The 278,606-nt window shown below is 38.1% G+C and overlaps 1 protein-coding gene and 1 pseudogene across 2 annotated transcripts; one reads left to right on the top strand and one right to left on the bottom strand.

Moving 5' to 3' along the window:
* Positions 1–90,310: 90,310 nt before the first annotated feature.
* On the bottom strand, positions 90,311–216,076 carry RNF217 (ring finger protein 217; the record flags this gene model as incomplete). The annotated part of the gene is made up of 6 exons (XM_080700117.1): positions 90,311–90,384; positions 91,722–91,793; positions 95,940–96,141; positions 118,711–118,875; positions 133,323–133,556; positions 215,102–216,076. The coding sequence occupies 6 exons, from the start codon at positions 216,074–216,076 to the stop codon at positions 90,311–90,313; spliced, it is 1,722 nt and encodes a 573-aa protein (XP_080556243.1).
* Positions 140,922–141,408, top strand: LOC308266368 (large ribosomal subunit protein eL32-like; annotated as a pseudogene). The gene has a single exon. The product of its transcript is annotated as a large ribosomal subunit protein eL32-like (transcript).
* Positions 216,077–278,606: the final 62,530 nt, after the last annotated feature.

Raw genomic sequence — 278,606 nt, 5'->3', positions numbered from 1 at the left:
GGTGCTTCAATGCCTTTTGCTGCTTGCTTGCTCTAACTTTGCCATCTTTTTTATTTATTTTTTGGTAGGGGGGAGTATTGGACTGGACTGGGATTGAACTCAGGGGCATTCTGTCAACTATGCCTCCAGCCCTTTTTAAGTGGTGTGTGTGTGTGTGTGTGTGTGTGTGTGTGTGTGTGCGTGTGTGTGTATGCGTGTGTGTATGCGTGTGTGTGTGTGTGTGTGTGTGTGTGTGTGTGTGTGTGTGTGTGTTACTGGGCATTAAGCCTAGAAACATTCTACCTTTGAGCTATACCACAAATCCTATTTTATTTTTATTTTGAAACAGGGTCTCACTAAGTTGCTGAAGGCCTCCCTAAGTTGCTGAGGTTGGCCTACAAACCTGCAATCCCCCTATCTCAGCCTCCCAAGTACTAGGATTACAGAAATGTGCCACCAGGCCCAGCTTATTTAACTAATTAATTAATTAATTAATTTGAAACAGGGTCTCACTAAGTTGCTGAGGCTGGCTGAGAACCTGCTATTCTCCTGTCTCAGCCTCCCAAGAACTGATTGGGATTATAGGCACGTGTCACCGTGCCCAGGTCTTGCCATCTTTTTGATGCAGAGTGCACACATGAAACTCTGGGATTAGGTACTTTTTTTTTGAGCATTCCATCCCTCTGCTTGTTTCCTCCTCCCTGAATTGTACAGGGAGCCTGCCCCACTTTTCCTTTTTGATCTCCAACAAAAATATCTTCCAAGGGACTGCATACTAAACTGGTGCACAGCCTTATCACTGTAAACTTGGCAGATACGGGATGCTTGTGCAGAGTGGATCTTGGCATTTCGTCCCCCAACTCATTCTTCTCTCTAGGAGGAAACTAACTGATCTGGTTAGGGGTTGATCCCCCTGCAGCAGGGGCTGGGGTCTCTGGCCCTGGCCACAAGTCTGGATGGAGGAGGCAAAAGACAGTGTGAGCCAAGATGAGGCTCTAGGAGGCTGGAGGGTCTACTGAGCCCAAATGCTTGGGAAGGAGATAAGATCACAAATAAAAGCCATAGAAAATCTCAGCATCAGGGGACATCATGTCTCTGGTTGACTAGAGGTAAAAGAGAACGCAGAGCCCTACACAAATCCTTCCTGTGGCTGACCAGACATACCAGACATGCCTTTGGCCAGGACAAAGGAAAAGGGGCTCTGATTAAGGAGAATTCTAACCTCAAGGTTAATTTTACTGAGGAATCAAATTGAGGGTTATTTAAAGGGGCTTTTAAAATCACTGTATTGGAAAAGACTAAACCTAATGTTTTTTTCCCACTATACAAAACCTAGGGGCTCAAGCCCAGATCACATACAGGTTAAGGAAAATACTGAGCATGTGTCTATACACCAAGATATAATGTAAATAAACTTGGCAACTCTGCTACAGGAGTATTTTACACTTAAAGACAGCCTTTTATTATCCTTTGTAAGCCATAAAATATATAGAATTGTTTTAATAAAGATAACAATAATCATACTCCTGGTTTAATGCAGAATTGCACTACTCCACTGGCCAAGGGAGATCTTTGGAAAGCAGGTAGGTCTTACAGTACATATCAGATGCTTCCATGAGCCTGCTTTCACTGGCCCTAAAACTGACCAGCTATATTCCATTTCGTCTAAGTCCCCATGTGCAGAGATTGATGACACAACAAACTGAACCAGATCCACTCAGAAGGCATCATGGTCTAGACGGTCCCAGTTTTGCTGGTGAGAACTCAAAGTCAGTCCCATGCTATGGGGCTCCAAGGCTAGCCCAGCTCCAAAGCCTGTGTCCTTGCCTATTTTCTGCTTAAATTAAAGTGATTACAAATGATGATTTTGGATCAGCGACCGTATCTTGTGTTGTTAGCAAATACATAAAAATTACAGAATGTCTTTTAAATAGCAAAACAATCTTAAATTATGCTACGGAATTAAATAAATCCGGCTGTGTAGCCAAGCAAAGAGAGAAAAGCACATACTTTAAAACAGGAATACAAAATTATCTCAAGATTTAATAAAAGAAGGAATGCAGAAATACAGTAAAGTAGTTTAAATGAAAATTCACCATGTCCTAGGTAAGAGATTTAAGACTGCATTATTTATTACTTAATTATATTTTTTCATAATGTTTGGTAAAAATAACCTCTGGAATTGTTTTAACATAAAAATTTGAAATAACTCCATTTATTTTCCTCAAGGGGAAAAAACTACTGTGCCAATCTCATTATTGTTGGATTTATGATTATCTTCAAGTACAGAAAGGAAAAAAAGAATGCAAGCCAATTCCAGAAGGATGAATATTAAAGATATAACAAAAGTTTATTTATTCGAATTCTACTTTCTGCACATTTACTCAACCTACCACAGAAGCCTAAATATTACTTCTCATTCGTCTCTATCATTGAACTGCTTTTCATTTATTTCCTAGTAACTTGGATCTAGCCTACTAGTGAATCATGTTTCCTGTTGTCCTGGAGTGCTGTCAGAGGCTTCAAATGCCAAGAACAAAGGGCATTTTCACACTTCTATATCCTAAAGCCAAGGCTTGAACCCTAATGTGTGACACACCAACTCTGGTGGTGCCAGAGAATGGTGCAGGGAGACAGTGGCATTGTGAAAAATCTGTGTACACACAACAAGCAATCACAAAATCAAATAATAATCCCACCTCCCAGAGGCCACTGCTAATACATATACATCAAACATATCAGTCTAGATCTTCTACTATGCACTATAGTGTACGCATTTCCCCCTACATCTTACCATCTCACAATTCAAGGTGCTATAAAAATTAATAATGTCCTAAAATTATATGGCAGCATTATTTTCTCTCTTGGTGGTATATAAAATGATGGGATTAATTGGCAGCATTTTTTCTTTCTTAGTGGTATCTGAAATGTTTGGTATTTTAAAATTGTTGGCATCTTAGATTTTTCAAGTCATACACATGAACGCATGCACACATGAACACCCCCCCACACACACACATGCATGCATGTGTACATGCACACAATATAATCCTGTTTGTAATCCCAGTGCTTGGGAGGCTGAGATAGGAAGATCACAGATTTCTGGTCAGACTTAGCAACCTCATGAGGTCTTCCTCAACTTAGTGAGACCCTGTTTCAAAATAAAAATAATAATCATAAAAAAAGGGCTGGGGATATAGCTCCGAGTTAGAATGCCCCTGAGTCACACACACACACACACACACACACACACACACACACACACACACACACACAGAGTCACAGTCACCACCGTCATTCCTGGATACCATGGGGGATTCTAGGACCCTAAGTGGGTACCAAAGTCTTCAGATGCTGAAGTTCTTTATGTAAAATAACTTACTATTTGTATATAACTTACACATATTTTTCATATATTTCAAATCATCACTAAATTACTTATAAATATAATACAGTGTAAATGCTTTGAAATAACATTATTATGTATTATTTAGAAAATAATGACAAGGAAAAACATCCATACATGTTCATGTTTCCCTAGACTGATTTTTTTGTAAACCCCACAGAGCTCACTTTGACATATGTACAGTCTTTAAAATCTTGTTTGATATAAATGGTCTATGAGCCTTAACCATATCTGAACAGTAAGTGGCAATTTCCTTCCTTGTTTTCCCACAGTCAATTGCCACCTAGTCAATTATGTGACAGTTGTCCCGTAACCCCAGCATGAAGATGCCCTAACATTGATACAGGCATTTGGGTTTTCTGGATAGATGAATCCAAAGCTACCAATCTGTCATCTGTGTGGATTCTGAAGGCAGATCATATAATTAAGGTAGGCCTTTCAGTAGTTTCTGTGGAAACATCCCTATACATGCACATTGGAAAGCCCATGGATCCCGGATAACCCAGAAGAACTATAGACCCTTTCACCACTATAGTGAATGTCTCTGAGACCAACCAGGAATTTCCTAGAGGTGAGGGAACAGAACTGATTTACTGGGAGTCTCCTGAGTAGTCTGTAATGGACTCCACAACTGTGGACTTGTCTCTAGGACCGATGTTCCTCTTTCTTGGCCCTGGGGAAAGACAGATGAGTATTCCTTACTACAATATTTGAGGAGTGGGGTCCATATGACTGGCCCTTCATACCTAGGGCTTCCTGTCAGCATCGGCCAACCCAGAAGTCATGGTTCCAACTGGGTCATCCTGCCATAGGTGGCAACTGAGGGTTATGAGTCTCCAAATTAATGACAGGAACCATTAGACTGAAGCCAAGGATCTAAAACAAGTTGAGCTGTTATCTAACAAAATAAGAAGCTGAACACAGGAGAAGTTCAGTCTCAGAGTTCAAGGTTGTTTCTAGGAAGTAAACCAATAAAGCTCCTCCAGGAAGGTCCTCAAGGCCGTCTCCTCAACCCATAGCACTTTATCAGCTTCCCAGCCACTCTTAAACACTCACCACTTTCTCCCTTGAGTCATGACCATTTGATGACATGTCCTATCTCTCCTATTCTGGAATATAAACAACTGAATGGCAGAAGCCCACTTTGCTCACCCCACACCCCCAAATTTCCTGACATGCTGATCTGCTTTAGCATGAACATGTGGGGCAGGCCACAGATGAGCGGGAATATACCAGCCAAGAGCCACTGGTGTGAACATGTCTCTGCGAACAGTACCTCAACATTAATACAAATTCCATTCAAGGTGTACAGGACCTTAGGTGGCTATCAGTGCTTAAGAGATTGTACTCCACCTGCTCTTCTGGGAACCATCAGACCTTCTTACAAGGGACAGTCTCTCCCACCTTCTCTTTAGACTGCCGTTCTCGGGGAGATAGCGCTTTATCTTCTCTTCCTTAGGCCTCTTTTTATCTCCCATAGACATCCATCTTAGATGACCAATAGCAATCTTTCCATATCAACCCAAGAAAAATGTATTAAGAATTGAGTCAGGCAGCCCTCTATCAACATTTCTTGGCCTTGGGAGAAGTTGATAAGGCACCCCAGACCCTCAAGTGCAAGTAAACAGCACAAGAATCTACCATTCTTTCTCTGAATTATGCCAAAAATATATTCTGAAACTCAGAAAAAAAGATCTGCCCTGACTCTCACACCATCAAAAAAGGCATGACTGCTGCTTCCACTGCAGGAACTTTTCTCTAGCAGCTGCTCAGTTGCTCTCTTAAGGGAAGAAGTAGAATAAATGTGTTTTTTTTTTAATAAAACCACATTAGTCACAAGGCATATGACAAATCTTATCTTGTCTTATCCTCCCCAGAAGCACATTAGGCAGGTGGCATCATAAAATTTAAAGGGTCAGAGATTTCATCCACCTTGAAAGCTAACAAATTTCCCTGCTACAATTTCATGGCTGCTGGCAGAAGACCCAAGGCTCTTGGATCAGAGACTCGTGGCAGAGCAAGCAGCGTGGACGTCACGCTCAGGTTGGTTCCTTTTGCCACCAAGCTCAATAGAGGCCGACATGGAGGGGCCTAGACGGATAACATGCACACAGTGGTTTATATCCCTAATGAACCACACTGAGCACAGGGAATCTGAATCCTTTTTACTAGGCAGTCAGCAAGCCTGCCTGCTCTAAGACTTCCATCAAACTCTCTTCCCAAGGACTGGGGTTTGTTAGAAGGCCAAGGTCTGAAGCTTCATTAGCTACAGTCTTCCCACTGGTAAGTGCCCAGTGTGGGCTTATGCCTCCTAAACTCTCTCTGATAGGAATCGCTCAACTAATGCTCACTAATTAATTCTCTAAGATAAAAAAAAATCAAACTATCAAGTCTTCTGACTGCTGTCTCCACGATGTCCATCATATTTATTTATCCCTTTTAATTTCCATTGCTCTGACAGTGATTCAGACTTCTGTCACTACATACTCAGACTGCTGAAATTTTAGCTAAATCCCGTCTTCCTGCTTGAATTCTTTCCCTGCCACACAGACTACACAGCACTCAAATATTCTGAACATAGCACCTTCATTATGTCAAAACCCAGTGCCCAAACAGTCAATAACATGAATATCCATAGCTTCTAGCCTAAGACTGAAAAATTGTATACACACAGCTGGCTGTATGCAGTGATCACAACCAAACTTCTTATGCTTTTCCATCAAATCTCTTAGCCAGCTGGGCTGCCAAATGCGGTGTTCCTCAGTCATGACCTGCCTGTTCCTCTGCTTCCCATGCTACCCATCACTCTTGAAAGCCTTCTTACTCTGCCTCCTCAAAGAATCCTACTGAGTTGCTGTAACACCAGAATAACAAGTATCATGTAGGGTGCTTTAATTTAATTTCAAATACTGACTCTTGGCTTCTAGAAATGCTACTATGGGCATTATTATGTCTATTACTGCTACATACTATATGAACTGCATTAAAATTGCATCATAACTAAAATACATATTACCACATATTACTATAATTATAGTTAAATAAGCTTATGAAGAAAATATCTCACTAGCCTGTAAAGAGTTATCATCCTTCTTAAATTATGAGGACCATCTGACTCACCACTATTAATGATATTGTTTTCTAAACTTTGGTTTCATTTAATAATGTGGCTAAAACCAGAAATTATATCTATGATGCCCAGCCTAAGAGTATACTATTCCGTTGAATATGAAAGGTTTTATGCTTTTTACTAAGAACTTTATCTGAAGATGCTTCTTAGTTTGCAGCAGATTAAATTAAATTCTTTGACTTTCTTGCCCCCCCCCTTCTCTGCAGGTTTGGGGATAGAACCCAGGGGCATTCGACTTCCGAGCTACACCCCCTGCCCTATTTTTTATTCTTTTTTATTTTTTTGGTGGTACTGGGGTTCCTGGAAACCCTTCTGCCTCTGGGCTACACTCCCAGACCTATTTTTATACTTTTTTTTTTTTTTAATTTGGAAACAGGGTCTCTTAAGCCAGCGCAGCTGGCTTCGAACCTGCACGATCCTCCTGTCTCCACCTCCCAAGCGCGGGTATTACAAGCATGTGCCACCACGCCCAGCTTTATTCTTTATTTTGAAACCGGGTCTCACTGAGTTGCAGAGGGTCTCACTAAGTAGCTGAGGCTGGCCGCGAACCACGATCCTCCGGTCTCATCTTCCTGAATGCTGGGATTACAAATGTGTGCCACCACGCCCGGCTCCCCCCTTTGTTTTAAAGTGCCACTTAGATGATGATTCAAATAGTTAGATGCTGATTAAAATCAACTCTTGTCTCTAAAGAAAGATTAGTGACTGGTCATCTTTGGCTAAAGATGGAAGTGACTTGTTATTACAGACATATGGAATTATTTCTTTCCTTTTCTCACTCATCTATATATACAAGGAAGGTGGCTGTCTTCTGACTCCAAGAGGAGAAACACCATTCTCAGGTTAACTGCATACTCAGACTTAAGGTGGTAACAGTTGAAGTCACCAAAATTCAATGAAATACTAAAGGAGCGGTATGTCAAAATTTAGCCAAGTACTACATGATCCTGAAGAACCATCATCAAAATTTAATGGACTACTAAAGATAGCAAAATTGCATTAAACTGCAACCAAGTACTACTACATAAGTCTGAAGAGTAGACAGGCTTTGAAGAGCTCAAACTAGTTACGTTTCTGGGATGCAATAGGCCTAAATGATTATTTCTGTGGCTGAGATCTGACCGGGACTCTTACTCATCTCCAGGAATAAGAATCTCTGAGAGCCTGAATTGGCCTAATTTTTGCAAGACTTCCATACTTTTCCTAACTTATGCCTGCAGAATGCTCTGCAAGGCATAGAAAACCCGTGGCAATTAGGACCTGTTCATCCAGTGGGTACAGAATCACTGCCCAGGGCCATAGAAGTGGCTTGTGTTAGGTCCTCATCTCACTGGGCTGACAGAAAATGTCATTGCATTAAGGCAATTTTAATTACTGTGGAAGACCAGCTGGCCTTCTGGGCTGGTGTTCCCCGGTTGGGTGCACAGCTTAAAGATATCATATTCTAAGCTATCAGCTGTGGTTTTTTTAGGTTCAGAAATTTTATTTCATCAGTTTACACTATATTCCCTTATTTTCCCAAATGTAACCAATCCTACATCTCTTCTTCCTTGGAAAAGCAACAAACAAGTAAAATGAGAAAGTCCAGGATGAACTGGGCTCTTCATGACATGTTAGGTGATCCTAGAATGTGAATCCAACTGGCAACTGAAGCCACCTTCAGCAGAGGTGATCAGCCTGTTGGATGATAGTTTCTACTAAAAAATCTCTTGGAAGTTTTTGTTTTTTGTTTTGTTTTGTTTTGGTTTGGTTTGGTTTTTGCCTAGCAGACCAATTATCTTATCATTTTTGTTCTAAATCCTTCTGAAAAAATAACTATTTGAGAAACCAGATGAACAACTAAAGATTATTTAGGAAGAATAGAGTTAGATGACTTCAAAATTGTATATGCAATATGCTGTATTTTAATTGCATGATACATTGTCTTTTTCTTCCTTTTGATCATGAGTACCTTATTTGTTGTATATCCCATCTTTGCTCGTCATAGGTACTTAATAAATATTTGTGGAATAATTTACTTACCCATCATGGTCTTACATGGTCTTATGTACTGCTCAAATGCCTATAAAAGTTAAATCTGATACTCAGCAAGAGCAGAATCCCTCTTTTTATTTTCCAATACTGGAGATGGAACCCAGGGGCATTCTACCTCCAAGCTACACCCTCAGGCTTATATTTTAGTCTCTTTGATTTCTTGAAACAGGGTCTCACTGAGTTGCAAAGGGCCTCACTAAGTAGCTGAGGCTGTCCATGAACTGCGATCCTCTGGTCTCTGCCTCCAGAATGCTGAGATTACAAGAGTGCACCACCATGCCTGGCACATCCCTCTTTTTATAGAAAAGAAAATGACCAAGACTTACCATCAATGTAATGGTCATTAACAGGGATAGCAAGTTCCAAGTGATAGAAGTGACACTAAACACATTTTTGCTCCTGCACCTTGTTCCTTCATCAGTTCATTCTTGTTACTGCATACTGTTCCTTTATGGCTGTACCAAGCCAGAGGCTACCTTTCATTCTATCAGTGCTCTGTTCTGCTCAACTTTATACCTTCATATTCCCATGTAAAACAAATCTTAAATCCCTTCTTCCTCCAAAAAGGTACAAGTAAGGTGAGCTAAAGATGAATCAGGTTTTCCATGACATGATGGATGGTCCTAGAATGGTAGTTCCATTGGTACTTGAAGTCACCGAGATCTTATCCAAATCCTGACAAGTTGAATGCAGGTATTTACCTGGGACTATTCGTAGTAGAATGGCATTTCATGTCATAGTTGTCATAGGTCATAGTCATGTCATAGGTCATAGTTGTATTATATTTTCCAACTTCCATGTTAATTTACGTTGTTTAGAACAGATCAAAATAAAGCTTTGCTTGATTGTATTATAGAACTTTTTTAGAAATTGTTTTCAAAGTAGGTCAAGGGAACAGGTAAAGAAGACATCAAGATTTCTTAAAGAAAGTCAGAAATAGAGAAGCTTAAGTTTCTTACAGCTGGTTTGGTAGGTGTGCTCTGCCACAGGCTCTTCTGAACGTGGCTCTGGTGAGGCCGACTTACAACCAGAGTGAGCTACCCAGACCTGGGCTTTTATTCCTGACCTGAGGTCACATGGCTTTATCTGTTGTTGGCATTTCAACAACCACAGTCAAAACTCAGAAAAAACACCAAGTTGTTTTTAATTAAAAGATGTACAATATTTATCGCAAATCACCTCCGTTTCTTCAATCTCCACTTCAAATTGAAGAATACATAGTTTGGGCACTTTTCTCATTTCAAACTATGATTTGCCACTCTGGAAGGCACCATTTGACACACACAAAATTGATGAACTGGATAAGGCTACAGGTTAAACCAAAACAACTCAAAATAAAGTCATAAAAACTCAACAACCAAAAGTCGGTGAAAAAAACACCTATATACATGGTCACAAAAACAAAAAATATTTAATGTACCTGGTGGATGGACTCCAGGAACTTCCTGCTTTAAATAAACTTCTGCTTTAAATAAACTACACTGCACTAGCAAAAGTAAATAAAGGCAGTTGCAGGAATGAGTACTAGCAAACCAAAAACAGACCAGCGAAGCTTTTAAGTCATCCTCCTTCCTCTGCAACCCACCCCTATTGCATAATACCCTGATCCCCCACCCCCCACACACACACACACACACGTGCAAATTCACCCCGTCACGGAAAGAGGAAAAGGAAGCCAAGCATGGCAAAAGATGAATCTTCAAATTTAATACCCAGCCTTGCTTTTTTTTTTTTTTTTGCCCTAACCAAGAAGGGGGACCAAGTCATTTATAGTACATGAAAACTCCAAAAAATTATTCTGAATGCAAACTCATCAATAAAAATCAACACCAACTTCACTTCAAAAATTTTTCTCCTCCTCCTCCTCCTTTCTTTCATACTACCAAAAGTAAACTTGAGAACTGAACCTCATATATTTGCTATATATTCATGTTTTTGTCTCCCTGAGTCTTCCTGAGATATTCTAGCTACAGCCAAGGACTTAGGGACCAGTTTTTGTCTTCTGTAACCCCTGAGGGAGGGAGACAGACACAAGCTTGGACTCGCTCAGCCCTGCTGGACAGGCTGCATTCCATCCTAGGTCAGTCCCTGGCTGCTCAGTCTCTTTGTCAAGTGCTGGGTCCTCCTTTAAAGATAATTCTGAAAAAGCTCATTCAATTCCCTTAGCAATAGAAGATATTCACTGTGAATATAGACTGAGACAGAATGTAATGTTTTATTTTTTCCCCTCAAAGCAATCTAAGAAAGGAGGAAATAGAAAGGTCCTAGTATTTTAAATATCTCTAGTCTTTACAAAATCAAGGCGATATTGTGGGTTAAAATGACGCAGACACCAACATATCAAGACTGGATCAAGGCCTATCTGTTCTTGATCCAGAGACCCAAAGGTCTGAAAAGCATTGGTCAGAGGAGTAGTTTGTTTCTTGACTTGAAACAAAACAGCACCATTCACACTTCTCTAGCTTCTCTGATCAAATCTTTAGCATTTCAAATACTGGCTACTGTGAGTGTCCAGGTAAGTCAGGCGTGGTGGCGCAGGCTTGCAATCCCAGCGTTTGGGAGGCTGAGACAGGAGGATGGCACAGGCTCAAAGCCAGCCTCAGCTACTGAGGGAGGCTCTCAGCAACTTAGTAAGACCCTGTTTCCAAATAAAGTATAAAATAGGTCTGGGAGTATAGCCCCGACGTAGAAAAGCCCCTGGGTTCCACCCTCAGTACCACAATAAATAAATAAATAAATAAATAAATAAATAAATAAATATCCAGGTAAAAATCTTTTCTTCCTGGAATTTAGATTTGAAAATAAAAGATATTAGATGGGAAATGTATGCATATGAATCATTAAAGATTTAGCAAAAATAAAATGTATAGGAATTAGAAAAGTTTAAGGCAGGACATAGATAAGAAAATGCAATGGCCAAATGAAATATGAAAAGACACTCAACCTCACTAGTAATAAGGGAAATGTAAGTAATGTCTCAAGGGTGTCCAGTCTTTCACTTAAGCCATTAGTAAAACTGTGAAAGTTGGATGATTAGCTTGTGCTCAGAAAGGTCGTAGAAAAATGGATTCTCAATCCCTCTCTGGCTTTTGCACTCTGAGGGCAGATTGAGAGCACCTCTGATCCTACCAGCCTGCTCCTGAAAATCAATCCATAGAAAAAAAAAAATAGACCCAAGGAGATATGTAAAAATATTTACTGCAGCACTGTCAGGTAGAAAACTACAGAAATTAAAACAAGTGTGATATAACTGCATTGCAAACTATTTTTCAGTTATTAAAAATAATGAACGGAATCAACATGTATTGGACAAGCATTTTCATAGAATACTGTGAAATGCCAAAAGCAAGTGGCTGAGTCAGGTTTGCACATGACCTGTTTTGGGAGGAATAAAAATACCTTTTGTATCTAAACATGAGTATCCAACCAGGAGTTTGTATGAACACAGAGGAAGGTAAGATAGGATACACACTAAACTGTCATTGCTGGCTACTGCACCAGGTGAGATTGGACAGGGGAAGAAAATTATTAACGCTGATTTACATTTCCCTGTATTACTTGACTAGTCATAATAGCATGCAATTATTAAAATGTTCTAAATTTGTATTATCAATTAAAATTTTAATATAAATAAAGGAGAGAGGATTTCAGAAGTTAAAAATCCTAGAGCTAGACATGAGGTACTCGATCCTAGTCAATTCTGATAAGAAAGTTAGTACTTAAATCCTGGATGTTTATTCTTTATTTTTTTGCGGGGCTGGTATTGAACCCAGGGGCATTTGACTTCCAGGCTACACCCCCCTGCCCTATTTTTTATTCTTTATTTTGAAACAGGGTCTCACTAAGTTGCAGAGAACCTCATTAAGTAGCTGAGGCTGTCCATGAACCTGTGATCCTCCTGTCTCAGCCTCCCAAGTACTGGGATTACAAGCGTGCGCCACCATGCCTGACTCAAGATGAACGCATATACTTTCTATGCATAAAAAGACTGGAAAAAATTTCACAAAAACCTTCAAAATAAATATTACTGGGAAGTAGATTTCTGAGCAAATTTTCACTACTTCTAACAACTTTTCTATATTCTTCAAATTCTCTATATTAAATATACATTAAGAAAAAGATCTTTCTACAATGGATTTTTGGGGCCCCTTCATCATACTTATTGTACCTAACAACACACAAGCTGGCCTACAACATCTCTGTTACATGAAAAGCCTTTTATGGCTTTTCATAGGTGATGCTCTTGGCAGAGCATCAAAGCCAGGGGCCCTTCACACAGGATCCTTCCCTTCTCCACCAGACCACCTCCTCTCCAACCACACCAGCTCATCCTTGGGGCCCTTTTGACTCCCCTGTCTCTGCTCATGCTATTCTTTGGCAAGTCATGCCCTTTTCTACCATTTCATGTGTCTGACTTTTCGGCATCCCAAAGCCCAGCTCAAAAGATTCCTGCACTGTGAAGCTCCTCTCAGAATTAATAGCTTCTTCATGCTTGTCATGCCCTTTACCACTGGTGCCATTCTAGAATTTATTCCATTGGATTTAGAGATTTTTAGTTCTTTCCTATAAACTCTTCCAGAGTAGAGGCATGACCGTAACCATGCCTCAGTCTCCAGCATTAGTACCATTATTGTGTATCAAAGGTGCTAAAAAAGTATTTGATGCATAAGTCAATACGTAGTTGAATAAAAATGAAGTGCAATATTACATCCTGTGAAATTATGAAGAATTATTAGACCTTCCAACCCAAATTACCAAGTAAGTAGAAAAACAAGAAGACCAACAAGGTCTTCTTTAAAAGAGATTATCAAGGAACTTTCTCAGATTTAAAATAAAAATCAAAGGCCATTTTCCTTCTATATTAAAAAAGGTAGATTTTTACATATATGAAAATAGAAAGAATAGATGGACCTTTTCCACTGGTTCGGTGTTATCACCAAAGAATAGACACACACACACACACACACACACACACACACACACACACACACAGAGAGAGTATCTATTCAAACCACTAATTAATTCCTTTATTTTCACAATTTTTATATCATTGGGAGGCAAATGCACACTTCTAAATCATAAATGATGATTTATATAGTATAGACTGGGTAAAGAAATGTAACTGCATACGACACAGCAAACTAAGCATCCACTCAGCCAAAGAGGTTCCAATTTTAGAAGGTGGCTGAGAATCCACCTCAGAGAGAATCACACAGTTCACAAGTTCAACTCCATAGTAGAATTGTCCTCCTGTCTGTCAGACAATGCCTGCTTCCTACTGCCAGAACTGTCCACAGCATTGGACTCTTCCATGCTGCCAGGCACAAATCATTACTCGCTCTGGAGATAAATGACCACTGAGGGATGTTTAAAAATTAGGGCATGTTGACTGATCAAGAAGGAATATGCTTTGTCCCCATTTTCTCAATACATTTCCCATATTTCATATGGAATTTTTTTTCACAGAACACACATAATTAAGTAGGTTGGTTGTTAGTACAATTGTAATCAGTTTTCAACACATTTTGAACAAATTGTTGCATCTAGAATTATTTCTTAACTAGGTGAAACTCTCTTAGGGGTTTATTAATGGAATTCATGGTATACAAAACAGAAGCAGAAAGAGACTCTTCCTGCTTTGAAATAGGCCTTTGGTAGAGGCTCAAGACTCTTTCAAAATCCTTCCCAACAACGAGAGCTTGCAAAGACAGAAAGAAGAACATGACCACTGGGGTTCAAAGGCATATGTTTGTTTGTTTGTTTTAAAGTTCCACCTTTGCCAGGCATGATGGCACATGCCTGGATCTCGGCGCTTGGGAGGCCATCACAGGTTCAAGGTCAGCCTGTGCAATTTAGCAAGATCTTCAGCAACTTATCAAAACCCTGACTCAAAATACAAAATAAAAAGGGCTGGATGTATAGCTTGGAGGTAGAATGACCTTGGGATTTCAATCCTCGGTGCCAAAAAGAAAAAGAATCACCTCAAAAATTTAACACAGTCTAGCAATTAGTAAATATGGAAGTGAATGCAAGCTCTTCCCTGTGTCCCAGCTATACAACCCAGACTACAAGGTGACCCACCTGCCAACGGGACTTCATCTAACATCATGGAGCAACGGCACTGAAACAAAATGGAAGTGCTAGTGGATGCAGTGGCACATGCCTGTAATCCCAGTACTTGGGAGGCTGGGGCAGGAGGATCCTAGGTTTAAAGCCAGCCTCCGTGAGGCTCACATCAACTTAATGAGGCACTGTTTCCAAATTAAAAAAATAAAATAAAATAAAATAGGGCTATCTCCCTGGGTTCAATTCCCAGTATCACAAAAATAAATAAATAAACAAATAGATAAATAAATAATAAAAGAAAGTGGTACCCAAAATTCCAAAAAATTTTTATGCCTTTAAGGCATTTAACATTTTTCATCAACATCTTATTTCTATTATTTGGTAATTTAAGTGCTCAATTCTAGCACATTTTACTTGAAATAAGTCTTTTTAGGCCCAGAATTTAACACATGACTTTTTGTTGGTCTTATGTGTCACACAAATATAATTACTTAGTAAATCATACAAACATACCAACATATTTTTGTGCTGTTATTGGTAAAAAAATAAATAAATAAAATCAACAGATTACAGCCTTTAATTCTTCAATTTATTACTCAGTTACCCAGTCAGAATTCCTTATCTAAATTCTTTAATATACTTTTATTGGTTCATTGTAATCATACATCATAATGGGGTTTAGAGTGATAGAAACATATATGAACAGAGACAGAACTTGGTGTGTTTCCCTCTGATTTCCATACCTCCCTCCTGCTACTGAAGTTGGTATTGAAACTTCATATATGAAGCTTAGCCAAAGTTCTCAGCAATTACTTTTTGTTTAGAACTCAAGGCAACATTTCATATCTAATGAAAAGCAGTCTTCCTCAGATCAGATTTTAGTCTCCCAGCAGTGTCTAGATTCTAATCAGAAGAAATCAGCAATGTTAGATGTTAATGTGTTCTGATTCCTGAGAAAAACTGGCTAACTTCATCCCTTTGGGCTGGAATTATTTAGCCTGGGCTTCTCAACGTCAGCCCTACTGCCATTTTAGAGGGAGAATTCTTTGTTGTGTGGTGATACTGGGTTAGCAGTACACCATGCCTCTGCCAGTCTGATACCAGCAGCGATAACCTTCCACCCCGTTATGCAGTCAAAAATACTTCCAGAAATTGCCCAAGGCCCTCTGTGGGCAAAATCAAGTTCAGTTGAGAAAAACTAAGGAAGCTGAGCTTAGGCTCAGAGGCAGGGGCATGTTCATGATTATAACTGTGGGAATAGAGCTGATGAGAAAACTGGTGTTCACAGGGAGGAAGTGGAGCTGGTTTGTGCACTTTTTATTTTTTGTGTGTGGTATTGGGAATGGAACCCTAGCCCTATTTTTCTATTTTTTATTTTGAAACAGGGTCTCCCTAAGTTGCAGAGGGCCTCACTAAGTCGTGGAGGCTGGCTGCAAACCGCAATCCTCTTGTCTTACCCTCCCGAATGCTGGGGTTACAAGCCTGGGCCACCACGTCCAGCTTTTCTATGTTCCTGTGACCCATTACCTCAGTGTGTCCCTGGCCTCCCCAGCTTTGGAAATGGGTCACGTGTTTGCTTATAAAAATATTCCTTCTCCTCCATGCCTCCAAATAAGTGTATGCAGGGATAGAATGGGGTAGTAATTGTGCCCAGTGAGTGGAGAAGAAAACTGAAGGAGGGGAACTTTGCAATCGTTCCATCTCCAGTACACAGCTGAATATCATTGATCAACCTGGCTGCTACAGGTCTCAAACATCACACAAGACACCATCAAAGTTAGTAGACACATGCCGGGCGTGGTGGCACACGCTTGTAATCCCCGCGCTTGGGAGGCAGAGACAGGAGGATCGCGCAGGTTCGAAGCCAACCGCGCGCTGGCTTAGGAGACCCTTTTTCCAAATAAAAATATAAAAATAGGTCTGGGAGTGTAGCCCGGAGGTAGAAGGGCTTCCAGGAACCCCAGTACCACCAAAAAAAAAAAAAAGAGTCAGTAGACACAGGAGATTCAAATTGCCTTGAAGAGTTTAAAGGGCTAAGAGCTTTGCAGCAACCCATACCTCTTCGGCCACTATCTGCTATAATCAGGATGCATTGGTATCTGACTGCAGACCTCTGTCCCTGAAAGCAGACAGACCTTACACTTCTTCACTTGGAGAGCAGAGTGGAGTTCAAGATCATATCCATCTCAGACAGAGAGCCCTGGTTTAGCTTGAAGCCCAAGGTACAGCCCTAGTTCATGGTAGAACTTTGACTATACAGACCCTGCCAGATACTGGCCTTGGGAGCCAATGACTCCCTCAGAGATCCCAGGGCTAACAGATCCCTCGAGGCCCCGTGCACATGGCCTGAAGCTGAGGCCACTGCCCAGCCTCACCCAAGTGGACTCCAGCACTGAGCTGCTGTTTACCTCATCGCCTGAGATACCCCTGGCCTCCTTCTTTCATTGCCTTTTCTCTGGAGACATCAGTGACCTTGTAGCATCAAGTAATGGTCACCAGAATGCCTTCTTAGACTCTGAAAATTGAATGGTACAACCTCTTGCTTCTGAGGTTGAGTGGATTTCAATTCCCTGTTGACTTTAATCACCACTTCCCCACTTTATGCTCGCCTTGCTTAGTTCCTGTCGCCCAGTGATAATCTGAGCCCTTAGCACTAAAATGTCAGCAAAAATAGCCAAGTAGTTGTAATCTTGTGGGGTACATCTTAGCTGAGAATCCTCATTGAAAGGACATTTGTTTCCAAAGTGAGGCCTAACCTTAAGAAATATTTAATTACATGTTGTTTACAAAGAGTAGGTTTATACCTGATTAGGGATTTCTATTATACTCAACATTAGGTAGAAACAGACTTGCTTTAAAAAATCCTTTGGCCTGTTCTGCCCCTTTAGAGTTCTAATCACCCCCCTGCCCCCACTTCCCCACTTTTTAAGTCTTTATGTTTAGGCCTGGAAGGCAAAAAGAAGAGAGTATCTTCTGACTTGGGGGCAAATGTTTTCTTAAATTTTTTTTCTGGTAGAAAAATAACTAATAAATAAAAATTAGTTGCATAAAAATATGGAAAGTTACATTTCTTAAGTTTGTGAATTTGGCTTTATATCTTCTCCTTACTGCACTGGAGAACTGTGTGCATTTTAGAGCTATTATAGAATATGAGAACAGACCTACCCACATGAAAAGGCAAAATGATCCAGGGGGTGTTGTCCAGAGGAAAGGGCTGCTAGGTCTTTTCTCAGCCAAGAATAAAAAAAAAAAAAAAATGAATCAAAATTTCAAGAATAATTGTGAGTCTGTGTTAGGAAGTATTTTCAGATTATAAATTAAGTGGAACTCTGCTTGGTTTAGTAAAAGTTGGGAAAATCTTTTCTGGAGATGCCGGAGGGATACTCACTGTGTGCGTGTCCTGATTAAAAGCACAGACTTGGCCAGATAGCTCTGAGGAGGAAGAGTTTCTTTCTCTCCCTGTCTCTCTCTCTCTGTCTCTCTCTCTGTCTGCCTGTCTGCCTGTCTGTCTGTCTGTCTCTCTCGCCCTGCATAATTATTTAGGAATATGACTACACCTTTTGTATTAAGGGGGAGGAATCAAAATGCTGAGTTTGCTACTAATTGGCTAAATAGTTCTGAGCAAGATTCTTACCCACTGTCACCTCCATGCTTCATGTCACATGAGGGTGACAGCATGTGATACGGAGACGTCAGTTCAGATACCATGGAGATGAGCGAGGCTAAGAATAGTCTGATATCAAATGTAGAAATGTGAGTGGAAAAGGGAAGTTCTTTCTTCACGAAAATGGGCTGTACAATTTTAATGGAATCTGATAAATACCAAAGTACAAGCGTCTGTTTCAAGTTATTAAATGGCATGTATTTCATACAAGCTACCCAGAAGCATAATTCAAGAAACACTCAACATGTAGTAGTTTTCTTAAAAATAACTTTGCAATTGTTGGCCTTGCACTGAGACAGAATCCTAGATGGTAATTATTTATATTTTCTTTATTTGTAGGGCACCAAATACCAAGCTGTGTTTAGATATTAAAATTACAAGTAAGCTTTTAGATTAATAAAATAATGGAAAAGTTGCAACTTTCCTTCATGTTTCTGGGGCTAAGGCAAATTCATATTTGATCTTATTTTCTCTTTGTGGCTGACACAAGGATTAGGTATGGGATGAACATTTCAAATAAAACAGAGTCTTAAAAACAACCACAGTTCTAAAAGCTACAGAAAGCTTATCTTTCCTTGTTTTTCTGAGTTTCCGATGATTCACACATTTAAAGCCAAATTTAAGAACATCATCCCAGGCTTAATAAACTGGAATCTCTGAAGTCAATTCCATGTATCTGTATATTTTTAAGTTCCTCAGGTGTCACTTATGGGCAGCCAATGTTGGACACCACTGATTTTAAACACTTTGTTATGAGGTAAGGCTCCACAGTGAGCCCAGTGCTACTCCACTATTTTAAGTCCTGGAGATGCAGTATCCTTTGGGGCCCCTGCCCGCCTGTGGCTTCAGACACATGATGGGTAGATAAGCAACAGCTTGAGAAGACAAAGAAAACCTCAAAGATGGGTCGGTAGCTCTGTTCTTTGGGGGGCTGCCATGTCAAATTCAAAGGAAAATGATTTCCTAGGAAGAGGTCGTGGCTAGTTCAAGTGTCCTTCTTAGTACAGCAGTTGAGTTTTTGTTTGGTTTCTTTGTGGGGGTCTCCCTGTGTTGCCCAGGCTGCTCTCCAATTCCTGGCCTAAGTGAACCCACCTTAGCCCCCTGAGTAGCTGGCACTACAGGTGTGTGCCACTGCACCCAGCTATGGGCTGAGTTTGAAACGGCCCTTTCACCCTTAAAACAAAAAGCCCCAAATGCTGACAAATAACAGTGTTTCTTTCCAATCTTTCCCTGCTGTCAGTTGCCATTTCTAATTGATTGCAAACTAGAAATAGCCATGAAATAAGAAAACAGTTGGACTTACTATCGATTGTATAATTGAGCATAAACACTTAAACTCCATAGGTAATCCCAGATTGCTATTAAGGATTAAAGAACATGGGGCTTTGTATTGGCTCTTATTTTTTTTTAACCTTTCTGAAGACTTTTACACAAAATTATCCGAATGTGGAATAAAAGTTTCAGGCCTACTACACTGGAATCTTTGAGGTCAATTTTGGGGGACAGGTCTTAGCTGCAAACTCCATCGCTCAGATTGTAATCACATTATGATTTAAGATTAAGGCCTTTGGAGTTAGGCAAGCTGGAAGTTAATCCCTGCCACACAATCATTAGCCGAATACCCTGGGAGGTATTTGGAAGACTAAATGAAATTCAAGTATATAAATCATGACGTCTAAGAGAACTGATCTATAAATTGAGTTGCACTGTTACCTTCTAGAAAACAAAGCCCATTGGGGTGTAAGCTCTTTGGAAGCCTAGGTAAAGCATCCATTCCCAGCAATTCCCCAGTCCCTCTGCAAAGTATCTAGCAGCTGCTCAATGAGAAGATACTGCATCAAAGCATATACCAGCCTGCACCCTTATTTACACTGATGCAGCCTGTCTAAACATACGCTTACAAATGTTTAAAATCTATATTTTACGGCAGATGTGATCATGTATGCCCGCAATCCCAGCACTTGGGAGGCTGAGACAGGAGAATCACAGGTTCAAGACCAGCCTTAGCAACTTAGTGAGGCCCTCGGCAACTTCTCGAGACACTGTTTCAAAATTAAAAATAAAATAGGGCTGGGGTGTAGCTCAGAGGTAGAATAGCATTGGGTTCAATCTCTAGTACCAGCATAACATATATATATTTTTTCATATACATGTGTTTTGCATATAAATTCTCATGTATATATACCTTTTCCATAAATATTTCATATAAGTTTTCCATATGTGTGTGTGTGTGTGAATGTGTATGCTGTCTTCTGTCCTCCCCAGCATTCATAGCTATACCATCTGAGACTACGCCATCACAGAAAAGGCTCTTCACAAAGGGAGTCATAGAAAAATGGAAGTCAGCCATTGTTCTCAGCTATTCTCCATCACAATACTCCTGAGGATTCTGGCACACCCCATCAGGAACAATGCCCCAAGGAAGACAATGGTGAGGACAGATACTCTTCTTACCCACCAATTTGGGAAAGCATACCAGAACAGAGAGAGACAGGAAAGGGAAAAAGACATAGATGGTTTCAAAAAATGTCCCTGAGTCCTTCTGCTCCTCCTTTGGGGGCCAGGTCTTGGTTGCAAATCCCACCTCCCAGATTTAGAATAACAGTATGACTTAAGAATAGGGTATTTGGAGTTAGGTGGGCCAGAGTCTAGTCCTGGTAACACAATCATTAGCTGAACAATCCTAGAGGGATTTGGAGAACTAAATGAGATTTAGTTATATGAAGTACTGGGTACAATGTTCAATACATAAAAATACTAAGTAGATATTGGAAATGATTATGATTATCAATCTGCCAAACAGAGTTGAACTTCAGTCAGCAACCTGATCATTAAATGTTGTGGCAGGATGCTAAAAAAACCTTTCAAGAAACCAGGTGGGGTATTCAAAATAGATCCAACTCTCATTGGAGTGGTTGTAGAAGGACCTGGCTTTATTAACAAGGTCCCTGTGCACATGTGCAGACCAGGAGAGAGTCAGGCCTGCCACCCAAGCAGATGGGCAAAGTGCTTGCTTAGCGTTTGCAACCACAGTTAATATTTTGTTTTCTCTTTTCTCTAGGTTCGTACAAACTCAAGAGAAGTGGACTCGGCCATAGCTGGTAAGTTATCAAAAGGAACAAACACTGACGTTTATTTCCTTAGGAATGAAAATAGGCAGTCTTGGTGTGGGGGCTGGAGTATGGGGGTGGGACTCACTGTTAAGGTGATAATACATGAAAACCCAAAATTAAGACAAGCCTTGGTCCCTCTCCTCCTCCCTCTCGCCCCCACAGATGCAGCGCTCTCAGCCAAGCACATCCCCTGGTGGCCAGGTAATATCACAGCAGGCTTTTCTCCATTAAAGGAACAAAGTCTAAATGAATCACATCACAGCTGAGTGCCCATGTCTTTTCCCCTTAATGCACTCTGCTCTAAGTTACCAGCAAGTACATTGTGCTGAAATCATGCTGTGGCACCACCACATAAGGAAAAGTGGGATTTTCTTTTATTTTCCAGTTGTGTGATTACTACATATTAACTCCAAAAAGCTTCGTGCTGCTTGGATGGGCTGGGTTCTGAAACTCTTTGCATTAAGGGAAGGTGTCACCGGTGACAGTCAGGTGCCCACAGCTAAAGGGCTGGTGTCCTGTCAGTCAATCTCATCAGCAAAATAAATTTTTTTCTTGGAGTCAAAGCCAGACTCCACCCCTTCCAACTAGCCTTCTACAACAATGACCAAAAGACAATGTTTCATCCCCAACAGAATGTTTAAGAAGTAATTTAAAAAGCTGTTGGCTATGTAGAAGTTATGCCAGGGTCCTTTGTTCACACTATGTCCAAATCTTCTATGATTCTATGTAGATTCTGCTTTGAATATCAAGTTGCATATGCTCTTAACCATATGAACCGAGGTTCCTTTTTATCTTTCTTGAAGCTACTATATTAAAAATAGTCATAGTCCATCACAATAAGGTCCAATGAACAGAAGAGGGTGGAGAAAAAACAGAAGTCACGGAGGAAAGTGAGCTGCCCACAGGTGCCCATTTCTTCCTTTGCTCACAGCTCTCTTTCACAGAAAAAAAAAAAAAAAAAAAAAAAAAAAAAAAAAAAAAACATGCTCAGAGTACATTCAGTCCTACTCTCAGAATGTCTCGCCCGTTTCTCTATTTTCACGAACTACATTTGAATTCAGCAAAGTCAGCTCAGCCATCGATGGCAAGTTAGTACAGGGAACAGGAACTGATGCTTATGTTTTTGGTAATGGGGCTGGGCAGCAGACATACTCACCGGTAAGGTAAAGAGCCAGCCAAATGAAAACACCGCCTTCCTTGGGCATCTGTAATGCTACGCAAGTCCTGTTTGCTAATGGGTAAGTTCCTCTACACTTTTTCAGTTAGAAGAAAACCATTCATCCAATTTAATTGCACCATTATTTCTTTGCCATTTCCTTTTGGCATTAAGAACAAGAATTAAATCCATATTTTCATGGAAACTGGAAAAGGACATTTGGCCCTTCTTCATTTAGAAAAGGAAAAGATGCCCTAGGTCCGTGGAACACTTCAAGCAAATGCAGTGAATGAGGTGCAAGTGCCAGGAGACATTTTGTTCTTCTGCAAAGTCATCCAAGAGGAAACAAGGCTAAGAATATTATTGAGGATAAAGAAAACCGAGTTTGAACAAAATAGTAACAACAATAACAACAACAACAACAAAATCATCATCAATAAAAAGCAAAGCTCAAGGTCAGCAGAGAATGATTCAGCTTAAGAGAAAAATGTTTGTTTAGTTCTGAAGACAATTGAATTAAAAATCGTGTTAAGATTCCATATGACATAATAAAAATCTCTGTAGCCAATCCATAGAGACAAGAACGGACAAGGCCACAGTTTTCTTGGTCTAGTGAAAGAGAATGATACATTGAATGCAGCCTAAAACCTCTAAAAGATGCTGACATAATTTGCATGGCTCAGTTTCACTGGTCTCCCACCACCAATGTGCTTATTGTGGTGCCTCAACTATGTAAGCCATTTACTTTGGCATTGAGAGAATAACCTCAGAAACAAACCAAAGAAATAAACTACAGAAAATGGAGAACCAAGGACAATAGTCCGTTTCATGTGGGGCTGGTCACAAGTCGAGTGTCTTATATTTGGACAGCCCTACAAACGAAGAAAGGCAAATTAATTCTTGCCACTCACAAAGTCACAGCTGGTAGAAATAGTACAAATTAGGACCAATAGAGTTTGCAGAAACTATTTCCAGTCTGGCACTTTCAATTACTTTGAGATTAATTGTCTTCAGCTATAGAAGGAAGTGGAAAATATTTTAGGAACAGAAAGCTCCTTTAAAAAAAGTATAGGAAGCTCTCTATACTTCCTATCACCACTAACCCTAGCACTTCAATGCTGGTAGCGAATTCTACCAAAGGAAGGGAAGTGGGAGGTAACTGTTTAGGAGGACTTATAATTTGACTCGCTACATCACATGCCCCTTTTGACTTGTGTTCTGTCAACTCTTAAGTTATTGTTACTATTGCTTTTGCTTTACATCCTTCTCCACATGGTGCCTATTAAATAAATCTGAAAACAAAATGGTTCAATTCATTTTAAATATCATGCAGTCAGGAAACAAAATCAAGTCCCTCCAATATCAGATTTGGAACTACTTCATATGAAAAGGAAATAACAATGAGGTTGGTGAAAGGAGGCTCATGGAAAAGTACCAAGCAAAAAGAAGTTGCCAAGCCTCATGGCTGCTCTTCCCCCACCTGACAATCTTTGGACAACACCCACGAAATCAAAGGCATCAATGTTAATCACCAGGAAAAAATAAGTTACACTTAAAAAGCAAAATTAATGGCAGGATATAACAGCTTTTCCTTCCCAGGAAATATCTAAAAATGTTTCTTAAATTAGATATACTTAAAAAAAAAGCCACGGGCAGAGCCCATTTTCCACCTGCTGCTTGAAATGCTGTGCTCTCAATCCAGTTAAATGTAAAACACGACATTTTCCTTTGAGGTCAAAGTGTGAATCAGGTTTCCAAACACTTCTGCCTTAAATGCCTACATATCAGCCATCTCTGTGCTTATGACCCACACAATCCTGCATTTGGAACAAAGTGTACAACTGGTCTCTACCGGCCTGAAGAAAAATTAATGTAGCAGTTTTCCTAAGACAGATAATCATTATAAAGTAATATATATAACTGCTGTTTAGTTTAATACTGAAAAATACCTTTTCCAACTTGAGCATATTATTTTAAAGCCTATGTGGGAATGGTAATGCAAGAAAGCTTAGGGCAGAGGCAAGATCAACTGAGATGTCTTCTATTTATACTAGGATGACTAGCATGCTCATAACAATCCCTGGTGGTAGAGAAAAATCATTACCTATGGCATCTACCGCAACAGTGAGAAAAGTTACTCAATTCTAGTTTCAATTCTAATTCTCTAAAAGTACTGCAATGCTTTTACTTAAGATAGACTTAAAAAACTATCTTCATGAATCTGCAATGGAAATATTTTCCATGTAGGCTGGCCTTATTGGTACAAATGAAGTGAAGCAGAACAACCTGAATCTGATTTGATCTCAGTGTTGGAACTGTCCCACCAGCCAAGTGGAACTCTCCTGACCACGGAATGCCATGCATGCAGTTTTGATAGGAGTCCTTCGATACGGTATTTTGTTTTTTTCATACTACAGGTTTTGACCCCATTTTAGAGTATCACAAATGAATTCAACTCAATGGGTATTTTTTTTAAATGAAATAAAGTAGAACAGAAATGAGAAAGACTGCAAATAAGGCAATTAATCTTTCATGGAATTTTGTTTTAATTATTGTATTGTCTTTATTATATGTATACATACACACATATATATAATACACATTGCATATACATACTAACAACACAATGTGATATTTGTCACTCAGAAACACTTCTGAGAGGGTATTTTTCTATTTAATACAGTATTTATATTTTCACCACTCTTCTTTCCAATAAGGTAAGGTGAGAGTAACATGAATGAGTGAGGCCACTGTTAACCACACTCAGAACACAGCTGTGGGAAAGTCACACTACGTGCAGAAAATCCATTGACAGATGAAATGTGCCTTTGCCTTTGGACAACAAATGATGATACAGGTCTTTTAACAGAGGAGAGAGGAACTGTAAAGCTTCCAATTGAGTCATGGGTTTCTCCAAATATGACAACTTGTTGTGAAGCCTAACAAACAGGGAAGGCTTTAGCGGAATGCACAATTGGCTTGGATACCTTTGGAAAACTAAAGTAGGTATTATGGTTAGATATAGACTGGCCCTTGAGGAGCTCATAAATTGGTGTCTGGAGGTGATATAATTGAGTCTTGAAGGTTGTAATTCCAATAGTGGATAAATCCATTTAAGTGGATTTATCTGGGTGGTAGCTGGAAAGCTGGATTCCAGGGGGTGCAGCCTGGGGAATTTATATATGTGGTTCCTAGCTGGGCATGGTGGCACATGCTTGTAATCTCAGTACTTGGGAGGCTGAGACAGGAGGACTGCAGGTTCAAAGCCAGCCTTAGCTACTTAGTGAGGCACTCAGAAACTTAGTTTGATTCTGTTTCAAAATAAAGAATAAAAAATAGGCCTGCGGGTATAGCTCAGAGGTAAAATGCGCTTGGGTTCAATCCCCAGTACCAAAAATAAAATGTGGTTCCTCCTCCCCCACTCACACACTTGCTTGCAGCCTCCATGATATGAGGAGCACTGCAGGTGCTCTCTCCACCTCCCATCGCCATGCTCTGAGATCTGCGGTCCCCGGCCTCATGTGGACTGAACCCAAAACTGCAATATAATAAATCTTCTTTCCTCTAACTTACATGGTCAGGTCTTTAGATTTTGGCTGGAAGAATGTTGAACAGGTTATGTCACAGAACCAGGTATCTTGTCAATGAATACTTCTAAAACAAGATTTAGAGATTATCATAAATGTTCCCCTATTCCTGCCTCCAACACCCAGCTAAAGCACTTTGTTCCTAAACACTTTAAGGAAAAAACCTTGACCTAACTTCTAGTGTTTGAGAAAGTAATTAAAAGTATTATTGTCTCTCTGAGGAAAGAGTAAATGTACATCTGGCAGTTTCTGGCTTTAAGAGAACACAGATTTTTCTTTATTCTTTGGCAGTGTATGTACATGTGTATGTACTTTACACACACACACACACATGCACACATACACACAGCCAAAGAATTACTAAACACATTATACAGTATATAATTATATGCAAAGGTAGACATTTTACCACTGTTTGACCAAAAAAAGCATCATTTTCTGTATATCCACTCCATTTTGCTATTCTTACATCAAATTCATATGGAATATAAGTGCCAAGTGTTGCAGCTTTAATTCATATTCTAAGTGACTGCTATTTTATGGAAAATGAATACTACATGTTTTCAAACATTGCCCCTTTGGTGGATTTTTTTTATTTAGACATTTTTTTGAGGAGGAAGTGGAGGAGGTGTCTACTGTAATCAGTGTTGTAATGAAGAATCTCTATTCCTGTGTCATTATGTAAGGTGATTTTAGTTCTGTAAAGTTTCAAGGGAAGAATTTAAATTATAATAGATTTTTAAAAAAATTTTTCTTGGGGCATTGTAGTCATTTATCTTAATGGAGTACAAGATGGTGGAGGCACACATGTTCACATAATTTACTAAGCTCTTACCCAGTTCCTACCCCATTCCTTCCCCCTCCCTCCTTCTCATGTTTGGCTTAGTGATTATTTGATGTTTGTGAATGTACATTGTATACATTATAGAATTTTGCCAAATTATTTTCCAAAAGACTATTACAATCCATATTTGTACCAGTAACACACAAAGTGCTCTTTTTCATCTGTATAAACAATTGGAGTTAACATATTTTTAATGCTTTGCCTTTCTAAGGTATATAACAATATGATACTGTCAGTTAAGTCTGCATTTTCATAGTATAGATAATTTAAGAATCCTTTCATAAAGTATTGGTCAATTGGTCTTGCTCTTCTATAAATTGCCTATTCACACTATTTGCCTATTTTTCTACTGATATATCAAATTAGGTTTTTTAAATATTATATTGATATTAATCCATTAACTGTCATATGTGATTTTTCTCATCTATTGTCTATTGAATTTGATAAATGCTATCATGCAATTTTTTTTAAATTTATATAAGATATACCGGGCATGGTGGCACACTCTTGTAATCCTCGCACTTGGGAGGTGGAGACAGGAGGATCACACAGGTTTGAAGCCAGCCTCAGCTACTTAGTGAGGGTCTCAGCAACTTAGTGAGATCCTGTTTCCAAATAAAATATAGATCTGGGAGTCTAGCCTGGAGGTAAAAAGCCCCTGGGTTCTACCTCCAGTACCACCAAAAAATAAAAATAAAAAAATAAAAAATAAAAATTTATATAAGATAAAATGCCTACTTTTTTCTTGTGTCCTTGCATCCCCCCCTTTCACTGAAATAATCTATAAAGTACTACATCGTACATGGTCATCTTATTTTTCCTTTTGTTTTTTTCTATCAGTGCCAAGAATAGTGCCTACGACCTTGTGGGTTCTAGGCAAAGACTCCACCACTGAAGTACACTCCCAGCCCATCATTTTTCCTCTAATATTTACATTTTTATAGTTAAGATTTTAATCCACACAAAACTAATTTTATAAAGCATATGGTAAACATCAAACTATTTTTTTCAAATAATCAGTAATAAAATGAAGTGTATTTCCTATTGAATCACAGCAAACTTCCAGACCCATTTTGGACTCTACGGTATTTATCTCTGTTGTCAGTGTCATGCTATTTTGATGAAAGTGATTTTATGGTTCACATTCATTGTCCACAAGGTACACTGCACAGTTGTACTTGTCATAACATTTTCTTTATTCTCTTATTTTTATTCTTCTTTAGTAACTCTGGACGCACTTAATTTCAAAATATTTTCATTAGGAATTTAAATTGAACTACACTAAAATGTAGCTTAATTTATCTATTGAAGTTTAAATTCTTGGATCAATATGGCAGTTTACAGTTTGTTATTCTTCCTCTGTGTTTCAGGGATTAGCAAACTAAGGCCTGCATGACAAACTCAAACTTTTTTCCCAGCAGTCACTCTTTACATAGAGGTATTTAGTTCTTTTGATTTTAATATAACAGTGTTTTTTTTGTTTTGTTTTGTTTTGTTTTTACTTTTTCCTCTTATTTTACATTTATAATTCAGTTTATTTTGTTGATTTTCTCCTCTACTATTTTACTGCCTTGGTCGAGTTTCAGTTCTCTCTCTCTCTCTCTCTCTCTCTCTCTCTCTCTCTCTCTCTCTCTCTCTCCCTCCCTCCCTCCCTCCCTCCCTCCCTCCCTCCTTCCCTCCCTCCCTCCCTCTCGCTAATCTCAAAGTTCTGTTCTTTTTCGATTCTGTAAGTTTTTGCCTTTCCTTCAAAAGTAATTGAGTTCAAATCTGAAAACATGATAATTCACACTAGTAATCAAACAAATCAAATGTCTGTTCTCATACAAACAAAATAACTATTTCCTCCTTCCAGGTGTATTATTATTGCATTGCTTCTGTTTGCCCAGGCAGGACAGAGCTTGGGTTTCCTTTCCAGGACATGCCTTCCTTGACTGCAAAGTTCTGGAAGTTGGCCTCCTTCAGCCAGGGGACAAACATGGCTTTGGCTCAGTCAAGTAGATGCCTTCCGAAGAGATGTGTGAGAAAGCAGCCACCTCTGCTATTCATGGAACTAAGCACAGTGCTTCTGCCCCGAACTTGATGTGGTCAAAAGACAAGGCATGTCCCATCCATTTTGCTGATGCAAACAGGAGGAGGTATTGCACGACGGGAACAGCATCTTGGTGACTAGGCAGGTCCTGGTGATGTTGGCCTGCTCATCCTAACAGCAGCCACGTTGAGTCTCATTTCTGAGGAGTAGCTCTGAAATTTGGTCAAAGTTTAAAGTCTACTACTTCTGAGGCCATATGACATGGCTGTGTTCCAAATTCCTTTTTGTTTAATATAAGTGAGTGGATTCTGTCCTCTGCAACTGGACTCTGTGTGAAAAAATACTCCCCATTTCTTCCCTTTGAACTTCCAGATGTTGCTGAGATAATAATTCAGTACTTTCTGTTTGAGATTAAGTTTTCCTTTCAATCTGTCTATTCTACATCATGAATCCTTATTTACCTCCTCTATTTCACACACCAGTCACCACCATTAACCAGCTGCATTTAGACAACATCTGAGTGTTCATCAAGTTGCCAGGAATTGGGCTTTGTTCAAAAAAGGTGCAAAAGCTCCATCCCTGTCTTTTTGTTCCATATTAGTCACCTTCACAGATTTTGTAAATGTTTTCTAATTTTAAGCTCATACCATCCAGTGATGCTTTGCTCGTTGTTTTTTATTAAAAGTACTTCTCGTACGCTCTTCAAGAGAAATACCAACTGCATCACTGCTCCTATTCAAGGCCCTTCATGAGGCATTCTTCCTGTATCTATGCTTCGTGCAAATATTTATATCCAATGATTATAATCATAAAACCTGACTCCCAGTTTACCCCTTCCAGAAGCCATCCTGGGTGACCATGTCTCAGGCTGGCCACCCTTGAATCTTCTGGGTGTTTCTGTGTCCTTCGTGCTCCTTAAATATTGTTTCTTCGATAGTCTTTTTTTGTGTGTGGTACTAGGGATAGAACCCAGGGGCATTCAACTTCTGAGCTGCACCCCCAGCTTTGTATTTTATTTTTTATTTTGAAAGAGGAATTCACTGAGTTGCGAAGGGCCTCACTAAGTAGCTGATGCTGCCCACGAACCATGATCCTCCTGTCTCAGCCTCCCAAATGCTGGGATTACAAGTGTGTGCCCCCCCCCCACCCGGCTACCAATATTCTTTTTTATCCCTACTTTCTTTTCATTCCTATTTTTATTTATTACTATTATTATTATCATTATTATTATTTATTGGTGGTACTGGGGTTCCTGGAAACCCTTTTACCTCCAGGCTACACTCCCAGACCTATTTTTTATATATTTTTATTTGGAAACAGGGTCTACTAAGCCAGCGAGGCTGGCTTCGAACCTGCGCGATCCTCCTGTCTCCGCCTCCTAAGCGCGGGGATTACAAGCATGTGCCACCACACCTGGCTTTCATTACTATTTATTGGATAAGGACTAGTTATATTGAGAATTTCCCATGAAAGGGAATTTGTCTCTTTGGCTGTCCTCACAGTTCAGAACCCTGTGCTTAGCATAAAATACTAAAGAAAAAAAATAACATTCCACACATTCTTAATCTCCAGCATATACATAGGTGTGAATCCATACGTGGTATATAAACATACACAAAATTTTAAGTAGTTGGTGCACAAGTTACTTTGATTCTCTACACCTCTACTTACTCATCTGTAAAATGGAGATGCCATCACACACAACACAGCTATGTTTTAGAGAAGACTAAAGAAATACTGTGTGTCAATGTTGACCTAGCTATTATCCAGCATCCGAGGCCAGGAATTAGGAGCACTGTTGACATCTGATGGTGAAGCCAAGACACACCTTCCGCCTTTTTCAGTCAAATTAATGATCCCTCCTTTAGTTTGCTCCAAAAGCAAAGGCAACTTTAAAAAGTTGTACCCAATGCCTGGAACTTCCTTATATCCAGATGGCAGGTTGCCTCCCTTTCTACCTTCAACCAGCTCTCAAAAACCACCCCCTCAACACTCCTCTGCTACTGTTTGAGGGGGAGCCACTCACATCTACCTCACTCTCCCTAAAAATGCAACTCCTACAACACTTGGCTCACGACTTCAGCTCACGACTCCTGGAAAAAGTCAGCTTGTCCTTATACATGATGAAAAGTGACACAGTGCGGCATGCTTCTTCAGCATCTGTATACTTCCCTGGGGCCTTTTTCTGCTTTTGATGTTAGCACATCTGCTTTGGAGAAGACACAGATTCAATTTTAATGAATGTGTACCATGCCCAGCTGAGCAACACACATTTGCAAATATCATTTTTTTTAAAGTGCCCTGGCAGTCACTCACCAAATGCCTACCTGCCCTCTTAGTAACTTGGGCATCATGCTTAACTGGTTTCTAGAAAGGTATAACTGCAGACAAGAATATTAGTGCTTCCCTTAAGCCAGTTATTCCAAGGGCAGCCTTGCCCATAAAAACAGACCCAAAGGGATTATGTAGACAGTAGTGCCCTGGGAAGGAGCAGTTCAAAGCAATTTTCCTAACCAAACTCAGCCACTGTAGAAACATCCTAATGTCACAGACACCCCTTATTCCCTGGAATCAGTGCTGCATTCAACACTAACTCACTCCAGGTCTTCCAGGAAAATCCTGCTCTTTGACTACCTAGAGAAGAAACTTTCCAAAGAGTTATGGCTCATGCAATGCCATTGCAAATAGACATCTGAATTTTTACGGTTATCTGTGCTGACACCTTCTACCATTCCTTCTAGTTGATCACTGCATCCCCAAAATGTAGACATCGCCCTGTGCGCTAAAGATGCTTAGCACATGTTTGCAAGTACATAAATATCATCACATGATAACATACACTTCTAGTTAGGTCTATCCTCAGTATGAGGATTAGACACCCAAATTTTTTATCTGCTCATAGTTCAATATTTAAACCCCATGTTGCTGGTGAAACCTTGGTCTGGTTTCCTCTGTTTGTATCCTCATTAGGAAATAGACAGTGTGCCCATAAGGTAAAATAGCTGGTTAGTCTCTTGATATCATTGCTAAACTTCCCATCTGCCTTTTAGTTTCCTGGCCTAAGTGCTTCTTAGTCTTACAGATCTGGTATTCAGTTCTCTTGGTTATTCCTAGGTCCTCCTGATACATTCTCCTGAAGAGGTATTTTTATAAACTTACTTTTTAGTCTCCCTGAAGTTTGGTCTCAGAATAGTTCCCTGCAGTAAGCATGTAGATCTTATATCGTCAGGCTTACTACCTAATTACTACAAATTATTTATTGCAATGAATAAATTAATTTATTGTGACATCATATTCATCACTGGCTTCAATATCATAAGTTATAGCCAGGTGTGGTCGCACACCCTTGTAATCCCAGCATTTGGGAGGCTGAGATAGGAAGATGCCAGTTCGCCGACAGCCTCCGCTACTACTTAGGCCCTTTGCAGCTCAATGAGACCCTGTTTCAAAATAAAGAATAAAAAAAAGCCGGGCGTGGTGGCGCACGCTTGTAATCCCCGCGCTTGGGAGGCAGAGACAGGAGGATCGTGCAGGTTCGAAGCTAGCCGCACGCGCTGGCTTAGGAGACCCTGTTTCCAAATAAAAATGTAGAAATAGGTCTGGGAGTGTAGCCCAGAGATAGAAGGGCTTCCAGGAACCCCAGTACCACCAAAAAAAAACCTCAAAAAACAAAAAACAAAATAAAGAATAAAAAATAGGGCTGGAGGTGTAGCTCGGAGGTACAATACCCCTGGGTTCCATCCCCAGTACCACACACACACACACACACACACATATATACCATACATACCATAAGTTATTCCAATCTTTCCAAATTTTAAAGAGAAAAATGCATTAAGAGCTTGGACCTCACATCTAAGATCCCCCTAACCATCCTCTTCCCCTCCTCTGGGAAGGTTCTAGCTTCCCAACCTACGCAAGAGCAACACCAGCCTCTTTCATGGTTAGATCACTAAAGAGCACTGAGCCATGATGGAGGGCCACGGTAATAGCAAGTCATTTGGCTGCAATTCTGTGGGCCCCAGAGCAGGAAGTAGTATGATTCTGTTCCTTTATTTAAAAGAACTCTGAGCAAATAAATAGAAAACATTCTTGATACTGAAATGGATTATTTGAAGGACCAGGAAACAAGTGTTTTACACAGATGTTGAACAGTCTCATTTGCTTCCTGTTTTCATTTGCAAGTTGAATTATCCAGAATGGGATAACTAACACTCTCCTTTATGGTGTCTGACCAGGAACAGCCAAATAGCTATACCTATAGTACATGTATATTTAAAAATTATGTGACATATTTAATTTGTAAATTCTTATGTATTAGTAATTTCAGAATTTTCAAAGTTAAAGCAAAATTTTACTCCATTAGGAAGTTATAGGTGGGGGGTATATAGCTCAGTGATAGAGGATACGCTTAGCACACGCTAAGGCTGTAGGCTCAATCCCTAGCACCCAAAAAAACAAACAAACCATGGGTGGCACCTCTATGTTCAATTAACCATAGCATATGGAAGGTAATTCTGGGAAAAGATTTGCTTTCAAATAAATTTGTATAGTCTCATCTTTCTTTTCTTTCTTTACTTTTTCTCTCCATAAACCTCTCAGGCTTACAATATCATATACAATGAAGTAATATTCACAGTACATGGATATAACTGTGCAGTAGATACTTTAAGACAGGAGGAAACCGAGGCATTTCATGGTTCTCAAAACTCTTGAGTACAGTAGTTGCCAGGTGACCCAGGGAGAGCTGATGGCCAGCAATGACCAAGGCTGGGTGAAAGGTGAAAGAAAGGCCTTGTTGAGACCTACCAGGTTCCATCCATTGGCGGATGCAGACAGGTAAGAAGAAGCTTGCCTCAGAGAAAAGACTTAGCAGACTGCCCTTAAGATGCTTCTTCCCAGAGCAACCAGCCCTTTGAAGAACCATTTCTGAATTCTTCTCACAATGCTTAAACATGGTATAGTGTACGGGAACATTCTGATTCCCTTTAAGAGCTGACTCCTCAGCATTTGTATCCATAAAAAGACCACAAGTACCTGGCATGGTGGCACATGCTTGTAATCCTAGTATTTGGGAGGCTGAGACAGGAAGATCTGAGGTCTAAGGCCAGCCTCAGCAACCCTGTTTCAAAATAATAAAATAAAATAAAATGGCCTGAGGGTATAGCTGGGAGATAAAATGCCCTGGATTTAATGCCCAGTACCAGGAAAAAAAAAAAAAAAAAAAAAAAAAAAACACTAGTATTTAGAGAGAGAAAATAAAATGAAAAGGAAAAAAAAGAAATGTTAGTTTTAGAGAGTGAAAAGAAAGAAATAAAAGTTTTATCCTGTTATATTACGGCTATCCTGTGAATAAAGAAATTATGACTTAAATATACACCCAGAGTGATAAAATTATCAGCACTGTAAAAATAAAACTCACATCATCCTAAAGCCTGAATAAAAAGGAAAAGGGACTGCCTGCTTGTGAAATACTTTGAGAGACTTATAAAATAAGCAATCAACCATTAGCAGTAGACAATTTGAGTGCATATAGTAGTTCTTAGTTCACATAGTGCTTTGAGGAAATGGGGATGCTTTTAATTCCTCTTCATGCTTGAGGGAGTCCAGTCTCTGAGCAGTTGCTGCCAGCACCAGGCTGAGTAGGACCTGCCCCTACAGCTTTGAGCTGCATCGTGTGCTATAGGGCTCTACCTGGGCAGCCTACTGTGTTCTACAGGACACACGGACAGGTGAGTAACAAGACCAAGGTAAGGCAGAAGTTTTGTCCCCTTGAAGTTCACTGTCCTCCTGGAAAGCTAATTTTGATCAAGAAAATGACTGGGAAATTTGTAGTCAATTGCAGGATAAAACTATGAGGCATGGCCAGAATTCTGCTGAGGTTGAGTAGTGAGAAGAATCTGAAGAAATTCAGGGTTCCCTCAAGGTGGAAAGTACACTGAGATATTTGAAGAACCAAAGAAATGCACAATCCATTCCGAAGATACAAGGGCTGGAGTTGGGGACAGATCAGTTGTAAGTTTAGAGTGTCCTCTTGGGTAACCAGTGTGAATCCAGTCAATGCCCACACGAAACTCTCTGGTCCTTGCACCTCACGTGAACTCAGAAGGTGACCCCCACCCCTCTGTGCAAAGTAAACTCAATTAACTGATAAGGTCTCTGTGCAGAGCATTGATCCCAGAAAGAGACAGGAAGCATCTCCAATACCATTCTGCCCCTACACACATACACACATTTCACATCCCTTCATCAATACCTATTTTTCCCTTAGCATTTACCGTTTACCTGCTAATTCATATTATTTACTATTAACCTATTCGCCAGAATGTTGGCTTCATCAGGATGAACACGTTCATTTTGTTTGCTAGTGTACAGCCTAGAACATTGCCAGGTACATAGAAAATTGAGATAATTACTGAATTAAGAAAGTATTCAAGACCAGAGAACCTACTGTTTTTTTGTGGGAAGGGATGTAAATATTTAACATCTTATATTATGTGTGAGAGAATTTGGTCTAATGAGAGACCATTAAGCTAATAATTACAATTGTAAATGTTCAGTTTGGCAAGTAGCTTAAACATGACTTTTAAATGGAAATCTTACTAGTAATATTAGGACATTTGAGAGGTTTTAGATTCATTGTACATTTAATTTTTAGATGTATAAGATTTAAGTACTTGGGAATGCTATTCAATTAGGAAACAAGTACTTAAGTATGGAATTGAGTACTATATTAATTAAAATCATATGTCAGTGTCAGTTAATCAATTATTTGAATGTCATACTATTCAATGTTGCTGTAAGAATAATTATTGACATGCTAATTTTATAAACAGTTGCCTTAAAAGTAATTATTGACATGCTGATTTGCAAGCTGGACCGCAAAAAGTACATTTTCTGCATCTGAAACTTTAATAAAAATGTTAACATTGAAATTAAAAATAAACGTTGGAAGAGTCTGTTCAACAGATGGATGAGCAGGAGCACTGTGCTGCCAAAGGTGAAGTAATGAGTGGAAGTCCACAAAAACCAACTGCCTGTCCTGATACTGCCATGTTCATGATACCAGCCGGGCCATTGACCTGACCTCTCCCCAGGGCCATTTCCATCCACAAAATAAGAAGATTATATGAGACTGTTTATTAAGGTCTTTTCAACTATAAATTAAAATTCTGCTCCTTAAGGCAAAAAAAAAAAAAATCAAAATGCTGTGGGATCCAAGAAAAGAGGAGGATTACTTTCAGCAGGGAAATCAGGAGTTTACTGGTAGGACCCAATTGATCGCTGGAATTATTAAATCTATTTGCATTAAGATCAGAGTTTGCATAAAGGATATACTTTTAAATTACAACTTTCTTGGAAGGTTATTTAAAATGAGCTTTTACTATGGTATTAGAATAAGCTAATGATAACTCAAACATTTACTTTACAGAGCCTATCTTGAATTCTTTGAAACTGAAAGAATATCCATATATTATGATGTTTCTGTAGGAAATTTTCTCTGCCTAAAATTCTCAAGAAGCTAAAAAAAAATCCTCCACTGAAAGGTCAGTGAAATTTGGAAATGAATGTATGCACATTCATCAATATTTCAAGCTCTTAGCGGGCTATCGGTGACAATTTGGATAAAATCAGTGTTTTACAAACTTAGTTCAATAACTACTTACGGCATGTAAAATAGAACATTTTCCCCCTCATAACTGTATAAACTAAGTAGAATAGGCCACATGTGTGCAGTATAGAAGAAAATGTCACTAAATGATTCTGTCTGTGAGATTTCAGTGTATCTAGTTTATTTGTACAGGTGTTGCTGATCCCAAGTTTTCAACTGCACTGAGAACCCACTACTCAGGCAAATAGTCCCCAGGGCCGTCAGCTGCACTCTCTCCTGCCCACCTCCTTCAGCAATGTTGGAACCTCAGCACCAAGACAGCCAGAAAGGCCTGGGCCCCAGACACATGCACCTCTGCACACCTCACACGGATGCCTGTAAAAGCTTCTTCTGTGTTTATTTAATGGAGATGGAAGAAATAATTCCTATTTCCTTGTACAAAGTATTCAGCTGTTCCATGATTTCTTTTTTTCTGAACTCTAAAATGTGAATCTCACAAAAATTCAAATGGCAATGTAATCTCAGTATTTGGAAGGCTAAGAAAGAAGGATCACAGGTTTAAGCTGGACATAGTGGCACACACTTGTAATCCCAGGACTTGGGAGGCTGAAACAGGAGGATCGCACAGGTTCAAAGCCAGCCTCAGCTACTGGGTGAGGCTCTCAGCAACTTAGTGAGACCCTGTTTCCAAATAAAGTATAAAATAGGTCTGAGAGTATAGCCTGGAGGTAGAAAAGCTCCTGGTTTCCACCCCCAGTACCACCAAAAAAAAAAAAAAAAAATTACAGGTTTGGGGCCAACCGCAGCAACTTAGCAAGACCCTGTTTTGAAATAAAAAATTTAAAGGGCAAGGAGATAGAATGCCTCTGGGTTCAATCTCAATCTCCACTACCAAAAAATAAAAGAGGAAGAGAGAGAGAAGAAAAAGGAAGAGGAGGAGGAGAAGGAGGAGGAGGAGGAGGAGGAGTGGGAGGAGGAGGAGGAGGAGGAGGAGGAAGAGGAGAAGAAAAAGGAGAAGGAGAAGGAGAAGGAGAAGGAGGAGGAGGAGGAGGAGGAGGAGGAGGAGGAGAAGGAGAAGGAGAAGGAGAAGGAGAAGGAGAAGGAGAAGGAGAAGGAGAAGGAGAAGGAGAAGGAGAAGGAGAAGGAGAAGGAGAAGGAGAAGAAGCTCTTAAGTTTCTCTTTTCAGTCTCTGGGCACCATGGCCACTCTTCTCTATTTCCTTTTCTCTCTCCAAGACTCATTTTTTTGTGTATCCTTTCCTCCTCAGTTTTGACAATGAACCAGTCATTGTTCTAGACATTGAGGATACAGCAATAAAGGAAATAATCAATAGACAATACCCTGCCCTCAGTGGATAGTTGAGGTGGGAGAAAAAGAAAACACATAATTATACATAAGAAAATATTCGATACCCTGCCCTCAATGGGCAGTTGCTTATACGTAACAAAAATAGTCAATATCCTGCCCTCCATGGGCAGTTGCTAGTTGGAAGAAAACGAAAACACATAATTATACGTAACAAAATACCATAGTTCAAGAAGAAAAAGATAAAGGTTACACACATTAAACGTTTTCATTTGTCGGCTGGGCGTGGTGGTACACGCTTGTAAGCCCAGTACTTGGGAGGCTGAGACAGTAGGGTCACAGGTTTGAGGACAGCCTCAGCAACTTAGCAAGATTCTCAGCAATCTAGTAAGTCCCTGTTTCAAAATAAAAATGAAATAGGTCTGGGGTGTAACTTTGAGGTAGAATGCCCCTGGGTTCAAGCCACAGTACCACAAAAATTTTATAAAAAGGTTTTCATTTGTGCCTTAATTCATTATTGAAATACTTAAAATGGCAAGAGCTGCAATCTCCATTTGTCATTAGGAGCTTCCCAGAATACACAAGCTCTCAAGCAGGCTGCTAAGCAACAGACACCAGGAGGTTCAAAGTGCTGCCATCCAGAGCACACACTTTATCCTCGGCTGTGCTGTGCTGTGCTGTGCACGCCTTCCACAGCCTGCACTGTGGTCATCAACATCCGAGCCAGGAGAGACCAGAATAAGATCTGCTAGCTGAAAAGAAAAGCATTGCTGGCGCTTCCCCCCAACACTTTATGTCATTGTTATGAGAGACACAATGAAATGTGTGCAAAACACTTAACCTGTCTGTGCTTCCTCAACATGGATCCAGCTAACAAGCACTGATTTGTAGATCTCCTGTGAATATCTTCAAACTCTTATCCTAGTAAATAAAGAGTCCAAAGCACCAGCCATTTAAAAATTTGTTTTGTTAGCAAAATTTCATTGTGGTTTAATAGGTAAAATTAGTGCTTCAGAAAAGAATTTTACATGCTAGCCAGAAGACCAAATTCCACCAACTTATACATTATTTCTATCTTCAACCTACTCATTTCTCCTTAGCTCCAGAAAGCTACTTTTAACTTTGCAGTAGATAGTGTATGAAAACCCAAAGAATTTTATGATTAAACAATGTGTTAAAAATAGCAGCTTGACACCTAACTGCTACACAAATAGAGAGCTAAACTCACCAAAAAAAGGATTTGGGTTTGTTCTCATGTGTTTCCCTAACACTTCATTCATAGCCCGGCCCAGGAGTTGCTCAATGTATATTTCATGAGAAATCACCAATCTATTTTCATCCCTAGAACAGGACGCAAGTATTGTCACGGGCATCCCACATGTGCCATCTCACTCAGTCATCACAAAATCTACCAGGGCTCCACCATTTTCCCATTTTGTGGATCAGTAATCTGAGACATGGGTAAGTTAAGGGTCACACAGCGAAGAAGTAACTGAACTGGGAAAAGGAATCCAAAAGTTTTTGACAGTATTCATGCTCTTTGCCACTGGGCAAGAGTTCCTTTATATGTGAGAACATTTATTTTGCTTTCTTCTGTTTTCTTTTCTCTGACTCTCCCTCCCCCACTGAAGCACAGACATCATAGACAGGAAAAAGGCTTACGTGGGTATGGATCAATTCCTTGAATGAGAAGTATCAGCCTCCAGAATGAAAGTATAGGAATTACATTAGAGTGAAAATAACTAACTAATCTGCAAATTAATTTCCCATAGAAATTGGAAGCACATGTAATTTAAGGAACAGCTTAATACACACACATGCATATGCATCTGCATATGGATTCAAAAATGGCTTGTGTTGAAGGAACTTGATCAGGCCTATTAAGAAGGCAGAACCAGCCTGGCATGGTGGCACACACTTGTAATCACCGCATTTGGGGGGCTGAGACAAGAGGATCTCAGTTCAAGACCAGCCTCAGTGACTTAGTGAGGGCCTTTGCAACTCAGTGAGACCCTGTTTCAAAATAAAGACTATATAGCCGGGCGTGGTGGCGCACGCTTCTAATCCCCGCACTTGGGAGGTGGAGACAGGAGGATCGCGCAGGTTCATAGACAGCCTCGCTGGCTTAAGAGACCCTGTTTCCAAATTTAAAAAACGTATAAAAATAGGTACTGGGAGTGTAGCCCAGAGGTAGAAGGGCTTCCAGGAACCCCAGTACCACACAAAAAAAGAATATAATAATAGAGCTGGGGGTGTAGCTTGGAGGTAAAATGTCCCTGGGTTCCATCCCCAGTACTGCGAAAAAAAAAAAAAAAAAAGGCAGAACCTCATAGGGCATGTGATCAGCCCTCTCAGATGGGAGATGAGTGACAGGTGAGCAGAGAATGCCAGAAGTGAATGACAGAGAGATCAGAACCCAGACTCCTGGTTCCCAGGCCAGCGCTCACTCTCTCTCTCTTTCTCTCTGTATCATGCTACTAGATGAATGACAGAGAACAATAGAAAGCAATTACTTAGAGCATAATTCAAATTGGCATCAAGGAGGACAAGTAAGGCCCTCTGAGAATGATTCCTAGGACCATAGACCAGATTCAAAGTGGGAAGTCCTTTGGCTCAAATGACTGAGAGAGGCACAGCCTTGACATTAAGAAACAAAAGAAAAAAGCAAAGTCCAGCATGTTGTTGCGCCCTCGTAATCCCAGTACCTGGGAGGCTGAGACAGGAGGATCGTGAGTTCGCCACCAGCCTTAGCAACTTAGTAAGGACTTCTGGAACTTGGTGAGATCCTGTTTCAAAGTAAAATAATAAAATAGGAACTATTTTATTCCGGAGGTATAGCTCAGAGGTAGAATGCCCTTGGGTTCCATGTCTAGTACTCCCCAACACAGACACACACACAGACACACACACACACACACACACACACACACGCACGCACGCACGCACGCACGCATGCACGCAGCAAATGGGGTACAAATTAACAAGGAAATAGGACTTCCTTCCTCTTGGATTCCCGTGTGAGCATACACTCATACTTCACACACACACACACCCACAACCAGGCTGCTGTGGGGAATCTGCTGACAGAAACCACAGGCACAGCAATAGTAATGTCGGTAGATGAACTATGGCCAGCTAGAATTAAGCACAGCTGCTGCGTGGGTGCCCCCTTTCTTCCCTTTTATTCCTCCACCACCTCTCCAGTGCCCTCCCCCTGAATTCCCTGCACTTCCTCCTCTGAGCCTTTGTATTTCTTAATCCCTCTACATCCAGAACTCTTCCTTACCTCCCTCCTGGTTTGCTTCCTCTTCCTCTTCCTCTTTGGTTCTTTGCCTAAGAGTCAGTATTACCTCAGACCTGTCACCTGGCCATGTTGGGAGGCAGTTCTCCATAGCTATGGGGAGCCATTAAGGTTTTCCCCTAAAAGAATATTTCTGACTCAGCTGACTGTCCTTCGCCCAGAGTCAACAAGGTTTGGGGTCATAGAAGGTTCAAAGTAAAAGGTCTGAGAGAAGATCAGGTGGTGATGGCAGGAGGGTACTGATGAACCTACCTGTAACGAATGTGCTTTGGATTGATCTCTATTGTATTCCAGTGGTGATAGCACGGGGATGTTAACTGAAACTGTATAAATACCTCAAGAGAAATGAACCCGTTGTCAACCAGTAGAGATATTGACCCAGGAGCAGGGGTCAGCCAGTAGAGATAGTAGGCTGGCGGCTCCCCCACGATAGAATTAAAAATTCTTTCATCCTCACGCCTCTCTTCGGAACCCGTACTTTTGCTGGCTGGCTCCGGCACATAGGTCTCTCAAGTTTCTGCACAAACTCATCTTTTGAGCAGAGGCATTTATGGCTCATTTTCTCTGGACTATCTTTCCATGGCTATTTCCATAGTAGCCAGCCTGTTTCTTAGAGTCTCCTTCCAGGCTGTTTACTTGCAGTGTTTAATGGTTCATAAGCATCTTGAACTTGACATGTCTAACATGTGATGGTTCGGCCCTTTATTCTGAGAGAACTGAGGAGATACTGCACATTTTGCAGAGAGAAGTGGCAACATGCAGCCTGGCTGAGAGTATCACCCCGGACTCAATGCTGGGAATACTAGACAGAAAACTAGACCTAGAGAGGTAGGCCAGGGATTCCCCGCCATAGTGTGGGCGAGAGAGCTCAGCTGCCTGGCCCAAGGCAACATCTGATGGCAGCTTACTCAACTCCAAATATATTTTGAAAATAGAGCTGGTGTGACAGACTGGAAATGGGGTAGCATGAGAGAAAAAAAAAACACATTTCGAAATAAGTTTTGGGCTTTTGCATTTGAAACGGAGTTGTCATTAACCGAAACGGGCATGACTTTGAGAGAACTCGTGGTATTGTGGAGGAAGAAAGCAGGAGGTCCATGTTAGATATGTCAAGTTCAAGATGCTTATGAACCATTAGACATTGCAAGTGGACAGCCTGAATGTGATGGCTGAGATCCAGGCTGGAAAAAAAAATTTTTTTGGAGTTGTTAGCATATGGGTTGAATTCAAAACCATGTGTCATGAGGAGATGGCCAGCCCAGAGAGAGCGTGAAGAGAATAGAGAAGCAAGCCATGGGCTGATCCCTGGGGAAGACCAGCAGCTAGCAAAGGAGGTGAGCTGGCTCAGAAAGGAGGAAGACAGAGAGTTCAGTGTCCTGAAAACCAAGGGAACAAGTGCTTCAAGGAGATAGCAAGCGACTTTGCCAAGTGACACTGATAGATCAACTAAGATGAGGACAGAGGGCTGGCCGTGGATTGCTGTGTGTTGGGGAGAGGGCAAGTGAACACTAGTCTTTTCTGTCACCAAATTCAAAACCATTACTGCATAAACCATCAAGTCCTCAGCTTCTCTAATAGACTCTATTTTGTGCATGGTGTGTGTGTGTGTGTGTGTGTGTGTGTGTGTGTGTGTGTTATTAGGGATCAAACCCAGGGGTGTTCTACCTCTAAGCTACACCCCCAGACCTATTTTATGTTTTTAGTTTGAAACAGGGTCTCACTAGGTTGGGGAGGACCACACTAAATTCCTAAGGCTGGCTGTGATCCTCCTATCTCAGCCTCCCAAGTACTGGAATTACAGGCATGTGCTAGCACTCCTGGCTGATCCTATTATATTAAAATAAAAATTTTATTTTCCATTAGCCTTGCGGAAAGAGTTAAAAAGAATAGAAAATAAATCTGAGGACAGAGCCCATGTCTGCAGAAGTGGGCACAGGGTGACCTCAGTCCGTGGGCCTCAGAGCGTCCTCTTAGTGAACCAAGTCTTGAGCCCCTGCTGCTGGTCAAGAGTCAGTCAACACAGGTACTAATTTCCTTGTCTTCCTGAGATCAAATCTTCACACCACAGTAGTTTTTTTATTTTCATATATTATAAAGTCCTGGGTAATTGCAAACAAGAATATTTAATGATGAATACCCAAAATATGGGATGACACTAGACATAAGTAGGTTTTTACTTTTGCCTTCTATTAGCAAAAGGCATAAAAAGCTGATTGTGTATTGAATTGTTAGGTGGGAGATAGCAAGATATAAAATGGTAGTACTCAAGACCATTTACCTCTTTGCCCAGATCTTTTAATGAAGATCCATAATCAAATGAAATAGGTCAACAACAAAAAAATTGTTTGGACTCTCTTTATTGTTTCTCAACAGCTCTGGGCCCTCATTTTTTAAAAACTACAAGATTTGCCTTTCAAAGGCGGAAGTTTTATTATTTGTGAGCACAGGGCTTTGCCACCCTGTAGGTGCCAACACAATGTCAGGAAAGGAGGGACCAGGGTCTTGCTCCTATATACAAAACAACCTGTAAAGTGCCCAAGTTAGGCACTGCCTGAGGCCATCTTCTGTCCTCTGGAGAAAGGATGGACAGCACCCCCACTGCTTCTGCACAAGAAAGTTTTGAAAATCGCAAAATCACGTTTCAAAGAGTTTCTGAGTGTGTGTTTCTTCCGCACATTCTCTAAATTGTTGCAGTCTAATCCTAAGAATAGCTTCCTTCTTTGAGGGTCAGTGTTGTTAAGAACAGGCTATGAAACCTGAAGGAGCATCTTAATGACTGGAACCATGCCAGGTAAACCAACAATAAACAGAGACTTCCCCTGCCAGTCATGTCTTTCATGTACCAGTTAAATACAACCAAGTATTTCTGGCACGGATACACCATCCCAAAATATAGCACTTGGGGTTAGAATTCTTTTGAGTTCCTGAAGTTCCTTATCTGCCTAAAAGCAGAGCCTCCAAAAACAAAACAAAACAACAACAACAACAACAAAAAAAACTCAGTTGTCATAAATTCTTTCTTGGGAGCAACTATTTCTTCTCTCCTAGACATTTTTGGAAAACTATCCTATCTCCGATCTATTCTGTTAAAGGCCCATTGATCTTAAGAAAAAAAAAGTCACTTGCTTCCCCAATCTTGTCCTTTCTTCCCTTATTAAGACGGTAATGAAACTCTCAACTCTCACCGCTCCTGGGACATTCACTTCTTTCTGAGATGCCCAGTGCAACTATCATTTCAAAATAAATAAATAAATATGCACTTCCTTCTTTTAATCTATCAGTTCTGCCCCCAAGCCAGTTAACCTAAGACAGTGGAGAGGAAGCTTTTCTTCTCCTACAGTGCTAGGAAAGACTTCCAATCACTGAAAACAAACTTTGAAGGTAACGTGGATATTCTGGAACTTCCTGTTAGAATCCTGGAATATGTAAAAGAGAACACCAGAGGGACAAGGACTATACATTATTCCTTGGCTTGTCCTCCTTATTGTTTTTAACTTTTTTCCTTTCTTGTTTTTTTTTAATATACTTTGATTGGTTCCCTATGGTCTTACATCATAATGAAGTCCAGAGTGATAGGGCCATACAGGCACACAACACTTGCGAGCTTCTTGGTTCCCTCACTGCTCCCTCCCCTTCCTTGTATTACCTGATATCAAGATTAGCAATCGGTAATTTCATATATGTACTTAACATCAATGGAAGTGTTTCCTTTATTAACTCTTCCCCCCAACACACTCTCCTTTAGATAGTTAGATAAAGGGGTTCTCCTTTTTTATCTAAAGTCTCTTTCTCTTAAGAAGGGAAACCACCTTTCCCTTAAATTCTTATGTAGAAACGAGTCCATTTTGGAAGCCAAAATGTTAGGAAATATTTATAGACAATGTAGGTTTGTAGCTCTCATTATTGACGTTCTCAGCTCATTCATGTGTAGGGGGGGAAATTAGTTAAAAACCACAAATATCCAACAGCTAGAGACTCTAAAACTGAGAAATATAAAGAGATTCCCACCCACTTCCCTCATTCCAAAGTGTCTTCTTTTGAATGAGTCATTTCTGCTTCCATAATCCATGACAGTGTGTTCTTGCTTTTGATGACAAAAGACATTTCTAATTGAAATAACAAAGCATTTTGCAATTTCCAAGGGGTTAAAGGAGATTCCATATTTTAGACGCATGATATCTGAAGAACAATGTAATTTGTGTGAGATACAAACAACCATAGGTAAATTTGAAGATATGTAACATATACATGCCTTTGCAGTATATCGTGTATCATCTGCTACAGCAAAGTGTCAGATTTTTTACTTTTGAGAAAAAAGCGATATCTTAGTGACTAAGGGGATTGCTGTGGATTTGTGGTTTTATTCTGGGAATTTTACTTGCTCTGCATGAAAATGTAACATTTATAAACGATTCATACTGTGAGGAACTATTTGAAATGCAACATTCCTTGAGGTCCCAAAACTTGCTCCTAATGCATTAAAACATTTTGCCGTCTTCTGGGGCATATTAATGATAATTTTTAATTTAATGCATATGTTTTAAATAAATTTCATTTCATAAATGTTCAATGACAAGCTTAAAATCTGCATTTTGTGGTCATCTTTTATGTGTTCTTAATTGCATTATAAGCCAGTAAATTTAATAAGTGGTTTTTTAAAAATTTTTTATTGATGCATTATATTCATACATCATATTGGGGTAAAAACTAAGTGGTTTTGAGATGTTATAACAGGATTTCTAGGACAGCAATACAGGTGACCGTCTGTGCACATGGAGAGCAAGCCAAGCTGGTGACTGAGGCACACACCCTCTTTTCTTCACTTGTCACTTTAAACCATGGAAATTTAACACAAAGATTGCTAGGGTACTGTAAGGTCAAATCCTTTTTTAAAAAGTTTATTTATTTATTTATATATATATAATGTATGTGTGTGTGGGGGGGGGGATGGAACCCAGGGGCATTCTACCTTCAAGCTATACCTCCTGCCCTATTTTTTTATTCTTTATTTTGAAACCGGGTCTCACTGAGTTGCAGAGGGCCTGACTAAGTAGCTGAGGCTGTCTGCGAACCGCAATCCTCCGGTCTCAGCCTCCCGAATGCTGGGATTACAAGCGTGCGCCACCACGCCCAGCTAAGGCCAAATCCTTTTGACTGATCATTGTTTCAACAATTTTATTAGCTACTTTCTGAAGGTAGATCTTGTGCTAATATGTTTGGGAAATGGCTATATGAATAAAACATAGTAAACAAGTAATTCTAATACTCATAAGATAATAAAAATCCTGATTTTTATTATCACGATTTTTATATAATCAGTACCAAGGGGAGGTACTGATTGCAATTAGTCCTTTCAGTCAGCCTCTAAAGAATACAGATCCTTCTTTCCAGAAACGAGCACACAGATCCGATAACTTCTATTTATTTTAAAAGTCCCGGGATTTTTTAAAATATGGATGAACAAGGAGTAGAATAATATATATTTGAACCATTCTATATTTGAACTGGCTTTTGAGATCATGATAAAATTCTACACTGCTTCTAAAAATCACATGTTGTGTGACTTTTACAGACTTCTTCATCTTGAAAACAAAACAAAAACACCTGTTGATAAATGAGCCCCCAACACTCAACCTGCCATATTATAAAGCTTATCCTCAAAGGCCTCAGGGATACTGAGTCACATTCAAATTCCAGGACCTAGACCCTGTGGTCTGGGGATGGAACCCAGGGGAATGCTACCTCCAAGCTACACCCCAGCCCTATTTTTTATTATTATTTTGCAACAGGGTCTCACTGAGTTGCAAATGGCCTCACTAAGTAGCTGAAGCTGTCCAAGAACTGCAATCCTCCTGTCTGAGCCCCCCAAATGCTGGGATTACAAGCATGCACCACCATGCCTGGCAAATTCTGCTCTTTTAAAACCCCTTTAACCATACAGAATACAAAGTGAAATCACTATTTGTAACTTTACACAATGACATCTTATGTATACAATTTAAAGAGACGGAATAGAATAGTAATGATCTGAAGTTAGAGAGTCACAGTATCTGACTTCAAATCCAGGCTTGAACATTTCCAAGCTGTCTGAATTGGAGAAAGTTGTATAACTACCCTGTCATTCAGTTTCCTTATCTGTAAAATGAAAATAACATCCCTTTCCTTGTGAATTTCATATACTTATTGAACCACCTGATATGTTTTCAAACATAGCAGGATATAGGGCATAAAAAACCCATTAAAGTATTTATTGTCAATCTCTATGTGAATTAGTTCTAATTAGTACTCTAAATAAATACCATTTGCATGAAAATATGCCATATCATCAGTCCACGGGCTATCACTCACAGGGTTGATATCAACACTTTTTTGCCACCACCCCTAAAAAGATGATTCATGACAAGTTCATCGTTGCTTCCGTTAGGTAGATATTGTCCAATATTCACTGAAAGTGCATGGTACTGTTTATGGACCTGGAGTCAAATCTTTTTTCACCTAACTTTTCTCTTCCTTAGGTTCCCTATCTGTAGAATGAGGTTGTTTTTGTTTTGTTTTGTTTTGTTTTTTTGATGGTACTGGGGTTCCTGGGAGCCCTTCTACCTCAGGGCTACACTCCCAGACCTATTTCATACTTTTTATTTGGAAACAGGTCTCTTAAGCCAGCGCGGCTGGCTCTGAACCAGCGCGATCCTCCTGTCTCCGCCTCCCACGCAGGGATTACAAGCGTGCGCCACCACGCCCGGCCCTGTAGAATGAGTTTAAAGTAGAGATACCTACCTCATACTGTTATCACAGGTATCGATAAAAAAAAATGCATGCAAAGTTCTTAGCACCTGCTAATAAAGCAACAGCAAGCACTTAGGAAGCACTTACCATGTGCCCAGCACTGCCTCAAGCACCCTGCATGTCACCACATCCACTCATCAAATCTTCATTACCATCCTAGGATATTAGGACCCCATTATTATCCTCATTTTGCCTATGGGAAAACCAAAGTCCAGAGAGATCAATAACTTGTTTATGATCATAAGAATTATAAGTCACCATGTCAGGGTTAAAATCCAGTTTGCCTTGATTCTGGGGTCTTAACCACTATGTATACCCTGCTGCCTTGCAGAAGTAAGTGTTTGTCCAATATATGCTATTACTATACTAATCAATAAATATTTGTTGAAATATTTATTTAAACACATCAATATTTGCTGAAATATTTATTTACTACATCTTACTAAGAATAAAAAATCTTCTCATAGTTACAAAATGGACTCCCTTGCTTTTAATTTTAAAGAAACATTTCTGAGCCTGCCTATTGAATATTAAGGAAACAAGATGTCTATTAGGGAAGGCAATGCAAAACAGGTTCCAATATACTATAAGATCTATCTTTTGCATGATTAGATTTTATGAGGATTCAAATTGCCACAATATTACATTATTAGCTGCAAAGGACTGACTTTACATAATGTATACATCTTTATCTACTTTAAAAGTTATTTTAGAAGGAAAACAAAACTATAGGAGGTAGCTCTGAAGATATGAATAGTCTTAATAATATTCTTAAAATCATAAATAAAAAGTCCAAAGCCAGCTTCCATAGTTTGAGGTTTATTATTACATTGTCAGAAATGCAAAATATACTTTTATATATTATTTATCTTGGTACTGGGGATTGAACTCAGAGGCATTCTACCTCTGAGTTAAGCCCCTAGCCTTTAAAAAATTTTTTACTTTGAAACAGTCTTCCTAAGTTGCTGAGGCTAGCCTCAAAATTGTGATCTTCCTGTCTCAGTCTCCCAAGTACTGGGATTACAGGTATGTTCCACCATACCCAGCTTGCAGCATACACTTTTTAATATAAAAGGCAAAATAAATTTTCCCCAAAGCAATCTGACTCCTATAAGAGAATGGACCTGTTGCTATTAAACAGGAGCAAGAGGAGATATTTTTTAGTATTTTGCAACAAAATATCATCCGGTGCTTATAAAGCAAGAGTTTGTTTTCCATATAACATCAACAAAAATCCTATAGTCCCATATTTTTCTAGATCGTCATTCCTTTGCTTCATTTTCTGTTATTATCCTTATCTATTTTCTTTTATCTGTTTCTAATTTTTATTAACTTTCTGTGTCTTAAATATCTGTATAAACTGCCTAAGTCCTTCCTGGAACAAGATAAAAATAAATAAATGTCCCAGGAGCAAAGCATAGTGTAAGGTAATATGACATTTTCATTTTAATGGGGTTTGCAAATGGGTAGGAATAAGCCATTATTTATTACTTTATGTTATGCATGGACTTCTGAGAATGCTCCTGAGTTGAATATCTGAATAGAAGAAAAAATAGTTATTGTAGCAGGCTGAATAATAGCCCCCAAAGAAATCAGGTTGTAATCTCTGGAACCTGTAAATATTAATTTAGATGAAAAAGTAGTCTTTACAGATAGGATTCAGTTAAAGGTCTTGAGGAAATTTTCAGGATTATCCAGGTGGGCCATAAGTGAAATCATAAGTGTTCTCATAAGAAGAAGGCAGAGAGAGACTTGCCACGGAGAGAAGACACTGTTCCACGAGGCAGAGATGTGGTGATGTGGCCATGCAGGGCTCCCTCAGAAACCAGAAGAGGCAAGGAACAGTCTCTGTTCCAGCCTCTGGAGACAGTCCTCCCGGCCAGCACCATGATACTGGCCTTTTGGCTTCCAAAACAATGAAATGAGTTTGTTGTTTTTAGCTACCAAGTCGGTTTTAATTGGTAACAACAGCCATAGGAAACTAATACAGCTATTAGTGTGAATATACACAGCGTTGAACAAAGAGAAAGTTTTCCTTCCGACGTTAAGGGCTTTGGGGGAGGCAGAGATAAGAGTTCCATTATGAATAATAAAAAAAAAAACTGCAAGGTGATTTAAAAGGATTAGGAAGTTTTTATTTTAAAGAAGGGTCACATGTCAGGAAAATGCCACATTCCTAATTAAACCCCCTCCCTTGCAATGGATCATAGTCCAATAAGCCCTCATAAATTAAAAATATCATGAGTCAAAATGCACTTAATCCACCTAATCTACCAAATATCACAGCTAGGCGAGGCGGCACACTGTGGATTGGCAGCGGTGTCCCCTCGGGGTCCCGTGGCTGCTTATGACCTGTGGCTCGCTTGCTCTGCTCGGCTTCAGGAGAGGGGCTCACACTGCATCACTGCTAGCCCAGGACAAGATCAGAATGCAAAGTATGGTTTGCACTGAGTGCATATCGCACTCCCACCATCGTAAAGTCAAAAAAATCTTAAGTCAAACCATCCTAAGTCAGATATCAATTATATGAAAGTGAAATTCTCCAGTTCCAGTGGGAAGTGGCTGGGAAGGCTGTCCTCCTGCCGCCTTCTCATCCCACTCTGTTCGGCGAAGCCTTCACACTGATTTGTTCCACTCATCATCCCACTTCATTTTTTCCTTCCTACCAGCTCCACAGAATGTCTCATTTTGCTGGAAGTAATCTATTCTGCTGGGAGTAATCTATTCTATTCTTTCACAAAGTCAAAGAAGGTATTTGCAGAATGTCTCTCATGGGAAAGTTTCTAGGACCCTCTGCTGCATTTGCTGAGTTATACGTATGAATAATGCGCACAGCACCTAGGCGGTCTCCTGAGCAGGATAAAGGACCATCAGGTCAGCAGATGCCTGCCGAACCTCACACATTTAAAAAATTATTGATAATTGTATGTAAGCTGGATGTGATGGTCCATGCTTGTAAGCCCAGTACTTGAGAGGCTGAGACAGGAGGATCGCAGGTTCGCGACCAGCCTCAGCTACTTAGTAAGGCCTCTGAAACTTAGTGAGACCCTGCTTCAAAATAAAGAATAAAAAATAGGGCTGGAAGTATAGCGTAGAGGTAGAACACCCCTGGGTTAAATCCCCAGTACCACAAAAAATAACAATAATTGTATGTAATAGTGAGGTTCATAACAATACATAACGTTATTTGGTCGGCTTCTTTCCCCAAACCTTTTCTCTCCTCCCTCTCCCAATCCTCTTCTACTATTCTACTTGTCTTTCTTTTCCTTTCATGAGGTTCCTTTTTTGATGTTTTGCTTTGCTTTGTTTTTTCTCTCTACCTTCCACATATGAGAGTAAACAGGCAGCCCTTGACTCGGTTGGCCCCGCTGAGCATGGTATCCTCCAGGCCCATCCATTCTCCTGCAAAGGACATAATTTTCTTCTTGAAGACTGACTAAAACTCCATTGTGTATATATACCATATTTTTTTTATCCATTCATCTGTTGATGGATGCTATTGTTGGTTCCATAACCTGGCTATTATGGGTTGTGCACAGATATGCATATATCCCTATAGCATTCTAACTTTAATTCTTTTGGAAAAATATCAAAACTGGATCATATGGTGGCTCCACTCCTGGTCTTTTGAGGCCCTTCTATACTGATCTCTAGAACACCTCACATAACTTTGCTTGTCTCTGGTTTAAGAAGCAAAAAGAGAAAAGAGGTAGAAAGATCAGCCATGCCCAGTAGATAATTCTTAAACCAACTGTGCTGAAGGTAGAAGCTTGAAAATCGCAGGCCTACCTTAGAATGTAAGAGGCAGTCATTCATTTAGTCCTCCCCACCCACAAAAGTTCCATCCAGTCTTGAGGGGAAGGGAAAGAAGAGACCCAAAGGCAGCTGAAAACATAGGTCAGTCCAGAGTTTATTTTTCTTCTAAAAGCCTAGGGCCTGAAAAGGACCGGACACTGATACCATTGCCTTTGCTACTCATTACGCACTTGACTATAAACAAGGAATTTAGCTTCTGTGCGTGTTTCCTCCACAGAAAGAGAACTCTACTCACCTCCTAGACTGATGAGCACATGAAATGAGTCACTGAATGCAAAACACAAAGGACAGAGATGAGACGGGGACACAACAACCTGCGCGATTCCAATGGTTACCTATAAGGCCTCGAGCCTTTCCCGCTGTCCCTATCTGTGTGGCTTGCTTTCCTATCATTAACACGCGCAATTTTTCATTTTACTTATCAGATAACTATCAAATTAAGGTCGGTCTCTTTTTCTACTGTAAATTCCATGAAGCACTAATCAGGTTGGCTTTTGCTCTTCCTAACACTGTGCTTAGCAAAGGAAAGCATGGTAATATTTGCTCACAAGTAAAGCAAACAATCAGAAAAGCCAACCAGGGACATTGGTTGTTCTACTCTGTAGTTTCAGATGTCTTCAGAATTTGGATGAACAGAGATTCTAGTTTGACTGGTATGGGATCAGCCAGGGCTGGTCCAGGTGACTCCATATTTGCAAGTTCTGCATCCTTGAATTCAACCAACCATGGATCAGATATATTAAGGGGAAAAAATGTCTGAAAAAGTACAAACGTTTTTCCATTTCCATTATTTTTAAACAATACAGTAGAGCAACAACTTACATGAAATTCACATTGTATTTGGTGTTATTGGTAATCTAGAGGTGATTTAAAGTATATAAGAGGAATCAGTCATGGTGGCACATACCTATAATTCCAGTACTTGGGAGGCTGAGACAGATGGATCACAGGTTCAAAGCCAGCTTCTGCAACTTAGTGAGACCCTCAGCAACTTAGCAAGACCCTGTTTCAAATGAAAAAATGACAGGGGTTGAATGCCACATGGTTCGAGCTTCAGTACAAAAAAAAGGGAAAACATGTGTAGGTGACACACAAATACTACATCATTTTGTATAAGAGAATTGAGTATTCCTGGATTTGGGTCTCTTCAGGGCCAGGGTGGGGGGAGCTGAAAGCAATCCCTCATGAACACCAAGGGACAAATGCATTTAAGAGTCTCTGAATAATTCTAATCTGCAAATTGGGTGTGGAATCGCCAATGTTTATTACCTGCTTTGTTGGGAGTCATTTTAGCCCATGCAATGAGGTCACCATTCCGGACTAGCTTAGCTGTGTACATAGTACATGCTAAGTGGAAATCGTCTGCATGCAGACAAACTTCCTTGGACCAGATAGAATCGGAAGGTGACTTTGATGACTTCCTCTTCTCCCTGAAATGTTCACCTTGCTCATCACTAAACTTAGCTTATGATTGCCTTTCCTTAAAACTTAACTTGTGACTCTAAACTTAACTCATGACATCATTGCTTTTCTTTGTTTAAACCCTCAATAAGCCGGTGTGGTGGCACACGCTTGTATTCCCCACGCTTGGGAGGCGGAGACAGGAGGATCATGCAGGTTTGAAGCCTAAGAGACCCTGTTTCCAAATAAAAGAGTATATAAAAAACAGGTCTGGGAGTGTAGCCCAGAGGTAGAAGGGCTTCCAGGAACCCCAGTACCAATAATAATAATAATAATAATAATAATAATAATAATAATAATAATAAAAGTAAATAAACAAAAAAATCCTCAATAAAAAGGGACCCCAGCTACAGGAGGACAGAAAAATTGCTTGGCTCCTCTCAGCAGACCCCAATATTAAAAATAACAATTTTGGACCCAGAGTCCTTCATGTGAGGGTCTTCAGCCAGCAGCAACCACGGAACCTGGTCCATCATGCCGCTTCAGTTCCAGTGTGAGGACCTCCAGCTGGACCTCTGCTAATGGATTCAACCAATAACAAAGACTGCTCGGCCAAGCATTCATCAGACTTCTGAACCTTCTCCTAGGCCCATCAATGCACTTCCTTGAGAAATCCAGTTTTAGTAAAGAACTCCGCTAAACCAGTTTAGCCAGAGGTCCATCCTTAATACCTGGTCATCTTCAATATCTGGCTGGCTCCTCACCGTCTACAGTCCTGAATGTGGTGTCTGATCACACTGGCTGGGTGTCAGCAAAAGTCTTGTTAGGTGAATTTAGCCATAATCCCCTTAACTCCTCATCCTTAGTAATTTTCCTTCCACTACCCCCACATTGCTTCTAGACTATAATTCCCACCTGCTCATGCTGTATTTGGAGTGGAGCCCATTCTCCCCCACTCCTCCACTGGTCTCTATAGCTTTTCTATGATCCTGAACGAAGTCTTCCTTAATGTGCCATAACAAATATCACTGAATAACTTTTACTTCAAGGACTTCTGCCCTTGTTGAATGCGCCTTTCCTAATTACATAACAGGGGTGGGAGCTTTGGGGGCAGGATCTTGCCTGGCGGAACCAGTGAGCACGGGTAGGTTTCTGAGGTTCAGATCCTTGTAGTCCTGGCAGTAAACCTGTTGGGTGACCCAGGGCCCTGCCAGCCCACCCTCCTTAGGGCACTGTTGCATGGGTTACAGATTTGTTTTTTTTTTTTTTTCCTTAATGGACATTTATTATTTATGGTAAAAAAAAAAATCACTGAATTCCATACAGTGTGAAGAAAGGCAACCTGGGTTGCTTTAAAGGCTGAACACAACCGGTTTTTTCTGGGCGCTGCTCCCAAGGTTGACTCCTGGGTCCATTTCCTTCCCACCTGTCTTTCGCTCCGCAGCTGCACATCTCCGCCGGTTCCCGCCCGTCCGCTTACTCCCATTCTACAACGACTCCATAGGGTTCCCCTGGCCCTGGTCCAAGTGTGATCCCCTCTCCCCAGATAAAATGTCGAGGGGCGGGGCGGCCAGTCCGTGGCTTGGGACCGGGTGCAACAGGGTCGGCAGAGGTTGCTCCCCCGTGGAGGGAAACCGGGACACACGTGTCTGCTGGAGGTCAGGGGGCTGGTGACGCTCCCTTAGCCCCGAAGGTGGTCCAGGCACGGGAAGCCCTCGCCTGGCCCGGAGGCCGGTCTCCACCGAGCCACCTCCTCGCCGCGCCCTGGCTCGTCGCCCAGCTCGGGAGCCGCAGGACCCGAGCCCCCTGCCCAGTGCAGAGGAGCCGCGCTCCCTCCACGCTCCCGGGAGGGAAAGGGAACCGAACGCGGATCCGCGACCCTGCCCAACAGGTCCTCAGGGCACCCGCCAGGAGCAGGAACTGTGGGGAGACTGGCTGCGGAAAGAGAGCAGTCCAAGGGCGCATTTCTCGGCGACCGATCGCTCTAGTTACAGATCCCCAGCCCGGGTCCTGAGCCCCAGCCCCACAGCAAATCCTGAGTTTGGCAAGCAAGCATTATCCCGAAGGCGCGCGTAGGAGCGCAGTTCCGGACGCGTAGGACTGCACGGATCCGCTCTGTCCAAGAGCAAAGTTAGGTGATGCAGGAAAAGCGCCTGTCTGTGCGCCCCTCGGGGGCCATCGGCGGCCACTCACCTCGTGCCTGCGCCTCCATGGTGGCCGACTGGGAACAGAGCGCTTCGCAGAGCAGATGCAGCGGTGCCGGAGCTCTGAACGCAGCTGCCGGGCCTCTCGCGCCCTCTCCAGTAGCGCGTGTCGCCAGCGATGTGTGGAGGGGGCGGGAGACTGCGGGCAGCCACCACTGGCCGCTCGGGTTACCTCCGCCCCTTCCAGTCCACCTGGTGCGCACCGCGCTGCACAGAGCTCGCGGCTGGGCGCCACCTGCCGGCCGCGCTGCGGGCGAGGCCGAAGGCTCCACTCCCTGCGCTGGAGATGCCCGGCGACTCAAACCTGGGTGGAAGCCGCTATCGGGACATTAACCTGGGAGAAAGAAAGGGAGCACGGGCTTGGAGTTCTACGCCACTGCTCTCAGTCGACATCCGAAGTTAGTTGACTGTAAGCCTTAGGTCCAATATTTTTGTCAACTGGTCAATACATAATTTTACGTGTGTTTCTGTTTAGAGACAAGCTACTTTTAATGCATGTTGTTGATTCATTAACATTGGGCCCACGGGCAACAGCACCATAACTAGTACCAGAACGAAGCATATTACACTTATATAACGTATATATTTTCTCTCTGAGTCACATCACAGTCTTCTTGCACCTAGGTGCACACCTAGGTACACACCTAGGTACACACCTAGGTACACACCTAGGTACACACCTAGGTACACCTAGGACGACAACAACTCTGTGTATTCGGGTATTCTGGTAGGGTCATTGTGTGTGTGTGTGTGTGTGTGTGTGTGTGTGTGTGTGTGTGTGTGTAGGTACTGGGAATGGAACCCAGGGGTATTCTACCTTGAGCTACGCCCCCAGCCCTATTTTTATGGAGTTTCTCACTTAAATAGCTGAGGCTGTCCAAGAACCGCGATCCTCCGGTCTCAGTCTCCTGAAAGCTGGCATTACAAGTGTGCGCCACCACGCCCAGCTAAGGGTAGGATCAATTTTAAACAACAAGATCACCAAAAAGCCCCACCAAATGGTCTATTTTTGGGCAGGGAGATGGCACATATTTGTGGTATGAGAGCTGGGAGAGCGACCTTGTCCTCGGGGAGAAACCTGTGAATCTTTGGGCCCCTGCTCATGACTTCAAATTACAGAGAAAGCTGCTGGGAATATTGATTTTGGAATGACAAATACAGTTTAGTGAGAAAGGGGAAATTGTGAACACGGAATGTACAAACAGTAAGTACTGATCGTATATAGGCTTTCTAATCCCAAAGCAGCAGTCTGTCCTCCTAGGTTGATGAGACACTCCTGTTCTCGGAGCAGATTAGGAAGCCACAGTCCTGTTCCAAGGCTAAGAGTTGAGAGCATTTATTTTTCTGACATTCTGTACCCCAGTGTGATATAAAATTACAATGCACCAATTTTTTTTAAAAAGCGAGGAAGTCACAATGGTCAGCACATGTTTCAACTCCACAGATCTTTAGCTGTTACCTATCTTCCCTTTTCTCAACATCTACCAAACTTCATCTGTAAAGTACAATATGGTATTTATTTACACTCGTCAATGAGTAGTTTCCAGTGGGGGAGGGGTTATTTTCTTTCTTAAAATAGAGGGTCAAGACCAATAGGGTTGAGCACAGGTATTGCATTTCACCTCCCATAATTCTTGCTGAAAAACCTGTATAAAGTCAGAGCTCTAAAAAGATGTTTTGAATAAACAATTAACTAGTAGATTATATTTTATCCATGCCCAAGTTACTCTCAAGGTATAGACTAGAAAACATTAATGGAGTCTTACATTTTTTATTAAGACAAAAAATACTGGTGGTTTCCTACACATGTACAAACACATCAGTGTTATTTTGTATAGAATACTCAGCATCGGGCATTTAAGTGGCTTTGGTGACATAAAGAGGCATGCGTGAGGTGACGACCAAGTGATTAGATCACTTTCAGAGTCTATTCAGTTGTTCTGGTCTTAACCATGGAAATTGAACACCAGGTCGGGGTTGACTCCAGCTGCTGGAAATGAGCTAAAAATAGGGAACGACTTTCCAACTTGAGTCATCTAACCTCCATCTACATGCTGACTCATTTTTCTGATTTATAAAATCTTAAGCTACAACTTCTTTAAAACTTTTTTATCTTGTTTATAAACATAAAATACTGGTATTCATTCAGAAATAGTTACCCAACTTCTTTCGTGGACTATGCTAGATGCTAAAGACACAGATAAAGGACATGGGTTTTTTTTAAAACCTAGGTAGTTTTCAAGATCTGTTGAGAAAGAGGGATAAAGAGATTCCCTCTCTCCTTCCTTCCTTCCTTCCTTCCTTTCTTTTTTTGAAAGTGGTAAAAATTGTATACTTTATCACAATTTAGAAAATACTTTTTATTATGTGGATTATATTGAAAATGGCATACATTCACACAGTGCTTGGTCTCCCCGCCCCCTTCCCAACAATGAGAGTCCAGGTTGACCATGCTACATTCACACTTACACACATACCCGAATGTAGCTCCTCCATTAAACAACCTCATCCTTCTTGCTCCCCTACCCTTCCTTTCTGGCTTTGCTGAGGTTTCCCCTTCATTATCTGAAGTCCCTCTGGTATCCCTAATACTCCCTAGTTTGGGCATATTAGAGAAAACATATGTCCCTTCTTTTTCTGTGCTTAGCTGATCTCACTTAATGTTCTCCAGGTCTTTCCATCTTCTTGCAAATGACATGATTTCATTCTTCTTTATTGCCAAGTAGAATTCCATTGTGTGTATTTCCCATAATTTTGCAATCCATTCATCTGTTAATGGACACCTAGGTTGGTTCCATATTTTGGCTATTATGAATTGTGCTGCTATAAACATGTATATGCATATGTTACTATAGTTCTCTGATTTCAACCTCTTTGGAAAGATACCCAGGAGTAGTATAGCCAGATCCATTCCCAGTTTTATAAGGAATCTCCACACTGATCTCCATAGCAGCTGAACTAGTTTGCACTCCCACCAACAGTGAAAAAGAGTTCCTCTTTCCCCACATTCTCCCCAGCATTTGTTGTTATTTGATTTATTTATGCTTGCCACTCTGATCGAGGTGAGATGGAATCTCAGCATAGTTTTGGTTGGCATCTCCCTGATGGCTAATGATGTTAAACATTTTTTCATGTATCTATTGGCCATTTATATCTCTCCTTTTGTGAAGTGTCTATTCAATTCAGTTGCCTGTTTCTTGATTGGGTTATTTGTTTTGCTAGTGTAGAGTCTTTTGAGCTCTTTGTATTTTCTGGATATTAGATCTCTATCAGAGTGATGGCTGGTAAAGATCTTCTCCCATTCTATAGGCTTTGTTTTTAGGTTCTTGATGGTTTCCTTTGATGAGCAGAAACTTTTTAGTTTGATGCCATACCACTTGTTAATTCTTGCTTTAATTTCCTGCACTTTGGAGGTCTTGTTGAGAAAGTTACTGTCTGTGTCTGTATGTTGGAGTGCTGAGCCTATGCCCTCCTCTAATAACTTCACAGTCTCTGGTCTAATTTCTAAGTCTTTGATCTCGAGTTGATTATTGAGCACGTGAGAGGTAAGGATTTAGTTCCATCTTTCTACAAACGGATAGCCAGTTCTCCCAGCACCATTTGTTGAAAAGGCTGTCTTTTCTCTGGCATATGAGTTTGGCCCTTTTGTCAAAGATCAATTGACTATAAGTGTGTGGGTTTGTTTCTGTATCTTCTATTCTATTCCATTGGCCCTTCCTTCCTTCCTTCCTTCCTTCCTTCCTTCCTTCCTTCCTTCCTTCCTTTATTTCTTTTGAAACTGGGAGCATTCTACCACGAAACTATATTCCTAGCCCTTTTAATTTTTTTCTTTTAATTTTTGAAACAGGGTCTTGCTAGGTTGCGGAAGCTTTCCTTGAACCTGTGAACCTTCTGTTTTAGCCTCCCAAGTACTAAGATTTCAGGTGTGCACCACCATGTCTGACTAAGAGATTCCCTATCAAGCAGTGGTAAATGCTGCTGCGCCCAAGGTAAGCCCTGAGTACCTATGTGTGCTGAGGGAAACCCCCTAACTCCAACCAGTAAGAGAAGACAAAAAAGGTTGCTTTGCTTCAGCTGATTGTGAAGGATGAAGAAATTAGCCAGGCAAGTTGTGTTATCATGGCTTAGCCATAGAAGACTATTTATTTATTTATTTATTTATTTATTTATTTACTTATTTACTTATTTATTGGTGTGGTACCAGGAATTGAACCCAGGAGCATTCTACCTCTGAGCTACACGCCCAGCCCTATTTTTTTATTTAATTTTTTTGGAAACAGGGTCTCACTAAATTGTAGAGCACCTCACTAAGTAGCTGAGATAGACCACAAACCTGCAATCCTTCTGTCTCAGCCTCCCAAGTACTGAGATTACAAGTGTGTACCTCCACACCTGGTGTCATGGAAGACTATTATTGAAGTCAACATATAAAAAGAACAAATGCATATTTTATATCTTCCCTTTATTTATCTTGTCCCTTAGAATAGTAGATTTCTTTGATTTTTTCAAAGCTTAATCAAACAGCCACCTTCTCCCTCTTCACCATCTCTGCAGCTACTACACATAGAAACCAAAGGACAGGTGTGTGACTGGTAGGGGTCTTTCTGTAGAGGCAAGGGTACAGGGGACATCCCCAATATCCAACAGAAGGTGTACTCCACAACCGTGGCCTAAACCAGCTCCAGGCCATTCATGATATACTGTGCCTGGGAGCCCATGGGAGATGGGCAAGGCACTGAAACGAGAAGAAGGAGTAGGAAGGGCAGGTATAGTGTGCTGCTATGGCCCATGAACTTTACTAATACATATAAGGAAAACTTAGGCCTTGGGTGTCATTACCACTCTGAAAATTATTATCTGTGCGACATCAAGCAAGTTTCTTAGCCTCTTTGTGCTCAGCTTTCTATGTTTTGTAGCTGGATACCATATAAGGCATTAATTGATGTGTTCCTTCCCTCCTATCCCATTGGGCATCTGTGTTTCTGAAGCAGTGGTTCCTAGTTCTCTGAGCACCGCACAAGAGGTTTTGCTATATTTCTAAAGCCTAGGCTCCACCCAACCCTCAGGTATTTAGATTTAACTTGTTTTTGAAAGTTCTCTAGGAAATACTGATGTACTTCCAAGATTGAGAATAACCGTTTTAGAAACTTGCCCACACCAAAGATAAAAGGTACTAAGGTCTTGACTTTAAAATTAAAAAGTTTTCCCCCAGGTAAATAGAAATAAAGAGTACAAGCTCAGCAAGAATCATTGACCTTATGTGCAGGGAAACTAGAGGGAGGCAGGAAGCTAGAAAGAGCAGAGAGAAGCTGGAGAGAGGAGAGAAATTTAAAGGAGAGCTTAGAGATAGGTCTATTTGCAAATCTCACCACTGTGACCGCCAGCATAGCAAGGCCTGGATAGTTCTATTAAAACTCTGATTCCCAAATAGTTTTTGAGAAATAATGTGGAGAACAGAGTGCTCCTTATTTATCACTTTAAATTTACTACCCTTTCACATGGTGTAGGAAAGCAACTGGCAGCTCCTTTGAGCCCGTGTGGGGTACTGGAATCAGGGGAGATAGCCAGCTTGGGAGACAAGAGGCTGAAGCAGGGGTAGCTCTAATCCTTGAAGCCACGGCAGTGCTCGTGGAAAGGACCGGCTGCATGAAGAGAGGCAGTGAAGGACCTCTGCTGAGCTGTAGGACTTGGGGGCCTCATACCACCCGCACCAGGCTGCTGAGCAGGGCTGGAGGATGTGGACCAGCGTGTTGATTTCTCTCCACCTGCAAGACCTTTCCCGTTCTGAGGAGGACTAGAAAATGGAGTCCACAGGTCAGAGAGTTGACTATGGAGGCCAGAGGAGATTACCAGGCTGCAAGCTTGCCAGGATCACTGAAATAGAAAGTGAAGAGGTCAAGAGAACACCAGTGGTGCGTGGCCTAAGGCCATGTGCTAGGGCTCACTAGGGCCTAAGGGAGCTGCAGGCGTCTGTCAAACATACCCAGCTAAATTTGGAAGCACTTGGGGCTTTTTCCTTCTCTTATAATCCCCACCCTACATGCCCGGCCAAGAGGAATTGGTACCTAGAAGAGAAAGGGGGACCTGAAAATCAGATAATAAGGTTAGCTTTTGCTTTATAGCTCTCCAACAAGTACACACACACACACAAAAAAAAAATTATGAAAGAGTAGAGATTTACTTTGAGATTGAGAAGAGTAAATCCTAGAGATCACACATCAAGATAACACTATTCTGATTAGCAAAAATTACAAAAATTAATGAATCTAGACGAGCTGCCTAAAAGTGAGCCACTGTTAAGCCAGTTGAGGGAATGTTATTACTTTATTATAAAAAGCACAAGCTCTACATGTTTAGCCCTCAAAATGTTGTGAGTCCTTATCAGATTGATTGCACTAAATAAAATGTGTTATGAAGTTTACTGGACAAATTTCGTTTTTCTAAGTTCCTGCAAAATCCTTATACTGGATCCACAAATTATGCACGGAGGTCCAGAGAACATAAAGAATGCCTTCTCTTTCCTTATAAAGAAATATTGTCTAATTGTATCCTGAGATTTCTATGTACTAAAAGTTACTCCTTTAACACTTTAATATATATATATATATATATATATATATATATATATATATATATATATATATATTTCCTTTTTGTGGTACTGGGAATTGAATCTAGGAACATTCTACCTCTGAGTTCTACCTCCAACCCCTCTTTTTTTTGCGGGTCTGGGGATGGAACCCAGGGGCATTCAACCTCTGAGCTACACCCCCTGCCCTATTTTTTATTCTTTATTTTGAAACTGGGTCTCACTAAGTTGCAGAGGGCCTCACTAAGTAGCTGAGGCTGTCCATGAACTGTGATCCTCCAGTCTCAGCCTCCCGAATGCTGGGATTACAGTGTATGCCACCATGCCTAGCTTCCAACCACCCCCCTTTAAAAAAAAAAAAAGATTTTTTTTAAACATGGTCTTGCTAGGTTGCTGACAGCATGACTATGAACCTGCAATTTTCCTGTTTCAATCTCTCAAGCACTAGATTACAGGCATGCACCACCATGTCCATCTTAGGATCATTTATAAGTTGCAATCTCTAGCACATTTAAAATTGACTAGCCTTTTAAGGTTGTATGCAGGGTTTCTCAATTGGATCTACTGACACTTTTTCCTGGGCAATTCTTTGTTGTGTTGTAGGATTTTTAAGAACATCACCAACTCGCTATCCATTACAGGTAGCTAGTAGCAGCTTCACTCTTGTGACAATAAAAAACGATTGCAAGCGATGCATGGTGGCACACACCTGTAATTCTGGCACTTGGGAGGCTGAGACAGGAAGATCATGGGTTCAAAGCCAATATCAGTAACTTTGTCAGGCTCTCAGCAACTTGGTGAGACCCTGTTTCCAAATAAAAAATAAAATGGCCTGTTGATGTGGCTCAGAGGTAGAATGCCCCTGGGTTCAATCTCCAGCACCACATACACACACACACACACACACACACACACACACACACACACAAGACTGTAGACGTTGCCCTCTCAGTTGCCTCCAGGTAAGAATTATAGTTCCCTTTCGTTTTTGAAGGCCTTAAGTCACTATGACTGGAGATTTACTATCCTGTATACTATATGGATGCCCAGTGTAAAGAGATGTCCTACGAGCCTCACAAGGATAGGCATTTTTGTCTCCTTTCCAAAAAGAGCTGCTCTTGGAGTTTTTCTTCTTCATCCAAGAAAAGCCTAAGGAGTCTTTGCCCCTTTCCAGAAAAGAAAGGGAAAGAGCTAGAGAAGGGGGAATGGCTGGCATAGCTATTGCTCTGTAACTCTGCATGAGGAAAGTACTAGAAGAACAGATCAGTTTTGCCCAAGGCTTTAAACTGACTAGTGTTCTCATGTGATCTCTCTTCTCCAGAGGTGGGCAATCATAAGAACTAAATTCCTGCCTTTGGATTGGGACATGAGCATCAGAGACAAAGAATCTAGGAGGTTGGGAGGAAAAGAGCCCAGGCTTGCGCCAGTAGTTTATGTTTAGTATTTGGTTTTCTTTCATTCCAAAACCTGTAGTTTGCAAAATTGATTACTTTCAGGCTTCTTGCTTCTCTTTTGCTTATTATTTTTTTAAATATATGTTCTGCCTAGATTTTTTTTTCTTCAAGGCATCTGAGTCTTTTAATAGCACTAAGGAAAAAAGGAAAAAAAAATTGTGGCACAGTTAAGGTTAGGCCAGTATAAGACCTGGCAGGGGGTGATGGAAACCGGAGAACTCCAAGGGGAGTCATTGAAGTACAGAATATGATGACAAAGGCCTCTGTCACGCATTGAGTTACTTGTTATTTCTCTTCCTCTCTCTCTCTCTCTCTCTCTCTCTCTCTCTCTCTCTCTCTCTCTCTCTCTCTCTCCCCCTCTGTGTGTGTGTGTGTGTGTGTGTGTGTGTGTGTGTGTGTGTGTGTGTACTGGGAATTAAATCCAAGGCCTCTATTGACTGAGGTACACCTCTGAGCCCCATTTTTTTATTTTCAAATAGGATTTTACTTATTTGCTGAGGCTGGCATCAAACCTGCAACCCTTTTGTCTCAGCCTCCCAAATTCTGGTATTACAGGCCTGAGCTACCATATCCAGCTATTTTTTTTTAATTTCTTAAAGAATGTTTTGCTTATTTATTCAAAGGTGCAGTTTCTTTACAGATCCAAGAATTTTCTTGCTTTCTGACTTGAGGACTATTATTTCATTGGCTGCCCTTGCAGAGTTTGACTTCTAGATAAATGTATATTACTATATCATTTCCTTCAAACAGAAACAGAAACTTAGCTGTTGTCATATTCTTTTTCAAATACAAAGGTACAATTCTGGACTCATTTGTAAGTGACACTGAAAAATTAGAGAATGGTTAAGTAGCACATCACAAAGATTATTGATAAGGTCCTTAAAGACTTTATCAGCCTCATTTATCATTTATCAGACCTCATCAGTCTCCCCAGGAGTCTCGTTTATTTTAGTAACTTGGGTGCAGTATTGATGATGGCACCCATATCTATCATCACTGATCACAGAATAGATCACAAGTAAAATGCAAAGTGGCAAAGAGTTGTTTAGTGACCCCAATTGGAATTTTCTATATCTTCAAAGTCAGTTTTATGCCCTAAAATAGTCTATTTCCAGTCATAAGTAAAAATATTTAAGATGTAGGACTTAGGTTCTTCATGTTTACCTGCAAATGTCCACTGGATAACTAAAAGCCGGATTAAAAGCTTGACATCTAGCCAGGCATCATGCTGCACGCCTGTCATCCCAGCACTTGGGAGGCTGAGCCAGGAGGATTGCAGGTTTGAGGAGAGCCTCAGTCTCAGTAGCCAGACTCAGAAACTTAGTCGGAACCTGTATCAAAATAAAATGGAAGCCGGGCGTGGTGGCCCAGGCTTGTAATCCCTGCACTTGGGAGGCCGAGACAGGAGGATCGCGCAGGTTCGAAGCCAGCTGAGAGCGCTGGCTTAAGAGACCCTGTTTCCAAAAATAAAAAGTATAAAAAATAGGTCTGGGAGTGTAGCCCGGAGGTAGAAGGGCTTCCAGAAATCCCAGTACCACCAAAAATAATAATAATAATAATAATAATAATAATAATAATAGTAATAATAGTAATATAATAAATGGAGCCGGGCGTGGTGGCACACGCTTGTAATCCCCACGCTTGGAAGGCAGAGACAGGAGGATTGCACAGGTTCGAAGCCAGCCTCGCTGGCGTAAGAGACCCTGTTTCCAAAAATAAAATAGGTCTGGGAGTGTAGCCCGGAGGTAGAAGGGCTTCCAGGAACCCCAGTACCACCAAAAAATAAAAATTAAAAATAAAATTTAAAAAATGGAAAATAAACAAATTAATAAATAAATTAGGGCTTGGGGTGTACCTTGGAAGTATAGTGGTCCTGGGTTCAATTTCCAGTACCACCACCAAAATAAGAAAAAAGAAAAATAAAATTGTCATTTCTGTCTCCATTTTGCATCTGTTTCCTTTGTTCAGAGTCGTCTTGGAGTCTAGGAACAACATTTTAGATGGATAACCATCTTGTGATGAGTTAAAACTACCCCTCAGACAATAGCAACTTTCTTATTCCCTCCAACAAGGCCCAGTCCTGGAGCTCGGACCAACCCTGAAGTAATAATGGACCAGACCACACTTGGACAAAGTCACCTGCTCTGCCAGCTGTGCAGACCCTCCCCCAGCCATGCAGACTGCCACCTTTGCCCTTATTCCTCTTTCCATACACACTCAAAGTCATTGTCACCCCCTCCTTCACATAAGCAAACACAGGGATGGAAACACTGGTCCCCTTTCTTTTCCCATAGTTGTATTGATTAGTTTCTTTCTTGCTTTTCACTATTTTTCACTATTTGACTGGACCTGATTTGTTTTACCTCCAGAATCAGGCCCCTGGCCTAGGACTTCAGTAAAAAACATGCTAAATAGTACAAAATAATTACATAAACTCTGTAGCAGATCAGTCAGAACATTCTACTGTAAGCTGTTTTATATTTGTTCGTGTCAAATTCAGAGATTTGGCCTAGTAGGTAGGCTTTGGCTCAAAGACCCTACCAGAAAGTTGCCTTTGATAGGAATGTGATTAAGTGAGTAATATTAACTTTTGATAGCTATACTATAGAATAAAACCATTTAAATTTGAATTTAAAATCGTATATATTGCTCAATGTTGCAACACACTGTTGAAGAAAAAAATAAACTGATAATTACTTAAAAGAATCAATTTGGAATTGAAAATCTTTTATAAGCATTATGATCATTTAGAATATTTAAAATAGTTTATTAATAAGCTTTTGAATAAAAGCCAGCACGTAAAATGCTCTTAAAGATGGTGTGGAGAAAAACAATTTTTATGAGATCATTTTCCATTTCTTCCATTTCTCCAGGGAACATTCTGAAATAAAAAAAATTTAAGCAAAACTAGACTTGAAAATCAGTAAGTCAAAAGCTGGGTGTGGTGGCGCACACTTTTAATCCCCGCGCTTGGGAGGCTGAGACAGGAGGATCACACAGGTTCGAAGCCAGCCTCAGCTTCTTAGTGAGGCTCTCGGCAACTTAGTGAGACCCTGTTTCCAAATAAAATATTAAAAAAAGGGCTGGGAGTATAGCCCGGAGGTAGAAAGCCCCTGGGTTCCACTCCCAGTACCACACACACACACACACACACACACACACACACAAATTAGCAAGTCAGATATATCTAATATATATTTCATAGCTAAATCAAGAATTATCTACATTTCATATCCATTAATTTCAATCAAATATGCACTAAGAAAGAAAAAACCCTGCAAATTACATTTTGCTGCTCATGTGTACAGAGTTGTTACATGTCAAAGGAAAATAATGGATTATTAACTTTTAAGGTTTGAAGAGTACTTTGAGTACTCTTCAAAGTTTAATGGGATAGAAAGAATTAGTAAAGAAAAAGATTAAGATATTTGTTGTCAAAAGTTAAAACTTTAGTCCATCAAAACTGAAGAAAATTAAAAAATGATTGAGGCTGATAGGTCATCCTCACCTATAGAAAGAAAAGGGGTTTGAGAACTTCTGGGGTGTAGTGGAGGCAAATTATGGGAGGAGGAGGGGAGGAAACGAACCATGCATAAAGATTGCCTTGTGCAGATAAAATTCTCCTCTCAGGTTATAAAAGTTGTCTTGTGCCTTTACTAATTCAGAAGTTCCTATATGGATATAATTTTCCTTTAACCAAAAAGGGAGTTTTATACTGTTATGGTTATATATAAAATGGCCCCTTCAAAAACCCATGAATTTGTGCTTGAAGCTGATCTAATTGAGTCATGAGGGTTGTCATTCCAGAAGTGGTCATGGATTTGCATGGGTGATTCTAGGTAGGCTGGTATAGTGTGACTAGAGACGGTGGTCCCTGGGGGTACTGCCTTGGAGATTATGTAAGAGGTTCCTCCTCCCCCTGCTTGCTTTCCTGCTTCCAGTCTCTTTGATGGAGGAGCACAGACCACATGCTCTTCCTTTCTCTGCTTCCTGCTTCCAAGCCCTGGCATCCACAGTCTCTGGTCTACATGGATGGGGACTCCAAATATAAGAAAAGAAATTATCTTTCCTCTAAAGTATGTGGTTAGGTCTTTAGATTATGGCTGCAAGAATGCTGATGAATATAATATTTTATTTGAAGACGTTTAGGGGGAGGCAAACTATTTTCTGCTTTGTCTGGTTCTCAGTTTCTTGTAGCTCAAAGTAACCAATAAACCAAAATGTCATATTTTGAGGTGGCATATTTCTGATCAAATTCAGATTCAGGATGCCATATCCTGAACTTCATCAGGAGAAAAGGGCCAAAATCTCTAGACTCCATAAGACCTGAAATAGTTGTAACTTTGATATCAAAACCTGATAAAAATAGTGTTTGGGGGAGAGAAGAAAAGTATAAAAAATTATTACCATAAGTGAAGACATTCTAAATAAAAGGAAGTTAAATCGGATTCGATCGTGCACTAAAATTATCATGTATCTATGCCTTTATTAGTCAAGGTTGAATGCAAAAATCCATAAATGGTTTAATTTTAGAAAACATTAATGAAAAGTGAAGTATTGGGAGCCACTTTACTGACTCATAAACGTTGACTGTCTTATTTTCATGTAAGATAGCAAAATATGTTGTTACTCAGGCAAAACAAACAGATTTGGAAGAAAGGTCAGAAATTCAGAATTAATGAAAAACAATAAAAATGGTCAATATGAGTGGTAAATTACATATATCATCCCTAATACAATACAAATGTCTTATGAAGCTTAAAATATGCATTGAATTAATATTCAAAATAAAATAAAAAGCCGGGCGTGGTGGCGCACGCTTGTAATCCCCGCGCTTGGGAGGCAGAGACAGGAGGATCGCGCAGGTTCAAATCCAGCCGCGCGCACTGGCTTAAGAGACCCTGTTTCCAAATAAAAAAAGTATAAAAAATAGGTCTGGGAGTGTAGCCCGGAGGTAGAAGGGCTTCCAGGAACCCCAGTACCAAAAAAAAAAAGAAAGAAAGAGAGAGAGAGAGAGAGAGAGAAAGAAAGAAAGAAAGAAAGAAAGAAAGAAAGAAAGAAAAGAAAGAAAGAAAAAAGAAAGAAAGAAAGAAAGAAATCAGGAGTGTTTTGAAAATAGAAATAAGGAGAGATTTGAGAAACACTTAAAAGGTTAAGGAAAAAAAGCAAGACATACTGGATTACTTGGGAATGAGGGAGTAGGAAAATGAAGGTGTCATGGGTTTTGCACAGATTCTAGGCAAGAAAAACATGGACAGATGCAAGGATGGTGCTGGTGGAGGAAGGCTGGTGGGTAAGATCAGACCCACTGAGATGATTCTGGGAATCAGGTATACACAAGGTTGGACAGGTAAGTTGGACAGGAACTCAAAGAAAACCTGGAACACCTGATGATTTTCTTACTAATTCGATTACATTCTCATTTATGTTTTGAAAAAAATCCCAAATAACAACTATACTGATTTTTAAGTAAACTTAGTGATTTTTGCTTTGGACCATACACACACATTCATATGAATGTATGACATCGCCTTGGAGGTAGAAATTATTGTTCCCACCTTACAGACAAGAAAACTGAGTCTTAGTGTATTAAACTAGCTTAGGTTAAATAGCTAGTAATAGTAAATGTGATATATGAAATCCAATTAAATTCTCTCAGCCTCTGTTTTTAACCCTCATGGGTTAGGAAATATACTGATTTTACCTTAAAATTAAGGAAATTTAAATAAACCATTAAATAAGTAGCAGATCACTTGGATATTGCAAAATAATATGTAAATGATAATAGTTTGAGGAAGTTTTAAACTAAGTTATATAATACTCACCAACTGATTCAAATTACTTTTCTAATTCTTCCTTCGTTTTTTAGGAACAATTAAAAATATTATCATAGTTTATTTTAAAATATTAAAGAATATTCAGTGTAAATATAAATCAACAACTAAAGTCAATTAATTAAATTACTTGAAATGAATGTTGCATAATAGTGGTGGAAGGATTTAAAAAAAGAAAAAGTACATTGACTTTCCCTTAAATATATTAACTTACATCTACACTAGGATACATAGCTAATGATATCTTTTAACCACCTGTTTTTTATTTTCATTGGAGGAAGAAAAATGGTGGTATATTCACGAGCTAGGTCAACAGTTTAAAGCAGTCACTTAAAAAATGGAGAAAATTAACACAATCTGACAAGCTGCAGGAACTCTCGGGCAATGTGACATTTTAAAGCAGTTCGGTAAGAAAAATGTATAATTATTCCCCATAACTGTCAAATGAGTATAGCAGCCACTCCACCTGACGGTGAATAAAGTCAATCTGAGAGCAAACAGGATCCATCAAAATGCTTGCATAATTTGATATTCTGCAGAAAGTGTTTCCTTCCTTTTATCCCTCTTACATATTCAGAGAGTTTTGCCTCTACCTTATTACCTTTTATTCATTCCACCTCTCCCTGTCTTAACCCATTTTTGCCCCAAAACCCAGCACTAACACACACATAGACCATAAATACACATTTGGAGGGGGCATTATTACAGGTCCATGGGTCTCTATTCCTAGAAAATGATGACTTCACATGCAGCAAGTCCTCGGTCTCCCCCGGCACAGCAATGCCTCCCCGGTGGCCACCACCCACCTGCCCTCAGGTACACCATCTCCATGCACTCGCTGGCTTACACCCTGGGGTCCAGCATTTGTAGCAACTTGCAGGCAAGCTTTTGCCTCGCTTTCTGTATTTGCATGTCGTTTAATCTCTGCTGGGAAGATACTTTGTCCTCTCCTTCATCAAATTAATTGCTCCTAATTCTTGATGACTGCAAAATAGCTTGCTTTGTGAAGCTTTCATATCTTTTATTTTATGAAATATCTCAATAGAACATTAGGTTTCCAAGGCTGAGGCAGGGGGTGGGAGTGTGGCCCAGTGGTAGAGTGCTCACCTAGCAAGTGCATGAGGTACTGGGTTTGATCCCAAGTACTGCCAAAAAAGAAAAAAGCAAAAAAGAACTTTTCAAAGTGTTGCATGAAGAATGATTCTACTTAGTGCTCAAATTAATATATGTTATGCATTTTAATGTATATTAAAGCTATACTGGTTTTACGCTTATCATGAGAGAAATTTGTTTGGGAAATATATTAATTTTACATTAAAAGTAAGATAATTTAAATAAAACTATTAAGCAAGTAGCAGCTCATTTGGATGTTACAAAATAATACAATGATAGTTTGAGAAAGTTCTGAAATAAGTCATTAGCGTAACACCCATTCAGAAGTGTGTTGACTAATATGAACACCAGGTGGAGCCAAATCACAGCGCTTGAAAACCGCAGGGAAAACACGACCTTATTTCAATGGTAACTCCGACTACAATAATAGCTATCATTTCTTGATTATCTATTTACTTCTAAGCATTGCACAGCAATTTACATATATAAACTCATTTGTTCCTCACAGTATCCCTTAAAATCAGCTATTATTATCTCCATTCTACAGATGAGTTTATTTCAGATAATAACAATGTTTTGTTGCTTTGTTTCAATTTGCATTTAACATAGCATCTAACATTGCTCCATGTCCTGTGCTAAGATTTCAGCTCTAATTTGCAGTATCCTTGTGAATTATGTTGTATTGCATTCCTGTTTGAAGATGAGGAAGTCAAAGCATAGCGGGATTGATTCTCTTCACACTACATTGTAAGGCAATTGTGGTGGAGAAAAGGCTATCTCGAGATAAATCCTTTGATTTTTACTAAGTCTCATCACCTCTGAAAGATGTCAGAATAAATTGTCTCTCCTCATCTCTTCCTGCCTTTGCCACATGCATTAAGTTCACAACATATAGCCGGGAGTGGTGGCGCACACTTGTAATCCCAGTACTTGGGAGCCTGAGATGGAGGATCACATGTTCTTGGCCAACCTCAGTTACTTTGTGAGGCCTTCTGCAATTTAGTGAGAACCTCTTTCTATTCAAAACAAAGAATAAAAAATAGGGCTGGAGGTATAGCTTGGAAGTAGAATGCCCCTGGGTTCTATTCCCAGTACCTCAATAATTAAAAATAAATAAATAAATTCAGAACGTCTAACATACTAATTGCCTATGTCAGATAGGAGTGAATATTAGGTTAACATTTGTGTGTGTGTGGTACTGGGTATGGAATCCAGGGACAGTCTACCTCTGAACTACACTCCCAGGTTCCTGTCTGTAAACCGAAAAAGGATCACGGTTCGCAGACAGCCTCAGCTACTTAGCAAGGCCCTTCGCAACTCAGTGAGATCCTGTTTCAAGAAATTAAAGACACTAAAAAATAAGCCTGGGGGTGTAGCTCAGAGGTAGAATGCCCCTGTGTTCCATCCCAGTACCAGGGGAAAAAAAGAAAGAAAAAGAAAAAATGGTCTGGGAGTTTGACCTGGTGGTAGAATACTCCTGGTTCCATCCCATAATAGTTTTCTTACTTCTCTTTGTAATCCAACCTCTTCTCTCTTTCTCTCTTTCTCAGATTTATGTTACATTTTTTATACATTCCCACAAATCTTTATTTTCTGTTCATTTTCTTTCAATCTTTTTTTTCTGTTCTTTGGACAGAATCATTTTTATTGATCGATATTTGAGTTTCCTGATCCTTTATATAGCTGTCTTCATTATACCCTTGAGCCTATCTAGTAAATTTTTTATTGCAGGTATTACTTTTTTTGTTTTAAAATCTCATTTGGTTCTTTTTAAAAATAGTTCCTAGTTCTCTGCTGAGATCCCCCTTCTCTAACTCTCTCCTCTCCAGGTCCCTGGCCCACACTCCATGGCCTCCCTGCTCTTTCTTTGATTCCCAAGACAGAAACGGGGTCTAAGCTTCTACTGGAATTAGCGAATGTACCCTCAGAGCAAAAACCACTGGGGAAAAATAACTGAGCACCTTTGTACCGTGAGGGCTTCTCACATCGTGATTCCCCAAAATATGCCTGGTTTTGTTTATTTCTGAGCATTTTCAGGTAGTTGTCTTTATTTCTTTATCCTCAATGGGAAGGATATGCTATGAGCATTTTATGCCTCCCTTCTCGAACAAAAACTCCCCCAGGAACTCTCATTTTTGTTTTATAAAACAAATTTTAGATAAAGGAACAGAAAATCATGTGCAAAGAGCAGGAATTTTGTCATAAAAATTATTAACCTGTTGCTTGAAAAACATTTTTTAGCCTTAAAAAAATTGGGGTTGAAGTTCTGGGGCCTGTTTTAAGAATAATAGCACTCAGTTGAAATGATCCTTTCAAGCAGGATTAAGAAGACCCTTTGGGTGCCCTTTTTTCTCCCCAGTCCTGTTCCTGGAGGTTTAACTAATGAATTAAATTGCAGCAATGTTAGCTGGGTGTGGTGGCCCGCCTGTAAACCTAGTACTTAGGAAGCTGAGCAGGAGAAGCACAGGTTTGAGACCAGCCTCAGCAATTTAAGCAAAATTCTCAACAGCCTAGTGAGAGATCTTGTTTCAAAATAAATATAAGAAGCTGGGTGTGGTGGCACATGCTTGCAATCCCCGCGCTTGGGAGACAGGAGGATTGCGCAGGAGGACAGGAGGATCGCACAGGTTCAAAGCCAGCCTCACTGGCTTAAGAGACCCTGTTTCCAAATAAAAAAAATTTAAAATAGGTCTGGGAATATAGCCTGGAGGTAGAAAGGTTCCATCCCCAGTACCACGGGAAAAAACAATATATAGATATACATATAGATAGATAAAATAGAGCTGAGGGTGTAGATTCAACAAAAAAAAATTAGCAATGCCAGGCCTTTATTATTTCCCATATACAGAAGATTGTCAATAATAGTAATAATGTTCTTCAAGGCCTTTAGCAAAGATATGAGAGGTAATTGAAGCCATTTTCTAATGACATGGTAATTATTTAAAATGGTAAGTGGAGTGTACCAGTAGAAACCTCTTACTGCCTCCACTGACCTTAAAACATCAGATTCTGTGTTTTGTTCTCATGAGTATTAGTCTAATATTGAGCCAAGTCTGAATACAAAATAACGGAAGATAAGAACAATTGGGTTGATCATTTTCAAAATGCTTTCATTTAACAAAACACCATCGGTTAGACACATGGTGGATATTTAATAAATAATCAGTAGGAAGCAACTCTGAAAAGAATGGATGGCTCTGAGTGCTGCGGGTGGTTGCAGGAAGTTTTACAGTGTTGTGTGTGATATTTAGTTCACAGATTTCTTCCTCAGAAGACTGAATGGTTCTAGCAGTGAGCTAGCAACATGACTCCAAAAGTTCTTTGAGCAGCCTTTATTCGTCTTGCTCAGGATTCCGGCTTCTGGCAGCCTGGAGTTAATTGCAGCCACCAGTCTTTCCTGTAGAGCCGGCTGCTTTTTATGGTCAGAGGAGATAAACAGAGGCTCAATAGGAGATCTATTTCTGGGTGTTGAAAGGGCCTCTGTGCCTGCTGGTGAAGGGGGGAATCATCCAAACTCCTCCCGGAATGCCCAGACTATTTCTTAGGGTTCTCTTCCTCATACTGGTACTTCCTGGCCCTAATTTAAATAGTGGATAGGCTAAAAGAAATAAAATAAGATTTAAAAAGTATAAAGTCATGTCTGACTCGGCAAAGCAAAATTCTAATTTGGCAAGCCAGTATGCGTTCTCTCAATGTTTAATTTGTTGTCAGTATAGTATTAGTTTGGGTTTACAATGACAACCCAGCAGAGGTCAATAATATTCTCTGGGTCAAGACCAATTTGCTTGAGGGAAAGGGAAAGGAAGTTTCCATTTGTTGAATACTACTTGGGGATCTCCTGTGTGAACATAATATATTTATTCCAGAAATGTTATGTTATACAATTCTGAAAAGGCTCATCATTGCTGTAATTTGATTTTATTGCATGCTCCTAGTCATATAGCATTGGATAGTATGTTAGCTCCCCACCCCCAAGGGAAGGAAATGTTGCTACAAAAAACTGAGCACCAGTCCCAGGCCACAGCACCTGGCAGCACCAGGCTTTAGTCACCTGGTCTATGTTCATTTCACCACTCCCAGAACACCTTATTTATGAGATGTAAATTTCTTAATTAGAGATCCAAGTCAAGAATAAAGCCAGTTACAATCGTAGCACTAAGAGGAAAAAAAAAAAAAACTTCTTTCACAATGATGTTTATGTCTAAAAAAAGCAACTGTATGTCAATAAATAATACGCTTTTAAGATGTTTTCACCATTATCAATAGATTACATAAAATGCATATTGTAGAAGGAGATAGAAAAATTTGATTCTAGTTCTAGAAAATAGATGTGCTACCCAAGTTATTTTCTTTTCAAATAGTTTTCTTATTAGCAAGTACTTGATCATTTAAATTAGTGAGGACCACCTTCACAAATAGGAGAGTGCTTTTAAATTCAATGAAATACATGTGAAAATAAGCTCTGTGAGGTTAAGTGACTTTTATTTTATTATTATTATTATTATTATTATTATTATTTTTTTTTTTTTTTTTTTGCTGGTCTGGGGATGGAACCCATGGGCATTCTACTTCCGAGCTACATCCCCAGCCCTATTTTTTATTCTTTATTTGAAAACAGGGACTCACTGAGTTGCAAAGGGCCTAAGTAGCTGAGGCCGTCCACAAACCATGGTCCTTCTGTCTCAGCCTCCCAAATGTTGGGATTACAAGAGTGTTCCACCACACCTGGCTAACTTTTAAATTTTAATGTAAGATACTACTCACTTGGGGTTGTAATACGTGACTGTAGAAGGAAAACAAAGCCTATATCTAATCGGCTGTATGCCTCCAGCATCCCAGATCTGTGTTGTTTGGGGAGCAAGGGATGTTGAATGGATTTTCCAACAGGAGGCCTGGGATTCTCCTTGGACTGTTCTGTGGCCTGACTTAGTGCTCCTGCTGTTATAGGGATGGCTGGAAACTGTCCAAATATTTTAGGCAGTTCCATAAAGAAAGACAGGGTGTTGTTCAACTTTTTGTTATAGGGACTAAGATACCTGATAAGAACAAAGTAGAGGAATAAAGGTTGATTTTGGCTTATGTTTTCAGAGGTTTATTCCACAGTCGGTTGGCAGCTCCAAGGCAGAAATATCAACAATGACAGATGACAGCAAGGTATGAGTTGGAGAGAAGATGCTCAACTTAGCACAGCCAGAAGGGAGGGTTGGAGGGAGAGAGGAGAGGAGGAGGATGAGGATGAGGATGAGGATGAGAAGAAGAAGAGGAAGAAGAGGAAGAAGAAGAAGAAGAGGAAGAAGAAGAAGAAGGAGAAGGAGAAGGAGAAGGAGGAGAAGGAGAAGGAGAAGGAGAAGGAGAAGGAGAAGGAGAAGGAGAAGGAGAAGGAGAAGGAGGAGAAGGAGAAGGAGAAGGAGGAGAAGGAGAAGGAGAAGAAGAAGAGGAAAGAGAAGAAGAAGAGAAGAAAAGGGGAGAGAGAGAGAGAGAAAGAGAAAGAGAGAGAGAGAAGAGGAGAGGAGAGGAAAGAGAGAGAGATCATAAAGCCACACTAACCAGTGACCACCTTCTCCAGTGATGAAACTCCTCTGAACCTTGCTGGATTGGGGACCACAATTTCAATACATAACCTTTTGCAGGGACATTCTAGATTCAAATAATAACAGAGGAACAGAGGAGAAGTGTTCTCTAATTCTTTAAAAATATTCATTAAGCAGTGGTGTTTGTGTGTCAGCACTGTTCTGGTTATCCAGTTACCACATCAGGCATTTTCAACTGACACCAACCTTTCATTGTAAGTCTATTTGAACTTTATAGAGGCTGTGGTACAGAGAGAAGTTAATTATCTTGTCCCAGGTTCCTGAGCTAAAAAGTGGAGCCAAAATTTGGTGAGATCAATGTCTGTGTTTTTCTAATCATGCCTTTTTTTTTTTTTTTACTGTTATCTCCTAAGTACTTTATTTTTTTCCAAACACAATAACAATTTGAGGTTTTATGGTATAGGATTTCAACATATGAATTGGGGAGGACACAATTCAGACCATAACAAGACCAGACTCTACAAGGCTGGGCCCCGCATCCAATGACAGACGCGAAGGAAGGACACAAGTGAAGGAAAGCTGGCAACTGCCAGAAGCCAGTAGAGGAGATGGTGCAGTCATCTGCAGGGTCCCCAGAAGGAGCCACCCTGTCAACACTGACCTTAGCCTATCGCCATGAGATCTATGACAAGATTTTAAGTCACCAAGTTTGAGGTGCTTTGCTTTGCCAGCCCTATAATACTAATAAAACTGCCTGCTCAGTAGTGGTTTGCAGTGATTACTTAATGGAGGAGGCCGTGGTGATGCTTCCTGGGTGGATGTAGGCAGGAGGCATCCTGAAGAAGATGTAGAGTCTGAGGATGAAGAAGGAGTTAAGAGGAGGCATGTAGAGAGCCTGCCCACATAAGGCTTGACAAGGCATTTGGAGAAATACTAGCACTGAATAGTTGGGGGCGGCTTTAAAAATAGATTGTATAAATCCCAATGTAAGGACTGAAAGAGACAGAGAGATTGCCCTGGTAGCCCTTGTTTTCTAATAAAGTCTAGGAAGTTATGTAGCTAACCCCATTGGTACCAGCACATTAGTGAAAGAATTCAAGTTAGAAATCTATTTGTCCAGCTGGGTGTGGTGGTGCACACTTGTAATCCCCTCGCTTGGGAGGTAGAGACAGGAGGATCGTGCTAGGTTTGAAGCCAGCCACGCTGGCTTAAGAGACCCTGTTTCCAAATAAAAATATAAAAAAATAGGTCTGGGAGTGTAGCCCGGAAGTAGAAGGGTTTCCAGGAACCCCAGTACCACTAAAAAAAAAAAAAAAAAAAAAAAAAAAAGAAATCTATTTGTCCAACTTTTGTCTAGTACTCTCTTCACTAGAGCAAATTTGGAACTTAGCCTTCTCCTAAATGCATACAGCATATTTTCTTGAAACACAACAAGGGCCCAAAACAGGTTTGCTAAAAAGAAATAATAATAACTAATAATTAAACTGAACATACTGTACTATCTTTCAATGAATGGTCAGAGAGAAAATGACAACTATCTTTGTAAGTGTGCTTTCAGGTACACTGTCTCCTTTGAGGAGAACAATTCTATATGTTATTATTCTCTAGTTATATCTCAGTGTCCCCTTTATTTTTTATTTATTTACTTTCATTTTTGGTACTAGGGGTTGAACCCAGAGGCATCTTCCTCCAAGCTACACCCACATCCCTAGTTTACTTTTTATTGTGAAGTTGAGGAAGGACCTTGCTAAGTTGTTGAGACTGGCCTCATGCCAGCAATCATCCTCTCAACCTCCCAAGTACTAGGATTACAAGTGTGTGCTACCATGCCCTGCTCCAGTGTTTCTTGAGCTCTGTATATTCTAGATATTAGTCCTCTATCGAAGGAATAGTTGGCAAAAAGTTTTCTCAGCACAGGGTGGTTTTAAGGATTACCTAAGAATGCATGTGAACATACTGTGTGACCATACAGCAGGCACAAGATTATGGATGCTGTCCAGCAGACTGAAGCTTATCCCTGCCTCCTGGCTGTAGAGAGTCACTACATGAAGCATGGTTACCATTCATTCCTTAACAAATACTTGGCTAATCCTTTAACTGTCCTGGGAAGCATAGACTATTATCTCTATCTTACAGAAGAGAAAACTGAGTCTCAGAGATATTAAGTGGCTCACTCAAAGCTACACAGTCTGGAAGAGGCAGTGCTGAGTTTGAATCCAGCAGCCCAGACATTCAGTTCAGCCTTTTACCCTTCTTAACAAACCTACTTCAACTCTGATCTGAGGGCTAAGACTTGCCCACTGTACATTTGATTCCAAACAATGTCATCATTTAACTTTTTATGTGAAACTCTTAATAGTACCTTGATGAAATATAAATTCAATTAATAAATATATGGAAGAGAGTATTAGGTAAGTGTAAGAATTTTCATGATGAGGTGCCCTAATGGTGACTGTCCATCATCTTTCAATAGACAATATTGAAGGCATATTTTTATGTATATTTCTTTGAGTGCCAGATGACCTAAGTGTCTTAAAATGAGAGGGTCTGTTGGTTGAAAAACATTATTAAATGCCAGAACACATTTAGCCTGCTCCACTCTGGGAAGGGTAACTCTGGAACCTGAAGGCCAAAAGAAACAGAAATTCATAATTCCAAACTCATGTTTATGTTGGAGCACATGTCATGCCAAACATTTATAGTGAACTATTTAAGTGAAATACATTTGTGCTATATTATATATGTGTGTTGTTGGCAACTGTCACTATAATAAGGAATGTCAATGTTTTTGCATTTAAAAATAATAGCTTTGCAGGCTTAGAGATATATGAATGTTTATTACAATGAAAGAAACTAAATGTAAATGGATTGAAATAAAATTTAATTTAGAGAACTGAAACTCAGTACAAGGTGTATAACCAGTTTGGCCATGTTTAAAAAAGATTAGATGCTACTTTTTCACCTGCAAAATTGGCAAATACTTTTTGAAGATAGTGGTGATGGGAGTACAGATTGCCATTAACTTTGAACTGCATCATTTGGATATATGAGGGACCATGTGCCTCATAGTTGTTTTCAACTGCAATCCTGCAATTCCATTCTTGAGATTTGTTTTCAAGAATGTTCATTGTACTCTGTTAACAGCAACAAACTACAAATAGCTGAAATACCATTTGAAAAGTTAAATATTATGTTTTCAATACACAGGAATATAGCAACACAAGGAAAAAAAGAGGCAAAATTTACATTTAGGTAGATACCGTATTGAAGTCATGTTTATCTGTATCTGGGATTATAGGTGATTGTTATAGTTAGACATAGAATGGTCCCTAAAGAGCTCATTATTAATAAATATTCAGGGTTGATATAATTGGGCCATGAAGGTTGTAATCCCAGAAGTGGATAAATCCATTGTCATAGATTTACCTGGGTGGTACCCAGTAGGCTGGTAGGATGTGGCTGGAGGGGATCCCTAGGGGTGCAGCCTTGGGGATTATGTATATGGTTCCTTCTCCCTCAGCTTGTTCTCTGGCTTCCAGCCCCATGATGTGAGGAGCCCTGCCCAGGCGCTCTCTTTCTCTCCACCTCCAGCCGCTATGCCCTGAGATCCATGGTCCCCAGCCTCACATGAACTTACCCTGAAACCTTAAGAAAATAAATCTTTTTTTCCCTAAATGACATAGTCAATCTTTAGATTATATCTGCAAGAACAGTGATTTTTTATCTTCTGAATTTTCCAAATTACATTTTCTTGCTCCATTAATTTTTCATATGAAAATAAAATAGATTCAAGATTTTTAAGTTATACTTTTAATGTATAGCATAAAATTTATATATGTATATACCCTAGTAAAGTCATGATTGTATTATTTCAGAAAGTTTCCTTGTTATCCTTCCTAATTAGTAATTCCAAGTAACCACTGTTCTGACTTCTGTCACCAATGATTGATTTTGTCTGTTTTTGATTATATAAATGTCATTGTGTAATATACTCTGTACTGTCTGATTTAATTGACACAAAATAATGTCTGAAAAGGCTAAACTATGTTTCCCATGGATTGCCCAGTAATTTTTAAAATGACTTTTATATTCTTGTTGTTTTGATATATTCCACAGTGATATAATAAACTACATGTTTATCAACTTTACTGAGGATGGAAATTCTGACACATATCCTCTCATTGACAAATGACCTTCTTTTCCTGACAAGTGACCTAGGAAAGGAATTGCTAGACTGCAGAGCAGACATCCATATGCTTACATTGTGGTTGCTACTCCTCTTTCCTTTTGTCCAGCTCCCTTTAGCAAGAGAGTGATCACCGTCTTAAGCCAATCTCTTACTTTCACACCATTTGCTTCTTTGTCATACCTCATGCAGAATGCTTGGACTAATTCACCATTCTCTGCTCTCTCCCAAAATATCACAGTAATACAGCACAATCTGCCAAAACGTACCCATGAATTCCTGTTTATTTCTGCTTCTCCAATCTTAGAAACCAGTGCAGAAATGACTCCCATAACTTCAGATTTACTTAGGTGTGATTGTTTGGGCACTATCAGTTTTACCTTATTTCTTTAGACCCCCTAATCTATTGGAAAAAAGACAAGAGTCTTCTGTCTTACAATCTTTTATTAGGCATTTCAAGATGATAATGCACGATGTATCACACACATCATGCAGTAAACAGCACTCCACAGTAATCCATACAACAGCTCATACAGCGACAATCAAAATAATTTGATTCCCGTTATAGTTTTCATCCACGTAGAGTGTCTTTATATTCTTCCGAAATACCTGATCCTATAATTAAGAGTATCCTCCCATTTAAAAACAACCAAACAAAAATAATTAAAAAAATAAAAGCCCAGCCACAACAAAAGGCCATAGGGAGATTATTGAAAGTCTATGATTAGACTCCACAACATCACAAGGTATATATCGTTCAAAAGACTCGTCCTTAAAATTTGTGTGATTTGACACTTGGATTGCTTTTACCACCAGCAGCAAGTGAGATAGTACTTATTAAGAAAGAGCAGTACACTGACATATATCCATTGGAAATCCTTGAGGTAATTGATTTTTAAATTTCACTGCTTTAAAAAAAAAATCTGTTAATTTTCAGGTCCTGTCCAGCAGGATCTATCTGTTAGCAGGAAGATTCTTTTCTTTCTTTTTTCTGTTTTTCTTTTGTTAAATATTTACACATATTTGCATATACAACCTGTGTCTTTTCTAAAGATATGGTTTAATTTAGTCATTCATCATACATTCATCAGGAAAAGTTGAATTATGTACTATGGAAAACAAAGAATACAACAAAACTAGCATTTTGTGTTAAGCAAAAGATATAGAGCAAGAGGAGAAAAATATTACAGAAAATGGCCTATTGTTGAGAAAACCCACGGTGAATGAACAACATCAATTAGTGAATACCATGGGTTTCTAGCATCTATATGGAAATATATTACTTATAAAATATCAGAAACACAAATTGTAGAAAATTGATCAAATTCCTAAAGTATCATATACTTACTGATATTTTAAATATTTTTTCTGTAAAGTATTTTGTCCTAATTTGAGTGACATATAAATTTAATAGTTATTCCAATTCCTGTTTCAAACTTACTCTGCATTCTATTCTGTGGTGTTAAGTACATTTCAAGTTTAATGGCTTCAATCTCTGCACTTAATATACATTTTCAAATTTCAGCTTACAAATGAACAATGATTTTAAGATAAATACATCAGATTATTTGCTGTCCTAGAGATAATACAGTAGATCATGGTAGCAAATGCAACCTATATACATTCCTAAAGATATACTACCTTATTAGCACTTTTTAAATAGAAGGACCAAAGAACACTCACAAAAAAATATATGGCTCTTTAGATAAGAAATAAAGTCAAGTGAAAAAAATAAGGCACTAATAACATATATAAATGTTATATACTCATCACACAAAGCACCATATGGAAGGTTAAAGGTACTATACATTAGTGCTATGGAAAAATGGGACTTAGCCCAGTTTCCCTTGTTTTTATTCACCAGTTTCCTCCTTTCTTTTCAGTAATTAGTGTAGAAACATTAATGTGGTGAGAAAATTTGTATACTATGTAGACAATATAAATAATAACAGCATGAAATAATCACTTGGAAATAAGTTGAATGCTCTAACAAGGTAAGAAATTAGGTCTTTAAAATATTCCTTATTTTCCAGCATTTTCAGCTCAGCAGGATTTGATTTTTCCTTTCCAATTTCTTTTTAGGGATTTATATATAAACTATTAAATTGTCTATTTTCTTATTTTATTTCTACCTGCCTCTTTCCTAAAATACATTCAAAATGTTTTTGTCCAAATAGTTTTATAGGTATCAAAATGAGTAACATTAGTGTTTTTTCGTTAAAAATCAAAGAAATGTCTTTTAACCAGGCTCATTTTAAACATGAAAAATATTATGACACATTATTTGGAAAATAACTACAAATTTTACAGAAAACTTTAAAATATGCAAGTAATAAAGTGGACACCATCTGGTACAAACTAGTAGTGAAAGTTACTCATCTTAAAATTAGGAATTTCCTTTAGTTTTCCATTATTAATGAGAATATAATTAAAATCTATTCTGATATTTGAATAGGAGATGACAATTATTTCTTAGAACTTCAATTTCTGAATATAGGTTAATAACAGATTAAGGACACAAATTTTTTTCTTTAGCATTTTACACCCTTTATGAAAAGAAAAAAGTGAATACATTAATTGTCCTGTAGTTTATATATGTACATATACATGCATACACACAAATATGAATACATCTGTTTCTTGAAAATGTCATGAATTTTGTTTAAAATAGAAACAAGACAACTAAGTCTAATGGCTTCTTAATAAATAATGTACTAACTTTTCAAAGCCACTGTTTTTGTGTTCCTTCTACACAAAAGTATTTCTGTGATGTGACCTTACAAAAATTTTTATTATAATTGCTTTCAGAAGCAACAAGATTATCAATTAACTTTCACATTAAAAATCTGTAACAGATTGTTATTGTCAAGGGAATGGTTATATACACACATACACATGTATAAACCAATTACTATTCTAGATTGTATATGGAATATAAAGTTGGTCTATTTTTAATACCATCTTTAAAATTTTAATTGGAATTAAAATGATCAAATAGTAAGAGTAAGTTGTTGAGGGGTTATGATGTAGAACTAAAGAAAAATAGGCCTCAGGAAAAGGGTGTGTAGTCAGCTGAAAAAAATATCATGATAGTTCATCTAAGATTTCTTTATAAAGAAGTATAAAGCATGCTAACCTTCTATGTATTAAACACTTGAAATATATACATCAGATATTTAGGTACTATTTCCTTGAAGCAATCAAATATATTTGGACATAGAAGAAATAATATGTTAATGAAAAACTGCTATTTTTAATAATTTGACTGGACTGTTGAGAGTACTTCCCTAGCTGGGACATGAGAGGAAGACCTCACTAATTTGCAGGGACTGATGACTGTCAGCACAGCTTGCCATCACATGGAAGAACCTGAAATGACACTGTTTCTATAATTAATGGGTCTGTTTAACATCCCAGTTTGACTCTCCCTTGATCTTTTCTGTCTTACATACTGAACCAATACAAAATATATCTCGAGTGTGGCTTATGTCTAAGTCATTTCAATGAAAAAGTTGAATATTTGCAATAACAAATCATTTCTCTAGAATGGGACTAATATCAGTTATATTCAAGGTGATCCATTTTAAATGATCAAAAAGTCTAAAAATGCTCACAAGTACGAATTAATAGTTGCATCTACATACAAATGCTACGCTATATAAAATCCATCACAAGTCCAAGCTATATGCCTTTTTGCTGAAACAAAAAACATAACCACAATTCATTTTGGATGAAGGATAAATTACTTGAGGTCAGGTTGGATGAATGTCTCCACGTTTTCTGACAAACTAATATGCAAACACTATTGATCTTATAATAATCAGGAAGAAGCTTGGTTTTAGAGTATAAGTATGCCTTCTGATCTAATTGCTATCTTCTCATTTGGTTGACTTCTTGGCAGAGAGCTAGGCAGAATGCTTCAACTCCTATTAAGAAGAGGAAAAAGTATCCCAGCGCTCCTGATACATTTCAATTTACAGATAAAATAGAGCAAGATAAATTATGCTGATTATCAGAGTTAAATTATGAGGTCTTTTCATTATTGAATTTCATTTCATTAAAAGTGAAAAGAGTTAATAGGGAGAAAATTTACTCTACAGGTGGCCAGTGTGGGAAGGTGGCCACTGAGGTCATCAGAAATTAAAAGAAGGTGGGTACTTGATGTTCAAAGAAGTGGGCACCCCTGCACAGTCAGGAAAGAAAGTTACTTAACATGTATGATGGACCAAGGTGATAAAAATGTGGCACAGAAAAAAACACATTTGCTGTGTAAACAAAGCTGCATAATCTAAGTGATACAGAGCTAAATGTAACTAATAAAAGCCCTTTTAGAAGGCATATGGAAACAGCTATAAATGAAATAGAACAAAAGAGGGAGCAGTGGCAATATTTTTTATGCTTTAAAAATAATTGATTACATTTTAAGTCCATATTATTGTTCTCAAAACTTCTTTAGCCAAAAGAAAAAGAATCTAGTTTTTAATATGCAGAATCACATGCTCCTCTGATTGGCAGTATGTATAGGAGTCGATATGACATGTGATATATGAGGGGTTCAGCTAATGCTCCAAGTAGACAATCACAACAGTCAGCAGTGTGCAACTGTTGTGATTGTCTATAAAGTGAACGACAATTCCTTCCTCACAACAGTGTTACACAGAAGTCCTACACAGCACTTGGCAATGAGCTGAATATAAGTTGTAACCTCAAAATAAGAATTATGAAGGGGTCCTATTAATTTCTTTTTCGTTTATAAGGGTACTGGGATTCAATAGATTGGGCTATTTTACCTCCAATCTATACATCAAGGACTCTTTTTAATTGTGGTGTTGGAGATTGAACCCAGGGGCATTTCTAGATCCGAGTTACACCCCCAGACTGATTTTATTTTTTAGTTGGAAACAGGGTCTCACTAAGTTGCTGAGGGCCTTGTTAAGTTGCTGAGGCTGGCTTTAGAATCTACAATCCTCCTGTCTCAGCCTCCCACTTACTGGGATTGCAGGTTTGTATCCAAAATATAACATTTCACAACCTTAAATATTCCCTGCGTTTTGAAACTCTGATTTCTGTGATCACATTTTAATGCTTCTACAATCTTATTTTGATTGTATTAAAGTGATCATTGTGGATATACATATTAAAAATGTGATTTTGGAACTCAGTTTCCATAATAGGAAAAAAATGTCACAATTAAATCATAATGGTTTGAAAAGTATGCTCAAACTGTTTTGATTTGCTCAGGGAAACTTCTTTTAAAGAATTCATGAACTATGCAAATACAGTTAAAATATTTAGTAAAAATTCACTTAATATTTTAAACAAACATTCCCACTAGGTTATTAGGTAACATTTATTATATACTATTTGCTATATTTGAGCTCCAAACATAGCAAAATTTTGGCAATCAATTTCCAAGATTACTATAGCTTTGGAAACTGCTTTATTTCTTTCAGGTATGTTTTTACCTATTTTAAATATTTAGTTTCCCCCAAATTTAAAGAAATGACATATATTTGCTAATACTGTTATTCTACTCTCTTCATTTAAAATTATTTATCAGTTGCTTTAACTTTGTCATTAAATTATTTAAATGGCACAAGTATTTTAAAGTGCATTATGAAAGTTTAAGGCTATTTTTTTAACAGACATGAACACAAAACAATAAAGCTGAACATAGGAAAAATTAATTTCAGCAGTTGGGATAGACTTCAGTCACAAACATGGATAAATAGGATATAATCCGATGTGAAGACTCACTTTAAGGCATATGTGCAGCTTGCTTAGAAAACTAAAATCTACAATGGCTTTGAAATGAAGTTTCTCATTTTTGTACACGATAAAGTATACAACTAATATTGTTTAGGCCACTAACTTTTTATAACTATAAATTTAACAGGCATCATAAATGTCCAATGTTAAAAAATAACCGCATTTGTTGAGCAAAGGAGAAGCTGGGATGTCTTGGCAGACGCATTCAGATTTGATAACGGTCAGGAAGAAGTGCTGACACTCTACAGAGACCAGCGCCAGCTCGTCGCTCTCTTCTGTCTCTCCTCTTGTCTTTTGGTAGAGTAGTTAGAATAGCAGAGATGTGGAGAAAATGAGGTGGGAAGGGCCACAGGGACTGGAAAAGACTGTGGCAGTTTACAGGCATTTCCTGGGCGCAGTGGTCATATATATGCGTGGGTGGAATTGAAAGACAGAGGCTTCAAGGGCCTTGAGGCTCAAGAGATGGTGTCACAGAGCAGGAATTTCCTGACAAGCACCAATGAGTCTTGATCTCACAGCAGAGAAAGTACAATCGAAGATATCATGTTGTAACCTGACTGGCATTAAATTATCTTTCATTGTATGCCTACCTGTTCTACTCTTAGGATACAATAGCGACTGTCAGGAAATCAAGGATGTTACTTGTACCCCAGGGTTTAGTGCCTTTCCTCTTCTCACTTCACATACAGAAGTCCCTAGGGCGCTCTTGTGATTCACTGTAAAATGAATGTTCTACGTTATTCCACAATTTAAAATGATTCCACCCAAATTTACATACTTAGTTCTTCTTGGAATAACTCTGGGCATTTATAATTGCCAACATATTGTTTCCTACTTCTCACAATGGCATAATTAAGTACATCTGCAGAACAACATGCATGAACATGGACAGTGTTTAAAACAGTGTGACAAACCTTACCAATTTGGTTTTAATATTTCACATAATTCCTCAGGTTTTCAAACTAGGGAATCCAAAAGCCAATTCATCTCTCTCACATTATCTAACAGACATTTCATCTCATTTTATTTCTATTGGAAAAAGATTCATGTTCTCTTACAAGTCTTGGCAAGGTATTTATTTGGCTAATCATTTTCTTTAAAAATTATGCACTCTGTTCAATCTTTCTTTTACTCAAAAAAAAAAAAAGAAAAAGCCTCAAGTACATTTTCATTTCTATGGTCTAATTTCCTGAAAGTGCATTCAAATATTATCACAAATGTTTTGTAAAAACCAAATTTAAAAACTTATGGAAATGTTCACACAGAATGACAAGAATATATGCATAAGGGTCTTCAGTGATGTTTTGTAATAGAGTGAGGTGCATTAACAAGATTAAGTCAATAAATATATAGCCCTACAATGGATTATTAGTAACTTACAAAAGAATGAGGTAAATCTATATAAACTCGTATGCGAAGGTATCTACCAGTATATAATAAAATGAGAAAGAGTCACAGCAAAGTAAGAATGTTATCCCATTTGTATAAAACTAATACACACAGCTGTGTGAGCATATGTGTACATGCACGTGTGCACATACACACACACACACACACACGCGGGCGTGTGCTTATTTGTAAATTTGTAGAAAGTGTCTGGAAAGACACATACCAAACCATCAATAGTGGTTACCCCCAGAAAATAAGGGATAAGCAGAGGAATTTGTTTTATAATTCTATGTGGTTTGATTTTTTTTGAAGAAGCATATATTAAATTTATAATAAAAACATATAAAAATGATCAGCCTTAGATAGAAAGATATTTATTTAATGTGCACACTTCTTTTTCTAAAGTAGTTTTCAGAATTTATCCTAAAGGTTATTACTATTGGTTTACCTTCAAAGTTGGCACTGACGTATAAATAAGCCTTTTAATTTTCTTCTGTATTTTAAAGATTTTAAAACTTAGTAAAAAAAAAAAAAAACAACCTGCAAATAATTATTATAAATTACCAACAGGGAAAAGCCTAATAAAATATCAATCTTTAATGAGAAAAAATGCATATTTATTTTAAAAATGTATGCAATAGAAAACTGAATGTGCAATACAGTGCACATTATCTCAAGCATGGGTGAAATGGCCTTCACTAATAACTGACGCTACTTTGTAACTGGCATATTGGAAAGTTTACCAAATCATATGAGTATATCTCTAAAAGGTAAGTTATTTAAAGAAAGGAATAAAAATCCCTGAGTAGGCCAAAGACAATGGATATAATAACCTAAGAAAAACAGATGGTCTATGACCAGAGAGCAAGTTTTTCAGCAAGTTGGTATACATGTATACGGCATGTGTTTATATATAAAATATGTGTATATGCCATACATATATAGATCCATTGAATTTAGAATTCATTATACTTACACATTGCCAACCCAATGCCTAAGTCTAGTAAAGAAATGAATTTACAAAAAGTAAGCACTTTAATGATAGAAACATGCATTTGGGCTAGAGATTCTCATTCTTCTGATCTAATACCAGAGCACCTAAAACAGGCATTCAGTCAGCATCTGTCCAAAGGATGGGTGGATGAATAGAAAGACACTGTGCAACTAGAGCGTCACTTTTCCTTGTTTCATGGCATGCTCCAGAAAAATGCTATTCAAATCCATCATAAAGGTCACAACCTCCTCTAACTGGAAATGAACAACCAGTCCAGAAGCTGTACAGATCTTTTGTGTTACTCAGAAAGAATGCTAGCATGATGTCCTGTTATCACAAGTAATTTTCACTATTTGGGACTTTAGATAAAATGTTCTTATATTCTGGAATCCAACAAAGACTAACTATCCATGTTAATATATATTTATCATATAATCTGTTGCAAGTCAGATAAGGTTACTGATAAGTGAATGTTATATTTATGGCAGCTTATTTTTAGAATCTGGAAACAGTTGGAACCTTTAGGCTTCTTAGGAGTCTTTTCTTTCTACTGTTGAACCTCTATGATGAAAACAAAGCAATATAATAATTTAGCTAATTGTCCTTTTCTTATTTTCAAAGACTCCTCATCTTAAAAAACTTCTTGAAAATACTGTGTGTGTGTGTGTGTTTTGTTTTCCAAAAACAGTTTTTACTTTAGGTGAATGTAGAAACACAAAAAGTTTTGTTTTCAAATTACTCCGGTACAAGAAGATACCAGCAGATTATTATGTATCTGAGTGGTAAACATAAGAAATTCTTTGAAGCTAGTATTTGTTTCCATAAAAACTTGGGGACAATTTAAAAATAGAGAAGGGAGAACAAGAGCTAAGGTATTATACAGTTTAAAACTTTGACCTAAAGCAGAATTATCTATAATTACAAGTTGGTAATTTAAAAATTAGTGGAATAGGAATTTGTTGAAATACTTAAGCAGTTCTCTTTTCAGCACACTTGTCCTTTGGATTAAATGATTTCACATGAAGGATTTATCCATAGAATGAAGCTTTTATGCCAGAATATAAGAAAACTGAAAAGACAATATTTGGGTCTTTCTTGGAATATTTCTGAAGTCATCCTAACAGGTTTGTCCATTTACAAAGCTTGATACACTTTACGACAACATTGCACAAATTCCTGTGTGTGTATCAGAGAGAGAAAGAGAGAGTATAAAATAGAAAGGGTCAACATCAAAATAGCCTGTTGTCTATATTGACTTTAATTCAATATGTTGTCAAATTATGCCCACAAAGGAACCATCATCTCTAAATAGGTATATCAAAATGTGGAAAAATAGTGTAGAGGCATGGAAATAGATAAGCACAAGGTGATTTGGCCTAGTTTTAATATATACATACGCACACATTCACATCCCTACACATACACACTTCATTAACACACGATTCATCTCATTAATTTAGTTTCATTAGTTTCCTTTTGGGCACTGAGATTTTTCGCAAAGACAGCATCTGAAGGAAGAAGGAATTAGACTGCTGGAGCCACAGATGAAAACAGGTGCATTCAGTGAACTTGTACCTTCTGGAAAGTGGCCTTGCTTGTTGGGACAGGTAAGACTTCAGCTATTCACACTGAGTCTCACAGATAGGCTGGAGGGAGGTTCAGGGTTTAAAGACAGTCCAAGCAGTGCTCAGGAGAAGCGTCCTCAGAACGATTCCAAGGATAACCAGTTCCTAATGAAAATATTTTCTTCCAAGAAACACAAAGGTTGGGGTTATGATACATACGTTTCTAGTTTATGAAAGTGACCGTTTCTTTAAAAAGCAGCAATTTGTTTAGGGAAAGGACAGGATGCCATGTTGGGAGTGCACCGTAGCTAGAGGCTTGTGGCCTGCAGAGAGCCATGGGGAGACAGGATGGCAGAAGGTTCCTCTCAGCTTCTCAGCAGGTGACTCACAGATGGTGTGCAATCCTGCACAGCTCCTACTGGAACAGCTTAGTTAGGTGAAATCACCTGTGCTTTACCAATGCATACCTGTCCGTGATCGTTTTCTCTGTTTTTTACAAAGGCAATAGATAGGAAATACAAATAAACCTAGAGATAAAAAATAAAGATAATTAGGGGGAGATGCATTTAGGTGTATCTGAAATTTTCACTTTTACTTACTAGCAAAATCTTTGCAAATAATCATTATTTAGCAATTCATGGACATGGAAAGAAGGAAGATACCTCGACTATGAGAAGATGCATTTATTTTTTTTATAAGACTTCACTTTTATTTCCCTTTAGCTCTCTCTCCTTTTAAATGCCATTAATGATACAGTTTAAATAGAGAATAATATTTTCTACCAAAGTATCAAACCTGAAATCCTATCATGTGCACACTTTGATATTCTCACTTGAGGTTTAGGCAGTATAGCACCTTAAGAATAGTGGCTGTGGAGCCAAATGTCAGGTTTTATTCCCAATTTTATAATTTGTGAGGTCCTAGTGAGCCGTGATTGACTCAATTGTAAGATGGAGATAATGATAACTACTTGATAGAGTTCTGACTCACTGCTAGCACTTACATGTCTGATGTCTTATAATTCTATCTGTCCTACACATACATTACTTGCTACATAGAATTTACATAAGAAAAATAATTTTATTTAGCAAATAAAAAAGTCCCATCTACCCACCTACTATATGGAACAAATCACTAAAGAAAGCAGCCTTTATCCATAGTGTTTAATATACAATTCTCTAAAGCAATGAATTTAAAGCGCAGTCTTATGGACCAGCAGTATAAACATGATCTACAAACAATTTAGAAATACAAATCCATAGGCTTTAATACTGAGCCAGAAATTTCAGGTAAGAACCAGCAGTCTGTGTTTTATCCAGTCCTTCTGGTTTTTCTAAAGTATGCTGAAGTCTGAAAACTATTGCTTTTAAGTACATGTTTTAATATACTCATATGAATTAAGCTACACAAATAATTGATAGGTTTTCTATTTACCCATGCTTATGTATATGTTGAGGACATGTTCCTCTTTACATTGAAGGTTTCTTTTTTACTCAAGGCCACTTTTACTGGACCAGATGAAGCACATAGGGATGTACCAGAGCCTCTTTTCTGTGGTGCTCCAACCTGAACTCAGAAATCTGAGTCTAGTTCTCTAGACCTACTTCACTAAAATTATTTAACACTGGCATTAAGAGTTGGCTAATGATGTTTTATAGTTCATAGGTTGAGAAAGAGTCACACAATACATCCTGTAGAAAACATGCTCCTCTAAATTTATAAATGTCATGCCAAATCGCTGTCTAATACAGGCATGGGACAGAAATCATTAATAACTTAATGATTGATTTCACTTCATTAAGTGTACACATCATCTCTATGTCATCAGAGAATTCTACTCTCAGATATGTTAAATGTTTCTTACCAATTACAACTGCTATGGCCCCTAGGGCTAATCCCAAGACCAGGATTAGAGGTGCAACAAATAATTTTCCAGCTGGAAAACAAAAGGCAAAATAATTTAAAGAGTCTGCAAGTTAAATTAGCAAATAATTACAGCCATGCTTTTAAATATCTTAGCATATGTTATTTTTAAGAAGTATGATTATAACACTAAGGCAGTATTTCTCTAAGAAATATATCAGGTGTAGAACAGCTATAAATGAGCAAGGTCATCCCTGAATTTATGCAGATAACACTGCTAAAGTCCTGGGCACATGTATCACAAATCATTTATTTTGTATAGCAACAACAACAACAACCCAACGTGACTAGCTCACTTTTTTTCTACCAAGTCATTCATCTTTGTATTTTTCTTTAGTTCTTTTCCATTTCCAGTTTTCAAGATGATGAGAGATTGAAAAGGACTGACACATTATAAATTGGCAGGCAGTTAGCTCACAAAACAGAAAGCTGGGACTAGAGAGAGCTTTTACCTAAGACTGCATCTAAATATAGTGGTTCATTTTACTTCCTGCGACCCAAGAAAATTAATAATCTGAACACCTAATGGAATGGATGACTAATGAGATGTTGCAAGACCACTGTTAGAGAAAATTGCCAAGAAAAATAAATAATTCTAGAAGTATTCAAGTCAATCATTTAACCAATTTGAAAAGGAAGCACTTATAAAATAAAAAAAATACTAAATGCTGGTAGGGATGCCACACTTGGCAGGATCAGCCTAAATGAATAATTGATCAATATAATAATTACTTTAGTCATATGTAAACACAGCACAGAATCCACAATAGAAATCCCTCTAACTTTGCAAGAAACTGGCACACACACAAAGAGCCTAGTAATTATTATTTTATAATAATAAAATAACCTTAAAGCATGTGGCACAGCTATATGGCAGCACAATATAAATGCAGCAAGAGATAAGGCAGGAACACAGGAAGTCAGTAGAATGACACAGCTGAGTGATGGGGCCCTCTCTGCCTCTGTCCTCTCTTGGAAGACATCCAAGGCTGAGAGAGTGAGCGAGGATGCATCGCACAAGGCCAGTGGATGGAAGGATTTACCTGGAAGTCACCTTTCATCTCTTATACGGCAGGAAGTAATGTTATGAGTTGCAAGGTGGTAAGTTTTCCCAACTTCATGGTGATAAGAGAGGTAGAGACCCTTCCACTGAAGTTATAGTCAATAGCAGTTAGAGGCAGCTGTGCTGGTGGAAAAACTACATGTACAGAGAGAACTTCTCTTAAGCCAGCTGCTCTCTGTTTTTTCAGGTTTATCTTGACTTGGCTGCATGTACACACATACATACATATGTATGCACACACACAAGTAGCAGATCCAAAATAAAACCATTTACAGAAAACTGACCATAATGTTTTTAATGAGAAACAGAACAAAACAGAGAAAATATTTCCCCACTGGCAACATCTATGGGGCTCTCATCTCAGGGAACATTTTATAGGCTGCAAGATAACTTGACCCAATTTTGGATTCAGAAGAGGTTTCTAGAGCCATTCAGGCAAGAAATAGAAGACCCAAAGAGATATATCCAAAGCATTACTGGAAAAATAATATAGAAAATAACTTCTCTCACTAAGAGTGTCTAAACATAAAACAAAAAAGAAAAATGAGTGGTTAGAGCAAAGATTATTTAAAATAAGTGGAAGGAAACACCTTGCCACAATAAAATCCAAAATGGTATAGAAATAGCAAAGACCTAACCATGTGGAATATAGAAAGTGTTATTTTGGGGTTGTTCTCTGCATATAAACTTACAACTAGATTACAACTCAAAGCTAAATTTGCAATCATTTTTCTCTCACGGAATTACAGTATAAATAGGGATTATATTCCTTAGGTATCCCTAAAATCTATATGACTAACAAGTGAATATAGACTATATAATTATGCTTACTACACAAGCAAATAAAAAACTGAAAAATTTAAAAAACTAGTTAACTATTGGTTGCTCTTGGCTCAGAAAAATTGTTTGATTAAAACTTAGCCGGGCATGGTGGCACATGCTTGTAATCCCTGTGCTTGGGAGGCTGAGACAGGGGGATCTCACAGGTTCGAAGCCAGCCTCAGCTTAGTGAGGCTCTCAGCAACTTAGTGAGACCCTGTTTCCAAATAAAATATGAAAAATAGATCTGGAAGTATAGCCCGGAGGTAGAAAGCCTCTGGGTTCCACCCCCAGTACCATTATAAATAAATAAATAAATAAATAAATAAATAAATAAATAAATAAAACTTAGACAGAGCCAGGCATGGTGGCTCATGTTTGTAACCCTAGTATTTGGGAGGCTGAGACAGGAGGATCGCAGTTCATGGACAGCCTCAGCTACTTAGTCTTAGTGAGGTCCTTTGCAACTCAGTGAGACCTTGTTTCAAAAAAATAAAAGAATAAAAAATAGGGCTGGCGGTGTATCTCGGAGGTAGAATGCCCCTGGATTCCATTCCCAGTACTGCAAACAAACAAACAAACAAACCCAAAAAACTTAGGATAGGTATTTTTATAGTGATCATGGAAGGAAGAAAGGGTATTTTTATAGTGATGATGTAAGATTTTAGACAATGTTAGCAATGATTTCTATATGTCAAAGTGCATTTTAATATTTGTGTTCTTTTTTTTTTTTTTGGTGGTACTGGGGTTACTGGAAACCCTTCTACCTCCGGGCTACACGCTCAGACCTATGTTTTTTAATATTTTTATTTGGAACAGGGTCTCTTAAGCCAGCAAGGCTGGCTTCGAATCTGTGCGATCCTCCTGTCTCTGCCTCCCAAGCGCGGGGATTACAAGGGTGCACCACCATGCTCAGCTATATGTGTTCTTTTACCTAACAAAATTCTATCATGTATAGCACTAGCTTTCTAATTGGTCATTGTGATTTCAGAGAAGGGAGTGACTTAGAATAGTAATGAAGTGGCTAAGGACAGTTACAGAGAGATTTTTATGAAGTAACTTGACAAAAGTAGTAGAAAAGGGGAAGTATGGAAAATGTTGAAAAGTACTGTCTATATATAAGGAAGACTGCCAGAGCAAAAAAGAATGGAATTCGACACAGTGAAGAAAAGAAGAAATTTCATGGTAGATACTTCGTAGGGGTGTAGGGAGCTAACAGAAGAATACTGATTAAGTCAGAACACTGCCATCCATGGTGGTGACTTTAAGCCATGGTGATCTAATTACAGCAGGTATCAGTTAATGTTTGTATGCATGTGTAGAGGTTGTAGATGAGGTCGTGTGCTATCAAGGAAAAAGAGGATAAAAACTCAATCTATAAAATGTTTATATATAGGTAATTATACTCGGGCCTCTGCGTAATGAGGATTTGATAGTCATTTCATTAAATATTAGATTTTAATTTTTTATACACTAGAGAAACATATACAATGCCATCAATGATAGAGATATGATGGAACTCCAGTTACAGCGTTCTGAATAGAAGGTGTGTATAAGACATGCTGCTAGATACTGTTCACCAAGTATCTTACAATGAGTTTTGGAATTTTAAAAGACTAAGCACAGCCAGGCCTGGTGGCACACAACTGTAATCCTAGTACTTGGGAGGCTGAGAGAGGAGGATCACAGGTTCTTGGCCAGCCTCAGCTACTTAGTGAGGCCCTCCACAACTCAGTGTGACTTTGTTCAAAATAAAGAATAAAAAATAGGGCTGGAGGTGTGGCTTAGAGGTCGAATGTCTCTGGGTTCAATCCCCAGGATGGCAAAAAAAAGCCGGGGCTAAGCATGTCAGATTTCTGAAGGTCATCAATAATGCACATTTTAAACAAAATCTGCTTAACTCATGTAACTAGTGTCTATTAACAAATTTAGGTTTTCATTGTTGGCATTTTTGTTTTTTCATTATGTTTTGTTTTGTGAACATTCTTGCTATGCTGCCCAGGATGGCCTCAAATTCATGGGCTTAAGCAAGTTTCATGTTTCAGTCTTCCAGTTAGCTAGGACTACAGATGTACGCCATTGCACAGAGCTAAGTTTTCAATGTTGATCACAAAGAATGAGAAAATGTTCTCCTGCTTTGGGTTACAGCCCTACTAGAATATCTGCCACATAACAAGTGCACAGAATAGAATTAGGTTCTATTATCATTACTATTATCATTCTATTATCATTACTTCATTGCCAGAGAAGACTCTCACAAACATCTCAGATACTCACCACAGACGGACCCTCGCACTAATCTCCTTAAATGAGGTCTCTCTGGGAGGTAGCGATATTTGCATCCAAATATACTGAGGTTTGATGTGTGGTCTCCAAAAAACCGGAGCTGGCGGTATCTCTCCCCACATCGATAACAAAAATTAGTGTTACATTGTGAACAGGTCATATGGTCACATCCTTCAGTTCTCTGGATGTGAATCTGTATCAGAGAAAGAGAAGGAAAGCTTATTAAAGTTTTTTTTTTTTTTTTTTTTTGGTGGTACTGGGGTTCCTGGAAGCCCTTCTACCTCCGGGCTACACTCCCAGACCTATTTTATATTTTTGAAACAGGGTCTCTTACGCCAGCACGGCTGGCTTCGAACCTGCGTGATCCTCCTGTCTCCGCCTCCCAAGCGCGGGGATTACAAGCGTGCGCCACCACGCCTGGCTAAAGTTTTTAAATAGTAAAATCTGAAAATTTTATGGAGCAATACTTACAAATGTAAAAAATAAGTTCCATGTGGTATTTCTAAGGTGATCAATTTGTTCATAATAACACCCTCCAAGATTTTTACCAAGTTTTACCAAGCATTTTTATGTCTGCAAATCTTGACATTTTAGGTACTCAGGTTGTTAGCTTATATTTGACCAAAATAAAACAAACACATTCCAGAGTAGATTCATTTGTTTTTCCAGACACTCATCTAAATGGAATAGTCAAGAGTTGATTTAAAATGCTCTGAAAGTCTATTTTGTTTATAGTATGATGAGCAAGAACAAGGTCACTCAAGAGAGTAAGAAGAAATGGAAGAGTATTTCTTAAAAAGGGATTACATAAAACTCCTGTGAATAAATATTGAGTAACAGAAATTTCTTTGATGAGGGAAATGATAGCAGATATCCATGTATTTGCAATATATACTTAGTTTTGAATTTGAATAAAATTTGTAAATACATTATTCACAGGACTATGTGCACAATGCCCTCTGTGTGACTAAGGGCCTTTCTCTATCATTGTAGTCAAGTTACAGATAACCATAGTGTCACCCATACTGTAATGAGGGTTTTATTCTTGGGTTGTCCACCATATACCCATCCTGCAGCCACCTAGGCCTTATTATAATCAAGATATTGCTTTCTGAGATAGCATTGGATGCTCTACCCAGAGTCCTCACAGGTATTGTATATAAACTGGAGCTGTCTTTCATTCTAATATATGAATACTGGTAGGTTAATAATCATAAAAGAAAATATTATTTAACATCATTTAACAAAAGAAACAATTTAATTATACTGCCTAATCTTACTGGTACTAAAATGAAATCAATCAACTAAAAATATTCTTCCTATTTCACTATAGATTAGGTATTTACTGCATTCAAGTTATATTTTCACTCAATATATATTTGCAATGAAGGTACTTGATTCTTTTCATTATATATGTTTATATACATATATGTATATGTATGGACACATACAAATTCTTTGCTTAGAAATTATTTCAAATGTTCCCATTACAATTTTTATTAAGCTTCTATCTATGATGTTGCTTTGGGATTTGTGTGTCAGTAGATGTCACAATGCATTGAGGAACTTCACAATTATCACAAGAATCAAATCCTCCATGGGTTGTCTGACTCTTGTTCAGTGAAACCTTGGCTACAATCTATACCTTGACATATCTCATTAAAAATTATGCTCTCCTTCTAAGCATAGGTTCAACACTACAACATATTGGCACAGGCAGTAACTTTCTCAACAAAACCTCCAAAGCTCAGGAAATTAAAGCAAGAATAAACAAGTAGGATAGCATTAAACTAAAAAGTTTCTTCTAATCAAAGGATACTATCAATAACCTAAAGAGGAAGCCTACAGAATGGGAAAGAATCTTTACCAGCCACCATTCGGATAGGGGGCTAATATCCAGAATATACAAAGAGCACAAAAGACTCTATCTACACTAGCAAAACAAACAACCCAATCAAGAAATGGGCAAATGAACTAAATAGACACTTCACAAAAGAAGAGATACAAAGGGCCAATAGATACATGAAAAGATGTTCTTCATCACTGGCCATCAGGGAGATGCGAATCAAAACTACAATGAGATTCCATCTAACCCCAGTCAGAGTGACAAGCATAAAGAAATCAAACAACAACAAATGCTGGCGAGGATGTGGGGAAAGAGGAACTCTTTTACACTGTTGGTGGGAATGCAAACTAGTTCAGCCACTAGGGAGATCTGTGTGGAGATTCCTACGAAAGGTGGGAATAGATCCACCCTATGATCCAGCTATACCACTCCTGGGTATCTTTCCAAAGGGGTTGAATTCAGAGAAATACAGCAACATATGCATACCTATGTTCATAGCAGCACAATTCGTAATAGCCAAAATATGGAACCAACCCAGATCTCCATCAACAGATGAATGGATAGCAAAACTTTGGGAAATACACACAATGGAATTCTATTCAGCCATAAAGAAGAACAAAATTATATCATTTGCAAGAAGATGGAAAGCCCTGGAGAATATTATATTAAGTGAGATCAGCCAAGCACAGGAGAAGGTACATATGTTTCCTCTGTGTTCCCAAACTAGGAAACACAGAGGATACCAGTGGGACTCCAGATAATGGAGGGGAAATATCAGCAAAGTTTGAATGGAAAGATAGGAGAGGAGGAAGGTTGATCTTGATTATGAGGGTCTACATCTGAACATGTGTAAAATTATGAATATGACATGGTTAACCTGGACAACCATTGGTGGGAGGGGGGAAGGGAAAATGGGGGTGGGGGGGAGAGGGCACCAAATATAGTTTAAATGTATACTATTTATGTTCAATAAAAATTGTTAAAATAAAAAAATAAAAAAAATAAAATATTGCCTTGAAAAAAATTATGCTCTCCTTCTCCTAGTATACAATGGAGTTCGCTAAATTGGCAGAAGTGTAGTTGTAACAGCATTTCTGAAAAGCCAGTCAGTGATTGTAGAGGTGGGATAAAATCCTCTAGAAAAAAGAGATCTCTATGAAAAGTGGAATTAAAGGGTTGAGAGATGAAAAACACAATTCACAGGCAAGCACTTAAATCCATGGATAAATGAATGAACCAAGAAAGAAGTCCACCAAGTGAGTGCCAAGACTTCAGGTAGTCAGAACTCTTTGTAGGTTAAATGTCTACTCTCTCCCAGTGGTTGACTAACTCATGGCAGGTGAGCCTCACTGTTTTGGAGGCAGAAAAAACATAATCTTTGACTTCACGGGGCCTGTGTTTCAGTTCCAGCCAGACTAGCTGCTGAAAACAAGCCACTTTATGTCTCCTGAGCCTCAATTTTGATGATGTTCCTTCCCATGCTATATAAAACATGATAACATATATGTACAGTTCTCAGTCCACTGATCAGCCAGTTACACTGAGTCAGATCAGTGTAAAGGTGGTCCTCATCTACTCCTCCACCTCTATCCCTCCCTAAAATCTAAGATGTCAAATACTTGAGTAATAACTGCAAATCCCTTCTTTGCCAGATGGTCCCCACTCTCCCTTTCTTGGGCTCATACTAGACTAGAAAGGACATACCAGATAGGTAAGGGTGGGTTTATGGCCAAGGGCATATGAGCCTCTGTGCTCACAAATTACTAACGAAGCATGATTTGGGAAATAATAATGAAGCTTGGCCACTTTATCTATTTTTTTTTATTTTCTTCTTTTCTCCCGTCCTCCCTCCCACCTTCCTTCCATTTTATTTTTTATTTTGAAACAGGAGCTCACAAAATTATGAAAGGCCTCATTAAATTGCCGAGGCTGGCTACAAACGCACAATCCTCCTGTCTCAACTTTCCAAGTACTGGGATTACAGGTGTGCAGCACCATCCCCCCACCCACTGGCCCACCTTATGCTTTTATAGTCTTATTAAAGTTTTTTCCCTTTAAATTATGATTCAGTGATAGTGAATCCAAGTCTTATTAGGTCTGTTGGTTATTTAATTTAAGGGTCCTACTTTTAAAAAAGATTATAATTACAAAAAGAAAATACACAACCTAAAAAGGGGCTTGTGCAGGTGAGGGTCTCTGAAGCTTAAGCTCTTTAAATTCCTGATAAACCAGCACTTTTCCTGTTTATGTAAGTTTACTACGAGACTGTCGCTATCTAGCACAGTAGAGGGCAGTAAGGTATGACAAAGGCCTAGCTGTCCAGAACCCTTGAACCATATTTGATCCTTCCTTAACCATCTGGGTGCTAAAAAAACACATTGGAGGGGGTAAGTGCTGTGAGGCAAAACATCTTATACTCAACTTTTTGACTGTATGTTGTATTTGATATTAAAATGGAGATAATACAACTTAATGAACTTCCTGATAACATAGCCGTGTCATAGGTGACCTATAAAGGGAAGAGGCCAAATATTTGCTTAGAGCCCATTTTGTGCCAAGCATGGTAAAAGATTAGCAATTTAAAGCTTCATAACTTCACTGAGACTGGCATGCTTATGCCTAACCAGAGCTCAGAAAAGTACCTGAGAGACAATTCTAGTAACTGGAGAAAGACTTGAGTCCAAGTCTGATTACTATGCTAGGTAGCCTCTTCCTGTGAACACAAAAGTAAAAGCAGATGGTCAATCACAGGATTGACCTTTGCTAACCAACAGTATAATCTTTACGCTGGAGAGTACGAGACAAACGTGGCTATTCTCCCAGTACACAGAACATCTGAGATTTTCTGCTTGTTTTTCATACTCTCTGAGTTCATGTTATTTCTTCCAAATGTCATCAGAACTTTCTTGACAGAACACTTTTTCTTTCTTTCCTCTTCATCTCCCTCCTAGAAAACTTGCCGCCGCCGCCGCCGCCGCCGCCGCCGCCGCCGCCTCCTCCTCCTCCTCCTCCTCCTCCTCCTCCTCCTTTGTTACTGGGAATTGAACCCCAAAATGCCCAACCTCCAAGCTACACCTCAAGCCCTTTTTATTTTTTAATTTTGAAACAGGGTCATGCTAAGTTGCTGAAGCTGCCAGTGATCCTCCTATCTCAGCCCCCAATTACTGGGATTAGAAGTGTGTGCACCATGCCTAGCTAGGAAGTTTGCTCTTATAAGTTAAACTTGAGACTGATAGTACATTTACCTCAAAACTTACTGTAAGTTCTGAGGAGAATGTTTCGTACACCGCAGCATTATATGGTTCTACAGGTTGATTTAAAGAGAGTATACACATAAAGGAAAGGATTAAGAATGGAAAATGGTACCATAATTTCCCAATTCTCAAATACACAATGCTTTTCTGTAGTACTACTGTGGATATATCTTGATTATGTACAAATAATTATAAATATTAACAAGAAATGAAAAAACACAATGCAAATTCATGTGCAACAGAAGTCAATACTTTTCACATCTAAACAAGTTGCAATTTTGAATTCCTGACACACAGGGGGCAATAGATTTCATATGCTAGTGTATCTTTAAAGGGCACATTGGGACAATGCCATCTTTGTTTTTGAAACACAAAGCTTAAGACAGAAGATTAAAATTCTGTTTACATAAAGTTCATTTCTTCTCCCAGTGAAGCTGTCTTTATTTTTCATTAGAGCTTCAAAACATTCATCAGTTTAGCTCTGGTAAAATGAAACAAAACAAAAAGAACTCATCAGCCTGGCAGAGTGGCATGCTTATAATCCCACTATTTGGGAAGAAGAGACAGGAAGAATAAGAGGTTTGAAGACAGCCCCAGCAAGTACTGAGAATCACCAAGCTAGCGAGACCCTGTTTCAAAATAAAAATAAAATAGGGCTGAGGATGTAGCTCAGAGGTAGAATGCCTCTGGGTTCAATCCCCAGTACCACAAAACCAAACCAAAACAACAAAAAAACTAATCACTCAAGTGGCTATAATCTAGCAAATTCTGTTTTTTCTTAAGAAATGGAAACAGACTATATTGTCCTACTTCATTAGATTAAACTGAGAACTCATAAACTACAAATTTTGTCTTCTTTTTCCTTTCCCTTCTTTTTCTAGAACCCAGGGCCTTACATGCTAGGCAGCACTCTACCAATGAGCTATACCCTCAGCACTTACAAACATTATTTAATTTGTTATTACTAACAGTTTTCTCCCCTCTCCGTTTGTAACAAATAAGAGTGGCTGTTTAAGAAATTGGGTATTTATATGCCAAATGCAGCTTATACCTCTCCGCTTAAAGTCAGGAAATGTTCAGAATATTCTATATATTTTCTTAATAAGAGCTTGGCATTAAACCAAGTTATAGTAGACACAAATGACAAAACAGATAATTTCTGTGCCCATGATCAAGACCTATAATAAAATATTAACAATTATATACAGAACAATACCTAAGTAAAATAGCACCAGTCTTCCTCAAGTTTTTTTTATATGTAGTTCACTAAAATGCCAACACACAAGCTGGGCGTGGGGGCACATGCTTGTAATCCCAGGATTTGGGAGGCTGAGACAGGAGGATCCAAGTTCGCAGTCAGCCTCAGGTACTTAGTGAGGTCCTTCGCAAATCTTGTTTCAAAATAAAGAATCAGAGATATGACTGGGCGTGTAGCTCAGCGGTAGAATGCCCTTGGGTTCCATCCCCAGTACCGCATAAAATGCCAACACAGAATCTAAAACATAGAAGTGGAATTCAGCTTTTAATTTTTATAAAAGTTCCACTTAATCAAAAGGTAGAATAATAATAATAATAATAATAATAATAATAATAATAATAAATGGACTATTAAATATTTGATTATTTCACAATTAGCAATCATATATAAGTATTTAATCTTCACTTTTGCAAAGAAATGGAGGCTTATTTTATTAAGCAAGAAATAAAATCACCAAGAAACCCTATACTCTAAGAGAATACTAAACTCTTTCTTTAAAAATATTACTATTCATGTACTTCTCTGTTATTTCTGACGGATGGAAGAATGAATTATAAGCAACAATTATGAGTAAAGTTAAAAATCTCATAAGCTATGCTCAGTACTTTACTAAAGTCACTGTTCAAACTTTTAAACACAGAAAATTTAAAAACATGGACTTATACGGGTGTAGAGGTGCAAGCCTGTAAGTCCAGTACTTTGAAGTCTGAGACAGGAGGATCACAGCCTCAGCAACACAGTGAAACTCTCAGCAACCTAGTGAGATCCTGTTTCAAAACCCAAATAATAAAATAGGGCTGGAGGCATAGCTTAGAGTGAGAATGTCCTTGGGTTTACTCTCCAGTACCATAAAAACTAAAACAAAAAACCACAGACCTATAGATAAAGGCTTTAAAAAGCTGACTGAAATACTATGAAGCTAGAATTCTTGTCCAATTACAAAAAAATAGTATACATCCTGAGACAAGAGGACCACAAGTTGGAAGCCAGCCTCAACAATCTTATGAGACTATATCTCAAAAATAAACAAGAGCTGGGGGTAGAGGTTAGGGGTAGACTGTTCCTAGGCTCAATCCTCAGTGCTACAAAAATAATAAATAATAAATATATCTTCCAGAATCTGACTCCTCTAGACCTTTTCTGAAGCTATAACTCGCATTAAAGAAAATGAAATTCAAGAAAGAACAATGTTACTACATACAAAAAATGGTCCAAGAAATCCCAGAGAATAACTGAAAAAGATTAAGTCCAATTTAGAATAGGAACTCAGTCTCAAGGGTATCTTCAAAATATCATGAAGTATACACCAAGTAATAAAATTTCTGAGGAGCTAGATATTAATTAACATGACAAAGTAGGTATTTCTACTCTCACCAAGGGAAAAAGAAACAATAAAATTTCCAGGGAAAACAGAATAAAGGGCATAAATGTTTCAAATATAAATTATAAAAAATATATGGCATGATTGAGAAATTGGTAATGAGCAAAGAACAAGAATACTTTTTTTTGAAAGTTAAAATCTCATAAAAATAAATGTAATACTAGTTTCACAATAATATCCTCTTTTTTATTTTGAGGTACTCTGGATGGAACCCAGGGGCATCCTACCTCCAAGCTACACCCTCATCCTATTTTTATTCTTTATCTTTGAAGCAGGGTCTCACTAAATTGCAGAGAGCCTCACTAAATAGCTAAGGCTGTCAGAGGACTTGTGATCCTCCTGTCTTAGCCTCCCAAGTACTGGGGCAATAATTGTTCTTGATTATGTAAATGTGCAATTGTATTTTATTTTATTTTTGGTAGAAATTAAACAGAGAGAATTCTGCCTCCATGCTATGCCCCAGCTGGTAAATTTTTATTTTTTGGAAACAGAGTCTTGCTAAGTTGCTGAGGATGTCCTGGAACCTATGATCCTTCTGTCTCAGCCTCCGAAGTACTGGGATTACAAGCATGTGCCACCATGCTCAGCTAGTTTATAAATTTTACTATCATCTTTTTGAAAAAAAAATATAAGTATTAAATAGAAAAGAATGCTAATTTTACTAAATTTGGCAGCACAGAAATAAAGTTACAGCTTAGAAAATGAGAGTCAGGGAGACATGGTAGGGATAGCGGGAGGGATAATGCCTTTGTATACCATTTTAAATTGTTAGACCATAGTCCTGATGCTTAAGTATATTATTATAAATAACCAAAGTAAGAAGTAAAATAATAATGTAAAAATTGGAAGAAAAGAGAGGATAAATAAATAAATTAAATACTTAATTGTCAGGTTAGGGAGTCAACAGACAATGTCAAGGACTGGGTGTAATAGCTGACTATTTGGGGATAATGATCAGGAAAAAAAAAAACCCACATGACCTTTGCAACCCAGTTAGACCCTGTTTCAAAATAAAGAATAAAAAAATAGGCTGGGGGTGTCGATTGGAGGTAGAATGCCTCTGGGTTCATCCCCAGTACCACAAAACAAACAAACAAACAAAAAATAAAAATAAAACAATAAACAAAAAAACACAAATGAATTAAAAGTGCTTGTCTTTATCATGGTATACCATGTTGTGAAAAATAAAGTTTGTGCTTTTTTTATTGGCAGAGAGAGGGACAGGGTCTCATTTGACTGTCCAGGCTGGTCTCCAACTTGTAGACTGAAATAATCCTCCTGCCTTGGCCTCCCCTCCCAAGTAGTTGGATCTACAGCCACATGCCATCACACCAGGTTCAAATGAAATATTGATTTCAAATGATTTGGTATTTCCTACTATGTTTTTTACTCAGTTTTCAATGTGCTAGTTTTTATTCCCCCCACCCCTCTTTTTTGGCTGTGCTGTGGCTTGAAGCCAAGACCTCATGGATGCTAGGTCTTCATTTACTTTTACAGAAAATTTCAGGTATGCTTTAAGTTAAATTGTATGATTCCTCTGTGATGACAGAAATTCCTTTCAGCAGAAAGTAGTCCATGGTGCACTGATTCTTGCTCTCCAGGGAAGAGCTGAACTACAAATTAGTTCCTCATCTCTTCCTTCTGCTTTACTCCACTTCCCTTGCCTCTGGCCCCCATGTCCCCAGAAATCTGTCGGTGCCAGTTTTCTCCTCCTTCCTATTCATCTTTACCTCTTAACCTTTGTAATTTCACACCTCCATCCTAATAAATCTTTTGTTTAATACGCAAGACCCTTTCACCAGCGACTATCCCTCACCCTTCATTCTTAACAAATGTTTAAAAGAATATTCTACATCCATGGTTCTTAACTCACGTTTCAGTTTCTCCTTAGCTGATCACAATTCCGTGTTCTGGGGACATCTAGCTGTCTCTCATTCATTCCCTAATTATTTCACTCAAATATACTTAGTTCAATGATAAAATCTTACAGGACTTCTGCCCTTCAGGATCTTATAAACTGTGGACAAACAGTAAGTTGTACTAATAAATATATGCTCAAGTTCTAACAAATGTCATGAAGGAAAAAGTAGAAGGTATGAAAATGGTATTTGATTTGGTGTCAAGGTCAGAAGGGGTTTCTCTAAGGAAGCCATATATAATCTGAGAAATGAAGGACAAGTAGCAGTTCACCAGTTAAGGGGCCTGCGGGGAGGGAGAGCATTCCAAGCACAGCATTTTCATGGCACAGTATCCTTGAGTTAAGGAGCTTTCTGTACCAACCCTATCAAGGCATTTCTCAATTTATATTCTAAAACTCCTTATCTGTATCCCTCTGTCCAAACCCTCTGATATCCCATCTATAAAAATTACAAGAGTCAAGATCATAAATATTTTTTTCATTCTTCCATTAAAGGATCTTGCACAAGTCCTGACATACAGCATGTTCTCAATAAATACTTGTTAAAGGAACAGTATTACCCATGACCCACTGAGTGCCAAATCCAAGGACCACACTTTTAATCTTTATCTTATTGCACTTCTCATTATCATTTAATCAGCCGGCCACAGCCCCCTTCCTGACTTTTGCTGTACTCTTGCTTCAGCGACATCCTTTCCCCAAGTTCTCCTCTTATTCCTCTGAGGTTCTTCTTTCACTATCACTTATTTTCACCCATATCCACTACTTTGCTCATTTTTTTGGGTGATCTCTTCACATTCAAATGGCTTCAACTTTTCTCTACTGGATCTGGCTTCTGGTTTTCCACTGTGGACTAGGCTCCTAAGCTTCAGGCTCAAGCAGCAAGCATTTACTAGTCATATACATACATCTACATGCTTTGTAGCCATTTCAAAGACAAATAAGCAAAATCAAAGTCATGCTTCCATGGCCCTCCATCCCAACAACAATACAATAAAATGAGGTTGTCTCCACTATTTCTTTAGTATGTAATATCACCATTCATCTCTGCATTCAAGATAAATAGCTGCATGGTTATCCTCTTTTTAGTTTCCTGTCCAGCCAGTCATTGAGGTCACATAGTTTTAGCCCCAAGATATTGATCAAATCCTCTTCTCCAGCCCTTTGATAGTTCATATAGCTTAACATTGTCTTTTTTTGCTTCTAGATATTTATAACCACCTCCATACAATCAACAGTGATCAACTTAAAATGCAAATATGACACCATTATTCTCCTGCTTATAACTTTTCAAGGCCCCAGAGTCTGGAGGATAAGACCCAAGTTTCTCAATGCTGCATGCGAAGTCCAGGCTCTTGTTTGCTTCTCCAACCCCACCTTTCACCACTTCCGTGAACCTTAAGCTAAGAGAACTACAAAGTGTTTGTGGTTCCCATACCCACCACATACTTCCTGGCTCTGCTTTTGCACTGTTAATTTTAACATTCCCTCTCTTGGACATCTTTTATCATGCCATACGTATCCACTAGTCCTCAACAACCTGGGTTCCCAAGAGATGTCCTTTCATTAGGAATCTTATGAGACGCTATGCCAGGCTTATTAATGTACACTGTCAAGCAGCCACTTCCTTCTTTGAGTTTCATGGAAGAAAGGATCACATCTTACAGAGCACATAATAACTGCATTTTAAGTCCATATCAGGAAGAATGAAAAATGAAATTCTCTTATTCAGTAATTGGCTACTTAGTGCTACACGATCCCCAACAAATGTCCTAAACACTAAAGGCAATTCTGAGAGAAGAAAATCTATGAAAGATTTTGCTCTTGTGGCTGTAAAATGCATATGTTATTCAAAGTAATATTGTATATGCTTTATTTTTTCTCCATGTTATCTGTTGAAGAAGAGGAGATTGGTTTGAAATTACAGGTAATTTAGCCATAGAAAGTCTTACCGAGAAACTAAATATTACTCACAGGTAGGAAGTGAGAGGCCTGGCCTTATAGATATCTAGGGAAAGAATATTCCAGATAGAGGGAAGAACAAGTGCAGAGACACTGAGAAGGGAGCATGCCTGCTGTTTCAAGCATAGCAAGGAATGCAGTGTGTCTATTAACAGGGTGAAGGAAGGCAAGAGTAGTGATGGGGACAGAAACACATCCAGGTGGGATACACCATATATTTGTCACAAGGACTAGCTTTGCTCTATTTAAGTTGGGAGCTACAGAGGGTTTTGAGCAGAAGGATGATGTGATCTGCCTATGCTTCACAACCTCAGTCTGGATACTGGATTAAGAATGATATGAGTGATGTGTGCACATATGCCTCTACCATCTTGTATGATTACAATGATCCAATTAAAAAATGTTAAAAAGCATGAGAAACCAGTCAGGAATCTATTGCACAAATCAGGGGAGAGAAAGATGATGATGTCTTGCACCAGCTTAACTGAGATGTGGTCAGATTCTGGATAATTTTTTTTTCTGTGTATGTAGTACTGGGGATGGAACCTAGGGGCACTCTACCACCAAGATACACCCCCAGCCCTATTTTTTGTTCTTTATTTTGAAACCGGGTCTCAGTGAGTTGGTAAGAGCCTTACTAAGTAGCTGAGACTGGCCATGAACCCAGATCCTCCTATCTCAGCTTCCCCAATACTGGGATTACAATCCTGTGCCACCACTCCCGGCTTGGATAAATTTTGAATGTACAATCTATAAAACCTAACAATGGACATGGAGTATGAAAGGAGGAAAGATGGGATGACACAGTTCTCAGCTGAAGTGGCTGGAAAATCAGAATTGTTGTTATTGAGAAGAAGAGCCATGAGAATGATTTTGGAAAGAAGAGTATTGTTTGCACTGGAGAAGCCCATTAGAACCCAGAAAAGATGGGGAGTGAGTATTTGGATGTATACTTTTTCTCACATTTTCCCAAAACTTCATGATCTGCTAAATGATTGCTGTCAACAGCAGTGAGTAGCTGTGCATTTTAATTTTTTTTGGGGGGGTACTGGTGATTAAACCCAGGGCTGTGCACATGATGCAAAGCACCCAGCTCTTATTTTAAATTCTAAACTGAATTAGCTTTATTGAAAGAGAAAGGAATCCAGATGTGCTGGTATATGCTTGTAATCCCAGTACTTGGGAGGCTGAGACAGGAGGATCACAAGTTTGCAGCCAGCACCAGCAACTTAGTGTGGCCCTGTGCCAACTACTAAAACTCTGTTTCAGAATTTAAACAATATTAAAAAGGGCTGAGGGTGCAGGTCAAAGGTAATGCTTCTGGGTTCAATCACTAGTAACACAACAACAAACGAAAGGAAGGAAGGAAGGGAGGGAGGTTGGTTGAGGGGGGAGGGGAGAGAAGGGGAAAAGAGAAGAGGAAAAGAAAAAGAAAGCAACTCTTAAAACTTGAAATGGAAACAAATGAATTATGTAAGAGAGTTTTAGATCTTTTGGCAAAAATGGCCCTAACACAATCGACGTGGAAAAAGAGTGGTTAATTTTTTCCTCAAACATTCTCCTCCCTGCCTGGCTCACTGAACTTTAACCTTCTCAGGAGCCCTGGTCCTCTACAACAGAGACTTTCAAACCCTTTGAAGTACTCCAGAATTATATTTATTTTTGATCAGGGAATGTTAAATTGTTACACAGGTAACTGGTAACTGATGCTGGCATTGTCAATGTCCTGCAATGCTTTGAATCTCCTGCACAAAAAAAACTGGGCTCTTGCCAGGCGTGGTGGCGCACACTTGTAATCCCCTTGCTTGGGAGGCAGAGACAAGAGGATTGCGCAGGTTCGAAGCCAGACGCGCTGGCTTAAGGGACCCTGTTTCCAAATTAAAAGTATAAAATAGGTCTGGGAGTGTAGCCCGGAAGTAGAAGGGCTTCCAAAAACTCCAGTACCACCCCCCAAAAAAATTGGGCTCTTTCCATAGAATTTTCAAATGCACTGAACATTCATGTAGACTTTTATAAATTAAGATATATAGGTGCTTATAAATTTTTTATAAATTAGACATGTAGGTATTTATAGATTTTCAAATGTAACTCCCTTTACATATAAACAAAAAGGATGTTTGCTTAGTTTGAAATGCCATACCATAAATTTTGTTATACTACTACTGTATAAATTGAGAAAGAATGCATTTAGAATGTAACTTCATTTTATATATAGACCTCAAATATGTTTTTAGTTCTATGACTAATACTTGCTATATACATAGGCATTCACATACGTATGCATGTACATAAATGTAAACATGCATAGATATAAATATGTATAAATACATAAACACTTATTTTGTTTTTACTTTAGTATGTTAAATCTAAAGGATAGACATTTATAATATTTGAACTTCACTTTAAGGTTTCTAATTTAAGGAATAAATTTTACTGCTTCTTTTAATGTCATAGTACATGAGTATTTACATGCTGCATATATATATATATATACACACATATATATACACACACACATTATAATATTTTCACTTATTTCTATTTTATAAGTAGAAAAACTTACTAGATTTTTAAATGAAAATTGGCAGGTAATCACATTTTATATTTAACCTCCAACTAATAAATATTGTTTTGCCATAAAAATCGGTACCGGATGCAATACAGTTTATATCCTTGTAGGTATTAACCATGAAACAACCAGAATCTTATCAATTAGAATTAGACTTTGACACATCAGGAAAACAGCAGCAATAATAAATACTGCTCCAAACTTAGTGATTTCATGCAATATAGAATTTATTGTAAGAAATGAGTTATCAGTGGTCAGGGGGAAGCTATTCTTTAATGGACATGATTTGAAAGCCATAGTCTCTGACTATGCTTTTATAGCAGCAAATGATGTACTAAAGACATACTGTATGATATCTATAAGATCCAGCATTAATAATCTAACCACAGGCTACATAGCTGCAACTCAGATAAAAGCCATCACAGACATAACTTGTGAGTTACTAATCTTATGTAAACAGAGGAAAATTAATCATTTACTCTGAATAAACACATTCTTGCCCAACACATTCTACTATAGGATTTAAGAGAATAAAATATCTGAAGGGAAATATCATGACAAGTGAGTTCCTTTAATTGCAAATTCAAAATAAATTATGGATGGGCATAATTTCTTTTGTTCAACTATGGTTGTTACCCACACTCCCTGAAACTGGCTCTACATCTTCGAATGGTGGTAACTACCCCTTCCTTACAACTTTCTTTTGAGAATTAAATTAGATTACCAATGTACACACTACTGAGCCTGTTAACTTACTTTACTGTATAACACTCCAAAGTTTTATCAAAAGATATTTAATGCTTAAGGTCTAGGTGGCACACTGTAAATTTAGCATCTTATCACAACTCAGGATTTGATGAGAGAATATATATATAATAACTACAGTGGAGGCTGACATATAACAATATCAGTATAGGTTAGATAGTACTATCATTATTACTATTACTGTGCTAACAGCACACACACACACACACACACACACACACACACACACACACACACACACAGTGTTGAACTAAGGCTTTTTTTTGGTACTGGGAATGGAACTCTCTACCTCCAGGCTACATTCCCAGACCTATTTTATATTTTATTTGGAAACAGGGTCTCTTAAGCCAGCGCGTCTGGCTTCGAACATGCACCATCCTCCTACCTCTACCTCCCAAGCCCTGGGATTACAAGTGTGTGCCATCACGCCCGGCTGAAATAAGGCATTTTTAATATGGAAAATAAAGATGGTACATAGGAATTCAGCAGCATCTATTAATATTTTACACATTTATGAATAAATTAAAATAAACATTTATGCCAGGCATGGTGGTGTACACTTGTAATTCCAGTACTTGGGATACTGAAACAGGAGGATTGTGCAAGTTTGTGGCCAGCCTCAGCTACTTAGTGAGGCCCTCTGCAACTGAATGAAACCCTATTTCAAAATAAAGGATAAAAAATAGGACTGGGGTTGTAGCCAAGAGGTAGAGTGCCCCTGGGTTCAATCCCCAGAACCAAAAAAAAAAAAAAAAAACCCAAAAAGAAATTTATGTTAAAAAAGTTTATTTTAAAAGTGTTGTGCTGGGGGCCAGGTGTGGTGACGCATGCTTGTAATCCCCACATTTGGCAGGTGGAGACAGGAGGATCACACAGGTTCGAAGCCAGCCTCGCTGTTTCCAAATAAAATATAAAAAATAGGTCTGGGAGTACAACCTGGAGGTAGAAGGGTTTCCAGGAACCCCAGTACCACCTAAAAAACAAAAAACAAACAAAAAAAAGTGTTGAACAATAAAATATTGTATCCATTTTTTGAAAAGAAGGAAATAATGAAATATTATTTTGTCTTTTACCTTCGATTCAGTAAGCGGTATTACCCTATCATTTAAAGAGCTATAATGAGTATACACTTTAGTTAATGAGTTTTTTTTAACTTTTAATGAAAGCCTATTCTGTGTGTGTGTGTGTGTGTGTGTGTGTGTGTGTGTGTGTGTGTGTGTGAGAGAGAGAACTGGGAACTAAACCCAGGGGCATTCTGCCTCTAAACTACACTCCCAGCCCTATTTTATTTTAAAACAGAGCCTTAACTTACTAAGTTGCTAAGGGTCTTGCTGAGTTTCTGTGGCTGGCCTCAAACCTGCAATTCTCCTGTCTTGGTCTCCCAAGTACTGGGATTATATGCATATGCTACCATGCCTGGCTCCACATTTTACAAGAAGCATTATTTGCATTGGAAAATGGTAGGGCTAGGAATGGTGGTGCATGCTTGTAATCCCAGCACTGGGGAAGCTGAAACAGGTAGATGGAGGGTTCACGGACAACCTCAGCTACTTAGTGAGGATCTCTGCAACTCAGTGAGACCCTGTTTCAAAATAAAGAACACAAAATATGGCTGGGAATGCAGTTAGCTTGGAGGTAGAATGCCCCTGGGTTCCACTCCCAGTACCGCAAAAAAAAAAAAAAAAAAAAAAAAAGTTATATAGTTATATGATTTACCATTCCTACCTTTTTTTTTTTTTTTTTTTTTTTTTTTTGGGGCAGTACTGGGACTGGAACCTAGGGGCATTCTACCTCCAAGCTACACCCCCAGCCCTATTTTTTAGTCGTTTTTTATTTCTTGAAACAGGATCTCACTGAATTGAGAAGGGCCTCTGTGAACCTCAGGCTGTCTGTGAACCTCCATCCTTCGTTCTGGATTACAAGCCTGCGCCACCACGCCATAATCAAAATAAAAAAGCATTATTGGATTCCCAAAACTGTTTCACAATAATAAAACTTAACAATTCATAATTAACAATTTAAAGAGAGAATATATGTGTGAAGCTGATTACAATTGTACTTATTTACTTTTTTATGTTGTATAATTCAATGCTTGTTATTTTGGGTGTGTATATCATTTTTTATTTTCTTTAACATAGAAACTTTTTTCTTAATTCAGATTTTAGTATCTCACCTAAGCACGATTTCAAAAGAAACTTTTAAAATGAAACTATTTGGGTATTTTATATTTCTAACAAAATTTAAGTTCATTACTTGTTTTAGATTAAATTTCAACATTAAATTATCACAAACAAGATTGAGTTTTATGATAAATGATACAAAAGACCTTCAAATTAGCATATGTATTCTGTAGGTTAGTATTTAATATAAATTAGAAGAATTATTTGTAAGATAAAAAGTGGTGACTGAAAGAAACTGAATTAAGAGGCAATGAAGCCAGGTGTGGTGGCATGCGTCTATGATCCCAATACTTGGGAGGATGAGACCAGAGACTGCAGGCTCAAGGCCAGCCTCAGCAACTTAGTGAGACCCCTGCTTCAAACTAAAATAAATAAATACATGAATACATATATAAATAAATAAAAATTAATAAAGTCTGGAGATGCATTTTAGGTAAAAGGCTCTTGAGTTCAATCTCTGGTACTCCTTACACCCTGCCAAAGAGAAAGAAGCTATGGTATTCAAATAAAAATGGCCAAGCAAACTTGATCTTTTTTGTTTTGGCAGTACTAGGGATGGAACCCAGGGGCATTCCACCCTCGAGCTACACTCTCAGCCCTATTTTTTATTCTTTATTTTGAAACAGGGTCTCACTGAGTTGCAAAGGGCTTCACTAAGTAGCTGAGGCTGTCCACGAATGCATTCCTCCTGTCTCAGCCTCCCGAGTGCTGGGATTACAAGCATGTACCACCATGCCAGGCTTTTAAACTTGATCTTAATATAGAGCCATTAAATTTTCACAAAATGCATTATAAATAACTTCCAGCAATACTTGTATATGTTTACCTAGTATAAAAATAACTTATGAATATGTAGCTTGATTATAAAATAGAAGAAAAATCTTTAAAAAATTCTTTTTAATTGCCCAAATTCAATTATAAATAATTTTAAGTTTTTAGCATAAGCCAATTTCTTCATAATACCATATTATGTATTAAATTGGTCTTTCTACAATTGAGAAAATGGAATAACACAATTAAGGAAAAGGAGGAAGTTGCTTTATTTAGAATACTAATTAAAATAATAAATTTCTAGGTTTTCAAACCTTACTTGGATGGACAAATTTCACAATGGCATAATTATTTAAAATTCACCAGCTCAAATAGGGAATTTTCTTGAAAAATTATCAGCAAGATTAGACAGCACAAATAAGGAGATCATTATTATTAAAATTTATATTTATCTAAAGAGAAATTATAAATCAATTGGTAGCGGCAAAATTATTTAATAAACACAAATAATTTATATGGTTTCAAATTGAAAAAAATAGTTTAAGTATCCAGTGCATAATAGTCACCCAAATAAGTTATGGGTACATGTCTATTTATGAGATATATAAAAGCCTCTTTAATATATAAAATACGTGTATATTTATGATATTTGTGTGTGTGTAAAAAGGAAGAAAAGGACATATTTGGTCAAACAAAAGTTTAAAAAGTTAAAAAATTGTATATGCAAGCCTGGAAATAAAGAATAATCTAGAAATAATAAATATCAACTAAAAAAATCCTATCACTTGGATAAAAAAAACTAAAAGATAAAAAATGGAGAAATATAACAGAAAAGAAGCAACATTTTCAGATAAAGAGTTCACATAATTTGATAATGAAAACTATGCCCTACCATAACAAACACAAATGAACAAAGGACATGAACAAAACTTAAAATCACATATTTATATTCAGCTCATATATAAATAAGAAAGTACAAAATAAAAACATATTTAAAATTATTAAATTAGCATTTAAATATTGTGGAATACTTAAATTCAGTTCATAAGCAAATAAGGAAATATATAATAGAAGAACAACATATTTTAAATATGCTACATAAAAATATAAATAAGTGCTCATACAGAAAAAAGTTCTTATAACTTTTCTAGTGGAATTATAAGTTGTTTCACTCCTTTTAGAGAGCAAATTGGTAATATGTGCCAAATACTAAAAAAAGTGACATTCTTTAACCCAATGACACTACTTTTAGATATACATGTTTCGAAGTTTCAAAACGGAAAAATAATACATTGAAGATAAGTATCATGCACACCTTATTACAATACACGGACTCAAAACCAAACCAAACAAGCCTGGTGTCCAACAGTGAAAGGATATTTTTAAAAAATATCAAACCGTTAACAGAGTATGTGTTTTAACTCAAATTTATACTTATCTATTGAAGTTGCCATTTTATTAAACTTTTTTTTTTTTTTTTTTTTGGTGGTACTGGGGTTCCTAGAAACCCTTCTACCTCCAGGCTACACTCCCAGACCTACTTTATACTTTTTATTTGGAAACAGGGTCTCTTAAGCCAGCGCAGCTGGCTTCGAACCTGTGTGATCCTCCTGTCTCTGCCTCCCAAGCGCGGGGATTACAAGCGTGCGCTACCACACCTGGCTTATTATTAAACATTTTTCATGCACAATAGATTAAAGTTGTGTCTGAAGATATCTTTTGTGATTTTTTTTTATTTTGCTCATTTTTAAAGGATTAATCTGGGCAGACATTATGAAAAAAAATGTTATGCTTAATATATATATTTTGGACTTTGTAGGACTAAAGATAACTGGTTAGCCTTAAAGTGCTACATGGTGGTTGTGTGCACACTTCAAAATCCATTGAAAGAGAATGTTTCTACTTACAATACATGGTAAGCCCTAACAATCATGCTCTGAAACATCAATTTCACTTTTTCCAAAGCATTAAATTAATTGCCATAATAGGTAAGAAGGTGGACATCTATTGGGTTTTCATTAATTTTTCTCATTTTTTAATTGTTTGTACTACATTGCCTTGTTAGAGTGTTGACAAATTACCACTTATGTTCACTTTTTATAATTTATGTGCAGATTGGGATTAAAATGGATTTAATCTATTGTCAAAGCTGTATGAATTCTTCTGAACAGGAAGAGTCATTTATAATGTGTATTTTAATAGTGGCTAAACCAATTATAACTTTTATCATTAACATCTGAGAGCACTTGTTTACATAGCAATGTAAAAATATACTAATGATTATCTGGTAAATTTCAATAGGTTTATACCATTAGTATATTTTTGTGCTGTAATTCTGGATATATTCATTGGTTAACAAAGTAACAAAAGCTAAAAAAAAGTGTTTTAAAAATCAATTAGTAACATGAGAACTGTTTGGGCTGTTAAGTAGAAAAAGAAGTTATTGGCATATTGCAATTAAAAACTCTTATAAAGTAATTGAAATAGGGCAAAACTCAAGAAAATATAGTAATATGTTATTAGTGAGTAAAGTGGCAGGATTTTGGCTGAATATTTTCCCTTCCTCTCCAAATTTCTAAAATTTTATTAACTTTCTAAACAAAATGATCCCTTAAAAATTAAAATTATGAATTAAATTTAAAAATAACATATATATAGCAGGATGCAAAAAATATATTTTGGTCACAAAAAATCTTGAGTGTTTAATTATTAACACTGAAAGCAATTACATGAAAATATGACAGCTATTTTGTTATATCTAAAGCCATCATCTATGAAATCTTTTCTATCATCTTCCTAATTTATATTTTAAAATTTTAATAGATGTACTTATAAACAAGGACATCAAATATAAATTAATCTGAATTCATTGTGTATATTCTCTTAGTTTCCATTATAAATATAAAAATATTTCAGGGGGAAATATCATTAGGTCTAATATAAAAGATCAAAATTAAGAAAATATAAAACTTTAAACTCATGCTTAAAAAAATAAAACCATCTGTACTCAAAACAAATCAAAAGACAGACTTATACTGACAGACATTTTACAGAGCCTGAATCTCACTGGAAAATAGGATTTTTGCTTCAAAGTAGTCATGTAAACTAATTCTCTAGTTCTTTCCTTATCTTGGCTGCTCTTCCTTTTATGTACAAGTTTCCATTTAATTGTAGATTAAGGGATTGCAGTAAGAAGTGTGTGTTGATTATTTCAGTTTGGTCAGAGCTTCCTCCAGGCCTGAGGCTGCAGCATTGTTCATTCATTCAGAGGACAGTCTTAGAATTGGCTAACTTAATTGTTTGTTTTACAGTTTTCCAGCCAGCTATAAAGCACACTTAAGACAAAGCGTCAGCAAAATGGCTGAAAACACTAAGTTCCTCTGGGCCTTTGGTTTGAAACTAAGCACTGAATAAAATAAAAAGGCAAGATAAAGGAGAAAAGGCCTCTTTTTAAATTATTCTACAATTAGATAAAAAATAAAAATGTACTGAATAATCAAGGCAATGAACTGGAATAGACCTAAAATAAGCAAAGAAAACTTCAGCTGAAACAGTTTTAGATAGCATTTTTAATGGTCAGACCAACCAAACTACTTCAAAATTTCTTCAAATTGCCAAAAACACAACTTACTCTTTCATGCTATACTTTTTACCTACTAATATGTATAAAGTAGTGTATGAATTTGGTAATAGTGTATCTGTACATTAGTAGTGTGCTCATTATTATGCTTTATAAAACCTACTACTTCAAATTGGACTCACAATTATTGAAATTTTTAAAATTCTTGATAACTCAAATTTCATTTATCTGGTACAAAGTCTCTAGGAAGGAAGAAATTGCAGAATTACTTCTACGAGAAAATTAGACTCAGTTTAGACATGGTCTTCAAAAGTAAATTTGGCAACAGCTAGAACCTATGTATTGTATATACATATACACACACATATGATTCTCTAAAGTAAGCACTAAAACACCTGCAACTTTCAAACTAGTCAGGTTTGGTGGTGCACACCTACCTGCGTTCCCCGTATTTGGAAGGCTGAGACAGGGGGATCACAGGTTCATGGCTAGCCTCAGCAAATTAGGCCCTCAGCAACTTAATGAGATCCCGTTTAAAAATAAAAAATCAAATGGGATTGGGGTTGTAGCTCAAAGGTAGAACACTCCTGGGTTCAATTCCCAGTATCACACAACAAACAAACTAGATTCATATCATGTAAGTATAAAATCCATTTTTTATCAGCTGGATTTACTTGCTGACCTTGCTACAGGAGGCTATTGCATAGCTAACTTTCAATATCCAGGTTGCAGCTCAAAACTAATTCTTGATTACTTGCATGACTATCAAGAGAAAAATGGAGAAGGAATTAATAAAATCCCTAAGTCCTGAGTATTAGTTTCTACCTCACCAGATATACAAATAAACAAAATGATCAATTTAACATGACCCTACAGTTTTAAGTGCAGACAGGACAGGAAAGGCAAGGGTTGCAGGACTTGAAGCCTGCATTACTGAGTAGTGATTACAGTATGTGTGGCAAGCTACAAATAATACTTTTCTCTCATTTTCACACTAGCTTTTCCCTAGACTTAATTTTTAAATGGAAAAGAAGGATCTCGATGTCATAAATCAATATTTTTAAGCGGTCTCCTCAAACTTTAAAATGCAATGCAAGTAACAAGAACACAGTGTTTAATATATAAAATGCTTAGTTTAAGACATAGAATATAACTTCCCTTTTACAATGAAACAGCAAATACTCTTTTTCTCCATACCTGCATTCAGACAATTATAATATCATTCAATTATATCCAGATGTATAGGGTACTCCACTTTCCTCCAAAAGGTTATCTCACCTTGCACTTGGGACACTTCTGGGCATTTCTCTGCCCGTGCTCAATTTCGCTGGCCCAGTGACGCAAAAGTTTGTCTCCTTTTTTGTACTCCTTGCAGTTAACACCTTCATGCCAAGGAGAGTGGCACTTAAAACACCAGACAAATTGGCAAGTGGGACACTGGATCTGTAAAATAATAATAATAATAATGTTAGGTTCTATTAGACATTCTGAAAGTGTCAAAAAAGAATAGGATACAGTGCTTGGGAAATTAGCCCAAAGGTTCTAACCTAAAAATGCCTCCCCCCTCAACAAGACCGGAGTCATAATAAGAAATTAGTATTCTGTTATTAATGAAGGAAAGGATTGCTTTGGCAAGGATGATTTGGCTGTTTATAGACTACACTCTAAGATTAAACACTTGGAACATTTTCAAAGTCAAATTGGCTTTCTGAAAAAATCTCCCAGACTGTAGCAAAGAGTAATACCATTAGGCTCTCCATGCCCCAAGTCCTCACACTTCAGCTGCCCTTTAACTTCCCTGGAATCGATTTCCCAGGCATCCCCACTGCTCTTCTTAACAACGGCTTGCTTCACTTTATGAAATCAAAGCCCCACTGATACTTCATCAGATGAAAAACATTGTTCTACTAACATTTGCTACAAACCAGATTTAAAATAATAGATACATCTGATTTGTTAATAATATAAGGGAGGCTAAAGATGAAAATAATCCAAAGAGCAGGCCAAGTTGGTCCATGCCTATAATGTCAGTACTTGGGAGGCTGAGATGAGAGGATTGCAAGTTCGAGGCCACGCTCAGCAACTTAGTGAGACGCTCAGCAGTTTAGTGAGATCCTGTTTCAAAATAAAAAGAAAAAAAGGGTTGGGGGATGCAGCTCAGTGGTAAAGTGCCCTGGAATCATAAAAGAATGAAAAAAAAATCCTATAATTACAAATGTATAAATACGATGGGCCTTGGCTGGTACTGAAGGAACAATCCGAAAGAGCCCTTCAGATTCTCACTGTGGTAAGGTGGACAGGAGCATCTGTGTGTGTGTGAGTGTGTGTGTGTGTGTGTGTGTGTGTGTTGAAAATATTTGTCTTCCACTTGACATGAAAGCTATTTTATCTAACTCCCCGTAGTTTGAATGATGGGGGATATGCCATTCTCATACAGTATTCCCAATGCTCATTTTCTAAAATCGTGGGCAGAAGTTGACTTCTCCAGTCCCTTTTGATTAAAATTTATTAATAAAATGTCACTGTGAATGGTATCTATTATTAATTACTATTGTCTGCGTTCTAGACATGATATCACTACAGCATGAGTAAATTTACTGACAACATTCTGAAGAACAGTGAAAAGTTCTCTTGGTAAACTGCACACAATATCACCATTTACTTTTCTGAGTATCTGCTTTTTTGACAATGGAGAATCCACTGTATTTATTAACTGAGTGGCAATTACAATCACCATTATTTTGTTTATAACTCAAAGCACTAGAGCTTTCACTCATGTCAAGAATAGTGTTCTTCCTATGCAAATATGTACTCAAATACTTTTTTCTTTTAACTTTACACAGAAGAGTATTTCATCATACAATTTTAAAGCATCTTTATTTTTGAAATTCTGTTAAATGGTAATACCATTCGGTATTTACTTTTGTCTTCAAAATAATGCTACAAAGTACATATATATCACAAATGAACATTGACTGATGAAATACTAAGGCTCAGAAAGATTAAATAAATTGCCCAAAGTAACAGAGCAAGAATGTGTTAAGAATAGTTCAAACATAAGACCAGCTCACTCCTCACTGTGCCATAACACTTGCTCATTCTTGATAGCGTTCCTTCTTTTATGAACAGTGATTTAAAATATAATAATCAAAGACTGTTTTATGGTTAAACTATTAAGTGAAACATAATTCTACATGATCCCCAAACAGGTAAACTATGAAAATATTTTTCAAAAATTTACTCACGTAAATTGGAACACTTTTTTTTAAGGATGTTACTATTCAGTTATCTAAAGAGAGTCTGCTTGCTGGTTTTGATCACCAATATTAAAATAAGTCATTTTAAAAAGAGGAATGACTTGAGTGGGTAAGCTTCAGAAAAAACATTATAAAATCTTTAATTTCTTTTCTCTCTCTCTCTCTCTCTCTCTCTCTCTCTCTCTCTCTCTCTCTCTCTCTGTGGTACTGGGGTTCCTGGAAACCCTTCTACCTCTGGGCTACCTCCCAGACACCTATTTTTTTATATTTTTATTTGGAAACAGGGTCTCTTAAGCCAGCAAGGCTGGCTTCCAACCTGCGCGATCCTCCTGTCTCCGCCTCCCAAGAGCGGGGATTACAAGCTTGCACCACCCCGCCCAGCCAAAATGTTTATTTTCTTATGTTATTGAACAATGAAGAATAGATGTCAATCTTGCATGGCGCCTTCCTTTGAATATAACGAATAAAATGGAAGAGAAGTTAGAAAGACATAGCTTCTTATGCACTGACAATTATGAATTATGTCAGGAGGACTTGAATATATAATTCATCGCGCGCTCGTTCTCTCTCTCTCTCTCTCTCTCTCTCTCTCTCTCTCTCTCTCTCTCTCTCACTCTCTCTCTCTCACTCTCACTCTCTCTGTACTGGGGATTGAACTCAGGGGCATTCTGCTCCAAGCTACATCCGCACTTCTATTTTATTTGTATTTTGAAAGAGGGTCTTGCTAAATTGCTAAGGGTTTCTAAGTTTCTGGGAGCTGGCCTTGAACCTGCAACACTGCTGTCTCAACCTCCCAAGTACTGGGATTACAGGTATGCATCACTATACCTTTCTAATTCAGCTTTTTTCCTACATATCATTCATAATTCTGTCACTAGACTCTAGTGTCGTTAAATAAAACTTTGACAAGGTCTTTTGTTTTTAATCAGGCTTAAATTTATAAAATGAATTTAAGAACAAATGTAAAGGTGTGTTGAAAATGGAATTCATTTTAAGAATGCCTTGCATTATAATGGCTCGGATCCTCATGCACAAATGCTGAACTATCATGTCTACAGATGTCTAACAAGGACAATTAGAAATGTGTGATTCTCCTCAGGCACCAGAGTGAAGGAACGTGACATTTGATATCTAAACCAGAGATTCTAAGCCGGCCGTGGTGGCGCACGTTTGTAATCCCAGCATTAGGGAGGCTGAGACCTGAGGATCACAGTTCGCGGACATCCTCAGCTACTACTTAGTGAGGCCCTCTGCAACTCAGTGAGACCCTGTTTCAAAATAAAGAATTAAAAAATGTGGCAGGGGGTGTAGCTCAGAGGTTGAATGCCCCTGGGTTTCATCCTCAGACATGCAAAAAAATATAAATTAAAAAAAAAACATAAACCAGAGATTCTAGCTCCTACTGCATATCCTACCACCAGTTCTCATCAACACCACAGACTGAGGGACCAACTGAGACAGGAGTCCTGCAGCAACTTGAGCTCTTAGTGAATACAAATAATTAAAAGTCAGGCTTGATTAGTTGTCATGTTTTAGATTAAAATAATAAAAAACTAAAGTCCAACCAGAATGACTTGTAGTTTCAAGACAACACTGGAGTTGTTTCAATACTGATTTTTTGGTGTGAAAATGCCTCACAAATTCTGACGTTAACCACAGTAAAAACTGGCCATATATAAGCACACACAGATGTCAGCACTGCTTCTTTTCATTTCATGAGGGACCATTCCCCTCATGAAATGCCATCTCACAACCCCAGGCCTGCCACACGAGAGCCTAACTTCTGAGCAATTATTTTCACACAGAAGCACCATGCTTGGTTCTTGCTACTCAGTGTGGCTGGAGAACCAGCAACATGGGCATCAACTGTGAACTTGTTGGAAACACAGAACATCTGAATATACCCAGACTTACTAAATTGAGAGCTTGCATCTGCACAGAGATTCTTAAGTGATTCCTAAAAATAATAGTTTGCAAATCATGCTGCTATATCATGTGACCCAATATTCCTGACCACAACTTACTAGATCAGCTGACCACAAACATCTATCCACTGGCTGGCACAGCTGGCAAGCTTCTGGGAGGAAGCTTGCATAAGCTTTGTGCAGTAGAGATGCTCAATGTTGAATGTAGATTCTTCAAGACAGATATTCTCTCTTGGGGGGTGAAAAGGGGCCACATGTACACTCTGCCTTTGCCACGGAGGCAAACACAAAGAGCTGAGTGGCCACAGTGCAGATCATTGGAAAAGGGAACAGACATTGATTGCCTTGAGGGTGAGGGCCTCTCACACACAAGAGAAGTGTCTGATCCTCCAGGAGGCCTGCCTGGGTGCTGCGGAGGCTGCTCTCCTGTCCTTCCACTTCCTGTGGTGCCTTCAGTAAACCTCACTAATTGAAGTAGGCTGAGAAAGAGCATATCTCTGCTTCTTGTAATTGGAGAAAGTCCAATTAACACAATCTGTCTATTGAAATCTTATCCTGATCAAATGTTCCTGGCTTTGATCAAATGTCTTCCTTTCCCCTCCCAACCAGGCTCAGAGCTTTCTTGTAAAATTTACATTAGCCATGTAGATTTTCAATCTCCTACAAGTTCCCTGGGGACAAAGGCTCTGTCTCATTCTTCCTGTATTTTCTGAGTTAATAGGAGAACTTCTGGCATGTGGTAGGCATTCAGTAAGTTGCTTGTAAAATAAATCAAATGAATGAAAAAAATAACAATATATACATCTAGTTTACAGCAAGTAGTTGAGATGGCATCATCAATTCTTTGACTATCAGATGATGTTCACTAATGATTTTTCTCATGACATTTTACTGAGCATCATGATTAATGTGCAAACTCTTCTAGAAGAGGTAAGGCTGCAAGTGTTTCAAAAACAAAAGTTATCAGAGTTACGAATCTATATGAACTTACCCTAGAATTCATGAAAGATAAAAGAACTTTATAATACATTTTTTACTTTTGAATCTCATTAAATTTTCAAGAAATTTGTGCCATACTGACATTTACATGACAAACATATCAACCAACTTACCCTAAATGGATATTTTCCCTTAACAATTCAACATGCCAAATAAAAGATCAACCCTCAAAGTAACACAGAATCTAAACCTTAGAGAACTTCAGATAGATATTTTCTCCTAAATTCTGTAACTCCTATATGTATCATCATTTAAAACAAATCCCAAAATCAATACTTATTAACCTCAAGATATTAGAAACCATTATGTATAGCCGGGAGTGGTGGCACACGCTTGTAATCCCCACATTGGGAGGCAGAGACAGGAGGATCGCGCAGGTTTGAAGCCAGCCGTGCTGGTTTAGAGACCCTGTTTCCAAATAAAAATATAAAATAGGTCTGGGAGTGTAGCCCGGAGGTAGAAGGGCTTTCAGGAACCCCAGTACCACCAAAAACAAAAACAAAAACAAAAAAAACCCATTATGTATAAATGTGGAACTGCAAAGATAAGAGCTCAGTTTTCCAAGAGGGACTTACTTTATTAGAATTTCAGGTTTCACAGATACTCAGTAATGAAACACATCCAATTTTCCCATTCAACAAGTACTTATGGAGCATCTCCAAGTGGCAGACACTGACTGTATTAATTTTAGGAACATGGAAATAACATGTCCTTAAAGAATTTTCTAAAAGCAGACAGACACAAACCCCAGAGCAACACTATCATATAATAACTGTTAGCGATGCTTGGATAAGTTGGTGCCATTGGAAGGATGCTTCAGGCAAGCCTAGAAGGTGCATGCTCAAAGAGCATGTAGCTTTGAATGATGAGGAAAATGTTAACTGGGACAAGTGATGGAGTAACATGTCAGGCTGAAGTTCCAACCAGAGTCACTGCACAGATGTCTGAGAACACATATAGCAACAGCAAGCATTTTAATGTGACATGAACAGAGATGTCACTTTGGCTAGCTCAACCCTAAGTCTTGACCACATGTCCAATAAGCAGAGTCCAATAAGTTCCATGTCTGCCAAAATACACTGTGGCCCAGAATCTCCTTATATGAAACGTGTAAAAATTACAGCTGTCAGACCATGGTATATCCTAAAGTAACTAACCAATATAGTTTATGATAGAGACATCTTACAGTTATAAACATTTTTTTAAGAACTGAAGATGCTTTTCCTGTGGAGAAGATGTGAGGAAGTGCAAGATGTTACAGAGTTGAAACGGGGGGTCTTTGACACATGGCTTCAAGCACACTCAAGGCAGAACTATTTGTTCTTTTATAATGTCAAATCTAAAGGGCAGAACAGTGGCAACAGAGGAAGAGTTTCCATATGGGAAAACACCAGCTTGACTTTTTGCTTTGAATCTATTCCCTGAGATTTCCCTGCCTACCTGGGACTAACTCCTGAATGGAAGTGCAGGAACACACAGCTTGTGAGGCACTACAACCTTAACACACCCCAGATGTGGCCAAATGACCTTTGTCTTAATTTTTCACTGCACAGCTGAAATCACAGTGGAAAACTTAAGGTTGAAAACCAAAATCAGACAAAAAGCAGAGTAATGTGTGACAAGATAAGCAACATCAAGTTAAAGTGCTTATGCGTGTAATGACCTTACAGGCCTCCCTTAGTATTGCTCTCCTGCCCCCTTCACATGTACAACATATTATTTATTGCACATTACATTTGCCTTGTTGCCAGCTTTTATTTTGAAGTGGGAAGTATGTTCTTCTATGCCAGTTGGTCAGAACTTGGGGAGGGGAGTTTTTTGTAGAGTCCTCTTCCTTATTGAGGATACATAGAAATACCTTTAGGTACTTAGAGATTCTCCTTCTGAATCAAGAAAGAAGACCTGGAGAAATATTTGTCTGAATCTATTTCTTGTGTGAGGACCCATTTCTTCAATGATGAATGTAAAGGCTACTAGAACATTCTGCCTTGATTTTTGTAGCCTGAACTCCTAGGGAGAAAAGTGTGGTACCATCCTGTTTGCAGCAGGACACTCTATTCTGAACACAACACAGTAAGGCTAATATCTCACAAGAGTTACACATATGAAGTATCAGGAGTGCTATTTAGTTACATAGTGTAGAAGAGGAAATAGGAATATTCTGTGACCAATAAGCAAAACAGACCAGACAGAGATAGAGATAGGGAGGGAGGGAGAGAGTTTGGTCTGAGGTAATGATGACTTTTTTTTTTTTTTCCAAATTATAGCTTTTTTAAATAGGAGGGAGTTGATTCTGTAGTTAGCAAGTTCCTTAGCAATGGCAGTGCCAAGAGTCTAAATGGCCAACTGGTTAGGCATAGTGTAGAGATCACTCTGCAGACAGCTCTATTGGGTTTTCTTAAAAAGTAAGAGGGTAAATGTGGAAAGGCAGACAGAGGGTGGTAAATAAGAAAGGCATGGTCCCAACTCTTCTCCTTCCGTAAAACATCTTCTAACCATTGTATAATGAGCATAAAACTTGGCTAGGGCTAGCTCCCTCTTCAGCTGGTCATCAGAAATGATTTTTCATTTGTCTCTTTTGCTAAACACTCAGGGGACTACATGATAAAGTGGAGGGAAAAGTTCTGCATACCATTGCAGGCCAATTTATGGTAGTTATAGACCTTGAGTATTATAATTATCTAGTTGAGTTGTTTTTAAAGGTCAGATGTAAGCCAAATATTTAGGTAAATTACAATATTTGGCTATTGTTAGAAGTTGAAGCCCAAGCAAATACCTAAGTCTATTATTGGCTGGTATATGCATCAAGAAAGCAAACAAAGAACAACATTAGCAAAGTTCCTCATTAGTGACTGAGAGAAGAAATGTTTTCTAATAAAATTTAGTAGGCTTGCATCACAGCTGGGCATTATAAATTGTTTCAAGAGTAACATATAACACACCCTTTGTTTAACTGGGCCAGACAACTTTGTCTTTATCTTCCGCATAAATCTCTGCCAGTAACAATCACTTAAAAGCTATTCTTGTTTTCTATCGGTTCCTGACATAGATGATGCATTAATCCCAAGAGAAATCGGTGTGTGTCATAAACTAAACTGACCTTGTGGGTCTGATTCACAGCCTGGTTTTCAATTTGTAAACACTGTCAACTTAAAAGTGATGGTATAAGAGAAAAAGAGTGGAGCCAGAGAGCATTCCAATTACACTTTCATAAGAAAGCTTTTTTTTACACATTTTGCATATGGAAAGAAATTCTCAAATCATTTCTACCAAAGGAAACTTCAGTACATTAAAGTATACCAATTAGAAACAACCTATTAAATTAAAGGTGTTCAGAAAGCCCTTAGAAAAATTATTTCACTGCACAAGGAAATAATACATTTGTGCAGCTTTAGAAAATGTGATTTCTACCCAGAGGGCTTATCATTGTAAGAGAGAAAAAAAGAATCTAAAGATAAAAGGTCAGAACACAGAGAGTTTTCTCTGGGACATTTCATTGTTTTTTTTTTTTTTCTTTCACCTTGAGATGAGTCACAGCACCATTGTGTAAGTGATCACATTTTGCTTAATATTTATGTGGTGAAAAGAAGGGTTATTATTAGTTTTGTCACGAAGAAACCACAAAAAGAATCACCTTTAACATGTTCCCTGTGTTGAGATGTATGACCTTCAACTCCAAGGCACTGTGAAAAGGAGGCTCATGTCTTAGCCTAGATTTGAAATGAGAATGAAACCTAGACGTGTACTCATCTCAGTAAACTTCCAGGAGTTACCCTCCTTTAATCCTATGCAATCCTCTCCTCACCCCCTTTCCTCCATGAAGAACAACAGTAACCATCACTTCTCTTACTCCTAGGATTGATGACCTCTCCAAGATCACTCCAGAACCCTATTTCATGGACATCTTGTCTCTTATGCCCCCAAATGGTCTTCAGACCTAACACCTTCAACGTATTTCAAACTGAAGTAATTTCTCTTTTCCCAAACTCATTCTTCCCCCCCTAGACAGAATTTCATCCTTACTCACTCCTGCCATCCATCACTCCATGATCCTTTATTCCATCTATGGTCTTTTGCACTCTCTACCTTACATCTTAGTACACAGGATTGCTTGTTTTATTTCCTGAGCCAAACAGAGACAACAAAGTAGTAGCATATGCTGAGCACTTACTATGGGTCAATTATAATCACTGTGTATGTGTGACCTTATTTAATCCTTATTATACTCCTAGGACATAGGTACTATTACTATCCTCAATAAAGATGAAAAAACTGTATACCTGGTTACAAAGTTAGTATGTGGCAGGGTAAGAGTTCAAATCTAGTTTGAAGCCAGTACTTTCTGACCCAACTTTTCCATATTGGTAGATTCAACACTTTGAGCTAGTTTAATGTGTTTATTCTTCAATGAATCCTTCCCAATCTCTTTTGCCTTTTCTTCTCCTGTGCTCTCAGCATTTTCCACCTGCATTTATTACAGGGACATATAATTATTCACAGATTGGCAAACTTATTAGTCCCTTCAGTAAATATATTTTGAATGCATACTCTATAGGGCATAGTACTTGTTATCAGCAGTCGATTAAGCAAGCCTGGAACTGGCCTCCCACAGCCCAGTTAGAAAGAGAGACTGTAAGTAACTGTACAAATACACCATAAAATCCCAGGTGATAATTGCTGTGGAGAAAAACTTTGAGTGTGGCTGATATGTCTGTCTCCAGGTATCACACAAGAACATTAGAGTCATAGCTACAACATTTTTAATTCCCCACCATTAACCTGTCCCCTGTATTGACAGGTAATTGATGTTGCATTAATAGGTTATAGGAACCATTTAGGTTAGAAATTAGATTTCTAATTGGAAACTGAAGTCAACCCTGTAGAAAATAGATGATAAGATGCTTTGGTATCATGACATGAGTTTTAGGAAAAAGAGAAAGATACTATGAATGAAAAGTAAAAGTGGATTTGACCAGAGACAAGGCTATCCCAAGGTAAGACCCTCAAGGCTATCTATCTCAAGGTAAGCTATGTTTGTTCAATGTGCCATAGTATGAGTTTGATAATGTTCAGAAAATAATGAGCCACTCTATTCAAAATTTTGCCAGAAGGAGTTGCTGAGTAAGAGCTTAGAAAGATAAATGAACACATAGGAGTTCTGGTTATGACTTATTATTTTATCATTTTCCCCATCTGTTAAGTACAAAAAAAGTTTTACAAGTGATCTTTACAAAAAGCTATACAGATGAAACCCCCAAACATGATATTTTAGATTTCAAACTTCAAAATATTTTTTAATATTACGTGCTTCTGGATTTCCAGCAAAAACCATAATAATTGTTCAAAGAGTAATGTCTTAAGATCAAGATACTGTAACTTAGTGGCTAAATAACAGTATTATCTGGGCTGGGGATATAGGTCAGTGATATAGCTCTTGCCTAGTACATACAAAATCCTGGATTAGATCCCCAGCATTGCCCAAGACAAAACTCCCAGTACTATTAAAACAAACACCAATGGAAAAGATAAGCAGATACAAAACCAAGCCAAGATTTTAAAGTCTTGTTGTTTAAACATTATAAACAGATGTTAAATGACTCTGAAATGCTAGACATTAGTGGCAACATTTGCACCTGTTTCTATTGCCTTATGATACAGTTTGTGTATTTTAATTCATTATTCCTTTTAAAGTTAGGATAAGCTAGACCAATTTGGAAGTGGTTTTTTTTTTTTGGAGGGGGGCTGAATTCTTAAAAACATAGCAAAATGAAATGAATAGCTTTGCTATTTGCCTTAGTGTCAGAGTGTTATGCTATAATCATGAACATGACAGGAGTTTGCTGGAATATCCACATCAGGACCTTCCTGACTGGTAATATCCAGACAGTTATGAGCATGTAAACCAAGTAATGTTAGTGTAGACCTTGGAATGTAATGATAAGACGTGCAATATGAGCATTACACTAAAAAAGTAAAAATCATTGCTTCAAGAAGTGTTTCAATCATCCCTAGAACCACGTATAATAGGAACAGAGAGTTTATGCACCTCTTTTGTGATGCTTTTTCCAGGAGAGTAACCAAAAGTTACAAAAATAATCATCCTCACATTCATTAGGGCCTTTCTTTTTGTTGAAATTTAGTTACTAGTTTCTTTTTTTTCCCCCTTGTTTATTTACATAATATTTTAATTTTCAAGGCAAGAGTATAGGATGATAAAAGGAATCAGAGAAACATTAATTGAATTCATTTACTACAATAAGTAGCCCCAGACCTGGTAGCTACTTTGGTATCAATACTACAAGTCCAACAATGGTGGTAAGATTTTTAAATAGGTGACTTTTATAATTTTTTATGATACTGGGGTATTCTATCTCTGAACTACACCTCAGACCTATTTCATTTTTTAAAAAAGATTTCATTGGTGCATTATAGTTCCTTTTATGCTATGCCATACTCTGGATCTAGAGTGTCCCCCAAGGGCCCCTATGCTAAACAGCCCGTGGTGTTATGGGAGGTGGTGAGCCTTTTGGAGGAAGGTCCTCGTGGAATAACTGAGGTCACTGGAGATGTACGCCTCAAGGGATACTGGGCTCCTCTTCTCTCTGGCCTCTACGAGGCGAGTGGCTTTGCTCTATCTCACACTTCCCACCAGGATGCTTTGGTCTCACCACAGGCCCCCAAACAGAGAAGCCAGTGACCAAGGACTGAGACCTCAGAAGCCATGAGACCAAATAAATCTTTCCTCCTTGTAAGTTGATAATCTCAGGTATTTTGTCACAATGATGGAAAGTTGACTAACATATATTGATATTTTCACCACTTGTTAATACCTGAGGGTTTTAACTGTTACCAATGACATTCATGTTATATTGAATTTCTCCTATCCCCAAAGCAAAATTTTGTCTCCTGTGCTTATCAGAAATAAACAACTGAGTTTGCTAGATTTAAGATCTTGGTCCCTTTGCTCCTTGCTTCTCTTACCTAAAACCTAAAGGACAGATATCAGAGGAAGCCTGATGATTGGGGCATGTTAGCAGAATACGTTTTTTGTTCACTCAAAGTTATATAGAATCTTATATTTGTCAAACTTTCCATATTTCAGTCTTAATAGATGTGCATCATAATAAATTATACACACCACAGCAGGATTTTTTTTTTGGGTATTGGGGATAGAACCCAGGGGTATTCTACTTCTGAGCTATACTCCAGCCCTATTTTTCATTCTTTATTTGGAAACAGGTTCTCACTGAGTTACGGAGGGCCTCACTAAGTAGCTGAGGCTGTCCGTAAACCACGATCCTCCTGTCTCATCCTCCCAAATGCTGGGATTATGAGTGTGCACCACCATGCCCGGCTACCACAATGTGATTTTTGATGAAACAAAACGTAAAATATTTTCATGTTTCTATATGTAGACCCTAAATGATACCTTCTTTTACCTATTTAATAAAATAACACATTTTAAATCAATTATGATCCAATTATGTATACATGTTTTCAATACAAATTCTAAAATAATATAGCCTCGCTTTATACATATACCTATGTCTACATAAAATTTAGAAAGTAAAATATCCTATGTTACAGAATAATGAATCCCTTTAAAACTAGTAATTTCCTGGTAGCACCAATGATAAACAACTGAAATATAAGTAACTTAAAATAACCTAGAAACATACATAATCAAATAAGCACATTCTATTGATATATTAAGTCAGCAGCCAACATTATGATAAAGTATTACTTTAGTCATTCAATTTAAAACCTCAAAAACGACAGTTTGTTATAGATTAACAAAAAGTTTTTCCTGACAGTTAAACTTTAAAGAGACTAGTGTGCACAGGAAGAGCTCAATGAGCGATGTGTGCATGTGTGCCTCTACCATCCTGTACCTCTCATCAAGATGTATGATTACAATGTGCCAATAAGTTAAAAAAATCTATAAATAAAAATACTGAGAGTCAAGCAGTTTCAAAGACCAATTAGTCATTAAGAGTCTATGACTGAGAAACACTCTAGCGCATCATTGCAAGAGTAAGGAAAACTACTTGTTAAATCAAGGCCCCTTCAAAGCCACAAGAAAGGTAACTGAGGCCACTGCTTCCAAGACTCAGAACATGGGCAAAAACTTACCTTAAATGGAGATGACTTCAAACAGCCTTTGAAACCACTTCATCCTGCCATTTGCTGTAATAACAAGGATGAAAACTACTGCCACAGCCTCATCAGTTTTCTGCTTCATTTATTGTAAGTGTTCTCTATTCTGCAGCCTATTAGTCACCTGGTGAGGCTCAAAACCTTGCAAGACAATTGTTCTGGGGTGGGCCTGGGGCTCTTGTCTTAAAAGCTCTTCAGGTAATTCTAGGGTAGTCAGGGCCCTGAGTCAATGATTCCTCCCACAGTGGTTGCCTGGGTTCCCTTGGCCTTGCCCTTCTGTGACAGAGGATGCCAGAATGATCTTTCTGTAATGCCTACAGAATTACAATCAGACTTCTGAGCATGGCTTACAGGACTGTACACGACCTGTTCTTATCTACCTGCTGGCTGCCTCACCCCTACTACTTCTCTTCCCCACATACTCTGCAAAGTACTTGTTGTTTCCTGTGCACCTGCCTCAGCCTCTGGGCCTGTCCACCTACTCATTCCTTGCTGTGAAATACTCTCTACTGTTTGCCTAGAGAACCCCACCTCCCCAGTAAAGACATTCCTGATACCTGGCACCCAGCCCTTCTGCAAGTGGTCCCAAAGTACCCTATATGTTTAGAGCACTGTGGGGGGGAGGGTTGTTTAATTTTTTTCTAATCATACTGACCTGTCATTTTAGAACACATGTTGCTCTTACTTTCTGCTATAGTTTGCCCCCCCAGTGGTTCATGTGTTAATTAAAGACCTGCTCCCCGGGGTGGTACTAGAGGGAAGTGGTGAGGCTTTTAGGAGTTGAGACCTAGTAGGAGGTCTTCAGATTATTGGAGGTATATAGTTGAGACCTAATGGGTCTTCAGAGGGGAATGTGGAACTCCAGCCCACAATGTTTTTGCTCTACCAGAAGGCTCCTGCTATAGACTCGAAATAACAAGGCCAATCAATCATGGGCCAAAACCTCCAAAACTGCTGAACAAACCTTGTATTTTATAAGTTGATTATCTCAAGTATTTGTTATAGTAACAGAAAGCTGACTAACATATCCTTATTACATTTTTTTTTGAAGCAAGGACTATCACATTTGACTCTGTAACCCCTAAACTTAACACAATACCAAACATATACTGACATTCTGTATTTGTTGAATGATGAATGAATAACATTTTATATTATATTCACTTATTATAGACAGGGTCAGAGAAGACTTACATTGGGATCATTGAGGAAGTAAAACTCATACTTAGCGGAAAAACAAAACAAAAAAAGCCTTAGTATTTATTTCTTATTTGGTAACAGTAATAATTATTACTTGAAAAGATTAGCCTTTCAATTAGATTACTAGATGAATTTTCAACATGATTAAAGTGAAAAAAATAATTAAATTCTCACAAGTGCCCTCTTAGCATCAGTCTCCCCAGACCAGGAATTTTCAGAATCACAGGCAATATAAGCTCACCTTAGGCTCTGGTAAGGGAAGGAAGCCCACTTAATGCCCACCACAAGTCGGCCTAATTTTGCTGCTCCCATCATGTGACATCTAACCCACAACTCTGGTGAACATGCTTACTTTATATTTGCTTTCTGATCTGGAAGGGGTGGGAATATGTCCTTTTTTCTTAAAAGTTGTAAAGTGCTTGCACTGAGGACACGGCTTGGTGCTGGAATCAATTCGGCCAAGTTCCAAAAAGTACTTATACTTGATAGAGTCTTCATGCGTTAGGTTATAGACAACAGTTGTTTCTTCCAGGAATTCAAAACACTCTGTGATAGGACATTTGATTTCTACTTGGCCAAGTTGTACCTGTGTGAAAAAGCAGATGGAAGAAAAAATAGATCATATTCTTTTCTTTTCTTTTTTTCTTTTTCTTTTTGCATATAGTATTGCCTGAAGTAAAGGATTGTGATTGTTTTTCAAGATAACATAATTAATAGTAATTACTTTGATACTTGTATTATGCAACCCCAAAATATCACTGTATGTTTCCAAAATGATTTACTGGATGTTAAGTCCTCTCTGTACATTAATTGCATTTATAAACTTAAATGAACCCACATCAGAGGTTCACCAAAGGAATAAATTATTGTCCCTTCCTTCTGGATACTGCAGGGTGAGACAGCATTCAGAGGATGTGCTAACTAAAGGAACTGCAGGGTGCAACAGCATACACAGGATATGCCAATTAAAAGGTGCTTTGGACTTTCCAACCTTTCTACTTTATTTCAGCACTAAACTTTGAGCATATTTTACTATTTTAAAAGTACAAAACAGCCATGATTGTGACACATACCTATAATCCAATACTTGGGGGGCTGAGACAGAAGGATTTTAGGTTCAAGGACAGCCTCAGCTACTTAGAAAAACCCTGTTTCAAAATCTTATAAAAGGGTTGGGAGTACCACTCACAAGTAAATGCCCCTGGGTTCAATCTCAAGTACCAGAAACACTTTTCTTAAAAAAAAAAAAAGTTAAAAAAGACAAAAGAGATTTTATAAATCACTTATATCTTCTAATTCTGTTTTATGATAAATTATTTCAAGTTATACCTCAAAGAATCCTCAAGAGATTTTCATATAGATAAAAATTCCTATGTAACATAAGAAGAAATCCGGCTTGATGAAATATGTAACTTAAACATTTAAAAATGATGAAATATTTCATTTGAACATTCTGTTGACCATCAGGAAGGGCAGTTCTAAGCCACATACTGGGTTAGGTGCTGAAGCTTGGCAGGTGTCTGTGAGCTACAAGGTAATTAGAATACAAAGTGAAGAGTGAGTAGCATGACCAGGTGAGGTCAGGGTTTACAGCGAGAGTATGGTAAAGAATGATAACCTCAGACCTGGGAGGGTTCAGAGGCTTGTTGGAAGAGGTGAGGCTTGTGGGAGATCTTAAGATCAGTAGAACTTAGCCAAACAAGAGTGAAGACATAAGAAACAACACAGGCAAAGGCCTGGAGGTAAGAAAACAACACAATAGAATGGGCTGCCCATATTCTCCCCCAACCCACTGTGTCGACTTACACTGTGAATGTCTGTACATCTAATCTTAAGAGATCACAACCTTCCAGGGGGAATTAAGAGCAGTCACAGAGGGCCTTGAAGCGTGAGTATGGGAATATGAGGCTGTACAGATAAACTTGTACAGAGAACAAGAGAAAACAATCTTAGGAGCCTGGACATTTTCCCTATGAAAATAGAAAGCTATTCAGTTTTCAGCATGTGAAAGATAGTTTCTTCTCATTTCACAAAACGCTGAGGCCACGTGAAGAGTCTCGTGTTTATCAGAGATCAGTACACTTTAGTGGTTGAGAGCCTGAGTTTCAACTCACACACAGGTCAGTGCTTGAATCCAGCCTCAGCTCAAGAAAACAGGCTACCCTGTTATTCTTTTAGTGGTGGGTGTTCACATTGGGCTACCATCCAAAATCCAACCAAGCACCCTGCTTTTTATCTCAGTGTTTCTCAGATATGTCTGAAAGCCTGCAATCCTCCTGTCCCTGCCTCATAAGTAGTGTGATTACAAGTGTGTGCCCCACAACTGGCTAAAACATTTTAAAATTTCAAGGGACAAGACTGTTTCACAATCAATATAGTCATAAGCATTAGGCACCATTTCAATTGCAGTACTCTTACTTACTCTTTTAGTGATACATAATACTGCATTCTACAATTGATCACAAAATAAGTATCAGTGAGATGTGGTTGCTATGGGGTAGGCACTGTGATGGACTTCTGAAGAGAGGAGAGGAGAGAATCATCATGGAAGAAATGAACGATAAAAAAGTAAGTAAACAAGGAATATTGCAACCAGTGTTATGAAGAAAGTTACACATCAGGGAAAGTACTTTTGGGGAAGCACATGCATGTCATACAGAGAAGTTGAAGAGACTACAAGCAAAGGGAACTAGGACCATGGCCCCAGGACAGAAGGTGCCAGGTGTGCCCCTGTATCTATGTTCAGAGCACAGAACAGAGTGACGAAAGCATACACTAAGTGAGAGGGAACAGTGTGAGATGGCCTGGAGTGTCAAGCGGGAGATAGATGACACAGGCCTTGCTAGCTGTGATAAAAAGACTAGATTGTATTCCCAGTGTGACATAAATCATTGACAGGTTTTAGGGGAGTGACATGCTCTAATTTACATTAGGAAAAATCATTCAGGCACTTCTTGGAGGATGAGAGGAACATAGTGAAGAGTGGAGGATTAGTGGCTGGGAGAAGAGTGGAGTGCAACCACTGTTCACACTATTTATCCTAGTAGTAGACAATAGATGACTGCATTTAACAGTGAGAGGTAGTCAGATATGAGGTGGGTTTTGGAAGTTGAAACCATGAGATATTTTTAAATTGACAAATAAAAATTTTATGTGTTTATAGTATACAGCATGATGTTTTAAAAAATGTATATATTATAGAATAGTTAAATCAACTTACACTTACCTAACTTTTTCGTACTGAGAACATTAAAATCTATTTTCATAGAAATTTTCAAGCTAATAACACATTGTTATTAACCACAGTCACAATGTTGTGCAGTAAATCTCTTGAAAATATTTGTTCGAAAAATTCACTTTTTTTTTTTTTTTCTCTGCAGTACTGGGAATAGAACCCAGGTACATTCTACCTCCGAGCTACACCCCCAGCCCTATTTTTTATTCTTTATTTTGAAGCAGTGTCTCACTGAGTTGCAAAAGGCCTCACTAAATAGCTGATCCACAAACTGTGATCCTACTGTCTCGGCCTCCCAAATGCTGGGATTAAAAGTGTACGCCACCACGTTCATTGACGAACATAATTCCCTCCTCCCCACTATACTCCCAACCAGCCCCTGGTAATTACCATTTTACTTTCTGCTTTTATGATTTCAGCTCTTTTTAGATTTCAGTATTTGTTTTTAAATTACAATATTTGTCTTTCTGTGCCTGGCCTGAGGACACTCAATGTCCTGGAGGCTCATCCATGCTGCCACAAGGAAAAGATTTTCTATGTTTTAAAGGCTAAACAATATTCTATTGTACATATATAACATTATCCATTCACCTATTGATTGACACTTAGGTTGACCCCACAGCTTGGATACTGTGAGCATGCTACAATGAACATAGGAGTGCAAATATCTCTTCTACTTATTGATTTTTATTTCCTCTGTATGTATATATATATGGTTTGTTTATGGGATCACTGGATCATATGGTAGTTATGCTGTTCTTCATAATGACTATAATAATTTTTATTCTCACAACCAGTGCATTGAATTTCTCTGTTCTTTACATTCTTTCTATTATTTCCCCTTCATCTTTTATAACAGTCATTTTAACATGTGAGATGATTACTCCTGTGGTTTTAATTTGCCTTCCAATGATGATTAGTGATGTTAGACATTTGTTTTTCATATACCTGCAGGGCATTTCTATCTCTTCTTTAAATGGAACCAATGGAATTTGGTGGAGAACTAGACATAAAGATGAAGTAAGAGCCGGGCGTGGTGGCACATGCTTGTCCCAGCATTAGGGAGGCAGAGACAGAAGGATCGCGGTTCGCAGACTGCCTCAACTACTTAGTGAGGCCCTCCGCATCTTAGTGAGACCCTGTTTAAAAATATAGAATAAAAATAAGGCAGGAAGTGTAGGTTGGAGGTCAAATGCCCCTGGATTCCATTCCCAGGCCCGGGGGGGGGGGGGTGATGAAGTAAGGGGAGAATTCAAGGATGACTTGAGGTGTGAGTTGAATAGCTTGATGATGGGTGGTGTTATTTACTGAGTAACTTCTAATAAGAAATTGTCTGCATGGATATATTTACTGGAGATGATTTAGAGACAATTTTTATAGCAACAGGAACAAATATAATTAATATCAAGTCAACATTTAAGCATGTTATCTAAGTTCTTACAGAATATGTACTAATATTCTTAAGACAAAGTTCTTTTGCATTTTTGTGGTGTGCAGTGTTAACACCACTGTTTATAACACGAAAAAATATGCTCTCTGATTCTTCTGAACAAAAACATGTCCATTCTTGTAAGAAAAAATTTACTTAACTCTAGAATAATCTCCAAGGTGTCAGAAAGAGACATTATTATCCACTTAGCACCTGAGACAGATGGCTAATTTGCCACTTGGGAAGGCTAAAAAGTAATTTAGTGACTCAGGTGAGGAGGAGCTCTGAAGTGGCAAATTAATTAATTAAATCCTCCAAGAAAAAGGGACAAAGAAAAGTATAAACCTTAGTTCTCAAAACTCACTTTGCCAAATGCAGCTTATGACCTATCTTAGTTTTAATATCATCCATAAGAATTTGCAAAAATTAGCCATGAGAATTTACAATAAAGGGTGTCTTGGCCTTTGGCTCCCTTGATACCAAGGGATTTTAGATTTCCTCTACCTTGAAAAATGGTACATGTTTATATGGCAGAGGAGAAAAAAATACTGTAACAAAAACAATAAAAATACTCATAGAACAAATATAGCATCCACCATAGAGAAAACACAGCTCCAAACTCTTGTGTGCATTAATTGTTTTGTAGAACACAGTAGGGGAAATTTTGTTTTCAGTTTCACTGATTTTCCTGTAACTTTATTATCAGTTAGTATAGGAATGTGGGTACTCTACAGATATACACATATTTTTTGTTTATTAAGCAGTTACTACAGTGCCTTGTGACAGGTACCTTTGAGTTTCTTAAAAAATGAACACTGAGCCAGAAGTTTACTCAATTCCAAGCAAGATAAATACAAAGAAAATCACACTTAGCCCATCAAATAAAAGTGCCAGATACCAAACACAAAAACTTATTAAGAAACAACCAAAGAACAAGTCCTGTTACCACATAGAAAACTTCAGTCTTAGTTGCTTTGCAGGTAAATTCTACTAAGCATTAGAGGATGAAATAACATAAATATTAAAAAAAACCCACTCTTAAAAGAGGAAGGAAAACAAGAAGAGAAAATCATTGCACTAATTGTTTTATGAAGTTGGTATAATTCTGATACCAAGTCTGTATAGGGCATTGCAAGAATGACCAATCTCTCATAAACATAGATGTAAAAACCATAAACAAAATGTGAGAAACCTAAAGCTAAGAACACATAGAAAATATAATTTACAATGATCAAACTAACTATAGTCCAAGAATGCAAGGTTAGTTTAATCACAAACCAATTGATGTAACTCACACATAGATAAAGGAAAAAAATCTTATGATGATCTCAACAGACAGACAAGTATGTGATAAGTTCAAAATTCATTCATGACAAAATCTTAGAAAACTAAGGATACATGAACATTTTTTAATCTGAATAAGAATACATATAAGAACCTAAAATTAAAAATCATAGTTGTAAAATTATGGGCACTTTTTTCATGAAATTGTCCATGGGGCCATTATGGCCTACTGCCACTCTTATTCAACAATGACAAGAGCTTTTAGCCAAATTAAGAAGACCAAAAAACAAGGAAATGAAAATTTAAAAACTGAATATGAAAGAATAAAATCCCTCATTATCTAAAGATTATGTATTTAAAATAGTCTACAAATAAACTATTAATATTAAAAGTATATTTTAGCCGGGCATGGTGGTGCACGCTTGTAATCCCCGCACTTGGGAGGCAGAGACAGGAGAATTGCATAGTTTCGAAGCCAGCTTTGCTGGCTTAAGAGACCCTGTTTCCAAATAAAAAAGTATAAAAATAGGTCTGAGCGTGTAACCTGGAGGTAGAAGGATTTCCAGGAATCCCAGTATCATAAAAAAATTAAAAGTATATTTTAAAAGTTTGTTTAGTAATCAGCAATATCAGGTAAATTTACTTTTTATGTACTAGTAATGACAAATTAAAATTAATGCTTAAGAAACAATATCAGTTGCAATAATATCAAATATGAAAAGTATAACAAAAGTTGCATAATACCTCCATGAAGAAATATTTGAATTTTTTGAGAAAATTAGAGCAGAAACTGAATGAAAATACATTTTGCATTTTGTATTTCTGAATTCAAAAAAATCAATACAAGAAGAGGTAAATTCAACTTACAAATAACTAAAATGTTAAGGCAATCTCATTAAAATATTCAGTTGTTCCTTTCCTTTTTTTTTTTTTTCCTGTTTGAAGGGAAATTGGGTTCAAAATTATAAGTCAATTCTATAAGACACATGGAGAGCCAGGATACTTGTTAGTGTCTGAATGTTTATGTTTCCTAAAGATCATGTATTTAAACCAAAGACCAATGTAATGGAATTCAAATGTAGGGCCTTTAGGATATGATGAGGTCATGAAGCTGGATTAGTACACTTATAAAAGAGGACCAAGAGTATTGCTTTACCCCTTCCACCATGTGAGGACACATTGAAAAGATGCTATGTATGAGGAATAGGCCCTCACCAAACACCTTATCTGTTGGTACCATGAATTTCCTCCAAAACTTTATTTAAATTGCTGCTGTATCATTTAGATTTCCATTACTGTACTAAAATACTTAAGATAATTGAATTAATAAAAGAAAAGCTTTATTTTGGATCATAGTTTCAGAGATTTCAGTTCATGGCCTGTTAGCTCTGTTGCTTTAGGCCCATGTCTGCCTGTGTCATCATGGAGGGAGCACATGGAAGAAAAAGGCTGCTCACCTCACAGTGTCTGAAAAGCAAAGGAAAAAGATGAAGAAGGATCTGGGTGCCAATATCCACTTCACAAGAATGTCCCTAACTTCCTTCCACTAGTGGAAGGATTCTAATACTCTCAGCAGTACCAGAGGTGGGGACCAAGCCTCAACACATGGGTTAGTGGGGGCATTTGAGATCCCAGTTTATGATATTTTGTTATAGGAGCCTGAATGGACTAAGGCAATACTTTTGATCTAGGTTAACAGAGTAGTATAGCTTGTTCCACAAGATAAGACTAATTATTAAGTTATAGTAATTATAATACTGTGACCTTGGCACACAGATTTAAAAAAAAACTCACTGGAACAGAAAATAAAATAGAACCAAGTCACCACACATGGACACCAGATACATTATAGAGCATTTTTTCAATAAATTGCTCTGAGTTTTTAAAATATCCATTAAAATATTAGTATTGATTTCAACCTCAAACCAGGTAGCTGTAAATATAAGAGGTGAAAAAAATGAGACCTTTAAGAAAGATCAAAAAAGATGTTGTGACTTCTCTTTCTTGGCGCTACATATGGAGGTGGCAGCCATCTCACACTCAGCATAATTTAGACCTCTAGTGAAGCCTAAGATTAAAACAAACAAAAAAAAAAAAGGACCAAGAAGTTCATCTGGCACCAGTCACACAGATATGTCAATACCTTGAGTTTCCAAGGTACTGACAACAGGGTGTGGAGAAAATTCAAGGGCCAGATCTTGATGCCCAATATTGGTTATGGGAGCAACAAGAAAACCAAGCACATGCTGCCCAGTGGCTTCCAGAAGTTCCTGGTCCACAAACATCAAGGAGCTGGAAGTGCTCCTGATGTGCAACAAATCCTACTGTGCCAAGACTGCTCACAAGAACCGCAAAGCTATCGTGGAAAGAGTGGCCCCGCTGGCCATCAGAGTCACCAACCCCAACGCCAGGCTGCGCAGTGGAGAAAATGAACAGATGCCTCACATACATGCTTGTGCAAGTGTGCTTAAATTTTGCATGTGTGCTTAAATAAAGTCAGAAAAACAGCAAAAATAAAAAAATATATGAAGATAATTATCTTCAAAATTTTAAGTAAAAGATTTCTTATAGATGATACTAAAGTACCATAAAAATTGGTAAATTAGACTAAATACAATTTAAAACTCAATTCATCAATCAGTACTGTCAACAAAGTGAAAGAAGAAAAATATGAGAAGGTATGTGTAATATAAATGAAAAATCTTTGCCGGGCCTGTTGGTGCATGCTTATAATTCCAGTATTTGGGAGGCTGAGACAGGAGGATCCAGGTTCAGTGGCCAGCCTCAGCTTCTTAGTAAGGTCCTTTGCAACTCAGTGAGATCCTATTTCCAAATAAAGAATAAAAAATTGGTCTGGAGGTGTAGCTCGGAGGTAGAATAGCCCTGGGTTCAATACTCAGCACCACACACACAAAAAAAGAAATGAAAAATTTTTTATATCCAGAACATATGAAGAACTTCAAAATCATAAGTAGAAAGTAGACAACCAACCCAACAGAAAAAATTAAGACAACTAACGGACACTTGATGTCCACATGACCAGTAAACACATGAAAGTGTGTTTAACTGCATGCGTTATCAGAGTAAACACATTACATCCACAGTGACATGCGATTTTGAAAGAACTGAGTTCTCCTAGCATCTAAATATTCACCAAAACAATGTTTAAATAATCAAAATAACAGTTACAGAATCAATATGGTGTTAATGTTGTATACAACTAGTCCAAAAGTACTTCCCTACATAGTCACCCCTGTATGTTACACTTTTCCCTCCTCACTCTCCAAATTTTGAAGCTGTAATCACTTATCCACTTAAGTACATTTAAGTATTTATTTATTTATTTATTTATTTATTTATTTATTTATTTTTGTGGGTCTTGGGGTGGAACCCAGGGGCATTCGACCTCCGAGCTACACCCCCTGCCCTAGTTTTTATTCTTTAATTTGAAACTGGGTCTCACTAAGTTGCGGAGGGCCTCACAAGTAGCTGAGGCTGTCCACGAACCGTGATCCTCCAGTCTCAGCCTCCCGATTGCTGGGATTACAAGCGTGCGCCACCATGCCCGGCTTAAGTTTTTTAAATTTGGTATTTTTTATAAAGTCATAAATTCTCACAGTTCAAAACCCCAAAAGTATGAAGTAGATACACAATGAGCAAGTCGTTTTACAATAGTCCTCTTTTCTCCACTCACTACCTCACTCAAATGGTTGGGGTTTCCTTTCAGAAATTTTTAAAGAATATATGAGAAATGTAAATAGTTATATTCTGTCCTTTACATTTTTAAAATGTAAAAGTTTACAAACAATATTCTTGCTTTCTTTGTCTGTCAACATATTTTGGAGATAAATTCATAACATACAATGAGCTTTCTTAATTATTTATTGCCTCTTTTAAAGTTTTATTTTTTCAAAAAGTAAAGGTCTTGCTTGGTTTGCTGAGTCTCACTAATTCCTGAGGCAAGACTTGAATTTCTGATCCTCTTTTGTCAGCCTCCAGAGTCCTGGGATGACAGAAGTGTACCTCAAGGCTTGTCTTGTCTTTTGTTTTTAGTAACTGCCTGGTGCAGTAGTAATTCCATTTTACTGTAATCAGTCTTCCTATCCTGTTGGACATCTAGATTATACCGAGTATTTGGGGAGATCAAATAATGTTGCATTGCATAACATTATTCACACGTACAGAAGTAGTTCACTATGATGAACTGCCTTGATCAGAATTGCTAGATTAAAAGAAGGCAGCTTGTGTTTTTAATGAACAGTCCTAGCTTGCTCTCAGTTGGATGGTTATACAGATTTGTAAACTCACAGAAATAGGGCAACAATGAGGCACAAAAGGAGCAATTTATGACAAGTTACAAAATAAAGTTTAATGTAATAGGTCAACCAAAAGTTCAGAATTGGGGATTTAAAAGAGCAATAAGTGTTTCTTCCTTCATTATTAACAAGAATCATAAATGCAATGCAATTTTTCTCTGTGATAAACATACTATGGAAGTTGGGCATGGTGGCACATGGCTGTAATCTCAGGAAGCTGAGACAGGAGGACCACAGGTTCGTGGCCAGCCTCCGCAACTTAGTGAGGAGCTCTGCAACTTAGTGAGACCCTGCTTCAAAATAAAAGAATAATATAGGACTGGGGATATAGCTCAAAGGTAGAATGTCCCTGGGTTCTATCCCCAGTACCACATACACACAGAAAAAACAAAAAACAAAAAACACACAATACAGTGTAAAACAAACAATTAATTATTTATGAATCAGTACCCTGAGTCTTTGAAAAGATAATTTACTAATTCTAATCCATCTCTAAAGAGCAATACCATGAAGGATATTTTTACATAAATTACTGAATAACTATTTAGACTTAAAGATAAATGTATATTATATACTCATATAAACAGAAGAATACATATTTGACTTAAATTTAACTTTTTAAAGATACCATATCAAAATGTACTAGTTATTTGCTTATCCCTTACAGGGACAATTTTTTTAAAAAAAAGAAATTTAAGTTTATTTTGTCTAAATGTTATATGCAGTTTTGCATCATTAATCTTAATGAGATATTTCAATTTCTGATAACCAAAATATAAAGATAATACATAGGTAATTTCTTAAAAGAATTCTGAAATGAGAATCAGATTCAAGGTCTCAGTGCTATTTATGTGCTGTGTGCTTAATGTCCAAGAACATATATAACCAACTTTCTTAGGGATAGATATATCCCTTTTTGCTCTAAAATCATACAAGAGATGTGCTCTAACTTAACAAAAAAAAATTGTATTTATGCTCTCTAAAAATTTAATTTCAGCTTTAAAAACTGTTGCACACAGTAGTTAACAAGAATAGAATCCAAAGCCAAACTGGCTTGAGCCGGGCGTTGTTGCGCAGGCTTGTAATCCCCGCGCTTGGGAGGCAGAGACAGGAGGATCACGCAGGTTTGAAGCCAGCCTTAGCTGGCTTAAGAGACGCTGTTTCCAAATAAAATATAAAATAGGTCTGGGAGTGTAGCGCCAAGGTAGAAGGCCCCTGGATTTCATCCCCAGCACCCCCCCAAAAAAAATCAAACTGGCTCTGCCCCTCAATTGTCATCTCTCCTTAATCACTTCCTTTTCTTTTTTCTTTTTTTGTGCGGGTCTGGGGATGGAACCCAGGGGCATTCGACCTCCGAGCTACACCTCCTGCCCTATTTTTTATTCTTTATTTTGAAACAGGGTCTCACTGAGTTGCTGAGGGCCTCACTAAGTAGCTGAGGCTGTCCGCGAACCGCAATCCTCAGGTCTCAGCCTCCCGAATGCTGGGATTACAAGCATGCGCCACCACACCCGGCTTTCCTTTTCTACTATCTGTAAAACTGGGATGGAAAATTCCCAACCAAACTGGATGGATTAGAGGTGCATAAGTTAATTTATGTTATACACCTGGATCAGTGCCTGGTAGATAGGAAATAGTCAGCAAAAGCCAGCTAATATCATCTTCCTTGAATTGAGAAAGCAGTTTTTCACAAAATAAATTTTAGAAATTAAAAACTGTTCCATGGTTATTGTTTACTTTAGGAGAACATTTTATTTTATTATTATTATTATTATTTTTTTTTTTTTTTTTTTTTTTTTTTTTTAGTGGTACTGGGGTTCCTGGAAGCCCTTCTACCTCCAGGCTACACTCCCAGACCTCTTTTTACATTTTATATTTGGAAACAGGGTCTCCTAAGCCAGCGTGGGCGGCTGGCTTCGAACCTGCGCGATCCTCCTGTCTCTGCCTCCCAAGCGTGGGGATTACAAGCGTGCGCCACCACGCCCGGCTAGGAGAACATTTTAAATTTATGCAACCATTCATAATTCATAATTCTATTCTCATCACAATTTAGTGTTCTCCCTCCAAACGCATGTATATGAAGCCATATAAATAGAAACTGCATAGTACACAGTGGTTGGCATGAAATGACATAGGAAGTATTTTCAGTTGAGCCAGTGCCACCGAGTAATAATTAACATTACTCTAGTGGGAAAAAAAAAACTAACAAGAAATCTTGCCTAGTGTTCAATTTCAGTTAAAAAGAACAAGTAAAATGCCAGGTACTCATTTCTGAAACAACTTTAAGTTTTAAGAAATTATAAAGACCCATAAAAAAACAAACCTTATAATTTCCATCTCTCCTTTCTTCCATTTTCTTTCTCTTGGCCTTTACAATATGCTTAAATATTCTAAAAATGCCCAAAGCAAACACCATTGGTTTAGCTATAGGAATATATGTGCCTTTTACAATTCTGAAAACTGAAATGAGAAAATTAAATTTGCAAAAACAAGGCAGTTTTGAGAACTTATAGGTAGGCAGGCACATCAGTTTCACTAAACTAAGCATGGGTTCATGAAAAACTAATACAAAATAGGCATGCTGGCTCAGGAAAAGTATCTAGTAGCTCCCTGAATCTATTCCTGAACATGGCAGGGCATTTTAAATTCTCTCCTGGGGTTTAGAAAGAGTATTTACCCAATCTTCCTGGTAATGGAGCATCAAGTACTTGAAGACAGCTATCATTTTCCTTCATTCTTTTGAAGGTAAACATCTTGTATTAGTCAGCTTTCTGTCATTGTGACAAAAATCTGAGATGCAGCCAGGGTCCCGATATCCCCTTCTAGGGCATGCCTTGCATGACCTAACTACCCCCCACTAGCCCCGCCTCCCACAGATTCCACCAAGTGCCAGTAATGCCACAGGCTGGGGACCAAGCGTTCAGTGTTCAGTGTATTAGCCCTTAGGAGACACCAGACCCAAACTATATATAGCACATCCCATTTCCTTATCTCTCATGCTTTAAAGTCTTTTTTTTTTTTAAACTGAATTTGTTGATTTCTGAAAGCATTACACCTAGCAACCAAAGCTATCATGTAGGTGTAGACTAGTCACTGAGAAAAACAAGTTAACCTTAAAAAATTTAAAAGAAAGGTTTTTTTTAGAAAGGGTCACTGGGATCACGATTATCAAAATTATTTCAAGAGCAGGAAAACTTGAATGAGCCAAGGACCACAGATGACAACACTGGGGTCCATCTTCTTCCCAGGAAAGCATCACCCCTGTTTCAATACAATATATGCTCTCATTTCTTCCCTCTTTCTGTGTTTTTTTCTCTTATCTCATTGTGTCTATGATTCTCATCTTGTCTTTTTCTTTCTTTCTTTAGTGCTTAAATCAAGCTCTTAAAGGTTTATCTTTTTTCTTCAAGTAACCAGCTTTGGGCCTTGATCATCCTCAACACTGCTTTTTTCCTTTTCATATTTTTTTGGCTTTTACCTATAGTAATTTCCACTTCTTGCTTCATTTTGTTACTCTTTTTCTAATTTCATAAAATAGCTTCCTATTCTCTTTCTACATTTTCTCATTAGTGATGTATTTGATTTTTTGCCATGTCTTAAAATCGGACATGAAACATTGTGTCTTCATTATTTTCTGGGAAGTTTATAACCTTTTCTCAATTTTATTGGTGCATTTTAGGTATACATCACAATGAAGTTCAGAGTGACAGAAACAGCATGTGCACAGTACTTGGTGTGTTTCTCTTCAGATCCTATACCACTCTTTATTCTCCCAATACATGTCATTGAGATTGGTATTGATGATTTTTTTTTTTTTTTTTTTTTTTTTGGTGGTACTGGGGTTCCTGGAAACCCTTCTACCTCTGGGCTACCTCCCAGACCTATATTATACTTTTTTATTTGGAAACAGGGTCTCTTAAGCCAGCACGGCTGGCTTCGAACCTGCGCGATCCTCCTGTCTCCGCCTCCCAAGCGCAGGGATTATAAGCGTGCGCCACCATGCCCGGCGGTATTGATGATTTTGTATATGCACAAATCATTACTTGCATTGTATTCACTTTTTCCTTAAGTATTTCTTAATGTCTAAGAAGTTAAAACTCTTTGGGCAACTTTTACCTGCTATCTTACTTTAACTTCACTTGATTATGAATTGGGTAAATATACTATAAAATCTTAATTTAAAAAATATTAAGGATTTATTTTTGGCCAATAACATGGTCTTCTAAAAAGTGTTCCATGGACATACAAATTTTTATTCTAACAGAGATGCAAGATTCTATGCATATTTGTTTTAAATCACAGTTTTGATCGCTTAAGTAAATTCTACTATGGTCTTATTTGTCTGCTTGATCTTGTTCTGAATGAGTAGTATTAAAATTGCCTACTGGAGTTTTTCTTTTTCATATTATATCTGCACTTCTGTTGATTTTTTTATTTATACATTTAACTGCAATGTTGCTCCGAGTACATAGGTTTATGACACATTTCTTCATTCTTCTTCCTACTTGATTTTTTTAAATACTTAGGTTGTACTTCCACACAATCAGAAATTAATACTGCCTTTTCTGTCCTCTTTTTTCTGGCATTTTATTCCTATGACCTTGCTCATTTCTTATTAACTTCTTATTAAATCACTTTGCTGTGAATGATTCTATGACCTAGGTTCAATTCAGTACCCAAATATCTACTTGGTGTCTGCCATGGGCAAGGCACTTAGACCAGCTGATATGGGGGATATAAAGATGAACAATCTGCTACCTGAAGTGGTTACCTGTTTATCAGGACAGAAAGATATTCACATTAATAACAGCCAAAGCAGAGACGCACACAGGAGAAATGGGTATTTGTTCACACAAGAAGAGGCCATGTAGTTACACCATGAAGAACAAAAAGGATCTTGATTAGAACATCTACCTATGCCTTAAATAAAAAAAGAGGTGAGAAATAACATTAAAGGTATCTTATAACGCTAGATAAGAAACTGTAAAGTTATATTTACATAATAAGTGTGAGAAAGATATGAGGTGAGATGGAAAAAGAATAAACCATTAAAATTGATTTTCTAGGTTGTAGAGTTTTTTTGTTATTTAATATTCTGATGTTTGTTAAAATTTTAACTTATTTTTGTATAAGAATTAGCTGGACTACAGTAGATGACAGAACCAAAATAGATAGCAAAACCAACAACCAAATAACCAAATATTTCAATTGTTTGTTTTTCAGGCCTGGAGATGGAACCCGGGGCATTTGACCTCCGAGCTACACCCCCTGCCCTATTTTTTCTTCTTCTTTATTTTGAAACAGAGTCTCACTAAGTTGCAGTGGGCCTTACTAAGTAGCTGAGGCTGTCCATGAACCATGATCCTCCGGTCTCAGCCTCCTGAATGTTGGGATTACAAGCATGCGCCACCACGCCCAGCTTTCGATTGGTTTTGAAAACAAAACAAGTTATTAGCAATTATGGGCATGGTGCCAGGAGTGGTGGCTCATGCTTGTAATCCAAGTACATGGGAAGGCGGAAAAAGGAGGATTGCAGGTTTGCGGCTAGCCTCAGAAACTTGTAAGGCCCTCCACAAATTAGTGAGACCCTATGTTAAAATAAAGAATAAAATAGGGCTTAGCAGTGTAGTTCAGAGGTAGAATGCCCCTGGGTTCAATACACAGTGCCGCAATATATATCATATTATTTCAGTTTCTTTCTTATCCTATAACTTTGTCCTTAAAATTTTTTGTCCTAAGCTTTAGTGTACAGGAGAGACAACAAAATGCCTTAAATAAGTAGTAAGCCACAGGGGAATCCCACCCCACAGTGCCGTCATCATCTGAGCTCATTCACAGAAAGCAGTATGCCTGTTACGTAGCTGGTTGCAAAGTAGTTTAATTAAAGGATCCTCAAACTTTCATTCTTTTCATAATTGTTTAAAAACTAGAGAAAGAAAAGTGCTCTTTTTGATAATACTTGTGAACTTGGAGGTAATCCAAGTCTGAGACCTTTATACAAGACATGTTCTATACTTCTATTTAAAATCATTTAAATATTTTTCCCCTACAGAGTTTGGCCTTTCAAAATTGGCAAGTATCAATGCTTTCCTAGATGTTAAACCAAGTTAACATAGTTCTTAAACTTAAAAACAGCGGTTTCAACAGAGCCTTTTCATGCCAAAACAAAGTATCTTTGTGCATATCCACCCAGTTCTAGGAATAGTCTGTTCATTACCTGGAGTTTTTAGATTGAATAAAGAAATACTTTTCTCCCTCCTGCTTCTACTCATTATTTCCAGATATAAAATGCAGTTCAGTGTAGAGAGTGCAAATTTTCCTTTCTATCTATTAGAAACAAAATAAAAGTGTACTTAATATAAAAAGAGAAAATAATCCTTTTTAACCATCTTCTCCTTTGATACTGAAAATTTTAATACCTTGAAAGTAAGGAGGAAATTTATTCTAGGAGTATAGCAATCCCTTTTAAAAGCATGACTTCAATAAAGAGATGTCAATAAAACATGCATCGTGAACAAATACAGGGAAACTGAAAAGCTGTGATTAAATAAAGGACAGCCAGGTGTGGAGGCACACACTTATAATCCCAATACATGGGAGACAGAGACAGGAGGGTTACAGGTATTCCGCCAGCCTCAGCTACTCAAGCCACTTAGTGAGGCCCTCTGCAACTCAGTGAGACTTTGTTTCAAAATAAAGAATAAAAAATAGGGCTGGGGGTGTAGCTTGGAGACAGAAGGCCCTGGGTTCAATCCCTAGGACCTCAAAACAAACAAACAAACAAACAAACAAACAAACAAACGGCTGTAAAACTCAGTATGGAATGTCCTGATTTATTGCAAGTATGTTTTAGAAAGCCTTGTTCTACTTTACCTAAACTTTGGAATTTTTTTAGATGATCCTGGTATCATTAAAACCTCTTGACTTTGTTATTGAACAAGGCAAATATTTTCTCATGTACTAAAACTGACCAAATATGAGGTTCTTCATTGAAGTAATTCACTTAAGAAAACTAGCTAAGCCAGGCATGGTGGTGCATACCTGTGGCCCTAGTACTTGAGAGGCTGACAGGAAGACAGCAAGTTCGAGGACAGCCTGTGCAACTTAGCAAGATCCTATCTCAAAATAAAAAACAAAAAGGGCTGGGAGCATAATTCTGTGTATAATACTCCTGAGTTTAATCTGCAGTAACACACACACACACACACACACACACACACACACCACAAAGTCAAAAAAAGAAAAAAAAACTAAGATAAACATAAAGGAGACAGTAAGATAGAGACAATATGAGAAAACTTAAATGAACAGTAATAGTGAAACACTTCACAATACTTTAACAGAGTAATAAATAAAACTGAAAGTTATTTTTAAAAGCATGCCTTTTCTTGTAAGTAAAACGTAGGTACGCCGGGCATGGTGGCGCACGCTTGTAATCCCCGTGCTTGGGAGGCGGAGACAGGAGGATCGCGCAGTTCGAGGCCAGCCGCGCTGGCGTAAGAGACCCTGTTTCAAAAATATAAAATAGGTCTGGGAGTGTAGCCCGGAGGTAGAAGGGCTTCCAGGAACCCCAGTACCACAAAAAAAAAAAAAAAAAAAAAAAACACGTAGGTACAAGTACAGAGAATAAGTATTAAGTGTTTTTTTAACACATTACAATTTTAGTTATTTCCAGTTTTATGCTCTTAATACTTCTTTTAAAATACTGAATTATATGTTTCTATTAACACATACTCTAGAAGGCAAATCTTTCTGAAACTACATAGAATATGTGTGTGTATGCTACAGTTTGAATCTTAAATGATCCCAAAGGCTTACCTATTAAAGGCTTGGCCCCCAGTGCAGTAATGTCTAGAGGTGAGACTTTCAAAAATGATTAAATCATTAGGACTCAAACTTCATTGATTATGAAGTTTGAATTCATGAATAACTTGAATGGATTATTGGGGTGGGGCCTGTTTGGAAAAAGTAGGCTACTGGGAATATGTCCTGGAAAGGTATATATCTTGTCCCAGCTGCCTGGTTTTGTCTCTTTTTATGTTTTCTGGATGCCATGTGCTGAGAAGCTTGCTTTCACTGCACTCTTCCACCATGAGGTTCTGCCTCCCTTCAGGCCCAAAGCAATGGAGTGGAAATTATCTCTCTGAACCTCAGTTTTACACATGCCTTTTTGGCCAAATTGCAAATCTACAAAGTGCTTTTGTCTTCTGGTTCTAAAATTCACTATTTAATTGGCTGAAAGAAGACATCAATATCTGTAATGCAGTTTGGATACTTTGCTGTTTTAAAATTTCTTTTGCCCATCGAATCAGTCTGTCATCTTTAAATTGAACCTCACACAAAGTTTAAGGACAATGGCAAAATACCAAAAAGTTCTTGGCCTGAATGTAACACGTGTGGCCTCTACTCCATTTTCCTATGGAGTCCTGTTTGCCCTCTGAAACCCTGAGCACAATCTTTTTTGTCCATCTTTCTATCAGCATTCTGGCCCTTCTAACTTACTTTCACAAATCAGTTCCAGACTCACAAAACGCATGGTCAGACTCAGATATCGCAGTGATCCCACTCCTGGTACTAATTTCTGTCCTGATCAACATTCTTAACAATGTAAACCAAAAGAGCTGACGACACCACTTAGAGGAAAGAAGATTTATTTTCTCACAGGAAGACTTTGGGTTCAGTCCGTAAGAGGCCAGGCTCTGTAGACCTCAGGGCATGACAATAGAAGCAGAGAGAGAAGGAGAGAGCAAGGGTTTTGCGCTCACATCAGAGGCTAGAAGCAAGACAGCAGGAACAAGCAAGCAGGAGGATTCAAAGACGCAAGCATATTCCCCAAGGCCACATTCCCAGACACACACCTTCTCCAACCATACTCCAGGTGTCCACAAGACCCCCTCCCAATAAATCCACTTACACGCTGAAGAGACTACAGCCTTCTAAAGTTCAACTCCCCCTAAGTGTTTCTAGGCTGTTTAGAGGAAAGAATATTGATTGTTATTTTTATCAATTCACTAGTTGCCAAAACATCACTGCCTGACCAAAGTTCACTGGTTCTCTACTGTATATAATAGAAATACGTATGTTTTATATAACTGTTGAACAATTATCATTTTATGAGGAAGAAGAGAAGCATATTTTCCCTCTAAGCCAAAAAACTCTGATTTGGGTCTCACTTGCTAAAAGTAGTAGAAAACAGATCTGAGCCATATTGAAGGCCTGGGGAGTGGAGAAGTGTTTGATGACAGTCCTGGGAGTGGGTGGACTTATTTACTGAACAACATGATGCCTGATTTTCCTACTCAAATTTTCAATTATACAGAGAAAATGAGGGCACTTTTGTTTGCACAGATGATAAATGATTTTATAAAGGAAATTTGGAAAATAGAAAAGGGGGAAAGCAAGTCTTTATATTATCATCCAGATACTACTGATATAAATATTTTCAAATATATTTTGTAGAAGAAACTGTATTTATTCTATACATACTCTAAATTCATTTTGTCACCTTCCTGTTCCACGTAACACAATGTGGGCCTTTTCCACGTTTTATCATCAGTGATCACTGTTTCTGAACGTGGTGTAATCCTTCAGAGAGAGAGTACTGTTTGCAATTTAATGCTATTTTAAATAATGTGGGATGAATAGCTTGGTGTATAAAGCTTCTTCTGTACTCTAAATTATTTATTTAGGATAGATTCCCAGAATTGGAATTACTGGGTCAAAGTATGTGATTATTATAAGACTCTTTACACATATTGCCAAACTGCTTTCTAAATGTCATATATATTTATAGTCCATGATGGTGACCATTTTACCACACCTTGCTCTGGTGAGGACCATCATTAAAAAAGTATGCATCCTAACAAAAACAATGTGAAAACATCCTCTAAAACTTTTCTTTTAATCTGGCAAGCAAAAATGGCAATATCATTTTAATGTACATGCATTTTACTAATTGTAAACTTTAATGTAATGAATATATGTTTTGTTCTCCTCTTTTATTTGTATTTTTTTTTTAGCAATGTGTTTACTTAAAACATCTGATTCTTCTAACACACACTAAGCAGTGTTCAGGGAGATTATATAATATTCTATGTGAAGTAAGAATTGTTTCCAGCAAGACAAGCCAAAGCAGCAAGCCTTTATCCAGAATCCAACCCTGAACAGATGTTTACTTGGCAGCCTAGCTGCAATAATTAACATCAGAAAGCAGAGCAATTAAAAAAAAATACATATACCACCAGATCTCCCATCCATGAATCATGGTTCTGTTAATGCCCCAAACCATCTGGATGACTGGGCTCCAATCCTCCATCTTGAGAAAGACCTGCATGATAGTATTAAAAGACAGGAACCTCCTAATACCAAATACTTACAGCATATTGTTTGTCTGCCTTTTAATCACTTCCATTAACTACCTTTTAGTAACAGATACTGATTTAATGGATTCAAGCCCCTTCTCTCCCTGAAATATATACTTCTCATAGGTATATACCACATTTTATTTCTCATGGATACCAAAGATGTACTGTTCTGCATATAGTCATTTATTTGTTGAAGTAAGCTGAAATGGAATAATCAAAACCTTGGCAGACATATGACCCCAAGCCAGAGGGTGTCTCTTAATGATACTGGAAGCTACTTAGCATCATGTGAACTGCTCTGTCTCAGGTCCTGATGGCGATAGGAAGTCTGGCATGGGAAGCCCACACCAGCAGCACTGCATATGAAGAACTAAATGAAGAGAAAACAGCTCTTTGCCTCCAAGGCAGGTGGACGCCTCCACACCACGTATGGTCCCTTGGCTGGGTCTGTGCTGCTCTTCTGTATAAAGCTGACTGAGCCATAAGGCAAACTGTGACTTCAATTTGGTATTCAAAAGTGGCAATATATTCTTTTAATGTATATTATTTTAGAAGAGTATTTTTCATTTTCCAAAAAAAAGATGGTTACAGATAACTTTCAAAGGGAAAGGGATTTTCGAATGGCATACAACTCAAGTGGTAACTAAGAAAAAATTTCATTTTAACATCTTAAAATGATTTTATCATGTACTTTATTTTTGGAGGATAGTATATATTATTTTAATATGCTTTTATTGGTGCCCTTAGATTCATGTCATAATGTAGTTTAGAGTGATAGAGACATACATGCACACAGCACTTGGTGAGCTTTCCCTCAGCTCCCTCCTCATCCCTCCCCAACCCTACCCTTCCCCATACATTTTGAAAATATTTAACCAAGATCTAACCCACACTTTAGAAAACATGTTAATTGCCTTCTATTCCACACTGTCTTTTACAAAATCAAAAATCTTCACCTAGACCCTATATTGGCAATGTACTTAAAAATTATCTTTGCAATAATCTATATATCAGGGTTGAGATTGGTTTTTTGATCTTCTGTCTCATATACACAAACTCCTTTATTTTTCATTTGACCATTTAAAACTATGAAGAGTTGCTTTATTTAGTCATAATACAATCATCTCATCAGGAAAACCAGCACAAATGTAGTATTTTACCTAGTATAAATTCCACACTCATATTTCTCCAATTGTTTCCCAAATGGTCTTTTTTTTTTGTGTGTGTGGTACTGGGGATGGAACCAGGAGTATTCTACTGCCAGGTCAAACCCCCAGACCTTTTTATCTTTTACTTTTTTTTAAAATTCATGCAGGCCTTTTTTATTTTTTCTGGGGGCTAAAAATTGACATTCATTTATTTGAATTTATTTGTTTATGATCTAATTAATCTTTAAGTATCTACTTTACCACTCTTTAAATGACCTTGTCCTATCCCTATCTTCCAAATGACCACGGAAATGACTTTTCTGTGCATTCTTTGTTACTGTCCTGACCTTTAATTACATAAGCTCCTCATTTAATATTTAGTCAAAATGAATGTGATAAGATTAAGACTAGGGGAGATGTTTGTAAACTTCCCTTGTTTGTAAAGTCTGCCTCTTGCTCTACCCACTATTTTTTTTTTTTTTTTTTTTTGTCATACCTGGGATTGAACCCAGGGGCATCCAACCTCCAAGCTATACTCCCAGCCCATTAAAAAAATTTTTTTCTTTTTTGTTTGAAACTAGGTTGCTGAGAATCTTGCTAAATTGTTTAGGCTGGTCTTGAACTTGTGATCCTCCAGTCTCAGCCCCCTAAATACTGAGATTACAGGCTTGGGCCACCACACCTGGCTTCTCACTTTAAAAAGCGATTTTCCCTGTATATTGGCTTAACCTTAGTTTATATTATGCCTTTTAAAATATTCACTATTTGATGTTTAAGCTCTTTTTTTCCCCACAAGAAACACAGAATAGTAATGAACAGTAATTAGTGCCTATTTCATTGGAACAGGGTCTCCTTTTGTGGTTTGGATATAAACTGTCCCTTGAGGAGCTAGTAATCTGATGTTCAGAGGTTATGGTTGAATTGTAGGGGTTCTAAGCTCATCACTGGAGTGTGACTGAAGGGGTTGGGTCACTTAAGGGTGTGGCCTTGGGGACTACACAGATGTCCATGGACCCCCTTCACTAGCTCTTTCTGCTTCTGGCCTCTCTGATGTGAGAGAAGAAGCTTTGCACTCAATTTTTCTCTGCATCCCACACTATCCCCCGAGCTCCCCAGATGTGATATGGACTGAGACTTCTGAAATTTCCCAAACTGTCAGCAAATAAATCTTCCTTTTGCAAAGTTGCAATCAGGTATTTTTGATAACCTATATTTATCAGGTATTTTTTTATTGTACCACTGAGTCTTCATCCTCCCATCTCAGCCTCCCAATTACTGAGACCACCAGAATACACTACCACACTCGACTCAAAAGTGTTCTTTATAGCCAGGCGTGGTGGCACACGCTTGTAATCCCCACGCTTGAGAGGCTAAGACAGGAGGATCGCACAGGTTCGAAGCCAGCTTCAGCTACTTAGTGAGGCTCTTAGCAACTTAGTGAGACCCTGTTTCTAAATAAAAAAAAAATAAAATAGGTTTGGGAGTATAGCTCAGAGGTATAAAGCCCCCTGGGTTCCACCCCCAGTACCACAGAAAAAAAGTGTTCTTTATAGCCTGTAATCCCAGGCTATACTTGGGAGGCTGAGAAAGGAGGATCTCAGGTTCAAGGACAGCCTTAGCAAGTAGAGAGACTCTCATCAACCTAGTGAGATCCTGCTTTCAAATAAGAAATAAAATAGGGCTGGGGGTGTAGTTCAAAGGGAGAATGCCTCTGGATTCAATCCCCAGCACCACGACCACCACCACTACTACACTACTACAACTACTATGAACACTAATAATGATAATAATAATATTAATAATAACAACCACAACCAGTGTCCAAAGGTTACACATTCCATTTGGTTGTTTCAGCTGTTTTAGTCATTAAAAATTCAAGAAATTCAGGCCAATTGTTTTGTAGAATATATTACAATCTGAATTTGCTGATTATTTCCCCTTAATAAAATTCCAGCTAAACACATTTGGTGTTGCACCCTTCCTATGTGTCAGATTAAGAAGCACATACTTTAGGTTCAACCCATCAGTGCTGATGACAATTTTGACCACATAGTTACAGTGATGTCTGCCAGAACTCTCTACTATAATAATGTACTCTTTTTCTTTCTAATTAATATGTAATCTGTGGTTGATACTTGACAATGTGACCATATTTTGTTCCCCAATACCATACTATCCAGTGGCTTTACCATCTTGTTTATGATATGTTCCTGTATAAACAGACACTGCAGCAAGAATCCAAAAATGGTGATTTTTATGATACAGGGAAATATTTTTCCATACTACTTTTTGTCTTCTAATATCACTATAGAATCAGCATTTCCTTATTATTTATTATATTATACTCCATTATGATCATTCAAATTTTTCCACATTTGGTGAGTGGGTATGCTTTTTAAATCTGCATTATTTTTTATGACTGCATTAGTCTTGAATAATTCCTTGTCCTATAGGTATAATCAACCGCTTATCTACAAAACCTTGTTTCTTTTAGTGAAGAATTAAATTTTGAAGCCAAGATCTGAGCTCTAAAAATCCATCTCTTTCTGCTGGGTCGAGCCCTTCCATTGATCTGAACTATTTTATTTATCTAGCTTATTCCCTTGTAAATCATTATTCACACTGATGTCTCCAATTCTAACTCAGTAGTAATAATTTCTCACCTTCTCTCTTTTCATATTTTTAACTCTCTTTTCTCACAGTGAGAAAAATTGATGCAAGACTACTTACTTATTTCTTATCTTCCAATACATACATAAGGCATTTCTCTAATTATCATATTATAAAAGTTGAAACAAAATATTTAACATAAAGATCAACATTTAAAATTATTTTCTGAGTAGAACATATTTCACTAAGTATACAAATTACTATACGAAAGTTGTCAGAAGTAATTATTCTGTATGATTATGTCACCAACTTGAGAAATGGTTTATTTGTTTCTGTTTTAACTCTGTTTTCGGGCTCACTTTTTAAAAAAATCCTTTTTTTTCGCCAGGCGTGGTGGCACACGCTTGTAATCCCCGCACTTGGGAGGCTGAGACAGGAGGATCACACAGGTTCGAAGCCAGCCTCGGCTACTTAGTGAGGCTTTCAGCAATCTAGTGAGACCCTGTTTCCAAATAAAATATTAAAAAGGTCCGGGAGTATAGCCCGGAGGTAGAAAGCCTCTGGGTTCCACCCCCAGTACCACCCCAAAAAAATTTTTTTAAATCCTTTTTTATTTACTTTTATAAGTAAAGCATTAATATGATTTAAAAATCACACCTATATGGAAAGTACACTCAGTATTTTCAGTCAGTGTTTCACTCAGAGTATTGATATTAAGAAAAGGATACTCAAGAGTATTTTAACCATATACTTACCCCCACCCCTCCCATCCTATTTCCACCCACTTTTGTAGTTAACCATTTCTTTGTTTATAGTTCATCTTTTATGTTTCTTTTTCAAAAAATAAGCAGGTATGTTCATATATTCTTATTTTCTTTCATATTTTGCCCAAAAGTAAAATTCACAATAAGCAAGTTATGAGAAGGAATCCCCACAAAAAAATTAAGCTGGAAAATACAAGGCAGAATAATGGTGTTAAAAGAAGTATAGAAGATACAAATACTACTACTAAATGTTCTGGGAGTTGTCTTCATTATATCTGTAAGAAATATTCAGAGACAGATATTAACAATCAGATGAATCATGCACTGGATTTAAAAAGCCATAATTATCCAAAGCTCTGCACTACCAAATATACATAACACAGTAAGATTTATTTCCAAACAAATGGAATTTTCAATACTAAAACAAGATGTAGTCACTATGTGTACCCATTATCAACCATCATAAGCACTAACACTGTTCCATGCACTTGACAAAAACAGTTATCATTATACATAAGGGACATTGGAAACCATGAAAATTTGCCTTAGAATTAAATTTTAGAAAGGTTCAGATATAAAGTAGATAACAAGCCAATGACTCACATTAAAATAGTATACCATACAAACTAACACCCCACTCTGAAACAGAAAACTTAAAAAGAAGAGCTCTTTATAGTGTTTGGTGGGAATATAAATTAGGACAGCCAATATGGAAATCAGTATGAAAGTTCCTAAAAAAATTGAAAATAGAACTACCATATGATCCAGCTATATTAATTCCTTGGTATTTATCCAAAGGGATTAAAGTCAGATGCTTTAGAGATAGCTACATGCCCATGTTTATAGCAGCACAATTCACAACAAGAATGTTATGGAATCCACTTAGGTGTCCCTGAACAAGTGAAAGGATAAATAAAATGTGGTGAATATACACAATAGAGTTTTATTCAGTCATAAAGAAGAATGATTTTACTTTATTTGCAGAAAAGTGGGTGGACCATAATTTTGAGCAAAATAAAAATTAAAAAATCAGAAAAAAGTATTATATATTTTCCCTCTTATGTGGGAACTAGAGGAGAACAAAAGGATGCTATGAAAATAGAAGGGTGACTATTAGCCAGGCATGGTGGCACATGCTTGTAATCCCCGCGCTTGGGAGGCAGAGACAGGAGGATCGCGCAGGTTCAAAGCCAGTCGCGCTGGCATAAGAGACCCTGTTTCCAAATAAAAAAGTACAAAAATAGGTCTGGGAGTGTAGCCCAGAAGTAGAAGGGCTTCCAAGAACCCCAGTACCACCACCAAAAAAAAAAAAAAAAAAATTGAACGGTGACTATTAGGAGAGAGGAAGTAGATTGAAAAGAGGAAGGAATTAGGAAGTGAAATTTATCAAATTGCATTTTTTATATACCAGAAGGAAATCCATCATTCTATATAATTGAGATGCACCAATATTTTTTCTTTGCAGTACTGAGGATGGAACCCAGGAGCATTCTACCTCTGAGCTACACCCCCAGCTCTATTTTTTTATTCTATTTTTATATTCTTTTGAGGCTGACCAAGAACCATAATCCTCCTGTCTCAGCTTCCCAAATGTTGGGATTATAAATGGGCGCCACCACACCCAACTGTGACGCACAAACTTAAAACCTTAAAAGAACTATGAAGGAACAAAAACAAAAAGCACAAAATAAAATAAACTGTTCTAGTCAATAACTTGAATTATCCTTTTAAGTATAAATTTTACTAAGTGGTAGGAGCTTTAATTGAAAATTCATCAATAATCTAGACACAATCACTTTTTACTTCAAAGATAATAAAGTAAACTAAAGTATTTTTCAAGTGTAATTTGATTTCCCTTAGCCTTAGAAAAATTTAATGGATTAAAGAATCATATATTTGTAGAAAAATATTAAAATGACATTAATATTATCTGATGCTGATAATATGTACCAAACACCATAACAACCATTTGTATGCATCATTTTGTTTTCTTTATTAATGTTAATTATAGGTTATTTTATTGTGATTATTATAATTATCTCAATTATGCAAATGAAACTAAGACTCTTTAAAAAGAGCAAAGTCAAGAACAATACAATTATGTCTACAAAAATTAAATTTTAGTTAGGTAAGCCATCTATATGTTTCCACATGATTTTTATCAACATTATACATGTACACTGTTTTTAAAAACCAAAGTGATTTTTAAGAAGCAGATAATCAAAACAGAGATCCAATCCTATACTAATTCCTGAGGATCAAATCCTATTTTTGCTATTACTTTAAGTATTAACTTCATATTCCTATATATGATTGTGCCCCTATATCTCTACACTTTCTAGTACTGGAGATTAGAATTTAGAAATCCTGTAATTTCTCACCATTTTACTTCCTTCCATCCATTTTCTTAATAGTTATAGCAATTTTTGTTAATAATACACATCTAGAATACTGTCGCTATATAAGCAGTATATATTATTTACCCTGATTGTATATCATGATGACATTTCATTTCTTATATTACTATGTGATACTGCATTCTTGGGAGTAGTATTCTATATTCCTATTGCTAAATCTTCTTTTGTTTTTATTTTGTAATACTGGGGATTGAACCCAAAGGCAGTATACTTCTAAATGAAATCCCTGGCCTATTTTATTTTTTACCTTGAAACAGGTTCTCACTGAGTTGTTGTGGGTCTCACTAAGTTGCTGAGGCTGGTCTCAAATCTGCAATCCTCCTGTTTCTGCTTCCCAAGTACTGGGATTACAGGCATGCACCACCATGCCCAGCTGCTAATGCTTCTCAAAATTCCCCAACTGAATTAAAATTCCTAAAGACTTCCTCTTCATACCACCCCCCACAAAAAAAAAATGTAGATGAATCAGTCTATCCAGCTCATTTTCCCTCTCTTTCTTGGAATATATTTTTTGAAGCCTCCTGTCCTTTTGCAGCAGGGACTGGTGGTAGGCATGCAACTTTTCTTCTACTTTCTGGATTCCATGTTGCCTGCTTTTTTCCTTGACTCCCCCCACCCCCTTTTTTCTCAGTGAGGATCCTCACAGAAGGGTTGTGAAATCCATACTTAAAAGTGAGGTGGTAAGAAGCTAGCTGGAAGTCTGTGAGCTGGCCTCACTGGCTGAACACATGGTTGTGATCTAATGTCAAGCTGGCCAGTGCTGCAACATGTGGCCCAGGGAGTTTGGGGAGATACACCACGTCTTATGTGGACTTCCTGTAGACTCCTGATTTCAGCAGTGTTGCCTCCACCTCATCATACTGCACCTGAGCCCATCTGCTGGACCTCTGGTCTTCACAATAGTGGGAGAGAGGCCATCAGTCACAGAGCTGCGCGCGGTCAGGAGAAGTAAAAGGGTGGGGGGGATGCTCCTCTTCCTTATTTAGGTTTTCAACTAATCCTGATGCTTTTAGCTCTATGTTACACCACCATCTTCTAAATATTCTGTTACATCAATATTAAATACTTACTGAGATTCACTGGTGTGGGCAAATATCCTTCTTCTTGGTATCCCTTTTAAAATAATCTATGTTTCAATAACTCTGCTATTTCAGACAATACTGATAAAGAAATCAAGACTCATTTTAGGAGGAGTGATTGGATTTCTAACCTACTATTGTCTTTTCCCTTGTTCTCATAGTCCTTGTGAGTTAAAATTCAAGTTTCGTGAATGCAAATGTGTTTGGAAAGCCTTCAATAAAACCAAACAAAATCTTATGTTTTCAAAGAAAATTCCTGTGCTCATGGAAATTTGCCCCCAAAATAATACAATGAGCTCATTATGTTATATCAAAATGAGGTATGAATTAAGCCAAATTCTGAAAGGCCAATATTGAAAATAATTCAACATTTTTACTCAGCACCAGTGTCCCCTGGATTTCTATAATGTCACTTGATGTGATAAAAATAAAGATAATTGTATCTTTCCTAAAATGTACGGTAGCTAAGTGACTAGTGTGTGCATATATGCCTCTACCATGTTGTACCCCCTTTAATATCTATGACTACAATGCACCAATAAAAAAGATGAAAGGTGGGAGGTTTGACTAAGAAATTATTTTAAATGCTGCACAAAACACAAATTTCTATACTACTTTATTCTAATTTCAAAGTAAGGAGCCCTCATACCATGTCTGTGCAAAGCTTAATAGCTCCAGGTACTATAAAACAAACTTTTGAATAGCCAGCTTAAGAAATGGCAGCAGTTATACTTGTAACAACTCTACTTCAGTTGATTACACACTATTAGATGGTGGAGTATATCCAAGAATATTTTAAATGCATCAAAAAAACCTGATTAATAGAAATATATAGTAGCCTTTTTTGTAAAGTAAACAAAATGTGACAACCTATTTATAAAGTAAATATATGCTTCCGAATATCACTGGCTTTGTAATTCTATATGTTTCATTTCAACCTTTCACCATTGAGTGCATTAATTCAATTATAATGCCATGCTTGTGCCAGAATAATTACTGAACACAACTTGAATAGAAGGATTAAAATGATTTGCCCACACTGTGAAAATATACACTCTGTTAAGATGTAAAAACTTCCCCCAAAGTCAATGATATTTAAATATACATAATTAAGGAAAGAACTTGATCTCTATTTTAATCACAGCATTATTCACATGTGAGCTTAAAGGCCTACACAATGCCAAAGCTAGTGCCAAGTGGAGAAAAATGTGACCACTTCCCTAATACCATTACCCGTACACTTGTCTTTTTCCCACAAGCTAGTTATCCCTTGTTATCCCATGCATTCATATAAAACTTATTTCCTATTCCTAATGTACAATTCCACAGAACTTTAAAGCAGCTTGTGATAAGAGACAAATACAATAAAGCTAAAAAACAGAAGTAAAAGAACACCTGCCCATTCATCAAAGAGCTGAGAGTGTTGATTAAAAGCCCTTGCTTGGAAAGACAACTCAATTAATGCCCCCATTTAACAGTCTTCAGTGCAAAAGCAAATGGCATATAGAAATTTGTGTCCAAAAGAGGAAAACATATCAATTCACTGGGAAAGAAGCACATTTTTTCCTGTGAACATTTCAAAAAAAATTATGACTCTTCATATAAAACATATTGAATACCATGGTTGTCAAAAATCATTTACAAAACATATTTTATATTAATTCTAAAAAATTGTTAGTCACATTCACATTTAAGATTATAACAAAAGAAAAAAATAAAAAAAAAGAGAGAGCCGGGCGTGGTGGCGCACGCTTGTAATCCCCGCGCTTGGGAGGCAGAGACAGGAGGATCGCGCAGGTTCGAAGCCAGCCGCGCGCGCTGGCTTAGGAGACCCTGTTTCTAAATAAAAATATAAAAATAGGTCTGGGAGTGTAGCCCAGAGGTAGAAGGGCTTCCAAGAACCCCAGTACCACCAAAAAAAAAAAAAAAAGAGAGAAGGTGCATGGGTGAGGTCCAGCAGAAATCAGGCTCGAGTTTCCAAGAGCAGTGGACATGAATGCCACGCTGTCTACAGAAACCCAGAGCCTGAGGATCTTGGAGAGGACTATACACATAGACTTCCTCTGCCTAGTAAGCACCACAAATCCCAGACTCCCAGAAGAAAGCCAGGTTTTCAGTACAAACTACTCTGTGTGCAAACAAGTTAGACCCTGAGCCACTCCTCATTTAGGGAAAGTTTCAACATCTGTGTGAAACAATGCTTGCCAGTCTTGTTCCCACATGTCAACCAAGGGCCACACTTGCAGCCTGACTTTCTAAGGACAGCAGTCTCAAGCCTGTCAACTCTCTTCTGCACAGAATCCACTAAAAATCAATGCACCAATGGCCCACTCAATTCATTTTTGCAACCCAGTGATGAGCCATGGCTCAACTTGAAAACACAGCTGTAGTATATCCCCCACCTTAAAAAAGAAAAGAAAAAGAAAAAGAAATCTCTCAGCCAACACCATATTTCCTTCAAGCTTATGACTTTTTTCTCTACTTTCCTCCACTGTGATGATTTTTAGAGTGCTCTATATTTTGTCTTTATTTTCTTACCTCTAATTCAGTACTTGACTTTTTTGTGAAAAAGTTTCTTAAGACTAGAAAAGTACAAAGAATAAAAGAATCATATCTCTCCAGTTACTATTATTATATTTGCTAATAAACTCTACTTTTGTATCATCTATCAAAATCTCCTTTAACCAGCTTCTTTCCCCACACTTTCCTATTTCTTTTTCCAGTGGTATCCACTGTCAACAGATTGGTGAGCCTTTTTATACTTTCACGCACAACTGTACTAATTCACACATAGAGTCAAGATATATTACTGTATATTATGTTTTTCAGGCTCAACATATTTTGAAATCTACTTATATATTGGTTGGTAAAGATTTAAATTTTTAGTTGATATGCAACATTTTATTCTATCACATAACATAATTTTTTAATTGACTTTCTTATTGGTAGATTTTCAGGTTATTTTCAAATGCTATTTCTTAGAAACAGTATTGCAATGAATGTCCCATATCCCTGTATGTAATATATCTGCAAATTCGTGTGTGTGTGTGTGTGTGTGTGTGTGTGTGCGCGCATGTGTGTGTGTGTGTGTGTGTGTGTGTGTGTGTGTGTGTAAATAAGCATCTCCAGAAGTGAAACATTTGAGTTTTGGGGACCGTGTCTCTTTTTACACTATTGTTTTCTCTTTTTACATTATTGTTTTCTTTTAGAGCATGTAAAAATCTGTAAAAATGCAGAAAAATATATGGTTATTTCCATTTATAACTCATTTGTAATGTATCTATATAACTCAATGATTAAAGTTTGTATACTTTAGATAAAATAAAATAGTATTGTGTTGTATATGCTTTAACTTGGCATTTATGCTTATTATATCTCAGCCACTTTTCTCTCATAACATATTTTAAGGTACCTGCATATGACTGTTCTACTCTATATTTAACCCACCACTACCATTCAGCATTTACAACTTCCCAAGTTTTTACATTATATAATACAGTGATGAATACCCTAGTATGTTTATGAATATTGTTTTCTTAGGAAAATTTGTAAAACTGTTGACTTCAAAAGTACAATGTTTATAAGATAACTGATAAATCTAATATAAGGTTATTTTATAAATCAACACCACTGTTATAAACTTGTAATGGGTATATAAAACAATGCTGCCCGGGTTTTATAGCTTTCTAAAGATAAGACTTCAAGACTATAAAGTTAATGTGTCTTTTCCTCCTTTCTGGAGTATCTACAACTTTAGGTGAGCACATGCATTGATATCAAGAAAATTAAGTGGCTGCCAGGAATTCGGACACTAAGAATTTAAATGACAAAATGGTGATAGTTTTCTGGGAAAATAGAAGCACATGGCTAGTATATTCTCACTGTCACAGAACATTTTATCCCATTGCACAGTAGCCTGGAGAGTATGTATTGTGATCAGGGACAACAGAGCTTATTAAGAAGCAGTTTGAAGTTGCTTCATAGTTCAACCAAGAACATAATTGAGTTCCCAACAATACTGCTGTATGAAGTATGAAGAATATGACCTGAACATTAATTTTTAACCTAAAAAGCCATTTTCCTTTAACACAAAAATGAGTTCCTTAGAAAAACTGTATTCTCTTTGTAAATGAACGAGTCACTGGAAGAATTAAATCTTCAGGAATGGAAAAGTTTGGATTTGGTGTGTTTCATTTTGAAATGCTCTTGCTCTTAACTGGCTAGAAAAGTTTCAATTATTGCTCGAGGCTGATTATTCCATCTATTGTTAGAGGTAATCAGCACAGAAATAGATTCATATCCTAGTTTCTGCATCAAAAAGTTATACATACTGTTTAAGTGCTGTGCCAAATAACCTAACCAGAACATTAGGTAGAAGGAAAGGCTTTGCATCAATTATAATTTTACATTTCCCTCTGTACCTCAGTTTCTTCAGTCAAAGGTACATCACAGTGTTGTTCCAAGGAGTTAGTGAGCTAGACCACACAAGGCATTGAGAGGAGGGTCTGGAATATAGTGCAAACTGAGTAATTATTTTAGTAAAGGCAGAGAAGAGCTTTGAGTCTATTCCAGAAACCCTTATTTTGTGGGGTCAGCCATTCTGCCCAACTCCAGGGAATACAACAAGAAGGACACTACTTGGGGATGTCTGGGTGAACAGCACCTCTGGAGTAGTTGTGGATACATTAGCCCTGAGTTTAATCTGAAGACAGTTCTACCTAGAGAGCAATAACCAGAGAAGTAAAAATCTTAAATAAAATAAATTCCTTTTGTGAACAGAGACAAGACTGACAAATACTGGGATTACACGTGTGCACCACCATGCCCAGCATTCTATAATGATTTTTTTAAAGGCCCACATATATGTTTATATCTGTTTCTTTCTCACTAGAACATAAGCTCCAGAAAGTTGGAACTCATTCAGGTAACTGTTTTATCCTCAGAACTACTAACAGCTTATGCTCTATAGAGTATTTAATAAATATATAGTGACTCAGTGAAAAAGTAAAATTAAGTGTCAATTATTCTAAATATTTTTCAATTCTTTTTTTTTTTATGATCCTTTAAGAAAATCAGGATAGAATTCTGGGTGTGGTACACTTGTAATTCCAGTACTTGGGAGGGTGAGTCAGGAGGATCGCAGCTTTGAGGACAAACTCAACAAGTAGTGAGACTCTCACAAACCTAGCAAGACCCTGTTTCTTTTTCTTTTAAATCTTTTTTATTGGTGCATTTGTATTCATACATCTTAATGGGATGCAAGATGTGGGAGACATACATGCACACATCACCCAATTAGCCCTTTCCCAGTTCCCACCCATTTCCTCTCCCTGCCTCCTTCTCATGTTTGGCTTAGTGATGGACATTGATATGTTTGTTAAAGCGCATTAGAGAATTTCCCTCTTACCCACTCCCTTCCCCTCGATTAGGTCACCTTATTTGCTCATCTACAGAATTTCCTTCTTAGTCTAGAGTTTCTCTTTTGACTCATTTTCTCCCTAGCTTTTGCATATTAGGGAGAGCATCTGATTTCTTATTTGTTGCAACTGACTAATCTCTCTAATCTCACTTAACATAATGTCCTCCAGTTACATCCATTTCCCTGTAACTAATGTTACTGTGTTTTCTTTAAGGCTGAGTAAAATTCCATTGTGTACATATCCCATAGTTTTGTAATCCATTCATCTGTTAATGGACATCTTGACTGGTTCCATAGTTTGGCAATGGTGAATTGAGCAGCTATGAACATATGTACGCATGCATTAGTTTGGTAGTTTCATTTCTATTCTTTGGGGTAGAAACCAAGGAGTGGTATTGCTGGATCAAATGGTAAGTTCATTCCCATTCTTCTGAGGATCCTCCATACAGTTTTCCAAAGTGGTTGCACTAATTTGCAATCTCACCAACAATGCATTAGAGTTCCCACGTCTACACATCCTCACCAGCATTTGTTGTTGTTTATGTTCTGAATGATTGCCATTCTAGTTGGAGTTAGGTGGAATTTCAGGGTAGTTTTGGTTTGCAGCTCTCTGATTGCTAATAATGTTGAGAATTTTTTCATGCATTTCCATAATGGCTATTTGAATTTCTTCCTTCGTGAAGTGTCTATTTGCCCATTTTTTGACTGGGTTATTTGTTTTATGTGAGCTGATTTTCTTGAGTTCTCTGTATATTCTAGATATTTCTCCTCTATTGGAGGAGTAGTTGGCAAAAATCTTCTCCCATTGTGTTGGCTCTCGGTTGAGGTTTTTTATAGTTTCCTTTGCTGTACAGAAACTCTTCAGTTTCATGCAATCCATATATTGATTTGTCCTTTTAGTTTTTTGTGCCTTTGGGGTCTTGTTGAGAAAGTTTTTATCTGTGCCTGTGTGTTGCAGTGTTGGACCTGAGCCTCAAGGTCTCTTATCTAATTTCTAAGTCTTTGATCCACCTTGAATGGACTCTTGTGCAGGGTGAGAAAGTAGGATTTACTTCCATTTTTCTACATATGGTTAATCAGTTTGGCCAACACCATTTGTTGAACAGGCTATCTTTTTTTCCAGCATATTTTTTGGCTCCTTTGTCAAAAATTAATTGGCTATACGTGTGTGTATTTGTTTCTGAGTCTTATATTCTGGTCCATTGGTTTATGTATCTGTTTTTGTGCCAGTACCATGCTGTTTTTATTACTATGGTTTTGTAGTATAGTTTAAAGTCAGGTATTATAATTCCTCCTGCATGGTTTCTGTTGCTGAGAACTACTTTGGCTATTCTGTTTTTTTGTTGTTGTTCCAAACAAATTTAAGGACTGATTTTTCTATGTCTGTGATGCATGATTTTGGTAATTTAATGGGTATTGCATTGAATCTGTATATCACTTTTGGAAGTATAGCCATTTTGGTAATATTTATTCTGCCTATCCATGAACATGGAAGGTCTTTCCATCTTCTAAGGTTTTTTTCAATTTTTTTTTTTGATGTTTTATCTTTTTCTTTGTAGAGGTCTTTTACCTGCTTAGTTAAGTTTATTCCTAAGTTTTCTTTTTGGTGGTGGTGGGGGGAATCCTGAGTGGAAGTGTTTTCTAAATTTCTTTTTGCAAACAAAAAAATAAAATTACAGAAAGGATTGGGGGTGTACATTGTAGGTAGAATGCCTATAGGTTCGATCCCCAGTACCATGAAAAAGGAAGGAAGGAAGGAAGAGAGGGAGTGAGGGAGGGAAAGAAAATCATTATAGAGACACCAACTTTCAGGGAACAAATGTAATACTTAGTATTCCATATCTGAAAAATATCCAAGAAAAAGACTGTGCTATTCAAAGATATTTTACTTCAATTTCTGAAATGATACCTTCAACTTAACAAGCTATGAAATACAGAGTTGAAAAGGAAGTACAATGAATTCAACAAACACAAAGCATATGAATAAAAAATTTCAAAGATGGTGATAGAATTGCCAATAAAGCCTCAAATCAAGTTAAACCAAATCACCTCATGTATTTATTACAATATAAATGACAAAAACATTATAAAAGCAAAGGCAATCTACTATCAGATTGTGCTAAGGAGTACAATGGAAAACAGAAACAAATTCATTAAATTTTTGAATGGAATAAATTTTGTAAAACATAAAAACTAATGCTTTCTAGGAATATGTACAATATCCTAGTTGTAAATCTACCTTTATTAATGACGCTCATGTAAAATTACAATCATTTTGAAAACTCATTTTAAATAGGGGCCCAAAAATATTATGACCAATTGGGAATCATTACCCGTAACGAAGGTTTCCAACACGGGAGCGATTGATGCTCAAAGCCTATAGAGATAATGAATTACATTAAGACCATTTATATTTGCTGATAAATCTGAGTATGTTTATCTCATATTTGGGTTTTTATTAATATTTTAAAATTTATCTAATATTTGGGTTTTTTAAATTTTTCAATTTTGTTAAAAACAAATTATGTCAGATAAGCTATTGAAACCAAAAAAATATTCATTGTATTATACCATCCAGGGTAGCTCTTTTTAAGGTTCTCTACCTTAATATTACATGTTATGTTTTAAATATTTAGAAGCATTTAAAATGTCTCAATTTCCTTTTATTTCTTCATAGTTTAATTTTTCTTTTTCTCTTTCTTTCTTTTCTTTTTTCTTCTTTTCTTTTTTCCTGGTACTGGGGATTAAACCCAGAGTCATTCTACCTCTGAGTTATACCATGAGCCTCCTCCTCCCTTTTTTGAATGGGGGATGGCTAAATTGATGAAGCTGTCCTCCAACCTGTGATCCATCTGCTTTACCATCTTAAATACTGGGATTATAGGCATGTGCCACTGCACCCAGCAAATTCAGAATTTTTTAGTTCTCCCTTTTAAGCACATTTTCACTTTAGAAGATATCAAACTACCTCTGACTACCTCTTTTATTTAATCTAAACTTTTAAGTTAGATTAGATGTATACTTGCTCAATGAGTGTCCTTTTAAAAGGAGAAAGTGGCTTTTCATAGTAAAATGGCATTTTGCCAGATCCTCCTGATGTGAACCTTTCAACTCATACTAAAATGCTAAGACAAAGGAAAAAGTTAAGAACTCAGCAAATCCAGGGCTGGGAGTTAATATCCTGCGAAAAAGAAGTTCTTTAAACACTAGCGCTGATTTGTGTGGGTTCAGAGGGAAAGGGATAAAGAAATGAAATACAAAATGAGAAGGAAAGAACTAGATGAAAAAAGGAAAAAGAAAAAGAAGTACTTGGTTTTATTTTTTAAATTAAAGGTGACTTTTTCAGAACCCAATATTCTCTTGCTCTTCATGTGAAAGTACTGGATCTTATCTGATGAAAGATGCATCTACATTAATGTCAGTACATAATTTAAGATGTTACAAGCTCAGCAGTATTTTTTGGGTAATTATGTAATGAAAATCAACAAGACTAATAGGTCGAGAAACTGAAAATCTTGGAGTGAGATAAGCCAGGAGCTCTGTAATCAGACCACACTGGGTTTAAGGCCAAGTCGATAGGTGTATTCTGGTTGAGAAAGTGACTATTTCATCTCTCTGCGCTGTTCTCTGGTCCCTTATTTTTCAAATGAATATAACAATGCACGGCAGACCAGGAAGGGTGGAACTGCAGAGCTAGCGGTTCTTACACTACTCCTGAGTTCCCAGTCTGCTGCATCCACACACAGCAGTGCCAGGGAGATTCTTAAAGGCACCTGAACCCCAAAGTCCCTGGTTTGACCTGTGAAATAATGAGATGTTAAGGAATAAAAAAGCAAAACCAACCTTTCTGTGAATTTTGCTGCTGACATTAAATAGCCGAAGTCTAAGTACGTTTTAAACAAAGAAAGTTACTTTTTTAATTATCAAAAGCCTACCCAACAAAATATTATTGAGTACAATAAATGTTATTGAAGCACTTCTGAACAAAGTTTTCTAGAGATTAAATGCAAAATAGTTTACATCTCCAAAACAGAAAACATTATGGGCATGCAAATCTACAAAATCAATGTTCTTTTCAGCTACTTCGTGAACTGCTTATTTAGAAGATAACTATAGTAGCCCAATGTGGTGCTGTGTGCCTGTGATCCCAATATTTGGGAGGCTGAGATAGGAAGATCAAAGGTTCAAGGCCAGCTTCAGCAACTTAAAGAAACCCTGTTTCCAAATTAAAAATAAAATAGAGCTGAATGTGTAGAATGTCCAGATGTAGAATGGCCCTGGCTCCAATTCCCAATACAACACACACGTCAACACACACGGTTATAGTAATGTAGGAATCTAATGTCTTAATATAATCTTAATTAAATCAGCTTATGCATTATACTTGTATAGCACCATACAATGAGAAAGTTCAATTGAAACTAAAATTTAAGATATTTAACCACTAGTAGTTCAAAAATAAAACAAATAAAAGCATGGCATATCATGGTATTCTAGCTGTTTCTATCTTGAAGGAAATAATTTCTAGTCACAATAAACAGATTGTCTGCTACTCACTAACTTTATCCTCATTGCATTACAGAAAATACTCAAACAGAATAACTTAAAAAAAATGTTGCTCATTTTCTTAATGAAAATGATTATGTGAAATAAATGAGATGCAGACAACACAGACAATAGCCCCTGAGAGTGTTTGCCAACCGGAATTCTCTCTTCTTTTCTATGTGAAAGATAAATCTGCTCGTCTGAAATTCTAACCCTCAGTTCTAACAAAAAGGAATGCTAAACTGTCTTCATATCATCAAAAAAAGATAGAACCAGGAACTGAAAAAATATTTACTAAAACTAATGTAAAGTAACTGGAACAATATAGGAATCTAAACATGTTTTAATTATAATGTAACATAGGTAAGGTCAATTGGTAAGGAAATAAAATTGAAAGCTATAAAAACAGTTCTTGGGGAATTTTCTCCACCATGTGTCTATGGAGATGGAATGTAGCAATTTATCTTTTAATATTACTTAGAAAGCAAAGGCCCTCCCATTTCTCCATGTCTTTCAGAAGGACTGCACAAGTGAAGTAAAATATAAAGAGGAGGAAAGAAAGGAGGAAGGAAGAGAGGAAGGGAAGTAGAGAAGGACAAAAAGCAAGCCTATAGCCAATTATAATGCAAACAGAATAATTAGTTGCTATGCTAATTATTCTATCCCATGACATCCTGATGCACTATTACAGAAATGTGGCTCCATTGCAAATATTTATTTTGATATTTTCTCATTTATATTCATTCATATTCCCTCTCTTCTCCTCTCCTCTTTTCCACTCTTTCCCTCCCTCTGCTCTCTTCCTCTCTTTCTCTTTTTTATTCATCCTAAAAGGAGATGGCGTACCAACCTAAAGTAAATCATTTCTATTTCTAGGAAAGCAAGAATAAGAAGGAAGAGGAGGAGGAAAGAGAGAAGAAAAAAGAACCTATGAGAGGTGGAAATTACAAAAGCTTCTGAAATATAGCCTACCTTCATCTTTCAGAAATTGGCTCATGGGTATAGATGAGAAGAAAACTAATTTCATAATAGCCTTGGTTCTCCTGTTCTGTATCTTTACCCAGTTGTCAGCAAGAGATTTATGAATATGAGTTAAAAGAAAAAAAGTCACAAAGTCAAAGAACAAATCGCTTATATACATGTATATTCCTAAAACACTTGCTCAAGGAAGCACATTCTGTCTGTTCTCTGTGTACTAATGATATAAGAAGTGCATAGTGAATTATGAAAGCACATCCTTAAAAAGGTAATTTTAACCATTAAATCAGAGGAAAAACCATTTTAAATGACAACACTCAATGCTAATGTCACTATGGAGAAACTAATACTCTCATGTAGCACTGATGGAATAAACCATTATAAATCTTTTAGGAAACTAATTTGGTGACTTCAGTTCAATCTGGTGAACTGAACTGATAAGAAAAATCTTTCCACTAACTGCAAACACATTAAAGTGCTGAAGAGATAATCCATTTTTACTACCTAATTAAGCATGAAACCAAGGCAAGAAAATCTCTAATATCCCCCTCCCCTTCTGTTCAAAATAGGTAGTTCCAAGGCTCTCTGCTACTGTGACAAAATATCTAATATATCAACTTATTCTGGTTTATTTTGGCTAATGGTTTCAGTCCATGGTTGGTTGGTCCTGCAGCTCTTGGCCTGTGGCAGCACAGAACACCATGGTGAGAGAGTAGCTGTGGAAGCCTGTTCACCTCAGTGCAACTGGGCAGAAGAGAGAGAGACACAATAGGGTGGGGGTCCTGAGAGTCCCTTGAAAGGCACACTCCCAGAGACCTAACTCAATCCCACTAGACCCCACCTTTAAAAGTTTTACCACCTCCTAATAGCACCACAGGCTGGTGACCAAGCCTTTATGACATGGGTCTTTGAAGGAACAATCACAATTAAAATTACAGCACCCATCAAGAGCTATGGTCTTCTCAGCAACCTCGAGTGAGAGTAAAAAGAGCCACTCCTAGAAGCAGGAAACCTAGACCTGGGCAATGCTGATGGCTGGGATATTCACACTCACAGTACCTCGTGATTCACTACTGAGACCCAAAGTATAAACTGGACATGTCTGGTCCAAGACTGATTAACACTTAGCTTCTTTGTCAGTATAGAACATAAAGATGTCTGTGGAGAACATTTAAGTTGACTGCAATTATTAAAAAAAGTTCAATTCACGATTTGGAAAATGGAAACACATATCCAAAAAGCACCTGTTACTATAAATGAAAGATGTTTGCACTTTAAGTGAGAAACTTTAAAATAAAGTATGCTTTAAATGTCCAAACAAACACAAAGAATAGAAACTTTTAGACAATAATGCTGCATAAAATAATAAGGTGAAAATAAAAACATTCTAGATGAAAAGAACAGCTGTTGAAATAATTCAGTTGACAAGTTGATTTATGTTATCTAGAATTAAAGACAAAATCAATTGAGAGATCTCAGAAAACTATATAAAACTTTTACTTAAATGTTCAATATAAATTATAAGATGTATATATCCAATGATTATATATCTACCATAATAGAAAATTTGAAAATACTGAAAAAATATATGAAAAGATGTTCATTATGATTTCAATTTTAATAACAAAACTCAGTCATGAGAACTAATTTTAATGTCTAGTAATATAAGCCTATTAAATTGTTGCATATTCACTTAGTGGAAATAGTATCCTTTGAATAAAATTAAGTATGAAATTAGTAAATCAAATTGAAAAATGTGTATAGAATAAATCTAAGTGAAAAAGCATGCTGGAAATTTTTGCTTAATAATTAGAACTATATAATATGTATAGAAAGCCGGGCATAGTGGCACATGCTTGTAATCCCTGCGCTTGGGAGGCAGAGACAGGAGGATCACGCAGGTTCGAAGCCAGCCGCGCTGGCTTAAGAGACCCTGTTTCCAAATAAAAAGGTCTGGGAGTGTAGCCCGGAGGTACAAGGGCTTCCAGGAACCCCAATACCACCAAAATAAAATAAAATAAATAATAATAATAATATATATAGAAAATAACCACAAACAAAATATACGATACTAAAGACTGCATTGTACTTAAGAGTTGAGAATTATTACTTGCATTGGTTAACTCCTTCAATTGAAACTGTTCAGCTTTTGAGTCACAGTTTTAATGGGAATTTTGTAATCTCAAGTGAAAAGTTCAGCCTTCTTTTTTCTTCATTAATTACAACACAAACATCTCCAACATAAAGGGATACCCTATGATGCCACTGTTGGCAAAGCCACCTCAGACAAAATTGGAGCTCTCAAGATGTGCTCTCAGGCCTCTGGTCACTTGCAGGAGCAATCAGAAGTGGTACACACTTTGACAGTACTTTCCTGAGCCTGACAGCCCGCTTCAGAAAACAGCAACTGAACAGTAACAGTCCCTTGCTAGGTCCTTACTTTTCTTACCTATTCCTCAAGAATATAAGACATGGTATAAATTATCTTCACCTGAATTTTAAATGCTATTTCTAAAAACAGTGATATAAATCAAGTCAGAATTTACCATAAATCCTAACTATGCCCTAAAGCCTTATGTTCTATAGAATATCTTACTTATTAATTTGTTATCTATACTTGGAAATACATGCATTCACATTTACAAATTAACATGGCATATAAGCTTATAGCATTACATCTTTAAAATTCTTAAGGATTAACTGTTCCTTCAAGGTTTCAGAAGTTTAGGTTTAAGGAAAAATGCTTTTTGAAAAGATTTCAAAGGAAGATTTGATGACTATTCAAGGAAGTTAGATGACGACCGCTGGATGACCAAAAACTCAATCTAGATATATCTGCTTTTATCATGAATTTCCTGCAGAGATCAAGTTTATTCTGTTGCCTGCAAAACAGAGTATCTTTCTGCTTTCTCATCATCATTAAGGGGTTTCACCTTGAACCCTGATGTTACGCAAGACATATTTGTCTTTAAATCGCAGAGTCAACATGTTCACACAGAATTTTTTATCCTTTGATGTCTCAATATGCTGGTATTTCGCTGTCAAGATGTGTCAGACTCTTTCCTGAGTCACTTGAGGCACTGAGTCTGAGGCTGAGTTCACAAAAATCAGTCCTTTCTTTTCTCAAGGTAGATACAGGCCTTCTAGAATGTAGAATTTTATTTTCTTGTGTCAACTATCCAAAAAACTTGAAGTCTTTGTGTGACTATAGAGTGGGAGAATTTCTAGAAAGCATATCAGTATTCACCCATGAGTTGTGGTTCTTGTCCTTTGTGCACATATTCATGCATCTGTACCTGTGCTTCTCCCTTACCATAAAAGGTTTGTAGTTAACCTAAGAGAGGACCATTTATGATGATCCAGACCTTCACAGAGAGCCTTGCCTTCTTCCAATGATGCTATCATGACTCAGACACTTCTGTACTTGCCTGTGGGGATAATTTCCTAGCCAGGCAAGAAAATCATTCTTGTTATCTTGAATTTGCCAGACATTTATTCTCCCCAGGGCTTGGACTTCTCAGTTCTACTAATCTCCCCTCAATCTCCACTCCCATTCCTCCTATCCACACAATTTCTTAGCCACAGGAAAACAATCTTGGTTGGAAGCTGGCAGGTGAGGCTGGAGGGGGAGGGCAAAAGTAGAGGCACTACACTACAGCCAGAAAGCTAACACCCAGAAGGGAGGGAGCCACCATGCCAGCTGCCTGCCTACTCTCATGGCCACAAATGAACTAAACTTCCATGATACAGTGAGGATTAAACACAGGGCCTGTGCTGAAAGACAGACTATAATTGGTAGGCCTAAGAAATTGTCTAAAATTCTCTGACTAGATTTTGCTTTCAAAATTTCCCATTATAATGGTAACCTTACTTAATGATTGCTAAATTTCAAAAGACAGGGTTTAATATTTAGACACAGGGCCTGTATCAAAAGATGAAATATAATTGGCATGTCCTAAAAATTATCTAACATTCTCTGACTAGATTTGTTTTTCAAAAATGGCTTATGAGAAAGGTAACCTTATTTAATGATTGCTAAATTCTACAGAAAAAAAAAAAAACAACTCTAACTCACCGTTTAAAAAAAAAGATCAGAATCAAAAATCTAATTGAAGAACATGCAGATATTTTCAAGTACAGATTTTTTCAGAGCTTGGTATGATTTGGTTGCTGGACAATAAAATGAAACATAGATGATGAGAGCAATTAGTTTTGAGTTCCATTACAACTTTTTTCTACCTCAATTTCTCATCGAAAAACCATGTACCTTACATTTTAAGGACTAAAAGATACAGAGTAAGTGAAATTGCATAGTACAAAATGTGAAAACAGATACTCAAAAATATTTGGCTTTTCCTTTGCTGTAATTATTTTTATTTTATTTATTTTTATTTTTATTTATTTATTTTTTGTTTTTTGGTGGTACTGGGTGGAACCTCCGGGCTATACTCCCAGACATTTTTTTATATTTTATTTGGAAACAGGGTCTCACTAAGTTACTGAAAGCCTCACTAAGTAGCTGAGGCTGGCTTCGAACCTGTGCGATCCTCCTGTCTCAGCCTCCCAAGCGTGGGGATTACAAGCGTACGCCACCACGCCCGGCTATCTTTATTTTATTAATAAATAATAATTGTATGTATTAATAAGATGTGGTTTTGATGTACATATACTACATTGAGTGATTAAATCAAACTAAGCTAATTAACATATACTTTTTAGAGCAACAATCTATTACTTTGGCAATTTTTAAATATATATTACTATAAACTATAGTAACTATACAGTACAATAGATCTCTAAAACTTATTCCTTCAATTATATTTACTGATAATGTTGTTGTCTAAAAATTTTAAGTAGTTACTGTCTACTAGTTACTTTTCTCTTTTTTAACACCAGGACTCTGAAGCTTAGGAAAGTTAAATAACTTTTCCAAGGCCACAAGCCAACAAGAAGCAGTGCTAGGAATTTAAGCTATATTGATCTGGCTCCCGGGCCAGCACTGTTACTTACCATGATATACTTGCCCTATTTTCTTTTCAGAAATTATAGAATTAGGCTTAGTCTTGATTCTGACAGACCTGAACTTGAATCATATGTCACAATATTTAAGAAGTATAAATCATAGATTGCCAATCACAGCTATGTATTTAAGTGCATGAAGGAACATTTTAGTGACAGATACAGAAAAATATTCAAATGAGATAAAATGAAGAAAGAATGAGAATTCAGTTTTGTTCTAATTTATGTGCTGTCCACTAAATGCCAATACTAATCACTACAGGAAATTATCTCTGTTGGAAATCATGACTTTGTTAAATCTCATCAACTACACTCATATATCTGATTCTTATTCATCTTTACATGGCAGAATATGAGATAGACAGACAGACAGACACCCATGAGAGAAAGAAAGCTCATTGCTTACTAAGGTGGATCATCCAATCTCTAGCCACCACTATTATTAAGTCAATCTTTCTAATACAAAAGAAAAAAAAAATTTTTCCAACTTTCTCCTTAACCTACAATAAAGTTTCCTATGGGGCATAGTTGCTCATATCTGTAACCACAGTACTCACGAGAGGCCATGACAGGAAGGAAGGTCACGGGTTCAAGGCCAGCCTCTGCAATTTTGGAGACTCTCAGCAACCTACAGAGACCCTGCTTTAAAATAAAAAACAGAAAGAGCTTGGAGGTAGAATGCCCCTGGGCTCAATCCCCAGTAACTAAAACAGAAGAAAGAAAAAGTTCCCTGACTCCATGGCATCCTGGCTGCTCTGATTTACATATTGGCTTTATACTGTGGACCCAGAAATATTACAATATCCCAACTAGCTTCCTCTGACTTGATCCTGCCAAATGTTCTGTTTCTTCTAGATATAATAGAACCAAATGGATTCCACAGGATTCGTTACATTACAAAATCATGTTCTGGGGAAAGTTCCACTATAATACGGGGTGTAAACTTTCATACGCTGGCACAGTCATGTGGACACTGGCACAAAGTAGAGAGGAGGAGGGAGGGATCAGCAAGACTTCAAACAGGAAAGTCCAGGGTGGCCGGACAGACGTAGGCAGACAACAAAAAGCAAATAGAGGAAAAGAGGGTAGTAGGGGCAGGAGACAAGGTAAAAAATAATAATGATAATAATAACCTTTGAGCTGGAAGTCAAGGAAAGTATTCAGATTGGAAGTAAATGAGGAATGAAACCAAAACAAAGCACTCTAGAGAAACAAACAATTCTTGTAAGTCTCATGGAAGCTGAAGAGACCATGACGGCATTTAGATACAGAGATGGAGGCAAAAGTGGGACAGTAATTCAAAGGGACTTGGGCCAGTCTGAGACCATGAGGCTTGTGGTGAGGAGGATTAGAAGGCCTGAGGTCATGGTTTACTTAATCCACGAATGAGCACTTTGTTCCAGTGCCTGGAAAGTAGCAGCTAAATTCCTCAGCAGCCAAACAAGCTTCCCAATACTCAATAGCAGCAGACCAGGAAGAAAGACACTTCTTTCAGAAGCTAATGAGAAGGGAAAGATGTCCTGGTGAGGATAATCAAAGTAGGCCACTTGGTGGATTATGAATCTCTCCAGTATTTTACTTTTAATACCACCAAATAATTCAACATGTAATATCTATCAGGAGAGTTTGGAGTTTTTAAAAGTTTAACTAAAGATCTTACTTTGCATCTTTACTTAGCATCTCAAATTTGCATGTAAAAATGATTTTAGTATGCCTTGCCTGGATGGAGATTCTTAAGAGACTCCAGAGGTCTGCCTTAGAACCTTCCCTCATCTCTCAGGGGTAATTGATGGTAGTCATACTTGCTCATCAGCTGCTGTGCTTTTTTTTTTTACTTATCATTCCTTTGAATCACATTACTTGGCATTTAAAAAAAACAATCATTTTGTTTCCCTCTGTCAGCAGAAATAATGCAAAATCCATGCAATGATGCATGCAGGATTCCATAACAGTATATTCCTGTCACACACGGGAGAAATCCTACACTTTGCTCAATACTGTAAACTTAAAAATATTAAGCAAGAGAAGGGTGTAAATTGTGGATAATAAGCAATGCTTCCTACTTTTAAAACTGTAATTCAAATGTTAACTTTATATTTTAACACTAAAAGAATATACTTCTGAGAATTGTCAATAAGAAACCTACTCAATTATTTCAAATTAATTTCTATTATTATATTTTAATTCCTAGCTGATCAAACATGTTATTATGTCTTTGTCTGCCATGCTACACAATACTGATGAGTGGTAACATTAATATGGGACTGTCTGCACCCAAGCCTTCACTAGGTTTTTTTCCTACAGTTCTCGAATTAAGTGCAACCAGCATGAGAGCACAACTCCATAGATCGTGGACCTCAAAGGCACAGCCTCTAAAAACATCGTAGCAAGGTGGAGCAAGAGGGGAAGAAACACATGAAAAAACTGATAACCAGAAAAAAATACACAAAGAAAATAAGAATACGTAAATGGATCTTCATATAAATTCTGAATTTAACATTTCCCAGTAGAACTCTAATCCCTAGGATTCTTTTACCTTATTTTATTACCTTTATAAGAAAAATCTCATAAACAAGAAATTGATAAATATTAGTCAATAGAGAAATCAAAGGACAATTTAAAAATTATTCTGAAAAATGAGCCGGGCATGGTGGCACATGCATTTGGGAATCCCAGCATTCCGGAGGTGGAGACTGGAGGATCAGTTCGCAGACAACCTCAGCTACTTAGGGAGGCCCTTCTCAACTCAGTGAAACCCTGTTTCAAAAACAAAAAGACTAAAATATAGGGCTGGGGGTGTAGCTCGGAGGTAGAATGCCCATGGGTTTCAATCTCTAGTACCGCTTAAAAAAAAAAATCTGAAAAATACCAAATCAGTAGGTAAAAGACAATCTCTGAGTTGATCACTAAAAATTCCAAGGTCATTTTGGAATGCTTTGTTGCATACAATTGGGAAGATATTTCACAGATATTTTACTTTTGTTGAGTATAGAGGTTTTGTAAACATCTTATAGCATGAAATATAAAAGAACAAACGGTATGCTACCCTTGGAGCTTAAGGATTTAAGTTCATTTTATTTTTAAAGTATTTTTCTACTAGTGTAATTCATCCAAGACTATCCCTTCCATTAATGAAGAATTATGCTGCTGGATTTTAAGTATAATTCAAATATGAAAACTTTCTTAGAAGCAGGCATGCAAACATTTATATAGCTCATACATAAAATATATTCTAGAGCTCACTTTTTCCAATATGTATAAAAATCTGAAAAGTATCATAATTCCCCCAAACACCTGATTAATGTAAGGACCAAAATTTTCTTGATAAAACATGAAAAGATAAATATTTAAGGATGAAAAAAGTATGGTTTTCAAAAATGTATAGCATTTTCTTTCATTATTGTATATTCTTAAGAGAATGACAATGAACAAAGTATAACTGTCATCTGACATCTATTATATCCTCCTGCATTTACCTATTACATTATATTATAACACTATGTGTTAGTATATCTTTAATTTTCAATGTAGATTCCAGTATATACTGACCATCACCGTAGTCATGTGTTTTAGTTATTGTTTTATTCAGTTTTTAAGACAAAAGTTTTCAGATGATTATTCATACCTTAACACCATTTAAATATAATACATTTTTAGTTTCTACATTCTCAAATACTTTAAAGCTCTTAAGATCAGGATAATGTCAGTGTGCAAAGGTTTTATACTACTAATTGATGAGTGATAATGAGGAAGAAACAGATATAAGTACTATTAATCCTCAGTAGCTTAAGTAGGAGATAAGGCTTGAGAGAAATGAATTTTCACATGACCATGGCAGCAATTAGTACGACACCCATTTGCAATAATTTAGTTTCAGAAGGAAAACAATATTTATTACACTGATGTTGTTAATTTGCAGATAAATTATTGATGGTGTATTTATCTTGGGGTATACTATATTTTATAAAATTGTTTCATTTTTATAGCTATATAACTGTGTAAGGGTAGTAATTACAATGTATACTAAAAGAATACCGGATGTTTTGCATATATTATAGTGTTAAGTCAATACCAGGAAATCCTTACAATTTTTTTCCTTTAATGGTTGTCTGAATATTTCTCAATCTTAAGAAATACTACTCCAAAGCCAGGCGTGGTGGTGTACAACGCTTGTAATCCCAGCATTTGGGAGGCTGAGACCAGAGGATCTCGGTTCAAGGACAACCTCAGCTACTTAAGTGAGGCCCTCTGCAACTCAGTGAGACCCGATTTCAAAATAAAAAATAAAAAATAGGGTAGGGGGTGTAGCTCGGAGGTCGAATGCCCCTGGGTTCCATCCCCAGACCCACAAAAAAAAAAGAAAAGAAAAGAAAAAAAGAAATACTGCTCCAAATTTTTTTAAAAGTATTTATCATTTTACCTAATACTCAGAGCATCCCTACAAGGCTTACCCCATTTTTAAGATTAGGCAAATGTGAGACAGGCCTGGTGGACCACGCCTATAATCCCTTTTCTTGGGAGGCTGAGACAGGAGGATTACAGGTTCAAGGACAGCCTCAGCAACTAGTGAGGCTGTTTCAAAACAAAACAAACAAAAGCATTTTAAAAATATCTGAGAGTGTAGCTTGAAGGTAGAATGAGTGCCCCATAGTTCAATCCTCAAGTGCCAAATAGGCAAATGTGGCACAGGAAGGTTACTGAAAATATAATGCTTTATCTGTAATACTGCACCAAACATTTCAGTGAATTTAAACTACAATTTTAAAGCTTAAAAAAAAAAAAAACAGGTAAAGAAGACAATTTGTTTTTGCTCTTTTCTAAAAGAAGTGGAAACATTGAGAGGAGACACATTTAACAGGTATTCACCAGACAGGAAGCATTCAGGGAAACTGGAGAGGAGATCTGCTGGGGTGTCAGCTGAGGAAAAAATGAATCCCTGCCAACTCCAAGTGCCAACTTCCTCATGCACCTGTGGTTAACCACTGATGTCACAAGCAAGCTAAAAATGGAATGATGTTCCTACAAGAGGAAATTTAAAATAAAATAGCCCAAGACTAACCATTCTCTGCACTCGACAAGGAGACTAAGAACGAGCTAGTGAGAGCTGGCAGGCCTTGCTTGTCTTCACCGGAATACAGAATATGTTTTTCCTTATACATTTGTTAGACAGGATCTGGGTCACCTTGAACTAAAATTTTGTTTTTTCTCAAATAACTAAATGTTGCTATTGGTCAACTAGAGGACCTAGGTTTTAAATAAAACTATAACATATATCTGTATAGAATGAATATCTCTTATGTGAAATGCTTGAGACCAGGAGTATTTCAGATTTCAAAGATTTTCCAATTTTAGAGTATTTGCATAGACTTTAAAGGTTGAGCATCGCTAACTTGAAAATCTAAAATTTTAAATGTTCCAGAACTCAAAACTTTTGAATATAATGTCAGCACTCAAAAAGTTTTAGATTTCAAAGCATTTGACTTTTCGGTTTTCAGATTAGGGCTGCTCAACCTGTACTTAAAAACAAAAAGTAGCAGCAAGAAGCACTTTTGAAGAAATCAATGCCTATTATTTGCCAGGCAATATTTTTGAACAAAATGAGAATACAGATTCCTTCTCCAATGTAAGTTTATACTCTTATAGGTACTTATAATCTTATGTTGAGAAGTGGTTACTTAAAATTTGATTAGGTAGTGACAAATATAAAAAGTGTTCAGGGGCAAACAGTAGAGGAATTTTAAATTGGGGGATGGCAGGAAAAAGAATAGGTAAATATGATGATCTTTCTTACACTAGAATTTAAGAAAATTAGTTGATTCAATCCTCAACTCTCCCTTGTCCTCACTCCAGAGAAATTTGTGTCTCTGTTGAAGTCTGAAAAGGGGGAAAAGAAGCTGAGGGGGTAAAAGGCAGATATGAGCAACACAGGTAAAGTTCAAAGGACGGGGGATGGAGGGCCAAGAATGGGGAAGGGCAGTGGGAAAGAAAGCAACAGGAGCTGAGGAAGGAGCACAAGAGGATTCAGTGATGAGGGTTCTGGAGGAAAGACAAAGTCTTTTCTCTGGGCATATTTAATTTGAGTTATGCGAGGAGGAATGTCTAATAGGCGATGCCTCTGCTTTACAGTGAGAAAAGGGACATGGAGTTAAGAATAGATCAGGGTTAGATATCAGGGTGCTGGTGTCATCTCCATATATGGACAGCCAACGCGGAGGGATCGATGAAGTGAAAGGGATATTTACAGGGCAGAAAAACTGAGTGCAAACAGACATTAGAGAAGTAAGTTAATTAAGGAGACAGGGTCAGGAAATTCCCTGAGGGAGAGAGAGCAATAAAACTCAAAGTGAAGAGAATGTAGCAAGGACCATGGTGTTCAGGGTTATAGAGAGAAAAGCACACAGAGACGACCTGAGACTGAGGTCAGAGTCTGTCATTTGCACAGACTTCATTTAAGGATTTAGAAAAGTGTTCATCTACTCAAGCTCTTACAGAAACAGGTTGCAGCTGTAACTGGTCAACAACACTGTCACTTCCAACCTGATTTCCCTCCATCCTGTGTCTGCTATCATTATTAAAACTGAAAGCAATGTTCAGATTTACCTTAACAGAATTTGAGTTGGGAATGTATTAACTCTGAGCTTTAGGGATGTGTCTGTGTGATTTATAGTCACTTTTGATATAGTTATATTGGTGGAGCCCTAGGGGAAGAGTAGCTTTCAGGAATAACTTACATCCTTCTGCACTGACTCATCTGGAGTCATGACTTAACAACTATGGTATCACAACATGTCCCACAGATCTTGGGAGGTGGGGGGATAGAACTGGAGTAGTGAATAAGAAATAAGGTCGTAAACAAGCAGAGCCAAAAATTCATGTGTAGAAATCTCTTTCCAATCATCAACATGAAACAATTTAAACAGCATTTTCTCCTCCAAGTTGGGTGAAAACAGAAGTCCTCTTATGTCCATTTAACAACTGAAAACAGACCACACCAAGAAAAAAAGGCAAATTATGTTTTTCTTCATTTATCAGCATGTCTGTTATCAGTACTTAAAAATACTAAAATTAACTACTTGAGGAGAACCTGGATCATCTTTATAATCAATCTTTCAAAGCAATAAGATATTTTTCACACAAAGGTAATAAGACTATATATAGGAAGAAGTAATTTGAAGGTGTGCAAAGCACTTAATAAAAATATTACATTTTGCCGGGCGTGGTGGCGCACGCTTGTAATCCCCGCGCTTGGGAGGCAGAGACAGGAGGACCGCGCAGGTTCGAAGCCAGCCGCGCGCGCTGGCTTAGGAGACCCTGTTTCCAAATAAAAAATGTAAAAATAGGTCTGGGAGTGTAGCCCGGAGGTAGAAGGGCTTCCAGGAACCCCAGTACTACCAAAAAAAATATATATATATATTACATTTTAAATTAATCTCTTGTAGTGTTTAGGTGCTATTTAAGATTATAACTGTTGTCTTATATTCTCAATCTAATAATTTACTTTTGTTGCTAATTTTATATTCATGACTTAGTATTCTTTGTCTTAAAAATATACTTCCATTATACAAGCTTCAGATTATACAAGACCTAGACCTACCCCCTATTATTGATCTTGCTTTCAGGAGAGTGACACCTCTCAAAGAGTTTAGGTAGAACTTCAGACTGCAGTCCAAAGAGAATTAAAACTCTTCATAAGGGACTGGGAGTAGCTCAGTGGTAGAGCATATGCTTAGCACATGTGAGGCCCTGGGTTTAATCAATCAATCTCATCCTCTCTCTCTCTCTCTCTCTCTCTCTCTCTCTCTCTCTCTCTCACACACACACACACACACACACACACACACACATTCACATATCAACTCTTCGTAGAAAGAACATCACAAAAAGAATACAGAAGAAAACCACATCAAGGAAATCATTGAAACATATTAAACCCATTAGTTCACAGTTTTCTATTTCGCAAATATTTCAATGAAATTTATACAGGTGCACTAAAATAGGTTAAAAATCATTATCTAGAGTTTATATATCCTTTATATATAATTTCACATATACATATTGAAAAAATATATTTTCTTCAAATGATGCAATCAATTGTCTATTTTCTCAAAAGAATGATGTAAAATTACATGCACCAATAAAAGTTTAAAAAATTAAAAAAAAAGAATTGTGATAAACAGAATTGTGATAAACATAATATTTCAAAATAACCATAAGTTTCTCAATTTAAGTTTATTTATTGCTCGATTTACTTTTTTTGAAGAGATATCCTAAATATATGTTAATGGAGCATAAAGGGTTAAACTAACAAAGGATTAGTATTCTGTGTATAAAACTGTACTCACATAAATCAACTGAAAAAAGACAAGGCACAAACAAATGAACTAAAAATGTGAAAGAGCTCAATGAAGAAAAGATAAATGACCCATAATCTTAAAGTAGCAACAACAACAAAAAACTCAATCACGGAAATACATATATAAACCAGCACAATGGCCAAATATGGTAAGAAAAGGTTCCATTGATGTTATGAAGCAACAGGAACTTTCATCAACTATGAGAGTAAATATAAACTGGCATAACCACTTTGTGATACAATACCAAATTTAAAAATGCACAGCCTCGTGAAGCTGCAACTCCTTTTCTAGATAAAAGTTCCTGTGCATAGGTAACTGTCAATGAAAAAAAAAAAAAACAGATAACAACAGTAACAGAAATTATCCAAAAGCTTTTCAACAGTACTCAAAGTAGAGTGGGTGTATAAGTCATACAATGAACTATTGAGTATCAATGAAAATGAACAAACTGCCATCACATGTTTCAATATATAAAGATTTGTAAAAAAAAAAATCTAACCATAGAAGAATATACAAAATATGTTTTCATTTGAATAATGGTGAAATCAGGGTAAACTAAGCAAAACTAAGCAACACTATATAGGGTTGTAAATCATTTGTAGTGAAACCATACTAGTAAATTATTTCATAAAATCCATGATGTCGATGTATGGTAGCACAGAACATATGGATGGGCACCATGACAGTCTTGAGAGGTTCTATTATTGTTATATTTCTTATGCATAGTAGAAGATATGAATTGTTATTATTGTTTTAAAAACTGACCATTAGTTACATATATTCTTTTTACATATGCAATTTCACAAAATAAAATTTTTAAAGAGATAAAGGAGAGGCAATAAAAGTAGATTAATCTTTAATAAATTATGATTCAAGAAGGTGATGGTACAAATTACTGACAAGGCAGACAATCTACTGAAAGTTACAATTGCAGTCAAGAACTAGCAATAATCTTGTGTTAACTCTTTAATAATAAAGCCATAAGTTAACCTTCAGTGATATCTGAATACTAAACTTTTCATTTTTGCACAATACTAGTAATCTGATTTTTAAAATGAAGCTGTATATTTCTGGGTCATAAAACATTCTTACACCCTTGACTACTTTAGAGCTCTTTCTTTCATGCAGTGCACTCCAAATCCCTGAGGCTGCCAACAGGCAGCCACAGCTATAAAATTCAGGATCAAGTAACAGGTGTACAGTTTTTTCAAGTATAACTCTTACTCCTAAGAAGATGAAAGCATAATTGGAAATATAATGCCATACAACTGCCTCATGTAGCATTACTAACACAGAAGAAAGCACTTGGCAGCACAGGACATAGTGAGAGGACATATACAAAAGAAGATTGTAGGAACTTTCACCTACATAAAGTCTTGCTAGTAACTATGTTTGTTTTTTCTCTAATTGAGTGTGATGAGAATATGGGGATTATGCTATTTTGCCCATTTTCAGAATGCTTTAAGTTCCCATAATAAAAAGACAAACAAAACACAAATACACGCACAATTTTATAGGCTAACCTTTCACAATTACATTTTCTTCCAGAGTTGATCTTTTCTTTTTCTCACATCATGACCCTTTCCCCTTTTCTAATATTCTCCATATTCCAGCCAGAGTCATTTGTTTTCTAAAATGCAAAATGTTGTTTCTATGACTTTCAATGACTCCCCACTGCCTGAAGGATAAAGGTCCAAAGTCTTTGGCATGAAAGAAGAACTCAGATTCCTATTTCACCTGCTTCTCTCTTGAGCCACTACGATCCCCTGGAGGGGCTCTGCTCTTGTAGCTAAGGTTTTCTCAGGCCTGGCACAGTCTTCACTCAGCTCCTCTTTACCTGGCTGACTCTACATTACCCTCAGATATCACCTGAGGTCTCACTGTCCTCTATCATTCCCCCCCTCACCTTCCCGTCCTCCTCTGTCCTGCCCCAGCAACTTGCACCCACCCCAAATGTGGTACCTACTACACTATAAGACAGGTGTTTTTCTTATAGTAGGCATGTTTTTGGTACCTACTACACTGCAAAACAGGTGTAGTAGGCATGTCTTTGATACCTACTGCACTGTAAGATAGGTGTATTTTACATATAGCTTTGGTACCTATTACACAGTTTCATCACTTAACACAGGACAGATTCACCTCTGCATCCCCAGGATCAGGAACAGTGCACAAAGCATCTAAGAAGCCCTTGTGAATACTTATGCAATTGGGAAATAATCTTATTTTTATCTATTTCTTCAGCCTCTTCATTAAAGGAAAGAACCAACTAAATTCTAGTTAATAGAGGGGCTAAAGGCATTTTTAATAATAGTATGAAGATGGAGAAGAGGAAAGAGATCATATTTATTTTTAGCTCCTATTTGCCAGTTACTCTCCTAAGCTCTCTATGTTAATCCATTTAATGAGAAAGAATCTAAGACATATGGTAATAATACAGATTTTTGGGCACCTTTCCAGAACTACTGGACCAGAATTTCCTGGGGTGAGGACTTGAATTTTTTTTTTTTTTCTTTTTGCAGTACTGGGGATGAAATCCAAGGGCATTCTATCTCCAAATTACAGTCTCAGCCCTATTTTTTATTCTTTATTTTAAAACAGGGTCTCACTGAATTGCAAAGGGCCTCACTAAGTAACTGAGAATGTCTGCAAACCTTGATCCTCCTGTCTCAGCCTCCCGAATGCTGGGATTACAAACGTGCGCCACCACGCCCAGCTTGGAATCTATTTTTAATAGTGCCTCACACATTTATGATCTTAAGGGAACTTTAGGAATAACTGGTCTAGCAGTACAGACCACAGTAAAGTTCATATGATGCCATGTACATGTTCCAATTCAAAGTTCACTGTGACAAAATAAATACTATTTCTGAAGTTTCTTAAATTTGCCAATAATTGCCAATGACATTAATAGTTTCTCAGCTCACAAATTGGCTAGTCACCTTTATTAGAACTAAGGGCAAAGGATTAAACTTACTAATTAGACGTTTACTAATTTAGCAATTTAATAAAATAATATGTATGTTGCTGTCATTCTCAACTACATTATGACGCTAGACTGCAATGCACCAATTAAAAGATTTTTTTAAAATTACTTTAAAGTTGGGATTTGACCAATCAGTTTACAACAAAGAATAAAGTACTGCTATTAATTATTCTTCACAAAGATTTGGAATAAAAAAAAGTCATTTTATCATAAAAAGTTAATGTAATACTTCCCAAAATCAAATCTAAATTTGGAACAAAAAATGGGCCCATTTCAACCAGAAAAGCCTCTTCTCTTCTCATTATTCTAAACTTTAATTGTATAAACTAGAATAAGCCAACAAAATCTATTCCTTTAAGAATCTGAAAAATAGTCATCACATTGCATCTATGCCACTAGAAATGTAAAGTTACACAAAGCATTCTATGTCAAGTGCATACTTAAAATGAGTGTTCTACAGCCAGGTGTGGTGGCGCAGGCTTGTAATCCCTGCGCTTGAGATGCGGAGACAGGAGGATCGCGCAGGTTCAAAGCCAGCCTCACTGGCTTAAGAGACCCTGTTTCCAAATAAAATATAAAATAGGTCTGGGAGTGTAGCCCGGAAGTAGAAAGGTTCCATCCCTAGTACCACAAAAAGGGGGGGGGGGGAATTGTTCCACAGCCTCTCAGTTTCTTGTTTTCTCTTGTTTGACTATTATTTATAAAGTTTTGACTTCAGAATAGGGAACATGTTTTAATTTATGTATTTTTAAGGAGCTAGTATTTAAGATACCAGCCAGTTTTATTTAAGGAATATTATTCTGCTTAGAAAAGAACACCTTTGTAATAATAATGAGCAAACATCCTACTTAAGTAAATCCAAAGGCCTATTCCTTGACATTTGTAGTGTTCCACCACCTTGCATCTCAAAGTGTGATGCCCCAGATCAGAAGCACTGGCATCACCTTGGAGCCTGTCAGAAATGCAGACACTTGGGCCTCGTCCCAGACTTACTGAATCAGAATCTGCAATTTTAGCAAGACTTCTGGGGAATTCATATGAGAAGCACTACTTTGTAGTTTTTATAAATCATACTGGGTCCCTTGGGTTCAATACTATTTCTAGACCTGTATGACCTTGGGAAATCCAAGAGCCCACAGCAAGCCTATCCAATATAACTTTCTGTGATGATGGAAAAGTTAGATACCTGTACTACCAAACACAGCAGCCCTTGTCACAGAAGCACTTGAAATATTGCTATTGGGGCTGCAGAAATGCATCTTTAATTTTATTTGATTATATTTAACATATTTAAACAGCACCCTGTGGCTAGTAGCACAGGTCTAGGGACTATAATATAAAAATACCTTCCAGTTCTAAACTCCTAAAGCCCTAAATATAGAAAAATGACTTCCAAATTATACTGAAGATGGTTTTTTAAATAATGTGTCTTTTGAGTACCTATTCTCTGGCCAACACTCAGGCTTCATCAATGAACAGAAGACAAAATTTTTTGTCTCCATGGCTTAAAGCCTTGCAGAGAAAGATAATAAAATTAAATATAAGTAAAACACAAAAGTATTTGAAGATAATATTTAGTAAAAAATAGAGCAGATAAAGAAATGAAGAATGCTGGTATGAGGATATGGATTGGTGGCATTTTTACATGGGGTACTTAGAGGAGGCTACCAAGAAAAGTTGTCATTTGAGCAAAGATTAGAAGCAGATAAGTCTTAGTCATGTACATATCAGGGAGAAGAGTCACCAGACAGTACGTACAGCTACCGCACCAGTCCTAACATGGCAAAGGCCTGATGTGAGTAAGAAAAAGAGTAAGGAACAGCAAGAAGTCCAAGGAAGCTGGTTCTGGGTGAGCAACGCCAGAAGTAACAGATGGAGTTCAGGAAGGAAACATCTGGGGGAAAAGGAGGTTATAGATCATTAGGGTCTTGTAGGTTACTGAGATCTTTGGCCTTTACTCAGAGGAGTTTATATAAAAGAAAAGCATGACAGAATATAGATTCTTAAAACAATCTCTTTGGCTTCACTCTTGAGATCACTCTACAAAGGTGTCAGGGCAAAAGTGAGGAGAAATACTATAATTTTATTGCTGGATTTCTGGTTAGAACTGAGGCTGGTTTGGTTCATAGTAATAGAGATGAAAATGGCGAGTAGTGACTCCATTCTGAGTTTTTTTTTTTTTTTTTTTTGGTAGTACTGGGGTTCCTGGAAGCCCTTCTACCTCCGGGCTACACTCCCAGACCTATTTTTACATTTTTATTTGGAAACAGGGTCTTCTAAGCCAGCACGCACGGCTGGCTTCGAACCTGCGCGGTCCTCCTGTCTCTGCCTCCCAAGCGCAGGGATTACAAGCGTGCGCCACCACGCCCGGCTTTCTGAGTACATTTAAAAGGTAGAGTTAACAGGAAGACATAAAGGTAAGAGCAAAGTCAGAATCAATTCTGAGGTTTTGATCTAAGCAACTAGAAAATGGAGTAGCCATCAACTGAGATGGTAAAACCAAGGATAGAACAGGTTTAGAAGGAAATGTAGAGTTAAGCTGGGCATGGTGGCACACACTTGTAATCCTAGTACTTGGGAGGCTAAGACAGGAGGATTGCAGTTTGCAGACAGTCTCAGCTACTTAGTGATGCCCTTGCAACTTAGTGAGATCCTGTTTCAAAATAAAGAATAAAAAGTAGGGCTGGGGTGTAGCTTGGAGGTAGAATGCCCACCCCTGAGTTCAATCTCCAGTACCACGAAAGAAAAAAAGAAGGAAATGTAGAGTTAAGTTTTTTAACATGTTAAATTTGAGATGTCTACTATACATCCAAGTAGAAATGTAATATGCAGATGGACAAACACGTTTAGATTTCAATGAAACTGTCTGAGCTACTGCTCTAAATTCTAGTGACAAATATAGAATATTTACCAAAGCTGAATAAGAGATCAGTGAGCATACAGAGAGAAGACTAGAGGACAAGACTGTTATAAGAATAAAAAGTCAAGAAGTAATTCAGAAGGGGGTAAATTAACAAAGAATCATAGAGAAATATCCACTAGGAAAAAGAAAAAAAAAAAAGAAAGAAAATCAAGAGGGTACAATGTCCTTGAAGTCACATGAAGAAAAAATCTGAGGAGGGAGTAATTAGTTGTGTCAAATATCATTGAGAAATCCAGAAATACAATAAGAAAAAAATTGGCTGTAAAATTAAGTAACGTGAAGGTCAATGGTGATGTTTACAAAAACAGTCACAGTGAAAAGTTTGAGACAAAGCTTGATTGATGTGGGTTCAATAGACTATGAAAAGAGAAGAAATAAGGAGGGAGTAGTCGAGTTTTTTTTGGTTTTTTTTGGGGGGGTGGTACTGGGGGTGGAACCGAGAGGCTTTCTACCTCCAGGCTATACTCCCAGACCCATTTTATATTTTATTTGGAAACAGGGTCTCACTAAGTTGCTGACAGCCTCACTAAGTAGCTGAGGCTGGCTCTGAACCTGCACGATCCTCCTGTCTCAGCCTAACCAAGCGCAGGGATTACAAGCGTGCACCACCACGCCCGGCCAGTAGTCAAGTTTTAAAAAGAATTGGATATAAAGCAGAGGGAGATACAGTAGGTGCAAGAGAAAAAAAATCCGTAACAAGAGGTTTTTTAAATCTATATTTTTGTCCCCCCCCTTTTTTTTTAAGAAGAAAGCAGTAACAGCTCCTCTGTGTGCTGATTTGAAAGACCTAATGAAAAATAAAAATTAATGATAGAGGACCAGAGTTCAGTAAACCATTTGACCAATGGGCCAAATCTGGCCTGTTCCTTGTTTGATACAGTCTATGAACTAAGAATGATTTCTCCATTTCTAAAAGGTTGAAAAGCAAAGTAAAAGAGTATTCCATAACATGGAAATCGTTCAAATTCAAATGCTGGTGTCTGTAAATAAAGTTATTTTGGAATACAGTGATCCTCAAAATCCATGCATTGGTCCAGCTGCTTTTGTGCAACTACATCAGAGCTGAATTGTAGTGACAGAGATCACGTATGACATCATTACAGACTCTTGAATTAGACCAACATACAACTTGACAGTGTTTCAAGTGCTATGCATATCATCTTACTGTGGCACTTTACTTTTTTATTATCAATGTATATGTCAAAAGAAGAAGATAAATGGACTTCAAGTGCCATGCTTGGAAAGTACAACAGAATGTGAATTATTTTGCTACTGAACTGGAAAGCAACATATTTGGTTTATTTTATAGTAATACTGTAGCTAACAGAATCTTATGAATGGCTTTCAATTTATGAATATGTACATGAGCCATTAGATCAATATCAGTATTTGGCACTACCTGTGTGAAAAGATGTTTTAATAATGGAATATCTAAAATCTCAATACAGTGTGATAAATATTTGTAATAAATATTGATGACAGGGAATACAATCTTTGAACTCTAATCAAACAAAATGTCTCAAAAATAATTTTATTATTTATATTTGCATATATGCATTATAAACTTTAAAATGTTTTTTTGGTATTGTTAATATTATATTTTTAGTTCTGTCAACAAAAATACATGCAAATTTATTACTATTTTTCTCTTGACAGTATCTACATGATATTCTTGATTTTGCCTCTTGGCCTACAAAATGTGAAGTATTTATTTATCTCGCTCTTTACAAAATTGGGAAGCAAACATTAAAAATATTTGCCAGAGCTTGATGTTGAAACTAAATTGCCAGTGTGATCATATTAAGACATGAGGACGTTGGGAGGTGATTGAGTCATGAGAGGATTAATGGTCTTATAAAAGAGGCTCACGGGGCTCGCGGGATGCCCTTTTGCCTTTATGTTCCTTTCACCATGTGAGGGCAGATTATTTGTCCCCTCCAGAGCTGACAGTGTTCAAGGTACCATATTGGAAGCAGAGGGGCCCTCACCAGGCAGCCCAATCTGCTAGTGTTTTTGGAGTTTTCAGGTTCCAGAACTATGAGGGAAAAAATGTACTCTTTTGTCTTAAATTATTCAATCTTATATATTTTATTATAGTAGCACACACAATTCACCAACCCACTAAATGTCTTTTCTAAGAGTTATGTTATTACAGCTCCAACCCTCTTTTTACTGGCCTAATAAATAAGCACACATTTTAAATAGGTTCACAAATCACTATAGGAATTTAGTTAATTTTACTAGGGGCTAAAGATCATTATTATGTCTGCTTAGTCCCTTACAAAAGTGAGGATCACTCCCAGAAGATGGATTAGAATGACCTGTATTAGTTTTGGGTATTTCTTGTTGGCATCTCTTTTTATAGACATATATGACAAGAAACAGGTAGCTTTGATAGTAGAGAAAAACCTATCTCTCCTTATGTGATCTCAAGGGTTTTTTTCACCAGAAAAAACTTAGGACACAAATCCACTAAGCCACCACTCACGTTCTAAATTTGCATTCATCCTGGCCATATTTCACTCACTATCTTAATCTCACTTTTGTAACCTCCTCTGTGTACTAAAGAGACTAAATATTCTGAGCTCTATTCCAAATTGTGGTTGTAAGTGAAAACAAAAAAAATTACTGTAATTTGAGTGTATCTACCTTACAAGACATGAAAAAATCTTTTAAAATCACTGGATTTATACCTTTTCTGGATAATGGTCCAAAAATGTAAAGAATGTTATAGACACATGGGAAAAATTTTTTCTATAAAATTTCAGGGTGTTTGTAACGCTTCTGAAGACAATCCATGAACTGATAAACTCCTAGCTTAAGAATCCTTATTTGAGGTGGTGCTGGTTAGAAAATACAGCACCTTGCCGGGCGTGGTGGCGCACGCTTGTAATCCCCGCGCTTGGGAGGCAGAGACAGGAGGATCGCGCAGGTTCGAAGCCAGCCGCGCGCGCTGGCTTAGGAGACCCTGTTTCCAAAAATGAAAATGAAAAAATAGGTCTGGGAGTGTAGCCCGGAGGTAGAAGGGCTTCCAGGAACCCCAGTACCACCAAAAAAAAAAAAAAAGAAGAAAATACAGCACCTTATATTATCTCCCCTTATTCATGGTTCCTCTTTCTAGTTTTAATTATCTACAATCAACCATGGTCTGAAAATATTAAATGAGATATTCTAGAATACACAATTCATGCTTCAAATTGCATGCTGATCTGAGTAGTGTGGTCATGGTTCCTCTTTCTAGTTTTAATTATCTACAATCAACCATGGTCTGAAAATATTAAATGAGATATTCTAGAATACACAATTCATGCTTCAAATTGCATGCTGATCTGAGTAGTGTGGTGAAATGTCGCAGTCTTTCTCAGCCCTGCCTGGGATGTGAACAATTATTCTGTCCAGCATGTCCATGATGTATGCACACCCATCACTGTGTGTAAGATCACTGTGGAGGAAGCACCACACGCTTGTGCTCTGATCCCCCTCGAGTCACAGTGCCCGCCGTATTCACTTCCTTTCACCTCATCAGGCAGGCACTGTACACTGCATTAACTCAATCAGCACAACACAGGTGAGTGCAGTACAGTAGGACATACTGAGAAAAAAAGACTGCACTCACATAACTTTTATTATAGTATACTGTTATAAAGTTTTGATCTTATATGTTATTTTTGTCAATCTTTCTATACCTGATTTATAAATTAAACTTTATCATACACATGTATTTTTAGGGGAAAAAAAAAACAGTATAAAGAGTTGAGTAGAGCCAGGTGGTGCACACTTATAATTCTAGTACTTGGGAGGGTGAAACAGCAAGATCGCATGTTTGTGGCCAGCCTTTAGTGAGGCCCTTTAAAACGTAGTAGGACCCTGTTTCAAAATAAAGAATAAAAAAAAAAAAATAGGGCTAGGAGTATAGCTAAAAGGTAGAATGCCCCAGGTTCAATCCCTAGAACCACAAAAAAAAAAAAAAGGAGTACAGTATTATCCATATCCACAGTTACAGGCATCTACTGGGGGTCTTAGATTGTATTTCCCATCAATAAGGAAGACTACTGTATATAGTAGGCCCTTTTTTTCCTTTGAAGCAAAATAGTCTTTAAGTGGCACTTTCCTTTTCTCCCCTTTCCACGAACTGACAGCAAATCTGATAACCAAGGAAAGATGACTTCCCATCACAGCTCCTCAGCTTACTTGAAGGCAGCATATGAATGAAGCAAGTCCATTCTTCTCATCAGGAACCAAGTAGATGAGTTTTACATCCCAGAAAGTCAGGAACGCTTGACTTAATATAAATTATCACTGATAAATTTATATTGATACCCAGTACTGAAGGTGATTGGGAAATAAGTGTTTGCATATCATGTAGAAATGAGAAAGCTTTTAGAAGGTAGTAATGTTACTAAAATAATTATATAATTTGTTTCCATGCAGAATATGTAGCATAGCATCATATGTTAACATATTATTAATAACAATCCACAAGATGGCAATGGACTGCAAATTACTATGTAAAATATGTTATTTAAACAGAATATACTGCAGCAATACTTTCTGTGGTGACCAGTATAGGGATTGACTCTGAAATTTCCCCATAATATGAGGTGTCAATGACCACATTTTTGTTATAGAAAAAAATATCAAAGTACATATTTATAAAGTAAAGATAAACATTAAAAAAATCTTGTATTGCCTTATGAGATATCCTCTATTTTCTTAGTAAAATGGGTACTCTTGAGGGAAAATGTTAAACTGCAGAGAGCCAAAAATCAAATTCATTCGCACTTATGGAGGAATTTGTTGCAAACATTAAATTCATTTTAAAATGAGTTGATCCTGACAGGAATATAAAAATAATGGAAAAAATAAATTCCTTGCCAAAAAAAATTGAGATATAATCAATTAAATTAAAAGTTCTAAACATAAAATGTAAAGTCAATTTTAAAATTAATCTTTCCCAAATTTTTATATACATTTAAGACACTAACATACTTCTAGACACTATCAAGTATCTGTAATTGATCACACTAATTTGAAACGTGTGTGTGTGTATGTGTGTGTTTGTGTACGTGTGTGCATGTATGTGGTACTGAGGACTGGACCCAGGGACATTCTTCATCTAAGCTACACTCCCAGTCCTACGTTTTAATTTTTATTTTGAAACAGGGGCTCACTGGGTTGATGAGTCTCACTACTTGCTGAGGCTGTCCTTGAACCTGGATCCTCTTTCTCAGACTCCTAAGAACTAGGATTACATGCATGCACCACTATGCCAGGAATAAACATTTTAAATTTACTAAACACTGCTGCTCCTTAGATTATTTTCCAGTGGTAAGAGTAATAGGGAGGGAAAAACTAAGAAACTTAAAATGAAACAAATATATATGTTTATATTTTTCTAAAATCTAGGCAGCACACACCAAAGGATAAATCTATGTTAAAGATAAATATTTGCGGTTTCCTGAAAATCACACTGACATTACCTCTAACTGAAATATTACTGATTCTATGATCAGTATAGAATGTAATTCTAGTAAACATTTCAGGACACTATGAAATAAAGTAAAGTGGGGAGGGAGGTGCAAATCAGTTACTCAGCATAAAATCAACAAAGCAAATCTTTATTTAAGTAGTTACTTTATCATTGTGCTCTTACTAAAAACAAAGAAAAGCACAACCATAATCAAAATAAAACAGTCACTGTATGTTCAAGCCATGACTCCAGGCCTTTGCCACTAAAGGCAAAGGAAGTGGAACTTAGACTAAAAGAGAATATTGTTACAAAAGCAAGTGTTAGGAGGAAAAGAAAAATATGTGCAATTAAATAGAAATTAACTAGGGAAACAAACGACAGTTACTAAAACAACTCAACAAAGTAAAGACAAGCACTCAATTAAATTAACAAAAAATTCTAATAACATCTTCTCAGAACTAAAGGTTGCTGGCAGCTGAGACCTTGGATACTGAAGGGAAGGGGGATGGAAGCTCCCATCTGTTTTACATGACAATGAAGGAAAACCATTCAGGATCAAATGGAGGGATGACTAAAAAAGCACACTGAAAAAAAAAAGGAAGCAGAGAATGATTGACTTTTTTGATAAACTGGTTCTGACAATCAGTACAGTAACAACTATGAGTATCTTTTCAAAAGATTTCACTGTAATTTTTGGTTAGTAACTTTTTACATGGTGTCTCTGAAACCAAACAATTTAAAACAAACACAAATCATCTCAGACAGATAAAATGTGAAAGGGAATCAAGTGAAAGAGGTTAAATCTATGCTACTTGAAAGACAGACTACAGCTAGTGTATGGAGCTGTACACCTGGTGGCCTTGCAGTAGAAGAGCACACACCTGTAACTCCAGTACTTGAGAGGCTGGGACAGGGGGCTCTCAGGTTTGAAGACAGCATGCGGTAATGTAGTGAGATCCTACTTCAAAATAACAAAAACAGAGCTGGGGCTGTAGCTCAGAGGTAGAATGCTCCTGGATTCAATCCTCTGTAACTAACACACACACACACACACACACACACACACACACACACACACACAGGCTAACAGACTGGTGTGACATGCTGCTACAGCAAAGCTGTTATTCTCCAATTCCTTCTAAAAGCAAAAAATCCAGTAAACGATACTGCACAGAACAGAAGCCTCTCCGATGCTGGCGGCTTCTGTGGCCTCTGCAATGCCTACTGCTACTGCCTCCTAGCCCATCTCCTTGCTTCTATTGTTGCCACCCCATCCCCAGACATAATCCATCCAACACACAGAAGCCAGAATCTTTTGAAAATAGTAATGGTCATTTTGCAGCTCTAACAAACTGTTCCCTCACTGCCCATCATGGTTGGAATGAAGTACAGATTTCGTAGAGGAGCTATACAATCTGATCTGCTCCTGTGAGGTACTCCTCTGTATTCCCCACACTGCTGCAGGCACGCAGAAATCCACCATGCTTGTGACCACTCTGCACTGTGCACACGTGGCCACCTGCCTGTGGGGCTCAGCTCAGTGCTGAGATCTTTGCTTTGCTGATCCTAGGCCTCACCCTTAGGCCCTCATCTCTTTATTTATAATCTGACACACTCACTAGCCGAGCCCCTCTGCAGTCATGGTCACCTGCCCACTCTATTCTCACCAGCTAGAGGAGTGCCCATCCTCTAAGTCCCTTCTCTTACCCTTCCTCAGGCAGCAGCAATCACGTTTCAGACAACAGCCAGGTCTCAGCTTTTCTACTTCTATAAACAACTTTCCCTCCCTCCAACCACCAAAATCACCAATCAGCATCATACACTTCAGTCACCTCTATTCTTTGGCTGGAGAAATTACTTTTCACCAGCTGAATTTTAAACTGTCTAAGAGGATAGATCATGGGTTAGTCTGTAAAAATAAGCTCTCCTCACAGTGATTTGCACAGTTCTATGCAAATATATTTACCATCAGTAAGTATTTCTAATAGAATAAGAATACTTTTGCTTCCCCCTCCCCTCTGATTCCCTTAAATGAACTGTATACTAGAAAATATAATTCCCTAAAGCTTGACTCTAGTGAAATAAAAAAGAGCCTTAGCAGGGGGAAGAAGTGGTTTCCTTGTATAAAAAGTCTCTTCAACTCACTGACCACCTACTTGATTTGTGCTTCAATTTGTTTTTCCAGAAAAAGTGGCAAGATTAATAGCAATTTCTCCATCTTGTCTGGGCTACAATCCTGTGATCAAAAGCAGACACTGCACACTATGACTGTTCAGGATTAGGGACAGTTTATGCTACAGACCGTGAGGAGGCTGCCTGCGTGCCCTTGGTCTCATCAGCATCCTGAACACACCAGCTGGCTCTGTCCACTCTATCTATGGTCATAACACGCCAAAAGGATATAAGAACAACCCAAAAGTTCCAGGGATTTTTTTTCCCTTTTTATACCTTATTAATGTTATTTGCTGATGATATAAAAAATATTTCCCTATCACTAGTAATTATAAAAGCAACATCATAGAACTGGCTTCCTTGTTTTTAAAGTTTTTGTTTAGCTCTTTGTGATCCCAGGCTTCTAAAGGCTATGTTCCATTTATTTTGATCCTTTAAGAACTCTTATAATTAAAGACACCTCACATAGAGACGCAAAACAGTGCAGTATTGTCTGCGCTTGCTCAGTGATGCCTATGCTCTCATCAATCAGTGATGCAAAGACTGTAGCTGAAATTCAGCTAGATTTACTTCTCAACTAAAAAAGCACTAAACTTCTGAAATTTTAAGAAAACAATTTGATATCTCTCTGAAGTTCTTCATATAGGTGATTTTTAAGGGGGAAAATATCTGTTTCCAAGTTTTAAACATCAGTAGATATCCTAGTGATTTTTAAAGGGAAAAGCATGACTAAAGTTTTTTTTTTTCAAACTTCTAAAAACAAACATATACATGTGTTAGGAAGAATATGATTTTTTTCAGTGTTTTCCTTACTTACAAGAATTCTGTTTAAACGCTTCCTTCATTTTAAGGGTGAAGCATAAAGGACTATCAAAGTGATAAATTAAAATTCAGAACAATAACAATGAAATGAGAAACCCAAGGTTTATCTATTTTGGTTGATTCAAACTATACTTAAAATACATAAATTTAACAGGAAATGAGTATACTTAGATTTTTAAGTTGAGATAAACAACTATTCCTCTTGTGACTCAAATAAATAATGTGTGTGTGCACACGCTTGGTACTGGGAACTGAACTGAAAGGCATTTTATCTATGAGCTATAACCCCAGCCCTTTTTTATTTTTATTTTTTAATATTGAAGCAAGGTCTAAGTTACAGTGGGATGGGCTGAAACCTATGATCCTCCTGTCTCTACCTCCCAAGTACTGGGATAGGCAATGCCACAGCACTCAGCTACAAACAAATAACTTTGAAAACTTGACAGGTAGACAGATTGTACGCAACACACACACACACACACACACACACACACACACACACACACAAGAACACACAATCTTAACCCAGAGCACCAACACATAAAGAAACACAGAGTATTTTTTCTTTAATTTTGGAAGCCTGTTATTTTCAGTGTTTCTTTTAGAAACTATCTTGAGGGGAGAGAAAAAAGCACAGGGGAAAAATAAACATGTACAGATAGAACTAGTTAGAGGTAGGATTAAATTAGAATTCTTAGGATTGTAACTATTATTTTCCACCAAGGACAGCTCTGGTAGAAGACAGAAAATCACCTTTCCCACAAAGATCATACATTCTTACATCTCCCACATAATAAGGTGGACAACAACCTGACCATATCACTTCTAATTTTGCTCAGCAGCTTCACTTAGACTAAAACTATTAACTAAATTTTAAGCATTAGGAAAAAAAAGCTTAGAAGCAATTGCTTCATTTTCGCTGCTTTTTAAAATAGTTAAGCAACCAGAGGGAAAAAGATATTATAACTAAATTTGCCACGTACAATTCAGATAATGAGCCCCATGAACACCCAGCACGGACAATGATCATGTGAGGAAATACAGCAGGAATGAACACCAAAAAGAGGGAAGTAATTTGCTAGGTAGCCTATAATTAGATTCAGAATCTTACAGTAAGGAATATTATTGAGGCAAATGGCTTAGGAAGATATTAAAAGGGATTAGTCATTCACATGAATGAATAAGCCCAGAACTTAGTTACCTGAGCCAGGGGGCTAAGAAAAAAAGCCACTTTATCAAAGCATTAAATCCCTTCTATTTCAGGGTATACATATCCTTAACCAGGAAGAAACTTCTGAGAAGAACATACAATTCTGAAAAATCTAAAGTTACCCCAAAAAACACTAATCACACAATAAAATCATGAACAACAAAAATCCAACAGGGGGCCAATTTAACAAAGATTAACAAGGATAATTAATTCTAGGGTATCATTAAATATAATACTATTTGTATACAGGATATGCTTGCACAAAAAACTGACACATCAATTCTTGATATTCAGAAAGATATTATTGAATTATTTAAATAATATTTTAACCACCACTGAAGCTGAACCCCTAATGTAATAGAAAAGATGCTATACTATACAGAATAATTTTAAGCAATGCTTACCAGAATAATTAGACGCTGACCCTCACCCTGACATATTTCAGTTGCAATGATATAATCTAAGACACTTAATTCTAAAAGAGAATAGCTTTCATATTAGCTTTTCTTAAAACTAAGTTAATCGTTATTAAATCATTCTGAAATAAACACAAAAGAAAACACAACACTAAAGTATATTAACCAATATAATGAGATGAGTTGAAAATATTCTATTAAATCATTGAAAGTTATAAATATATTTTCAGAATTAAACTAAAATTCAGGCTTTGAAGGTTTACTACTTAAATTCATAAACATTCCTGACTTTTGTTTGCAGTCATTTATTAGTTCTAAAATATGGCTCCAAATTGTTTGGCACAAGCCCCTAGAAAGTTGAAGCTAACTTTCCACTTAAATCAGGGCAGGTGTATGGCTTTGCTCAAGTGATACAGATGACTTCCAAGCCAGGTCAGAAAAGATCATGCAGCTTCCACCTGCCTCCCGGGGGATACTGGCTCTGGGGAAGCCAGTCTCCACAGAAGACACCCGAGATTGCTGAGCTGGTACAGCCATGGGTAGGCATGCTGGTAGACAGCCACAGCTGAGCTCCTGACAGCAGCCAGCATCCACTGCCAGAGAACTGAGTGAGCCGACATCTGATTACAACCCCATGAGAAACTCCAAGTGTGAACTGACCAGCTGAGCCCTTCCAAATTCCTGACCCACCGTGTCATGGTCAAAATAAAATGGTTGCCTTAAGCCCTTAGGTTCTACAGAAATGTATTACGCAGGAAGCATGGTAACCGAACAGGGGTTGAAGTTAAAGAAGAAATGCCTCAGTGATACATGGAATGTTATAGGGTAAAGACTCCGCTATATTTCATTACATTCAGACTATTTAAATATACCATGAAATGAGATGTCAAAAGTTCAGGTTCAAATATTTACCTTACATTTTCTACCAATCTAAATGTATCATAATTTGTTTTCAATCATTATCTCAGTCTTAAAAATATGTATTGAATACCTACTCTGTTCTGGACTCTGCTAGGTGCTTGCTATGAATGTAGATCAGAGAAGACAGTGGAAGGGGGGTGTCACAGACAATTAATCAAACATCAATCATCACACAAACATATAATTACAAAAAGAGATAAGTACAATGCCGACAGAGTGAAAATAATTCTAAAAGTGTTAACAGCAAAACTGACTCAGACTAGAGACTTATAGATTGTGATCTGAAGGTTGAATGGCAATTAACCACAGGAAGGAGAGGGGCTGGGGAGGAGAGATCTGTAGTGACAGAAGAGACCTAAGAGGGCCAGAGAGGTCAAATCTCACCAGCAGTGCAGGGATCTTTGTGGAAAGTAACGGAAAATCTTACAGGTTTTTAAGCAAGATAATGAAAAAGCTGAAGTTTAAAAATTTTGGCTATCTGTGATCATTTAGGCTAGATGAGTCAGGTTAGTCAGTTTCCTGTTACAATGACAAAATACCTGAGATAATCGATGTAGAAAGAAGAAAGATTTATTTTGGCTCACAGTTTTAGAGGTTTCCTTCTAAGGTAACATGGTTGCTTTAGGTCTTAGCAGCACAAAACATCATGGTGGGCATGCAGAATTAAGGAGGTCATTTAACAATTGGCAGTCAGGAAGCAAAAGAGAAAGAGAAGGGGGGGCAGCATCCCAGCATGTCCGTTAGAGGCATACATCCAATGACCTAACTTGCCTACACTGTGCCGCAAGTCCTAACAGTCCAACTACCTCCTGCTAGTTACGCAGACTGAGGACCAAGCCTTTAACACATAGGCCTTTGGAGGGTGTTCAAGATCCAAACTACACTACTATCTATCCCAATCATTTATATATTGGTAAAGCCAGCCTCAGTGTACTGATTACATATGGAATAAATAAAACCACAATACTCTTTTTATGCCTACAATACACAAAGAGCTAGGGAATTGATCAGCAAAAAATTAGTTCTTTACATGCACAAACTTTATAGTCTAATGAGCAAGAAAGAGGCAATTTAAACATGGTGAAATAAGAAGAATCATATAACAAGATTCTTATACTGTTTTACAACCTTGAGTAAAGAAAGTCATTAGAGAATCTAGGAAGGATGCATTATCCAGATATAGGGAGTTAAGGAGAATTCTCAAAGAATCATGTCTAAGCTGAGACCAGAAGAATGGACAAGTATAACAGAGGCAAAGACAGTTGGAACAGCATGGAAAGAGAGAGGATACCCCTAAGACAGAAGTTCATGCTACCAAAAGCAATAAAGAATGTCATGTGAGCCAGGCATGGTGGCACACACTTGTAATCCCAGCATTTGGGATGCTGAGACCAGAGGATAATGGTTTGTGGACAGCCTCAGCTACTTAGTAAGTGAGGCCCTCTGTGACTCAGTGAGAACCTGTTTAAAAATAAAGAATAAAAAAATAGGTCTGGGGATGTAGCTCGGAGATAGAATGTCGCCGAGTTCCATCCCAAGTACTGAAAAAAAAAAAAAAAGAATGCCATGGGGTGTTCAAAGAACAAAAGAAGTTTTATACAGCTACAGGCTTCAGGGATACTTGATGAGAAACAATGCCTAGAGCAGCCTGTGGATTCAGATCACTCAAGGATGTATAAACACTTTATAAAGTTTATATTCGACTCTCAAAACAAGAGGATATGTTGAAAAGCTAAGAAAAAGAGTGCCAAGAATAGTGTAAAGAACTCTCTGGACTGAGGATGGGGATCAGGTTGAACATGGTCAAGATTGGACTGCTGGGACCAGGTAGAAGCTGTTGTTAGAATCCAGGGAAAGATGGTGGCCAGAGCAAAGGAAATGAAGACAAAAATGAGAGAAGGTAGACAGGAGTACAGAAATATTTTTAGGACACAGAAGTGAAAGGACCAGATGGTGGATATGAGACAGAGGAGAAATCCAATGATGACCCCCTAGTTCTTGACCTGGGTACAACTGATGGAAATAGGGAATTTCAAAGGAGAAGCAATACTTTGGGAAGATGGGAAGAAAAAAGGGGGAAGAGGGAACCGGTTCTGAGAAGTTCAATTTAAAATGGCTATGGGTGAGACATCCAACTAGAATTGCCCAAGAGGGAGATGGTCACATGGTACTAAGGTAAGAAGAGGGATGGAGCTAGAGATAGAGATTTGAGTCAATAGCATATAGGTATTACTTGAACCCATGGGAGTAAATGAGGTGGCCTGCTGAAAATATATCAAGTGTGGGGGAGATGCTTAAAATAGGACCATGCAGACAACAATGTTAAAAGATGGTAAAATAAGAAAAAGAGAAAATGTAAACAAAGTCATGACCAGAAAATTGGGAAGAAATCAAGAGATGATGCTGCCATTAAACCCTAATAGTCAAATCACAGCTTTTCGAAACTGAATACCTTTTTATTTTCTTAGATAAACATGAACTGATGGTAGAAATCTTAGATGGTAGGATTCTTTCTCTGGACCTAAGTCTAGGTAAGATTGTTTCACTTTTGGTGGAGTTTTGTGGGTCTTCTAAGTATAAGATAATTTCATTTGCAAATAGAGATCATTTAAGTTATTTTCTTATTTGTACTCCTTTGATTTCCTTCTCTTGCTCTGGCCAGAGTCTTAGTACTATTTTGAAAAGGAATAGTGAGAGTGGACATCTTTGTCTTATTCCTGATTTTAAAGAAAATTCTCACATTTTTCCCTCATTCAATATGTTGGCTATGGGTGTGTTGTACATTGCCTTTGCCATAAAGAACAAAATTATGTCATTTGCAGGGAAACTGATGGAAATGGAGAATATTATGCTAAGTGAGATTACTTAGTCACAAAAAGTAAATGGATATTTTACCTCATATGTGGAAGGGAGAAATTGGGATACCCGAGGGACTCTAGACAAAGGAGAAAAAAACCTTAGTGGAGTGCTGGAAGGGGCACAAGGGAGGAGGCAGGTAGGGGGGGGAGGCGGGAGAGACTCCATGAAGGAAACACTTCAATGGATGTGATGTTCATACACAAATTTATTACTGCCAACCTCAATGTAATGCATGGGTAGGGTGAGGAAGTGGGGTGGGAGCTAGGGCTGGGCTCAATGAGTGTTATGTTTTCCTCTATCACTCTGAACTTTATAATGATGTTATAATTGCAACGTACCAATTAAATAAAAATTTTAGAAGATCTTTCACACTTCCACTTACTGAATATCTTTCAACTTCTTCTCCTTTTTAGATTGAAAAATTTATTATTTTACATAACTAAAACACTAACTTAAGTCGGGCATGGTAGTGCACGCTTGTAATCCCAGCACTTGGGAGGCTGAGACAGGAGGATCACACAGGTTCAAAATAGGTCTGGGAGTATAGCCTGGAGGTAGATAAGCCCCTGGGTTCCACCCCCAGTACCACACACACACAACAAAAAAAAATTAACTTAAAAGAAAATGTAAAGTCGGGTGTGGTGGCACACACGTGTAATCCCAGCATTTGGGAGGCTAAGACAGGAGGATCGCCATTCAAGAACAGCCTCAGCTACTTAGTGAGGCTCTTTGCAACTCAAAGAGACCCTGTTTCAAAATAAAGAATAAAGCCGGGCGTGGTGGCGCAGGCTTGTAATCCTCCCAATCCTCCCGCTTGGGAGGCAGAGACAGGAGGATCTCGCAGGTTCGAAGCCAGGCGCGTGTGCTGGCTTAAGAGACCCTGTTTCCAAATAAAAATACAAAATAGGTGTCTGGGAGTGTAGCCCGGAGGTAGAAGGGCTTCCAGGAACCCCAGTACCACAAAAAAATAAAGAAAGAAAGAAAGAAAGAATAAAAATATAGGACTAGGGGTCTGACAGCTCAAAGGTAGAATGCCCTTGGGTTCCATCCCCATTACCACACACACAAAAAAAGAAAATGTATTGTCTTATAATAAATTTTAAAATAATACATTTAAAGAATATAACCGGGCATGGTGGTGCAAGATTGTAACTCCAGCATTTGGGAGGCTAAGACAGGAGGAACATGGTTTGAGGCCAACCTCAGCACTTAGTGAGGCCCTTGAATAAAAAATAGGGCTGGAGGTGTAGCTTGGAGGTAGACTGTAGAATGCCCCTGGGTTCCATCACCAGTATAGCAAAATAAATAAATAGATTTTTAAAAAGAATGTAAAAAGTCCTTGGATTTGAGAACCAAATGGATGGGAATTTAAATCCCACTTCTAACAATTCCTAGCTTTGTTACTTAGAGCAGGTTGTTGTATCTCTCTACTTCTGAGTCTACTATATAGCATTCTACTACAAAAATGGAGTTGTTCCTGTTCCCTTGAGCCTACTCTATTCAGAACACCAAACCCATGACCAGAAAGGGAAACAGCCCTCCTCACAGTTATGGACCGCCTCCCTGTTGGGAAATCTGATGGCCAATTCCAGTCGTCATCCTCCTGGAGCTCAGAAGCCTTAGACACATAAGATTCCTACTCCCTCTTTACAACACTTTCTTTGACTTCTGGGTGTTTATGTCTCAGTTCTCCTTTCACCTAATTGGCCTTCTCCCTTTCAGACACCTTGCTGTTTTTTTGGGTTATTTTGGTTTTTTTTACTATGCCTCAGACTCCCTATCTGTACACACTGATATACTGAGATGCAACCTTCCATCCTCCTTCTGTATCTATCACTCCCAAGATGACCTCATCCAGTTTCACGGCTTGAAGTGTCATCTATATGTCTGCAATATTCAAGTTTATATCATTTATTCAGTTCTGTCATCTGAACACCAGACACTAACTGCCTACCGCATCTCTTCAAGAATGTTTAACCAGGGCTGCACGTGGTGGCACACTCTACTGTAATCCCAGTACTCAGAAGACAAGCACAGGAGGATTGCAGGTTTGAAACCACCCTTAGCAGCTTAGTGAGACCCTGTTTCCAATTAGAAAAATAAAAAAGGGATTGGGGTATAGCTCGGAGATAGAATGCTTCTGAGTTCAATCCTCAGTAGATTAATAATAATAATAATAATGATGATGATGATGATGATGATGATGATGATGATGTCGTCTATCCAGTGCCGAGTGCAGTGGTGCACAACTGTAATCTCAATACTTGAGAGGCTGACACAGAAGGATTACAGGTTTGAGGCCAGTGTGTGGTAATTTAGCAAGACTGTTTCAAAGTAAAAAATAAATAAAAATAAAAAGAGCAGGGATATAGCTCAGTGGTAGAATGCCACTGTCTTCAATGCTCAGTAACCAAAGAGAAAAAAAAATATCTAAGCAGTATTTGGCTCCTCATTCTTCCTAAACATAGTCCTCCTGCACTTTACTCATTTTATTAAATTGCAACCTCATTTTTCTAATTGTTTGATCTCAAAACCTAAATCATCCTTAACTCTTTTTCTTCCATCCCACATTCAAGCATCAGCAAATTCTGTCAGTTCCATCTTCATAGTTAAGTATCCTCAAAATTCAAATAATGAAACCATATACTCCTCTCTTACCCTGGTCTAAACTACAACAGTCTCTCCTGTGAAATACTGCCGTGGTCTTCTAAGTGATCTTTTTACTGGACTCCTTAAGTATTCCCCACGAAGAAACAAAGTGATTCCTTGTAAAGGGCCGGTCACATCTGGCTACTCTTCTGTTCAGTACTTCCTTATGATTTCCCATCTTACTCAGAGGAGACGCAAATACTCTGTAACCTTCAATCCTCACCAACCAGCCTCACCAAACTCTTCTGCCATCCTCTTCTTACCACACCCCACCATATTCTCTATGCTTCACCCCAGGCAGCTCCTTGCTCTTCTTGGACACTGCTGGCAGCCTCCTGCCTCTGGAACTCTGTGCCCTGTGTTCTTAGATATCTACATAAAGTGGATATCCCTGACTGCCATTCAAAAACCACCCTGTACTAGCCAGGCGTCGTGGCGCAGGCTTGTAACCCCCAAGCTTGGGAGGCTGAGACAGGAGGATTGCGCAGGTTCAAAGCCAGCCTGAGCTGGTTTAAGAGACCCCGTTTCCAAATAAAATATAAAATATGTCTGGGAGTGTAGCCTGGAGGTAGAAGGCCCCTGGGTTCCATCCCCAGTACCACACACACAAAAAAAATCACCCTGTAAAACAAATCCTGCATCACTACACCCCTAAACCACAAATGAATGAAGAACAGCTCCCAATGCAGCGCCTTACCACCTTCCCCTGTTTTTCTGTCTCTACAACCCTCATTGTATTGAATATATTAAGTAACTTACCTTTATTTTGTCTTCTGCCTCCTTCACATCTTATCATATGAATGAGTCCCATGAGGCCAGGGGCTTTACTTATCTTAATTTTTATATCTTGAGATCCTTTAACAGTGCCTGTTCTATAATAAGTATTTACTATACAAGCAAATTAGAATTAAATTATGTGTAAGAATGATTAGAACATAAATGTTCAAAAATGAGTATTCTTATTTTCTGGACATGTATAAATTCAAGTATAATTATCCTAGAACTGGTGGAGTAAAGAGAGTAAAAGGAACTAATGTAGTTGACAGGGAATGATGTATATTAGGACTTAGCTTTCCATACATGCTGACTTTTTTTTTTTTTTTTTTTTTTTTTGGTGGTACTGGGGTTCCTGGAAACCCGTTTACTTCTGGGCTACACTCCCAGAAGTATTTTATACTTTTTTTTTTTAATTTGGAAACAGGGTCTCTTAAGCCAGCGCAGCTGGCTTCAAACCTGTGCGATCCTCCTGTTTCCACCTCCCAAGCACAGGGATTATAAGCGAGCGCCAATTTTAAGACAGAATTTAATATGAGAAGATTCAATTTAGTTTATCATATAAAACCCTTCTGAGAAAGTGAAGTTGAACAAAATAAACAATTTTTGTTGTTATTGTTACACACTATAACTTTAGGAGTTGGAGGTGTGACTCAGAGATAGAGTGCATTCTTAAAATGTTCCAGCCCCTAGATCAATCCTTAGCACCAAAAATCAAATGAACAAACAAAAACTATATAACTTTAAATATTTTTGACTACTGTCAAGAAGAATCAATCCAAAACTAACTTAACAAAAATATGTTTTCATTCAATTTAAAGTAGTAAATATCTTGAAAAAACACATATTTACATATACTCCTAACAAATAAAAAACAGTTCTGGAATATATGTATATAAAGAAGTAATAGAATTACTATTTTGAATTAAACAGAATAGGAGGAATAGTTATATGCTTAAAGATAGTTTAGTTGGTGTCCTATAATTTATTTAATAAAAACCTCTCAGAGAGGCAGGAAAAGAAATCCAGAGGTATCTGGTCACTTAAAATAATATATATACATAATAATATATATGTGTATATAATAACATATATATGTATATATATTTTTTAGAAAAAGCTACAGAAAATATTGCCAACTGGGTTGTAAGATGGTTGTCTGAGGTCATTTAATATATTTACACAGTATCCTGTGGTGCTTGACATACTTATACCCAATAAATGTTTGTTACATGCATAAATGGAACACTAATAAGTAAATAAGTTAATAATAAGTAACTACCCTGAGCTGTCTACATTGCCCATCACAAACTCTTAATGAAAAGCTGAAAGTTCAAGACCCAAGGATCTTTTTATGTCCCTCATATTGGAAGTAAGAAACAGCATTCAAGTATAAAAGCTGAGCTCTACCCTAGGAGGAAAAAAAAATCACACTGTAAAGGTATCAGTTGATACCTTAGGCTGGTAGTTCTTGTAATGTTATCTGAGATCTTGTAGGCACAGAAGCATATCTCAGGGCTTCTCTACGTGTAGCCGCATTTACAGATGGCTGGGAGGGGAGGGAAATTCCCATGTATAAGAGGGGTGAGGTCTTCTTGGCCCTGGGGCTCAACAGGGGATTCCTTAATAGGGGATTCCTTGACAGGGGATTCCTCTGAAGATATAAAAGCCAGTAAAACCAGATTTCAAAAGGTAAAAAATATATCAAAGAGAAAAAAAAAATACAGAGACCAGAAAATAATGGCATGGGTCAGAAAGGCATGAAAGCAATGCTGACGCCCCTAAATACACATGCACAGCATGTACGTGCATCTTATTCTTGCACACAAAAGTCTAAGCTTACATATGCCTTATTTCTCACTTTTAAAATTTGTAGAGTGATTTCAAAATGTATTTCAGTCTTATTCTTCACATTTTTCAGGGCTACTGAAATCACATCTGGCATGATAGGATCTATATATTCACCTGGGTGGAAACAATGGCATTCAAACATCATTGTTAATATGACGATTTCTAAAAATATTCAGGTTAAGGTTTAAAGAAGAAAAATAACAGTACACTTTTACCCATGATGAGTTGGATGCCTTAAGAGTTTAACGATAGGATATTTTAGCTTTTGCCCCCAGGTCACTGATTCTAGGGTGACTACAGTAGCAGGTATTTTAGGACACTGCCATCTAGCAGCTGTTTTGCTCACAATCTGCAAAAGAAATGTGTTGCTTGTGTCTATTAATACTCATTGAACAGGTGTATACATTCCAAGTCATATGCATCTGCCAATCCCTAACACTTTAAAGCCGAGTGGTGAAAGCCACAACAGCTGCTACCTTTAGCAAGCTCAATGCTCTCTTTGCTTTATTCAAAACACTAAATATTAATATTTCATATTTATAATACATTTTCCTGTCTAAATCAAAAATCATAAGGAAAGATATTTGCAGAGGATTTAAAAAATAAACATAGTAGTCTGTGAAACAAAGAAGGCACAAGTAATCTTTCTTCCTAGGAGAATGTGGTAAAGGCCAAAGCGGCTGAAAAGGTCAACACTTAGGAGCTGGGCAATCTGCAGGAGATTGCAGGCATTCCTCGGACTGTGTGCGTCAGCCACACTCATATATAGGTCACTGGATAGAAGCACTTCTAAAATCTGTGTGCAAAGGATGTTTGAATCCAAGCAATAGACACGAACATAACATCCAACTCCTCTGGCTTGGTGCACTATAGATTCTAAATCAACATCTAATATTCCCACAAAGAATTCTAATCTACCAGTTCAACCTTTCACTGTGGCAGTCAGAAACTGGATGGTACTACTGCACTAAGGAGTCCCATAACCCCAATCACCACAACTAGAGAAGAATTATGCCTTGAAAAACAAAACAGCATGGAGGTATTTAAGTCATCATCTAATCTGTAAGCCTGTACTGAAATACTAAGGCGACCTGCCCATCATCCTTTGCCTTATAGTCAGTCTCTGTCACTGATGAAATAGACTAGATGAAAAGTCTGCATTCCTATCTCCTTTCAACAAGCTCAGCCTCTCCTTTTAGAAGAATGCATATTTAACTAGGCAATATTCCAACTCACATTTAATATGGATTTTTAATGCTTGCATAAAATGCTTAATAGAGACTCTGCTTTATTTTCTTAAATGATGTTAAATAATAAACTAAGTATGTGGCATGAGCTCAAAACAATGATGAAAAAGCCACTAACAGAACTTAAAGTATACATTTTTTAAGGTCTGAAGAACCCTTACAGTTAAAGCTTGACACATCTGCTTTTCTCAAACTTAAAAATAAAAAACTTACAATTTGAGAAAGAAAGCATTCACTATGGCCTTTTGATCTGGTTCAATAAGGCAGCAAAGCAACCCTGCAATAAGATGTTGTTGTGCTCAGGCTTTGGTGGGTTACTGGGGATCATCATCTGCAACTGTATTTCATTGATGAGAACATTAAGGCAGAAAGAGGGCAATCAACAAGAAAACACAGACCCTACCAGCTGAAGAGACCTTAGAACTAGGAATCAGATCAGAAATATAACTACAAGCCTACACTTTTACCCAACTGAAAATAGGCAAATTGTTTATAAACTGAAAGTTTATCTAAACTATTTTAATCCTAAATTAAATAATGAACTTAGCAAACCTATTATTTTCGTCTGCTTTCCTCCCTCCCCTACTCTCTCTTTCTCTTTCTTAATATCAATAAGCTCAGAACAGAATTTAGTGCCCAAGCTGAAGACTTTCCCAGCCTTGGTTTCAAGGAGCAACCTCAGGTTCTTCACAAATTCACTATTAGTTGCATATCTGTTATATGCCACACAACAGTGTGGATGCCAGAGATACAGTGAAAAAATTATATGGAAACTCCTGCCTTCATGGATCTTACCTAGGTATAGGAGAGGATATATTAGAGCTATAGAGAACACACAAAGCAGGAAGAGAGAGTGGCTGTGGGGTGGGGCTTCACTTAAGAAACATGGCCAGTGAAGTCCACAGGAGCTGAAAGAGGGAAGGCTGGGAAGAACAAGCCAAGGGGAGAGAGTGGGAGACATTCTTGGCACAGGGATCAGCAAGTGCAAAAGCCCTGAGGTGGAAAGCATGCCTGGCATTCAGAACTCATTTTGTTATTATTGGTTATTTTAAATAATTTGCAGTTTTCTTTACAAGTTCTGTTAAATAACTTGGGAGAAAGCAATGGACATGTTATAAAAGCTACAGACGAGCTTCAGATGCTATATCACTTCCAAAGAGTTTTTATAGGTGTGTATCACAAGGATCACTGGACTAACCTTTCCATATATCCCCTCATTTCTTCTTTCCACCATTACAGATTAAAATACTAAACTTCCTAAAAGTAACTCATGGTGGGAGAGAAACAAATAAAGAATTGCTTTGGGGAAAGGTCCACCTCAAGGAAATCAAATTTCTTGGCAGAATAGCCAACCCTCCATGACTACCTCCCTTGAACTTCTAAACTCATTGGTATTTGTAACCAGCATATAGCAGTTAAGTGCTACCTGATATTGTTAGTCTGTTGACATCTCATGATATGCAACTCTGTATTATTCTTGTGCACACATCTGCTCCCACCGGGACTTCTTTGGAGCAAGGCTCATATTTTGGGAATGTCTGAATTCCACCACAGGGCTCTGAACAGGGATGGCAGCACTATCTGTTTGATGGTGATGTCATAGAAACGACCACAACAAGCAGCAGACATTCCTCCTGTTTTAAGTATCCGCTTGTGGATAAAGCCTGAAAGAAACATCATGGGCTCTCACAGGCATTTGGATAATCTCAGCAATTTGGGCCAAGTTACTGTTTGTATTACTTTTTTTTTTTTTTTTTTTTTGGCTATGTTTCCCTCTGCATTTTCAGTTGGGCATAATACACACTTTCACTGTAAATTCACACATGGATTACCCACAAAACACAGTGCTCTTCACTTCAGCTAACATTAAGCACAATTATATGCAAGAGACTCAACGTGAAATACCCAGATTCAGAACTAAAAGACACTGTCCAGACCATCCAGCAAGACAAACAGAATCATAAGAAACAACCTCAGTGCACGTAAGATGTGGAGAAGTATTTTGAAAGAACATTAAGCAGTGGCCTGAAAGATGAGGTAAGGCTTCACAGAAGAGCTGGCACCTGAACAGACAGGGTTTTGAAAGATGAATAGGCCCGGGACAATCAGACACGGGATCAAAGGGCATTAGGGGTTGTGCAAAACACTGGCTTCCACATCAGGGATTGAAAACGGCTGGAAGAACACATTCACGTCTGCAAAGTAAAGCTGCTCTGTTTCTCAAGCTTTCCAAGAAAAGAAATGCTCTGACACTGGGAGGGTGGGGAGGAAAGTTCCACCGGCGCGTGCTTGGTTACACCTCTTAGGCTCCCTTTCTGTTTTGTTTCTTCCTTAAAGAAATAAAGTACTACCCTGGCTTAAAAAAACCCAGTGGAGAAGAATCCTTCAACTTTACCGTGGAAAAACTGAAAATGGGCAAGAGCCAGGGTACAATTCAATGTTTTTTTCAATTTACACTTTTCTGGAATATTACAAAGGGAGCGAAATTTAAAATTCAGGTATCATGAACCGAAGTGCTAATTCTACTCTCCACCAGACCCACAGATGTACATTTTGTGCCGACAATATGTCAGTTTCTGGGATACCAGGCCAATGAGGCAGCCTCACCGCCCTCCTCCTCTGAGCAAGCTCTTGCTTGCCATCTAGCAAAAGAAATAACCAGAGAGCAATTCATTGTATACCTTGTTCCTACTACGGCCGCCAACCCAAACCCACAGCTCTGCGCAGTTAAATTCCAGGCAAAGAACAAAGCACACTTAACAAATGAGATGAAAAACATGGACAGAGGTCCTCAGAGGGTCCCGGTGCCCCTTCCCGTGGCTGAGCAAGGAGCCCGAGAGGGGGCCACGGTGGGGGGGGGGGGGCCTTACCTGGGCGCTCAGGTAGATCTTGAGGCACTCCTCGCACACGGCCTTCTTGCAGCAGGGCAGGGGCTTGATGGGCTTGTCTTCCAGGCACACCCGGCACATGAGCACCATGAGGGGCGCGTAGGGGTCCCCTACCCCGCCCAGGCCAGAGTAAGGTGGCGCTCCCAACAGGCCCGGCACGGAGAAGGGCTCCGGCGCCAGGTAGAACTCCAGCTCGATACTGCCGCCGTCCGGGGCGAGGGGGTCGATCGGGAGGGACGGCCGGGGGCTGGAGGGGTCGGGCGCCGGCGGCACCGGCGGCGGCGGGGCGGCGGGGGCCTGGGGCAGGTCGCTCTCCACGCAGTACACGGAGCAGAAGACTTGCCTCTGGGCGGGGGGCGGGCGCCGCGGCCCCAGCAGGTCCAGGGCCAGTCCGTCGGGAGCCAGGGCGCGGGCCGGGGGCTCGGCGGGCCCCCCGGGGGGCGCCGGCTGCAGTTCACGCCCCCCGTCCGCGCGCGGCGCCGCCCGGGGCTCGGGCTCCAGCTGCAGCGCCAGCGCCTGGGGATCCAGGGGCTCCGGGCCGCGGGGGTCGGCGCAGCCCCCGCCCGGCTGGGCGCCGGCGGCCCGCGGCCCGGGGGGCTCGGGGGCGCCCGCGGCGGCGGCCTGGGGCGCCGCGCCGCCGCTCACGGTGCTCTGCTCCTCGCCCATCGCCGCCCGCGGCCCATCCAGCCGCCGGGACCCCCACCCGGCGCCGGGCAGCGGGGGCAGCGGCTCGGCCCGGCCCGCGGCGCCGCGTCTGCTTCCGGGCCCCCCCTCCTGCTCGCCGGCCCGGGCGCCCCGACCGCGCTGCGCCGAGCCCGCGCTCCCGGCCGCTCCCCGCGCTGCCCGGGCTCTCCGTGCTCCCCGCGCTCGGCGTGCTCGGCGTGCTCCCGGAGCTCCGCGCGCTCCGCCTCGGGGGCGCCGCGGGCCGCTGGCTCCGGACGCGGGCGCGCCCCGCATGCAGGGAGGCGCCTCACCCCCGCGCCATCGCGGGTCGGGCCGGGGGTCGCGGGGCCTGTGGCGCCCCAGCGGCGGGAGCAGAGCCAGCCGCCGGCCCCGGGAGAGGCCCGAGCGGGCGACCTCCCTCCGCGCGCCGCACCTCGCGCCCTCCCCGCCGCCCTCACCCCACCCCCTGGGCGGACACCTCCCCACACGCGCACACGCGCGCGCACACCCGGGTGGGTGTGATCTGGGAGCGGAGATGCGCCCGGAGTTCACACTCGGCCGCCACAAAGCCGGGGGCGCGGGCGGGCTCCGAGGGCCGCGCTCTAAGTAGAACTTCCTAAGAAACTACTGAGGGCTGGGGGGGGGAGGGCTGCTGAGGAGGGAGGGTGAGGAGGGAGGGTTCAAAGACAGTGCTGGGGATTCGTGGAAATGTAGTCTGTGTTCTACCTAGAGAGGCAGGAAGGATCCTTGAAACCCACAAATAATCCAGAAGGCACACTCAAACCACTCTTTCAACCGGAACCCTTATGAAGGCTGATAAATAACAAGTCTTTGGTTTATTCCTTTTTCCACTCCTTGATGCGCGCTCAAGAAATTTTTGTGAGTGTGTGTGTGTGTGTGTGTGTGCGCACCCACACTTATGTTTGTGTTACTAAGAGTTCTACTCTCTTTATATTTAGACAGGTTTTCACTAAGTTAGCCAGGCCAGCCTCGAACCTGTGACTCTCCCATCTCAGCCTCTCAAGAGCTGGTGTTGCAGCTTCCCAAGAACCAGGCCTGGCTGTCTTCCTCCCCTTCCCCGCTTTTAAATGGGTATCACAAGGCAGTAAGATGGCCTGGCCTAATTAATAAACTGGATCATTAGTGGAAATCATGGAGCGTTCCATTAACATAACCATGTTCATCTCCAAAACTGTTTCCAAGACAACAATTATATTTGAGCCAGAACTTAATTATGTGTTGATCTGTCTTTATTTTACAGGAAGTATTAGTCACCCAGACACTGGTGTATTTTAGTTCCCTAAAGCCAATGAAAACAGTTTTGAGAAACCAACCGTTGACTTTTTTTTTTTAATCTTGAGAAAGAATTCAATTTGCACATTCATGTAATAGGAAGGAACTGTGAAGTGTGTAGAATTTTTCTTTCTACCATGCAGTTGCTATTGGGTTATTCTAATGTGTGTCTGATGCTCAAGTGTACCTGGAAGAGATGGCTTTGATGATTCTTCTCAAGTATTATTTTTTCCATCTTTGCCAAATGTTTTCCTGGTGACTGCTGTGTTTCTCTGAATGATACCCCTAGAGCTTATTGTTTTAAAGGCAGTGACAAGATGTCCACTGGTGTGTGCCTTTCATTTCATGCCATCTCATGACTACTCCCCCACTCTTTCCAAAGAAATATAAAAATAATCTGTTTTCCAGGTGACAACCCGCTAAGAGTAAGAACACAGTAACAATAATGGATGCAAGAATATATATATACCCACAGTGTCATAAGACTGAAACTGCTCAAAGTCCTGTCATCTTGTGAGCCCCTCGCACACATATTTGCCACTTGTGTTTTGAGAACTCGATCCTACCGTATCTACCATTTTGTTCTCTGTCCCTTAGGGAGAACACTGGCAGTGTCTTTCCTTGACAGTAAGCCAACTATAAGTCACTGCTGGGACTTCCGAAGGCTGCCCGTGTCTTCAGCTTAAACTGTAGCCTTTGCCCTACCATGACTTCTTCCCTGTAGGAGTTGTCTGGTTTTTCTGAAGCAGAACAATGTTGGTCCCTACCTCCACCCTCCACATACACCCAGACATGCCTGAATTTGGAACCTAAAACCTGAGTTAAAAGGCAAAAAAATGGTGTTTGACACATCGGTTTTCCCTGAATGCATGACACAGCAGGATAGATTGTGCTGATTGGAATTTATATTTTTTAAAAATCGATTGAAAATATAGCTACTGTAGCAAAATGTCTACTTACCTACCTACCACAGACGTGATGTTTTCAAAACTCAGACTATTCACTTGATGGCAGGCTGTATGCAGCTGTTGGTCCAACATAACAACCATCACTAATGCTCTGCCCCTGCCAGCTGCAACTCTCAACATGTCCTAATCTGCAGCAAACTGTTCACCTTCTCTAAATTTCAGACTGATATCAGAAGGCTATGTTAGATCTGGAGCTGTTAGTTTTAGAAGTGGCATAGGCAACTGCATTTGGTACCATCTTTCCTACCCTGGCCTTTAGATCTGGCTTGTTTTGGGGGCCCCCTTAAAATTTTTTATCCAGATATTAATTAACCAATTAAAAATAAACCTAGCAAGGCATGGTGCCACATACCTGTAATCCCAGTACTTGAGGTGAAACAGTAAGATTTAGTGGAAAAATATTATGTGATATCTGAGAAGCTATGAACTGTTTTAGTTTCACACATTAAAGCTAAAATTGATTTCTTAACTATTGCGGGGAAAAATACATAAGATTTGAATACCATGAAACAATTATATGGAAAATGCCTTATTTATATGTCTGCCAACAGTTCCTCAATTATCAAAACAGGTAAAAAGAAATGTTTTAATTTAAAATGCCATTCTTAGCCGGGCGTGATGGCGCACACTTGTAATCCCCGCGCTTGGGAGGCGGAGACAGGAGGATCACGCAGGTTCAAAGCCAGCCGCGCTCGCTGGCTTAGGAGACCCTGTTTCTAAATTTTAAAAAAAGTATTAAAAAAAAAAAAGGTCTGGGAGTGTAGCCCGGATGTTAAAGGGCTTCCAGGAACCCCAGTACCACCAAAATAAATAAATAAATAAATAAATAAATAAATAAATAAATAAATAAAAATACCATTCTTAGCCAGGCATGGTGGCATATGCTTGCAATCCCAGCATTCCGGAGGCTGAGACAGGAGGATCCTGGTTCGGGGACAGCCTCAGCTACTTTGTGAGGCCCTTGGCAACTCAGTGAGACCTTGTTTCAAAATAAAGAATAAAAAATAGGGCTGGAGGTATAGCTCAGAGGTAGAATGTCCCTAGGTTCCATCCCTGGTACCACAAAGAAAAAAAAAATGCCATTGCTGAAGAGAAACAAATGAGTGGAAGAGTTTTACAGGCCTGCTTTTGAAAGGCTCCCGAGGATGTTGGTCCTCCTCTCCCACTCTCTCCTCTCTTAATCTGTGGAAGAAGAGACCTTGGAATGTGAAAGAAAAAGTCATCAGGTAGGAAAGAGAAGAGCACAGAACTTGGATTTCTCTCTACCTCAATTCCTAAGAAACACCCAAATAGTAAAAGTCATGAGAAAAGTTAAAGTGACAAAACAGTATAATTTGTTTAAAATTTTAAAGTAATGATGCCCAAATGATTGAAAAACAGAAGAAACCAAGAAGAAGGAGGAAGAGAAGAAAAATAGGTGAGGGAAGGAAGGCAGGCTACGGAGGGAAGAACTTCAAACCACTTTAAGACATTGGCTGCCGGGCGTGGTGGCGCACGCTTGTAATCCCCGCGCTTGGGAGGCGGAGACAGGAGGATCGCGCAGCCGCCTTGGCTTAAGAGACCCTGTTTCCAAATAAAAATATAAAATAGGTCTGGCATGTAGCCTGGAGGTAGAAGGGTTTCCAGGAACCTCAGCACCATAAAAAAATTGGTATGTTTCTACCTTGTATTTGCATCTCTGTGTATTAAATATATATAAAATTATAATACTGTTTCTTCTGCATTTCTGCCTTTGTTATATAGTAATATATCTTGAACACTTTTATACCACTAGTATGTTTGTATATTACTATATATCTCATGATGTCATAATTATTTAACCAATTCCACTGTGTTAAAATAGACCTTTAATAATTTTAACAAAATATATAATATCCATAATATAATATATACTAGCATATAACATAACCTGTATGTACATTCCTAGGAGGATATAGGATAAAATCCTAAAATTAAATTGTTGCAGAAAAGGTAGAAACACTTTGAAGGGTTTAATATCATAGATATTTAACACCAGTTTATAATCCCATCAATAGAGTGGACAGGAGAGAATCCACTTCTTGAATCATTCTAAGACTTTTTTTTTTAACATATAACGTCACACATTTTAATCCATGAGTACTTTTTTAAATAAAAATGAGAAATCAGCTATTAACTGTCAACCCCCTTCTGGCCATTTACTATTTAACACATGTTATGGTTGTTTCTGAGATCAGGGTTCTGACTGTGTCCCTTCTTCAACTCTTTCATTTCTTTCTTACCTCCTCTAATGACAATAGTGTTCTAATAATTAAGTTCAGCCATAGTTAATACTTTTTATTTTTATTTATTTATTTTTTGGTGGTACTGGAGATGGAACCCAGAGGCATTCTACCTCCACGCTGCACCTCCAGCCCTATTTTTTTATTCTTTATTTGGAAATGGGGGTCTCACTGAGTTGCAAAGGGCCTCACTAAGTAACTGAGGCTGTTTGCAAACCGTGATCCTCCAATCTCAGCCTCCCAAATGCTGGGATTACAAGTGCACGCCACCATGCCCGGCCATAGTTATACTTTTAAATCCATATGCCAGCTGGGCATGGTGGTGCATACTTGTAATCACATCATTTGGGAGGCTGAGACATGAGGACTGCAGTTCACAGTCTCAGCTACTATTTAGTGAGGCCCTTTGCAACTCAGTGAGACCCCATTTCAAAATAAAGAATAAAAATAGGGCTGGGTGTCTAACTCAGAGGTAGAATGCCCCTGGGTTCCATCCCCAGTACCACAAAATAAATTAATAAATAAATCCATTATGCCAATTCTCTATTTCTGTTCTGATGGACACAGTGAGAAAAGACTTCTTTTTACTTTATTTATTTATTTATTTATTTATTTATTTATTTATTTTTGGTGGTACTGGGGTTCCTGGAAGCCCTTCTACCTCCGGGCTACACTCCCAGACCTATTTTTTACATTTTTATTTGGAAAGAGAGTCTCCTAAGCCAGCGCGCGTGGCTGGCTTCGAAACTGCGCGATCCTCCTGTTTCCGCCTCCCAAGTGCGGGGATTACAAGCGTGCGCCACCACGCCCGGCTTTACTTTATTTTCAATGAGACAGTTTCGTTCCAGAGACTTACCTACTTGCACTTTCCCAACAAATGAGGGTAAACAAGTCCTCCTTTTCTTGTTACAATGCAGTTTGATCATTTCTTGAATGCCTACCAAATCATACGTCAAGCTCTGGAAAGTTGAATTTATCAATTTGTTCAATAAAAAAAATTAATCTTCTTCCCAAATTTTTCTTTATGATTAACTTTGTACCATCTACCAACACTTGAGATAAAATATTACCTACATATGGTAGCCCAATATCTAGTATTCTGCTTATATTTAGATCCCAACAAACATTTTTAAAGAAAAATGCTATCCTACCGTGAATTAAACATTACATACAATAGCAGTTTCCAAATTGTGTGCCAAAGTGCCCTAAAAAACTTTAGCACATTTACAGGGTCACTATAGAATATATACAATTCTTCAGGGAATCACAGCCTGGCCTCAGGAACTACACAACCTACTAGTACGTTGTTTGGATGTAATTACTATTAGAAATTTCTTTGGGCTTAAAGGGCTCCATGAAAAAGCACAGAGACAAAAGGGCACCATAAACCAAAAGCATTTGATTAGTTTGTGTTTAGAAACATCAGGCATAGGGTAGAAAAAACAAATTTAAAATTTTAATCCCTAGAAATTTAAATTTTAAATGCATGTGACACACTGGTATAGTAAAACATTAACCTTGACAGAAGAAATGTCTGTCCCTTGCCCCAAGCTCCTGGGAGGTAACCTCTAAGCCCTTGGAATGCCCCGCTGGATGAATGTTTGTTTACCTGGGGCCATGCCACATAGGCTGTGCTAACAATATGATTTATGCTAGGGGCTTTGAGTCTTGTGGTATCAGCTTAACCTCTGGAGGTTTCAGAAAGTAAGGGCAACTTCATGGGTGGTCAGTTATGACTACATTACTGCCCCCCCCCCAGTAAAAGCCCTGGACACTGAGACTTGAGTGAGCTTCCTGGTTGGCAGTATTCCATGCATATTGTCACACATCATTGCTTGAGAGAAATAAGCATTGTCAGCACAATTCCACTGGCAGAAGATAACTAGTGACTGCACTTCACCTGTCTCTTCTGGACTTGGCCTGCCCTAGGTGCCTTTCTATCGTTGACTCTCATCTGTTTGCTTTCCCTGTAATAAATTATAAGGTAAGAAAGCTGCTTTGCTGGAGTCTGTGAGCTCTACTAGAGAAGTATTACACCTCGGGTGGTCTTGGGGACCTCCTGAATTACAGCACTGTGAGAATGTAAGTCCATTACCTTTTACAGGTTTTCATTTGCCTTGCTATATTCCAAGCAGAAAGGGAGATGTTTCTGAAAGTATGGCATTCAATAGAATAAGAATAAGAATAGGAAGAGGAAGAGGAGGAGGAGGAGGAGCAGAGCAGAAGAGAGGAGGAGGAGGACAATGACAATGATGACAATGAGGATTAAAAGGAGGAAGAGGAGAAGGGTAAGGAGGAGGAGAAGAAGAAGAAAAGAAGAAGAGGAGGAGGAGGAAGAAGAGGAAGAGGAGGAGGAGAGGAGGAGGAGGAGGAGATGATGATGAAGAAGGAGGAGGAGGAGGAGGAGGAGGAGGAGGAGATGATGATGGAGGAGGAGGCGACATTACCTTGTTCTTGCCACAAAAGAAAGTTTGTTTACTCAGATAGCATTATAAGAAACTGACCATTTTGATTTATGGACTACTTGAAATCACTTATGACATTTTGCTTAACAAAAATCCAGCTAGAAGAATAAATGATTCCAAAAGTTTTTAAGCCAACAGTGTAAGCTATTCTGTTGTATTTATTTTTAAAATTATGGCAAATAATTCCGCCTATTTATCTCTCAACACACTGCTACCAAGTTGGCATGAGAGAACCCAGATGCCTTCGGGGGATGCTAAATACCACAAGCTGTTTCTCAAACATTGTGGAATCAATAAAGCTCAAAATGTTTTCTCAAATACTTTTGAAAATTTTCTCAACGTGTAAATATCTTCAAAAAGCTTTCTCTCCACATATTCCTAACTCATCTATTTTATTTTTTCTTAAGTCTTCTGACTTTGGAACTGCTACTGTGAGCTTCACGATAATGATGACTGCATGTATGAGGAAATAGCAGAATGACCAAATGAACGTTTGTGTCCTAGTCTTGTCTTGCCACAGAGTGGACCACTTACTGAACTTTTCCGGGTCTCAGTTTTTACTTCTGTAAAATAGAAATATCAAACCCCATGTCTCTAAGGTTCTTTTTAACATTAAAATGATCATTTTCAATTAAACCAGTTTATTTATTTATTTATTTGTTTATTTATTTATTTTTGATGGTATTGGGGATGGAACCCTTCTACCTCTGGGCTACACTCCCAGACCTATTTTATATTTTATTTGGAAACAGGGTCTCTTAAGCCAGCGCGGCTGGCTTTGAACCTGCACGATCCTCCTGTCTCCACCTCCCAAGCGCAGGATTACAAGCATGCGTCACCATGTTGTTTGTTTGTTTTTTAATTGTTTTGTTATTGAAGATTGAACCTAGGGCATTCTGTCTCTAAGCTATATCCCCAGACCTATTTTATTTTTATATTTTTGAAACAGAGTCTCACTAAGTTGCGGAGAGCCTCACTAAATTGCTGAGGCTGGCTTTGAATTGGTGATTCTCCTGTCTCAGCCTCCCAAGTACTATGATTAAAGGCCTGCACCACCATGCCCAACTACCAGTACATATTAATTCATACTTTTGTACATTGTTTTGATACACAAAGGATTATAATGGTGACTATAATTCATTCCATGCTCTGAGGGATCTTACAATTAAATAGAGAAGACAAACTCTCAGCTCTGACATCAGATTTTGTGGTGATCATAGAAGCATCAGGTCAACACAATGGGAGAGGCAGTTCAGGGAGACTTCTGCTTAGGAGGATCATAGAAAGCTTCATGGAGTGTCTGGAAGATGCATCCAAGTTTTACAGATAAAGAAGGTGGTAAGGAGAGTATTTAGCAGTATTTATAAGCAAACCTATGATGACAGAACACAGGTGCCTTGAGTGGCAGCAAATAGTCAAAGGTTATATGTATGCTTTTTGTGGAAAAAGGACACCTTTTTGTCCTGTTCATAAGGACACCAGTCATACTGGATTGGGAGCCCACCTTTCTCCAGAATCTTTCATTTTAAAGGTTCCATCCATCTCATGCCTGACTCTGGCTGGGATACTTTTAATAGGAGAATCATAATCCATTCTTGGTTTAAAAAAACTAGATATTGTTGCCAGGAGTCAACATGTGAGGTACCAATCTATGGTTATTTTTGTTGTTGCTGCTGCTGTTTTGTGGTACTATGGAACACAGGGGCATTCTACCTCTGAGCTATACTCCCAACCCTATTTTTTACTCTTTATTTTGAAACAGGTTTCACTCAGTAGCAAAGGACCTCATAAGCTGAGGCTGTCCGAGAAACAAGATTCTCCTGTCTCAGCCTCCCAAATAATGGGATTACAAGTATGTGTCACCACACCTGGCAATGGTTATGTTTATATTGAACACAAAACATGGTGGAAACTGAAAGTTGGGATGGGCACAGGTGACTGCCTGTGCCAATGGTAAAATCCAGTCTTCAAGCCCTTCAAGTATTACACACTTTCTCCATCCTCCTCGGTCATTCAACAGACCTTCATGGTCCCTGGGTTCTTCCCCAAATTGCCAGGGTTCCTATCTCTCTTCTGATTTCCTAAAAGTAGTTTTTAATGTTTTGTCTTACAAGGCAAGCAAGAAAATGTGTTGACCTAGTTTAACGATTTTTTAATTTCATATTTTAGAAAATAGTTTCTTTCATTTGCAATGTCATTTTAAAAGTCCCAATGTTAGTCACAGGAATTAGCAATTCCTATGAGAAACATTAGTAGGCTGTGTGACTCGCTAACACACTTCTAAGATTGTGCCTCTGATTCGTGTGTTATGATTCCATCAGCAGATTCTATTGATACTGCTCTGGCTGTGGGTTGTGGCTGAGAGTCCTGGGGCTTTTCCCCTCTCCCTGAACTTCACATAACAGTCTTAGTATGCCCATGCCTGTGCCTCATCAGCTGACTCAGGGCGTCCCTCTCTTCATCAAATAGTTAAGTTAGAGAATTAGCCAATGTCTTTAACACAATGATCCAGCTATTTCTATGATGCATGGTACTTGTTATTTAATGATTTGCTTCTAATTTTAGATATGACTAAGAGATATTTGAAACAGCAGCTCCACAGTGCTCTCCATCACAGGCTTTCCCACACCTAAGGATCTGGCTCCTATCTCTCAAAATGGTGTCTGTACATGAACTTCCGGATATATGGAGACATGATCTACTGATCTCCAGCTGTTGGAATGAGCCATGAATATGCAAGACCTCTCAGTCCTTTGCTCCAGAGAATGTGCTGTTATTGTTTTAAGAATAATGCCATAAATTCACAGGAAAAATACATATAATTCAAATAATTTTAAGTGTCATTACTAGCAAACTTCAGTCAAATAAAACTTGATTTTGAGAAAATGGCTTCTTTATTTTTTAGAAGAATATCATAGTTAACTCTTAATTTAAACATAATATTTATTTATTTTATTCATAATGCATTGTAACTCTCATAATGAGGTGATAGGAACATACATGCACACAGCACTTATGTATTTCCTTATGGGTCTCGCCCTACTCTCTTCTCATATACAATATTAAATTTGGTAGTTTTCATTTTTTTTTTTTTTTTTTGGTGGTACTGGGGTTCCTGGAAGCCCTTCTACCTCCGGGCTACACTCCCAGACCTATTTTTTATATTTTTATTTGGAAACAGGGTCTCCTAAGCCAGCGCGCGCGGCTGGCTTCGAACCTGCGCGATCCTCCTGTCTCCGCCTCCCAAGCGCGGGGATTACAAGCGTGCGCCACCACGCCCGGCCTCATTTTTAATGCTATTAGAAGTCAGCAGTAAAGACACAGTATGTGCTCATTCATTTTTAAATCTATACTACTCACTTGAAAAACTATTAGGTAAAAGTCAAAGACTATGAATTACAAGTTAAGATAAATTTCAGTTGCTGAAAAATTGTTGGTTAAAATCAAATTATAAGAAAGTCAAATTTTGGCATATGACTAGCAAGAAATAATTAAGATGGTTGATTTTAGTATTTTTTCTAGTGTGTGTGTGTGTGTGTGTGTGTGTGTGTGTATGTGTGTTATGTGTGTGTGTGTTACTGGGAATGTACCCAGGGGCTTACTACCTCCAGGATACACTCTGAGACATACTTTTTATATTTAAAGCATTTAAAAATGGGGTCTCACTAAGTAGTTGAGGCTGGCTTCAAACCTCCACGATCCTCCTGTCTCAGCCTCCCAAATACTGATTACAAGAGTGCACCACCACACCCAGCTTATTTTTTTTCTAATCTTGAAATCACCAGAATCTTTTTGCTAAAGGTTGGCTCCAGAAATATACCATAAAATTATGTGTTGGTGTATTGTCTACCTTACTTTGCTCATAGAATAAATGTTGGGCTCTCACTCTGCTATTTGAAAAATAGCACGCACGTGCGCGCTAATATACAGCTATACAACAAACTATTGCTCACAAAGTGTAAAATATTTATTATCTCCAGGCGTGATGGCGCATGCTTGTTCCCAGCATTTGGGAGGCTGAGACCTGGAGAATCACGGTTCGCGGACAGCCTCAGCTACTTAGTGAGGCCCTCTGCAACTCAGTGAGACCCGGTTTTTAAATAAAGAATAAAAAATAAGGCAGGGGTGTAGCTCGGAGGTCAAATGCCCCTGGTTTCCATCCCCAGACCAGCAAAAAAAAAAAAAAAAAAAAAAAAAAAAAAATTATTATCTGTTAGTTTACAAATAAAGTTTCCCTTTTCTTGGGTTAGTCTTAAATTCCTCATTTCAAAATAAACAGGCAAAACTACTTATGCATGAAAAGCTAAAAGCCATTGACTTTGGCGAGGAGAATGGTCTGGGGGTAAAGGGAGAATTAATGAGGAAATCACTTCCACTGACATTCTGTACTTATATGAGAATATCAATGCCAATCTCAGTATCTTGTCTGGGGGAGAGGAGGAGTGGGGAGGGAGCCAGGAGAAAGCCCACCAAGTGCTGTGTGCATATATGTATGTCACCATAACTACAAACTTTTTTTTTTTTTTTTTTTTTTTTTGCAGTACTAGGGATAGAACCCAGGGCATTCTACCTCTGAGCTGTACCCCCAGCCCTATTTTTTATTCTTTATTTTGAAACAGCATCTCATTGAGTTGGAAAGGGCCTCACTAAGTAGCTGAGGCTGTCCATGAACCTGAAATGCTCCTGTCTCCGATTACCAAATGCTGGGATTACAAGCGTGCGCCACCTTGCTAGGTTTAAAAACTGCACTTTGACGTGAGACGACAATGCACAAATATAAATATTTTAAAAAGAACAAGAGCCGGGCGTGGTGGCGCACGCTTGCAATTCCAGCATTCTGGAGGCTGAAACCGGAGGATCCCGGTTCGCAGATAGCCTCAGCTACTTAGTGAGGCTCTCCGCAACTCAGTGAGACCCTGTTTCAAAATAAAAGTAAAAATAGGGAAGGGGGTGTGGCTCAGAGGTCAAATGCCCTGGGTTCCACCCCCAGACCTGCAATAAATAAATAACTAAATAAAATAAAAAATAAAAAAGAAGAAGAGTAAAATAGTATTCCAAAATAGTATAAAAGCATCAGCCAGTTTCTCTTAGTCATCCTGAATGCTGAGAGTATGGGTATTTAATAATAAGAAGTAGAAAGAAAATTTTTTAAATGAATATTTACTAAGTATTTACTTTGTACCAAGCATTATAGGATGTGCTTTTGTAAACAGATATGAAGAATTTAGTGGTTCTCAATATATACCACTATTGTCCTATGTATACAAACCTGTGTTTATTACTCGAGAATTCCCCGTGATTCTTAGTAGCTCATAAAATTATATGGTCCTAACTGTAACTAATAGAAAGATAGAGTTAGTAATATGTAGTGATATATTACAAACTAAAATCTCAAGGATATGTTCAAAATAGCATCAAGACACTGGCTAATTCTGATGTATACTAATGTTTAAATCAGATAATCATTTGGTTTTTAATTTCTCATCTGTAAAATTGGAGGGTTTACTTGGATCTCTTGACTTTATTCTGTCTCTAAGAGCTCAATGTCTGTATGGGATGGATGCCACCACTAACCAAACTGTAGATAATTACATCCTTCAAGGTCTAGAATATTCTGGTAAAATAAAATATTGTAAGAGGATTGCATTACTCCTAAAACTCATGAAAGCAAACTAGGATATATTTCAATAGAAAATAAAATTTTTCTAAATATGTTTACTTTTTCTTCTTTTTTTCTTCTCTCCGTGTGTGTGTGTGTGTGTGTGTGTGTGTGTGTGTGTGTGTGTGTGTTTTATTGGGAATTAAACCTAGGAACATTCTACCTCTGAGCTATTCCCAGCCCTTTATATTTTTTGTTTTGAAACAGGATCTTACTATGTTGCTGACCCTAGCCTCAAACCTGTGATCCTTCTCTCTCAGAATCCCAAGTACTGAGATTACAGACACGTACCACCATACCCAGTTACATATTTTACTTTTCTTAACATTTAAGATGAGACACTGCACTTTTTCTCCCAGAGAATTAAAAGTTTTGCAGGTGTTTTAAAATGGAAAATACTGACAACCAAGTTCTTCTTCCAGGGCCATATATACTTCTTGTGAACTGACCCTCTGTCACACAGCTGCATATACTCTGAATCAAAAACAATAGCAACACACACACACACACACACACACACACACACACACACACACACACTCACCACTCTGAAAGCCATAAGCACTGAAAAACTAGGCAGATTCTGGAGAAAAGGTGAGACTTGAAAAAGTGACTCCTAATTCTCTCCTATTTATGTGACCTTAGCCAGAGGGCAGGTCATCGTCTATGCTGTACAGGGTAGAAGAACCCCACCCCCTAAAAATAAATCAAAATCATTTTATAATATGCCAAAACCAATATAAATGAGGGTACACTTACTAAAAGATGTCAAAGATTGCTTCATCAAAGATTATAAAATAAGCCGGGCGTGGTGACGCACGCTTGTAATCCCAGCATTTGGGATGCTGAGACCTGGAGGATTGCGATTCGCGGACAGCCTCAGCTACTTAGTGAGGCCCTCTGCAACTCAGTGAGACCTGGTTTCAAAATAAAGAATAAAAAATAGGTCAGGGGGTGTAGCTCGGAGGTCGAATGACCCTGTGTTCCACCCCCATATCCGCAAAAAAAAAAAAAGATTATAAAATATTGCTGAGGAAGATTAAAGAAGAACTACATAAATAGAGACCTACACCAATTTATTAATTTAAAGATTCATGCTATACCCCCAACACTTTTTATTCTTTTTTTTTTTTTTTCTTTTTGTGGGTGTGGGGATGGAATCCAGAGGCATTCGACCTTCAAGCTACACACCCTGCTCTATTTTTTATTATTTAGTTTGGTGGTACTGGGGTTACTGGAAACACTTCTACCTCTGGGCTACACTCCCAGACCTATTTTTTTTTATACTTTTTTATTTGTAAAGAGGGTCTCTTAAGCCAGTGCGCCCGGCTGGCTTGAAACCTGCGCAATCCTCCTGTCTCCGCCTCTCAAGCGCGGGGAGTACAAGCGTTCACCACCATGCCCAGCTCTTATTCTTTATTTTGAAACAGGGTCTCAAAAGTTGTGGAGGGCCTCACTAAGTATCTGAGGCTGTCCGCGAACTGCGATCCTCCAGTCTCAGCCTCCTGAATGCTGGGATTACAAGTGTGCGCCACCACACCCGGCTAAATATTTTATTTGGAAACAGGGTCTCACTAAGTTGCTAAGAGCCTCACTAAGTAGCTGAGGCTGGCTTTGAAACTGTGTGATCTTCCTGTCTCAGCCTCCCAAGTATTAGGATTAGGAGCACATGCCACCGTCCAGTTTAAGACTTCAGTTATCTCTAGTAAATCTATAGATTTGACACAGTTCCAATCATGCTCTCATAGCCTTTTTTGCTTTGGGTAATAATTGACAAGCTGATTTTATTTTATTATATTGGTGGTACTGGGAGTGGAACCCAGAGGGTTTCTACCTCCAGGCTATACTCTCAGCCCTATTTTATACTTTATTTGGAAACAGGGTCTCACTAAATTGCTGAGAGCCTCACTAAGTAGCTGAGGCTGGCTTTGAACCTATGAAATCCTCCTGTCTCAGCCTCCCAAGCGCAGGGATTACAAGCATGCACCTCCATGCTCAGCTGACAAGTTGATTTAAAAATTTAAATGAAGAGGAAAAGAACAGTCAGAGGATGCATATTACATACTTCATGTCTCATTGTAAATCTACACTCACCAAATATTGATTAAAACCTGGAGCAAATGGAATTCTCATTTATATATGGATGGGTTGTCAACTATGTTTTCTCAAATTTTCTCTGAAAAAATTTATAATGAATCATTGGGGAAGATATCGAAACTAAGAATTGTGTTGTGAAAATGGCTAAAAGTTCATCTTATTTAAAATTCATGTTGAATTTACTTAAAGATATTTTTGAAAGCCTTTTCACACTTCATGTACCTACATAAGCTCGAGGAAAAATGCAATATCACATTAACTGACAGAATCTTAAAGGTAATTCTACCACCATTCTAAAATAATAAACCCCTAAGTAACCAATAGATTAAAAAAATAAATTTCTTATGAAGGAAAGAAAAAAGTACAAACTACATTTAATGGTTTTATAGAGAAAGAAGTTCAGAATTCATCCAGTGTTAAAACTTGAGACGATTCACTCTGGGAGAAATGTGGCCAAATGGTTCACAAATGAAGAGAAAGCTCAGAATCCATGAAAGTCATTGTTCAGAAACAAGGACCTTCTAAATTCCAGCATGAAAGTATGGAATGCATTCCATTTTTAAAATATAATGATAAATTATTACAACCTTGTAACTCTTAATGGTGACTTGAAAGGAGTTGTCAAACAATTGTATAATTAGCATTAATCCAGGAGACAATACATGATCTTCTAAACAGATGGCATAGGGGCATAGGCATAGAGCATGTGTGCTATATCGCAGCAAACACAAGATTCACAGCCTTTCTTATGGAGCATTTTCAGCAAAAAAAATTTATGTAGCTAACATTGACTATGATGCTACTGATTTTAGAATATTTTTCCAGATATATATTTCCTAAATAAGTTACACTCTACTGTTTATTATTTGCTTATTTGTAGCACCATATTCTTAATTCTAGGAAAATAAAATATATTTCTTTCTGCTTCTTTAACCAAGCAAATATTCCCCTCATATTTCCTCCTCTCTGGTTTGTGGTTATTCTTGGGTTGCATCAATATTCGCACACTGCGCACTGCTTTGACTGTGCCCGGGTTATCATCTTGTAGCTCTGTTTGCTTTCCCACCATAATCTCTTTGAAGGTGGGACCATCACTTGTAACATACAAGTTTGTGTCATTGGATCAATCCTATGGTCACAATGCAATGAATGTTTGTAGGGTAAATGGATAAACTTTGTTCATTCAATGAGATTTAATTAGCCTCCTACAAGTTGAAACTATATCTGGAGAAATTGAGGATTGCAAAAAAGAAAAACAAAGTAAATATCAATTCATTAATTTCTAATTTGATCCAAAGACTTCATTGCAATAGTCTGTATCTAAGGCACAAAATTGCTGCAGTTCCTTTCTGGGGCATTCTTTTCCTGATATCAAAGTACCTGGAAAACTAAAGCTTCAGTCAGAAGATGCCCTGGGTTCTATTTAACCTAGCTTCTGCTGAAGTACTTCCTAATTTGCAAAGAACACATGTGTTCTCTAATGACTATTCTCTTGTCTCTGAACCTTAACAATACTGGTTAAATGGGAACAGATTTTGTGTTTATAAGAATTTCCTTCCTTCCTTCCTTCCTTCCTCCCTCACTCCCTCTCTTCTTTCCTCTCTCCTCCCTTCCTTCCTTCCTTCCTTCCTTGATTCTCTTGCTTTTATTGTTTAACCCACTTATTTTGACATATTCAGTATATGTGTTGGAGAATAACAAGTTATTAGCTCATTGTTATCATAGTTAGAATCATTATTCAAATCTTTTATTTCTGTGAAGAACCATATGATCTGGCTTTTGTTTATTTTCTCAACCCCAAGTCATAATGTATCTTCTTTCCAGCTATGTTCCATACCTGTGCACCTTCTATCCCCCAACATATCAAGGAAATTTCTACTTTGGAGCCTTGGGACTTGCTGTTTTATCTTTGAATGCACTCTCCCCTCCCTGTTCAAGAATGGCTGTTTTCTTCTCCACATTCAGTCTTTAGTGTATATAAAACCTTCTTGGTTGTTCTCTATCACACTAGCCGGTTACTTTGTTGATAGCACTTACTGACTGGTGATGTTAACTTTTATTTATTTTACTTACTATTATTTGTTGACTTTTCATTTGAATCCAAGCTTCATCAGAGGTAGGGCCTGTGTGTATTTTCTCTTATGTGATAAAACCAGTCATAGTGCTTAGACTTGGCCTCAAAGATATTTGTTTAATGAATGACTAAGGACAGGAGGCAGTCTTCCCCTCCCATCACCTGTTGATGCTTGCACTGATTTTTAGAGTCTTGGAAACATTATCAACCTACAACCTCGCTTACCATTCAAAAAATTGTTTTATTGCCTATTATTAATTTTATCATCCTTTGTTAGTCCATTTATTGTGACCTCCCTCATTGTAAGTACATTCAGGACTCTTTTCTTACTTTTATTTGTAATTCTGCAGTACCATGTTGGTTATTTAATGGTGATCCAGGCAAGGAGAGAGACTCTCTAGGTATGTGGTAAAAAAAGGGATTGAAGTAAGATACCAAACCCTCATCAACACTGAGTGGGGAGGGAAAGGAGCTGAGAATCCTGGCAAGGAACTGTGGGCAAAACATGAGATGAAAAAAAGCAAAACAGAGAGTATTCATTCGGTAGAGAAAAGAAGGTAGAAGTAGGGAAGTAGAATAGGATAGAATTTTAGGGAGTTAATAGTGGATTTGTATAGAAGAAACCATTCCACTGAAGTCGGAAGATCAAGACATGATTACAAAGCATTCTGAAAGAGCACAAGTGTTTGGCATTAAAAATTCTTTCTTTACTTCCTCAGCAAGCAAAATATTGAATAAATTATTGCGACTTAATGGACTAAGTTGTCTGACCTGATTTTCCAGAAGGAACATCCACACAAATGCATTTCTGTTGCTTTAGATTTATTGGTTTCAAGTGTAATTGTGTCTGGACTTTCTCCGTTTATCAGTAGTTCATTCATTTCCTTTTTTTTTATTTTTATAAACTTTGTACCTTTTTCTATTTTCTCTTCTGCTAAAATTCTGCTTCTGTACCACTCCAAAGTTATTTTTTTTAAGTCTACACCACCCAGTATTCCCAAGTGGTCTCCCATCCAAGTAATAACCAGGCCCAACTCTGCTTAGCTCCCGAGATCAGACGAAACCAGGCATGTTCAGGGTGGTATGGCCGTAGACTCCAAAGTTATTTTAAAAGATTGCCCAATATTTCCTTGGGAAATACTAAAGAAATATCAGGAAAGACATGTAATACCCATAGGTATGGAGGTAGGACAGAATAGATAATAGCTCTACCCTATTTTAAGAAGGAAAAAAGGATGTGTCTACAGGAAAGTTACTCCAGGTATCTTGGGATATCTTTTTGAAGGTAATGGGGAGAAAGTTGGAACATTAGATCCTTGGAATGAGTACAAAAAAAATAAGTAGCCGGGCGTGTTGGCACTTGTAATCCCCGTGCTTGGGAGGCAGAGACAGGAGGATCACGCAGGCTTAAAACCAGCCTCTCTGGCTTTAAGAGACCCTGTTTCCAAATAAAAATATAAAAGAGGTCTGGGAGTGTAGCCCGGAGGTAGAAGGATTCCATTCCCAGTACCACACACAAAAAAAGTAAAATTATACCTCTTTTGAAAGCAATTAATTAGTCAATTCAATAAAATTTGGATTTAGTGGAAAGAACATGCTATTTTATGCCAATTTAGTCATGAATTGGCTATATTGGCTGTATAATTTACAGAAGTTATTTAGCTTGCATTATTTCAGTTCTTATGTTTAAGTGATGAAAGGTAAAACAAGGTCATCCATAAGATCTAACATACTATGATTTCTAGAATAAAATTGAATGCAGAAAAAAATTAATAAAATAAGTAAATCAAAATTTCAACCTGTTAGCTTTCCAAATTGATTATATGTAGTCCACTGAAACAATCTTTCTTATAAAAAGTTCCCACTGCTCAGGAGCTTTTAATCATATCCTAATTTCTCAATATTTTTTCTGAAAATTATAAAATTATTATTTTTTACTGCCAAATAAAACCCATAGCACATTTAGTAGAACCTTCACAAACTAAAAGAAGATAAGTAGCAAATAAAAATCCTCCAATTCAACTTATTTTTAAATTACATTTACTGTTAAATACCAAAACTTCACAGTCAAAACAGAAATTAGAGTTGAAACAATAATTTTGATTTCCATAAGGATAGGAGACAAAAAATTTTTCACAAGTAATGTGACATGGCATAAAAAGACACATCTTCCTTTGCTTGAGCACTCACACACACACACACACACACACACAAAAAAAAAAAAATCAAGAAAGAATGTCCTGGCTCTTAATTTATTACCCCATTTCTCCCTTTTCCAAGTAGCTGGCAATTATTTAACTACTACTGGCTTTGAATATTTTAGCAAATAAAAGTCATTATATTTAGTTCTCCTTTAAATTGCCTGATCATACTTTGGTCACTGTTCTATTTATTGTTCCATGTACATTAAAGATAACTGTCTAGTGTAGATTCATCAGTTTGCACTGTGGATATGCAATGCCATATTAGCCAGTCATTTTTTTGTTACACAGCATTTTTTCCTTATGCCACCCATGACTGACGTGGTGCAACAAATTATAATCAAACTTATAAAGAGTAGCCACAAGGGATATCTAAAGGTCTCATAAGCACTTTCTAATTAAGTTAGGAAGAAGTAAAGTTTGCTTTCAGTTTCCCATTACTAACTTGGGCCACTAGATCACAACACAATATTCTCACTGTGCATCTACTGGTCTCTGTCTCTACATACATCAAGATTCCTTCCCAAATAATCATGTTTGATCTGTTATACTTTATCCATGCTTTCCAGCATGTAGGACTTTATCCTTCAACTATTTAGTGTTGAATGTCAGAATTTCAAATTTGGGGCAATCTTTCTTAATGTTTTATTTAAATGAAGAATTAAGTATTTTCATAGTGTTAAGTAACAAACAAAAGGCAAATGAAAAGTATAACCAAGAAGCAATAATTATAGCAGAAATTAGTAAATTAACCAGCTGTTTATTCTAATTTAAAGTGAATGTTAGAACAAATTAAGACTAAGTCACTATATTATTCAAATTAGATCATGTATATTCTCAACATAACACCCATTATTATTATCATTCCCCTGTATATTTTCTTTATTTTCTTACTGGAAACCTTATTAAGCACTGAACATTTATATAAATTTATTTACATCAGCAATATTAAAACATTTTTTTATCATTCAGAATATAAGACTTTCACAATATTAATAATTTAAACATATTCTAGAATATATCAAATTAAGCCCCAAAATGATAAATCTATATGAATATATGGGATGATACAAATTGGCATTTTATTACATTTCTTTTTTTTCTTTAGGCAAAATTCTTTCTCAGAATCAAAAATTTTAAAAGCCCTTAAATAATTTAGTTAAAATAAAACTTTATCACCTGACTCTACACAAGCAATTTGTTTCTAAAGAAACTTACTCAAAACTTATCTGTAAATTATAATGTAAATCTTCAAATAATGCTATTAGCTAAATTTTAATAAATGTAAAGTAATTCCTAAGATAACATAGCTAAATCAAAAAATAAATTATCTTTGAATGATATGAAAAAAGTTGTAGCTCATTTAATAAGAAACTCCTATTTCTTATTAAAACTTAATCTACAGGACATATAGTATATGGATTTCTTAAATTTTATTTAATATAACTTTCAGATGTGTTAAAAGACTGGTCGGGCCAGATATGGTGTTGTATGCTTATAATCTCAGTACTTGGGAGGCTAAGATAAGAGAATTACAGGTTCACAGCCAGCCTCAGCTACTTAGTGAGGCCCTCCCAACTTAGTGAGACCTGTTTTTAAGTAAAGAATTAAAAAAATAAAAGACTAGCCAATTAATCACAATCAGATTGGTCACAATTTTAATTTTCAAAGCCAATTTTACAATTCTTTTTAAATAATTTTTTCCCTAGCACATGTGAACAATTTAGGGAAGGTCTTGCTAGCTTGCTCCCTGGTAGATATATCAGAAACAGACTGGGGAGATGCTCATCTCCTCCACCCAAAAGTTAAATCACTCTTCTAAGTCATTAGTTCACAATTTTTTTTTTGTACTTGGGGCACACTTTTGATTACAAAAATATTGTTGAGAATTTTGAAGAATTGAAAGACTTAAATCAGGAAATTTTGCAATCAAAGCATTCCTGCTTATAACAATACCTTACGGAGCTTAGAAAAACATCTGTAGACACCACATTGTTTATTTGATTGTTTTACTGAGCTGTGCCTTTGAGAAAAAAATCTCCACTGCTTTAATATATATCTTATACTCACAACACAAATTTATTGCCTGTCCTTGTAAAAGCCCTACTACCTCCAGGTTACACTCTGAGACCTATTTTATGCTTTTCTATTTTTGGAAACAGGATCTCTTCAGGACATATAGTATATGGATTATAGTATATATAGGATATAGTATATGGATATAGTATATGGCTTCGAACCTGCGCAATCCTCCTGTCTCTGCCTCCCAAGCATGGGGATTACAAGTGTGCGCCACCATGCCCGGCTACATGATTTTTTAAACACTACAATATTATTGTAATGTTGATGCATTACAATATACTCTTTTCCTTAGAGCCAGCTCTCTCCCACTTAGGTAAGCCTACTTACCTAAGTTTTTACACTAGAATATTATATAGGCTACATTTCCTATAGAAATTATTTTCCATATAATACAAAATTTAACAGAGCTCCACAAAACACTTTGTTCCAAGAATATTCTTTGAAGTTCCAAGAACATTCTCAATAACATTATGGGACAGGGCATGGTTGAGAAATACCCATTTAAAAATCTAGCTTGAATTTGTCCATTTCCTCTTCTCCAAAGTCATGCTTTTTTGCCTCGTATAAACTTCTATTGTTCTGCATGATTTAATAATTTCCAGACATGTAGTAAGTATTGCTTTGTTTCCCCTTTTGGTTGCTGTTGAACAGTTAACCTTATCAATTCTTTTTCAGCCCACTACCAATGGTTACTTTTTTTCTGGGATAACACTAACTTTTGGAGTGGGTTAATCATAAAAGAAGAAGGGAGAATAAGATATCCTTAGATCTAGGCTCCTAGAATGGAAACAGAGCAACACAGAAACATTTGGGGAAGGTGCTTTTCTTTCATTCTTTACATAGTCTATAACCTAGACCATTGGTGTAACTCTGGAGGGAGTGTGCCATTTCAGGGCTGGGAGATATGGCAGAGATCCTAAACCAGTGTTTAGTGTTCCAGACTCTCCCAAGAATTGAACAAGGACTCATCATGACAATGGAACCAACCTACTGTACAAATACCAGTTTTTAGCAGTATCTAATCCTTTTTACTCAAGCAAGGCTATATTGTATTCAGTTAGAACTTTCTGTCTTGGGAATAACAGTGTGAACAGCTCGGGGTCTGGATGATAGCCAACCTTTAACCTTTCTAAAACTGCCAAAGAGCTCATTGTGTTTGCAGAACTGTGTCTGTGGACACACATTTCCATTAGACTGGAGGACCTCCAGGTGTTTGCTTAAGGAAGTCATTGAAATTCAATGCAAATTAAGACCAGCTTTCCAGGAGAAGAAATTCAGCACTAAGAATTTTCCAGGCACAAGATTTGAAGACATGCCATTTATAATATATGTAGTTAAAATAAGTTTTAACTTTTATAATACAAGTCTTTTTACATTTTGAAACAAGGACCACTTTGCTTGGGGTTCACAATATGGCATATAAAAAAAATTTTAAATCCAGGCAAAATTTGTTTATTTAGTGATGACAGAATACCATTACATCATTTCCCAAGGATCTGTTCAACATGTAAGTTTACATTGAGAATTTACAAGCAATATATTGTGATACAGAAAAATTGAGAAAGCCAATTTTAAGAAAATGTTTAAAAACAAACAAATAACACTAATTTTTTAAAAAAATTCTTCCTAAGAGCTAGTCAGGTGTTCCTTAGAAACAAGGCCTTTTATAAAATTTAATAACAAATAAGTTAAGTGATATATTGGAAATCCAGACTAAATAAAAAGATTGAGGGAGTTTTTGAATGTTTTGAATGTGCTCCTCACAGTCCATGTACTGAGAACTTAATCACCAGAGCAACAATGTCAAGATGTGGGACCTTTCTGAGATTCCAATAAATTACTCAGTCCTATGCATTCTTCCATAGCAACAAAAATATACACCGAGATAGTAAATATAGGTAAATAACATCCTATAAAAAATGCTAAGTCAAAAGATTACAATGTACCTACATATAATATTCATACAGGAAAGTGCTATTATTATCTATCCTATACCTTCATCTTGCAGTTAAGGAAATCATGACCTTAAATAAGTAAGCCCTCCCCTTGCTGTGACATAGTTGTCATGGTTATATTGATTTGTTGGCTCTTTATCTAATGTTAAGTAAATCAGATAGCATAAAATGGTATATTAAAATAATTTTCAAAACACTGTTAAAATAGTCATAAATTTATAGTACTTTGATTAAAGGACATACAATTTTTTACATATAGTTAGAACAGTCTAACTACCAATAATATTCTAATCAATACTTTTATAGAAATATTTGATAAATATTGTAAATACTGAGGAAGAGGATATAGCTCAGTGGTAGAGCACTTTTCTAACATATGCAAGGCCCTGGGTTTGATTGTCCAATAATGAGGAAAAAAAGAAAAAGACTGTAAACACATTATAAAATGAGAAAAACTTAGAAAAAAGCTTTATTGGTATAACTAAAATTATAGGTTTCATTTTAAAATGTCAGTGTCACAAATTTAATTCCCTCTTCCCCCCAAAATACTATTTTGTCTAAAGACATAAGGAAACTGAGACTATGACCCAATCAGGAAAATGCATTTATTTTTATTTCGAAAGTATTTTGGGACAGAATCAGGAGCCTTTTTGGAAAGAAAATAGGTGCTTGGGAAAAGACATAAAAACACAGGAAAGAAAGAGTACCTCAAACATAAAGTGTCCCTTGTAACTGAGAAGTCTAAGAAAATCACTAGAGTTATCTTTAAAACAAATCAGATCAGGTTCTGGTCTTGCCTGGAATCCTTCCTTGACTTTGCAAGGTGAAGCACAACAAAAAGTCCTCCCAGGGGCCTGACTCCTCTGAGAGGACCCTTCTCTCCTTTCATACCACCAAAGACCCGTGGCTCTTCCCAAGGTCAGGTTCTTCTTGAAGCCTACATATGTCTCTTTCTGCCTATAATACCTCATACTACTCAGCTGTCTGTGCACCTGCCCAGGAGTGGTCCTCTATTCATACCATATTCCCACACAACTCTGCCACTCCAATATCTTTATTTTATTTTATTCATATGCAGTGCTTATCACTACCTGGAATAAGAATCATACTATCTCTTTTTCATTTATTATGATCCCTGTATTATAAGGGCTTTACAAGCAGCATTCCATTTAATCTTCATAATAAACTTACTAGAAACATACTATTTTTATCAGCATTTGGTGATGGGGGAACAGAAGCTTACAGACATTTTAAAAGTATGCCTTAAGTTACATAGGCATTAAGTATCTGGGATAAGATTAATATCTGGGTATTTTTGGTTTTAGGTCCTTAGCTGTAAACAACATAAAAGAAAAAGGATTTCAAGGCATGTGAGTGACATAACCACTCATATCTACAAAGTGATAGAGCTTAAGCATAATTACAACTCTCAAGGAATAGAATCACAAGAATTTGTACAGAGCCCTAAAAATGTATTACAATGTCGAAGATAAGTAGAACTGAACACATAGTAATTCTTTTCAAAATATATGCTTAATTGACATAAAAGTTGTTCATACTACTATCAAGTCAGTTAAATCATCATACCTGAATAGAAAGGCATGGATTCTTAAAAGTAGGCAATGTTGCCGGGCGTGGTGGCGAACGCTTGTAATCCCCGCTTGGGAGGCGGAGACAGGAGGATTGAGCAGGTTCGAAGCCAGCCACGCGCTCTGGCTTAGGAGACCCTGTTTCTAAATAAAAATATAAAATAGGTCTGGGAGTGTAGCCCGGAGGTAAAGGGCTTCCAGGAACCCCAGTACCACCAAAAAAAAAAAAAAAAAGTAGGCAATGTTTTAAGAGCTCTTTATACCCTGGCTTCCTGCTTCCTTGAGATTAATACTTGAAGTATCAGAAACAAATTCTTTTTTATTAAAAATTTCTATTTAATTTTTCTTCCCCTGGGTCAGATAAATTCATCCTTCTCTCAATCTATTTGTTTTTTTTTTCTTGTCCAGTTTCTTTCCTTTGTTGAGTTTTTGTAGAGTTGAAAGAATTGTGTTTCCTCATCATAACTCATAGATTCCCTTGTTTTATATATTTGCACTGGCAGCAAAGAAACTCTTTGATTAGTCAGCACTCAATTCTTCTTTTATATAAACCATAAAACTTAAGAGGTGACTGGAAGGTTTAAGAGAATTTCTCTTGTCTCTTAAGTAGCCGGAAGATTGCTATCTGGCTTCTGGAGTGAGCATTTTTCATGATTATCTCTTTGGGATCTCTAAGTCCTCTGGAGTACATCCCAGAGGATTAAGGCCTGGCATCATAGAGTCTATATTATCAGCTGCTGGTGGTGGCACACACTTGTAATCCCAGCATTTGGGAGGCTGAGACAGGATGATCCGGTTCGCTGGCAGCCTCAGCTACTTAGTGAGGCCCTTTCAAACTCAGTGAGATCCTGTTTCAATATAACGAATAAAAAATAGCGCAGGGGGTGTAGCTCGGAGGTAGAATGCTCCTGGGTTTCATCCCCAGGACTGAAAAAAAAAAAAAAAAGTCTATAGTATCAAATACAGAATCTTTAAATTGTAGGACTGATATGGAAGTTGAATCCATTTTGATTAAATTAGTCTGGTAAATCTAGTGTCTGTCAGTTTCTGTTTAAATGAATAGCATCTGAGCTAATTACAAGATGTACAACTAGCTCATTTGCCTCTTGGTACTTACATAGGAAACTGATAGTGTAGAATTGCTTGATAAGTTCAGTGAATCTACTTTCCTATGGAATTAGCCAAAGCATTATGTCTCATATTGCCCCAAACATGCTCTCTGGAGTTTCTGAATAGATGATGCAGTGATTAAAAGTGGGGGCGATGGATTTAGACCATGCAGGCACATGCTAACCACAAATATGCCTTTCGGTAGGGCGAAGAGTAATTCCTGTCTCTAAAATCTCTAATGGAATCCCCAAAAGCATGGAATATAATTAAACGTGGAGTTTTTCAGGTGACTGAGGTTGCCTGCATGAATAAACATGTGGTTTAATTGGGCCAGTGTAAAGATTCTTCGGTCGTCTTGTCTGTGTTTGCCCTTATGCTCAGAGTGCGTGAAATTGTCCAGTTGAACAAGACTGTCAAAACGGTGAGGCTCCCTGTTTGATTTACTCATGCCACATAAACCCATGAAGGCTGCGATGAATGCCACATTTGAGAAAATCTCCCATTTGTGAAAACATATTGGGTCACATTAAAAAGGGATTAAATGAATTCCTCTTTTCAAAAAGTCTCTGGTAGGTAGAAAGGAATGCTGAGCTGACGCCTGGGGAATGGCAGAGTACAGATGTCTCTTTCTTGAGGAAGTCTGCTCTAGGTGCGTAAACTCATCACATCAGGGGAAGGGAGAACTAGAGGAAGCATGCTTCAATTACCCTGAACTGGAGGGCTGGCGAATGAAATCCTGACCTTCTGCAAGGTACTTAGAGTGCAGAGCCAAAGACAACGCCCCTGGGGAGCTCTGCTATGCCTCTCCACCGCCAGGGGCGCTCTCCTTCCTTTCCTGCTCTGCAGTGCAGAACACAGGCCATTGAGCATGGGAACTGATTATTTTATTTGGACAGCATTAACCGCAGGCACACTTTGTCCTAAAGATCTCAGTTCTGTTGCTTTTATATGGAATTGTAAAACCAATGGATTTTAGTGCGAATGTTGATGCATTAAAAGGATGTGTCCGAGGTTAGGTGAGATTTTACAGAAACTGGAATATCTTCCAAAAATGATGTGTGCGACGATCCAACAAGGTGGATGTAAACTCAAAGGGTGACCAATGGCTGCTTCTGGGAAACTTAATCCATGAAGACCAAAAAGCAGGAGAAAAGAGATAAATGGAATGTTTGAGACTGAGCCAGATTCTGCAAATTAGAGACTGCTGTGTCTTTGTTTGTTTTGCTATAAAATGCTTGAGACTGAACATAAAATTTAGAAACTTAATTCTTACAGTTATGGAGGCTGGGAAGTTCAAAATCAAGGTAATGTTATTTAGTGTCTGATAGGGACCTTCTTGCTATGTCCTTATAAGACTAAAACCAAAAGGGTGTAGCCAGCTTCTTCCAGCTCATTCATAAGGCATTAATCCCATTCATGAGAGCAGAGATCTTCTAAAGATCACACCTCAATACTACTCCATTGGAGACTAAGTTTCAATATAAAATTTGAAGGGGACACAAACACTCAAACCATATGTCCTACAAGCCAGATTGGAATTCAGGGCCTTAGTTCTGTTGTATATAAAATAAGGATATTGAATAAATATCTTTTAACTGAAAATGGAAGATGTCTAGAGGGGAAGGTGATGAATAAAATGTTTTCTTGTATGAGGTTGGTATGATACAACTATTTTTATTTCTTTCCAAGTAGAAGAGTAAACAACAGTGCAGTGTATTTTAAAAATAATTCTACTGCTTTGAAACTTAAATTTCATAAGCAATTAAAAAGGTCTAAGGGTACTTTGTTTATTAAGGTCATTTATGTGTGTTATTTGACACCGTTTTTTCCCAGGTAAGACCTCCTGGAGTCATATCGTAACAGCAGTTCCAAACCATTAGGAAAATTGCTGCACTGTTAGAATGTAAGAGGAAAAGATGTCTTCATGTTGCTTTTCAGGAGCTCTGTGTTTAATAATCTTTTACATTTAATTTTGCTTCTGCCCCTTTAATATTACAAAACAAGCTGCTTTCAAAATTGAATACTTAGTACTTGAAATACTAATTTCAGAGTACAAAAAGACCTAATTAACAGAAGTAAGCTAACATTATTCATTGCTACATTTTCCCCCTTTTTAAAAATTTTAAAAATTTTATTTATTTACTTAGTTTGGTGGCCCTGGGGGTAGAACCCAGGGGCTTTCTACCTCCGGGCTATACTCCCAGACCTATTTTATACTTTATTTGGAAGAAGGGTCTCACTAAGTTGCTGAGAGCCTCACTAAGTAGCTGAGGCTGGCTTTGAACCTGTGTGATCCTCCTGTCTCAGCCTCCCAAACACTGGGATTACAACTGTGCACCACCATGCCCGGCTTTCCCCCCCTTTTAGACAGGAAGAAAGAGAAAGATGCTACTTCAGACTGGAAGGAAAACATTCTCCCTGATTAATTTGTAAAATATTTCTCACCATTAACTTGCTTGAGAGATCAGCTGAGTTGAAAATTAAATATAGACAAAGGATACATTTCATTCATTAGGTCTCCGTGATTGTGTCTTTAGGACACTAATTATGTAAAAGAAATTGTGTATGAGAAGGTAGGCAAAGGGCATTTGATAATCCTATGAGGAGGGTGGTCAAATGTAGGAAAACCATAGCAGACCCTGGGTTACTCTAATAGGGGCTGCTAGGCAGGCAGGTTTACTGGGCAGGGCTCTGAGCATGGCCCACAGGGACTCTGTCTGCCCCAGCATCGCACTTATAAGAGAGACATTAGCATTGTGTGTTACAACTACTTGCACACAGTAGACTTTCGTCTCACTCAAATTAATGTTTGCCCTTATCCGGGATACTATGCTGATGTGTCAACATAGATTGATTTGGTTTATAAGTACTTTCTCCAAAAAGGCAGACACATGCAAGTGATTTAAAGGTCAGCATGATTACAAGTGCACTGGTTTATTTCAGTATGTGGGAATGTAATATGGTTCCTATAGAAGGAGAAAATTTTTCTCCCTATTTCATTTAGCTTATTTCTGGGGCACCTATGAATAAAACTGATAAAAGATTATCAGGAAAATAAGCTTTATTAATAAACAAAAGGGATTCAAGAAATGAAGTAGTTGGCTCGTCTAATGGTTAAGGTTAGAGACTTATATACCTAGCTTAGTAGGTGAAAGGAGGGAAGAAGAAAAGACACCCATGGGGGGAACACAAAAAGTTTCTATAGGAAGTAAAAATTGAATTTAGGGAAACAAATGAGAGATAAGAAAGTTTATGACAATATTTGTCTCTACAGGTATGAACAGTTTTTTCTTCTCCTTCAGGGATAGGAACCTCCCCTTGGCAAAGGATTTGAGGAGACATTGCTGACCTTCTCCCTTCTGTGATTAGATCTGCTGTGAAGAAGGGATTTATGGAGATCTGATTTCCAGGAGTTGTTTAGTCATATTAGGGAGGAAGAAGTCTTCTTTCTGCATTTGTTGATTCCCCATTGCCTCCATCTTTAAATAATCCTTTGCCAAAGTGGCATATATTGGGGTGGCAGATTTTGATCTCCTTCACTCAATAAGACTATAAGTATTAATTTAATATCATATTAATTATTCTTATTTATTAAATAGTATTACTTAATATCTTCCTATTTAAAAAATAGGGAGATCTTTTAAATCAGGAGATAAGATTTTGGTGAAATGTTGGCAGGCAAGGCTAAAACAAGATAGAGAGAGAGAGAGAGAGAGAGAGAGAGAGAGAGAGAGAGAGAAAGAGAGAGAGAGACTTGGAAATCTCCTAAAAACAGAAGGGTGACTTCTAGATTAAAAGAAGGAAGCCAGGAGAGGGGAGAGGGATACAGAGGAGTTAGGTACTGGGTAATTGTTATGTGCATGTACAAACATGTAGCAACAAATTCTACTATATGTATAATCATAATTTCTCTATGAAAATCTTATTAAAAGTGACAGGGGTTAGACAAATGTAACAATTACTGTTGTTATAAGAACTTTTCAAGGTAACAGGCTTCCAGTTGAATCTTGAGATGACCAGAGTGCTCATGCAGGGATGGGAATTTGAGAGCTGAAGAGAAGGGAAGGCACAAGTCAGATGCTGAATAGGGTCTGGAATAGAAACAAATGGCAATCTCCGTACTCATGGAACTTACATATAAATGGAAAAGCTATAAATACCATTTTGAAAAATTATATAAAGGGTTATGGCTTGGGTTTGGAATGTCCCCCCAAATACTTATATATTAAAAGTATGTCCCCGGTACAATATTCAGAGGTGAAATAATTGAATCAGGACTTGAATCTCACCAATGAATAAATCCATTGAAAGATTAATCATTTTAATGGATTTATTGGGTGGTAACTTAGGCAGGCAGGGCATGGCTGCAGCAGGTAGGTCACTGTGGTGTAGCTTGGGGTCCATATCTGTCTCTGTTGCTTCCTTTTTCTGGAAATGAGTTGAACTCAGCTTTCCTCTGCCACACTGCTGCCATAATGTCTACCTTGGAGTTGGCCAACCGTGGACTGAAACTGAGCCAAATGACCTTTTCTTCCTTTAAGTTGTTCATTTCAGATATTTTTGTCAAAGTCAGGAAAGCAAACTACAACAAGGCCCCTATTTTATGCACTACTCCAGTACTACAGTATACTGTGTACAGAATGCTGAGGAAGCATTAGAATAGTTGTACAATTCTAGGGTTAATTACAGGAGGATTGTGCAGGAAATGAGTTTCGAGTTATGGTGTAAGAGAATTATGGATATCAATTTTAGACATAATTCAACAAGAATTTGATTGTTCAGTAAATATATCTAATCTGTCCATTTTATAGCAGGCTTTCAAAGGCTAATAAACTGCACTTGAAAGGGTTTTTCTTACTGTTCATTATAAATGTAACTTGTAATTGTTACAATGAACCATAATTACCTAAAGCTGGATTCGATGAAATCTAAGTGCCATTTCCATCTCCCTTAATTAGGAAAGGGAAGCTCAAGGGAAAATGAGAATGGATCTAGTGATATTCACTTTTACTTAAGGAGAGAAAGAACAATGAACAAAATTAGACTATATTAATTCTAAGTGTATTAATGCATTAAAAAGTTTACCATGTAAGAGTTATTATTACTGCTATTTTTGAGTCACATCTGAACCCTAAATCCTCTAGTTCAGCTTTGAGCATTAGTAAGCTTTTTCTATGTTTGTGTCCAATGAAAATTCCTCTTCTGTCAACTGAATATAGAAGAAAATGATTTATGATAAGAACCAATAGAAGAATTTCCCAAATTTATCATGAATTTTTCTTTTAGTTGTATGCCAATCATTTCATTTCCTTTATTTATTTTATTTTATTTTATTTTTTTGGTGGTACTTGGGATGGAACCCAGGGGCTTTCTACTTCCAGGCTATACTACCAGACCCATTTTTTATATTTTTTTTAGAAACAGGGTCTCTTAAGCCAGCTGAAGCTGGCTTCAAACCTGCATGATCCTCCTGTCTCAGCCTCCCAAGTGCGGGGATTACAAGCGTGCAACAATTATAACCTAACTAGATAGAGGTAAAACAATTAATTAGTCATCCATTTTTGTCCAGAGAACAAAATTCAGGAAATGTAAAGTGTTTTGCTAACTTTGCTGTCTTTTTTTGGATTTCTTTTGTTCCTGAAGTGGCTAGAAATAATTCCTGAAGAAATATGTAGATTGTTACTGATTTTCAAGAAAATGAAGCTAAAACCAAACACCAAATAGTCGTGCAGAGCATAGTATTTCTCAGAGAATAATGTCTATACTGTTTATCACCAGGCAGTACTTTCTATACACAACCAGGGCTCCTGAGAGATTGCTATCACCAGTTTCTGAAGGCTCAGAATGAATGTTTGAATATGTTTTAATATGGTTAAGAACTTTCCCTTTTCTTTCAACAAATAGGGTTTGATTATCACCCAACAGGAGCTTGAAAAGTGTTTCTGATTAATTATTCTAGAAGGAATGCAAAGCAGATTCACTGAGCATTGGTTACCAAAGTCTTGAGTCTGGCAAGACAGAGCATCTCGGCATGCAAGTTGCACAAAGTGGCTTTGTTACCTACAGATAGGCACCAATACACAACAGAGCCTTGGATTCATTGTGAACTGTTCCTCAAGGCTCAGGAAAGCTGCCCAGAAAGAACTGATTCTTGTCTGCACGCACCCTACTTGTATTGCATCCTAGACACTAGGAAGTAGAACCACAGAGCTGGGTACATTTGGGGTTCCATAACAATAATGGATTAAAATGTAAATGGACATACTATATCTTAGGGGGCTAGTACAGAGCACAGATGCTCTGGCCAGTTCTCCCAAACTTTACAGTGTTGCTTTTCCAGCACATTCTACAACTTTTCTTAAGAAATACAAATAAAAGCCAAGCATGGTGGCACATTCCTGTAATCCCCACTACTTGGGAGGCAAAGGCAGGAGGATGGAAGGTTTGAGGCCAGTCTCAGAAACTGAGCAAAACACTGTCTCAAAAAAGTAATAAAAAGTAAAAAAGGCCGAGGATGTAGATCAGTGGTAGAGTATCCTGGTTTAATTTCTAGTACCACAAAACAAAACAAGACAATTCTGAATGTGCACTAAGTGCTAGGTCTTAATTCTCACTTCTAATCGCCTCTACTTGACTTTGATTTTCCACCCTGTGTGTTTATATCACTAGAATTCATCCTGAAGAATTAGGATATGCTTTTTTTTTTTTTTTTTTTGGTTGTACTGGGGTTCCTGGAAACCCTTCTACTTCCAGGCTACATTCCCAGTACCTATTTTTATACTTTTTTTATTTGGAAACAGGGTCTCTTAAGCCAGCATGGCTGACTTCAAACCTGCGCAATCCTCCTGTCCTCGCCTCCCAAGCGCGGGGATTACAAGCGTGTGCCACCACGCCTGGCAGGAAATGCTTTTTAACATGTCATTTTAAACAAAAATAATACAATTTACTCACCAGAATTGCCTAAAATTGCTTTGTTTCTTCCTAGGGTCATTACACCTGGCTTAATTATACTTATAAGTTTACTTCCTCATTCAAAAAATTAACTTTTCCTGAATAGTCAGAACAATAGAGAAAGAATAAAAAGCTAGAGCTCTCATATTTCTTGATTTCAAGATCTATTGCAAAGCTACACTAATCAATGTGGTCCACTGGCATAAAGACAGATATATAGACCTAAGTAAAATAGAATAAAGAGTCTCCAAATAAACCTTTGTATATATGGTCAAATATTTTTGACAAGCATGCCAAAGTCAATCAATGGGAAAAGGGAATCTTTTTAATATGTAATGTTAGAAAAACGGAATACCCAGAGAACAAAATTTGTCCAGAGAACAAAATTTGTCCAGAGAACAAAATGCAAAATTCAGGAAATATAACATGTTTTGCTAACTTTGCTTTCTTCTTCCAGTTACTTTTGTTCCTGAAGTGTTTAGAAATAATTCCTGGAGAAATATGTAGATTGTTACTACATTATATAATATATAACATCTTATATATTATATAATATTATTATATTTCATATATTATATTTTTTATTTTATATTATATTATATATACATTATATAGTATATAACAACAACAACAACAATAATAATTGATAGGTCGGGTCCCTCTTTTCCCCCCATGGAACCCTGCAGTGGAGACAGGAGGTGGAACCCTGGAAGCCAGAAGCAGAGATATCATGAGAATTCAGGTGCTTTGAGACTCCAGGCATCTTGAGGCAGGCTCCAGAGTTCATGAAATTACGGATGTCACGAGAGAATCAGCATTCCCACATTGCTAGCGCCCCCAACACCCCCTCCCGCTGCTTTAAACATTGGTACTTCTGCTCTGCCACATGACTCTGTGGACCATGTGTGGCTCATGTGTTCCTTCTCCCACGGTCCGGAGATATTGTCCATGAGGGGCCGGGTTTGATTAAAGCAGCTTTTCTGATAATTTGGCTGGTATTTATTTCCTTTATGACTCCCCAGCTCAATTTCAATGTTACATTTGGTGCATGAAACCCAGGAGGATTTTTGTGTTTTTTTCCTCTTTTTTAGCCCCGGACTCTCCAAACCACCAGCCACTTGCTCACAAGGTCCCATATCAGGCTCACTGGGCAGTGTGCACCCTGTGGCTACAGCCACCAGTGCCACATGCCACAGGCACCTCCACCTGCCAGGCTGCCTGCCGCCATCACCAGTGCTGCCTACCTCTTGGGTCCTGTGGCCTGGCCCCAGCACCTGCTGCGCATACCCCGCAGCAGTGCACCATCACCATCATTCTGGCTCAGGGCTCCTGCACCCCGAAGAAGTCTTTCAAACAGGGTAAGCTCCCTCCCCTTCCCTTGGTCAGCGGGTTCTGGCTTTTTGCCTCTCTGGACTTGGGTCTTCTGCCAATACACTGGCATCTAAAATCCAAGCACTTGGTGACCCATTGTCCTCTGGTCCACTGGGACCTCCTCCCGGATGACCAGGTCATCCTCTGGTTTTGAGAAGGGATTGAGACATCTTTCCCAATCTCTTAACCCCCGTTCTCAAATAATTGATCAGAAAATGGGGACGCCTGTTTCCTGTTCTTCGTTTTTGTCCACGGACCAAGTATGGGAAGTCAAACCTCCAAACTAGTGGAGGACTTATGCCCTGAGTGATTGTCTGGCCTCAATATGAGTTGGATAATGGGCCACGGTGGCCCAAGAATGGTCAGCAACTTTTGTAAGCAGTCTGGTAAATTGTCAAAAGTCCTTTATGTCCAGGCTTTCATTTTCCTATACTCCTGTCCCTCTGACCCCTTTCCCTCATCAGCCGCCATTTTTCTGTCAGCTGCTGTTTTGTGATGGTACGTGGTTGCTACCTTGTGCCATCTTGGTCTCCATCTTGTGACGTTGCAGTCCCCGTATTGTGATGACACATGGTCACCATCTTATGACCTTGCTGGGTAACAGGTGCTGTTTTCTGATTTCACCCCCGACCCCCTACGATCTCTCTTCACCACCCCAACCACCACCCTGCCCTAAAATGGCCTCTCATTTTAACCTGTTCTTTCCCCCAACCCCGCTATCCTCCCTTACATTGTGCAAGAGTATGATCTTACATGGCGTGGTCCATGTTATTTTAAACTCTGCCTTAACTCCAGATGAACGTTATAGTATTGTAAAGGATGCCTGGGAGTGGGCCAACCAGGCTCACTTAACCAACCCAGGGCTCCCTATGGGAGCAGCTGTGGTTCCTTCTGAGGATCCCCACTGGGATTATCAGCCAGGCCCTAATGGTGGGGTGAGGGAATAAAAATGAGAGACCATATGATCCTATGCCTTCTTGATGGCACGCCAGCAGCTTCCTATAAAGCAGTTAATTATGATAAGCTTAAGGAAATCACCCAAGGTCCAGATGAAAACCAGCTGTTTTCTTAATCAGCTGCAGGAAGCTTTTACCCTCTATACCTGCTTAAATCCATCTAACGCAGGATATGTGGTGTTGGCAACCCATTTCATTGGGCAATCAGCCCCTGATATTTGGAAAAAATTTTTAAAAGGCTGGGGATGGTGAACATTGCATTTAAAGTTTTTAATTCTGGAGAGGAACAGGTAGAAATGGAGTGTACACTCCAACTTCACCAAAAGGCAGATCTCTGGTACCTGCCCTGCTGTGGGCAGTGGTGGCTCAGCCTTCTGGAGTGCCACCTAGAGGTGGAGGACAGCAAGGACAACTACCTCCAAGAGCCTGCCTTAAGTGTGGCAAAGCCACACCCACCAATCAGATCATGCCTGGTGTGTGGCCAGGAAGGCTACTGGAAAAGTGCCCTTGAAAAAGTGGTGAGCCCCAGGTGCCTCAACACAGGGGGACCATACTTCCAGACCAGGCCCCGCTGGTGGCCCTGCTCGGCCTGGCCAAAGACTGATGGCTCCCAGATTCCTCAACCTCTATCATCCTTACCAGCCCAGAGTAGTTCTCAAGGCAGCGTGTAAAACAGTCGCCATCCACTACAGGCCCTTTTTTACAGGACAAAATTGCTCTGCCTGAGGCTCAGACTGAAGCAGTCATTAACCAAATATATAATTCCCTACACGTGAGACCTATGGTGCTTAAACATTTCCTAAGCCCCTTGTTTTATTCTCCTCTCCTGCAACAGCTGATTAGTAAAGTCAGTGCCTCCTGTTTCATTTGTGCTGCTGTTTCTCCCCAAGGAGGCCTTCACCCTTCCTTTCCTACCCACCAAATGAGAGGACACTTGTTAGGACAGGACTGGCAAATTGACTTTACCCATATGCCACCTACAAAAAAAAATATCTTCTTACCATGGTTGACACCCTAACAGGTTGGGTAGAGGCTTTTGCCTCAAAGGATGAGATGGCCAGCATGGTGGCCAATGTTCTATGCTCAGACATCATCCCTCAGTTTGGACTCCCTAATCCCTTACAGTCTGAAAATGGACCAGCTTTTATTCCTAAGGTTACTCAACAGGTGGCACAAGCCCTTGGCATTTCTTGGAAGCTCCACATCCCATACTGATCGCAGTCATCAGGAAAGGTAGAAAAAAATGAATGGGATTCTTAAAAACCATCTAACAAAACTCTCCCTGGAGCTTCAAGTATCATAGCCTGAACTTCTACCACTGGCTCTGGCCTGCATGTGGGCCACCCCTCAAAGCCCCACCTTCATGAGCCCCTTTGAATTCTGTATGGTCATCCTCTTTTGCTTAATCACACTCTCTCTTTGGACCCCCTTCCTTTGGCTTCCTATCTCCTTTATTTGTCTTTTCTCAGGCACCTCCTTAAGAACATGCTGACCGGTATCTTCACCAACCTGGGACTGAAGAAGCAGCTCCACACCTGGCAGTCAAGGCCCTTAAGCCAGGGGATCAAGTCCTCCTCAAGTCACTCCAACCCAAACATTTCCAACCACAGTGAACTGGGCCTTTTACAGTGATCCTCACCATAACCTTCTGTAGCCAAACTTCTGGAGAATCCCAACTGGCATCACCTTACTTGGCTAAAAAGTGCTCTGTTACAACAGCCTCATGACAAATTCTCTTGTACAGTGTTGGGGCCCACTAAGTTCCATTTTTCTTGGCATAATTCTCTTTAGTGCTTTTATTTCAGCAGGTCTACTTGTTTACATAGCACAGTGCTCTCCCTCTCCAGATGCCAGACAGCCATAAGTGTTAAACTCTAAAATCTGTTACTGATGCTCCCGACCCAATAGCATGTTTTCCATTTTACCAGACTGACCCATACCCAATCACTGCTCAGTGGAGTGGCATGTGTCTCTCTCAGGGAAAATGCTGCTATTACATTAACGGATTTGGTCTAATGAAGAAAACTGCTAAAAAGGGTGGTGTATGTCTCTTTCTCAGGAAGAATGCCGCTGTTATATTAATAAATCTGGTCTAACAGAAAAAATGTGTAAACTATGACCAGGTTAAGCGAAAATGTAAAAACACAATAGTGACAATCTACCTTATATCTGGAAGGGTTCCAAGGGCCAGTAACTGATGGGCTCCTTCCTTTCCTGGAACCCATTCTCACAATTTGCCTTTTCTTTTAATAGCTCCTTATCTGTTAAAGTTTATTCAAATGCTCATTACCAAGCTGTCTAGGGTAACCTCAGACTCCTGCTGCAGCCATACTCCCACCTGCTTACTTCCAAAGGACTCAACCTCTCCTGGACAAGGGGTCCCCTACAATGTCCCCTGACAGCAGGAAGTAGTTGTGGACTCAGTCGTTGCCCAATATCACCAAAAGGCGGGGATGATAGGTTGGGTCCCTCCCTTTCCCCATGGGGACCCTGCAACAGGGACAGGAGGCAGAAACCCAGAAGCCAGAAGCAGAGATATTGTGAGAATTCATCTGCCTTGAGACTCCAGGCATCATGAGGCTGACTCCAGAAGTCACTAGATTATGTATGTCACGAGAGAATTGGCATTCCCACACTGCTAGCCCCACCCCAACCACCCCCCTGCTTAAACATTGGTACTTCTGCTTTGCCGTGTGACTCTGCGGACTTCCTGTGGCTTACTGGTTCCTTCCCCCATGGTCTGGAGATATTGTCCACAGTGGGCCAGGTTTGATTAAAGCAGCTTTTTTGATAACTTGGCTGGTGTTTACCTCCTTCACAACTCCCCTGCTCAATTTCAACATTACAATAATATTAATAATGGTGCCATATACAAAAATTAACTCAAAATAGATAAAGAGCTAAGTGTAACAACTAAAAATTATAAAACTTTTAAGAGAACACAGGAGAACCTTTGTGAAGTTGAATTTGGCAATGGTGGCTTTAATATAACACCAAAAAAAAAAAATCAGGAAACAAAAGAAAAAATAGGTAAGTGGGACCTCATCAAAAACAAATACTTTCGGCCGGGCGTGGTGGCACACGCTTGTAATCCCCACGCTTGGGAGGCGGAGACAGGAGGATTGCGCTGGTTCGAAGGCAGCCCTGCTGGCTTAAGAGACCCTGTTTCCAAATTAAAAAAAAAAGTATAAAATAGGTCTGGGAGTGTAGCCTGGAGGTAGAAGGGCTTCCAGGAACCCCAGTACCACCAAAAAATAAAATAAATAAAATAAAAAAAATACTTTTTTACATCCAAGGACCTTATTAACAGAGTACAAGTGCAGCCCATATAATGGGGAAAATAATTGCAAATCATGTCTCATAGGGACTGATATGATATTCAGAATAGGCATAAAATTCCTACGATTTGGAAACAAAGCAAAACAATGAACAAAAATGAGTATGATATAAGAGTGTAAAGAGACTTAAAAAGACAGGAAAGATATACAAATAGCCAACATACCCATGAAAAGATGCTCAACATTACCAATCTTTGTCAATAAAAATCAAAATGACAAGGAAGTGCTACTTCGCACCCATTTGGATGAATTTTATGAAAACCAAAGAAAAAAAGCAAAGAAAAGGAACCCCAGACCCTTGCCCATTGTTAGTGGGAAGGTAAACTAGAACAACATTTTGTCAGTTCCTCTACTTGTTTAGCAATAGAATCAACACACAAAGCACCAGTTATCCTTCTAAGCATATATCCCAACAAAGAGAAAATCACAAACCTCAACAAATATTTGTGCATCTACATTCATAGCAGCAGTATTTACAATAGTCAAAAAGTAGACAAATGCCAGTGTCCATCAGCAGATGAATGAAGACACAAAATACTGTATATTTGTATATGCATATAATATTATTCAGTCTTAAAAAGGAAGGACATTCTGATACATACTACAGCATGGATAAACCTTGAAAAACACTACACTAAATAAAATAACTTGTCACAAAAGGACAGATATTGCATGTTTGATTTTATGTAAAATCAAAAGTAAGCAAAATTATATATTCTGTGTAAAATTAAAGTAGGCAAATTCATAGAGACAGAAAGGAGAATGAAGTTGCCACGGGCTGGAGGAGAGGACTGAGTTACTGTTTAACTCAGTGGGGAAGTTAAAGGAATAAGATGAATGGTGGTGATAGTTCCATAGCCACGTGGATACGTTTACGGTCACTGAACTTCAATGGTTAAAATGTACAAGTCATGATTTACATAGTCCACCACTAAAATTTACTTTTGTTATTCAACCTTATGTTATTTTCCTAGCCATCTGAAAGTAAGTTTGATGATAAAATGTTTTTTCCTCTTTATTTTTATATTCATTAGTATCTTTCTGGACCTTCTTCATGAACAAAAATGATCTAGTAAGATTTAATCAATTATACTCTGGAAGCATCTGTGACGTCTGTAATTTGTCCCAGAATGGAAAATCAACAACAGAGTCTATGTGAGCTCAAAGATAATCAAATCTTGCTCCTGCATTTCCCAGAGACCTGAGGGGATTTCGTGACTTGAGCAGACAGCCCAGCTGCCCTGTGATGTGCTGGGTCCACGGGCATGACTGCCTCACCAGAAGCCAGGAGCTGTACAGGCTGCCTACAACTCTTTGTGCAAATCATATTTAGCTAGGAAAACAGAGTACAGTGCTGATGAATTCAGTAAACAAAATAGTCATTAGAAAAGGGCTGAAAGAAGCCCCAAGGCAGTTCTGCTTTGAGAAATGGAAGCCTTTGATCTCATCCACAGCACCTCATAGTTGCAGGACCAAGTGCACCAAACTACTTACCTTTGTCTTCTGCAAACTGAATTTAATTGCAGGGCATGCACTATAGTACTCCAATGTGATTAAACGAGATAGTGCACACAGATCCTCTGGCCCAGGGTACGTTTTATCAACTTAACCTTGGCCTGTTATCCATTGTTACCCATTTAAAAAAAATTGTTTGCTTTTCATAAATGTATCAGCCCTTAAGGGAAGGCTTTAGTGGAAATACATTTTTGAAAAGTCAAAATAATTTCCCTTGGGAGATGGGACACATGTCAAGGGAATAGGCAGAAGGACAAAAGCCGGAGTCCAGCCCTCGGGGCCTGTTCCAGTTGGGTCTTCACCAGCTTTCCCTCTGGCCGACCTCAGGCCATCAGCAGCATCCTCCCTTATCACAGCCTGTGCACCATCTTCCTGGTAGCTCCTCTCTCGCCCAGGGCAGCCAAGCAGAAGCATATTTTCTCTCAAATTCCTTTTTCTCGATGATTCTATGTATTGTATATTGCCATTTATGTTATATGTCCAAACTAGGCAAGTCTGTGGAGACAGAAAGTTGATTTGTGGTTGCCTAGGGCCAGACAGAGAGGGCTTAGTAGGAAGTCAGAGGGACTCCTAATGGGTACAAGGACTTTATTTCTTCTCCTCCTAGGATGATAAAAATGGTCTAAAATTTTGGTTGTTTGTGAATATACTAAAAATTAAATTGACTGTTCACTTTACATATTGAAATGCAAGGTCTAAGAGTTTAATAAAGTTGTTTAAATAAGAAGTCAGTATTGGCTGTATGTTGACTACCTTTATATTCAATTCTTCACCTTCATTATATTTTGTGGCAAATTTATTAAAGTAAATCTAATATGAATTCAAACTATTACTCCTCTAAAATAGAAAACTGATTCTTCCTTCTAGGTCAAGGAAATCACAAGGAATTTTCTAACCAAATCAAGAAGGACCCCACATTCTTTAATGCCCCAAGTCTTTGTGTGTGTGTGTGTGTCTGTGTGTGTGTGTGTGTGTGTGTGTGTGTGTGTGTGTGTGTGTGTGGTACTGGGTGTGGAACCCTGGGGCGTTCTACCTCTGAGCTACAACCCAGCCCTATTTATTTATTTTTTTGGAAGCAGAGTCTCACTGAGTTGCATAGGGCCTCACTAAGTAACTGAGTCTGGCCATGAACCATGATCCTCCTGTCTCAGCCTCCCAAATGCTGGGATTACAAGTGTGTACCACCACTCCTGGCTGCCCCATGTCTTCTGAAGATAGCAGGGTGACTCTTATTTGTACTATAGTGAGGATATAGAATTGGCCACTTTGAGACTAAAAAGCTTATCAGTGTGGTGACAGCCCCATCCTCTTCCTGATTCCAAAATGACTCCTGTTTTGGGCTAGGTGACTGGCAGGTTATGCTGTCACGTTATTTAAGCGGTCACCCTCTCTTAAACAGTGAACTCATGGAAGATGGATGCCAAGTGGTTATGGGTCCAGATTCAGCAGTGACTAAAGACTTTGAATTTCTAATGTCGCACCATAGAATTATGTGAATGGAGGGAATAGAGAGCTGAGGCAAGAGGGAGGCTAGTGCCGAGTTGTTTTATGAGCAGAAATAAATTTCCTTGTAGAGAACAATTCTAAACTTAGTAGAAAATAAAAAGGTTGACAGTAGATGATGATGATGATGATGATGATGATGATAATTTGTATATCAGAGCATGATTTTTCTTTTCAGTATGGGGAATGATCTCAAGGACTTGTGCATACTAGACAAGCAGTCTACCACTGAGCTCCATTCCCAGGCCCAAGCATGATAATTTTGAAATTAAACTTCTGAGCTTACAAATATGTAAACCAAAGTTTGTAATATTTTGACCTCTGTCCAATGACTATACAGTAAGGAAGGCACAGCCATCCCAGGACACTCAACCCTGAAATTTTAAGCATTAATCACATTACTATTTATTTATTTATTTATTTATTTATTTATTTTGTGTGTGGGGGGGTCTGGGGATGGAACCCAGGGGCATTCGACCTCGAGCTATACCCCCTGCCGTATTTTTTATTCTTTATTGTGAAACAGGGTCTCACAAAGTTCCTGGAGGGCCTCACTTAGTAGCTGAGGCTGTCTGCAAACTGCGATCCTCCAGTCTCGGCCTCCTGAATGCTGGGATTACAAGCGTGCGCCACCACGCCGGGCTCTTATTTTTTAAATTATTTAATGGCTAAATGCACATAACAATCTAAGCTGGACATGGTGTTGCATGAGTGAAATCTCAGTACTTGACAGGCTGAGACAGGAGGACCACAGGTTCGAAGCCAGCCTCACTTACTTAGTAAGGCGCTCAGCACTTTAGCAAGACCCTCTTCCCATATAAATAAAAAAGGGCTGGGAGTGTAGCTCAGAGATAGGACACACCTAGGTTCAATCCTCAGTGCTATACACACCCCAAAAAAAGTGCATAAACTTTGATTCAGTTCTGGAACTAAAAAAATTCAATAAGGCATGTGCCTTTTTTTTTTTTTTTTTCAGTATTGGGAATGGAACCCAGAGGCATTCTACCCTGAACTACACCCTCAGCCCTGTTTTTTATTCTTTTATTTTGAAACAAGGTCTCATTGAGTTGCAAAGAGCCTCACTAGGAAGCTGAGGCTGTCTGGGAATGGCAATTCTCCTGTCTCAGCCTCCCGAATGCTGAGATTACAAGTGTGCGTGCACCACCACAGTTGGCTAGAGCATGTGCCTTTTTTAAAATATGTATTCTTATCAGTAAATGGTGCTTGGGAAATTAGATATACACATGCAGGTTATTGGTTTACCTTTCTGTTCTCTAGTTTTCCTTCTGTCCATTTTAGAATTAGTACATCCAAGAATTTTGCTTTTTATCCCTGAAAACTCTTTTGCACTATTACTACATTTCACACGACTTCAGCTAAGCTTCTTTTTTTAGAATACTTTGGAAACTAATTTTGGAACAATATCCAGATGCAAGGGCTGCTAATTTCTGTCAAGCTCTGAAAAGATAGGACGATTGTGATGGAGGGTTACAGGGGTCAGTGGAAGAACTCATCAAAGGACACAAGATCATAGGTGGAAAGTGTGGAGTACGAAAGCAGGCGGCAGAAGGTAACACAGGAACTGGAGCGCCGGTTGTTCTGGTATAAATGGAGAAATCGACATGACGAAGTTTCAGCCCTAGTCACAGACTGAATGATCTGGGAGCGAGAGTGAGGCCACAGTGGCTGGTGGCCAATGGGCAAAGGGAAGGAAACAGGAGCTGATACTGGAGACAAACTTTTAAATAGAAGGAGGTAAAAGACAACAACTATATTAAGGATGGCCTATAGGAGAAAAGCTGATTTCAAGGTGAATAGCTGGGAGGCCATTACAATAATCCAGGGTAAAAATGAGAGTGGCCTGGATTTTGTGCTGAGTGGGCAGAGTCTGAGCTGGGATTGAAGATGCAACTAACAGGGTGTGTTTGATACATAGGATGTGAAAATTGAGAGCTAGACAAGGTTCATTCTATATTTACTGAGTTAATATATGTGTCAGACATTGTGCTAAGTATCTTGGCCTAGAAAGATAAAAATGTACAGTTTCTGCTCTGAAAGAGCAGATGTTCAAGTACATTTTTTTAAACTTTTTGAATGCAGGAGTAAAAAATTTATTTTTACTGATGACCTAGTACCTGCATATGCCTATTTGTATTTGAATAATTGAAACAAGTATAATGTTTTCTTATATTGTATTTAATTTGTAAAATGCTGGCCAAATTATATTTATTATTATTATTATTATTATTATTATTATTATTATATTGGGGATGGAACCCAGGGGCATTCTATCTCTGAGCTACACTCTCAGCCATCTTTTTTATTCTTTATTTTGAAATAGGGTCTGACTGAGTCATAAAGGGTCTCACTAAGTAGTAGCTGAGGTTGTCCTCGAACCTCAATCCTCCTGTCTCAGCCTCCCAAATGCTGGGATTACAAGTGTGTACCACCATGCCCGGCTCTCAAAATGTATTAGATCAGTGTGGTATGCCAGGCGTGGTGGCGCAGGCTTGTAATCCCTGCCCTTCGGAGGCAGAGACAGGAGGATCCTGCAGGTTCGAAGCCAGCCGTGCACTGGCTTAAGACAACCCTGTTTCCAAATAAAAATGTAAAAATAGGTCTGGGAGTGTAGCCCGGAGGTAGAAGGGCTTCCAGGAACCCCAGTACCACCAAAATAATAAAAAAATAAAAAATAAATAAATAAATAAAAATAAATAAATCAGTGTGGTTCTCAAACATTTTGATCTCATAAATTCTTTACTTTCTAAAACTTATTAAGGAATGTAAAGAGCTTTGTTTATGTGTGTTATATCTATTAATATTTACTTATTAATATTATCAGTTAAAATGGATAATTAAGATACTTAATTCATCTATAATAATAATAAATACATTACATGTTTACAGACCTAATTTTAATGAATATATTAAAAAAAACCTACACAAAGTTTAATGAAAAGACATTTTTTCGTTTTCATTATACATTTTCCTCTAATGTATATAATAGTTGGTTTTTCATAACTACTTCTGCATTTTAATTGAAATATATGAAGAAAATATGGCCTTATATAATGTTGCTTGATGTAGTATGGAGTTAAGTTTAGATAAATCATTGTAAATTGAAGATATAGTAAGATGAAAATTTATTGAATACACCTGTCCTACAGAACATCATAGCCGCTCTGCAGTGTTGTTGAGTATCAGTTGTTTTTCATCATAATTGCATAGCTGACTGGGAGCGCAGCTGTCTAGTTTTGTAATAAAGTATCATACTGCGCATCTTTAGTCTGGGAAGAGATAAAAACCCAGTATTAGAAGTATGGCTTTCACTGAATGCATATGTGGTTTTCATCATCTTTTATTAAGTACTTATTTATTTATTGGTACTGGGCTTGAGCCCAAGCACATCCTACCTTAGAGCTACAGACCCAGCTCTTTTATGTATGAATGTATGTATATATGTATATATTTTATTTTATTGTGAAACATGGTCTCACTAAGTTGCTGAGGCTCATGCTATCATGCATATTGTTGGTGCTAGGACTCAAATCTGCAATCCTCCTGTCTCAGCCTCCCAAGTACTGGGATTACAGCCTTGGACTTTGTATGTTTTTGAGACAGGATCACTGTCTTGCCCAGGCTGCTCTAGAACTCTTGGAGTCAGGTGATTTTTGGAATATCATGCACTGATCATTTGGAAAGTATTTAGTTACTAAGTTTTTTCCGAGTGTTTGAAAACTTCATTTCATAATACACAAAGACGCATGTATCAATATAGCCATCCATCTCATTAGAAAAGTAATTCAGTTATTGGGAAGCAGCCAGGTGTGGTGGTTCACACTTGTAATCTCAGTACTTGGGAGGCTAAGACAGAGAGATCACAGGTTTGAGACCAGCCTCCACAACTTATTGAGGCCCTTAGAAACTCAGCGAGAACCTGTTTTAAAACAAAAAAATAAATAGGCCTGGTGGTATAACTGGGATGTAGAATGCTCCCTGGGTTCAATCTCCAGCACCACAAAAAGAAAAGAAAAGTTATTGGGAAGCTATCAAGCTCACAGTGGTGAATACAAATTTCCTAAAGTTTCAACTTCTACTTGACATTTTGAACTTTATCATGTGCTGCAATGATATAACTGTTCATGGTTTAGAAAATGTAGCCCAATTTCCTAGTCAGCATAAAAATAATTTTCAGTTGCTCAAGTAAAATTTGTGTTCTATTAAAAAATACACAATTCTGCTTGTAACCCAGTTACACAATAATTTTCACTGAAAAATCTTATTTCATTATTTCATTTTGTCACAAAGAATATTGAAAAAATGAACCATGCATAGTGCCACAGCCTATGATCTCAGTGACTCAGAGTTTGAGGCTAGACTCTGCAATTTAGGTAAACCCTTCTCAAAATAAGAAATAAAAAGATAAAAAGAGCCTAGGATGTAGCTCAGTGGCAGAGCACTCCAGGCTTTGATCCCCAGTACTGCAAATGTGTGTGTGTGTGTGTGTGTGTGTGTGTGTGTGTGTGTGTGTATGTGTGTGTGAAAAATATATTCTTAAACTTGAGATTTAATAAACTAATATGTAGCATTTCATCAGGGATGTTTCTAAGTAAAATTTGCACCTTTCTTTTTTCTTTTCCTTTTTTTTTCTTTTTTTTTTTTTTTTGGTGGTACTGGGCTATACTACCAGACATATTTTATATTTTATTTGGAAACAGGGTCTCACTAAGTTGCTGAGAGCCTCACTAAGTAGCTGAGGCTGTCTTCAAACATGTGCGATCCTCCTGTCTCAGCCTCCCAAGCGTGGGGATTACAAGCATGTGCCACCATGCACAGCAAAATTTATACCTTTCTTTCTTTCTTTCTTTCTTTCTTTCTTTCTTTCTTTCTTTCTTTCTTTCTTTCTTTCTTTCTTTCTTTCTTTCCTCTTTCTTTCCTTCCTTCCTTCCTTCCTTCCTTCCTTCCTTCCTTCCTTCCTTCCTTTCTTTCATTTTTTCTAACTTCTAATTAACTAGCTAAACTTGTTTGACAAGACACTAATTTAGTTTCACATCAGAGCTTCACTAAGTTGCTGAGGCTGAACTCAAACCTGCAATCCTCTCGTGGACGATGGCAGTAAAGAATAGCTATAAGAACAGTCTGGCATGTTGCCTCCATGTTTGCCAAGGGTAGACATCTTACCCATTATATCTTTTGGAACACAAGTGTGAATGTCAACACAGTGGAAAAGGCAGACAGCATCTTAGTATTATTATGAGTTGTTTGGGCTCATAAACCTCCTGAAAAGTTCTGGGACTTTTGGGGCTTTAGAATCTTCACTTTGGAAATGGCCATACTAAGTTGGTTAGATAAGCCACTAACTCAGTTTCACATAGAGAACATAAAAAGTCAGGAAAATTTAAAAAATAAATTGTAGAAGAAAATAAAAACAATATCATTGAACTTGATATGGTTTAGAATACATATAACTAGTATTTTGTTTAGAATTTTTGCATCTTGGCCGGGCGTGGTGGTGCACGCTTGTAATCCCCAGGCTTGGGAGGCAGAGACAGGAGGATTGCGCTGGTTTGAAGCCAGCTGCACTGACTTAAGAGACCCTGTTTACAAATTTAAAAAAATAAATAAATAAATAAAAAATATATATGTCTGGGAGTGTAGCCCGGAAGTAGAAGGGCTTCCAGGAACCTCAGTACCACCAAAATAATAATAATAATAATAATAATAATAATAATAATAATAATTTTTGCATCTATGTTCATCAAAGAAATTGGTCTGTAATTTTCTTTTCTTGAGGTATCTTTATTTGGTTTTGGCATTAATGTGTTATTGGAGTTGGAAGAATTCCATCTCTTTCAATTTCCCAGAACAAGTTGTGAAGTATTGGGATTAGTTTTTCTTTGAAAGTTTTGTAGAATTCAGCTGGAAACCTATCTGGGCATGGGCTTTTCTTTGATGACAGAATTTTTATTGCTTTTTCTATTTCTTTGCTTGTTATTGGTTGGTGTTGGCTTGTTATATCCTCTTGGTTCAATTTAGGTAGGTTATATGTGCCTAGAAATCTACCAATTTCTTCCAGGTTTTCCAGTCTATTGGAGTATAAATTTTTAAAAAATAGTTTTGGATAATCCTTTGAATTTCCCACTGTCTTCTTTTTCATTTCTGATTTTAATTATTTGAGCTGATTCTCTCTTTCTCTTGGTTAGGTTGGTCAGGGGTTTGTCAATCTTATTCTTTTCAAAGAACCAGCTTTTTGTTTTGTTGATCCTTTGTATTCAGTTGCTTTTCTATATGCCAACAATGAATCGACAAAGAAAGAAATAAAGAAAACAATTCTATTCACAATAACCTTAAAACCAATAAAATACCTAGGAATAAACCTAACCAAAGATGTAAAAGACTTCTACAATGAAAATTATAAAACATTAAAGAAAGAAATTGAAGATCTTGGAAGATGGAAAGATCTTCCGTGCTCATGAAGAGGCAGAATAAATATAATCAAAATGGCCATTCTGCCAAAAGTGATCTACAGAGTCAATGCAGTTTCTATCAAAATACCAATTATATTCTTCATAGACCTAGAAAAATCAGTCATAAATTTTATATGGTGAAATAAAAGACCCAGAATAGCTAAAGCAATTCTCAGCAATAAGAACCATGCAGGAGGCATCACAATCCCTGACTTCAAATAATACTACAGAGCAATAGTAGTTAAACAGCATGGTATTGGCACAATGACGAGCACACAAACCAGTGGAACATAGTAGAAGATACAGGAACAAATTCACACACTTGTAGTCAATTGATCTTTGACAAAAGGGCCAAATTTATATGCTGGAGAAAAGATAGCCTTTTCGATAAATGTTGCTGGGAGAATTGGCTATCCATTTATAGAAAGATGGAATTAAATTCTTACCTCTCACTGTGCACTGGACACAACTTGAGATGCATCAAAGACCTGGAAATCAGACCAGATACTGTGAAGCTTTTAGAGGAGGAAATAGGTTCAACACTACAACATATGGCACAGGTAGTAACTTCCTCAACAAGACCTCCAAACCGCAGGAAATTAAAACAAGAATTAACAAGTGGGACAGCATCAAACTAATAAGTTTCTGCTCATCAAAGAAAACCATCAAGAATCTAAAGAGAAAAATACAGAATGGGAGAAAATCTTTACTAGCTACCACTCTGATAGAGGGCTAACATACAGAATCTACAAAGAGCTCAAAAAATTCTACACTAGTAAAACAAATAACCCAACTAAGAAATGGGCAACTGAATTGAATAGACACTCCACAAAAGAAGAGATACAAATGGCCAATAGATACATGAAAAAATATCCAACATCATTAGCCATCAGGGAGGTGCAAATCAAAACTACGCTGAGATTCCATCTAACCTCAATCAGAGTGGCAAGCATAAAGAAATCGAACAACAACAAATGCTGGTGACGATGTGGGGAAAGAGGAACTCTTTTTCACTGTTGGTGGGAATGCAAACTAGTTCAGCTGTTACGGAGATCAGTGTGGAGATTCTTTAGAAAACTGGGAATGGATCCACCATATGATCCAGCTATATCACTCCTAGGTATCTTTCCAAAGGGGTTGAAATCAGAGAATTACAGTAACATATGCATATTCATGTTCATAGCGGCACAATTCTTAATAGCCAAAATATGGAACCAACCTAGGTCTCCATCAACAGATGAATTGATTGCAAAATTATGGGAAATACACACAATGGTATTCTACTAAGCAATAAAGAAGAACAAAATCATGTCATTCGCAAGAAGATGGAAAGACCTGGAGAACATTATGTTAAGTGAGATCAGCCAACGCCAGAAAGAGAAGGGACATCTGCTCTAGCTAGAGAGTATTAGGGATACCAGAGGGACTCCAGATAATGGAGGGGAAACCACAGCAAAGCCAGAAAGGAAGGGTAAAAGAGGAATAAGGCTGAAGTTGATTAATGGAGGAGCTACATTCAAATATGTGTATACATGTGAATATAAATTTGTTAACCTGGACACTCAGTACTGGGAGGGAGGGAAAAAAGGAAGTGGGGAGCCATTGTCAACATGATCCACATTATGATGTGAGACTATAGTGCACCAAAAGAAATCATCAATTTATAGGAAAGTAATAAGAAAAATCATTATGGTCTCAATAGATATTTAATTAGTATCTGCTATGAACCAGATTCTTTCCCAGTATCAGGATCCCTGTAATTCTTAGTCCAGTGGTAGCAATAGTTTTTTAAAGTATATACAAAGACAAATAAATATATTCCCCAGCCTTTGTACTTTAAAGAACTTCACTATTGTCCTCCTGTCACACTTGTTCCTATCTACAAAGCAAGAAGTTCCTGGGGCAACAGTCATATTTTTCCCAAATCAATAATCTCAGAATCGTCTAGGCCTAGGGTCTGTGGGTCTGTGTTCTCAAAATATCTAGCCACAGATGTACATTCCCAGGACTGTTCAATGAAGCAGAAGATTGGATTAAGCTATACATAAATATGAATGTGAAGTCTTTCCTTCCTTCCTTCCTTCCTTCCTTCCTTCCTTCCTTCCTTCCTTCCTTCCTTCCTTCCTTTCTTCCTCTTTCTTTCTTTCTTTCTTTCTTTCTTTCTTTCTTTCTTTCTTTCTTTCTTTCTTTCTGTGGTGTGTGTGTGTGTGTGTGTGTGTGTGTGTGTGTGTGGTGTGTTTTACTGGAGATTAAACTCAAAGCAGTCTACCTCTAAGCCATACTCCCTACCCTTAATAATTTTTTGTGTTTGTGTTTGAAACAGGGTCATGCTAAGTTGCTGAGGTTGGACTAGAATATGCAATACCTTCAGTCCTTCTCTCTCAGCCTTCCAGGTAATATGAGGTCTTTTGTTATCCATGATGAAGTGGAGAGAGAAGGTAGAGAGCAGTGAGTTAGGAGACTCTTTATATTCTTACTTTGTCTGGAAATGCTAAGTGTGGGCTCTAGTAAAAGGGTAGAAGAGTTTGGGTGTGGTCTGGGCCTATTTGTCATTGGGTAGAGCAGTTAGGCAAATTTACTTTATTTTTATAATAATACAAGTATTAAATATATGGTATTAAATTGAGTATAGATTAGGCATACTTGTAGAGGTCTCCATTTACATCATGTCAAACACAAAAAATATGCAGTATTAAATATCTATTTTTTTTTTTTTTTGGTACTAGGGATGGAACCCAGGCTGCCTCCGGGCTACACTCCCAGAACTATTTTTATATTTTTATTTGGAAACAGGGTCTCACTAAGTTGCCAAGCTTCACTAAGTAGCTGAGGCTGGCTTCGAACCTGCATGATCCTCCTGTCTCAGCCTCTCAAGGGCAGGGTTTAATATCTGTTTTTGCTGAAAATTTTTGACAAGTTTTTGTTGGTTTGCTTTTGAGATAATTTGGACATGAGAAGCTAATTTATTCTACAGTTAGCTATAGTTTGATTTCTTGGCAATTATTATGTCTACTTAAAAACTCTTGTGAAGAAAAAATGTAATTAACATATTATTTGGAAACAATTTTCTTTAGTTTTAATTGGATCATTTTTAAAGATGGCTTACAGATTTAAAGATAATTATAAAGACAAGATGGCCTTATTATATTTAATTATATTAAAACAAAATAATATTGATTATGAGCTTTATTTTTATATTTTAATAATAGCTTTTATGGGTCTCATGTATTTCCCTATGATCCTGAAAAACTTAAGTTTAGTGGAATTCAACTCTCATAGTATCACTTGATATCTTATGGCCTAGATTTAGGCTGTAATTTTCAATATAGTAGCGAGTTACATTTAAATTAATTAAAATTAAGTAAAGTTAAATGTTCAGCTCTTCACATGCCCTATCCACCTTTCAGGCACCCATTAGTCAAATGTGTTTAGTGTCTACCACACAGAGGTGCACTGATACAGAACATTTGCATTATCATGAAAAGTTTTGCTGGGCGTGGTGGTGCACGTTTGTAATCCCAGTGCTTGGGAGGTGGAGACAGGAGGATCGTGTAGGTTTGAAGCCAGCCTTGCTGGTTTAAGAGAACCTGTTTCCAAAAATAAAAAAGTATGAAATAGGTCTGAGAGTGTAGCCCGGAGGTAGAAGAGTTTCCAGGAACCTCAGTTCCACCAAAAAAAAAAAAAAAAAAGAAAAAAAAAAGAAAAAGAAAAGGAAAGAAAAAAGAAATGAAAAGTTTTGTTGGATTGCACTAATGTCTGCCACTCTTAGCCTTGAAATTTCAGACGGTAAAATTTGCAGACTATGGAGATTATTTAGTTAAGAAAATTTGGGAGAAACTCCTCTAATGAATTGTAAATAAAGAGGAGTGAAGAAAGCATATGTTTGTAGATTCTTGGAGGAAGGGCTTCAAGCCAAGTACAAATAAACATAGAATTGAGTGCAGAATAAAAAGAAAGGCTAGAAAAAATTGTGAACCAACAAATAGGTAGAAAAGTTGATGCTGAGTTTTTATATTGAAAAGTTTTGAAAATGAGAACTTATTACATGCAGGGAAATTACAGACCATTTAATGATTAGAAAATCTATTTTGAGTTAATATTTGTATATGGGATTAGGTAAGGGTCCAATTTTATTCTTTTCCATGTAATTATTATTTTTCAACAATATTTAGTTAAAAGATTATTTTTTCCACCACCAAATGTTCATGGAAACCTTGTCAAAAATAACTTGACAATATAGGGAAGAATTTAGCTCTAGGCTTTTATTTAACTCCAATGGTTTATATATCTGCCTTTAGAATAGTACTACACTGTTTCAATTATTGTAGCTTTATATGGTTTGAAATCAGAAAATATATATCTTCTAGCTTTGTTCTTTTTCAAGATCGTTTTGGGTATCTAGAGTCCATATTCCATATTAGGATAGATTTTTTTTTCTGAAAAATAAATATATAAATATCTGATAGTTTCACCTAAAAAAATAGAAAAAAAATATTCTCTGGTAAGAAAGAAAGTAAAAAGAAATATTGAAATGTTATCTTTAAGTCATCAAAAGCTTGGTATCAGGCAAATGAAACTGTTATGTGAGATTATCATTTTTAATTTTGGATAAATTGCTATAATATTAGATGTCAACCACTAAGCCAAGCATGGGAAGGAGGGATGGGGAGAGAATGGGGTGGGGATCGGGTGGGGGCTGACTGGGCGATGTGTGCATGTATGTCTACAAAAGTTTGTATCCCACTATGATGTATGAATACAGTGCACCAATAAAAAAAAAAGAAAAAAAAAAAGAAAATCTGATTCAGGTATCTGTCTGCTGCACTGACAGAGGAAGAGAGATCTCCAAGATAGTACAGGGGAAGTCAGCAAATCTGGCAGCTGATTAAGTGTGATAAGAAAAAAAAAAGGTACTTCTGAGGGACAGCAGAGAAAGGACAGATGATTTTACAGACGTGGTGCCATTGTGAAACGTCCAGTTTATGAGACTGGAGAAACCTTAGGAGGAAACAGAGGCTTTAGAGTTTTTCCTTTTCCATTGACAAGGTGATTCGGAAGGTGTCACCATCAGAAAACAGGAAAACTTGTAGAACTTGTTTGGGTTAGGGGGTCAATGGTAAATATCACACACACACACACACACACACACACACACACACACACACACACACACCACACATCACATCACATAAAAACAAAAACAAAAAACGAGGGCCAAGTGTTGAAACAGATGGGCTTTCTCAGGAAGGAAGACAAAAACCAGAATCCCTTTTTGAAGGAGGCTCTGCTCATTGAAAAAGATGAGGTAAACACAAAAGAAAGTGTCAGTAAGGTGTGCATGCTCCAGAAGCCGGAGCTTTGAAAGACAACTGTGATAGAAAGATCTCAGGGAAAATAACACTTTGAAAAAGAACTTTGAGATAAGAGTAGAAAATAATAGGCCTGTCACTTCTGTATTACTGTAAACCTTTCTTGTAGTGTTTGACTACAAAGGCCAGAGATGCCTTGACTCTAGGCCATGATGAACCAGATAGAAAATTTGGGAATGTAGATGTTTTCTTCCAAGAAGTCGTGCAAACCGGTTCATGGGATGACAACAGAAGGAACAGATTTTACAGGCCAGAGTTTGAGAGGGCAACAGCATAAATGCAGTTATTCAGTAACAACAGGGAAAGCTTGTAAGGCACTAGGATGTCCACAGAGCGCTTTTCTGGAGACACATGGCCTCATGGAAGTTTCAGCATCCTGTAGGAAGGCGCTGCTTTCACTTCCAGCTCACATAGGGCTGAGGGCTCCTCAGATAAGAAGATGGTCCTTTGTTTTTGAACAGCAGTAAGCAGCAAACAGAAAGCTGAAAGTATCAGCTCTGATCTTACTGGCTCTTCCAGGTCTTCCTTCCAAATTCCTTAGGCTGCATTCAGAGGTTTTAGAGTTTGTTTTCTCTACAATAATAAACAGGTTCCACCATCAGATTTTGCTCAGCAGAGTCTAATTGCCCTTGTAATGTTCTAAAGCTTCAGCCTCAATTAGAAAAAATAGGAAAACAAGAGTTCTCCAAGATACTAGCTTGCTTATGTTCCCATGTCATAAACTTGGTCTGTATTTTGGCTCAGACATATTGGTACTATCTCAGTCCTAATGCAGATTCTGTGTCTTTTTGATGTTAATGAGGCTCTTTTGTCCCAGGGGTGAGGAGTTCTAGACTTTTTCTAGCAACTGAGTCTCAACTATGGAAGTGAACTGTATATAGATAAAGTAGTACCTTACTAGTAGATCCATTTAGAAACAAATGTATTAAGAGAAGTATATTTCTTAAAGAGGAACAGAACAGCAATTCTCAGTGAGAGCTTTATTCAAGAGTTCTCTTCTCTTGGAGACAGGTTGGCAGCTTCATTTGATTTCTGTTTCTGCTATGTATGCAAGAGATGTGAAAGAAAATCAGAGGCAATGAGTCTGATTTAAGAATCTAAAAAGATAAAATAAAAGAATATTTAATTACCTCTAAGGGACAGTTTTAAGAGAGAAAGAGCGTCTCATCATGACAGTTCTCTGATTAACAGTTTCCGGAGGCTCTTGTCTTCTTCCAGGGTAAAGTCTCCATCTCTTAGCTTGGCAGAGGGATGTCCTCATCTGCTGTCCCCAAAGTGTCTTTCCATTCTCTTCCTCTGCCATTTCTAACATATATCTTCCATCTTGTCTGCACAGACGTCTTCAAATACACAATCATGTTTTATGCATCTTTGTGTACTTCCTCAAACCTCTACTATGATGTTCATTACTCTGTTCAGTTATTATTTGTTTACACATTTTCTCCATCTGGCTTTTGAGCTCTTGATGTGTAGGATCCTGCTGTAATAATCTCTGTGGTTGAGTGACAGCCTCACTGCTTTAGTCAGCTGTATTATCCTTGTGATCAAAATACCCGACATAAGCAACTTAGAGAAGGAAGGGTTTATTCGGGCTCATTCACAATTTCAAAGTTTCATCCATGGTTGGCCTGCTCTACTCTAAGGTAGAACCATAGTGTCAGAAGAAGAAGAAAAAGGAGGAGGAGGAGAAGGAGGAGGAGGAGGAGGAGGAAGAGGAGGGGAGAGGAGGAAAGGGGAGGGGAGGGGAGGGACCCATAGATGTTCCCCTCCAGCCATGCCTTTCCTATATTGGGGATTGTGACCATGATTTCAACACCTGAACTTTGGGAGGCATTTTAAACCAACCCATACCCCCCCCCAATATATTAATATTAAGCATCAATTTATATGCCAGGAGGAGAGATGTGTCTGATGGAACTCAGTGAATGAGAAGGGGTTAAGATGTGAACTCAGGTGAAAGTGTAGAGAGTGAAGTAGTAGTGTTGATGTCTGAAAATTTTGTTCTGGTGTTTTCCTTTTTAACCCGTTTGTGTATAGTTGACTTAGTATTTTAACTTCAGTGGGATACTTCTTGGGGCATCATTATTTGATAAGGCATTAGAACCTGTATTGGATCACTTGAAGAAGGTCCCTGTGGGAGTGACAGAGCTTTCAGTTCTTCAGCGGAAGAACGGAAGAATGTGTACGAAAACACATAAAGCCTCTTGGGTTGAACTTGAAACACAATTTAAAGTCACAGCAAGCCAATGGAGTCGGCTAATTGGGGGAATGTATATAAGTTATCTAAAAAAATGTGGCAAGTGCTTTTAATCTGATTAGTTTAAAACTGATTCGTTTTTCTTCTGATTCGGTTTAGATATGCTCTAAATTTGTGATACTTAAAATGTTTTAAAGAACGTAGACATAGAGTATCATTAAGCATTTATTTTTAAAAGGTTTCGTTGTCAGCTTCAGGAAAACTTAGTTTAAAAAGAATCAAAGTGGGGTCTTGACTATTGATTTTAATACTTGGTGGTGCATTATAAATCTTCAAGAGATCTTTGTGGTCTAGTGTAGTTTAAATTTTCTTAACCACAGTCTTTTCTTTCTTTACTTATTAGAATATACATGGGAATACTCTTGTTTAATGAAAAACGTTGAGATATTTTATTCTACATAAGAAACGAGTTCTCCATAATTGCCCCATGTAGTATACAGTTATAATATTTTTGTCCTGAGCAAACATGTGAATATTCAATATGAAGAATCAAGGATCCCACTTGGGTTTACCAGGCTGAATGAATATGGCTAATATTCATTAAATATATTAAATATAATTAATTCATAAATATATTAAATATAATAATATATTATATATATATAATATTACACCTACCTCTGTGTCAACTAAAGATTTCCTGTTTTCACAATAAACAAAACAAGGTGGAAATGAGAATGGAGAGATGGAGGAAGTGTTTTTAAAAATAAATCACGATGGCTAGGCATGGTGGCTCATGCCTATAATTTAAGGACTTGGGAGGCTGAGGCAGGAGGATCACTGGTTCCAGGCCAGCCTTTGAAACTTAGTGAGACCCTGAGCAACATAGCAAGATTCCATTTCAAAAATAAAAAAATATATATGTATATGGCTAGGGTAAAGCTCTGAGTTCTATCCCCAGTATAAACACACACACACACACACACACACACACACACACACACACACACATGCAAATAACTGTGAGCTTGAAATAGTCTTAAACATTTCAAGAAGTGACATAGGTTTCAAGTAATGATTACAAGATGGAAATGCCAATGTATTTCACAATCTAGCTGAGGTATTTGACCAAGAAAACAATATAAAACATAACAAAAGCAACCAGTTAATAACAAATTACAAGCTGGGTGTGGTGGCTCACTCTTGTAACCCAGGTACTTGGAAGGCTGAGACAGGAGGATCTGGGTATGCAGACAGCCTCAGCTACTTAGTGAAGCCCTCCACAACTTAGTGGGGCCCTGTTTCAAAATAAAGAATAAAGAAAACGGAGTTGTGGGTGTATTGGGGTTCAATCCCTAGTACCAAAAAAAAAAGAAAGAAAAAAAAAGAAAAAAGAAAAACTGTTTTTTTTTCCTTGAAAAACAATGTCCTGATCAAATTTCATAGGACAATTTGTACTTTACTATTTTGAGCTGTTTGGGGTCTTTTTTTCCTTCTTCTTCCTTGAAAGAACCTGACAGGAAATGATTGTTGCCACTGAGTCAAAAGGGGCATATTTACATAGTTCCTCATGATGTGACCAGGAAATCCTGTGTAGGAAAAAAGGCATTGAAAAGGAGGGAAAAATGTAGCCTGCTTATGTTTTCTTAAACTTCTGCCCTACCCGGGGAGCCTTGTGAGACAGTCTCACTTTTTATTTTAAACTGTAGATCTCAGCAGCAAGGTTCCTGTGGTTGAGCTTGCTTATTCTCTTATTGAGGAAACCCAAGAAGGAGGTGATTTTGTATGCATTTTTCTCCCTATCCATCCTGGCCCTTCCCAGGACCAACAGGAATGTTGGGATTTCCATGCCAATGGAAGGCATTACTGCTTTGCAGGCCTTTAACCTCATACCTGACAGGCCATTTGGACTCCTGCTGATGCCTGTAAGCTGCAACTCAAAGGCAGAGATAGGGGCTCTGTGATCTCTCTCCCGAATGACAGTGACGCTGCCAGCCAGGAGGGGGCTGTCACTTCACATTCCACAGCAACTTGAGCAGCAGCAGCTGCTGCCTGAGGGAAAACCAGATGCGCCCCTATTTTGAAGGCGCTACTTTCAGGTCTCCTAGGAATGTACAGACTTGTTGCAGTTGCTTTGCAGCACTCTGGCATTTGGAATCTGTCACAATGCCAATTCCAATTTGGGTAATAATACGACAACTCTTTGAGCACCAGGCGCCATGTACTAAATTTTACTTGAGGGTTCATACATTCTTGCCGACAAGTCCTGTGAACCCCATGTTATAAATAGTTAAACTATCCAGCATGTCTAAAGGTACAGGGTGAGTCAGTTCTATAAATGGTAATCTGGCTGTGCATCTATTCTCCAATCGCTTTCAACCATTTAATTCCTCCTTATGAAATCTTCTGTCCTCAGGCAGGATGCAGGCTATTTATTTATTGACACCTGAGTTTGATGAATTAGTAACATAATTGTGCTAAGTCAAATTTATGTGGAAGGAAGGACTACAATTGCAGTTCAGGGAAAGAAAATGATGCATTTTATATGGTTTTTGGTTTTCTTTTTTCTTTTCTTTTCTTTTTTTTTTTTTTTTTTTTTGCAGCACTGGGGCTTGAATACAGGGCACTTTACCTTTTAGGTACACCCTCAGCCCTACCTTTTTTCTTTATTTTTAAGTTGCAGAAGGCCTCGCTAAGTAGCTGCGGCTGGCCACGAACCTGTGGTTGTCCTGTCTCAGCCTTCCAAGTACTGGGATCACAAGCATGCACCACCACCTGGGCACTGATTTTCAAACACAGCTTATCCTCATTGCCTTTCTTTGTAGAAAAGTTGAATTCTGCAGCCCCAGATCTGATATCCTCCCTTTCTAGCTGTTTCCACGTTTGCTGTTTTTGTCACTTTAGAAAGTGCAAGCATGACATTTCAAGATTAGATCACAGGGTTTTAAAGGCCATAATTCTTCTTTGTTCTTTAGAGTGAGGATCTCAACCTTTAACCTAGCAGTTATTTGAGACTTCTCACAACTCAGCTGAAGGCTTTGATTAGCTGATAAGAGTTTTCATTATGTAAGAGCAAAAGCCAGAGAAACTCAAGTCCCCATGTGCCGAACTTGCACCACCGTAGCTTTTTACCTTTAAGAAAGATAGCGTGGCGTGTTCTGTAAGTGGGGCTGCTGTGTTGCTGACTCTCCCCATAGCTTTGACACATACAGAAGTGCGAGGCATAGGGTGAGAACTGCGCAACACTTCTTGAAACAGAGCTTGAATGCGTAAACACAAAGATCTGTGGATCAGATGGTCTCGGGAGGCGCTTTTCATGCAAGAGAACATTTCTATTCTGAGAAGAAAGAGTAGGTAGACCCTTCCAATCCTTTCACTCTGCCCCACCTTTAATCACAGAAGTGTTTGTCACGTGCTATAGAGGGACTGAGATATGGCTGCTGTCAGTCCTGTGAATTACAGCAATCTGTTTGGTGGCTGATTTCTAGTTCTTAGGGCTTCTGCTGTCAGAGACTCAGCAACTCCTCATTACCTCTTCTGGGATGCTCGTTCCCAACATGCAGAGAACATGAAACACATATACACTATTGTCGGGGCCCACTCGGCTGGACCGAGATGGCACCCAGGCTTGTTGCCAGCGTGGATTCAAGATGGCGCCTAGGCTTGCAGCCAAGTCATGAGACTCACAAGATGGACGTCTCCTTGAGCATGCGCAGTGTGCCATGCTACGTGCCTGCAGAATGATCAGTGATGCAGCACCTCGTGCTACCACCAGCCTGCCTATTAGAAAGTCAGAAGTGTGCATGCCCTAGCTGTGGGAAGCTTGGGGTTGGTAGGGAATAGAGGGAGGGATTTTGATGCTGATATATATTGTGCTTGCTGTACGCATAAAGATGGAAGAAGAAGAGACATATTATTGAGACATATTAAGAATCCATTAAAGAAGAATTCATATTTCAGCTGAAGAGGTGTCTGTGTCGTTCTCTAAGCCCCTGCGGGTCGGAGTCTTGGGGGACGAAACACTATCTTTTTTTTTTAATTTTTGGGTTTTTTTTAAGCTCTAATTTCTTCTACATAATTGATGCCCTATTAATATAATTTTATTGAATCATTAAATTTCAAAAATTTTATTTTCAACGAGTTACAATACTATTTTCAACTCATATAATGAATTACTCCTTATTTAATAAAAATGTTTAGAACATTACCAGGAGATTTAAAAATATTTTTTGGAGCAGGGTCTCAATAAGTTGCTGAGGCTGGTCTTGAACTTGTGATCCTTCTGCCTCAGCCTTCCAAATACTAGAATTACAGGTATACACCACTGCATCTGGCTCCCGAAGTTTGTTTTTGGTTTGTTTGTTTGTTTTGTGGTACTGGGGTTCCTGGAAACCCTTCTACCTCCGGGCTACACTCCCAGACACATTTTTATATTTTTATTTGGAAACAGGGTCTCTTAATCCAGTGAGGCTGGCTTCGAACCTGCGTGATCCTCCTGTCTCGGCCTCCCAAGCACAGGGATTACAAGTGTGCCACCATGCCCAGCCACTGAAGGTTTTTTTTAATAATTGAATTTATATATTTATTTACTTATTTGTTTATTATTTATTTATCCTAGTGCTGCGTTTGAACCCAGGGGCATTCTACCTCCAAGCCACACCCTCCAGCCCTTCATAGTTTTTATTTTCAAACAGCCCTCACTGGTTGAGGGTTTCACTAAGTTGCTGTGGCTAGCCTTGAACCTGAGATCCTCCTGTCTCAGCCTCCCAAGTACTGTGATTAGAGGTATGTACCACCACACCTGGCTTACTGAATTTATTTTACATGGTTATTGATCATTTTTGCCCATGTGTTTTGCCATTTTAACTTTCCATTTTTAATGTAATATGTTTCTTTCTGTCTTTCAATTTGCTTATCTATAAAGAAATAATATTTGCCCCTTGAAAAGTTAGTAGTGTTCAAGAGAAATCATATAAAAACACTAAAATTCCTGTATATCTGAACTAGTCTACGAAAAGTCGCCTATTGTTAGTACTATATATCATCAGTATATGGGACAGGTGACATTAACACTAAAATAAGAAATACATTGACTTCATTCTTGGACATTGACAGACCCAGTGCTTAAATAAATGACTGTCTTATAACAACTGTACTACATTATACAAATAAATTTTAAAAGGGCTTAGGAATGTAGTGTCAACTACATCGAGGAAGGTCCAAAATTTCCTGAAGAGTGAAAATTTTGACTTAAGACTTGAGGAATAAGTATGAGTTTGTTAAGGGGAAAAAACTGGAAAAGATCATTTTAGGCGGTAGAAATCGATTTGCAAAGATTCAATGAATGAAATATTCATTAAATAGCTGTTCACCATGATCCCGAGCAAAGTGATATCGAGAAAGTAGTGGTCCATGAAGTAGAGAATGTTTATTGGAGATAAATTATAAAGAAACTCATATGGGAAGGTAATTAGATTGATATTTTAGGGCAATAGCTTTGGAGGTAGTGTTAATAGTGCTACAACAGACATAGCCTTGAGCCAGACTTTCGGGTTAAAAACCTACTTCTGCTATTTACTAGTTGATGACATTAGGAAAAGTTACTATGGCTCTCTGGATCTTGGTTTTTCCATTTATAAAATGATAAGGTAAAAATACATACCTCACAGTTATTATTAATTTTAAATGGGTTAAGCTGTGGTTACAGTAGTACTTGACATGTATTATCAAAGTTAAATAAATAATAACTTGGAGGCAACACCAAGATGGGAGGATTTCCAGTGAACCAGGTGAGGATCGAGGCTAAGCATTGTCATCATATTAGTGGGTTGCAGTAATATAGATGGAAAAAATATTTGGACAAAAATATAAAGAAGTCTGAATAAATTGGCAACTTTTCTTAAAACGTAACTGAGTTTGAAGTCATCAGTGATAGAGAACAAGCATGAAAAGACACATAGGAATAGCCACATTAGATCTAGACCCCGTGGCTGAGGGATAAAATGATCAAAAGCAAAGATATCAAGCTTCAAGAGATGTGTGCGCAAAAAGCTGAAATTAAGTTATCTGTATAACGCAGGAAGCAAAAAGTTCCACTCATTCCTGAAAATGGAGTTAGAAAATCTTCATCAACTCGTGTGAGGGATGTGACAAGGACATTTTGTCCCATATAGCTTCATAGTGTCACTTCAAAAAACAGGTGTGCAAAACACTTAGTCCTAATTAATACTTCCTGCCACATAGGGAGACTTTTAAGACAATGAAATAAACAACTGTAAATCATTTTGAAACAACCCAAACTTCATGTTATGTATAAGTAACACACTTAAATTCAGTGACAGGGCACAAAGTAAAATGATGGGAAAAGATATACCATGCCAATAGTAACTAAGAAAAAAAGGAAAGGCCTATTAACATCTGGTAAAATAGACTTTAGAAAGAAAAGGATGGGTATTTGTCAGAAGCCAGCTGTGGTTGCAGGGGTGATTTCAGCAGTGAGATCCCCAGAGAGAAGAAAGCATGTGGAGTTACCATCAGGAACAGAACAACAGAAGCTTTATTCTATAGACTTTTTTTTTTTAAATATATGTAAGTTTCTAGGTGAAATGGCGTATGTCCACACCAGTGTGGATGTACACGGGTGTGTTGCGGTTTGCCGAGCCATGCTTATATAACTAAGAGCACATCTGTAGCTGTACGGGATGAATGGGGTCTTGTCCTTACTACTGGCCTTTACTTCCTCTAAACCCCACACACCATCCCCCCTACCAGGTGGCAATGAGTGACCTGACTCAGAGAATATTGCACTGGGTCCAAAGATTGCAACAGCAATAGAAGTTTCAGTAGGTAACTATTAGTCCTCCAGCCATACAGGCAAAGATAATCAATACTCATCTCCCGGAGGAGCCCAGTGAGTTTTACCAGGTTGTAAGAGGGTCCCTCCTGCAAGGTTTGAATGGTCAGCACCATAGAATAAGCAAAGCCTAAACCTATAGCCGTATCCACAGCTGTCAGGATGTATAGGAATCCTTGGTCTGTTGGCAATGGTTCAATATAGTCAGCCTGCCGTTCCTGTAAAAATTGAGCACTTCACGGAACTTGTCTCAGTGTGGCAAGAACCTTACATTGCTGTGGGTAATGTTCTGCGCCCCAAGGATGCTGTCGTACAATGTTTAGCACTTGAATGCAGATAAGAAGCAATCCCGTTGCTGGGCTATGAGCTCCATGATGCGGTGCTTTCATGTCCTAGCTTTTAATGTAAATATGGTGCTACCAATAAAGGCTCCAGAGGTACTTGGAGAGATCAAACTTATGCTAAAGAGTCTGCAGCATCATTACTGTGGTCTTGTAAAGGCTTTTGCACCGGAACATGATATATAAGCTCTTTCTCTGAGGCCCTGTTT

This window comes from Muscardinus avellanarius (genome assembly GCF_963383645.1).
Source record: "Muscardinus avellanarius genome assembly, chromosome: 8".
NCBI classification, from domain to species: Eukaryota; Metazoa; Chordata; class Mammalia; order Rodentia; family Gliridae; genus Muscardinus; species Muscardinus avellanarius.
This window is presented reverse-complemented; position numbering and strand designations above follow the sequence as displayed.